The 280,652-nt window shown below is 42.7% G+C and overlaps 31 protein-coding genes, 2 long non-coding RNA genes and 2 other non-coding genes across 49 annotated transcripts; 20 read left to right on the plus strand and 15 right to left on the minus strand.

Annotated features, from left to right (window-relative positions):
- Positions 1-4,369: 4,369 nt before the first annotated feature.
- LOC120445301 lies at positions 4,370-47,930 on the plus strand. Its single transcript, XM_039625610.2, has 6 exons — positions 4,370-5,148; positions 34,653-35,083; positions 35,696-35,917; positions 39,293-39,522; positions 46,470-46,898; positions 47,227-47,930. The coding sequence occupies exons 1-6, from the start codon at positions 4,701-4,703 to the stop codon at positions 47,243-47,245; spliced, it is 1,779 nt and encodes a 592-aa protein (XP_039481544.1). The 5' UTR covers positions 4,370-4,700; the 3' UTR covers positions 47,246-47,930.
- On the plus strand, positions 41,374-44,466 carry LOC120445299 (titin). The gene is made up of 2 exons (XM_039625602.2): positions 41,374-44,251; positions 44,333-44,466. The coding sequence occupies exon 1, from the start codon at positions 41,421-41,423 to the stop codon at positions 44,223-44,225; it is 2,805 nt and encodes a 934-aa protein (XP_039481536.1). The 5' UTR covers positions 41,374-41,420; the 3' UTR covers positions 44,226-44,251; positions 44,333-44,466.
- LOC120445302 (neural Wiskott-Aldrich syndrome protein) lies at positions 44,518-45,079 on the plus strand. The gene has a single exon (XM_039625611.2). It carries the CDS (start codon positions 44,523-44,525, stop codon positions 44,844-44,846), a length of 324 nt encoding a protein of 107 aa, XP_039481545.1. The 5' UTR covers positions 44,518-44,522; the 3' UTR covers positions 44,847-45,079.
- Positions 47,931-48,071: 141 nt separating the features above from the next.
- Positions 48,072-51,496, minus strand: LOC120445300. 6 transcript variants are annotated; one of them, XM_039625605.1, is made up of 8 exons: positions 51,356-51,495; positions 51,051-51,294; positions 50,645-50,999; positions 50,240-50,487; positions 49,832-50,168; positions 49,163-49,779; positions 48,589-49,093; positions 48,072-48,515 (listed from the first exon to the last, which is right to left on the minus strand). In XM_039625605.1, the coding sequence occupies exons 1-8, from the start codon at positions 51,376-51,378 to the stop codon at positions 48,259-48,261; spliced, it is 2,586 nt and encodes an 861-aa protein (XP_039481539.1). In that variant the 5' UTR covers positions 51,379-51,495; the 3' UTR covers positions 48,072-48,258. The 6 variants fall into 6 exon arrangements, with proteins under 6 accessions (XP_039481539.1, XP_039481537.1, XP_039481538.1 ...); XM_039625603.1 differs by having other exon boundaries at positions 50,645-51,294; positions 51,356-51,496; XM_039625604.1 differs by having other exon boundaries at positions 49,163-49,770; positions 50,645-51,294.
- A 1,512-nt stretch (positions 51,497-53,008) lies between these two features.
- LOC120446689 lies at positions 53,009-54,188 on the plus strand. Its single transcript, XM_039627782.1, has one exon. The coding sequence runs from the start codon at positions 53,119-53,121 to the stop codon at positions 54,061-54,063; it is 945 nt and encodes a 314-aa protein (XP_039483716.1). The 5' UTR covers positions 53,009-53,118; the 3' UTR covers positions 54,064-54,188.
- A 272-nt stretch (positions 54,189-54,460) lies between these two features.
- Positions 54,461-55,627, plus strand: LOC120446659. The gene has a single exon (XM_039627731.1). It carries the CDS (start codon positions 54,576-54,578, stop codon positions 55,293-55,295), a length of 720 nt encoding a protein of 239 aa, XP_039483665.1. The 5' UTR covers positions 54,461-54,575; the 3' UTR covers positions 55,296-55,627.
- Positions 55,628-61,297: 5,670 nt separating this feature from the next.
- LOC120446830 (adenosine deaminase 2) lies at positions 61,298-63,271 on the plus strand. 2 transcript variants are annotated; one of them, XM_039628012.2, is made up of 2 exons: positions 61,298-62,373; positions 62,516-63,271. In XM_039628012.2, exons 1-2 carry the CDS (start codon positions 61,375-61,377, stop codon positions 63,134-63,136), a joined length of 1,620 nt encoding a protein of 539 aa, XP_039483946.1. In that variant the 5' UTR covers positions 61,298-61,374; the 3' UTR covers positions 63,137-63,271. The 2 variants fall into 2 exon arrangements, with proteins under 2 accessions (XP_039483946.1, XP_039483947.1); XM_039628013.2 differs by having other exon boundaries at positions 62,454-62,721.
- An 11,241-nt stretch (positions 63,272-74,512) lies between these two features.
- LOC120446656 lies at positions 74,513-75,438 on the minus strand. Its single transcript, XM_039627728.2, has 2 exons — positions 75,126-75,438; positions 74,513-75,062 (listed from the first exon to the last, which is right to left on the minus strand). The coding sequence occupies exons 1-2, from the start codon at positions 75,324-75,326 to the stop codon at positions 74,589-74,591; spliced, it is 675 nt and encodes a 224-aa protein (XP_039483662.1). The 5' UTR covers positions 75,327-75,438; the 3' UTR covers positions 74,513-74,588.
- A 4,843-nt stretch (positions 75,439-80,281) lies between these two features.
- Positions 80,282-81,874, plus strand: LOC120446809 (ectoderm-neural cortex protein 1). The gene is made up of 2 exons (XM_039627971.2): positions 80,282-81,233; positions 81,322-81,874. The coding sequence occupies exons 1-2, from the start codon at positions 80,365-80,367 to the stop codon at positions 81,560-81,562; spliced, it is 1,110 nt and encodes a 369-aa protein (XP_039483905.1). The 5' UTR covers positions 80,282-80,364; the 3' UTR covers positions 81,563-81,874.
- Positions 81,875-90,929: 9,055 nt separating this feature from the next.
- Positions 90,930-92,029, minus strand: LOC120445249 (lambda-crystallin homolog). The gene is made up of 2 exons (XM_039625522.2): positions 91,601-92,029; positions 90,930-91,539 (listed from the first exon to the last, which is right to left on the minus strand). Exons 1-2 carry the CDS (start codon positions 92,009-92,011, stop codon positions 91,003-91,005), a joined length of 948 nt encoding a protein of 315 aa, XP_039481456.1. The 5' UTR covers positions 92,012-92,029; the 3' UTR covers positions 90,930-91,002.
- Positions 92,030-92,272: 243 nt separating this feature from the next.
- LOC120444917 lies at positions 92,273-95,662 on the minus strand. Its single transcript, XM_039624910.1, has 4 exons — positions 95,609-95,662; positions 92,745-92,900; positions 92,516-92,689; positions 92,273-92,455 (listed from the first exon to the last, which is right to left on the minus strand). The coding sequence occupies exons 2-4, from the start codon at positions 92,898-92,900 to the stop codon at positions 92,273-92,275; spliced, it is 513 nt and encodes a 170-aa protein (XP_039480844.1). The 5' UTR covers positions 95,609-95,662.
- A 2,499-nt stretch (positions 95,663-98,161) lies between these two features.
- Positions 98,162-100,805, minus strand: LOC120446783. Its single transcript, XR_005615890.1, has 11 exons — positions 100,654-100,805; positions 100,384-100,447; positions 100,127-100,185; positions 99,893-99,943; positions 99,661-99,710; positions 99,425-99,487; positions 99,172-99,233; positions 98,943-98,999; positions 98,681-98,726; positions 98,412-98,476; positions 98,162-98,233 (listed from the first exon to the last, which is right to left on the minus strand). It is a non-coding gene; the product is annotated as an uncharacterized LOC120446783 (long non-coding RNA).
- On the minus strand, positions 100,007-100,091 carry LOC120447313. The gene has a single exon (XR_005615985.1). It is a non-coding gene; the product is annotated as a small nucleolar RNA Me28S-Cm3227 (small nucleolar RNA).
- Positions 100,251-100,336, minus strand: LOC120447314. Its single transcript, XR_005615986.1, has one exon. It is a non-coding gene; the product is annotated as a small nucleolar RNA Me28S-Cm3227 (small nucleolar RNA).
- Positions 100,806-101,074: 269 nt separating the features above from the next.
- LOC120446536 (rRNA N6-adenosine-methyltransferase ZCCHC4) lies at positions 101,075-102,626 on the plus strand. Its single transcript, XM_039627551.2, has 3 exons — positions 101,075-101,557; positions 101,609-101,797; positions 101,857-102,626. Exons 1-3 carry the CDS (start codon positions 101,163-101,165, stop codon positions 102,584-102,586), a joined length of 1,314 nt encoding a protein of 437 aa, XP_039483485.1. The 5' UTR covers positions 101,075-101,162; the 3' UTR covers positions 102,587-102,626.
- Positions 102,627-103,043: 417 nt separating this feature from the next.
- On the minus strand, positions 103,044-103,692 carry LOC120446613 (protein transport protein Sec61 subunit beta). Its single transcript, XM_039627658.2, has 3 exons — positions 103,534-103,692; positions 103,266-103,477; positions 103,044-103,187 (listed from the first exon to the last, which is right to left on the minus strand). The coding sequence occupies exons 1-3, from the start codon at positions 103,534-103,536 to the stop codon at positions 103,100-103,102; spliced, it is 303 nt and encodes a 100-aa protein (XP_039483592.1). The 5' UTR covers positions 103,537-103,692; the 3' UTR covers positions 103,044-103,099.
- A 629-nt stretch (positions 103,693-104,321) lies between these two features.
- Positions 104,322-115,130, plus strand: LOC120447128. The gene is made up of 9 exons (XM_039628562.2): positions 104,322-104,626; positions 104,699-105,016; positions 105,083-105,409; positions 105,469-105,612; positions 105,694-105,945; positions 106,055-110,662; positions 110,755-110,826; positions 110,909-114,516; positions 114,586-115,130. Exons 1-9 carry the CDS (start codon positions 104,578-104,580, stop codon positions 114,952-114,954), a joined length of 9,747 nt encoding a protein of 3,248 aa, XP_039484496.1. The 5' UTR covers positions 104,322-104,577; the 3' UTR covers positions 114,955-115,130.
- An 87-nt stretch (positions 115,131-115,217) lies between these two features.
- LOC120447130 lies at positions 115,218-116,076 on the plus strand. Its single transcript, XM_039628563.1, has 2 exons — positions 115,218-115,525; positions 115,589-116,076. The coding sequence occupies exons 1-2, from the start codon at positions 115,495-115,497 to the stop codon at positions 116,074-116,076; spliced, it is 519 nt and encodes a 172-aa protein (XP_039484497.1). The 5' UTR covers positions 115,218-115,494.
- Positions 116,077-116,261: 185 nt separating this feature from the next.
- On the plus strand, positions 116,262-116,909 carry LOC120446384. The gene has a single exon (XM_039627317.1). It carries the CDS (start codon positions 116,262-116,264, stop codon positions 116,742-116,744), a length of 483 nt encoding a protein of 160 aa, XP_039483251.1. The 3' UTR covers positions 116,745-116,909.
- A 215-nt stretch (positions 116,910-117,124) lies between these two features.
- Positions 117,125-117,972, plus strand: LOC120446048. The gene is made up of 2 exons (XM_039626824.2): positions 117,125-117,315; positions 117,377-117,972. The coding sequence occupies exons 1-2, from the start codon at positions 117,282-117,284 to the stop codon at positions 117,844-117,846; spliced, it is 504 nt and encodes a 167-aa protein (XP_039482758.1). The 5' UTR covers positions 117,125-117,281; the 3' UTR covers positions 117,847-117,972.
- A 161-nt stretch (positions 117,973-118,133) lies between these two features.
- Positions 118,134-120,490, plus strand: LOC120446047 (transformer-2 sex-determining protein). Of its 2 annotated transcripts, none has more exons than XM_039626822.2 (7): positions 118,134-118,271; positions 118,330-118,379; positions 118,435-118,509; positions 119,012-119,165; positions 119,224-119,352; positions 119,599-119,971; positions 120,035-120,490. In XM_039626822.2, exons 1-7 carry the CDS (start codon positions 118,269-118,271, stop codon positions 120,055-120,057), a joined length of 807 nt encoding a protein of 268 aa, XP_039482756.1. In that variant the 5' UTR covers positions 118,134-118,268; the 3' UTR covers positions 120,058-120,490. The 2 variants fall into 2 exon arrangements, with proteins under 2 accessions (XP_039482756.1, XP_039482757.1); XM_039626823.1 differs by lacking the exon at positions 118,134-118,271 and adding an exon at positions 118,571-118,740.
- LOC120446050 (biogenesis of lysosome-related organelles complex 1 subunit 1) lies at positions 120,479-121,243 on the minus strand. Its single transcript, XM_039626826.1, has 2 exons — positions 121,089-121,243; positions 120,479-121,030 (listed from the first exon to the last, which is right to left on the minus strand). Exons 1-2 carry the CDS (start codon positions 121,147-121,149, stop codon positions 120,648-120,650), a joined length of 444 nt encoding a protein of 147 aa, XP_039482760.1. The 5' UTR covers positions 121,150-121,243; the 3' UTR covers positions 120,479-120,647.
- A 26-nt stretch (positions 121,244-121,269) lies between these two features.
- LOC120446042 (DNA-directed RNA polymerase I subunit RPA1) lies at positions 121,270-126,887 on the plus strand. The gene is made up of 10 exons (XM_039626815.1): positions 121,270-121,718; positions 121,775-122,138; positions 122,202-123,567; positions 123,625-124,118; positions 124,174-124,459; positions 124,524-125,451; positions 125,510-125,714; positions 125,776-125,893; positions 125,950-126,049; positions 126,107-126,887. The coding sequence occupies exons 1-10, from the start codon at positions 121,376-121,378 to the stop codon at positions 126,829-126,831; spliced, it is 4,929 nt and encodes a 1,642-aa protein (XP_039482749.1). The 5' UTR covers positions 121,270-121,375; the 3' UTR covers positions 126,832-126,887.
- A 536-nt stretch (positions 126,888-127,423) lies between these two features.
- Positions 127,424-129,789, minus strand: LOC120446045 (carboxylesterase 1C). The gene is made up of 3 exons (XM_039626818.2): positions 129,648-129,789; positions 129,491-129,583; positions 127,424-129,279 (listed from the first exon to the last, which is right to left on the minus strand). The coding sequence occupies exons 1-3, from the start codon at positions 129,765-129,767 to the stop codon at positions 127,435-127,437; spliced, it is 2,058 nt and encodes a 685-aa protein (XP_039482752.1). The 5' UTR covers positions 129,768-129,789; the 3' UTR covers positions 127,424-127,434.
- Positions 129,790-135,033: 5,244 nt separating this feature from the next.
- LOC120446043 (exostosin-1) lies at positions 135,034-196,002 on the minus strand. Of its 2 annotated transcripts, XR_005615805.1 has the most exons (11): positions 194,586-196,002; positions 170,072-170,224; positions 159,847-159,921; positions 159,560-159,686; positions 157,884-158,003; positions 139,579-139,682; positions 139,336-139,486; positions 138,948-139,274; positions 138,565-138,881; positions 138,079-138,410; positions 135,034-137,714 (listed from the first exon to the last, which is right to left on the minus strand). XR_005615805.1 is itself a non-coding variant. In XM_039626816.1 (10 exons), exons 1-10 carry the CDS (start codon positions 195,383-195,385, stop codon positions 138,302-138,304), a joined length of 2,283 nt encoding a protein of 760 aa, XP_039482750.1. In that variant the 5' UTR covers positions 195,386-196,002; the 3' UTR covers positions 135,034-138,301. The 2 variants fall into 2 exon arrangements, 1 of the variants encoding a protein (XP_039482750.1); XM_039626816.1 differs by having other exon boundaries at positions 135,034-138,410.
- Positions 146,911-151,855, plus strand: LOC120446046 (lamin-C). 2 transcript variants are annotated; one of them, XM_039626819.2, is made up of 4 exons: positions 146,911-147,510; positions 149,803-150,397; positions 150,465-151,270; positions 151,336-151,855. In XM_039626819.2, the coding sequence occupies exons 1-4, from the start codon at positions 147,110-147,112 to the stop codon at positions 151,454-151,456; spliced, it is 1,923 nt and encodes a 640-aa protein (XP_039482753.1). In that variant the 5' UTR covers positions 146,911-147,109; the 3' UTR covers positions 151,457-151,855. The 2 variants fall into 2 exon arrangements, with proteins under 2 accessions (XP_039482753.1, XP_039482754.1); XM_039626820.1 differs by having other exon boundaries at positions 146,914-147,510; positions 150,465-151,187.
- Positions 158,620-159,536, plus strand: LOC120446051. Its single transcript, XR_005615806.1, has 2 exons — positions 158,620-158,667; positions 158,772-159,536. It is a non-coding gene; the product is annotated as an uncharacterized LOC120446051 (long non-coding RNA).
- Positions 168,845-169,427, plus strand: LOC120446049. Its single transcript, XM_039626825.1, has 2 exons — positions 168,845-169,142; positions 169,202-169,427. The coding sequence occupies exons 1-2, from the start codon at positions 168,878-168,880 to the stop codon at positions 169,414-169,416; spliced, it is 480 nt and encodes a 159-aa protein (XP_039482759.1). The 5' UTR covers positions 168,845-168,877; the 3' UTR covers positions 169,417-169,427.
- Positions 176,834-178,662, plus strand: LOC120444739. The gene is made up of 3 exons (XM_039624665.1): positions 176,834-176,848; positions 176,955-177,028; positions 177,305-178,662. Exons 1-3 carry the CDS (start codon positions 176,834-176,836, stop codon positions 178,641-178,643), a joined length of 1,428 nt encoding a protein of 475 aa, XP_039480599.1. The 3' UTR covers positions 178,644-178,662.
- An 11,505-nt stretch (positions 196,003-207,507) lies between the features above and the next one.
- On the plus strand, positions 207,508-210,325 carry LOC120446665 (cuticle protein 7). The gene is made up of 2 exons (XM_039627736.2): positions 207,508-207,812; positions 209,827-210,325. Exons 1-2 carry the CDS (start codon positions 207,753-207,755, stop codon positions 210,199-210,201), a joined length of 435 nt encoding a protein of 144 aa, XP_039483670.1. The 5' UTR covers positions 207,508-207,752; the 3' UTR covers positions 210,202-210,325.
- Positions 207,871-208,878, minus strand: LOC120446666. Its single transcript, XM_039627737.1, has 4 exons — positions 208,784-208,878; positions 208,627-208,689; positions 208,386-208,559; positions 207,871-208,062 (listed from the first exon to the last, which is right to left on the minus strand). The coding sequence occupies exons 1-4, from the start codon at positions 208,785-208,787 to the stop codon at positions 207,962-207,964; spliced, it is 342 nt and encodes a 113-aa protein (XP_039483671.1). The 5' UTR covers positions 208,788-208,878; the 3' UTR covers positions 207,871-207,961.
- Positions 210,326-210,395: 70 nt separating the features above from the next.
- Positions 210,396-218,958, minus strand: LOC120444638 (polycomb protein Asx). 6 transcript variants are annotated; one of them, XM_039624449.2, is made up of 11 exons: positions 218,844-218,958; positions 217,398-217,709; positions 216,400-217,327; positions 215,751-216,342; positions 215,537-215,629; positions 215,408-215,473; positions 214,574-215,346; positions 213,109-214,500; positions 212,725-213,045; positions 212,426-212,666; positions 210,396-211,903 (listed from the first exon to the last, which is right to left on the minus strand). In XM_039624449.2, the coding sequence occupies exons 2-11, from the start codon at positions 217,628-217,630 to the stop codon at positions 211,557-211,559; spliced, it is 4,986 nt and encodes a 1,661-aa protein (XP_039480383.1). In that variant the 5' UTR covers positions 217,631-217,709; positions 218,844-218,958; the 3' UTR covers positions 210,396-211,556. The 6 variants fall into 6 exon arrangements, with proteins under 6 accessions (XP_039480383.1, XP_039480382.1, XP_039480384.1 ...); XM_039624448.2 differs by having other exon boundaries at positions 218,538-218,939; XM_039624450.2 differs by lacking the exon at positions 218,844-218,958 and adding an exon at positions 217,906-218,106.
- Positions 218,959-219,442: 484 nt separating this feature from the next.
- On the plus strand, positions 219,443-224,245 carry LOC120444342 (cleavage and polyadenylation specificity factor subunit 1). The gene is made up of 4 exons (XM_039623915.2): positions 219,443-220,390; positions 220,452-221,015; positions 221,081-221,566; positions 221,632-224,245. Exons 1-4 carry the CDS (start codon positions 219,557-219,559, stop codon positions 224,113-224,115), a joined length of 4,368 nt encoding a protein of 1,455 aa, XP_039479849.1. The 5' UTR covers positions 219,443-219,556; the 3' UTR covers positions 224,116-224,245.
- A 275-nt stretch (positions 224,246-224,520) lies between these two features.
- Positions 224,521-240,641, minus strand: LOC120444343. The gene is made up of 4 exons (XM_039623916.1): positions 240,040-240,641; positions 225,473-226,652; positions 225,234-225,406; positions 224,521-225,174 (listed from the first exon to the last, which is right to left on the minus strand). The coding sequence occupies exons 1-4, from the start codon at positions 240,247-240,249 to the stop codon at positions 225,058-225,060; spliced, it is 1,680 nt and encodes a 559-aa protein (XP_039479850.1). The 5' UTR covers positions 240,250-240,641; the 3' UTR covers positions 224,521-225,057.
- A 6,795-nt stretch (positions 240,642-247,436) lies between these two features.
- On the minus strand, positions 247,437-254,636 carry LOC120444922 (zinc finger protein 423 homolog). Its single transcript, XM_039624919.1, has 4 exons — positions 254,558-254,636; positions 252,883-253,304; positions 251,210-251,352; positions 247,437-251,133 (listed from the first exon to the last, which is right to left on the minus strand). Exons 1-4 carry the CDS (start codon positions 254,634-254,636, stop codon positions 248,100-248,102), a joined length of 3,678 nt encoding a protein of 1,225 aa, XP_039480853.1. The 3' UTR covers positions 247,437-248,099.
- Between the last annotated feature and the right edge of the window lie 26,016 nt (positions 254,637-280,652).

A 280,652-nucleotide genomic window follows, 5' to 3' on the forward strand; every position in this document is an offset into this window, starting at 1 on the left:
CTAAGCCCAGCATCAAAACAATTTCCACACATTTATAATCAATTATAGGAAACCCAAAAACACAATCAATGGCGAGGGTGAAATTTTGAAATTTTTACTTCCTTTGTCAGCCTCATTACGAGTAACACCGCGTGCAAAATTAATTGAATCAGAGCGATGACAAAAACCAACTGGGCGCTTAAATCGGGCCAATTGCAATTACCGCATAATTTCTGCCAAATTTTAAATGCATTTTCAGTGTCACAACTGCAAGGACGAGGGCAACCCCAAAACCTAATTGAAATTATATAATTCGTGGCCAGACAATTGAAAAAAAAAAAACAGCGAACAGCTCGCTGCTCGCTTACACAAATATGTATTTTTAATTGATTTGCAATGGATTTCTGCACAGGCAGCTAATAAAACGTGGCCACAGATCGAGTGACCGAAACTAAATGTTATTCCATTTAATTTGCATTCGACTGTAATATATCAATGGATTTCAGTTTGCTTCCAGCAAGTGTGCGAGTGTTGCGTCATCAGCATACAAAAATTAAATTAAATGTTTCGTCATCATAAAAATGTTAGCGGAAATGTTTGACCAGCAAGGCAAAACTAAGGCATGGGTAAACTTTATTTATTTATATCATCTATTATATCGTATCTATGTATGTATGTATATTTGCCTTTGGCTGACCGACGCCGAGGAACATAAATAATGCGCTAAGCCTTTGGAAACTGACAAATTGTTGGCGTTGCACTGGATTATGCGACTTAGGAGCGAATGATTTGTGGAATTAGAACGGGTGCCAAAGCATTTTTAATGAACTCGGGGACTTCCGCTTTTACCACATTATTTACACAGCATTTCTGATAAATTACCTACATGACGGAAATATTTTATTATTCAGACTGTGGGTGAGGATTATAAATTGTAAGATTTTACATACTCATTGTTATTGCTCTTAAATCTAATTTTCTCACTTAGTGCCAAGTTATCGCATTGTTACCTTACATTTCAACAGCAAAAATAGCTAGTTTAACAAGCCAATGCAGTTTGAGAATGGGAATGCATTGTGCCAGTTGCATTTTGAGTTAGCATCTGTCATGGATACCAAAACGCCGACCTGTTCGAAATGCAGTGCAGGAATTGAGCCAAAAGTCTGATGATTGGTGCTGGCCAGATTGCAAAGTGGCCCGAAACTGCAGTTGCAACACGCAGCATACAGCATGCAGCATACAACATGCAAATGCGTTGATCAATGTTTCAGACAGACCTTTGAAATATTTTGATTTTCTGATGGTATTTCTATACATCCCTATGCATTGGATTTAAGATTCAGTGGAAATAAGAATATATGTGCAATGCATGCATAGTTTTTATGCAAATGTGCCACCAAAGCATCCACGCTTTCCAGGAGGAAGTGCATCCGACGCATGGCAGATGCATCAACAGTCGCTGCTGCTTGGCATTTTGGTTGCTTTGTGTTCGGCTTTCAATAAAAGCGACAACCGAACAGGTGAGGTTTTGCACATTTGGGGGCCAACATTTTGGGGACTGGGGGGAAATTGCATACATATGGATGTGCCGTGGGGTCTACGTATCCTGTTTGTCTGCACGTCTACGTGTCTGTTTGGCAAATGCCAACTTTATTAGGAATTTTTGCCATTCGCTGGCTCATGAGGCGAGCGTACAACATTTTTGGGTGGCCACATCTCCACATTTCCACATTTTCCACCAAATCCATCCGCTGTCCCTTCTGGTTCGTGTATTTGGGATTTTACTTTAGCTGAATGGATTATATCCGTATTGTGCCGACAAACAAACACAAATATCTTGTCTGTTCAGGTGAGAGGAAATGAGAGCGAAACTAAAAAACGGGGAAAACCAAGGAAAAAGATAGAGAGAGAGCACAAAGAAAATGAGCGGGGGAAAACTCATGCGCTGTGCAGTGGAGTAAATTTCCCATTGTTTTCTACACAACATAAGTAAATGCCGATTTTATTGGAAACCCATATATTAAGTTATTGCTTTATTTAAAGTACTCTTTGACTATTTCTGTTGATTAAGTAAACAATTTCAAATTTAAACTTTAAAGCTGAAAATTGAAATAAAATGTTCTACTTTTAAATGTTATGCCTTTTTTCGCGTAAAATACTAAATGAAAATATTTTTTTATTGCCTTATTTTATAATTAATCTAATAAATGTGTAGATGGTTTTAGAAATGAATATGTAAATATTTTATTTATTGGAAACATAGTTTAAAAAGAAATATTCAAAAAATCATGCAAGTAATTTCCATAAATCGAGTACGACAATGGTAACTCTCAGTACAATGCTTCATAAACATTACCCAAAACGGGCATTAGCACCTCATTTGAATAGATTCCATTAGGGCTTGTGTATTCGTGTTTGACGCACTTAACTAATGGCCCGGCGTTTAAAGCCCCATAAAAAGGCCCAAAGGACAGCTGAATACCTGGTACTGGCCATGTCTAAGACAAATGGCGGACTGTCCGGTTATAATTGACCGCAGGCGGTTGGAGACATGGCCAAGTGGTTGGGGCTACACATTACCGTTGTGGTCGTCGTTCAAGTAGAATGGACAATTATTATTAACTGCAATAAATTTCACGCACGCACAATTTACATAGACTGGGAAAAATCAGGCACAGTTAATTTTGGTAACTGTGATGATATAAACATATAACGAATTTTATCAACGAAAAATTATTTATTATTGCACCATATAAATATAATTTACTCATCACATGTTATGATCGGACCACAGCGTAATTTTATTATGCGCTTATAGTGCGCTATAGCTAACGTTTAATACAGTTGAACAATGTATGTACAACATATGTTTGATTAAACATTTCATTCCTTTGAGTGCCGAGAAGAACCCAAGCGTATCGCAGGACACGATCTATAAAGGACACAGAACACAGGGCACGGACATTCGGTCAGAACACGTACAACTCATTTAAGTGCGACATAATTGTGTGTGCCCAAGTTTTGGGAAGCTCCCACCTGAAGACTGCTCTTCCTCGAGGGATGGGGCCATGGGTCCGTGGGAGGGGGTGTAATTGCCACCGGGGGCACATATCAATGGCAATTACCGGAACTGAGTTCAAGTGGAGTTCTGAAAGAATGTCGAAGCGAACCACACCGGACCGCTGACCACCCCCATACTAAATAAATCGATAGTTGTGGCCGTTGTGTTGCCATTAGCGTGTTGTTTAATTGAATTGTAGCAATTAAAGAGCTTCAATTGGTTTTAATCGGAAATTGTTCTCATTGTTCGAGCACAATGGTAAAAGTCGAGCTGTCGAACATACACACACACACACACACATGCTCGTTGATGTATCAACTATAGTCGCAGATTGAGATAGATGTGTGCTCACACACACAGACACAAGCACACACACATCTACGTAAATAGTCGTCATTCACATAAGCCCGCCTCATTAACGCTGACATTCAGAAATGGCAAAAAGGAAATGTGCAATAAATGCGACTAAGCCTGTGGAAATCAACAGCGAAAACACCAACAGCAACAACAGCAAAAGCAGCGGCAGAGTGGTGCGGAAAAGCACCACACAAGCCACGGTAATCACAGGGGGTTAATCGCAGTCGGGGGTTAAGCCAACAATGGGAGTTCAACTAACGCGCATCTGGGGAAATGTCAAGTGTTCGGCGGCAGTCAAATTCGTAGTCTCGTAGGGGATTTTCGAATTTCTCTCACTGAATTGCGTAAGTAAAGGTTAAAACCTGTCAACATTGTAATTAAATACTAGTGCGAATTTTTATTGGAACTCGAATGAAACATAATACAGCGTAAAACCTGCTATTATTTACATACATTTCAAGAAGAGAGATACTATAAGTATGTTCATAGATACATTGTTAGTATTATAGTAATACTTTAAAGCTCTGGTACGTACATTAATGTATAAAAACTTTATATTATTTTCGTCTAGATTGCAATGCAAATTTATTATATTCCCCTAATGATTATTAATAAATAATTTATCACCCTCTTTATAATTAAATGTTAGTCCAGCTATTAACAGAGCGGTAAAAGTTAACATAAAGCTTAACATTAACCTAGTGGCTCTAAAAAAATGTCCTTAGGCAACAACAGTTAGCTGGGCGCTCAACAGGCTGTTTCTTTCTTTTTTCACCGCCGCAACAACAGTTGGACGATAAGAATTTCCCCAACACGGAAATTTCTATACTCTCTCTCCGCCAAAGGACGGTTCATTTTCTCCCGCATTTCCGCACTCTCTCTCTCAATTTCTGCAGTGCTCCATCGTTGCGCTCTCTCAGTATGGCCCATGTTTTCATTGCCTGCCGCAACATTTGCTCAGTCCGCGACGAACTCTCAACGCGGGCGGTTGTTCTGAATCTGTGGCCAGTTCTTGCTCCAACTCGCACCCATATCGAATTTATTGAGCTTGCTGCGCGCCAAAAGTCCAAAAAGTGAAGAAAACGCAGAGCGTACAAAGTTGGAGAAACCAAAAATAAATATGTGAATGCCGCGAGTGTGTGTGTGCGTTTATTTTTAAGCGACGGCCCGAAGGCAAATGTGAAGTGTAAGCGGCAAAAAAAAAAAAATAAGAAAAGAAAAGTAAAGAGCGAGAAATATAAATTATATCAAAACAAAAATAGCCGCCAGAAGGCAAGCGAATTAGCACGCAACATTTGACGAAATGGGAGCGACACCGAAAACAGACTTTCCGGCCCACTGGCTGCTGTGCATCCTCCTGGCTCTCGGCTCCATATCCTCGAAAGCGAGTGCCGCCAGTTCTTATGGCGCCTCCTTCATCTCGAACCCATCCATATATGCATACAGTGTCGAAAATCAGCCGGACCAACGCGAGTCCAGGGACAACAGCATCAATCTGAATTCAAATTCCAATCTGAATCGCAATTACTACTACACCGATAATCCCAGTCCCGTTCCGAATCTGAATCTGAATCTGAATCCAACTGCCTCGCTGGCCACGCCCCCCGCCACCCAGCCCGCCCCCCAGACGGGCTGCACCCTGGACCGGCTGGCCGTCTACAAGGTGGTCCTGCACACCTACTGGACCCGGGAGCTCTTCCCCAAGCACTATCCCGACTGGCGACCCACCGCCCAGTGGACCAAGACGTTAGGTGAGTGCTCCATACAACAACTAATTTTAGGCATTTTAATAATCACAAAAGAAGAACAGGATCCTTAAATGCAGTAAAATGCAGTTAAATGTATGGCATCCATTCGATTCTTTTGTATCTCTAGTAGTGTGTTTGCTTAGATCTTCGTTGCTATAATATAACTATTTCCATAATGGCTTAGCACTGAATTGGAAACCTTACTCATTGACTATAAACTATGATAACAATAAAGTAGATGTTCTTTAAATGAACACTAATGAAAACTCAACAAACAAGCACAAGCTTTTTAGCCTTATAAATTAATTTACGTTTAATTTAAAAGTATAGTTGATGTGCACTAGATTTTAACTTTGTAGTAAAGTGCAGGATATATATTTTTTGCAATTTGCACTTGATTGGAATTTCAGTAGATATGCAGCATCAATTTTCGAGCAAATATTTTGCGATTTAAAATTTGTATAAATTCGTTTAAATAGGCAAAACCAAACCAATTTGGCCCAGTGCCCCCACCCAAATTGGGTCAAACATTGTGTGTGTCCTGTGTCCCACTTCAGTTATTACTCAATCGTTGAGATGGGGATAAGGATCTCATAATTTGTGCCAGCTCAGCAACCAGGCACAAATGGCCACTGACTAATTTGTCACAATGCCTTAGCTTACCTCTCTCGCAATTTGTCAGACATGCATGCATATGTACACAGATATATGGGCATCTACATACGTAAGGAAAATAAATCGAAAAGCAATTTCGCAGCAAGTTGGCTAAACATTTTCGGTTCGTTTTGGTATTTTGGGTTAAATCAGTGGGGGCTGCTTGGTTGGGGCTGGAAAATGCCTTTGGCCGCACTGGTGTGTCGCTTGTCTTATCAATGTTTTTGCAGATTTAGCTGTCGATTTATAGCATACAGGCACACAAACACACACATTGGCAGCTCGCAGGATATTCAGACGACCCAGTGAGACAAGTAAATCTGACAGCTAAACAACCAAAGCCTGGCCCACATGCACGGCCAAATAAAAAAGGATAAGCAGGAAGCGGAAAAGCGGAAGGATGGAGCCTAAGAAATGCGATTTGTACGTGCTTATGCGCGATGTGCTGGTCTCAGCGCAAAACGAGAAATTGGATAAAGTTGTTCAATATAAATAAGAGAGCGAAAGGACCACGCCACCACACAGCTCATTCTTATCCTGCCACATCCTAAATCCGCAGCGGAATTCCAATTTTTGATGTTTTGATTTTAAAGCTTATCGGTGGGATGAAAAAGGCTCTGTCTCTCATATGAGTAATTAAATGGGCATTACGAGCTATACATCTCTGGGCCATAAACTTCATTCTTTCCCTGGTTGTTTATAGTGTCGTCTGGCTTATTTATAGTTTTTCCTTTTGCGGCAGGCAGTCTGCCACAGTGCGTATGCGTGATTTATGTGAGCTCTGCACTTGTGCTTATACTTGCATAAAATATAGCGAAAAGGACTAGTGCCCGTACTTTATCGTAAACTACACTAGGTTTTGCTATTCAGGCGAGTGTTTTTGTTGCTAAACACTTAAAATGCAGTAGAGTGCGTTTGCACAACACAAAAAAGAGTTTCCCCAGAAGAATCCTTGATATATAGAGCGAATTATTATTTTCGAAATTTTTTTCGGATAGAATAAACACAAAATAAGTGTTAACTTTTTAGAGAAAGCTAATATTTTAAGTAGTTACTATCAACGGAGTTAGCCTTAAAACATGCTTATCGACTACATAAATATATATGACACATTTCGCAGAACACTATGCATTTCACATTAAATATGAACCAATGCCCCCGGACACAATATACTTCTCGGAATTCCTTCTCCAGAATTCCTGCGTCTCAACTTGTTTCCCCTGATAGCCGTTTAGTCCTGGCCAGCGGCACATCCGAAGCTGGTCTGATACTCCCTTAGTCCGACACGGCGGAGTCCTGGCCCAATTCGGAATGCCATTTGGCATTAAAATTCAGGCAGCAGAGCGGAGCAAAAGGATAGCAAAAAAGCTTAGCAATGCACTTCGACTTGGGGCGGTGGAAAATCGTAGTCGAAGTGGGCGGATTGGGGGGCAATGGCTTCCTGCCTGTCATATCCTGTTTATATATAATTTTCAGTGCGCAACTCTAACATCCGTTACATTTCAACTGGTTGGAGGCGGCATAGCAAAGAAGGAACTAGGAGCAGCAGCAAAAAAGTATATACTATATATATATATAGAGATCCTTTTGTTTTTGCTGTCGAAGGAGGTTCGCAGCGCAAAATTTATTATGAATGTTCAAAAACAAGCAGCGACAGCGATTGCGATTGCAACGCGAGGGAAATGCACTGGCCGTCTTTTGTGCCAAGTCGCCCCCAATGTCCTGCCGTATCCTTTATGGCTGCCAGGCCCCCAAATGTCCATTCTCACTGCATTTCCCATTCGAGTTAGCTCCTCCTCGGCGAGTTGTTAAATTTCATTTGGCCGCTGCCCCGGCGACTGTTGTCGCTGTTTTTATCGCAAATTGAAACCGAAATAAAGTTTGCCTCCTGCTGAATATTTGTTTTAGTCCTGCCATTTTTTCCAGCTCACTCTTTGCCCCTTGTCACTGTTTTTGTTTGGTCCAAAACGAAACACACTCGCCGAAAGAAGCAGTTTCGCAACAGTTTTATGCTTTTTTGTTTGCTGATAGTTCGGTTTTGGTACTCGGTTCGTTTCTGTTTTTGCCATTTTTATTGCTTGTCGGGGTTTTTGTTGAGTCAATTCTCGAGCGTTTTGCAAGCCAAAATGAAATGTTGCACTCTGGCAAGTTGCATTTGAAATGACTGCCACGGCAACGGCCTCGAGGCACTGAAAGAAACATTGCGATTTCTAAGACAATCACTTTATGGTTTCATCTTAATTGTTGCAATTAATTGGTGCTCTGTCCTAACAGCAATGGTTTTTCATTGGATGATAATCTTAATAGATCGTTTAAAAGCTAGGAATGTTTTATGAATTCTTCTTAAGCTTGCCTATATCCGATTATTACAACAATAACCATACAATTTTAAGATTTTTGAGTTGCACTTCTGAGATAGCAAGTATTTCTTGCAGTGCCTGAATATACGATTTACCAGCACGGGGTTCACGTATTTCGACCAATGGCTTTTACCGGCTAGATTGCCAAAATTAATTGGCCTACAAATAAAGAGGGAAGTTGATTGAATTTCGTAGATGGTCGCAAGGTAGCTGGTAGCTGCGATAATACCCTGCCCCACTGATCCGTTGTCAATGCCACTTTACGACCCACCACCACCCACCGCACAGTATTCCACCCCTCGAAGTGTTCGCAATTTGTGCCGCATAACTTGCGGGCCATTGTCCAGAGTCCAGAGTCCTGGCGAGTCCTTGCGGCTCTCAGCTCGTTAATTGCCACGTCCATTGGGGCAATTATCCTGGCTGCTGCTTTCGCCGCTGCCCATTTGTTTTTGACTGCGGCGGCAGGACGTGCGTGCTTTTGTAGTTGGTGTTAAATACTTTCGCCTGCGGCACTTTCACGCCTCGCATTTTATTGTTGCTCTCTGCCTAATTTTTGACTTTCTTTCTGCTCTTCTGACTAAATAAATTATCGAGTAACAAACGGCGCTTAAATGTTTGCTGCATACATTTAACATGAGCCAAGTACTCCGCTCTGCCGCATATTTAATGCATATCCCCACAGACAAACATACGGAAACAGCCAGCAAAACATTGAGGGGCCCTCTTTATTTCATTTTCCAACAAACTTTAAATGTTTGTAATTTGTTGTTTTTTTGTTGTTCAAGCACATGGGGAAAAGGGAGAGCATAAGCCGCATGTACAGGCCTAAAATATCGTATGATAAGAATGGCAACTACGGTTGGGGATTATTTCCCAGGAGCATTTATTTGGGGGCTTTTGACTGCTAAGCTAATGGGAAATCCGTGTAAGAAATGGAAAATGTTTTAATCGGCAGACTAGCATTGTCAACACACATATGTATATATTCAAATTATTTTAAAAAGAAACTCCCAATATATGTGCCATTCATTTAGGCCAAACAACTGATACCGTAAACCCCATTAGATAAACTGTTTGTGCACCCAGATTACGGCTTAAAGCATTTCGAATTTGTTCATTGCGCATATTTTTCGGTTGGGGAGTGCTTCGCCTTTATAAGTCCGGAGTCAAGCATTATGAATTCATAACACAAAGAAAGAAAAGCTCCTGGCAGAGCCGTAGATCTTGAAACTGCTGCTGACAACGCAATTTCCTTGCGTCTTCCTTGCTCTTCAGTCTGTTCCTCAGCTGAAGCATGAGTACATTAATAATAAATGTAAATACCTTTTCTCATTTTACCTGCTCGTTTTTTTTTTTTTTTGCAGAGGGAAGCAGTGTTTTTCCGAGTTCTTTCCGACCACTTGCACCTACTTAGTGCCGGCTAAAGCTTAAAGTGTCGTAATTAAAAGCAGCCAATGCTCCCCAAATGTTGTGCTTTCCTCACTGAGAAATCCAGATTTCCCCCTGGATGTAAAATGAGAAGCGGTAGCTCTTTTACATGGCTAAAATCACGGCAAACAAAATTTTCGCTGGCTCACTTTCCCAGCTCAGGCGTTTTCCATTTTTCCCGCATTTACTTGCATGAATAAATTTCGTCTGCATGTCCTTTTACGTTCGTCCTGCCCCACCCGCTTTCAGTTCTTTCCTTTGTATACATGGTGCCTTGTCAAATTCATATCATTATTCATTCATACATGATTAGACAACGCAACAGAACACGAGAGAAGACAAGAAAACCGTGCCCAGGTTTTGTATTACACAGAAAGTGAAAGTTTTCCAGTGGGCTGTTGCCCAGGGTAGGGAAATGGCAATGGTAAAATGGGAAAATCCTTGAGCCGGGGCAATAGCATGAACCCACCGAGTCAGACAGGCGTGGCATTGGCAAATGGAAATTAATGAATGAAATTTGATATAATGTCAGGTTCGGTTCCCCCAAGCTACCACAGTTTTCAGTGCTTTTTTTTGGGACTAAAGTAAAGACTTTAACAATGTTGGCGCGATATTAAATGCTGTACAGCAGATTGCGCTTAAGTCCATTTGAATTATTTATTCGCCGCGCATTAAAATTACATTATATTTATATTATTCGCGGTGCGTTACATATATGAATCAATTGAACAACGTATGCTTGGTGGGTTAAAAACAAAAAAAAGTCAGAAATAAGGACATATTTCACCTCGGCTAATAAGCAATCAATTGCACAATTTGTCTCACGTTTTTATTGCGTTCGGAAAATTTTAATTAATATTATTGTAAGGAAAGCCGAATAAGATTAATTCAACTTAAATTAAAACACAAATGTTTTGAATTACCATAATCCTAATTGGCCAAAACATGTTTCCCCTCGATTGGTCGTGTTTATGAATATTTATTTACCAAATTGCTTTGATCTAGTTTTCCTATTGTTGAATGTATTGTTTTGTTTTAAATTTTTTTCCATGTGCAAAGAGAAAATCATGTTAAATGCTTAAATGATTAAAATGTAAATGTGCTTGAAAATACACCAGTAAAGTTGGTTGACTTTTTGCATGATGGAAATTAATTGTCAAATAATACAGCGTTTTTATTCAAGCGAAATACCCTCACAAAAAAGGGGTAATTTGCTATTACATTTTTAATGCGTTTTTTAGCTCGTTAGAAATGCTTAAATTCCATGACAAATATACGTTTTAAGTTTTAATTAAAAACATATATTAAAAGTGACCAAGTCTATTAATCGAGCATATTTAAGTCGTTGGTTCCAAACGAGTAACCTTTGCTCACTTTTTCATTGCGTATCTTCCATGACAAATCGGAAGGTAATAAAATCTGCAATTGGAAATTGCAAAATTCCGGTTAAATGTGTTTGCCGACCGCTTCTTTCATTTACATATAGTTTGCCCTGCCAAACGCAATATTTGTGCAGTTTATTTATCTTATTGTGGCTGCATTTTTTGCTTTTGTCAGCTTAAATGACTGCCTTTTGATTTATGTTTGCATGCGGCAGCATGAACAAAATCAATATTAAACAAACATTCAAAAATGTAGAATTAAAACCAAGCGACGCTGAAAAGTAGGCAACGCAAATTGGGGCAGCAAATCGAGATCCTAATCAGAGAACTGCAGCAAGCCACCGGCACCTTAAGTGTACCCGCTAAACACCGGGAGTCTCCGCACCCGGGTGTTTGGAGACACCCTAAATTTAGCAATGACAAACACCCGGGTGTTTTGCCACCAGGGTGTTTTTTGTACTTGCACAAAAACACCCGGGTGTCTGCTGTGCAAAGAAGTTTAGGGTGGGTGACGCGCAAGCAAGAATCGGCCGCAGGTACTTTTCTGTATGCATAAAAATTGTATGGGTGGAAGCGAGACACGGTCCAAAAAATTTAGGGTGAATGGAAATACCCAAGGAAAAGGTCGTGCACATGTTTTTGCGTTTTGATGTATCTAATGTCTTAACAGAAAACAAACTTATGTATTATTAAATAATATAATATATATATTATAATATATTATATATATTATAATATATTATATATATTATTAAATAATATTTGTACTTAATTAAGACAATTCTATTTCTATTGCTTTTTTTATCACTTTAAAAAGAAAAATTATACATACAAAATTAAATATGGGAATTAAATATTAAAAATTTTAACAAAGCAAGTAATATAAGATATAAAAAAGAAATGTCTATTTCGTGTTGGTGAAATTTCTGTAAAAAGAATGCATAAATCTACAGATTTTCGGCATAATATATTTCGTTTTTCAGTACTTAATGTACTTTTCTTTTTCGTATGTTACCTACCACAGGCACTCGAATGTCTACCAGACACCCGGGTGTTCACCAAAACACCCGGGTGTTTACCAAAACACCCGGGTGTTTTGCCAGACACCCGGGTGTTTCCGAGAAAAAGGCACTTGCCTTTTTCTGCATGTTTGCCTTCTCTACCCTTCGTTATGAGTGGCAAGTGTGATCGGTACCCGCGACGTAGGGTGCCGCATTGATTCGGGTGCGCAGGCACCAGGGTGTTTGCAGACACCCGAATATTTTGAGCGGGTGTTTGTATGTACCCACGAAAACCGGTGTGAGTGGCACCCGCACTCAAAATTGTTGAGTGTGATCAGGGTGGCAAAAAATGCCACTCTTGCAGTTCTCTGATCCTAATTAAGTGTGCCACATAAATCAGTGGTGCCCCCCCCCCCCCCCCGAAAGAAATCCGCTCATTAATAATGCATTTGCATGGAAATGTGTAAGCGATATGATCACAAAACCCTTCAACACAAATTTATGGTCTGTGCAAACGCAAAGAGGGAGATTTTTGAAAAATGTACCTTGCGGTTACTTTTCGCTTGTATGTATGTCTGTGTGCCACCCAACTGCTAATGGCAGCCTAATTATGCCGAGGATGGGCGCAAGTGGGCGGGAAAAGGGACTTCCTCTGTTGCAAAAGGGTTTCCCGTCTGGCTCGTAAATTTTCCCCCTTTTACCTGCAGCTTTAAGACGCGCACACACACACCTTTTTTGGTCTACATAAATCTTTTCTGCCAGGTGGCTGAACCCTGCGCCGTTTTTCCAAACAGAGTTGTCTCTTTCCAGACAAGCAGCAGACAACATGCGTGCCCCTTTTTCCCTTTTCCCTTTTCCCACCTCGCATTTCCCATTTTCCCCATGCCAGCGGAAAACAGCACCGAAATCGGAAACGCGTCGCACAAAACTTTGTTTGTCTGTATTTATGTCTGCGTAATGTGCTGGGAATCGTGGGTGCGCCATTTCATAGGTGGGCGGAATTTTTGTTTGTGGTGTGCCCGTGAGTATTTTACTTTTCTTGCTGCGCGTCTGGGTTTTCTTTTGAGGCTTTCCCTCACGGACTTCCCCCACCAGCTCCGCAAGTCTGGCGTCTCGTTTCCCTGAAGAATGTGAACAAATTATAGACGCATTTTGTGATTTATATCACTGGAAAGTAGGTATTTCCACTCTGCGCTGAACTTTAAAATCATTAAGCAGGGAATGTGGGGAGCATGACAATGAAATTAGGAAGCTTGCGATGAAATTGAATGTAAATTGTTTGGTAGGATGATTTATACGTTATATGATAGGTATTCGTTCTTCGAATTGATTTTAACGCACGCCTATGTTTTACTTCATCTCTAACAATATAGAGCTTCAGCTGAATGTGTATTTGAATTCCACATGTGACACAAGTTAGACCATTTTCTTTCATTTATGTCCTATGCTTTCTAAGCCAAAGGCAACGTGTGACATTTATCTATTTTGTCTGACAGGACATCACGCGTGTATTGTTATCCTTTAGATTGTATCTCTTCCCCTGGCCAACCGAAAACAGACAAACCCGAGGCCTTAATTAAGGACACTGACAAAGCGAACCGAACCCTAGAATCAGAGAATTCGAGAATTCGAAAAAGAAAAGGAAACAAATATTAAGATAGGGGAAAATTATGATTGAGACAAATTGTCGGCTACGTGACAAGTTCGCATAAATTCCGCATTCTCGCATTCCGTTTGAGCGACTGTCAATAGGACATAAAACTCATTTAATTAAGCAATTTTATGAGCGCAAGACGTTGGCGGCAAGTGGAGTGGAGAGGAAACCAGTGGAGAAGGAGCATTTCCTAGATGGTGGTAGCAATTTATAAGGATTGCACCCTGGGGAGAGGCCATATTTTTGTTTTGCGGCAAGTTAATGGCTGCACAGTAAAGTTTGGGAATATAAGGAAGTGGAGGAAAGATCAAAGCTGCGGCTTCTTATACAGCGTTTTTTTTATTTCGATAGATGATCCAATTTTTATGGTCAATCTGGCGTATAATGAGATAAACTCAATGAGATTTTCTCCAGACGCTCGGATGACCGATTGTCGATAGCCGAGATGCGATAGCCCATGGCTAAATTAACCACTTGCCGATGCATTCGAAATGAGCCGGCAAAAAAGGAAAAATGAGGGGACAGAACGCGTCGAGCGGGAAAATAACAGGGAAATCGAGAGTCGGTTGGGTGTCAGTCTGCGGAAAATGGTAAACAACGTTCGGAAAGAAAAACAACGAACAAAGAGGGTCGGTCAATTTTCCCCGAGGGGGCGTGGCACTGCAGGCAATCTGTCGCGAGAAAAAAACCTTCAAGTGTTAATAAATGCGGCGGCACATCAACAAACAACCCAAGAAACGAACTGAGCCCAAACAACTTCAAAGCCCCGAAACCAAAATACGAAACACAATTTCTTGGTGGAAAATGAAATATGAACCGTAAGCTTCTTGAAATAAAAATAAGCCCCCGTGAAAGATTACCGACTACATCTACCTTAACCTAATTAGAGTTTCCTCGAGGGTGAGATTTTATACCAGGGGCTGTGGAAATCTGGAAATTCGGGGTTGTTCAAATAGGTGGATTGGTTTTTAATACGGGAGTTATGGTTGAGTGAAGTAAACAAACTTGGGGCTAGCAACAGGATGTGTTAAGAGGAATGTAATAAAAATACTTTTATCATGAGCCAAAACACTTGGGGATTACTTGTAACAGAAACGCGAAAGGTTTGGCTAACCTGTGTTCTCCTAATTTGCGTTAACTAAAAACTCTCAGGCATCCGCATCCAGGGGATTAAGAACTCACTTTTGCATGTTTCAAAAGCGCGAGACAAAAGTTTGGTCCAATAAAACAAAGACGAAATACACGCAAAACAACTTTGAAGCGCCAGAAAATTTGCTAAAGCGTTAAAAAATGTACTCTGCCACCGCCCATCCTCCACCTGCCTCCCTTTTGGCACCCCACTAGAACTGTAGAATAAGTAACAAATAAAAACAAAATAGGAAAAAAAAAAACTTGGCTAAGCGTAAATAAACCAAATATAAACTTTGGCTGCTGTTGCCTGCGTTGGGATGGCATGGCATGGTATGGTATTGCCTGGCAGACAAACTTGCTCTTAACTTGGCTTTCTCCGCCCGAGTTTGCTTAGTAGCCGAGGACAACAAAAACAAGAGAATCCTAGCATCCTAGCATCCTACGGGGGGCACTTTCTCTAGTCTCTATTCTCATTTCCCCGCTGCGGTCGCTGCTGCTGCTGTTGTTGTTGTCGTTTCGGTGTGAATAATGTTGCTGTTATTTATGCCTCAATGCGCCACGCCCTGAAGAAAATGGACCCAGAAGAAATTGCAATTTCCACGCCCAAGTTTCGGGCACTTTCACTTGACGATGCTCGCCCCACCTCCAAGTACCCAAAAGCAACCCCAAAATGTAGCTGCTTTTTATTAAAAGTTTCTTTCTTCTCCACACCCCACACCCCAGACCCCTCAAAACCCCATACCCCCCAAAAACCCCATACCCCTTAGCCCAGAACAATGGGCACATTTTTTAAAGTGTTTTTTATTGTCGCGTTAACCGACCGCAACGACTTATTGGAAGGTTGGGCATGGGAGAGTGAGAGAGTTTTGCCAACTTTAGCGTAAGTGTAAATTATTGTCAGGGTCAGAAAGTTGGGCCCAAAGTAACTAGGGCCAGACTGGCAGTAACTTTGGCTTAATACCTCTAACTAAGTTCTCGAGCTGCATAATTTTTGAGAACATTTAACTTAATTAACAGTCCAACGCAGACGAACGCAGGTCCGAAAGTGTTAATAAAAGCGCCGCACTAACTTTCAATTAATGTCGACTTAACCGAAGGTTAACCCCAGTGAATGTGTAATAAACTCGCCGTATTGTTGTTGTTCTTTAAATACAAATTTATGTGGCACTTCTGCGCTGCAGCAGAGCGAAAGAAGCCGAAGAAAAAACACTTTTACTTAAGCTGCCCGACAGTCCTGTTTATATATCCTTTGGCTCCCACTCCTCTCACGACTTTTGAAATATGCTCGAGCTGTTTATGAAAGTCGGAAGGGAAAAGGACCATTTCACTTTGCTGCTGGACAGCAATTAAGTGAGCGGTCTGACCCCGAGAAAAACGAAAAGACAGCTGAAATAATAAGGTATTCAAAAATATTAGCTTTAAATCAAGAAGAAAGAAAAAATTATTTTCAATAAGGCAGCATCTAAAATATTTTAATCACAATTGCTCAATAAAGTTATATACAAATATGCAATGATTAATAGTGAACATACATTTTATTAGCGTATTTGAAGAAGAATTTTTCTACAAAGATGCACTTCTCTATTCTCTGCAAATATACTTTTTTCTTCTTTGTAATTGTTTAAAGGAAACTTAAGGACAATGCTAAGTCGTTCATTGTTTAAATCGCTTTCCTTGGTTGCCTGCGCTTTATGGTTTTGTTGGCATTGATGGGGGTCGTCGACCCTTTTGATTTGTTACCGCCAATTGAATGCCTTGAAAATCTTTGCATTCCCCACAAAAAAAGAAAAAAAAACCCACTAATGCCGAAGGGCAGAAATTTCCTAAGGGAACGGCACAAAGTCATCAAATTTTAATGCCACTCATAATTTTTTCAGGCTACCAATGCGCAAGGTTTTCGACGCCACACTAACCGAGGCTGCAAAATAAATGTCAAATCAGCAAATATGAGAGTACAGTTATGCCACAAGGAATTGAAAACTGAAAAGATTTTTCCGGTGGTCCCTGAAAAAAAAATTCAGCAGAGATGTGGCATTTCAAGTGGTTTAGATGAGGAAAACGTATGGGAAATTCAATCTTTTTTCGTTAGATTATATGACATTTTAAAAATCAGTGCGAATTGTATCGCAGCCACAGGCGAATTTCTGTTCTTCTGGGCTATCAAATTTAATCGGCCAGTATCGATTAATCGAATCAGTGACAGATTTACAAGGTACAGTCTGGCATCTCTGATATGTGCACCACTTACATCGCACACAATCCCCGAGCATCATATGCCATTTCGCTTTTCCAACCTTTTTTCGTCGAAGAGGAGCCTCTCGTTTGTGGCCAACTTTCGAGTGCGGAAGTTCCTTGAGGGTTAGACACACAAAACAACAACGCGAAAAAAAGGGGCCTAAAAGGGTTGCTCTTATTGTTATCGAAGCGAGCGAGTGAGTGGAAGCCGGCTCCATTGAATTATGTGCACAACATGAAAACAAACAAACAAACAAACAAATAAAGTAAGGAGCTGAATTGATTGTTGCACTGCAGACCTGCTCCACCTTTCTACACAATTGGAGATCATAAATATTTATGGGCCACCCTTTCGAGCAACTGTGATAGGTATATAAATATCAGCAGCACCTTCCTCTAAACAACAACAGCGCAGTATCAGTGTGGTGTAGTTGAGCGTGAAACGCAGAATTTATTATGTTATCGCTTCAGCGATTTACTTTATCGATTTCACAATCAGTGAGAATGGAGCCCTTAAAAAAACCTTTTCGCAACTCTGATGCTCCCCAGATAATTTGCAGACTCCCCCCCTTCCACCTTTCCAACTGCCGCGTTTGTTTGCCTTGGCATTTCGGCAGCCTCCTTCAGGCAATGTGGCAAATATTGTTATTTGTTTTAAAAATTTAAGGCCAACGCGCAGTTGACTTTAATGCGAGCTTAGGGCACCTTACTTATCTGACTTGTGCATTTTTAATGAGCTCGTCTAATGGAAAATGCTCAACTTTGATGTAGGTTATGCAAAGAGTTATGCGGCAGGATATTGATAATCGTTGTTGTGCGGATTTGCAAAAGTTATAATCAGCTTATTTTTATGCAGTGAGAAAATTCTTCAGGAGAAAAGAATTTCATAGTTGAAAATTTGATGATGATCGGAAATTCCAGCTATTTGGGGCACTTATAGTTTTAAAGTAGTAACAACTTATTTAATGTATAAATAATTGGTTTAAACCATATTTTGGAATATCTTGCTATAGAAAATAGACCAATATCTAGCAAATTTATTTTTCATTTTCCACCTGCAAAGTGTGCGCTAATTCGCTCTTGTTTGTTCCCTTTCCAGGTAAGCATATCCTGCGCAATCCTTTAGCCGCCCAGGACTAGAGGTGGGGCTTCGGTTCCTGTTTATTTATAACGCCATTAGGACTGCATCCGTTGCCAAGGGCGAGTTTTGCAGCCCCGATCCCGTCACTGAATTGATAATAATTGGATTAGCACATCTTTTTGCGAGGGGTACGAGTTACGACGGGTACGAGGGGCGGTAAGTGAACCGTTGGACGTGGAGGCCAGCGGTTGGTTAATAGTGCCCGAAAGGCTTACGCCACGTTGGCCACGCAGCGAGGCATCACTGTGATATATGGCCGGTTGTTGGCTGGTGTGCTGGAAGGGCGGCGGCGGTTTGTGCCTGCAAAATATTTTGCAAAATTTTTCAGCGCTTGCCACATTTTTCAATATTTCTGTCGAGAGTTGGGTGCGTTGCGCTCCAGCAATTTTACATTTTATATGGCCGAGCATGACGACCTAAATCGACTTAGCTCCCCTCCATATAAACATGTGTATGGCTATGTATGTGTGTATATGTATATACCTCTCTCTGTCTGGCGCTCTCGCACTTTGTGGCAGCAAGTTTATGCGCCCTAAAGTATTCATCACTTAATTTCCACGTGCCGCTGCCATTTTCAAAATTTATGACTTCCCTTTGCAGCTATCTAGCTCTCTAGCCTTCTATGCACTGCCCCACCCCTTTTGGCCATGCTGACAGCTTTTGGCAGTGGGTGCTACGTACATTTGGCCAGAGGGAAAATCCCCATTTCGGGTTACAGTTTGCCGTTTGCCATCTGTCAGCGTCCCCAAATGGAATTATGTCAGCTAATTGAATTTGACGTCGACTTGACATGGATTTATGCTCTAACGCAGTTGCCCCGGAACCAGCGGAATAATCAAATTTTAGCGGAAAATAGTTTTCCATTTTTGGGGGCATTTCTCGTTGGGTTGCAATTTGGCAGCAACTTTTTACGTGTGTTCTTTGGTTCAAGGCAAATAGCAATATTGGCGATTTAGTAAACTAGAGTGGAACAAAATGTTACAATTAAACGGGAATTTTGGAAAAGTCTTTTAGAATTGCTAACAAAATATTGTTTTGGTAAATTCGATTGGTAGCAACTTGTTTGTTCAAAGCCATATTCAATCACAGTTCAGAGTTTGTGCCCGAAATTGATGATGTGCATTTTTCAAGCTCAATTTAAGATTAATCAATTGTTTTGCTTGCCTTTGATTGAACACTCGATCACAGCTGTGCGGTCTGGTGGACATTTAAAATGTCGTTTATCTTGTGGCTGTCTGCGCTTTTCCATAATGACCTTTCATTCACTTTTTGATTGATTTTGTGGTCAGAACACCACAATTTCTCTCTATAATTCGATGCTCCTCATGGCGACCGTGCTCTTTCCCAGTCCCATGTCACTTTGTGCAACTTTTAACAACCGCACTGCGTATCTGTGGCCAAAAATAATGAAGATTTTATGGCTAACGGCTCGTCGATTTCAATACACAGCGTTGGTTGGTTGGCGTTGGTTCAGTCAATCCGCAAAGATAAAACCAAAACTGCTTGCAATTGAATTCCCAGTCCGCAACGAATGCAGCATCAATTGTATACAATTATATGTTGTCTGCTATCTGAAATAAACACGAAAATCTATCGAAACGTAACGAATTGTGTTGGACGTGCCTAACTGTTAATGCGGTTATAATACGCCACCGGATTATCATTGATTATGGGCGTGGGTGGGTGGGTGGTGTGTGTTGATGATTCTCGGGGGTGTGTGTGTGCGAACACGCCCTCCAGCAGCAGAAATAACTGTTTGTGCGCGTCGATCCAAACAGACACAAAACGCACAAAACTCGACACTCACCACGTTTATGCGTTAGATAACTCGAACTAGCAGACCTACTTTGTGAATTAGAAAACAGAACAGGTTTACTTGCTTTTCTTAATAATAAAATTGGTTTTGCCATTGGAAGAATAATTAGTATTTAAAATTTGATGTCTAGAACTATCCTGTAAAAACTATTCAGGAACTCCTCTCGCACATTTATGCGATTTTGATATAAATCAGCTTAATATATCAGCTTTGCATGAACGAAGAAGAACAGCTTATTAGCATATAAGAACGGCATAGGAAAAGGTGATCCAGATATCGACTCTGCATAAACCATCGACAATTTGGAATCTAGTCCCCCGCCTAACGTTTCTCCGTCTGCCGTAAAACTTTGTCGAGTGTATAGACATAATTTCAATTTTCATTTGGTATTAATGTCTCTCCTATAACTGCTTATGTGTTTGTTATGTGTGGCTGTGTTTGTGCACAAATTGCCGCAACCTTGTCTGGGAAATGTATTAGGAGGTGGTGCTGGTGGTGGTGGGTGGACTGGAGTATAGGGTTTCCAAAACTTAAATGAGCCCCTCGTTATATATGGCTGCAAAATGCGGTATTGGCAAAATCCCAGGAGCGCGCTTTAGTTGATAGCACTGGCGAGATAGATGCAGAAAAAAACTGGTTACCACTCAGTTGAAATAGAAGAAAAATAGGGTTGGTAAAGTGGTATAAATTCCACTTGTTTTTTACGAGTAGCGACCAAGCTTTAATAACTGAAATATGCCAAAGAAAAAGTTTGTTGTGATGAAATATGCTGGAATTTCATTTTATCGCATAAATCTGTAGGGCACTAAGCAAACAATGCTCGTTCATAAAACTGGTAAGTATATTTTGTTGAAACTGGTATTTTGTCAAAACACAAGTTAGACTTTAATTAAAAATCGCTTGGCTGTCAAAGAGTTTCATTTTATGATGAATTTTTAGAGCAATAATAAAGGGAGCTACTTATTGATTGTTCAACAAAGTTTTATTAAAATCTGTTTAATGAGCATTACAAACTTTTGAAAACAAATTCATACAATTAATTAATTCTTCTCTTAAATGAATCCAAGACTTCTACCATCTTCTGTAATTAGTCGAAACTCAAATAATTTGCCCACAATTCGTTTTTAATTAAAAATAAATATTCAGATGTCCCAAAAATCCGAAAGGCCCTCTCCAACAACGGGATTACAGTCTCAGACCTGTGAAGTAGCAGCGAAATTTAAATTTCAAATCAAAGTCTCCTTCATGGGAGGGAAAGAATATTTGATGGCTGCAGACAAAGGCCGTTAAGTAAACCAATCAAAGTGGAAGAAGTCCAGGCCGCAAAAAGAATTTCATAATATCGCAGCAGGGAGGAGTAGGCCACAAAATGCCAGGGAAATGCAAAACACACAAACAGATTGAACTGGCCAGCCACATCCGGCAGACGCGGCGGGGTTTTCCTTAGCTTTTCCCACTTTTCCGCTTTTCCCGCTTTTCCGGGCACCTCCGCAAAAGAATCCCCGACTAGTTGTGCTCTTCGTTGCGTGCTTAATTAAATGATCATCATTTGCGCGCAATCAACGCACAAATAAATTTTCAGCCGCCATCTCTTTCTGGGCTTTTCCCCGTTTCCCAGTTTTCCAGTTTCCCGGCTCCCACTTTTCCGACATCCTGGTTCTGGTCCTGGTCCTGGTCCTGGTCCTGGTCCTGACCCAAGGCGTTTGTTAGTTGTGTTTGTTTGGCGGGTTTCCGCTTGAAATTATACCCTGACTACCGCGCCTGGCCTGCCTCGGCTGTTGTCTTAATTAATTCCTAATTTTCCTCTTCGGCTTTGACTCCTTTTTGCGTATTTAATTGAAAATTTCTTCAAAGAAATTCATGGCCGTTTCCATTGTTGGCTTGTTTATGGGTGAAAGGCTGGCTGCCAGCTGTTGGCCATTTGACAGACGACGCGTTTTATTCATTTGCATATTGCTTTGGCTTTGGCTTTGGCTTCGGCTTCGGCACTTTCTTGCCATTTTGTTATGGCTTTGTTTATGGGGCCGCCTTACGTTTCCGCTTTTATTGGCGTCCTGCCAATTGCTGCCCATAAATTTGATTACATTTCGGCCCAAGATTACAGCGCAAACCCTCGCAGGCCCTTGGGCTCTCAATTAGCGGGGTCAGGATGGCTAATTAAATTTCCACTGCAGCCGCAACAATTCGATAAAAAGCATAACGCATACGCCCTGATGTCCGCGCATTAAGTTTCCGGCGATGCATAATTAAAGCATTTTTGACTTGCAACCGGTTGACCAATCGATTCGATATAAGCATATAATGTTAATCAGCTTTCGAGAGATTCCCTTACAAATTGCTTGGTAATGTCATTATAATTCGATTGAAAAAACAGAAGAGAACGTGTCGCGACTGTAAGATACTTATTACTCGGATAGCTAGATAGATTAAGATTTAAAAACATTAAAGGAAATAGCATGCCAAAATTATATGGCCTAGTCTTTCTAGTTCAATTTTATAGACTAATTCCACCTGTTACATACTTTCTACCGACTCTAGCATACCCTGTTGCTCCACAAGTGACGGGTATAATCACTCCACCGGCCTCAGTGCATAATTGCATTTGCAGTGCCAGCCGGAGTATATTGCATTCGCACATTCATCACATATTCGTGTCACTTGTGCATCGATGTGGCTTATTAAGTGCCGCTAGTAGCTGCTCATGCAATTAACCCAATTCGGCCAAATGAGTTTTACATGTTCAGCCGCGGTCAGTAAGAGCCGCTTTTTGCTTCATTTGCAGCTGGCTAAATGCTGTCGCCACTTCTGTGCGAATTTACGCAGCAGTTTGTGAGAATTTTAATGCCAAATTTTAATCGTTTTCACGAGCTTGTTAAAGTTTAGCAGTGCAAAGTTTTGTCGGATAAAATAATAATATAAATTTGCATACAGGCAAAGCATTTATATGTTTAGGAGCGTATGAGCTGCTTTGAAGCTTAGGAATACACTAATACGCGTGGTTTCTGAATACAACATTAAACTCCAACTAGGCAAGCTGACTTTATCTATCGTCTGTTCCACAGAAAGCAAATTGACAGCCACAGAGTCTTTTGTTCGAAAGTTGTATCTCCTCTTTTTACAACACACGAATGCGGGGTCATAAAAATTAGACAAAAACATGGAAAAATCTAACAAAAACCAAAGAAGCCAGAACACTCTGCTCAGCTAATTTTCAGTGGGTCCTTTGTTTGAATCCCTATTTTTGTGAAAGCCTAACGCGCTTTATTTAACACTCGCGGCTCTGAACGCAAGCAAAATGGCACAAATATACATATACATAAGCTAAAATCGGCAAAACAGAGAGTTGGGGAAACGCAGGGCGGCAAGCAAAACAAGTCATAAAGATAAAGAAAATTTATGGAGGCGGCAAGAGAGCTTTGAGGGAAAACAACAACTTTGTGGAACGAGGAGTGCGGAGAGGGGGGCAGGACAAAAGGATCCAGAAGCTGTGTAGCAGGAAAATTAGGTTAACGATTTTTCACTCTCGCCTGCAGAAGCGCAGGATAAAAACAAGGAATATGTTTTCAGCAGCCAAACGAAATGGAGACTATCTGTTGTTTTTGCGACTGAGTTTAGCACAATTTACAGTCGACCCGTTACAGTTTAAAGTTTATGGGGGCCCGCCCTTTGTCCAAAATGTCGCCTTTATCGCTAAACGATGCCTAAGTGAGGCCCCAGTCCCAACCACCCAGCACCACCCCTTTTGCAGGACACATTAGCCGGCAAGGACATCGATATCCCAGCCTTGGCATGTTCCCTTTTTTTTGGCTTAATGGCCAACGCCACCCGCAACCCGCCATCCGCTTGTGCGCTTTCCATTTCACTTTAAAGGCTGCCTAAGTCCACAGTTTGCGGTTACTTAAGGAGTCCTTTTTCTTACCCTCGACGCAGTCGCAGCAAAATTAACAATCCTTACAATAAATTCTTGGAACAACTGGGGCGGCGGGCAATCGATAGAGGGATTACGTTTTTTGCGGAAGAACATAAAATTAATTAAAATTAATTGCCGCAACATATTTGCTTTTGGTTGGCTTTCGGGTTTTTTTGGTAACTTTTATTTCTGGCTCCATGGAATTCGTTGTTTGCCTTTTGGCTGGGATTCTGTACCAGCTTGTTACAAAAATATTTCAACAAGCTGCGCACACAAAATAAAACCCAAAATCGCATGCACAACAATGACGGAGAGGTGAGGCTGGCATCCTGGCAGGATGTTTGGCTATTGTGACCTACTTGGAGGTGTGCGGCATATGTTGTGGGCCAGCTCTTTGTGTTTTGGGCCAAGTTGTGGCTGAAGGCTTAGATAAGCTTCCTGAAAGCCTGCTTCTGCTGCTTTTGCTGCTGCTGATGAAGTGATGTTTCGTGCCCAACTCTGTTTGCTAAATTGTGTTCCCGTTCAGAAGGCGCTCAATATTGGATGAGTGGTATTTATAGAAGAGCAGGAAATTCTGCGGAACGAGAGCTTCAGTTTAAGTGGGTGGTGTTCAGGAAACAGGAATAAATTGGAGAAATTTTATGAGCCTGTACCTCATTTGTAAGCTTTGTATGTTAATTTGTAATGTATTTAATAACAATATCTGAATATGGCCTGCATATCTCGTGAAAATAGGTTACTTTGCGCATTTTTAAATTAATTTTTTATATATTTTCCAGTGTGAATAGATGCACCAGTTTCAAAGGGTATTTTACTAACGACTTTGGGTGTGTTCATTTCCTCTGGCGCTCGCCCGTTTGTGGTTTTTGCCTACCATATTGTTGATGTTGTTTCTCTTTCATTTTTTCGTTATTGGAAATTGAATTCAGTTGCTGTTTTCCCAGCTTTTTTCTATTTTTTTTTTTTTGTGTGGTCTTTGCAGCTTGTGGCTTGCTGTTTTCACTGTTTTTGTAGCCGCTGCCGTTTTATATTTATATTTATTTCTGATCTTCGTGCTTGGGGCTCCCTATTGGTGCAACTTTTGTGCGGCCTCAACCTCAACTTGGCTTTGGTCAAGCATTTGCCTTAAAAAATAGTTTATGAAGTATGGCAAGTATTTCCATTTGCCAGTTTAACACTGTTGTAAATGTTTTACAAAAATGGCAAAAAAAAAGAAATGGAAAAGAAATGTAATAAAAACGGGGGTGGAAAAGGTAACTGCTTGTGTCGACCTGTTTCGTCCTTTGGCATGTCTAGGATTCTGTTTGCATTGCCAATGGCTGTGTTCGGTCTAGTAAATAACAACAAAGTCAGAAATTGCAGCTGCCTGGGATGTTGTTGTTGCCTGGCAGTGCATAAATATGCTAAAAATGTAAATATTTCGAGAAAAATATTGCACAAGAAAGTCACGAATCGTACATGTGTATTTGCTTGGCTACAAGTCCGTTTCCTCGTTTGCCATCGCCCCTTTTCATTTCGCTGGCATACAGAGCGTATGCGTAATATTTCACTCACATCGATGCATTGATAAATATGCAAATCGAGAGCAATTTCATCGCAATTTTATCGAACTTTTAATTAAAAGACAATCAAGGCGTCGAGGAATATGAAATATGTGCTTAAGCTATTCAAGAAAAATCTGAATTGCGAATGTTTCCGATTCAATTTTACAAATGCTAATAAATATATGCAGCTTTACTTTTATCAAAAAATATGAAAACCATACTGCAGCTTAAGGGCACTTTTCGTTGGTAAGCTTGGCTTCTGTGTTTTGTAATATTTCTGTTGTTTTTATTTTTTTTTTTTTGTGCGTGTCTCGAGGGCGCAACGTGTAAACAAAAGTTTAGACTTTAGTGCGATAAGCGCTCCTGTGTACGCATGTGTGTGTTTCTTTGCTCGGGTGTATGTGTGCAGACGCTGACAGTTTACATGGCAGCAAAGTTTCAAGAGTTTAGCCAACAAAACTGCCAAAGGAATTACATAAACATTGCGGAAGGAGAAAGGTGAAAGCATTGGCTTGTGCAGAGAAGAGAAGAGAAGAGGCAGAAAGCAAAAGACAAGCCAGGCGGGCGCCTGATTACGAGTGGAAAACAGAAATAGCACAGCGCAAAAAAACGCAAGATACTTCCCAACTTCACGTTGAATGTCTACCTTCAACTTTAGCAACTTTGATTAAAAATTCCACTAATAAACAAACAAACCCAAAAGTATTCCTTTCACGTCGCTGCCTCAGTGCCCAAGAGCCTTGTCAAGCTGCCTGGTTGACAAGGGGCACACACATGTGGGTATTGTTATTATAAAATTACCTAAACTGGCTCATTTAGGATCCTACCGTATAATATTTAAATAAGTATAAAATAAAGAATAATTACATTCGTATATATAAAACATTATATAGAACGCTAGATTGAATATTATAAAAAAATCACAAAAATGAGATAACATATTGGTTTAGTTATCACAAATCAAATTAGCCTACTTAATTTATTAAATTTTAGCAATAGTGAAATTGTAAAAACGTACAGGTAAAAAGGGACAAATGCAAATGTTTTAAACATAAATTAAGCACATGTGCATAACAGCTATGAATTTAAACTTCCAGCTAATCAGCGTATATGTTGTAATTTCCGAAACAGCTAACTGAACAGCAAACCCTTTTGCTCGAAAACACACAATCTCTGTTCCCAATCGTTTCACCTCAAGATGACAGGAGGGGATTGCGGAGGGGCTTTTGGAGAACTTTGTAAGCTCAATAAACATTGCGTTTACCGAAAAAAAAGTTTCTTACTTTCTATATGTGTATGTGAGTGCATATATATATATTTTTTAGTTGCTGTTTGCTCTGCACTCCTGTGTGGGTGCGTGCGCCTGTATGGGTGCCGCCATTTTGTTGTGTAAACTTGTTGGCGCGGCCAAAAGTTTATGCCCACCCACCCACTAACACACACACGGAAAGGGGCACACACACACACACGCAGACGTGAGACTCCCGCTTCTGCAGCCATTTTGTAAATTTCATGTGCATTATATTTGCAAATTTGCGTTGTTTATTTATGCGCGGCAATGCGCAGAGCACAACACACAACATACAACGTACAACATGCAAACACACACAGGCACACACAGCCACTCACGCACACAGATGCGGCAAACCAGCTAACGCACACACTCGCAAGCGACTGGGGAGCGTTATTTGCTCGTTTGTGGTTGTGCATAATGCACGAGTATTTTGTTGAACTTTGCTCTTTAATTGCAATTGCATTTTAAGCTGTAACAATACTCGAATTGTTTCATACGCTTGTGTGTAGATGTGGATGTGCATGTGAGTGGGTGAGTGAGTGTGAGCGACCCTAAATAAATTTATTAATTAAATATAGTTGCTAATTAAAGTTGTGCCAGGACCCAGCACGTATCCGCCATGATAGCCCCCGTATATTCCCACTTTCCTAATTGCATATTTAATGGGCAAAGCTTGCCGTTTGACTTATTGATTGGCTTTCGCTTGTTGTTTTGGATTTGTGCAGGAGTTCAACTGCTAATTAATTTACACATTGTCGCTATGCGAGAAATGGAAAAGCGTAGAGGGGAAAATTGCATTCGGCACACAGCTTTTACAATTTGTGTATTGGATTGCAAAACAGCATTTTTGCGTTTGCCAATTGCACAGATATGACTTCCCTGGTGGTTATTAATCAACTGTGTTATTCACACACAGCACAGTCGCAAACTGTTGCTTTCTGCACTCGTTTCTTTTTCTGATTGATTTTCTGATCCACTTCAATCCAGAAAGGAAAAATTGGTAACGAAATAAATGGAAAGTGTTGTACTTTGCAGCGTTGTTTATCACACAGAATTGAATTTAATCATATTAATAGTCTCCCCTAAACTTGGCTTATACTTGATATACCAGAGTTATTATTTAAAGGGTTTATATAAATACACAGGAATGCAGTTGGAAACAAAAGTGTGAAAATTAAGTTTTAAATTAAATCAGACTATTCTAATTATTTGCTGTGCAAGTATTTTAATCTCCTTCAATCAGATTTTCTTGAAATAAATTTCGGACTCATTTTGCTGTACTCAACTTCACCGTAGCAACATAAAATTGGCAACTAAATCTTCATGTTCTTTGCTCCGGCAATTTGGTGATTGTGCCTCGCTATTGGTTTTATTATTTTGTTCAATTACTTGAATGCAACGAATTTATTGACGACAACAGGAATTTCCAGTTAAATGCGGGACTTCAAGTGTCTGTGCATGTGCGTTCCATTTCAGTTTGTTTTTATGAATGTGGCTTGTTTTATTTAGCCGCTTTACGAGCCGAGTAGCGGAAAAGGGGGAGTTGGGTGGGTGTGGGTGGGTGAAATGGGTGAAATGGGTGAAATTGGGGCGGAAGAGTGGGTGGTTGGGCATGGGTGAGTGGTGAGTGGTGAAATGTCGCTGACTTGCCGCAAGAAATCAATCAAAAACTGTGGCAAGTACAAAAGAAAAGAAGGCAAAAAATAACAAAAGGCTCGGCGCACGCGATGCTCATCAATTTGTGTGTCATTCGGAGAGTGTCCTTGCATGCTCCTGCGGCTCTGTGTGGGTGTGCATGTGCATGTGTATGTGTGTGAAGGATGTGCTTCTGCCAATGTGTGTGCTAGCGTGGGTAATGCCTGGCTTTTGTGTTTGCTTAGTGCAGTGCAAACAAAGGACAATGCATTCAGTTCACAATCATTGGGCTCCTCCTTCTTGCCGATTTTCCCTCTCCCAATGCCACACTCCCCTTCCACTCTGTTGCTCCTATTCCCATTTCGCTATTGCAACCTAACATGACTGACACACTTTTCATCCTACAATAAGCCATTATAATGAATGTAGCCAGAAAGTAAGCCAAAAGCCCAACACACATTCCATTTCAGAAAACAGGAAAGCAGAAAAACCGGCTACAGGAAAAAAACATTTCGAAAATTGTTAAGAGGGGCAAAGATTGGGGGATAATACCCCTAGGTGTTGAATTCAGAGAATTGTTAGGTGTATGCTGTCTAACAAGCAGTCTAAATAGGCATTAGGGATTACCAGTAAAATCAATACTTGCCTGGCTGCCAGTTTGAAAGTAAACCTTTCAGTTGATACACAAGCACACAGATTTCGGTGCACAATTTGCAATTCATTAGTTAGCACTAATAGAAACGGCTTTAATTAAAAAAGTCTGATAAATATGGGTGTGTTTGCAAAAGGACCTCTTAATCCAAGTGGCAAACCTGTTTCTGCTCACTCCTAGTTCAATTTCAATAATTGAAATGTATGTTTGCTAACTAATTTAGCAATTGTGGAAAAGTCATAAGCAAACGAATGCTATTTAGAAGACATTCGCTTAGCCACTTGTAGGCTCTGGAATTTTCGGAAATTAGCTTCGAATAGAGCATTGTCATCCCGATAAAGCTGGAAAGTGGAACATAATTGACACTGCAATTTGCCACAGTGAGGCATGCGTCATAAAGACCATGTGTTGTTTGCGGACAAATGACAGATGGACCAGACGGATAAATAGGAGACCCAGTCGGAGACAGGAGGACATCTGACAGGACGACTAAGTAAGCTAAGCAACCCTCATTTGTCAGATGATTTTATAAACTGTTGTTGTCCTGCTTATCCTGCCATTGTGATGGTGATGGTCATGTAGAAGTTGATGGTGCCTCCTTACGCAGGCCAACAGGCATCTTGTTAGCTTGTTATGTTTTTGGTCAATTTCGTTTGTAATCCCCTTTGAGCCTCTCGCAAACATTCGCCTTATTCGGCTCATTGTGAGGGCGTCAATAGAAGCGGAGACATGGGTTGGGAGATGGGTTGGCTAGAGAATGGGGCCAAGTGACAAGTTTAATGCCAGCTTTCTTGTTTGCCGACATAATTGGCCAGCTGATGGCTTCTGGAAGAGGCAGCAAGCACCAGGCAGCAGGCACATCTTGGCCTAATCCCGACATGTAGCTGCAAACATTAATTAACACAGATAAGGCTGAGAGGCAGCCGCAACTGCAACTAAAAATCCTTCGACCCTGCAGTCATTAAACTTAAAAGAACAACCCAGAAAACTGGCAATGAAAGCGCACACTGAAAGAAAAACGCTTGGTGCTTTACAGTCAAGGGAATGCGAGGAATATATATAAATCATTTATAAAAATGCCAAATGTAGTAATGCCAATTATTCTTATTTGTGCCTGATGTCCTTATATATTTTTAAAATTATACTTTATGAAAAGTTTTCCTGCGAATAAATATCCTTTATTTCATCCTAAGCAATATGTTTATCGCATTATTTAAAGTGTTATCGTCACCGTAGAGTAAATTCCTTTGCACACGACTGTCCGGACTTTCTTCTCTCTGCGTGTCTGCGGTTGCCAAAGGATCCAAAGTGGGAGGTGCGGTTACCGGAGCCTGGAAATCTCCCACGTACTCGGTGTTGATGCTAGTGCCTTAGCGAAATCTAGGTTACCACATCACAGGCGACACCAAGTTGACATTTTATCGGGAGTCGTGACTGCTAGTTCCACTGGAAAATATGACTGAAATTACTATTAACAGGCAGTCGCAGTCGCACTCGCAGTTGCAGTCGCAGCTGTATTCGCTCATTCCACTTCCTTGGCTTTATTGAGCGCATGAGAAGTGCAGCATTCCGCATTTTGCATTCTGCATCCAGCATATGCGGCGTATGCGTAATGTCACTGCTGTGGGTGGTGTGTGCCACCCTGGATGTGTCTTAAGGCAGGAGCTGCAGCTCCTGACATGTGACAATGTCAGATTTTTGGATCTCCCACTGCTGCTGATGCTGCTTTAAAATTCAGACGTTATACGCCGAGTGAGCCGGGCGAAATTAGGTAAAATGCTAATATTTATTTAGCGTAAAGTGATACTCGCGCGTGTATATAAAGCACTTCATATGAAGCACATGCATTACGTATACGCCAGGTGCGCGTTTCTACACAATTTTCCTGTGGCTCATTTATATTTTTGTGTTTTTTTTTTTTGGCTGTAATCTATTAATAGCATGTCCGTCAACGTTTCGGGCTTTCCTATTTGCCTGGACTGACAAGCCAATTAAATTTGACATACATAATTTAGTGCGCTGCGTGAGTAGAAAGGCAAATAACAGACAATCACTGGGAATGGGAAAAAATGAATTTTTAATTAGCGACCAGCTGAATGCATGATTATAGATGGATATAGAACGTGTAGAGAGGAATAGGCTGTGGAATAGGCTGGATATCCAGCTAATTTTAGATCGAACGAGTGGTCTGAGTGCATATCAATCATGTGACCATCCTCGCATCTAATTAAACTTATTCATCATTATACGAGTATATGTATATATTAGGATGCAAGGTATATTTGAATTAATTGCATCACTCTGGACAGACATCGTGTAGGTGTGTTTATTCATTTTCCCAACGTAGAATCAAGCATGGATGAGTTTCAGCTGTGGAGCCTGACTTGCTCGGAGCTTAACATTTAAGCATCGGATATAACCGTAGCCACACATATAGCATTCCATCAAACAGCACACGTGCTGACACACCCATTTCACCGGCTTTTCCTCACAGTTTTCCCGCTTTTCCCTCCTCTGGCCATGATATTGCTGCGTTAATCCTTCTTCTGCTGGCTTATTTATGTGTACTTTCCTTCTCTTATTTGGGTTTCTCACTTCTTTTACTGTGTTTTTCGAGGCGAGAGACAATGCCTGTGCCGGCGGCGACTTAATGCCTCGGCTATTAAATTCAAATTTATTGCCTATAATTAAATTTTTTCGTGACGGAAATCGCAGGAAATTGAGCATCCAGCCAAACGAAAACAAGCGACCAAAAAAAAAACCCCACGAATCGTAATTCATTTTTCGCACAGAAAAACCTGTGTTTGCGTGTGTGTGTATGTGTGTTCGTGTGTGTCTGTGGGTGAGATAGTGTGGGGAAAGTGTGTCAGCTGTGCGTCATAAATTGAATGAAATGTGTGTCATATTGGTTGGATTTATACATATATTAATACCGCCCGCCCGGAGCATATTTTTCTGCCAATTAAAAAGCAATACGCCAGCGGAGGCAATGTTTACCATGAGTCATAACAGTTGCTTTTGGCCAGCTGCCAGATTGCACTATTTAGATATTGTTATGTTCAATGCTCAAGCAAGGTTGCCGATTTTCAATTATGATATGACCAGACGGACACACCGAGCATAGAGAATCGAGCCAGGCAAAATATACTCCTAAGTTGCGGGGCCAACGGGGCGTATGCGCAATGTCTTTTCATTCGAATGCTAAATGAAATTTATGGGGCATACGTGGCATGCATTCATATTACGTGCCGTGCCGCGAGTCCTGCTCGGCAGTAATTTCCGGCAGCTTCGTGGCTGTTTTTGGCTTTTAATGTGCATAATTAAGCATTAATTACGCCCCCGCCATTCATCGCAATAACCCAGAAATGGTTGTTTTTACAGCGCCCATTTATTTGGCCACCTCGGCAATGTACCGCCCCCCAGATGTGCGATTTGCAGCATGGGACATGGGTGCTCAAACCGCGTCACCATATCGGGAAGCCATTTGCACAATTTAAGCATTTAATTGCAAATTTATTATGATTATTCTGCGGCCATTCTGTAATTGATTGACCGTTGCGTTCGGTTTATATATGTAGATATGTGTGTATATGTGCCATTCTATTTTGTTGATTTGTCTGGGAAAGCGAAAGCTGCTGAACAGCTGTGTTCTGCTGACCTTTATTGGTATGAAGAAAAGGCAAATTATCTAGACTCTTGGCAGTTAAGTCTAGTAGTAGTAGTCTCAAAAGAAAATTATTGCATTTTGTAGGGTAATAATTATCTTAAAATAGACTTAAGCACTTTCAATATGTTCTTCTACATTTGTTGTGCTTAAAAAGCTATTCACTGAAGTTTAGTTATGAGTTAGTTAGTTTTGAGTTACTACAAAAACATACATACAAGTTAAAGTTACAGAGTTTCTTCAGTTTTCCTAATTATTCTCGTATTGATTTGGGTTCTATGCATGCAAATGCAGAACGTTGTTTGCAGCCAAACATGGAAACTTGTTTGGCATATTTGACACTGTTTCCCAGAGTCAATTTATTAGCTCGATTTCTCAGCTCGTCGCCATGCAGGAAAATCTGCTGAAATGGCCAGAACTTTTCACAAACTCTCCTGCAGACGCCCTCGCACCATTTTCGGTCATTTCCCATTTTCCCCAATCCATTTGACAGCTGAGCGTCTGCTACAGAAAGAACTTGTCAATTACCCAGAGTGCCACCCAGGTGGTGCAGGAGGAAACTATGCCAGCGAATAAATAATATTTCATTTGACATAGTTTCCAGAAATGAGGGAAAAAAATGGAAACGGCTGTGATGAAAGCCAGCGGCAAAGTTGAAAAGGCAGAAATATGCTTTGTAGTTTAGTCATTCATTAGTCGTCGTCGCCATCATCGTCATGGCCTGTTGTCAAAGAAGTCCGTCGTCTTACACTCGCAGCAAAACTTGTAAATTAAAAATGCGTCCGCAGAGAGTGGGGAAAACTAATAAACAAGCCGGCAGCACGGCACAGCAAAAGCAGAAAGAAAAGAAATGGAAATATAAAAGCGCAAAAAAAGGAAAATATCTCAAAATGAAATGGCAGATGAAAGCAGAGAAAGGGGAAAAAGTGGCACAAGTGGCATGTTGCAATGTTAATTGAAGACAAATAAGAGCCGTTGCGCTGCTGCTGAGGTTACTCGATGAGGCCGACATCCCGAGATCCGGCACGGAGGACCATGCAAACAAAAAACCGCAGCCCCAACATCAAAGGCCACTGCAGCCGAGTCCGCTACAGCCCTAGTCCCTTGATCCTAGATCCTAGACCCGCGCCTGGTGGTGCTCCTTAGTGGCTCCATGGCGCTCTATGGGTGGGTGTTCATGTGACACACCCAAATGACTTTGAGGCCCAGCGCGAACTGGAGCGCAGCAGTTTTAAATTACTTGCGGTAAGGAAAAGGAAAAGGCGAAAGGAAAAGCGATAAATACAGGACGGAAGTTTGCTGGCGAAAAAAAAAGGAAGAAAGCAAACATTATCCAGGTGCTAATCAAAGAGACGGAGCGTTGCCATGATTAAGTTTTTATTAAAAAAGGAGTTTCATGTATATAGCTAAAGGAAGGAAAGTTATAAAAAACAATAAGGAAAATATATAATAATTTATGACTTTAAATAGGTTGGCCTCTTCAGTCTTTTGTATTTGCTTTCACCTAAATATACATAGTTATATATTACCCATGTCCCTGTAAAGCTAGTATTTTCTCTTAATTTAAGGTACTCCATTTCCTCACTTTTCACGAGCTATTTGTATATTTACCCCCTCCGCCTTTTACCACTTGCACTACGTTCAATTTTACCATACTTTTACAACCCATTAAGTATTTTCCCAATTTCCCATACCGCATACCCAGCATTTCCCATGGCAACCATTTAACGCGCACCACTTTGGCTGAAAAAGTGTCGCTTTAATTCGACGCGCAGCCGTTGCGTATACGTAATCTGCCACTTAAGTTGACACCATTTCAAACAGTTGAAAAGCACTCTATTGAATCTTGAACGCAGAGAATGGCTAGTGACAAACAGCTGCTAAATTGCAAATATTTGCGAGCATTTTCAGCATTTCTTTCTGTTTGGCTACGAAAGCTCATTAAATTTTAATGACACGCCACTGATGAGCTACAATCTCCCGTTTCGGTTCTTTTTCGCCCGCAGGTCGCACCCACAATGCCAACTATGCACTGTACCACATTGGACAACCGGCGACGGCGGCTGTCAAACAGTTTGCGGAATCGGGCCGCACGGATCTGCTGGACAGCAATGCCGGCGAGCAGCAGCAGGTCCAGATGCAGTCGCAGATGCAGACGGGCAAAGCCCCATCAGGTGGGATCACCAGCAGCAGCAGCAGCAGCAGAAGCAGCGGCACCACTACTTTCAACACCACAGCCACGCCCACTGGTGGTAGTGGTGGCAATGGTGGCACCACCGAGCGCAGCGTGTTCGACGAGTTCAGCATGCCGGCGATTCCGTTGGGCGCCGGACGCAGTGAGGCAAAAGTGTTTGTCGACAGCAATCACAGTCTGGTCTCGCTAATGACACGCATTGTTCCCTCGCCGGACTGGTTCATCGGCGTGGATTCGTTCGAGGTGAGAGCATGAGCCACAAAATCACACAAAATCACAACGATTCAATTTCTGTTCGGTTTTTGCATCTATATGCAGAGCTATTATTCCACAACACATAGGGGCTTTCAGAAGCTAGTACCTTTAGATCTTAATATTTTCAAGCACATGATTTACTTTATACCTGCTTAAACAATACAATAATGATATTAAATAGGCTTTACCTTCTTTCACAAAATATATTAAGAATTTGTTAACATTATTATTAAATAATTAAACAAAATTATAGTGCATTTATTACCTTTGCTTGCATGAAAAAGTCTTCTTTACCAAGCTTAAATACTCTGCAGTGTAAATTGTCCACAAAGGTGGTTTTTATTATTAAATTAATCATTACGTATTAAAAGTGTTAATTGTTTTGAATGTAAATTTTTTGGGTTATTCAATGAAACGATTAGCTCATCTTCTTGTTTCTTCTCCGACCACACATTATTTAAATCAATTACAATTTATGAGTAACATTGGCCTAAGGCACAGCACATTCCTTTGTGGCTTATAATTCTAAAATTAAGCCTAATCGCTTAAGGATTTCACGAAATTACTTAAAATCTCTTTGAAATGCCCGTCGTATTTCAGCTATGCGTGGGTGGCTCCTGGATCGATACGGTGACTGTTGAGCTGGATCCTTTGGATGCGGGCACGGATAATGGCTTCACCTTCACGGCGCCCAACTGGCCAACAGCGCCGCAGGGCGTCATCTATCGGATCACCTCGCGTTATCCTGGCCATCCTGCGGGCAGCTTTTATTATCCGAAGAGCAAGCGACTGCCGCCCATCGCCACGTTCCAGTTTATCAAGGTGAGTGGACGGCAAACGATCCCCAGACCGCTGCTGCGGATGGCAAAAGGTTAAACAAGTTAATTAACAGCAAATTAGCAGTCGAAATGCCTTTTGCCCAACCATTCACGCCACTCGGGAAACCCTAATGACTTTTTCCAAAAAACCAAAAAAAAAAGACAAAAAAAATCCAGTGCGAAAAAATCAAAGTGCTAATGAGCCATTAGCATTACAATGGCGTCAACAGCGTCTACCACATTCGCACAAACGCACACACACACACATAAACAAAGCAGCCACTTTTCTCGCCATGCAAACATGTGTAATGGCTGTGCGTGTCTCTTTCTCTCTCTGTGTGTGTGTGTGTATCTGTGTAAGGGTGTGCGAGATGGTGTGCGTGTAAGGGGCGTATTCCCTTGGCTGCGTGTTAATGCGCTTTATAAATCAGTTGAGTTCACAGCTTGGATCGTGGAAAAAAAGGAACGCACGAAATACGAAATGGCCAACGAGAAAAAATACCGGAAATAATGATAATTACCTTATAATTATTTGGGCCAGAATACCACGGACATGCAGAAATGCGCTAAGAGAAAATGTAAACAAATTAAAGCAGTTCGACAGTCACGGGCATAGAAATGAATTTTATCGCTTTTTATAGCATACATCTGCGGGCCATTGAGTATGCACAATTAGTTTAAATGGGTGTGTCGAACTATAATTCATGGGCTTAAATTTGACACTTATGGAAATTATCCCAAATTCAATGAAATTAGTAAATATTTTGAAGATTTTATTGAATTTAAAATGATTGTGTCAGGAAATAGGGTTATAAAAATTAACGACGTTTTGAAATGTATTAGCATTTTAATAGTATTTCAAAGTTAATTTTAATGTGCATCGAATGACAGCTATTGAATTAGAATTTGCAGCTATGCTAATTATTTGCTATGCTATACAAATTAATAGCGCGAGTATTATTTATGAGTGCACATTGTATGATTGAAAATCAAATGGGGGCCATTACGCTAAGCACAGGGGAAAGGATCCGGAAAATATCTGATTGAATTCCCATATTGCATAGCAGAACCCATGAGAAAATAATTTCACTTACCACGCCGAAACATGTCCTGCATTATCCTTATGGAGGCACAGCCATTATGGGGTTTGTGTCATTGTTTTCAAGCGCTGCAATAAACATTATTCTGCACTCCTTAATAAATGCCAATCCATTAGGCCAGCCAGACACAAAGGACAAAGCCAGGACCTTCGGCCAAAACGGCACTGCAACAAAGAACCCTCGAAGGCAGTAAAAACGCCCCAACCGAGCGGAGTGGGTATACAGCCAGGATACAGGCAGGATACAGCAGGACGCAGGGTGGCTATTGGAGCATTGTAATTATATTGCTGGACATCCAAGACATCCAAGATATCCAAGGCATACAAGACGTCCAGAAAGTGGCGCACTTACGGCTACAATGCCCTGGGTCGCTCATCAAAATTGCTTTTATGTGTGGCCCAAAGCAGCGCACATAAAATTTATGCCTCGGGCGCCACTTCCATTGCTCCACCGCCCATTGCCAGATGTTTCGACTACGTTTACATAGTTTATTTCGCAGGGGCACTTTATGCACAGATAGGTTTATATAGAAGGGGCAATTGCTACGTGGACATGGGCAAGTGGGCGAGTGGGCAAGGGGGCGTGGCTGCCCACAGTACGTGCGGTCATTATTCTTTATTTGTTGCCGCTGCTCGCCATGCAGCTCGTATTATTGTAACGCCTTTTTGACACTACTAATTTTAGTTTTATTTTCTAGGCCTTTCGGAGTGGGCGTGCTCAAGCTTCTACTGCTTCGGTGGGCGGTTTTGGTGGGGTACATTAGCTGTAAGGTGGCGTTTGGCCTTTGATTTTATTGCTGTATGTTGATATATGAAAATAAACAGCCACGCATTATACACTGATTCATTAGCTGTAAGGTGCATTACCTATTACCAATTTATTATTTGAAAACTATATGAAAATAGCCGAATTTATTATAAAATTGAATTAGGACTTTAGCCCAAGTTCATCATATTGACCAACCGACCATTTGGTTTTCTGGGAAACTATCTCCCCAGGGCAAAGAAAGTTCGCATTGGTTAAACCGAAAGTCTAACATTTTATTAGTGTCCAAAACGCCCAAGGCTGGCCAACAGAATGGAAAGTTATTTACTTATATGCGTTATTTTATGGCCAGCACATGTCCCAGGTCCTAGTGTAATTATGTGTTGATTTGCTTCCTCTGAATCGCCCAACAGCTGAGGGTAGTTGGTCGTTGTTAGTTGGGCATTAAATTCTTAAATTCACAGGCCCGAGAGCGAATTGCTGGAATATTTGTGTGTCATTTAGTGAATGGCAAAAGGCACGTAATCTCGGCAGCCGGGAATGCTGAGGGTTTTCACTCGCCGTCTGTGTAATCCACAAGGAATTTCACAGTTTTTCCAGCCCCATCCCCTTTTCACTTCCCACTCCACGCATTCTAGCTTTTTGTGTGTGCTGGATTATTGTGTATTTTAATGCCACTAAAGCAACACGCGTCTCTCTCGCCATTGTTTTCTTTCATTCTTTTTTTTTTTCTGGATTTTTTCGTTTGTGTGTTTGTTTGTTTTTTGCAGTGCCTTAGATTTCTTTTTTGGATTTTTTCATTGTGGTTTCTGGCGCCGCTGTCGACGCATTTGCAGAATGTAGGTACCAAAAGGTAGACCAAGATAAGCCAGCAAAAAGCGGAGGGGTCTACAATAACAATGCGTATTGTATATAGAAAATGACAGCGGCCCAAACAAATAAATTAAAATGCGCGACAGCGCGCCAAACAAAGTTTTTCATACCCTCGAAGTGTCACAGGGATGTGGGGCATGTTGGTACTAGTGTTACAAGATCCTGCATAGTATGGGTAGAGATATTCTTTATTTAGATAAATTTACTCAGTAAATATTCATTTTTTCATGTATAGAAAACAATATTAAATTTAGAAAAAAACTGAATTTTTTTGTGTTAAATTCTTCGCTTATGATTTGTGGTTTCCAAAGTTCGAAAGGCTTTCCTTTCGCTAAGGTTGCACAATGGCTCGAGACTGGCGTTTAATACCCTCAGATTCCATGGACGCTCGTGGCCATTTCGTACCGCTGCTGCTGCCCCCCTGTGGCTGTGTCAATATTTGCCACAAATTGAAATTAGCAGCGCGTTAAGAGCACCTGTACTCCCGGTCCTTGGCTGCTCGGCATTCTGCATCCCCGTATCCCCGTATACCGTGCACGGTGTTGCTGATGCCGGGCACATAATCCCCGTAAATTAATATGCCGCACATGTTCTTGGAACCGGGGACTAACCTTCCGCCCCTTTTGGCATCCTATTTGCAGCTGAGGGAGTACGAGCTGAGCGAGGTGTTCAACATTGCCGAGGACGATCGCAAGTACGAGACGGTCCAGACGCAGACCCACCTGGACGCGGAGCACAATCACGTGGAGATGAACAACGAGTTGTCCGCCAGCATCGAACGGGAGCGACAAACGGAGCAGCAGCAGTTGCAGCACAACGACGACGAGAGGCAGCGCATCCGGTCCCAGCTGTTGGCCAAAATGAATCCCATGTAAGTGCTCCAAATGTGCCATAAGCTATGCTAAAAGCCCTGCAAAAAAACAAAAAAAAATCAAACGGGTAATGAAGAGCATGTTGTAGAAATGTAATTTAGCAATGATCAACTTTTAATGGCGCAAATATCCCTCAAAGTAACTCTTATAAAAGCCAACCAAATAATCTCTTGTTGGGGTGAAAAACTTTTTCGAATTGGAATTTGCATTTTGCAACGTTCTCGGTCTGCAGGCAATTCCGAGTCAAAGGGATTTCAAGTTAGTTTTACAAATTTTAATTGACAGTTTACCAAATTTTTGGTTTTACTAAAATGTTAGCTTTATTAGGGAATATTTCTATAAATTTAATTAAAGTAAGCTGAATAAAATGTCCCAGATATAGATATTGTTTCTGAAATGAATTGTTTTTATATGTGTTCGGTAAGCCTAACAGTTCAAGGCATTGCAGTCTCTAGGTCGAATGATAAGCCTTCAAAATAGGTAAAACGAGTCATTGTGTAAAGCCCACTATAAACAAGACAAAAACTGGTTATCTTATAATTATCGACTGACAAATAACAAATGATTAATCAATAGATATCGCCGAGTTTCCTCGTCAGACTGCTGAGAAAACCTAAAGTGCAGAAGTCGTTGCCATTCGAAAGCTTTAACTGTTTCAGGCCAAGTGTAAGCCTTAAATGGCACGTTTCGTATACGTAATCTGTTTTGGAGTGCAGAGAGCGCTTCAATTGGCCCTATTTAACATATGCGTAGAGTGCTTCCCCCTAACTCAAGACCAACTACTTTCAACACTCTCGGTGTACATATGCATTCACATATTTAAAGCAACGTGCCAAGCCCCGAGCTGTTGGAAAAACAACCGAGTGGGTGGTTGGCAAGGGAGGGAATGAAAAGGAATGGTATGGAAAGGAAAACAGCTTTCTGGCACACTTCAAAGCACATTACACCACTTTGGAGGCGTCGGGTGTGGCCCAGAACTAAAGACCGAAAGAGCCGAGGGAGAGTCGCCCAAGTGGCACGTACCTGGGTAATGCTGCATCTTTAAAAATTTCTCGGATGCCACCAAACTCCTGTCTCCGGACTCCGGTCGGGGAGAAACTACAACTAATCCCTGCTAACAGTTCCAGTCTCATCCACATCCACATCCATATCCGCATCCCCTTCAACGCTCGCTGTCTATTTTCGTGCCACTTTTGGCCAAAGCTGCTGGAGTGGATTTTGGCACCATTGGCACTGGTAACCTGCATATTTAATGACAATCCCCACCAGCCCGGGACGTGTTCGAGTGCCAAGTGCCTGCGAGTGGGCGTTGTCGACTGGCCCCACTTTTCCTGGCACACTGACAGGACTGGAAACAAAGGCCGGAGAGGCCGGAGACCCCGGCGGATATCAGTTGGGTATGCCAAATGTGCGAAGCACTCGGACCAGTTTCCAAGTAATTACTATCTTATCGAATGCCATGTCGCGGGTGGCCTATAAAAGTAGAGGAATTGCCGGCAATCGGGCAAAGAGTTAAGTGCCAGCAACATGTCCGGAATCCCACCAGCCACCTTCACCGTAATCGCAGGTAGTGCTGCCCACAATCGGCGGCGCAAGAATCAGAATCGGGAACATAGCCAGCAGAAGAATTCGACCAGTGAGCATATGGAATTCGCAGTCAAAGTGCGATCAAACATAAACCTTAACAATTTCCAGAGACTGAAGCACAGACGACGGGGTCGAAGACAAATAGTTGCCACATTGCTTAGATATAGTAACTATCTTATCTGTACAAGGATTTAACGCATGAAAATACATTTCCCATGACATAAACACCGAGTATAAATGGGCCGAACAAAGCACTTGGGGTTTCAGTTAATGGGCCAAACGAAGACGAGACGGAATAATTATCGACAAAATGAAAACGACCATTGTGGAGGAGAGGAGTGTGAATGAAACGATTGAAACGATAGCCACGAGCAGTGGCTCCGTCCAGGAGACCATCGAGATCGTCAATATCAATGGCTCTGTAGCTCCCAAGCAGCGTCACCATCATCACCATCACAGGCATCACCATCACCACGAAAGGCAGGAGAATGTTGAAGTTGTGGCTACAGAGGAGGTGATTCTTGTGGAGAACGCCCCGAAATCAAGGAAGCACCACCACCACAAGCAGAGGACCTCTCCACCACCGCCCCTGCCGCAAACTTCACCACCATTCCTCACGCCCACCGAAGAAGTGGGTTTCAATGTGGTGTGGGAACCCCAGGCGTTTTGGAACCAGCCCTCGCCCAATCCCTCCACCGATCTAGATCTCTCTCCGGAGAACGAGGCTGTGGATGCAGCTGAGACTTTGAACACTACTTCAGCTTCCGATGAATTCACCACTGTGGTGTGGCAATCGGAGACAAAGGAGTCCATTAGGGAAACACAAAAGCACACAAGAGTGGTCGAGGAAGAAATAATAATTGATCAATTGGACCCACCACCCTACGCACCACCTCCACTCCAAGTGCAAACAGGATTCTTTCCAGTGGCTCAGCAGCCTCCACTTTCGCCCATCGCTGAAGTGGTACAAACAGATGTGTTGGTGGAATCGGTGGAGGCTCCACTGCCACCCACAGGCTATATTCCCAGAATCAATCTTAAGCCAACAGAGACTATTGTGGAGAGTGTCGAGGTCATCGTGCCCGCACAGGTTCAACAAGAGCCGGAGTTCATTCCGCAGCCGGGATTTGTGGCCAGAATTGTGGAGAACATAGAAGTGGCTGCAGCCTCGAATTTCACACAGGTGGCAGCTCGAAAGAGTTACTATCCTCGGCCGGATTTGGTGGAGACGATTGTGGATGATATCGAAGTGGTTAAATATGATGCTCCTGTTCAGAGTGGCTATATTCCCGGAAATGTTGCAGTGGAATCGATTGTGGAAAATATAGAAACTGACTCTCCGTTTCTTCTTCCAGCCAATGGATTTGATACTGATGAGTCGATAGTGGAGAACATTCAAGTCTCGACAGATTTAGATGATTCTCCATTTCTGCTTCCAGCTGATGGCTTTGACACTGAGCCAGTCTGTGCGGAATCAATTGTTGAAAATATTGAAGTCACACCCTCTGAACCTGTCCAGCAAATATCAGTTGAAAGTGTTGTTCCTGCAGGCTTTGTCGAATCTGCGGTGGAGAACATACAAGTCATTGAAGAGGAAGATCCCCCATTTCTACTGCCCGTAAATGACTTTACCCCTCAGACAGGCAATGTGGAATCTATCATAGAGAATATAGAAGTAACTACGCAAGTGGAGCCCACCCTAAGACCATCAGTACAAGTTAAAAATCTACCTCGATCTGGATTCGTGGAGTCTATTGTAGAAAGCATTGAAGTCACTGAAGAGGTAGATCCTCCAAGGCCTGCAATTCCAAATGATTTGGGAACACAGAGCGGTCTAGTAGAATCGATAGTGGAAAACATGGAAGTCGCAGAAATAGTGGATTCACAAGCTCCGGCTCCACCACAAAATGGATTTGTGGAGTCGGTAGTAGAACGCATTGAAGTCACTGAAGAAGTTGTACCTCCAATGCGACCACCACTTCCACTTAGCTATCCTCCTCGCTCAGGATTCGTAGAATCGATCGTGGAGAACATAGAAATCGAACAAGTTACACCTCCCTATCAACCTCCTCAGCAAATCGACATTGTTCCTCAAACTGGTTTTGTAGAAACTGTTGTAGAGGATATAGACATTGAAGAATCTACTCTAGCGCCAATACAAAATGGATATGCACCCCAAGGCGAAGTAGTTGAGACAATTGTCGAAGAGGTGGAAGTAGTACCCGATCCACCACGTCAATCAATAGTGACAACCGATTTTGTGCCACGTGCAAGTTTGGTGCAAGAACTGGTTGTGGAATCCCTGGAGGTCACACCAACATCATCGCCTCCACCCGAACGGTTTCCATTTATATCCAGAGAGAGCCTAATCGTAGCTGATGATTATGTGGAGGTGGAGGAAGTCACCCCTTACAATACGGCACCACATAGTCCAATAGTGGAAGTGGAAAGGTTGAGTGAAGCCGAGGCTTATGTGGAGATTAGTGAAGTTACCCCAGTTAATACTCCACCAAGTAGCCCACCTCCACCTCAGAGGCCCATTGAAGTGGGTTACCTCCCCAGACCCAGCTTAGCTGAAACGGCGGTGGTTGTGGCATCACTAGAGGTAACTCCAACTCCTACACCGCCACCAAGCCCACCCCTGAAACTCAGAATACCACCATCCAATCAGATACCTTCGGAGGTGATTGTGGAGTCAGTGGACGTCACACCAGTGCCATCTCCACCATCCAAGCCGCCAGCAAAACCACTTAATAGTTTCATACTAACTGATCTGGTTATCGATGATCCTCCTTTCGTAGAGGTGGTGGAAAGGGAAGTGGTTGTGGAGTCCGCAAACAATGGCCAAGTAACTGAGGTTATCGAAGTCACGGAAGAGATTATACAGCCCGTCACACCCATCGCAACTGTTTTGGTGGGTGAGGTATCCGAGCAAAACAGCGACAAATTCGGCAAGCGATATTCCGTAAGTGCGGCACTAGCTGATGGACAGCAGCAGCAGCAGCAGGAGCAGGGAAAACCGGAAACGAATCAGCCAACCCCGATCCAAAAACGAGATATACCCACCGAACCACCGAAGCGTAGATGTTGCCACTGTAAATGCACCATTTCCTAAATCAGAGGTCAGGGGCTTTCCCCAAGGCAAGTGAATCAGAACCAACCCATTACACATCATATCATACTCTAGAAATCTTATCAATAACTGGGTGTTTTTCTTATCAGCCTGGGAATGTAAGCTCCACCTATCGCATATCTAATCAGCGAAAACAGAAGCCCCCCAAAAAAAATCACAGTAATTGATAGTTAATTACCGGCGGACACTCGAGGAAATAGCGTAGATAAGTGGCAAACTCAAGAACCCAATCGACCCGAAAGTGCTGGTCAGTCAGTCAGTAGTTAGCCAACGGTCGAGATGCCACCCCCAGGACGCGGATACGGTGGGCCACCTCCACGGGGTCCCGGAATCGCCTACGGACCACCGCCACCTCGAGTAAATGTCGGCATCAATATCGGCGGACCACCGCGTCCTCCGCCCATCGGCGTGGGCATCGGCTTTGCACCGCCACCCGTGGTGGTTGCACCACCGCCACCAACTGTGATCGTCGGAGCACCACCTCCACCGCCCATGGTCGTGATGCCACCGCCACGACCCACCGTTGTGGTGGGTGGCCAGGCTCCGGTGGCCACTGTGTATGCCCAGCCCCAGGGAGAGGTTTTCTGCTGCACGATTCTCTGACGGAAAATTGGAAATGAACCACTGCGCTTCTGTATAGAATTATTCACTACGTGTATACGCCTTAAATTAGTAAAATAAAATAGTTTACTCATAGAAAAGTCCTCACTCCACGTTCGATTAAAGTTCGCAATGCCTTGAAAGACATATAAATGCAATCAAAAATCAATATCAATGTGTGTTATTTTAATTTTTGAAGTGTGAACCAATGAAAGTATTAATAAAATGTATGCAAACCATAATTGTATATTTCGACCAACTGCATAAATATAATTAACTGCTCCCCTGACGATTTTTCCATGGCATTTCCATGACCCATGCAAATGTGAAATAATCACATTGAAGCATGACAAACTTCAAACAATTGTCTGTTTAAATATGCAATTTAAGCAAACCAATTAAAATATTAATATCAATTTGCCGTCGCTTTCCGATTGGGAAAACTAATTCACTTCGGGTCGGAGAGCAATTTCCTCGTCACATGTCCAAAGGCTGAGTCACAGTCGGTTTATTGAGCTCCGGAAATGCAAATTGCGCCTCAAACAACATTTACTTAATACATTTTGATGTGCTCATCTAACGGTAATTGCCGTGAACATGATCGAAGCAAATTGTCGCTAATAACTTCCATGTTCCCAGCAAGAAAAGTCATCGCAAACTCCACCAGGCCCAGGCAGAGCGAAGGCAGAAAGGGAATTTGAGTATGGAAAATGCTGTATGTAATTTCAATTTGAGAATTTTCCTCATTATTTTCGTTGGGCCCATGGCGCTGGGCGCCGCCTTCACTGGGTATTTCAATATTTTTTGCCAATTTATTTGCGCTTCTCCACCCCAATGTTGCTCAACGTTGTTCGGAGTTGAGTTTCTGGGCCTGTTCGTCTGCCTTTTGATTTTTTATTATTATTTGCGCGATTTTGCACGCGGCGTGTGTATGCAAATAAACGAAAAACTGCAGGAAACAAAACACGGAAGTTGCCCAGGAAGGAAGGCAGGAAGGAAGGAAGCCAGGCAGCGCCACAGCCAAACGTCGTCTGCCAAATGGGAACTTCGGCGGATTGTGGTTCGCGCGTGGGTCCTACAGAAAACAAAAAAAAAAAAAAGCCCGAAAAAGGGAAAAACCTCATGGGTTCCATGGCATAGGAGTCTCCGATTTCGCGTTCCGGGCTTTTTGGACTCTTTGGGCCCTGTGTCTGTCAGCCAGAGCAACACGGCACGAAGGCTGGCTGGATGGCTGGCAAAAGGCAAATTTAAATTGAAATTTTCCACAGTTGATGTGCTGAAATAACAAACGTGAGCAGCCAGCGCGCACACCTTTGAAAATCTAAGAGACGGAGGCACACGGGTCGTATGTGTAATGTGCCAGTCTCTTAGCGTCGGCAAGTTAAGCTACTCTAGTAGAGCAAATTATGAGGGTGGAATATATATACAGCTGAGTTAAAGCTTACTAAGCAAACACGCTGCGTGAAGTTTAGCAATTTAGAGATTAATAAAACTACAACGTTAATTGAGAAACTCTCTGTATAGTATAATAAGTATAATGTGTATAATTTGATAACAGCCCGTCTTATATTTTTTTAAATTTTATAAAGCAAACTCAACGAGCCCTTTCACGTTTTGCACTTGCAGCTACAGCAGCAACAACAGCCTGCAGCCGGCACCTGGTCAGGTGGTCAGTGTGGTGCCGAAAAACGACAAGCATGCGATCCTGCAGAGCATCGCCAGCAGCTATCGGCGTGCCGCAGATGCTGGTGATTCGAACGCCTCCAATCCGACACCATTCGCCGCCGGTGGTGGGGGTGGTGGCAAGGCTGGTGGTGCGGTGGGCGGTGCTGCCACCCGCAGGCGGAGCTCCGCGCAGCGTCGTCGTGACTGTCGCGTGAGCCACTGGTCCGAGTGGACGGCCTGCAGCAAAAGCTGCGGCGTCGGCGAGATGCATCGCTACCGCAAGGTCATAAAGCACGGCAAGAGGGGCGGACGACAGTGCCCGGCGCTCCAGCAGTCCAAGTGGTGCGGCACCGAGCGCAACTGTCACGGGTCGCAGAGCTACTTTAATTGGTGAGTATTGAGTGTGCCCCGCGTCGGAAAAGTCAATCAAATTAGTCTTGCACTGAAACCAATTACAGTTCATTAAATGAATTGAATTTATATGAATTGGAAATCATTTCAATTGCACTTTTAAGCCAAAGTGTATTCGTTGTTTTAGTGAAAAATGTATTCACAAATATTTCATTACGCCATATCGTAAAGGGAAGTCTATCGTTTTTACATAGATAACCCAAAAAATCCGTAATAAATTGATGACTTATATTTTATACTTTTTACTGACTCACCCCGCAAGTATATGTACAAATAAAATATATACATATATCCGGTTCGATTTCAGGTCCGATTCCGACACATGAACGAGCCATTAGGAGGAGGAGGAGGAAGAGGCGCAGGCGATATAAATATAATTTTAATTTAAGGCGTAAGAATTGCTTTTTCTGTGTGAACAAGAAAGACCAGCCAGGCAAGGAGTTAGGAGTGTGGATCATCCCGCAAGGAGATTTTAATTTAACTTTACATTATCAAATGACATTGATTTTAAAGCAGACGGCAGAGACTTCAATTAAAAATGGATTAAATTAGAGGCGACGATGGGGAAGACTACTGACAATATTAAAAACACATGAAGGATTTAGACACAGGACACAGAGGATTGGAGTCATTCGTCCTGCGGATGTCGATTCAAACATTCTTATGTTTATGTGTTCACATTAATTTCATTTTTTTTTTTTTCGTTGCTTTAGCTCTAAATAATATGTAAAAAAAATCATCATAAAATATAAAAAAATTAAACAAAAAAAAAACATTGAACAGTAGACGTACAAAGTTTAGAAAGCAAATCAAAGTAAACAAGAAGCGTGAAAATTTGCATACCCAAACAAGGAAAAATGGAAACAAAACCAAATGAAAAACCAAACACAACACACTTGAACCTATAAGCGTGGAGCCAAAGTGTGTTGTTCAGCAACTAAGCTAATATTAGATGTAAACTAAGCTAACTAATAACTTAAAATGGATTGCAATAAAAGTCAACCCCCAAAAGAACTCACCCGAACTAAAATTGTAATCAAAAGAAATCTTTAGAATGTACAATCTTTTTTAAGGAGGAAGGTATGGTTGCAGTCAATAACTAAATGCTTTGCAATGGAAATTTAGCAATATGAATTTCCCAACTACAAAATGTGTATTATAAAATCATTTATTCAGAATTTGGAAGGATTTAACCAAAACATCACCAGTAAAAAAGTCAATAATACTTGTTTACGTATCAAATGAGAGAACTAGAAGAGCCTAAGCTATATTGTAAGATAAATCCCAGGTTCCACGCAGGACAACCAATAAATATTGCAAATTCCAGCAATCCGATTCCTCAGTGGGCCTTCCTGTTGCGGCATTTGATAAGCCAGGGCAGCAGGAGCTTCAGAATTCCGGAGCTTATGAGGCATAAGCCCGCCAAGCAGAAGGCAGCTGTATAGTTTCCCGTAATGCCCACCATTTTGCCGGCAATCGTAGTCCCAATAAAGGCGCCCATTCCCATGGCCAAAGAGGTAATCCCAAAGGCGTTGGTCAGCTTCGAAAGTCCCAGGTACTTTACGTATATAAGACCTCTGAGTGTGGAAAAAACAGCTATGATATGGAAATAAAAAAGGTAGTATTGCGGAATGCTTAATCAAGATGTAAGGTAAGTAAATGTACACACCTGGCGCTACAGCATAGGACATGCCGTAGAGGAACTGGAACCAAATCAAGTTCTGTCCGTAGAAGGCGCTTATTAAAACGGAAAGCCCACCGAAAACCAGACCGCTGCCACAAAGTTTGAGGGTCCAAGTGCGCCTTTTGTAGGCGAGGATGCCAAGGATGTTCCTCAGCACCAGATTACTAATTCCGATAATGGGACCGATCATACGGGCATATTCGACGGGAATCGTGGTACGTGCAGAGGAGTAAACGAAGGGTATATTAAAGCCCATCGGGTACAGAAGGGCGGAGGCCACCAGAATCTGGAACTCGAACTGTTTCAGCAGATGGTAGTCGAATAGTTTGAGCAGAGTGAGCATAAACCGGCTATTCCTACAGGAAGTTTTCTTTTTCGGTTGTTCCTCAGACCATCTACGTACACTATGGGTGCGTCTATGCTCTCTGGAAGTGCCATCCCCTTCACCATCCGCATTTATATTCTTGATGCCATAGTTCACTTGCTGGGTCTGAGTTACAGTTGGTAGTGTTAAGTTCAAGTTTAAGAACATTTATACAACATATAGTAGAACACTTACGTTCTTATCCGATCCCATTAGGTGGAATTCCTTGCCCTCGAGGTTCTCCTTGCTGTGCGGCTTGTCGTAGTCGGCGGGACCCGTGTAGAAGAGATCCTCCCGCTCCAAGGGTGCCGGCCGGATCAGCAGATTGTGTTCATCCTCGTTTTGGGGCTTCTTCCGCCGCTTTCCACAACAGTTCGTGCAGCAGGGGCAGAACTTGGCGCACCCGTGCTTCTTAGGTGGTGGCTCATATTCACTTAGCATACTCCGGCTGCCAGCGGTCGCCGTGGATAGACGTAGATAGTCTTGCACATAGAAGTTGCCGTAATACTCATCCGAACTGCTTTCCAAATTATCAGGGAAATGGTACAAGCCCACCTGCGTGGGTGCCACCTCCACGTAGGCGACCACCATCAGCAGGATCAGCATTATCAGGCCCGCCTGCGTGCGCAGCATGTTCCTCCACCCGATGATCGGGACCAGCCAGCTGTTGAGGAACGTGAAGAGGACTATACCCGCTCCACCACCGCTGCAGGAAAACCCATTGGCCATCGGACGATACCGCTCAAAGTAGTAGCCCACGATCAGCTGCGAGCTCGCCCAGATCATGCTCAAAGTAATACCACCTGTGCAGGCTGGTGTTATTATTCATCAGATATCAGTGATAGCCATCTATCATGAACCTACCAAGGACGCTGTAAAAGAAGATCAGCATGGTCAAGCTCACGCTCCAGCTGGAGGCCAGTATGGTGGATGCGGAACACAGGACTCCAGCGATGGCTACTTTGCGGAATCCAAAACGATTTATCAGAATGGCAGAGAAGGCTCCGCTAGTGAAGTAGCAACCGATCTGCACACTGGCCACAAATGTAACCGACGATGAGGTCACACCCAAATCCTTGGCAATGGATGGCAACAAGACCCCGATGGTAAATATAAGACCATCGATTATCAACTGGGCGAGGAAGGACAACACCATGATGACCCAGCCAAATCCGCCGTCCGGTGGTATCACCATATAGATCTGTGAATCACACGAGTCATTCGTTTCTCAATTGACCACCATTAGCATTAGTGAATGGCACACTCACTTACAAAAACCATACCGGAGCCCAGTCGTTTTCCACCGCGGTTCAGTTCAAAGGACTCCCTCGTCATTCTACTTTCTGTGTCCCACGATTGCCTGCGCATCTGATTTTCCGCGTCGTATTCGTTGAAAGATTTCGGCGAGTCGGTCAATTGTACTGTAGTCACATTAAACGTGAGAGCCGTATCCTTTTGAAAGACTTCCCTGGTTATAACGTATGAATCCTCGGAATCGTATTTCGGATTCAAGGGCGCTCCTGTAAAAAGGCTACAGTTTTAGTGAAAAGAAAGGTTCCTCAACTTCAAACACATGGCTGAAAGTGGTTTAAGTCCGCTTTCAATCGATGGGCAATTTTTGCAGAAAAACATAATTAAATCTTCCAAACTTAGGCAGGCATCACTAGGATAACTTACTCTTTTTATAAAACTTTTCCGTTTTGGTAATGAGTGGTTCTTCCCTATCATATTCTTCCGTATAGCTAGTGAAGCTCTGGATGGAAGACACCTCATCTGTGTTCGTGAAAGAATCATCATCATTATGCCTGTTTGAAGCGGAAGATGGTCGAAGACTGGGCAAACGTGACAAGCGATTCTCCGACGGTTTTCTGGCGGTGCTAACCCTGTTGTCTTTCCCAACTTTTGGTTCCACGAACGGCACCTCGGATATGGGCTCAATGGGACTCTGTTGTGAATTAGCTGGCTTGCTTTCCGCAGACTCAGGTTCTTTTGGGGCCGCCACAAGGATATGGGGAAATCTTCTAAAAGGAAGCTTGGGATGAAAAGTAGTATTAAAATTTTCGTAGAACGAAGACAAGTCTACTTCACTCCACTGCGACTGGCTGGGGGAGAAGAATGAAGTGCTTTCATTCAGGATATCCGTCTGATCTGTGCCGACTGCCACACTGACCATTTGTGGTCGCGTGTTCCGCGTATTCCGCGTGTCATACTGATAGATGGATGAGGATTGAACCGAGAAATCCAGCCTGGACAGAGATTGAGATCTCAAGCTGCTTCCACTTGGCTGTGCAGCGGCGGTCTTGTGCTCATCTTGGCTGCTGGGAAAGCTGAAACACAGAGGGATTCGCTCGGGATGAGCGCCTTGGATGGGCGAACAGACTCACTCACCTCCGCCTACGATTCCTACTCATTTTTCGACTCTGTCGCAGAGTGTTCCTGACATCTTTCACAAATCTCTCTGCGTCTCGACCCGAACCCAATGCACAGTGGCTGGCTACGTGGCTGGCTACGTGTCTGGCTGCAATATGAGAAACGCCAGCAACAAGAAGGGGATTCATGGGGATTCTTGGGATTCGTGGGATTCGGGAACTGTCGCCAGACATTAGCTGCTCCTGGCTACCAAATGCTGCCATGGCTGCCATAGCTGCCAGGCGAGCGTGACAGACAGACTTGGTAGTTGCTGGTTGGTGACCCCCAGTTGCTTCTCCTCCACTTTTGACCCACTGCAACTGTTACTTTTAAGCCATCGACATCGCCAACTCCTTTCGCCTGGCGAATCCCTACTGCCACAAACCGATCCCAGCACCGTTCCACCCGCTTGCCTGTTTATTTTGGGGCCGAAACAAAATTGCATCAGTGCAATTTCATTGATTGTAAGTAAATGAAATCATTCCTTAGTCGTCTGAGTTTTGCACAGAGAGACTGCAGACTGCAGTGGAGCGGGCCAAAGTGCATCTCAGCTTTTGGGGGCAGTAACTTCATTGGCAGTCACTCAAAGGCAACAAGAGATGAAGTATTGGGGTCGACTGATTTCCCCCAGTTGATTAAATGGAAAGTGATGCTGAGCTATTGAATTGAAGGAAGTCGGGCAATGCTTTATGGAAACTTTAACTAAGCCAGCGCCGAGCTTTCGCAAAATGAATTACAAACAGAATGCACTAATTAATTAGCGTAAAGGCCAACAAACTTTTCGACCAGCCACTTGAGCTGTGCCTTACCCCGTGAATTTTTCCTGTTTTCCCGCGGGGCAGCGCCGATTGCAGCGTCTATTTTTCCTGGCCAACAACTCTATGGGGAATTTGTTTTTTTTCGAAAAGGTTCGCTCGTACGTGCTCGTTTTTTATGGCCCACGTTGTGTTTTCCGATTTTTCGTTTCTTTTTTTTTTTTTCCCTGAGCGCCTTGAAATCGAGACGGCCAAAAGATTGCGCTGCCAAATTGTTAACAGCAATTGACCCAATTTTATGGGGGCCCTCATGCATGGCCACTCTCGGACGGCAGTGACTCCAATGAAAATAGCGGCGTAAAAGCGAAAACTGCCCCGAGAACAGCGAGCGGCGACCAACGCGGCGTATACTTATTCTAGTGGACTTCTGTTGTTTTTTTTTTTCAAATGGGGGCAGCTTTGCATGTATATATATATTTTTTTTCGTTTTTTTTTTTTTTTTTTTTTTTTTTGGGCTTTGTCGTTTGGATGGCTGCGCACTGTTTGCATTTAACTTGCAAACAAGCTGGGGCAAAAATTCGTAAAGTGAAGGTTGCGTTTTCTATTTTTTCTTTATTGTTATTGGCCTGGAAATCAAGGCAGCTGGACATTGCAATTCGCTGGCATCGAATCCATTCGCAATTAACTCCAGAACAAACAAGGAAAATCCATTTGGTCCGTGGCCCGGAAAGGGCTCCATTCACGACAGCATTCGTGAAATACTCTTCAATCTGGGCAATCCATAGAGAAGAAGTTGTTATTGTTGAAATATAAATGAAATGAAGCCCATCAAGGCGGCCGTGGATTAGGTTTCCGTCCAACTATTGGGTAAGCCCCTCGGTGTTGCTCAGATCTAAGTAGAAGCTTCGCCTGTACAGACCTAAATTTCGTGTCCCTCAACCTGCCACAGCACCGGTTCCAATCCCAATCCAAAACCTCCGTTCAGTTATGTTTCTGGCCAAAAGTTCCGCCGTATTTCGTCCGCAGCTCTTTAATGAAGCGAAGGCACTAGTTAAGTCCCAGTTTCAGGCTTTTTCGCAGATCGAGCGACGTTTTGCTCACTCCGACGACAGGTGCGCCAACAAGAAGAGCAGGAAATGCGAGCAGAATCCACCCAAGGGTGTTGGGTTGCCCCCAGGACGACGACACTCTCACTCGGATGGCGGCAATGATAAGTGCGCGAAGAAGCGAAAGGAGGAGAAGAAGTGCGAGAAGTTCGTCTCCCAGAACGCCAAAAAGCCGGAATGCAAGCCGCCCCTGGTCCAAAAGCCCAAATACTACAGGCAACTGAATCCCTGCAAGACGGACAAGGAGCTGTCCGAGCTGCATCCCAAGTATCTGGGTGTGTGGGGTCGATGCGACATACCCTACAAGCCGGAGCCCGAGTGCCTGGATCCCTGTGATTTGGCCGAGCGTTTGGATGACAAGTACTACAAGCCCAGCAAATCCCTGGACCGCAAGTTCGACCAGTACTGGGTGGAGTGCTTCTTCCGGAAACAGAAGCGCTGCTGCCGCAAAGTTGCACCCGAGCGCACCTACCGCGTGATACGCAACAAGTGCGCTGCCGCTCCCAAGAAGACCAACTGTTTCACCGTCAATCCCATGCCCTGCAAACAGGAGGCCAAGGTCGGCCCCTGTCCCAAGCTCCAGCTCTGCGAGTGTCCAACGGCCACGGCCGAGATCAATTGTAAGCTGGTGCGCAGGCACACCAGATGCCGGCGTCGCGCCTGCCAGTATCCCAGCTTCTCGGAGTGCCAGCACGAGGAGCTGAACACCTCCAGACCCATAGAGTGCCGCTGCCTGGAGGTGCCACCCACCTGTCTCGTCTACCGACACGCTCTCCTGGACCGTCGTCTACCCTGTGAACCGCTGAAGCCGCGCGACTCATGTTAGAGGAGTTGGACTTTGGATTAGGGAACCCATTCATGGTGCTTCAACTATAGGCAGATAAATTACTAGTGCTAACAAAAGATACGAAATTTTTGGTGAAATAAATGTTGCCCTATGATCACTTTAAAGCGATTGTATTTAGTTTATGGGGGTTGATTAGAGGTCAAAAGGAGCATCAATGTAAACGCCGTTAGGTGGCGCCCAAGAGCTTAACTGACTTCTTTCCTTCAATGAGAGTAACAGGTATTTTATAGTCGACATACTCGTCTATAGCGTTCTTTTCACTTTTTCATTTGAGTATATTTATATAAACTTTGGATCATAGATGCTGAATTTGGAATATACCGGTAAGTAGGCCTTGAAACGAAACGTCAACTGTTCTAGCCAGTTTCAGTTTCCTTCTGAATCATTCGTACACAGTTGTTCAAGTGGTAAACACGTCCAACACCTTTGCCTCCCAAAATCCAGGCTTCCGTTTTGGTTTCCGTTCAAAATTCCAGTTAAATTCAGTTAGGATGGGGGTGCTGCAGACCGTCCACCGTTCGCTGTTGATGCAGCACAAATTGGGATCGCTGACCATCAAGCGGACGTACGACACGGTGAAGAAGATGAACCTGCGTCGCCGGCGCTTGGAGCATCTGAAGGAGCTCAGAAAGCTAGATGAAATGTGCTACAAGGCGGCCAGTCGCAATGACAAGAAGTGCCATCCGCCGGTGATGCCGTTGCCCAAGGAAGAGTGCTTGGACGACCCATGTGCGGAGGCGGAGATGCCATCGGACCTGGAACACTATACGCCCAGTGACAAGGCCACGCGCAAGTATCAGCGCACCTGGTGCGAGTGCTATATGATACCCAAGGCGGCTGTCAAGGCCAGGAAGTGCTATCCGAATAGACCGCGGCGTAAGTTCGAGTGTCCGAGGGTTTCCGATGTCGAGTGCCGCTGGGATCCCCAGCCCTGTGATGACGAGAAGAAGAAGCCCGACATACTGATAGAGGTGCCGCGCATCGGAAAGTGGCCCTGCTGCAAGATCCCATCGCCAGGATGCCGCGATGGCCGTATACCGCCCTCCTGCGACGCTGGTCGCATTCCATCCTGCTGCAAGAAGCGACGCACCAAGTATCCCAGCTTCTCGGAGTGCAAGAAGGAACTGCTCGACGTCATCCCACCATGCGAGTGCGAGAAGAAAATCAACATGTGCGACGTATATGCATATTTTCGCCATAAGACACACTAACTTCGCGTCATAAAGGAGTTTGGAAGCCAAGGCGGTATAAGAACCCCACCTGGATGAGGAACAAGCCCCAAAATAAGCAATGAAAGTATGCGTAAAGTGGCTCGCATGTATTACCGTTCATAGTTCGTCTATGGGTTCATTTCTACAGAAAAAAGACTGACCCTCTAGCATTTGCCGCCTTTTACCTATCCCGATTGCCCATTGGATGCCATTTTAAAAGGTGACAAATTCAAAAATCTATTCCATTTCAAATATTGCTTTGATGTATGGGCTGAACGTTGTTGCTACGGCCATTAAAGTGATCAACTTGATTTCACAGATTACCAATCTGACGCGATTTTTGTGTTGCTATAGTATTGCATTGAGCGCGACTTTCCGGCATCCTTGATGGTTAATTCTTGGCAGACAGCGAGGTCCTTTTGCTGCACTGCCACGCCCCTCGTCCTAGTCCACCCACGCCCAATTCCACTATTCGCAGCTCTTTAGTTGGAGTGCTCTCCTGTGCAATTCCTAAAAGGGATTTGCATGCCGCTGAGATGTTTATCGCAAATTGTTGCCGTCGTCTGCATCGTGGAGGATGTTGTGACGATGTCGTCTGGCGGCGCACAAATGTCAACAGCACAAAGCTCTGACGTTTACATTGAAAGTCACTTTGGGCGCCAGGCAGCCAAACAGACAAACAGACAAACAGAGGGATCCTGGGATCCTGGCGTCCTGGTATCTTTGGTGGGAAGGGGGGGGAGGGAAGCCAAAGGAGGGCGATGGCTAATGAAAAGTGCCAACAAAATCCATTGCATTTTTATTTAAATGCAAATGTTTAGCCTGCCGGCAAGTGTTTAATTGTGGAGCCCGGGCATTGACAAGAAGGGCTCCTGAAAGGTCCTGGAAATGAGGATTTGCCACACATTCATCGTGTACGTTCGTTCGTTCGCCTGTTGTTTTAACCAAAGTATGCCCTGGAGTGACATTTCGTACAAATGAAATGTATGGCTGAAAAGTTGTCTATTTCTGTGCCCGGGCAAATAATTTTATTATAAAAGTTGTTTCTGCCCTTCTTTTTTTTTTTGTGGAAACTTGTGGCTTTCGTGAGTAATAGACACCATGTTTCTGTGGGTATTTTCGTAAGAGTAAATTCGCATGTAAGGAAAGTAGATTGAGATATATGTCAAGCAGAGTTGTGGTAAAAGTGTGAAGAGAAGCGTACTGAATGGAATGTATCCTACAAGAGTGTAAGAGCTAGGTTTAAGTTACTTTAATAATTCCAATTTAAATACCCTTCTAGTTTACTTATACTTGAACATATAAATTGGATATAGTTTTTGTCCCAAAAGAATTTTACCGATTATTCGCAACTTCTGCCTTCTTTTCTTTATGGATCCCACTAGGTACAGGGATTATGATAAGGTTTTACGACTTCGGATGTCCAGTAGCTGGCTGGATTAAAAGCTTTTTGCGGTTTGGATATGGTGGCCAGGAATAAGGGGGGTTAGCTTACTATGGAGCCCTAGGCTGGGTAAACAAACAAATTTAGTTATGACCAACAAAGTTGCAGGGCCCCTTTGGTTTACAGCTCGGCCAATTAGCTGGACGACGATGCTGACCTTAATTACACGTGCACTTTTAGTGCAACCAGTGTGCAGTCTCCACAACCCATTTTGCCCACATTTGTTGCAGCTTAGCCCATAATCTGGACATATGTATATATATATATATACCGTATATACATGTGTAGCAGCACCCCCATAACCATAAATGTAAAATGCCACGGGTATGCCATTCCATTCCATTTTTGCCATATTTTTTCCCCTTTTTTTTGTGTTCTACTCAGCTGGCTACGCTTTACACACTTTGTTGGCTCCGTGTCCGGGTCTAAATGTTGCTGCTGGGTTGTTAATATTATTTTATAATTTCGTTTTATTACTCCTACTCCACTCCTACACTGTTGTAAACATGTTGTCGTGAATGGACGCGGATTCTGTGCCATTCGGGTAGTCAAAGTGCGCCATTAAACGTTAAGCAGGCAATGAGGGCAGGGCGTTAAATGCCGAGCGGGGATTTTGGGGGCCAGAGATGAAGACATTTAACCCGACCCACTAGCGCAGCATAGAAACCATGAAAATGCATGCTTTGATCGCTTTATGTGCTTTCCTGTGCTTTTAGCAACTCATATTTCCTTGTAAATCGATTGAGCGTGGAAATCCTTTACCTTCGGTAAAAATCAAAACTAAAAGTTGGCCAAAGGTAAAAGTGGTTAGCCCATTACAGTGCCTGGATGTGCACTAACATAGCACTTTATGATTTTTGTTAACTTTGCTTTCACACACACTTGATCAATTTATACTCCTGGCTTTGTTATTTTCTTCAATGGGATTGTGTAGCTTTGGCATCAGGGCTTACTCATGTGAAAACCGATACAAGCCATAAGCTTGTTTTTGCATCTGTTAGGCTGTTTTCTATTTTTCCCTCTGACTATAAATACAGCTAGGTTCTTGTTGAAATAAAATAGGCTTTCATTTAACTTACTTCCTTTGTTCTTTTCCTTCCATTCACTTTAAACCGAAAAGCGAACTACTTTAAGTAGATTTTTATTGTCAAATGCAATAAACTGTATATGCAAATCATACCGCTAAATTTCCAACTTCTAATGTTAGTGCATCCCTGCGGACATTTTCCTTTACTGCCTTCGTTTCGCAGAACAAATAAATAAATTTGCTGCCTACTTTGCGGCGTAGCTGTAAATTTCGTCTTTCATCAATCGCCTTCTGCGCGACATATTTTTATTGACATTTATTGAAGGCGCAATTCTATTGACATAATTCAAATAGGCAACAACGTGCCACGCAATTCAAACGCGACACAAATGTAAATTGCCTAACTGGGAGAGCGGGAGCGAGAGGGGAGATTACGTGCCGAGCGAGAAGACAAATCAATTTGAAGGAACACAATTTGAGGACCAGGAGTACGTACTACGTAGGAGTCGAAATGATAATGAAGGCACCACATTTTGTCGCCATTGTGCGAGTGACAATGGGCCACAGATAAAAATGACAGCCACAAGCTGGCAACTAAGTCGGGATGAGATCTCCTGGGGGACTATTGTCTCAGGAGCCAAACGATGGCCGCTGGATGCGGAATGGATTCCCGGAATGGGTAATGCACACATTGTGATTGTGGCAAAGAGTTTAAGCAGCTGTTGTCTGCCCGGCGTCTAACTGTCAGACTGCGGCTTATCGCCAGCGTTTTCACAATTTTCCGACTGCCCAGTTGGCCAGTCTGTTTTTTTTTTTTTGCTTTTTTTTATTTGAACATTTTGCTATGGCGGCTGCCAGTTTAATTATGACATTTCATTTCGAGTTCATTGTTGGCCAAATCTCTGGCTGCGCACAAAAGCATGCAACAGTTTTTTGCAACTGCCGCACAAGCGGAAGTACATTTGTCGTCGGCTGCACAGACCGGAAGTTGTATTACACATGTACACATCGCACATGCAGCGCCTGTGTTTATGCCACAAATATTTGAGGGAAACATTTAGGAAGATCTGAAATTAAATTTAATGTAAGAGTGCACTTTAAAGTTTAAATATCTTAAGCTTTCATTTAATCCTTCATTTCATAGAACACATTTTTCAATAAGCAAATGAAATTCAGATTTAAGCGAATAAAGAATTCATAAAATGCAAAGCATATTCTTTCTAATACCACTAATAGCAATACATTATTTTTGCTGCCTTGGTCTGGGAAACATTAGTTCGAAGTTGGCCCGGATAATGAAGCCATTTTCGCCTAGGGTGCCGATTTAAGATGCCATTTATGAAACATGTGCCGGCATTTATGCATATTAAATTAGTCAGCTTAGGCAAATAAACAGGCCAGAGGACCACCGAACCCTTTTTTATGTTCCCGAGAACTGCGTCATATTCCCACACATTTTGCTTAATATTCAGAGGTTCAGCTGGCACCGAAAAAAGCACACTCTGGTGGGAAAACGGAAGGGATCCGTATAATAGTTGTTTGGGGCAACTTAAAAACGCATGTTGGAACTTTTCAAGTGTGAATTGCTCTTCATTTTTGCAGCAGACAGACCCAACGGAAAAACTGGGCGAGCTGAAAGGAACTGAACTGAAAAGGCATTCGTTGCCTACTTTTTCCAGGCTCTGCTTCACTGCGAATGTGGCTGTGTGTGTGTGTGTGTGTATGTATGGGTGTGGGTGTGTGGTCGTGGGTGTAAGTGTGAGTCGCAGTTGTAACAAAAAGAAACATAAAATAAAATGGCAACGGCAGAAATGTTTTATAAAAATTTATATGAGCATAATTTGTAACTGCAGAGGAGAAGAAGAAAAACGCACACGCAAAAAGAAAAGATGGAAAAAGAGATGTTACAACGATCCCTCCTACGGGGCGTATGAGTGTTTTTGCGGCTGAGGGCGTTGGGTGGTGGGCTCTGGGCTAAGGGGCGTGGTCTTGTCAGACAATGGAAACTGAAAATGGGCTGCAGATGTAGAAAATGAACATATTTTCGGCTGTGGCCAAGAAGAGCCGCTCGATTTGAATTGCCAAAAGCGCTGCGGGTGTCTGGCTAATAAATAGAGTACATCCCTGGAAAATGAGAACACAAAACTTCAAAAATGTTTCGCTAATAACTGATGGCATTGCGCCAAATGGACCAGAATAATTTCTCAACTCGATATCATTTTAAGTTTATTTTTCACATAACTTACTTCATAACTACTTTTTCAGAACTACAAATATTTTGCACACCACACGAACAGCAAAGTACAGCAACACACAAAGTAGCAAAATGAAAAAACAAACACATTTCAGCATTATTTATATATATTTACCGTGTTCCATGCCAGTCACTCACGTTCCATAAATGCCAAAACAAAAAACTAGAAAGGATTTCAGCGTGCTTTTTCGAACGAAAGTGATCAATAATAATTAAGAAGAAATTTGCAAGCAATACTGTGGCCAGTGTTTATCAGTTATCTGTTTTCCCCCCTTTTCCCAGCCGTTCTTAGCTGCTTTTTCAGATTTTCCATCTTTGGCATGTGGCACACAATTAAGATGCAAATTGTTTTTGCACAAAATCACTTTTCCCTCTCCGGCAGACAACAACAGGCATATCAGTTTGCCACTTGCCGAACTCTTTCCATTTTCCTAACTCTTTGCAGTTGTTGTTGCTAAGTAACAAAAACAACATCAAATACAACAACAACAAATGCAACAACTGCAAAAGCAGCAACAACCATTGGGGAAAATGCTTAAATGTCGTTCAAGTTTGCGAGTTAAGTGCACTACGTATGCAATCGACACATGTGTGCAACAAAACTCGTTAACACTTGAAAAGTTTCATGTGCCCGAGGGCGGTTCGGAAAATTCTGGGCTCACTGCACTTCGCACACACACACACACACACACATACACACACTCACTCATCCGAACTGAAGGGACGTGTCCCAGAGATACTTCTCTCTATGCGAGTGTGCGTGTGTGTGAGTATCTGTGTGCGAGCAAAGTAATGCTGCTGAAAAAACACTTAAGCAGAATGTTGTATATATTTTGTAACCGAGTGAGGCGCAGAGTTTAGTTTGCCTCCATTTACTTCGTTAGATAAATCTTTGCGTGACTGTGTGTGTGCGTGTGTGTGTTAGCCAGCACGAGTGTGTGTGTGTGTGTTGGCCTCTGGGCATCTGGTAATCGTTGGGGCTGAGACCCGATTGACAAGTAGATGATGCCTGGAATGCAAATCCTGTGCTCGCTCAAAGAAACTCTCGGCAAATTGCTTAAAAGCATCACTTGACATTGGCCATTGCAGCTAGAGTTTCCAAAGGACTTTACTTCGTAAAAGTAGTAGTAACGGTAGTAATTAAATAGTTCTACTCTTCCCTCTTGTACTCTTGCTCTATGACCTGATTTAATTCATTTAGTTCATAAACTGATATTGGTATCTTTTTATAACATACGTGTAATGCAATCACGAAAATCTGTAACATTTGATTTTTCTGACTTGTATAGCTTCTAAATTCCAAGATATGTGAAATATTTATTTCAAAGTAAAAGTATTAAGAGACAAGGAGCAGATGGCGGTGTTGTTGAGCCGCCGGATGCAACTTGCTGGATTGGCGCGGCGTGCCACGCCCACCGCCGTCCAGTTGATGCACGAGAATCCGAACGAGATGTCGCTGCTCGAGATGCTGGGTACCACCAATCTGCGCAAGAGCACGCCCAAGGACTACCGCATCCTGCGCGAGATTTTCAACTCCTTCGAGCGCTACTCCGGTGTGGGCAACAACATTCAGTTGACCCTGCCAGAGCGAGCGGCCAACGAGCTGATCATGTGCGAAAAGAAGCGGGAGTACGAGAAGGGCATCATGGATCCCTCGAAGTTTGCGCCGGGACACCACATCTTCCAGGTGCTCAGCAAGGTGAAGAAGTCGCCGCTCTTCCAAATCCTGAGAAGGATGCCCAAGGGTGCGGCCCTCAAGGCGCACGACACCTCCATGTGCAGTTCGAGGGCGGTCATCAAGTTGACCTATCGGGAGAACCTCTGGGTGTGCACCACCCAGAACGGCTGCCGTGTGGAGGAGTTCCGATTCGCCAAGGAGAAGCCCAAGGATATCAATTTCGAGAATGGCGAGTGGCAGCCGATGGAAAAGCTGAGGGAATTGCGAGGCGAGGAGAATCTCAGAAAGTATTTGCGAATGCGACTCAGCATGTACCCTTTGGCCAGCTTCACGACCAATGCCCACGCCTGGCGCCACATGATGGGCATCTTTCATCTGCTGGACGGTCTACTACAGTATGCCCCCCTTTGGGGAGACTACTACTACAGTGCGCTCCAGGAATACTACGCCGACGGAGTCCAATATGTGGAGGTGAGAACTGTGATCCCGGAACTCTACTGCCTGGATGGGAGCCGTTTGCCCAAGCGGGAAACGGTGCAAATCTACAAGGACACACTGGAGCGATTCAAGAAGGATCATCCAGGATTCATCGATTCCAAGCTGATATACGCGCCCATTCGGCATGTGCAACCGGAGGTAGTGGGCAAATACATTAAGGAGTGCACCGAACTGAATGTAAGTCTTAGTCAAGTTATAATTGCTTCCCTTATTGCTAACAAAAAAACTTATTGTGATGTTTTGCTAACTACTTGTAGTTGACTTCTCAGTCGAATCTAGAAAAGAAAGGGCAGTGCCATCTAATTAAAACTCATTTCAGAAAGAGTTTCCCAGCTTTGTGGTTGGCTTCGATTTGGTGGGTCAGGAGGACGTGGGTCATCCGCTGAGCCAGTTCGCAGAGGAGCTGCTCAAGCTGCCCGACCACATCCACTTTTACTTCCACGCCGGCCAGACCAACTGGTACGGATCGCACGTGGACCAGAATCTGTTGGACGCCATTGTGCTGGGCACGAGGAGGATCGGTCATGGCTACACGATCACCAAACATCCGGTGCTCATGCGGCTGGCCAAGTACCTGAACATTGCCCTCGAGGTGTGCCCGGTGTCCAACCAGGTGCTCCAACTGGGTTCCGACTATCGCAGTCATCCCGCTGCCACGCTGATCGCCGAGAACGTGCCCATGGTGATCGCCTCCGGCAGTCCGGCTTTCTGGCGAGCCGCTCCTATGTCCCATGACTTCTACATGGCCTTTCTGGGCATCGCACCCATGAATGCCGACCTGAAGTTCCTCAAGCGAACCGCCAAGAACTCCATCAAATACAGCTCGCTGAAGGACGAGGCCAAGGCCGAGGCGATGGAGAAGTGGAAGAAGGATTGGGATGAGTGGATCGCCAAGATCGTCAGCCAAAAGCAAAAGGATGATCAGACTGAAAAGAAGTAAACCGCAAACCAGTCGGACTAACAAATTGATATTGTGTTTTTATATACATATTTAAACAACTCCTACCAGAGTTGCATGATTTCAATCATGAAACTTTACAATTAGACAAAGTGCCGCAGACGTATTTGGATGTCACTCGATATTCGACTTTTTCATAGTTTTTCCCCAGTTCGAATTCGTACCTGAATTTGCGCAACATTGTTGGAGGGACCACAAACTTTTCCACTCACGCACTTCGGAAAGCCCCAAAGTCAATGACCAATGGCAAAATGGGGGAAATCTTCGGGATAAACCTTGAGCTGCACTTTCAGTCGCACCGCAAATTGTTTGAGTTTCCGCTTCATGATTATTTCAGGCAAACCAATAAGTTTCTTGCCAACTTTTTATTGCATACTTCGCTGCGGGTGATCGGGTGATGGGGGGGCAGGGGGTGGTGCGAGCGAGGAGGGGTCATGCAAATGTCACAGAAACTAACACTTCCGGGTCCTATATGTGTTGGTACTAATTTCATTGACTTCCATTTCCCACACACACTCGCACGCATGACAAAGTTGTTGGAGGGCGAGGAAGTTAAGGAAAGTCTTCGATACGATCAAGAAAATAAACTTTCTGCCCTGCCTGCCGTTGCTTATAATTAAAAACTTTATTATTTGTTTAACTTTGCCCGCAGCTGTTGCACATTTGACAGACAGAGATGGGTAAGTGTGCAGGAAAATGGGGGAAAACTCTGTTCGCAGCCCCACAAGAATTACCAGCAATTATCAAAAAAAGTTTCGCTTCATTTATCGCCCGAAAGTCACTCAGCTTTCTCCATACTCCAGTCACATTTTTCGGTCTGTCCAATCTACCAATACAGGAATACAGAAATTGGCAGCCATGTTTCTGTCAACTTTTTAACGATGCAAAAACACATTTATGCCACAGCGCTCCTGGCGACGTCTAATTTGCAAATTCATGAATATAAAGTGGCCTCGAAATGCCAAACAAATTAATCAAATATGCTAATTTCTCCTTTTTTACCGAAACTCACACAGGCACTCGGCAATCATTATTCGCGTTAAAAATATGCGTAAAAAGGAGAGATTTGCAGCGAGATGGGAACCTGTGCATCTGCCACGGAGATCTTAACCAAAATTAAAGGCGACTGCAACTGCAAAATACCAAAAAGGACAAACCCACTTAGGCCGTGGGCCTTATTATCCTTAAACTTTTTCTATTTGATAACTGCCACGCAAGTTGTAATATCAAAAATGAGATCGGAACTCAACTTTATAAGCCACTCAATTTAGCCAGTTGCTGTGTTTATCGTGAATAAACTACGTTTGATAGAAGTATATAAATTAATAAGTATACTATATATATCTGTAGGAATTATAAAGCTAAGTAATAAGTATTATTTAAAATTGTCGCATTGCCGTCCCACATTTTTTTTAGCACACATGAACGGCTAAGTATACAGATTTCCATATAGATATAAGTTCTGAACTGCCATAAATCCAGAAATCCCTTTCCCCCCCCAGACATGAATTTCTACCCAATTTCCCTGGCACTCTCTCTTTCCCTGTTGCATTTTGATGTCTTGCTTTGGCATCTAAAGTCCAAAATCATCATCATGATGCTGGCTAGGATGGGGATTGGCATCAGGATTGAGTTGAGAATGGCATGATGACCATGGAGGCATAAAGCGCAGTTAGTTTGCATACAAATGGCATTTGGAAATGTGCAAGAGGATTGCGCAAAAATCAACGCGACATGCCAAACAGGACAAATAATGTGCATAAATTTATCCCCAGATGGGTGGACCACCAGCCAAAGATTGGACGTATAGATTGCACGGAGTGTTGGTCCACAGCAATAATAAAAAAGCAAACAAGTGCTGGCCAATATGTTGCACTGGATGTGGCAATGGGTATGGGTATGGGTATGGGTATGAGTCTGCGGATGGAGCTCCTGATGATGATTAGATTGCTGCATGCGAAACTGGACAGGACTGGAAGATTGGCCTGGTTTGGGCAAGGAGACAGCCACATAATAACGCTTATGTCCTGGACATTAGCATGGCCAAAGGACTCGGTGGCTGGACGAGGTTGGATGAGGTTGGATGAGGTTGCTGCCGTGTGGACCAACTGATTGGCATCGTCGCTTACACTTCGTCTTCTCCGTTCATCTGAATTGATCAAAGTATCAAATATGCAGACAGACTGGAATTTTTCGTAATATGGATGCCGGTGGAAAACGAGTCAAAGGGGAGTTTACCGTACAGTTCTGACCTTATATACACACTGTCTGCTTGTGTGTTGTATGTGAATGCATAGATCGTTGTGCTTTGCTCTAATGGTGTTGGTTTCCTTTGATAAGATAAATAACTGGAATACAAATGGTTTTGAATTCGTCGAGATGGATTGAGTGGTGATTGGGTTTGTATTCATAGACATGGTGTCATCACATTTAATTAGCTGCATTTCTTTAAGAATGTGGTTTTAATCATCTGGGGTCATGAAAATTGTGAAATTTGAGAAAAGAAAGAATTACATTTTCCATCAAGGAGATATTTTTACTGCTATTGAAAAAAAACGGATTAATTTTTATCAAAAAAACTACAAAAATATTTTTTGTGAAAAGTCGGATATTTTCAATTGGCGTTTTCGGCATAACTTGGTCAAAAATGACCGCACAGCTAAAATAAAGACTGTTTTGTGCTGCTAATAAACATAGCTAACTATTTCTATCCTTACTTTTCAGATATTTGAAAAAAAAAATTTTACAAATTTTTGCATTTTTGATAAGGGGTACCATCATCAAAATTTGCGAAAAATTGACAAACATTAGCATTTCAATGTATGTACATGGATCGATAGGGAATTTTGTTACGAATTCAACGAGGTATGGCATTCCACTTTTGGACAACTATTTTTACTGCTATCGAAAAAAAACGTATTATTTTTTTTTTAAAAAACGAAGAAAATATTTTTTGTAAGAAGTCGGATATTTTCAATTGGCGTTTTCGGCATAACTTGGCCAAAAATGACCGCACAGCTAAAATAAAGACTATTTTGTGCTGTGTGTTTCTAATATTTTGTTTCTAATATTTTCGGATATTTTCAATAGGCGTTTTCGCCATAACAATGGCCGCACTGCTAAAATAAAGACTGTTTTGTGAATTGAGAATTGGATTTGTCTCGAATCAAAAAACGTGCTGTTTATAGGTGTGAATGAAATTGTTTGAATTTGCTGTAGCAATTGAATAAAATTAACCAAATACTTTCATAGTTGGCAAGTGTAGGGAAAGGCTTTAACACATATGCATATAATAGCCTTTATTCCGGATATCAATTTAACAATTAACGTAAATCGTTTTTGCTCACAGACGACGCAGTTACCATGCCAACCAATAGTTTATTGTTTAAAGGGATCAACACGACCACAAGCACAAACACACACGCCAATTCACATACAGAAGCGGTATAATTGCATTATATTTCACCATTTCCATGCAATTTTCCTTTTGGCTGCCATTGTCTGCTTCGAGTGAATAGCGCCATCTGTTGGCACGCAGGTTAAAGTGGTTGACAATCAAAGGACTCTGGCAGATTGTGTTTCGTATAGCGATTGCAGCTACCAAACGAATTTGCAAATCATCAAATATAATTTCTAAACAAATTACAAACGGACGGCCGCAGCTCGAAAAGTTGGCAATGCAATGTACCATACAAATTGCCAGTTGTACACAATGCACTTTAAGCCCATGTGGCACTGTGCGTGTATCTTCTGAACATTTACAAATTATGCCATAAATGTATCCTCGCCGCACAACACACGCACACACAGGGACAAAGATGATTTGCCGCTGGCATTAAATTTCACAGAAGGATTTTCGGGACGGAGGCGCATTGTGTGCTTACCACTGCAGTTGCATTCCCGTTCACTGATAGCCGCTTTCCTGCCCGCTGCTGGCTCTGCTCCTGACTCTGCTCCTGACTCTGCTCCTGACTCTGCTCCTAATTCTGCTTCTCATTCTGATTCTGATTCCGAATCCGATTCGGATACGGATACTGTTCACCCAGCGCCGGCTAAATCATATGCAAATGCATGCGTATGACATTTGGGCTCGAAATTTTATTGTCCGCTCCGGTTGCTAAATTATTTAGAGCCTGATTCCTGTTGCCATGGCGATCCAGGGCGGGGATGGGATGCACTGGGGAAAAATCTGTGCTTTTAAGTCTGCTAAAGTAGAAATCTTAACCGTAGGCTAACGCAAAACTGCGCCTTTAATAGTTAATAGTTAGTGCTTAAAAATCATATAAACAGTATATCACTATGTAAGCCATTTGCATTTGCTATTAAATAGCAAGTTGAATTGACCTCTTATTTTCCTCAGTGCCAAACGACAACATGCATTTTGGGCTGTGCCAACACCACAGACAACCGCATAATTTATGCAAAATGCGTATGGGAATGCGTGTGTGTGCGTGGGCGTAACATTGTCAGTGTGTACGTGTGAGTGTCGCAAGTTTTAGTTGCTTTTTGGCATTGAAATTGAGCCGAGCTTTTTGGGCCTGTCTTTCAATTTGACATAAAACCTTTGCCGTATCCTTTTTTTGGCTCACGCATGACACTTTATGCAAAGTGCTCATCCCTTCCCCGCCTCTGTTTTTCCTCCTCTCCCTGCTCTCCCTCCATTTCCGGTCTCCCTTTTTTGGGCGTATTTCACGCCCTTTTGCCACCACACATCATAATAAACGAAAGAAAATGTATTTTCCCATATACATACGTGTATATATTGCCCTTGAAGAATATCTCCCGCAAATGAGCCTCGCAAATTTTCTTTTCCTTTGCGCATCTCTTTTATGAGCAGCCAGCCGTGTGTAAAAAAAAAACAGAGAAATTCAAACAAAAGTTCATTACATTTCGAATCCTTTGCTCAAAGAGGTTGTAAAATATATTTTTTGCTGTTGGAAATAACCAAAATAAATTATATTTTTACTAATTTTTAAATAAAAGTTACAATTTAACTATTACATACTAACATTTTAAACATCTTAGCAAACAATTTTTTACACACAATATACTTCTTGCTTAAAGTGCCTTGCAGGACTCCAAAGTCCCACCATTTTACCAAGAATCGTTAGGGAACTGACGTGGAAAACCGGGAAGTAAATTGTGAGGAACCCGCAACTCAGCTCGTTGGGCAGATAAGCAAACAGATTTATGACTGCATTTAGGGGTAAGCATTTGCAGTGAGCTCTCGTTTGCCTCTCAACTTTTGACTCTGGAGACCTTTAAAAATGCAGAAGACAACACTCAATTCGTACGCCGTCATTCGTAATTAAAACGAACCACTCACGTACTTTTGCCAGCCAGACAAACAGAGCCAACGACTGTCAAAAGTCGCCTACAAATTTTGCGTCCGTCCTTCTGTCCATCTGTCCATCCGTCCAAATCCTCAAATTGACAGCCAGCCGAATGGAGAGGGTTATACGTATGTGTATCTATATGGGGCGAAGGAGATGGCCATGCCGGACATGGACACACAATAATTTAGTACGTAATAGACACGACCCTGCCGAGCCGGAGTCCCTTGTCCGTTTGTCCGGAGAGCGCTGTCCGTTGTCCGTAGTCGCACCAACAGACAGATGCTAGACAACTACGGTTGCAGCCCTGAACTTGTTCATTAACACAAAACATAAGCCGCCAGACAGACATGTGAATGATGAAGCACGAGCGAGTCGGCCAAGTGGAGTGGGTGACGGCCAAATGGACAGGGATACTCGTAGTTATCATAAATAGTGGAACTAGGGTTGGTCGAAAACAACATAAGCTATGCTATATGGAAATTACTTATATTGTAATAAACAAATGATTTCAGCTAAAGAATAATAACATACTAAAATAATTATGTGCTTACTTAAGCAAAAAAAATTGAGTTCGGTCTACAATGTATTATTTTAAAACACTACATTTTAATTAGATAACATAATCCACGTACTTTCTTAAGCTCATCTCTATTTGCCCACATATCATGCACTCCAACAAAAAATGGGGTTCAGTGTTTCAGGCCCTCAGACCATAGTTCAAGTGCCATTAAAATCGAGTCTTGGCACTCGGGCATCTGCCAATGTGAAGGGAACCTAGGATGGGCATGGCAATGGCAATGGCAATGGAGATGGAGATGGGATGAGGGGGAAGTTTGTGCAATAAATTAGTAGCAAAGTTGGCTCGGACCCGTGACTCCCGCACCAACTTCTTGGCCGACTCGCACTGGGCAAATATCCGACTGCGGAAATTGCAATGAGACACGTGATCATGGAGACTCGACTACATCCGCTTGCCAGACAAATAAATCTTCATTTTGACTTGAACTTTTGCTGCGGTCCGTCGGCCAAAACGAGAAGTTGCTAGCAAATTAACAGCTGTTGCGTAGCTGTGGTTCCGAGCTCTGTGCTTCCGAGTAGTCCTGAGTTCCTGAGTTCCAGAGTTCCTGCGGCTTCTCAGGTGATTTACGGCCAAGTTGAGACTCGGCTAACGGCGTCTGCATATTAATATGTGACTTGGCATTTTACTTTCTACGCCATGGAACTTGCAATCAAATCCGACTCCTGCACTTTCCCCCAGACGCATTCCATTTCGCTTTATGCCTCAAACTTGCCCTCCGCTCGCAGCACGTTTTATTGTTGTGCCGGCCAATTTGTGACGAGTGAGTGCATATAATAAAGCAAATTATATTTCAAATTCAAATGCTATGCAGTCGAGCGGAAGGCGTCTCAAGAGCCGGGCCCCCAACGATAACGTAGCTGAGAGCACGGACTACGTATACGCCACGTTGTCTAGTTGGCCAACGTGACCGTGGCCTCTGCGACTGCTGGTTGCGAAAAGTATGTTACAATTATTTTCATCAAAAATTCCCCGTCGCGCACCACGCAAAATGGTAGCTTGCAATTTGTCTTAAGATATACAGATCATTTTAAAACACAAATATCTTTAGTTCCTAATAAAGCACTTAAAACTTTTCACTAGCTACAAATTATTTTGCTAAACAAGCATAATTAAAGTAATAATAATGTAATGATTTGAGCAATCACACAGTTAGGTAATACTGCTTAAAAAACGTAATTAATACATTTGTATTAAGTTTAACCATAATCTCTAATGTAATATCATCAGATATGGCACATCAATCAATTATACTTTGTGACTTTTCAATTTTTGCAGCTAAATTGCCTAATGGATGTTAAACCGTTTGATTTTATCTAATTGCATTTTAATAAAAAAAAACCGTTTTTTTCTAAGCTGAATGCAAATAGTGGTTGCAATCACAGGATACAAAGGATAGTCTTCCGTAATAATTTAATTTAATCCTATTAGTTTAATTGGTCGCCTGGACATCATTTGTGTGCATTTTTTTGCCATTGCTCCTGCAGTTGTTGTTTTTCTATGCGATGTACTACAACATGAGGGGCAAAAAGCAGAACAAAACCAAAGTGCACTTGAAATTGTTGATGGGCGAAGTGAGTCTTGTGACTTGTGTGTGCGTCAGAATATCCTTTCATCAGGACTTTCCTGCCCAACGGTTGCATCCGCATGCTTAAAGTTTTGTTTCGGGTTTTTCATTTTTTTCTGGTTTCGTTGTCAACTTTTCCCTTTGTTTTGCATTTTAGTTGCCCCCCCCCGGCTTCTGACCCCTCGGTAAACCACCTCAGCCTGCCCCCCGATAGCCCGCCCAATTCCCCAGAATTGGGAAAAGCATTTCGAAAATGCGGAGAAATGAAAACTTCTGGCCCCGGCCTGCAATGCTGACCGATGTCGACATCGTTGTTGGCCAGCCGCATGGCATAAAGAGCGACAGTCCGCAGGACATTTTATATTTAATTTACAGTGTGACCGCAGCTGGTTTCCGTCCATCTATCTGTCTCTTTTTCGCCGGTATCTCCCTCTCTCTCTCGCTGTCGGTTCGTCCTTAAATGTGCATATAATACCATCCATTCGCTGTGCGAGTGCATTTAATAAAGTGCAGTGCGGCTATGAAAATGAGTGGGGAGTTCAGCCATACATTCGTTGATTTTCACTCTCTGGACTTTCCCGCATCATTGTTTCTGTTTGTTCTCGCCAAAACGGTCAGAAATTAATTTCTAATTCCCATTATGGTGGTCCAGTTGGCCGAAATCTACCAGATACGCTATCCATTAAGCAAACACGTACATATATATTTGAACGAGAGTTGCATTAAATAAAGTTCCAAATAGGCTTTCGGCCGTTCAAAGTGGGGATTAGCGAGTGGGCGGCTGAGAGGGGATGCTGGCCGTGGGGGCGTGGCACAATCACAGTGGCCTAGAGTTGCCACAACAACAACTGAAATAAGCCCAACAAATTCGAATGGGAATTAAAAAGGAAAACTTGAAAGGGATGCAGCGATAAAAGTACTTTCAATGCTCTTCAAAAGAACTTGAACATTTCTAGGGAGTCGAATATGGGATTTTCTGTTAAGTACATATATATTATAAATTTAACACAAACTTTAACAAAAAAAACTTAAAAATAACAATTTGGTATACAGTAGATGCACATATGTATATTCCAGGGCATAAAATAGGCCATATCCAGAATGCGTGCCACACAAAATTTCATTCTCAATTATTTTTGCCCTGCATCCACTCGACAATTTCCTTTTTACTTTTTTGAGTTCCTGAACTTGTGGGAATTTTAGCAAAAGGAAGGAGGAACATGGGCCGGCATTCTGAATTGATGGCGAGGATTGGATGAGCTGAAGCCGGCCAGGTCCATGTCCACGTCCCATTCAGTGTGCAGTCGTCCACACTTTTATTGCTTTAATTGCGCACCGAAGCGCAACAAGAATCGACGCACATCCCTCTCGCATCCAGGACACACATGTTGCTAATGAAGTTTCTAACAACATTTCAACTCATGTCAGATCATAATCTGTTAATCTGCGAGGCCCAACCCACGGCCCAGGATGTGGCACATAGCTGATGTGGCATAAAAGTAAACTGGAGCATGTTGACAACTGTACTCAAAACACTTCAATCCCGAGACACTCGAGTCCTTTTCGTTTTTTGAACCAGATGAGGGAGGTATACAAGTAAATGATGATGGACTTATACTTTGTCATCGAAGGGCGGCAGTCAGTGTCGGACTTATGATCAAAAGGCTGAGTTCAGCAGTCGAAAAGTATGGCTATTAGAAGAAAGCTAATGAAAGGGGAATACTCGGCTGTCGATAAATATATAGGCGGGTACCTTAGTTAAGGTAGAAAAAGCTGGTGAAAGCAACCAAATCCTGTGGAACTTTATCTCTGCAGGAAATGAGTATAAGTTAGGTAAGCAGCATTTTGCTGTTGCCATTGCTAATAATTTTGAGTGCCTTAGAAATAAGTTAACCTATGGAGCTAACATAAACTTACCTTCAATTGGTACTAATTAATTAACTCGAAGTTAAAATTGCCTTCGTTTCGTTTCAATATTACAATTTACTAATTTGATCGATTGACTAAGCTGCCACTGAAACATAGAGCATTGATAATATCCTTTAACAAATACAAACACAAATAAAGGCTGGCAAATACAAGCACTAGCACACACACACATTTGCAATTTGAGCAACATGTCAAAGTAAACAAACACTGTCAATGGGAAAACTACTCGAGGGGGTTGGCAAATTAAGGGGGTGGCGCTGGCGCTGGAGCATTTGTATGTGTTATGCTTACGCCTCGATTGCGCTGGAAAATCAACAAGCCCATCGATGGACTATTCATTGACGTCTAAGCGCCGAATGGGTGTGTATTTTAATTAAACCTGCTTTTCGAAGGCATTTATCAGATGCAGACAGGATGTGCACCTCAACGCACCACGCCCACCGACCCTCCACTATCAGGTGCTACAAACAAAAACTAGAAAATGCTAGCGTGGAAAAAGCACGGCAACAAATGGAGATCATATTAGAAAAGTGGCTGGAATGTTTATGTGATCCATGTCGCAGGAAAGTATTGTGCATTAAAAATGTGTATACAAATTACAAATAAAACTCATTAAATACAAAATTTGCTAAAGAGATTTTGGTTGATAGAAATAGACATACCATTCGATTAATATTTTTATAGGATAATAGTATATGTCAAAATTATTATTAGATAAATATGTGTTTAATTTACAAATTAACATACATACAGAAAACATTTGAAAAAGAGTTATTATTGAAGTACACCAAGCGTTTTTCTAAGTACATCGAATAGCCATTCAAGCTAGAACCCAACATGTTTCACTGTTAATGGACTTTCGATATTTGCAGGAAGTTATGGCAGCCTGATTTATGTCCATGCCTTTTACCTTTGGCTGGCGTCCACCAGGTGAAGTCGTTTAATTATTGAACAAGAGGGGCTAACCGAGCCAATGGTGGCTGGCTGGCAATCAAATTTGGAATGGTTTGGCATAAAAATTGTAAGCAGATATCCATTGGCATGCTGCCATTGCCATTACTTACTAACATCAAATAAAACTCCAGTTTACAGCCCGGCACATAAAGTTCTCCAATTGAGGGAAAATCGAGAAAACACAGAAATCAAAGTAAGCACCTAAGCGGCTTATGCAAAAGACAATCGAACACCACCCATCCTTACTTCTAGATCTTCTTCGCATTTTATTCTTATTTTACAATGCCAATAGGCAAAAAGTGTTAAACAAAATTTGCGTCTGGCGTTTATTGAGTGGAACGAACGCCTCAGTTCGAGCTGAATGGAAAATGTAAAAATCTAACCAGCCACTCGCAGGGTAAAAGCAAAAGTTTAAATTACTTTCTAGTGAAACTTTGATCCGCAACAAAAAAAAATAGGCTAAAAGCAGATTGCCAGCGAGATTAATGCTTAAAGCGTAAAGGGTAAAATGCTGAATTGTTAAATAACTAATGCATGGGCAATGAACTTGCGAGCAAAAGTTTTAGCAATTTATCTGTGCACCCCTAATTTCCCCTACCATAGTTTTCTTGAAAATAATATGAATTTCGAAAAATACAACGAATACAAAAATACAACAAACTTAATAAAAATTAAGTACAAGTATGATCCAATCTTAGACCTTGTGAAAAAGAATACAAATGTACCTAATTGGATAGGACCCAAATAATGTACTCAATTATTATTATAGAACTTTTTAAAAGAGGGTAATTTTCATTCGAAATGAAAAACTATTTATTCATAAGTGCAATTGGTACAGCATTTCTTTTTTTATAATTATATAATAATACAAAAAATATTGAAAACTGCTTACAAGTAATAATAAAGTTTTATACAAAATGTGGTAAATAATTAAATGATTGCTGTTTCTTTTCGAATAAAAGTAAACCTCCCAGGTTAGCAAGAAAAGTGACATATTTAATTTATCATACGTACAATTCATTTTTTATTCAAACTATAGTCAATACTAAAAACTAATATTTGCGGTTTATTTTAATTATAAGTGGGAGCCCGATCGATGGACGCGGCCTCCAGAATAACCTTCATTATCTTGTCCTTCGCAAACTCGGAGGCGTCGGCGTTCAACTGTCGCAGTCGGTCGGCCACAAAGTCCCCGAAGATCTGGGCGCTGTCCTTCTGAGTGCGCAGCGCATTGGCCACCGCCTTGTTGACCATGTCCTCGTCCATGATGCTGATGGTGGACATCTCGCCCTCGCCTTCAACCTCGTCCTCCAGCCTCTGCTCGCCGCCGCCGGTCAGGGAGCACGAGGAGAACATGACCTGCTCCGGTTCGTAAAGGGCCAGATTCTCAATGATTTGCTCGTAGTCGACGGACTGATCCGAGACGCTGATTTTCTCCTTCTTCACTGGGGAAGTTTTTGGCTGTGCCTTCACCTTGACCTTGTAGGGTGTGGCGCTGGAAGTGCTGGCGGATGACCTGTTTAAGTGGCTGCCGTCCGAGGGTTTCTGCAAAGGTAATGGTGGTGGATCCAAATTAGGCGGGATTTGTCGCAAGCGGTGTACACTTACGAGATGCGGTTTGAGGTCCAAGTGCTTCATATGCTTCTTGGTCGCCGCATGGGCACGCAGATCGCTGATTTTGGTGTTTACGCAGCATTTGCAGAAGCGGCAATGCGCTCGGTAGGAGTCGTCCGGATCCCGTCGCAGCCACGCACGAAACTCCTCCATTTGCAGCCACACATCGCGCAGTTTTTGCTTGTAAATTTTCATAATGCGGCTAGTAAAACGACAGAAACGCAATGGAAATTAATTAAAACACGACGTACAGCAACAATGTAAATGCAATAGTGATGACAATAACAATGCGAGTAGAGACGCCTGCCGCCAGTGTTGCCAGTTTGCTGGCAGAAAAAAAGCTGTTTCTAGCTGTACAGAAAATAAAGCTGTCTTACTCAGGGCGAGAAAAGCTTTAAAAAAGCTAAAACGTCACAGTGCGCCTGTGTGCTTTTCGTGCGGCATAAATATGCCCATGTACTTGGCTTAATTATTATCTTCAATTAATAAATTATTTATTGTATTATATTTTAATATATACAACCTTTATATTAAACCTATATTTCAGTCCAATATACTTTTAATTTATATATTATTGATGGCTCGAAAGAAGCCAGATTTTTGCGGAAATTAGCTGATCTGGCCACATTGTCATCTCTAAATATCGCTATAGTTGTGACGCGATGAATACTTACTATCGTGTGCAGCCACTCACTGATCGTGGCATGTCGATAGCACTGTTATCAGCTTATCGATAGGCCGCGATCAAATATTGCGTTTGAAAATTTTATTTTAGACGGTTGTAAAGTTTTTAAAAAAGATCTTGCAATTTTATGACATGGTATTTTACTTAATTGTGAAACCCGTTACCAAGATCATTATTTCACAGATATACTACAATTTTAGAATACAAAACACTAGCTATCCACTTTTTTTTAATATTACACTCTTACAAATCGAAACAAATATTGTGGTTCTTTTTTATTTAGTTAGTGGGAACTCACCCGCCATACGATGTTCTTTGTAGTGGGGCTTCCGGGCATTGGCAAAGGACTGTCGAGCTGGCAGACAAACAAAACTCAACCGCATACAACCCACTCAATTGGAGTTGGCCCTTTAAAAGTTCATTCGTTTGTAAATAATTTTTAGCCTGCGGCTAAATCGATACTTCGCTTAAGATTTTTGCATATATAGCAACCATCGCAGGGCTCTGAAAATTTTGTCAAGCTGCGCAAAACTTTCAACGGCAGGCGACGAGCAAAGTTATATGAGCAGCGTATGCCGATAATGCATAAGAGAAAAGTCGGAGGGCGAACGGAGAAATAGCACAAGAGAAATGGGAAAGCATGTGGTGGAGGGAAGAAGAAAGGAAAGAATGGGGAGAAATGAAAGCATAAGCCAACTGGGGAAGTTTTACTATTAAAGTTTTTCATCAGCGCCTATTTGTCGAGCTCTCGAAACTTGGCCCTAAACCCCTTTTTTGGGGCTGAGGCGAAGGGCAAATATTTGTCAGGCAATTAAATGTTTACTGTTTTTATTATATGTTTTTGTTTGCCCAACCCTTCTCCGCATTTTTATTGTGACAAAGGAGCGGAATTAAGGGGTTTTTGTCGGCTATTCCGGCTAAAATTAATCATACGCCTCGTTGCCGCAGAGCAAACAATCCAGCAAAGGCAAAAGCGAACAGACTAACCGCAGCACAGCTTAGTGTGCACCTTGCAGTCATGGTGGTGAGAATGATGGTTTCAATGGAGTGGCGGTGTAATAAACATAATAGAGATGAAAAGGTGGGGAACCCTTTAAGCCTATTGCCAGCAGAGACTTTAAACCCCTTTGATTGTTGCACATTTTTATGGTGCCGAGATAATCCAAGATAAAAACCTTCCACAGATCATTTCAGACCAACTTCTCACCTACCTAGCCATAATTATTTCGTATCAATTAATATACCATAACCATCGTCATCCATTCCATGGTAATGGGATTTGCTGGCCAGCATTTGAAGCGATTCATTGGAGCGGATCAGCATACTGCAGCCACTCGTGCCAGCTCAAGCACCACCCAGTCTCGATTTTCCGGCATATGCATACAAATTAATTAACAACACTCGTTGGGGCCATAGTAAATTAATAATTTAGCCAGACATTACGCATACGACGCATCGGCTGAGTGGCAGTAAAAAGCTGTCCAAAAACGCGTCGGAGATGGGCCAAGAGTCATTTTAATTACCACATAACAGGGCAGCGGGCCACAAATGGCAACTGGGAAATGGGAAATGAGAAATTCGAAATGCGAAATGCCGGGGCTTTGGAGTGGGTGAGTGGAAAATGGGGAAGGGAAAGCATGAAAGCATGTCACGCTAAATGGGAAATGTTGCGAATACGACCTGAGGGCACAAGTGCCTGCAAGTCTGCGTGAGTGTGTGCGTTTTATGACATTGCCAATTTACGAAATTTCATAAATATAAATTGGTTTTAAATGTTAAAATAAAACAATTAAAATTGCCGCTGGTAAGCAGCAAAGTGAGTGCCCCATCTCCGCCGAAATGCGTACATGGGTAATATTCACGAATTTAGCAAACATTCGTGGAGCCCTGAATAATTTAGTCGAAATTATGATTGCATTTCCCGCGAGAGGAAGTGAGTGCACATCGGAAATTAGCCGCACTCACACTATTCACTATGTAACATTGAATTGTTAGCCAAATCACAGCCGGTAAAATGGCTCAATTCAATCGACGCAAACAAACAAATTTATTTTAGCCATCAACCTATTTTTTTTTTTTTGGTTTTTGTAAACAGCTGAAAAACGCTGGAAATGGTTTATGGTTGTTACTGTTTCCGAACATTTCATCGGTTGGCGATAAAACCAATGACATATGAACGGAATTCGTTGGCAATTTTCGTTTTCAGTGCCCCCATAAATTTCGCACTAATAAAACTGCGCCAAAGTAAGCAATTGGAGAGCCATCAAATCCGAGTGCAATAAATACAACCTGAACAATATGCTGTGCTTTTCTATAAGTCAGCAATCAGTGTGGAGTACTCCGAGCTCAGATGAAATCTTCGACTTTAAGTCGGAGCTATTAAATGGCGGAGCATGGCCAACAAATCGATATTTAATGACAGAGCTTAGTCACACCCGCCCACCCAAGAACACGCCCCCCAGACTAACACTCACACAGCCAAACAAAGCGAGCACATACATCATTGTCAATGTCAAAGTGTCAAAGCAAACTTTGCAGTGCACAAAGCCAACGGCGCATAGTTATTACACTGGGAGAAACGTTAATCGTTCCCTAATCTTAGCCACTTAATGATGTCCAAGATCTAATAGGCTCATTTCTGTTTATTACCACTGCAAACCAATGCTGTAATATTTAATAATACAAAGCATCATCCAACTCAAATTCGAGTTATTTCTCTGTGGTCTTCAATCCTCAATCCTCAGTGTTCGGAATCATATCATCGGGCCGACCCAAGTCAAGTGCAATAAACCCTCGAATCGGCTGGGGAGTTTTGCATTCGGCCACGCCCACATAATGCCGACGCCCTCCTAGCCCGCAGTTATGATGTTGCAGTAAGCAGCAAGTAAACTGCAATTTGCGCACAAAAACTTTGCTTGCGACAAACTTTCCGCCCCATATGTCCCTCTCTTTCGCTCCCTATGCCACTCTCTCGTTCGCTCGCATTGTTTCCATCTCTCTCACTCCGCCAAGCAAACGGGCAACAATTCGAACTGACAAAGTCCGGCGATAAAAAAAAGTGCTTAAGTACTTTAGTTGCGCTCCGAATGCAGCGCACAAAAGTTTATTAAACAAACAGGTAACAATAAAAGTGAATGGCGGACAGAAGGGGTGATAAGAAAACAAGGATTATTTACTCATTCTCCTTTTTTTTTTTAACAGATGTTTCAATGAATAACAAATTTATAGTTGCCGATGTTGTGCGGGGTGTTTTAATAACTGAGGTGGAAAAGAGATGGAGAGCAAACACATAGATTTAGATTACAGTTTGGAAAATTTGTCATAAATCTTTTTTGATATTATAATATTAGGAGTCCGGGAAGTATGATTACATAACAAATAAATTCAACCAAGATGCGAATGGTTTATTTATAAGACTTCTTACGTCATATATTTAATAACATGTATGGAATATATTTATAAGCCGGAAACAGCATCACATTTTGTTTTACCTTTTTGTTGCTAAAATTAAAGATCTACTTTGAATTGTTTTTCGAAAAAATAGGTTTTTTTCGGAAGTAAGCTGGCTTTCGGTGGCAAAGAAAAAGCCAAAATAATTGGGTGTCGAATTTACGTGTTGCTTGTTTAGTGATAAGCCCCTCGCCCACTCACCATTAACAATGTACAGTCATCACCGCTTCTCCTGTCCTCCTGTCATCCTTAGCACCCTTGCCACTCCTGCGCCCTCCTGGCGCCACGCCCACTGCGCCATCGCCGCCCACCAATTGGTTGTACGCCGCTCGCATAATCAATTATGCGTCTGCAGTGCGTCGTCCAAAGTTCTCTCTAAACTTGGCAATTTATTTGCACCGGAAACTCAACATAAATCAAACTAATTTCTCCTGGGATTTTTCAGCACAACTTCCAACGTGTCTCCCACTCTCTCGCCGTCTCTGTCCCGCTCGCACTGCTGCTGCTCTGGTCACGTGTCTCGCTGCGTGGGAGGGAGCGGGACGGAAGATGGGTGGCTGTGGCAAATTGAATTTGTCGCGGTGTATCGCATAATTTGGGGAGTATTGTGCGTCTAATTGGCCGCCCGAAGGATTCGTAAAAGTGAAAGCCCCAAGACATGCGGAAACTCGAAGGATCTCCTGATTAAACAGGCTGTGTTCCAAATTATCAACGGCATTGCACGGGTATGTGGTGAATGCAAATTGCGAGGCACATTCCTATTCAGCTGGACGGCATTGTATTCTTGGCTCAGACACTCCATGACATCACTCAGCTGCGCATTTTGGTTGTTGTTGGACAACAGGAATGATTTAAAGGACTTTAAGGAGAAAAGGATGAGGAGAGAAGGACAGTTTCACTTTCCAAATATTTTTATTTTCTTTAAACCTGAATACTTTAATATATCCTTTGAAGGCTTATAATGCCAGTGGCAGGAATATAAACTTAGTTATAGTGACTTCGTTTCTCCAATTAAATTTACTATTTTCTGAGTTACCTAGTAGTCAACCTTCTTTTCCTAGAAACTCGAAAAAAACTCGAAATTCTCAGTGTCCAAGAATGGAAATGGTAACCATGTATAATACAGCCCCTGGCGATAAATTGCCAATGGAACCGCAACTGAAAGAGCTCAGTTTTCGGGACTGCAAGTACAAAAAACGAATTCCAACGATTTTCAAGGACTTGCGACTGCCCAAGCAAAAAAGCATCGTGCATGTAATGAAGGACTTTTGGCTGCAGAGGAAGCATCCCGATTTCCTGGTGCGGATCGGGCAGCACAGCTTTCCCTGCGACCGCCTGGTCCTAATGGTCTACATAGATCAAGTGAGGCGTAGCAAGGACATGTTGGAGCTACAACTGCCAGCGAAATTTGTTAGGCCGGAAGTCTTTGAGCTACTACACCGCTGGATGACTGATCAGAAACCGTTGCTAAAGCGTCCGGGCATTGTTAGTCTGCTGATTGCTGCGGACTACCTCAACATCAGTGAATTGTCGTCCCAGATCTGGGCTTGCTTGGATCCGATCTCGGGTTTCGCCGAGCATCAGGCCATCCAGGTGGCCATGGATGCACTGCCCCTTCGGAAGATGAGTCAATTGCACTACATGATGCTGCAGCGTATCCAATACTCCTTCCTCATTTTTGTATCCACGGTCGAGTTCCTCGCCTTGCCCATCGAAAGCGTGAGTGCCCTGTTCTCCTCGAATGACATAAGGATTAACAGTGAGGCGGAGGTGCTCTACGCCGCCATCCGTTGGCTGAATTACGAGTGGCCCAGCCGCAAGAATTTCGCGTTGCAGCTAATGGAAAAGGTGCGACTTTCCAGGCTGCCCGCCAAACTGCTCCAAGTGCTGGAGTCGCCGGTGGGGGACACGCGTGTAGACCGCATCATCCAGTTGCCGGTGGTAAAAGCGCTCATAGAGAAGGGCAAGTGAGTACACTGCGAAAAATGCACTTGCACTTGACTGTGTGCATACATCTACTTCTCCCTCCAATTAACTGTCGCACATTCTCATTAGCTTCGACCAAATAGCGACGGACTTGGACGACGGAAGGGGTTGGTATCGGGAGATTTATGAGATCTTTGACGTGGCACTGGTGCCACCACGTCGATTCATCTGTCACGATTTGGCACCGTACCACGAACCGAAGCCAGAGTCACCTGACCAGGTGTTCGCGTACAAGGACTTCCTCGACTACCTGGGCCTCCTGCAGACACTGCCTTTGGACACCTTGCAGCTCCTCGCAGAGCCCCTCTGATGGTGCAAATGGCATCGATTCCTCGACGGATACATATTCGCTGCTCCTCTACTCCTCCTGCTCCTCTGCCCGACGACCTTGATGATGATGATGATGATGATGATGTGGCTGTGCAAGATGGCAGCGATCGTGCTGCGTGGCAGTAACAGCAAATTTGCATTACCTGGGCAGGTGTGTTCCTGCCTCCACTTCCCCAAATGAGCTTAATGCCAGTCGCGCTTGAACGAGGGCTGATCGAACAGTTTGTTTGACAAACAAGCAAATATTATACAACTTTTTTTATATTTTTAATAAAATTATTATTGATTTATATTGGCATTTATTGTTCTACATAAAGCTGCCTAAGATATATTTATGTATAATACATTTTATTGCCGCAATAGACTCAATCACACCTCGCACTTTGTTCTAGCTACGTAAGTGTGGCACAAACAGAGTCTTACGACAAAGGGGTATTACTTATTTGCATTTTACTAAATGCTATACCAGCTTTAGGCTTAAGCAGAGTCTTTAAGGTCCTGAGTCCAAAAACCTCCATGCATCCTCAGCCCCGAGTTCCAATCGACTTACACTTACCCGGTGATTTTCGAAACAATTTCCTCATCAGCGGTGGCTGTGAACCACATTTCCAGCACCGTCGCCATCCTGGCCACATCACCTTGTTTCAACTTGGAATGCTCGCGGCGCTGCTCCCGTGCTTTGAACACACACCTTCCATCTTCCACCCCCTAGAATTTTCCGCACACCTGGCGTCGCTGGGAAATTGAAAATGTTTGTTGCTGCGGCAAGAGTCTGCAAAGTTGGCAAATCGAGATTGCAGTTTGCTGTGACGATGCTGTTTACGAGGAAAAGGTTCCCGGCGGCTACCTTTCGGCTAATAACTGCAAGGCGCAGCTACGTAAAAGAAACATTTGCATAATTAACAATGTCGCCGGGAATCAAACGCCTATCGCCCATTCGCTTTAAATAAAATTCCGCAAAAAAAGGTACAACCATTTTCTAATATGCTCAACACTTTGAGGCAAATGTGAGCTCATGTGTGCAGCCTGTTATTAAAATCATAAATCTGCATTAGCCGAGACTGGGCGGGCAAACAAAACGGCTTTATCAGCCAGCCAACGCATTTTTCATACTTTTTTGCCATACATAAATTTATTTTAGGCGCTCGTTCGTCTCTTTTTTAATAAACTCTCGCTGACGCTTCGCACAGGGCTTATATCCTGAAAGGCGTCCTTTAATTCATTTTCCATGCACACACACAGAATAAAAAAACAGCGAAAAATTATTAAAAACCACTTTAATATATCTTCTTTGTCACTCCAGCAAGCCGCGAAGGATGTGAGTGAATAGGATGTGAGATGAGCCCTCGCCGACTGAAAGTGGGTGCTTTAGATTGTGCTTGTCTTAAACCCAAGCCAAGGCAAATGGAGGCAATCTGAAACTGATAAAATTAAGTTATACAGAAACAGATTTAACATTAACTGGCTTACATGGACTTGGCTTAAAGGGGTATTTATAGCAATCCGATATTATTGGTGGTGGTCCAATTCTCTGGCCGATTTGAGCTCCCAGTACAGCCATAGACGAGATAATGATGAAGAATAGCAACTGAATACTTTTCATTTTGGAAATCAACTATGTCCAACTGCTGTCATGCCAAGCTTATTTATACCCGATTAAGTTAATGATGCCTTATCAGTAAAATATGGGTTTTTTTATTTTCATTTTCTTTTGCAATTATACTTTGGATTCATTTAAGGAGAAATTAAAGCTCTTATCAGCAAAGTTTAACTTCCAAGTAAGACGAGAACATATATTTTCCAATGCAATGCTAATGTTATATTTTAGCAATCTTTTCACTTTACACATTTGCATACAAACCAAATCCCTGTATGCACGGAAATACATTGAAATATTGAATAGCTGACATAATTAGCCAAACTTATGAAGGTATCCCATTAAGGTATCAGTGAATTTTGCTGCTGGGGCATTGTGCTTGCTGTTTTTGTTCTGTAGCTATCGATTGTGTAGCTCCTTATTTTCCCGAAAATAGAACAGGACTAGCAAGGGATGAAAGAGACAGAAAAAAAAAGTTCAAAATTACAACGCATAGTTGCGGTCAATTGTTAGTGCAAAATACCCCAAACAATTAGAAACCACAATTGCTGTTCTGGCCAAGGGAGAACTTTTCATTTTTCCCGGCATGAGTGCAGGCTGCAGTTTCCTCTGCCACTATTCCCCACCATTCCCATTCTCCTTGAACCCCTCCGGAGTTTTCCAGCTGCAAATGCATTCTGAGGTTAATGCTCGCAGCCAAACGAAGGGCGAACATCGAGGCACCCACAGTTTTGCCCACTTCAGTCCTTCGATTCGGTTTATAAACTTGCCCGGCCAGTGCTGTCCTGCCAGTACATTTGGCAAATTTTCTTTCTCCTCGGAGCTCAACTTTCCTGCAGCTGCAGTTTTCCAACCCACACACAAACCCAAACCCAACCAACCCACTCCGCCCACTTGGCCATCCCTCTGTCAAGTGAGGCGGGCATAATGCGATTTTAATACAGATTTCGCCCAGCTCCCCAATGGTTCTGAAGACTGAAGTCTGTCATGTTGCATGACACTCCCCATAGAGAATCGTGTATGTAATTTATAAGCTCTTAACTGTTTATTTGCTGGCCAAAACCCAACCGACCAACGTGTCCCATACATTTGGGTCGCACTCAATCGGTTGATACCTGCGTTTCTGGCCGAGCACTTAAGCCGCTTACCGCTTTTGCTCATTTGGCGAAAGTTCGCCCTGACTTTTGTGCAATTGAATAATTAGTTGGCAGATTTGAAAATTAAATGAGCTTCGGGATTGGCAAGAACCTATGCAATATTCGAGCCAACGAAATGGGCATTTGGGAGAGTTAATTAGCTTTATTTGGGTAATTAACTGATGTAAGTGTGTGTTAACTGATTATGTGGCAACTGATAATGCAAACTATTAGTGCGACATTAAATATGCTTTTCATTTAAATAATATTGAAGCATAGCTACTAAGCATATGCTCACATCCATGATTAGGGTATATACTCATAATAATGAATATATATCTTATAGATCTCCAACGTATAGTTTTTGTTAGCAAAGGCGAATATCTAATCCTAATCCATTAAGTAGCGCGCAACAACAGCCTTTTCCCACGCAAATCCCATACTAGTTGCTCCACTTTTTGCTGTTTTTGGCGGTTTTGTGGGGCTTTTCACCTTCAACTGGTTCGCTTTTGTTTTTAAGTGTGTCGGCGGCTGAGCACTTTAGTACCAAAGCACCCAAAGCACCCAAAGCCGAACTCAAACGCCAACGCTTTTTGGGCGGCTGCATTCGTGGGTGGTTCATGCTTTTACAATCCTATTAAAGTATCAGACAATCTAATCAACGGCAGGCGGCAGCTACAAAACCGCGCGTCCTGCACACGCGCTAAACGTTGCCAAAAAGCGACGACCGCAGACAGGACGAAAGCTCAGCTCAGCTCGGCTGGATGGGTGGCCAAGTGGGCAGTGGGTGGTGGGTGGTAGGTGGTGGGTGGTGCTTAGGGAATGGGGAATGGGTAGGAGATCAGCAATTGCTGACGCCATGGCTGCCCGTTGACAGCCCCACCACAGCGCCAATCCCCAAGCATTCGGTGTACAACTAAACACGCAGATAGACAAGCAGATAGCAACAACAGCCATCACAAGAATGCCAACAATGGCACCAAACAACAATCGCATTACAAGGCAAAATGTCCAGTGAAACAGGCGGAGGCAGAGTCGACTATTTGATGGCTTTTGGGGGCTGGCTGCTAAGGGTGGCATTGGGGAAGATGGATCCCTGGATCCCACTTTCTCGGCCAGCGCAGGTGTCGTGAGTTTCGGCGAAACTATCACGGGAATCACGCAGATGTTGCTTCCTAATATCATCATTAATCAGATCAATACTCATCTATCATCCATCCTAGAAAATGTATTTGTTCAAACGAATAAGTATGCATTCGGCTTTAACCATTTCTTGAGAACATAATTTCACATAGTCTAATGGATAAGTGGATTACAAGAGCATAGATCTTACTATCCTGAGTATCCTCCATAATATATCCTGAATGCTCACGCACCCATCTCCGTTGGTAACTTTTGCCATCGGAGTCGCATTGTTGGCTCGGTCTGCGTCAGTTTAATTTGAATACACTTAAGTGTGTTGCGGTGTGCCTGGAAGCCGTTACGAGAATTTCCAATTGAAAATCACTTCAAGTTTAATTTGATTGCCGCTCCGGCAGCTGAGAGAAGTGGTTAGCCATCCCGGTCTCCGATTCTCAGATGCCACCTCCAGCCAAGTCGGCACTGCCATTCGATTTGGCGTAGATTGTCTCTCGATTTTAATCACATTTCGCCACGACATTAATATTGATGAAAACTTGTTGTGTTCTGCATAATTTGTGAGGCATCAGTGAAAACAGCAACATGTTCTCGGTCCCTAGACCCAAAATAAACGGGGATTGCCCGGACTCGTATTCGCATTTCCTTAAGTTTCGGTCGGTGAAGTTTCATTACTTGATTATTTCTGCGTGGGGTGGAAAGAAAGAAAAGGAGCTGGAAAAAAAATGCACGGAGAATGAAATTAAATCTCCAGGAGGCAAAGTCAACGAAAAAGGCCAAATGGAATGCGCCACGCAGACGAAACGAAACGAAACGAAACGAGTCGAGGGCTGAGAATGTAATGCAATCAAGAAGCCAGAAAGCGTAGAGCCCCAAAAATCAGTTCACAAAGAATGCGGAATACCCTCTACCAGCCAGCTCACCTTACAGCCCGAGCAGCGCCAACTTAAATTGAATTTTTCAGTCTTTGGTTGTGGCGCTAACAAAGGCTTAACACTTTATTAACTTAATGCCCCCATCCATCTTCGGCGGCGGATGACCCCTGACGAGGTAGGAAGAGTACCTACGTGCCCGGTCATAATCATCTTTCCGCCACAACGATGATGAACCCATTATGCCGCCCACAGTACACATTCCAGGTGAGTGAGGAGGGTGGAGGGGGGAGGCTGTAGGGTTGAGGGTAAAAAGGAGCAACAAAAATTGGATTTTCATTATTTACAGCATATTACACACACATCCTTGTGGTCCTCGAGTCCTGCCGGCCCTGCTATCGTGTATCGATAGGCATATGTGCCTATATACTTGTATGCATCAAGTGGGTGGGCTAGCTTTTATTCCTGCCTGCAACGCGGCGTATACGTAACGACAAATAAAAAAGGACGAGGACGAGAACGAGAACGAGGACGAGAACGAGAACGAGGACGAGTGTGAGATAGACAGACAGGCTGACAGGATGGACCCTTTGGGCTAGGAAATTAATTAAATTAAGTCAACGAAAAGTGAAACGCCAGACGCACATAGTCACACAGCTCACACAGCCCCACACACTTATGCACTTCCTGTTATCCTGCGAGCAGGAAGCCCTTGCCCGCAGGACACAGTTTTTGACATTCATCGCTCCCCCCTCATCGCCCCCTCATCGCTCTTCATGGCTCCTCATCACTTTCAGTTGCGATGCTGCCGCCATCCGCGATAAGCTCGCTTCGTTATAATCCTAATTAAATATTTAGGTTTACTCTATGGCTGTATTTACTCAGCTCCCCCTTCCCCTCCCCCTTCCCCTTCCCCTTTCGTGTCCTGTTTTCTGTTTTCGCCCTGCTCGCTCGCCTTTATCTGATAAGCCCTTCGCTGAATGGGCAAGGGTTAATTGCATTAGAGTTATGACAATTGCCAGCAAATTTGAGTTGGCAAAAAATAGCGAAAAGCAAATACGAAATGTGATTGCGAAAACAAACTCAAATACAAAACGAGACTAATTAGATGAGACTTGCCACATTGAGAAGCGCAGAGAGCGGCGCACTTGGGTACAGTTGTGCCAGCCAAACATAAAGGAGATTCTATCGTTATTGTTAGGACCGTACTTTATCCGACTTTAGAAAATAGGGAATGCGCTTCACCAACAGATTCGTAGTCCAGCCAGGATCAAATACTCAGCAGATGTGGGAGGGTCCTGGAAGCCATGAAATGCTATCTGTTTCAACAATTTGCCCTCTAGCCAAATATCCTCCCACCATCGGTCAAGAAACCGTCTGACGTTTGCCGGCGCAGTTGAGACAGGGCGCAATTTGTTTTAATCAACAAAGTCGAAAAAGGGGCACGTAGATCTCCATTCTGTGAGAAATTAAATAAACTTTGTGTTGGCCAAACAATTTGCCCATCGTCCGCCTCCGAAGCGTCTGCGGTTTTGACCGCCGTTCCAGACACAAAAAAGCGAGCGGCTACAAAAACGCTGACGGGCATCCAGGACGAAGGTTCTTTCGCCAAGGGCTCGAACGTGACTGTTGGTAAAGGATAAGGGCGTGCAGCATGCACTCCTGCGCTCCTTTAAAGCGGTTTAATAATGCACCAAGCTCGGGCCAAGGACATTCGTTTTCTTGAGCACTCAAATTTGTCATAATAAAGTCGAATTCTTGGCCACCACGTTTGGAGTCCCAAAGTAATAACCAATACGTTCGACAGATGAATGAAAATTCCGAACGGAGAACATAAATTATTTCAAAGGCTCTGATTTATTGGCTGACCACAACAAATGTGGCAAACAATGCAAGAAAGATTTTCAGAAGTCTGGCAGATTTCTTTGGAGATTTTAGACAACTGCAAAAGTAACGGCCGCTTCATGATGTCCTTTAATCCTATGTCTGTTTTGAACATTAATTATATATAGATATATATTTGTATTCGGTGGAGAGCAATATAATTTCGCTGTTCTTTGAGCTATCGCGGCATTTATTGTGTTCCATTGTGGGTTATCGATAAAGCAAATTGAATTGGCTGCGGTGCAAAAAGTGCCACTGAGGTCGATCAAGATAAATGTCGGCGGGAGAGCGATGCCAAGAAAATGGGAAATGGGAAATTTCTAAGACAGTTGAAGCTGCGAGCAATTGTTTGCCATGGTTTGCCATTGCTTGCGAATGTTTGTTTTGTGATTTTTGGGGCGTACAGAGATGGAACTACACGGATTGTTTTGTCTTTTGCCCCCAAAACAATGATAAATGAAAGAGGTTAGCCGCTGACTTGGTCATACCTTTTTTTCTTCTAGTTCTCACCCGCATCGCAGGCTTTGACATCTTCATGCCCCCCACACCCACAACCTGCTTATTTATTTATCATGCTCACATACTTTGAATGTAATGAATCAAATCGAGGCGAATCGAATCGAATGGGATCGACTCGTTTCGGTTTGAATCAACTTTGTGCGCTGCGAGGCGTAAATGTTTTATGGAATGATTTATTATTCGAGGCCCTATCTATCCGCTGGCTGCGGGGGCGTGGCCCCTCGCCCCCAGCCCCTAGGCCATAAAACATGACCCCTTATTTGTTGCTACTTCTGCTGGTCCTATTTGGCCCGAAGGTCCGAGGGAACACGTCAAATCGATTGTTAACAACTGAGCTAACAAGAACAAATGTCGTTGGGATTGAAAAATTGTTATCTCTTTGTCTACGTGTTGTTTTTCTCTTTTTTTCTACTTTTTTTTCCTTTGTTGTAAGGTGAGGAAATGCGGTGGCATCGTGGATATAATTAATGATGCTGTGGCGACAAAGAAATCCGAGTTTTTCTTTGTTAGCCGGAATTTAATTAGTGGTCGAGGGTGTGAGGGTGTCGGAAACTGATTGGTACAAATTCAAATGCTTTTCTAGTCTCCCTCGGTGGTTTTTCCTGCCAATGTTTCCCCATCTCAAGCTCTCTTGAAATTAATTACTTTGATTGCTCCGGCTCTAATTACATGCATCCATCCACCTCTCTCGCTCTCTTTTATTTCTCTCTTTCTCTCTCCCTCTCTCTCTCGTCCTCATCGAAAACACACACAAATGAAATTGGGCATAAAACAATGCACTTCCGCTTCACCCCGACACATGGCTTCCTTCCGTTTCCGCTTTGGCGCCATTTTGCAAACGACCACCCCTTTCCCACAGGGTTCAATAAACATCAGGTCCCAAAGTCTGGTTTGAGCCAGAAAAAAAAAGAAAAGAGTGTAAGCCAAAGTGAAGCAAAAAGGGCATTGAAATTGTTGCCTGCTTTATGTTGTCATTCCATTAATTATCGTTCGTTATTTTAACTTTTAGCAGCACCCCCACATCGCCATTGTGCACAGTCTGCACTTTACAAATACTCCCACATACATAGCTCTACCTCATAATACCGATGGCCAACTCTTTTTGCCTTTTGTCATCTTTTTTCCGATTGCAATTTTTTGTCAACGCCTTTTGTTTGCACATTAAATGGCATTGGCTAGCCAGCGCCATGTGCAATTGTCCTGGCACTTTTCCCACTCCTCATACTCCTCATACTCCTCATACTCAACCTACGCTCTATAAAATTCCAATGGCCGCTGGTCTGGGTAATGAATTACTAGCCACATGCTTTTTGTCCACCGCCCGCTGTCTCGCAACAATGACATTGCAGTTTTTAGCCGCCGCCAACAATTTCAGGGGCGCAGACGATTCAGGATCCTCCACAGGATCCTGTTCCACCCAAAAACGGAGCACCCAGCCATAGGCTCCACTGCAGTCGTCTGTCTGAAAATTATGCGACTTTAATTGTTATATGGCCATGGCCACTCTCTTGAATACTTGGCATTGAAATACGGCCCAGACGCTGCATTTTAATTAAGATGGTTTCTGGCTGTTAAGTGCAATCAGATAAAGTGTTTTTCAAAATGCGTAAATTCATTAATATTAATAAAAAGATTATACAGAATAATGTAAGTGAGCACACATGAACGCCTATCTTTAAACTATTATTATTAAGTATTAATTCAAAGAAGACCTTCATAATCTTTTTGGAATTTCGAAATGTATTAAAATGAAAATCTTATCGGCCCTGCTTAATCCTGTACTAGTATTTGCACTTAGACAAAGGACCTCCAAATCCCCGTATTTAAAGCAATTGCAAAAGTGCTGCCAACAACAAATCCGGCGCTCAAATAAAGATTTTTCACTTAAGCAGCTCTCAGTTGGAGGAAAATTCTATTCTCCAGCGCCCGAATGAAAAATGAGCTAGGGCCGTTGGCAGCATTCATCAGGCCAAGTGCCGAAATGGGGAAAATTGTAATGGGAAAACTAAGAAAAGCGTCGAGGGCCAGAATGCCGAAGCGGAAATGTGACACGTTGTACTTGAATGCTTCTTCGCCTGCAAAAGCGTTTCCGGTTGCCGCAAAAATTAATTTCATTAATGCACGAAACTGGAGCTGGAGAAGCGACCAAAGTGAGCCAAGTGAGCCAAGTAAGCCAAGGACCAGCAGGACGAAACAGGACCATTAAGTTGGTTCGCAGTTTATTCAGTTTATTCAGTTTATTCAGGGTACATCACAAAACCCAGCAATTAATGTGCTATTCAAACTGCCTCTTCAGTTTGGCCAGCTGGATGAGAAACTCATCACGAGTGGCCCGCCTCTCGTCGAGTTTCTCCAGCGACACCAGCTGCTCGCACTGCCGCGCAATCTCCGCCAGCGTTTCACGGTCCTCCTGGGTATTGGGGGTCTCACCATAGGTGGCACTCACCGCAGAGATTTCGCCGCCAAAACGCTGGAAGTAGTCGGCCACACCGCCGGGAGCATTCAGATGTGCCGTCTCCAGGGAACCGAGCAGGGCATAACGCAATCCCAGTCCCTGGCTGAGAACTCGATCCACATCGGCCACGCTGACGATACCGGAGCCCACCAGGCGCCACACCTCATTCAGGATGGCGTACTGTATCCGGTTGGTGGCGAAGCCCTGAATCTCTCTTTTTAGGGTCACCGGACGTTGGCCCAGGCTGAGCATTAGGTCACGGGTGCGCTCCACCGCACTCGAGGATGTCCAGGGCGCTGGGACGATCTCCACCAGGGGTATGAAGTACGGCGGATTCAGTGGATGCGCCACTAGCATCTGTTTAAGAATGAAGCATTTCACTAACCATAATCCAGTGTATGCATTCTTCTTGACCCACCTGTTGCCTCTTTTGGAGACCTTCGCTGTACAGCGAGGGCATAAAGGTGCTCGTGGAACTGGCCACCACCGTCTGCTCCTCCAGCAGCTCATCCAACTGGGAGTATAGGCTCTTCTTCAGCTGCAGCACTTCGGGTACACACTCCTGTATGTGCACCGCCTCCCTGGTGAGTTCCTCCAGTCGCGTGGTGACCCCGATCAGGGCGAACTGCTCCGAGGCACGTATATTGCCCCGCAACGCGCCCCGCTCCTCCAGGCGGTGCAGATCCTTGTCCAGCTCCTGCAGGGCAGTGGCCAACTGGCTCTCCAGGATGTCGTACAGCTGGACGCGATAGCCAGCTGCCGCGAAGAGCATCGCCCACGCCCTGCCGATCAGCCCGCTGCCCACGATCCCAATCTTTTGGCTGCTCATTTCGAACTGTCATCTGGCGGCGCTCCAAAAATGCGAGTAAGTGCTCCGGATCAGAGCGGAGCTGCAGATTTATCGCCAGCGGTTCAAGTTCAGCCCACAATCACATCAGTCATGCGCCATTGTGCCCCACTAATGATAATAAATTGTTGATTTGTGAACATACGAGTACACTGCAAAAAGAGCCATTAACCCTTTCATACATATGTGCAAATTTAATATGTATATTCCGCTAATAGTATTTTTGTATTTCCCATCATTTTATCAGGCTGTTTTTTTTTTGTTCTTTATGGCCTCCATGACTTGAATGTAAATTTTCACAGTGGCCAGAAAATCGCTGTTGGTTGAATTGGTATCCGAGAATGTAATACGGAATTGATATAGACCCTCTGGGAAAGGTGGAAGTAATTCAGATTCCATATTTCCATTTCGCGCGCTTAGGTGACCCTGAAGTTGCAAATATTGATAAGTACTTCTTACGCTAGAAACCCTGGCATCAACAAATACCGAGAATGGACAAGAGTGGTTAACGTTGGAATAGCGTTTCAGCAACTTCCAAAGAATCAGACCGTAGGGAAAGTAGGTTCTCTTCTCCACCACATCGCAGATTCCGAACTTAACGTCGATTAGAAATGGCTGGAACTGATTGCTGTAGTCCTTCTTGAGCACCTGAATGCGAGTCTGCAGGCCAATGCATAATTACTGGGCTGTATTTAGAATTCTCATGCCAACTTACCATTGGGCGCACTATGGGTTCAACCAAATCGCAGTCCATGTTGGCCACCGCCACATTCCAATTGATTGGCTTCAAGCGACAGGTAACGTTTTGTACCCGCGCCGGATTTGGGTTGCACTCGATCTTTTTCAGCTTGTAAACCATTTGAGACTCCATCTAAAAGGAAATAATCGAACTAATATCTGAAGCCTAAATGCAGAACGACCACTGACCACTTGCCACATGAGGCAACTGCAAAGGAGCACCAGTAACGCAAACTTCATTGTTCTATGTGCCACTGGTATTACAACACTCAAATTCCGCAGATTTTTATGAATCTTTATATGATCTGTTTATAATTGTTGTGTGGAGTGATGTTATCATTGGAAATATATCTTGTATGGAAGCCTAAAACATGGTTGTTCAATACTAACCAAATTTAGTGTCCGACTTACAGATACCTCTCACTCGTTTGACCAACTTCAAGTAGACTTTTTCATGCCATTCTTATAAATTTAATTGTTACAAAATTGGAATTTTATTTTAAATACATTATATTTTAAGTATATTTAAGCAAAAGGTAATTAGTAGCAGTAGTTTCCTTGAAGCGCTTTTATGCCAGGATCGAATTCAGATTGTACAATGGAAAACCCTTTGAAGTCTCGACAAATTTAATTATTAATTTCGGCTCACATTTATTGTTTCAGTCCAAGTGCGCTGTTCACCTGCCACCCCGCCACCCCTCCATCCCGTCACCCTGCCATTTACAGTCTCATTAAACTTAATTGCTTATCAACTTTGAAGACCCTGTGAAATTCTCGGCAGCCCATTAATTGATAATCCCGTATTTTGTGATTTATTAAAGCTTAAGCTTTCCCTTTCAGCGATAAGGATGGGCACATACAGGGTATATATATGTATGTATATACATACACTGCGAGGTGGGAGGTTGACATGCCGCCCAGCTGACAAAAGCCTGCATGTAATACTTTTATGCATATTTCGCGCATATTTTTCTGACATTGTAAGTGGCTGAGGCTGCCAGCAATAAATTATTGAATAAGCACTGCGAGCAACAACAGCAACACAGTCAAAGAAGCCGGAAGAGACAGCAGTGGAATGGAGTTCTGGGACGAAGTCTCGTTTTCATATGTAAACCACATTAATCATACGCCCCGTTTGCGTTTTCAATTACGCCACTGACATGCTAGTGGGAACAGAAAAAAAAAACAAAAAAAAAAAAGGGAATGCAAACGAATGAATAACAACAGCAATAAGAGGAGCCGTAGAATCGAAATCGGAATCGGAAAAGCGGTTGGAAGTTGGGAGTAGAGGCTCCATATCCCCAGACGAAACTGTTAGGCAGCCGAGTTAAATCAGCCATGAAATGCCATCTACACTATGGCAAGCCATAAAAATAATTCAACAAAGGGCCAACCAGAAATATTTATACACATTCAGAGACTCGCATTTCAGTTCATTGCATTTAAATGCTTGTTAATAAAAATGGAAAACGGAAATCAATGCCAGATGCAAAAGGAGAGCTGTTGAAAGCGTTTACGTTCACGTTCACGTTTACGCTTACAATTGCTGGTTTCCCCTTCGCTTTTGGCCAAGTGCTCAATGGAGAGGAAGGAAAAGCGTAAAAAATTAATCCGAATTTCGATACGCCAATTAACTGGCATATTTTATTTATTTGCCATTTATTGATATTTATCTGGAAATTTAAAAGGCAAATCGGACTGCTTTCAAAGTCGTTCTTATTTGCTATTTCAAGCTTTCAGTTGCATATAATTGCAATAAAATTGTGCCACTTGCAGGTGCTCCACATTTGAAACTAATTAAATTAGAATGGCCCAAACCACCTTAAAGCCAAAGGATCCTCTATCCGACTACATACAGCGACGCCAATCAAATGCGGTCAACTGTCACAGAAGCAGAAATCAAAATCACCAACAAAAAAGTTAACACAGCTGCAGCATTGGCAGCCGTAAAAAAAGGCAACCTCAAAATCAATTAATTTTATTGGCCATCTTCCCTCGCCCAGAAAATCCATCCGTGTGCGGAAGGCAGAAATGTCATTGTGGTGAAAAACTATTTCCCAAACAGAGTGCAGTCCTCCGTTCATTTCGTCCTTTTTTCGTCCTGTCACTTTCGGTAAGGGTATTATGGTTTAGCATCTCTAACGGCCTCGTAATAAATTAAATCGGTTTAAAGTGATTATTTTAAAAACGCTGGTTGGTGAATCTGAATGGCAAACGAAAGGAAAGCGTCTTATGAATTCGATTAACACAGAATATAATTTTTATTTCAAACCTATCTGACTCTGTTACACTTTTAAGCTCAAATTACATGTTTATATTCAAAAATCTGTTGTGCTCAGAGCAAATGAAGATGTGCTGTTTCCTACTTTGATGTTGCTTCCTAGGGCATATTTGCACCTTAATGAAAGGGCATTGCAACTTCGTGGAGCGAAGACAGCGCCACTTGTCCCTATTTTTTATATCCGTTGTCATTGGGCAGCATCTAAATCTGAGTCTATCTCGTCTGTGACATTGACAAAAGTGCAAAGGATTAAAAGTTGTACACGGAGCCGAACAAAAGCCATTGAGAGCTAACCACATAGATACACACGTTCGTACACCCTGTCCGATTTTATACACTCTTTTTTTTTTTTTTTACAGCCTCTCACTGAGGAATTGAAGTCACGTAGTTTGTGTGCAAATTTTTTGCCGCTGCGTTCACAGGGGGAAATTGTTCGTGTCCGTGTTCCGTGTTTCATGTCCGTGTGCGCAGAGGTCCCTTTTTTGATTTGGTTATGTTGCTAAATTTAATTCTTGCTTAGTCGCCGCACTCTCTGATTAAATTTTGCCCCCGACACTTACGTGATTTCAATGCGTAATTTATGCCAATAAGCCGTAGTCGAGGCCATATGGACTGGCCAGCCCGAAACCCGGAGTCTGGCAAACTTTTAATTAGTTTAGTGTCACAAAAAAAATGGCAAAAGGCAAAAGGCCTAGTTCCCCTTTGAGTTGGTAGGGTATTTGTTTTGAGGAGGTGCCAAGTGGCAAACACACTCGGGTATTCAGTGATTCAGTGATTCAGAGATTCAAGACTCCGAGATTTAGTGCAGATCCTGCAGATAACCGCGCTCACGTGTTAATGTCTGTTTGCTCGCCTCGAATCGCCATGTGAATGCCATGTGAATGTGTGCCGTGGGCTTTGCTCTGGCTTAGATTGTAATCGGGATCCGTTGCCTTGGCCACACTTGTCACCCGGCCACCGAGATTCGTCCTTTGGTCCTGTGACCCCCCTTCCCTTTCCCTTTCTTCTGCCCCCTTGTATCCACCCCCCATTTTGCCATCCAATTAACTTGATGTCGTCGCAGTTCGTCCGTTGCGAGGTGAAAAGTTGCCGCCAAATCAAATGTGCCGAAGCGGGGAAAAGTCGCGTGATTGTCAACAAAGCGAAATCTCTGTCAGTGTAGGTCCTGGCAAAAAGCGGTCAAAGTTTGCCTTTGAATACTCTTAGCAGGACACGGAATGGGAAAAGTGAGCGCTCAAGTCCTGCGAGTGGAATCTTCAAAGGGATTCCCCTTTTTAGAGAGTTATATTACGTGAGTAACCCAAATTTCCCAATGTCCTTTTAAGTCAGTTTAATGAAACGGCAGGAAATTTATATCAATTGCAGGAAATGACTTTAAGAACTGTTATAATAATATTATAAAAGATACATTTGGTTGTACATATGAGATGTTTTAGAACGTTTAGTAGAACTAAAAACTAATCAAGGCTCAAGAGATCTCTATCCAACCGTATGTTAATGCTCAAACTGTCTTCTTAGCTAATAGGGCATAGGATTTTCAATATCTTCCGGAAATAAATGCTTCTCCCTCATTTCTTTTGGCTTTGTTTGTCCCTTCTCTTTGCCTCTTTGGCGTTCGTTTGCTGGCGTTCAGCCCAATTTAATAGTTTTTCGATTTGTTGAAAAGCGAATGCCAAAGCACAGAAAATAAATTGTCACAGAAATGCCGGCCAACTTGAGCTGCTTGCCTGCTGCTTGTCTGCTGCTCCCAAGCTAACCGCAAAAACCGGGGCCATAGAGATCTGAAGACAGAAGACACAGTCCAGAACCAAGACAGGCAGAAAGGCAAAGTTTCCTGCAGGAGCCACTCGAAACGGAGCGGAGCGACGACAGACTCCTTGGCCTTATCTTTATCAGTTTGGGGAGTGAAAAAGCGCAGCGATGTCCTTGTCGTCACATATCGAGTGCAAAAAGTTCGACGACTTGGCGCGTCCGTCGATGGCACCCAGTACTTCCTGCCAGTTTTCGGCAAACCACCAGACACACTGAACAAAACTGTAACAAATAAAATACCACTCAAAGTAAAAATGTAACATTTTCCAGAAAACAAGATTCCCAAGCTTGAGGAATCAAAAGAAATGCACTTGTATTACCAAATGTATGCCAATTAGATGGTCATAAATAACTTGATATGTAATAAGTATAATTGAGCATTATTTTAACAGTGCACTCAGAACTACCCGTCGAAAATCGTGTCTTCTCTACTAAAGTCTCAAGCGAAGTTGTAAATAACGTGGCCATGATGGTTGGTGAGTGGGAAATATTCAATTGAATTCATTGCGATTTGATGGCACATCGCTCGTTCCCCCTAGATAATTATCAACTAAATAAAAAACCAACTAACTGTCATTTAAAATACCCCATAAAATCGCATAAAAGCGCATTAAGTGCCCCGCACACATCGTCCTCGCTGCAACTCGTTGTAAATATGCTCGTGCTCAACATGCACTCAATGAATGAAATGTGTGCACAATGTTGAAAATAGTTGTGACCCCGCCGAACCCCTCCGCACCCCTCAAAGTGGGCGAGTTTCTCTTTAATGCTCGCGTTGTTGTTGTTGCTCATACGGCTGGCAGGGCATGCGACTTCCGCTTATGTGGACAGCACTACAGCATGATAAATTGATGTTTGCCGTCCTTAAAAATGCATTGAAATATGGGAGACACATTGGAAAGCGTGTGGGAATGGTGGGTAAGGCATTGCAAGTCCCAAGAAAAGTGATTTCGGAAAATCACCCCACGAAACGAAATGCTCACTTTATGTTAATATTTGTGTACAGATAAATATCAAAAAGTAACGACCAAACATTCAAACTGAAAGTTTCGCAGCAGGCAGCTTTTGCAATAGAACACTGCGGCGCTGCCACTTCGTACTATACTTTCTGCAGCTTCCGTTTTAATACGCCAGATGTCGCTCAGTATAGTGCAATACTACGGATAACAGATGGCGCCTGAATTAAACAAAATCCTTGCATGAAATTTTATAAAATTTAGCAATTCTAGAAATATTTTTTGCTGCATCATTTATGTCTTAGTATTTGGTTCCCATACCCCCCGATGTTAATAAAAAGTGCATTTTTTATTTCAGTAATTTAATTGCATTTATTTAAGACAACTGTTTGATATTGAGCCATTTTGTTGATAAACCTGCAAGATAAAAAAAATAAAACCAAATTAGCTTTTATCCAAAACTGGTTTGCTCGTCTAATATTTGAAAATTTTTATCAGTTGGGGAAATCTCATACAGCATAGCTTCGCTCTGTATTAATTCGGACTTTATTATCATCATTTCAAATAAATATAAAAAATATATTGTTTTATTTACCTTTTGAGCTATATGAGATGCAAATTTCTACCTAAATAATGGATAATTCCAGTTTAAAAAGAAACCTGCAACAGAAACAAAATTATGATAAGTATACTGGTATTAAAGTGTCATCAAACATAAATTTAAAATTATTAATCAGTTGGGGAAAGAAGACATAAAAATGTCAGCATGATTTTACTTTGTTTAAATTCCACGGACGGAAAATATCATCATTATAAATAAAATAAAATAAAAATTAAAATAAAATAGTATCGTTGCTAATTTACCTTTATAGTTTGAGGTATGTCCAGGTTTTGTAATTTAGGGAAACATCTGTAATTTTAGAGAAATGGATTTGGTTAGCAACACATTTAAATTAAATGACATTCAATTTCATTTGTAAAGCGTTTATTTCAGACAGGGAAAGTGAACAGCACGGTTGTATAAGGGTTCTACTCAGAAGAGGGAATCCTGAGATAGGAAAATATCATCATATGCAACGCTTATCAATGAAATTTTATATCTAACCAATAGGGTGGATCTGCTTACCCTAAGTGTGTTCGGTCATCCGATGATCTTCATTAAACATATGGGTCTTTATCCATTCTAAAATGTTAAGAATTATTAACTTTTAATAATTTACTCAAAAATCATTTAATTATAAGAATATAGATTGCTATATCAGCTTCGAAAAGTTTGTAACATGTGTGTTTCTAATGAACTATACTAGAAGTAACATCATATAAACAATGTGTGTAATACTTTAAAAATAACCTACCAATTTGAACGTTCATAACCATCAGTCAGTCAGCCCCTCGAGAAAAAGATATCGGCAAACGACTGTAAAAAATAAAATAAAAAAGGTGGTTAATAATAGCCTTTCTTTGTTTTTAGCGACAAAATGCTGCTATGGTTTTATGTATCAGAGAAATATATCCGCATTTACCACTCAGTAGAACGAAAGTTAATAGATAAAGGTATTCATCATTTAAACTACTGGAGCATATTAAATAATCTGAATTAAATCTCACCTAAATTGCTTTCCATTGAATTGAATTCAGCTTGCTTCTACATTAAGTCGTCTCTTGTCGGATCTGCAAAAGAAGATAAACAAAGTTAGCAAATCAAGAAGTACTAATTAAAATGTTTTATTTATATCGAATTTCAGTTGCAAAATTTGCAGCCATTTAGATTTAATCACAGAAGTCGTACGGTAATTACTTTCATCAATAAAACATTTGCAAATACCAAAAGAAAGTTTTCTTACCTTATGATTCACGACTCATCCATCTAAATGTTTTCCAGCAGCTGATAAACCTGAAAAGATACATTTGGATTAACGACATGCTCCATTAAGATAAATGTTTACTACTTAAAAGGGTAATCAGTTACTATTAAATAGCAGCCATGGGGTTTAATATCACGAAAATCAAACGGTAATTACTTATCATCAATTAATCTGATTTCAATGTTTATATAGTTATTTAAATGTAACTTACCTTAGGATAAAAGAGTTGCAATTGAGGAAGTTTCACGAAATCAACACTATTCTGAAAGAAATAAAAACTTAGGTTAGGTTTTCCATGTCATTTTAATTTAAAGTAATTATTAGTTTTTGCGTTTCAGAATCCTTTTGGTTTAATTTTAAGTTGTGAATCAACAGCACTTTGTTCAGATTGAACTTATCATCAGGAAAATCTTTTAAAACATAATTAAGATCACATTTATCTTACCTCGATCACATTTTTCCAAATTGCTTCAAGATAAAATGGCGGCTTCCTTTCTGGCAAAGCTAAAAATAAGAACGAAAAACTGGGGTTAGTTTGTACTCTTTTCTTAATTCGAAAACGGCTATATCTTTAAGTTCTCAGAATCCTTTTGGTTTAATTTTAAGTTGTAGATCTACAGCACTTTGTTCAGATTGAACTTATCATCAAAAAAAAACTCACATTCAAGCATGCATATATGTAAGAAAGAGAAGACTACATACCCATGGAGTTGAAAGCCGGCTATCTCCATCTCTTTTCATCTCTCGCCACGTGGTTTTTCACATTCTAGAAGAAAAAAAATATAGGTTAGTTATTTGCTTGCACAATTGCATTTCAAATCAATTTAGGTGTTACATTTAGTTTATCAGTTGGCCGTTCTTATTCTTTCCACAGGAATAGAATGCCAAATCTTGCGACTTGGCACTCGACTCTTCAGAATATGAACAATCATCAAGCAACTAATAAATTCCCTTATTATTCTTTTCACTTACTTTTCATCCATTCATGCCGGTCGCATGTGATTGATATATCAACTTTTCTTTGTTTTAAATTGTGAGACCACATGGCCTCTCACTGATGTACACATTTTAAGACTCCAAAACACTACTACTCTCCAAGAAACTTTCAATTAAAAGAAATTTCTCTGGTTGCACGTTGCTTTTATAGATTTTTGTGACATTAGAGTGACCAGAGAAGGTAAGGCCCAGTTTCCATAAATTTCTGTGTTTAACCTCGTTGGTATCGAATAGTGCCTGGCGTTGCCACATTCGGAAATCAATCGAATAGAAATTAATAAAATATAATTTAAACAATACGCCTTAAAAATTTAGCTTATTTGCAGAAAACTGCGTAGGAATGGCACATTTAATTAAAACCGAATTGATTTATTTATTAAATAAAGGTTTGGAGCTTACTTGTAAGACACTGCCCAGTGCTTACTCTTCTTCTTCCGCGGTTTGTTGACTTTGTGGCATTCACGATAAATAAACGTTTTAGCAGAATGTTTGATAATAAAAGCGATAAGCTGTTGCTTGAAATGGAGGAAGGCGATGCTGGTCCCGAGGATCAGCACCCCTGCTGCGAGCATGGACCCACGGTGTTGTTCTACCGGCAATCCCAACTGCCCGGGCAGGGTTATTATGCCTGCTCTGCCCACCGAGACTCGAAACTCTGCAATTATCACCTGCCAGCGGATCAGTGGAAGGGTAAATCCTGCAGGACTCAACTTCCCAAACAGGACTATCCCTTGCCATCCAGGAAAACAGCACATCCAGCCACACCTGATCCCACATTAAGCCTCACAGCGCTTGCCCAGGATAAAGTCAATGCCCAATACTTTTTCGATGAAGCTGCGCTGAACTTCTTGGCCAATCAGTGTGAAAATATAGGAGCTAGGTGGGTAGATCTACCCATTTATAAATGCCCTTACTGACCTCGTCATCTCAGCAAGGTTATCTGCATGGGCGCACCACGTTTACACTTCCATCTGCGTCACAAACTGCAAAGTTTTCTACTGGATCTGGATGAGAGATTTGCCGAGTATCTGGGTCCTGAAGAGTTCTGCCTCTACAATATGTGCAATAATCATTTCTTTTACGATCGAAAGCCCTTTGAACAGTTCCTAGAAGGCACCAGGTAACATACTTATTCTTATATAATCGTGACTGCAATTATAAAAGGTTCTCAATATTTAGTTCCGATCAACTTGTGATAGTAACGGATCCACCTTTTGGCTGCCGCACTGAACTGATTTCGCACACCCTGCGCAGCCTGAGAAAACTGCATAATCAAATCAACCGACTGCCATCCACTCCACTGTCCATATTCTGGATATATCCGTATTATTCAGCTAACCACATCAGGCAGGAGATGCCTGAGCTGGAAATGTGTGACTACAGGATCAACTACACCAATCATCTTAGGTATACGAATGTGGGCAAGCAGAGTCGGTTTTGTGGATCACCCGTGCGTTTATTCACCAACGTGCCACTGAGATTGCTTCAATTGCCCCTTGAAGAGGGCTATAAGTACTGCCCCAAATGCGATTGTTACACAGCCAAGGAGAACCTGCACTGCAACAGCTGCGAAAAGTGTCCCTCGGTGAATGGCCAAACTTACAAGCACTGTGAGTTCTGCGATGCCTGCGTGAAACCCAACTATGTGCATTGCTCCAACTGTAGAAGGTGCACTCAGAAGGAGGGACACAACTGCTCCTTCTACCAGACCAAACAGCACTGCTGGTTGTGCGGTCAAAAAGGCCATATAGAAACCAAGTGTCTAAGCCTCCGGAAAAGAAAGGCGAACTATACCAAAGGCTGTCTTTTGTGCGGTAAACGAAATCACAGGGAAAAGCGATGCTCGTACCGCACAAAGTACTTCAGGGAACATTGCTTTATGAATGAAACAACTATTCAGTGCCTTTAAGAACTCAGAAGCCCAATTAAAAATATTGGTTACATACAAATTGTATTGTTTTTTTATACATTAAGCACACTTTGGACGGTACCCATTGTAGTTTATTAGAACTTCACTGCCTGGAAACCTTCACTACCACCCATTAACACCAGACGACACATTTGTTTAATACAAAATTTATTTGTTCTTAACACTTTTCGTTGAATGTCTTACAAGTTTTTGAATTGCAACGGCTTCGCGCGGAATTTCTGATGCACATGACCACGATAAATTGTGGAATGAATTCTCAGCCCGCCGGATGAACGAACGGATGGGGGAAAACGTTTAAATTTTGAAAGTATGCATTACGTTTAAACAGGTCTTTAACTTAAGCTTAGGTATAATTAATTTCATGTGGAAACACACCAATGCCTCAACAAGCGGAATGGTTCTCTTGTTATCTCGCCGCAAAAGAAATGATGACGTCGACATTGTTCACGCTCGTTGAGGTGAAAGTATTTTATTGGCTACGAAATGCATGGCTTAAGAACGATTGTATTTGCCCCAGATGTGCAGCATGAAGACGGAAGCGATGAAGAGCAGCGACATGACCAGCACGGGCACGGGACCACTGCAGCATAAAAAATATACCAGAATGTGTCATTAGCAATGGGCCTTCAAAATAAATATAGCCGAGGCATGCACTTACACCTTGATTCCGGGCGAGTCGTCCGTGTAGAAGCGCCACATGCCACCAGTTCCGGCTCCGCCGGGTGCACGACTCCGGGCCGCGGTGGTGCTGGTGGTGGTCTTGCGCTGCTTCAGGGTGCTGCCGCCTCCGGAGCCGGAGCTACGTGGCGCCGACAATTTGCTGGGCGAGCGCGATCCGCTGCCCACGGACGTAGAACTTGCTGGAGCGGGCTGGTAGATGCATTGCAATTAGTCGCCGCACTTAATTGTCACCTAGTTTAACTCACCATTTTGGACTATCTGTTTTTCTGGACCGACTGACCTGGAAAATATGAACGGGCGAACTGGAATCTTAACGTGAATCTGACGTGCTCGCTCGGCTTCGTGTCGCTTCGTCTTTTTTCGTTCCACGTCACTTTGGTGGTGGCACCGCTGCCGATACGTCGTGACGGAGGGGTGACAGCTATCGTTAATTAGACAGCTGGAGATGACGGCATAGACTGACTCAACTATCGGTTCTTTTAGCTATCAAATGAACTAAGGAAGTATTATATCAGTTATAAATTATGAATTGAATGACATTAATAGAAACAAAGTACGTTAATATTAATATAAATTATTAAATAAAATAAGTATTAAATAATATTGATGTATTAATAATAATGCGAAAAAATAAATTTTATCATTTATAGAATATATTTAAATAGATTTTATTGATTTGATTGGGAATTAATTTAACCCCCATAAGAGTTAGAATATAATAAATATAATACCATTTTTTTTAAATCTTTGCAATGAGCACAATACGAATAAAAACGTAACTATTTAATAGCCAAAATGTCGATGAAATCGATTTTGATAGAGGTAATTTGCAACCTTGTATGAAAGTTATTTTTAGATTTTTGCTGGGGAAGCGCAATTTTCTTGGCGCCCACCAAACAATTTGTAAATAATAATATTGTTTAGCTACCAATACCATTGCAAATCACGAATAATTAATAAGTGATTTGAGTCCCATGTATTGAAAATAGTAAAACGGAACGGCCACACCGAAGCGCGGGCTCACTAAACGCTTTTGGCATTTTTGCACAGCTGGACTACGTTCACCTTAATTGCAGCGGCATCATTTTTGCTCGATTTTAAAGAAATTTTTTGCGGTGAAAATAAGAAGAAGTGCTTGCGTTGGTTCGCTTATGGGTATAAACAGTCCTTCTGCCAAAGGAATGCCAAGTTATTCAACCTTTTTGTGATTCCCCTTCATGGAATTGGAAGAGACGCGGTGCAGTTGAAAGATTGCAAATTGACCGACCGACGCACATGAATAGTGAAGTATGGAGGACATCGAATATCTAGACGAGTACAAAGACTTGGTGCTGCCAGGTGCGTGATTTGCTCTTTGAATGCTATTAATACGCTTCTAATCTTAAATGTCTGTGTACTTGGCGCGCACAGGGATCAAATCGGGTGCTCCGCCAGCATCCTCTGCCGGCGTTCCGCGGCAGCGTCGCATTTCATCGGACTCGAGCAACTCGTCGTCGATTGATGCGGACATTTTCCAGAAGCTTTTCCATGGCAAGTACCTTGACGACGAACTGCTTAACGAGGGCTCCGCCTCCAGGTCCCAGGACAGGCGTCGCCGCTCGCCGAGTTCCTCCTCCAGCGACGAGTCCAACGATGCCCTGGAAGCCCTCTTCTGCGGGAAGAGCAGCCAGTCGAAGCCAACCAAGAGGCGCGAACGGTACGAATCGTTTGATTCGGTGGACGACCTAGGTGGGCATTTCGCAATGTGTTCAAATAGGCATTTTATTAATTGCTTAACTTTATCCCTACACTTAGGCGAAGCCCTAATGCGTCCATCGCACAAGCTGAGCGTACTCAAGCCCAGTACCTCCCAGGCAGGCTCAAAAAAGTCCCAAGATGTAGCTCCACACAGAAGCATGAGCAATAGCAGCAGCAGCAACATCGGCAAGTCACTGACTGCTCCATCAAGCCAAACTTATGCAAGTGCTAAAAGCAAGAAAACGAATTCTGTGGCCAACAAGACAGCAGTATCTGCAAATGGCGATAGATTGGCTTCCTCCAAAAACAAGGCAGTGACCATCGTTAAGCCCCAAAAAACCGATCTAATGCCTTCGCGGCATGAACCTAAAACAGATCCATTAAGTAATATCGAGATTGTGATAAATATTATGCTGTGCCTAACCATTTTGTATTTCCCACAGCTTTGGGTGACTTATACGGGGACTCAGACAGCGATTCGTCCTATGAGTACGAATCTGACTTTTACGGCGATCGAGACTCCGATGAGGAGGATGAGCCGGTGATCGACATTTCAACGGACACGAGCAGGACCACATCGGTGGCGGGTAAGTCAGCGTTATTAACTAGTTGATACTGCCAACCCTCTGATAATATTCATAATATGTAAACACACATAAACCGTGTAGACACTGTGACACCTGTTGTTTCCGACGACGAGGTCCAGGAGCCGAAGAGTGAGCTGAATCAGCGACCTGAGAATGATCAGGAGTCTTTTTTGAGCAGCACCTATGAACGCCTGCAGTTGTACTTGAGTAATCTCAGTTGCGCCGAGGCGCCACCAATCTATAAGAAACAGAATAGTACTAAAAAATCCCGCTCCAACGAAAAGAAACCCTCTTCTTCCGAACAGGTTAAGCATTCTAATGAGCGATCAGCGGGTAAGTGTGCACCAACGTCCATTGGGGCGTCCATTCCTGAGCGCCCCTGTGAACTTTTTACTCTGCTACACCCTTACATTTGTAACTCTTTCTGCTTTTTGTTTCGCAGCCAGTGACAAAGAGGCGAATGAAAAGGAGCGGGATTTGGAGCCACCGGAGGCAAGCAGCAGTGCTAAATCCTCGGCCAGCAAGGCCAGCGGAAGTCGCAAGCTGTATGACGTAGATGACAATGTCACGCTTGAGGCTGTGGAACGCATGAGTCTTGACCTGGCCGAGAAGATCTTGGAGATCGATGTGGAGCGATCTCATGAGTTCGAAAAGCGGTCCGGCTCGAAGACGCGTAGCTCATCTAAATCTAAGATCCCATCGGATCCTAGCACCTCGCAATTGAGTCACGTGCGCAAGCTAACCTACTCAAGCGAAAAACTTGATCATTCGGAACCTTTAGGCACCGAATTACGTCGGTCAAAGAGTGAGTCCTTTCCAAAGCGAGGGCGGTCTCGGGGCCAAAAGCAACGTAAGAACCGTGCAGCAACCACAGAGGACAAAACTCATACTGCCCCAGTTGGGGAAGGAGATCCAGTCAAAAGAAAACGCGGAAGGCCCCGCAAAAATTTTCCAAAGGAGGAGACTACAGCAGAAGAGACTTCTCAAAATCCAATTGAAGGCTTAGATAAAAATGTTCCTCTCGCAATAGAAGCGATTGAAGAAAAACTGGGAGCGGAGACGGTTAATTCGGAAGAGCCATCAAAGCAGAATGAACCAATTAGCGAGTTAGATAATGCCAAAGAGCTGGCAGGATCAACCAATTTATGCCAGGATGATATTAAAACGACGTCAAGTCACCACGAAACGGATCTAAAATGTGCTCCGGACAGGGTTGCGCTGGATAAGTCAGAGTCTGAGCCAAAGGACCAAGAAGAACCCCTTTCTAAACTGGACACATCTACTGAAACATTTGATACTGCACAGGACCACAACGACGAATCCGAAACTGCAAAATCTCTTAGTGAATTGGAAGATAAAGGTTTAGTTTCAGATAAGGAGGAAACTCAGAAGGAATCTGCCACTGTCAGTTTAATGGAAACCAATGATAATGCAATAACAGAACTAACAAAGATGGAAAATTCAGTTCTAGTTACGAATGGAGTTGAATTACCAGTTGTACTTGCAGAATCCAAGACAGTTTCGGGAAATATACTTGAGGAAAGCGACTCCCAGCTGGCTGAGGACATTAAATTGGCTGAAGAGATCTTAGCCGCTGAGGTTGGTAAGGGAGTTGAAGCTAACGAGCTATCAGTTGAATGTGTGCAAGGAGGACAAGATCCAGTCATTGAAATTGTCAAGGAGCTAGAGCAAGAAACGATATCGGAAGTCGTGCCCGCTCAGACTGAAAAACAATCTTCAGTTGAAGAAACTATAGCCGATGATGAAAATCCAGTGGAAAATCAGACTCCAGTTAAGGCATCATCTTCCAGTAAGGAAGAGCCACCTGCAGAAGAACACTCGCCTGATCCAAACCAGAATCCAGTTGTACAACAGGAAACGCCTGATAAGGAACAAAATCAAGCTCCTTCCAAAGCCGAGTCTGTAGCTGGTTCTGATGTTCCATCGAACTTAGTCAGTCCATCCAAGAAACGAAATCATTCCTCTCCAGCTAATACCCCCAAGAAATCGAAGGAAGTAGAAGCTTTGCAAAGTTCGGTGCCACGAAGAGCTCTAAGGTCTGACAAAGAAACTCCTCAAAACCAAAGGGAAAGTCGGTCAAAACGGACTTTAAAAACAGAGCTCACACAACTTAAGGATGAAACAATGCGACGAAGCAGTCCAAGGCTTGGAAGGTCACCAGCGGAAAGCCATTCCTCACAAGAGCGCTCTCCGGTGGAAAAGAAAGTGACAGTCTCCAAGTTGGTCAAGGACTTATCAAGAAAAGAAAAGGAACAAGTGAAAGAGTTAAAGTCGCTTTCTGATGAGCCTGAAACTAAGGACGTAAAGGAAACCAAAACAGCTACAGCAGCAGATACTTCCAAACTGACCGAGGAAAAACCTAGCGCCAGTAAGACTGAAATTAAAAAGATGAAAGGTAAACAGAAGGCAAAAAAAGTGAGTAGGACCCATGAGACAGAAGTTAACAAGGCCATAGTAGATTCCAGTGAAGAGCCACATTCTTCTTCAAAGTGTGTTGAAGAATATTCAACTTCCAGCGAATCAGAGCAGAAAGACGACAATGACTCCTTATGTCTTGCTAAACCACCACCAATAGATAGTACCAACCCGATTTTAGACCGATCCAATGCAATTGAAACAGATACGGAACAAGTTGAGAAAAAACCATCAAATCGCAGAAAATCAAGGAGGATTCGAAATGAAAAAGGCAAAAGTGAGAGCGACACACTTTCCGACCATTTGGACGCCAAGAAGGGGGATAATGCTTTGATAACAAGCAAGGATCAGCAAAGTGATTCTGTCACTGCTAAGGAGAAGTCTGTTATTGATGCGGCCAAATCCGAAAAGGACGAAAATCCATCAGCCAAATCTCAGTCCACTGAAAGAACACTTATTTCCAATGAAAACCCCTCAATAAAGGATCAAACAAAAGATCTGTCTGGTAACATAATCGAAACTGTAGTAGGACAAACTGACAAGAAGGAAACGTCAAACAGTAAGAAGACTATCGGTGAAAAAATTAATGAATGTTCCGACAGTAAAATGAAATCGAGTGACAGTTCAAATAAAAAGGAATCAGCTTCTACAAAGTTAATATCAGTATCCAGTCCAGATGAAATCATGCAAGATCAGGAAAATAAATTGGATAAATCGGATCTACATTTAAGGGACACCAATTCCAATAGACAGGTTGATAAGAATCTCGAAGATGACGATACTAAAAATAATGAAGAGAGTATAGAGTTGAATGCTAATACATATGAAGCCAAATCTTCTTCAGAAAAGGACGCGGAACCTATTTCAAAAGACTCTTCACAAAATTCCACCAAGCTTAAATCTTCGAAACCAAAGTCCAGAAACAAGCGCAAGAAAAACGAAAAGAAACCTAATGATAGTGTTGCCGAATCTGATATTGAACATGGTTTAGACGTAAACGCAGAAACCGTTTCAGCTACATGTTCTTTACCTTCAGATTCCGATAAACACGAGTCGGTTAAATCTGATGAAACAAACGTGGAACCGAACTCATCTGAAACAGAAATAGAAAGGATAAGAAAACGTAGGCAGGCTGTTACCATTGAGAATCCCAAGAATGATTTTGAGACTACTCAGATCAATGAAAACCAAAACAGTGCCGTTTTCAATTCTGAGGAACATGTACCTTTGCCGGAAACTGTTGAACTAGATATTCCAAGAATGAAAATTCCAACGAAAACATACCTTATGAATTCAAAAAACAAAACACAATCATTGGCTTCTTCAGGAGCTCCGGACAATGAGCCCAAACCAGAGGACGTGAATACCACATCAAAAGGAGACTCTAAAACAATAGGTGATGCCTTGACAACAGAGGCGCTTGATCTAGATAAGACTAATATTGTAGAAACCAATTCGACGCAGGATCTCAACGAACATGTAATTTCTGATCAAACTTTGTCAGAAAGTTCCGATATCATTCCTTCAGGTACGAACAATTCCCAAGTTGTTGTTCCTACTACTCCAACAAAAATCAGCGACCAAACCAAAAACACCTTTATAACGCCTAAAAAATCAGCGAAATCCAAACGAAACGTTTCAAAGGGGACCAAAAAATCGGACAATAGTTCGGAGGATAGTCAGGTAGTAGCATCTGAGTGCTCGACATCTAAAATCCAAAAAGAACTTAGTTCTCCTACAGCATCCTGTCGAAAGCTGCGGGTGTTAATAAAAAGAACTCCCACTTCCGATTTGCCTAAAAGTTCAAGGAAGTCTATCTTTAAGAAAACTCCCGCGAAATCAAAGCGCTTGGCCAAAATTCTTGAGAGCGTGGAAAAAAGCCCACCTCGAGAGCAATGTGATAATAAGTCACCAATATCTTCAGGTGAATTAAATCCTGAGTCTGATCCTGTTGCAGAGTTGCTACCCGTTGCTGTCACTGATTCTGATAAGGAACTTGAAACGAACCAAATCCTTAATGAAGATGCTTGTAAGGAGACACAGGACGCATCTGCTGACAACACAGATAATGAATCAAAAAAGAAAGAAGACGATCAGGAATTGAAAGTGAATCCCAATTGTGCAAAGGGTGACAGTCCTATCACAGACGATTCCACTAAGGTCGTCTTATCTAACGAGGCAACGGAAAGTGTTGTTTTACAGGATTCAAAGGAAGAAGTACTAAACACGTTAGCTTGTGCGACTCAAGACGAGGATACCTCAACAAAGGAGTTAACCGAAGAGGAAGTTCCTAATGATGAAACCACAAAAGCTGAATCTGAAAAAGGACAAAGCTCAATAGATCAGGAAACGGATAAGACGACGGAAAAAGAGGATTCTGCTCCGCCATCGAAAGCCGCCGAGGAAATGGACCCTGAAATTAAGGATGATTCTACTGTTAAATCGGTTTTAGCCGAACCAGAAACGGATGTAACAGACGATGAGGAACTTGCCCAAAGTCCAATTCCAGACTCATCGGAAACAACAAGTGTCACGAATGATCCCGAGCCCAGCACATCCGGCGTGGTGAAGCGCAGTTTGCGCAAGCGGGAAGCGGATTCTTCACAGCCAGATGGTTAATAGCTTGCCTAATAATTATTTTGTATTTTTTCAGTATATTTGCCTATCTTACAAATATTTTCTTTCTCATCCTTTTTCTTTATTTAGAAGCCGCTAAACGAAAGCAACGCCAAGATATGGAGAAGTCTCTAACTGGCAAAAAGGAACCAGTTAAACCAGGTGAGTCTACAGTCTTTATAGCCGTTGTTTTACTGACAACACACATTGTCTATAAATTTCCTATCTATCTGCTTAATTACAGCTCGCCATCGACAACTCGCTGACGAAGAAGAACGACCATCCCTTAAACGTTCAAAAATAGAGTCGGAAGCCATGTCCTCTGTCCAGGGCAAATTTATCTCTATTATAGGTAATGAGACTATCATGTCATCCACAACTGCGCCCATTACGGAAAATAAAAGCGAGACGCCATCTCCAGCTTCACGAAAGTCGGCGGTACTGGAACCCAAGCACGTTGAAATCACCAAGCATATCATCCTAGGGACACCAGCCAAAAAGCTTCAACATTCTAAAAGTCCAGCCGCGGAAGTCAAGAAGCCCATGGTGCAAACTCTGCTGAGTTCCACTCTTACTCTTCACAAACCTTCGTCTGGAGAGGATGGTAGTTCACTGAAAATCAGAAAATCCCTGGAAAAGTCAGAAGCCGATGAAAACGTGGAAGGCGATAAGTCCACCTTCAGCAGTACCACTGCGCTTCCTAAAAAAACGTCTGCGGTTGCTCCAAGAAAGGTAAATATATCCGTTTCCCTGTTGACAACGAAGGACACTGGAGCGGAGACCTTGCAAAGTGCTGCATCAACATTCGAGTCACCACTGTTGAAAAAAAAGGCACAACTTGAAACACAAAAATCGACCAAGAAATCGGAGGGCAATAAGAAAACGGAAAGCAGGAAAAAGTCCCTAGTACAAGGCCCTCAAATGAAAACGCTAAAATCCGAGGAAACAGAATCTTTAAAGAAAACAGTTTCATCAGCACTCACAGGGCGAAAGTTTCCAAACAAATCCCTAAAATCGGAGGAAGCAGAATCTTCAAAGAAAACGGTTCCTGCAGCTGGGACAGGACGGAAACCACTTCCGCAACTGGAGGCTTCAAGGAAACCGGAAAGCAGGAAGTCTGAGGGTTCTTTATCAAAATCTAATCCTCGCAAAGATCCGTTCCGAGTCAAACTATTCAGTAAAATGGATGGTAGAAAATCTGAAGGAACAGCTTTAACTGCTACTGCTCGAAAACGACCTCCTCAACCAGAAGTCTCGAAATCTGAATCTGCTTCAAAAGCAACATTGCCCGAGGAAACTGACCACATACTTCAAGCCGCAAAAATCGAGACAATGTTTAAAGGTCGGGGAACACAAAAAAAATCCAAATCGAAACCCAAGACAGATGTCCGTAACTTGGAAGAGGAAGCTGCTACTGACCCGATGGATTCCTCTCGATCGGATATATCTGATAACGCTGCAATATTTTCCGAACGCCAAGAGATCTTCAATATACCGGGTCACATGACCCGAGCTGTCAGCAGCAACAGATCATTGGCACCAACACCAACTCTCACGAGCGACAGGCAACGGAATGCTTCCAAGGAGCGCTTTACGCCTGTTTCGGAACAAAAAAAAGCAATGAGGCAATCAGAGACTTTGGTAAAGGGTCGAGGCGGAAAGCGCCAGCAAATAGATTTAAAAAGGAAAGCGGAAGACGGTACAGAGGTGATCAATCCCAAGAGACCCAGAGAGTTGCAGGAGGAGGACTCCCATGAGCAAAGCACTCACGTCCGGGAATCTGCATTTGCGGCGTTCCCAGTGAAAATAACTGCTGCATCTTCTGTTAATCCAATAGCAGTACGCTCGACGGGTAATATAGTCCCGCAGAAAGCTAAGCTTCGCAAACTTTGCGTGAAAATGAATCGAAGGCCTTTTAATAAATGGCTTAGGAGCACGCAGGAGAAGAACGAAACACAAGTAGGATCTCGTAATGTATCGTCATTACTACTGCATGGTGAAACCTCGGAAACGGATTCAGCAGCAGAGTCAATGGCAGAAGCAATGCTGCAACCACAAGTAGAGTCGGTGGCGGTTAGTCAGCCACAGCCTGCATCCCAGCCCGATTCTTATCCAGCGCCAAGCTCAGAACTTGAAAAGGAGGAAAGCTCTGCTCAACTTGCTCCTATTGCAGCTTGTGAGCCACCGGCAGATAATGATTCATCGACAGCACCCGCTTCAGACATCGCACCCGAAAATGAACAGATTGTTAACCCGCCAGCTAAGACAGCCTTGAAGACTGCTATCTATCCATTGACTGAACAAAAAATTCCCGACGAGACAACGTTGCTGGAAAGTACCAGGAAGCTAGCAGAACAGCGAAGGGTACAAATGTTCCACGCCAAATCTATGCCACTTCCTGTACCAATTCTAGAGGTAAAGTCAGAGCCAGAAGATGCGATGGATGACCAATCACCTAATGAGCCAATGCATGTGGTTGCTACAGCACCAGCAATACCTCCACCGAATTCGAGTACAGAGGACGCTGTGCCCGCCACTATTCAGATGAACACATTGGGTGCTTCCACTTCATCTAGGCCGTCAGAGATACATTCAATTCCCTCCGCCAGTGCCCCTGACGGAAACCCCAATGTCATTGGGCAGACCAAGATGTTCTCATTTCTCTACCCGAAACGTTACAAGCGGTCCTATGACGACGTGGGTCTAGACTTCTGCTGTCCAAATCTCGATGGACCAATGCGGGCCATTGATTTTACTCGATTGCATTCGAAGGCCGAGGTACCGGTGCTGGAAGTCCCGCAGTTCCTGGTTATAACCACCAAGTTCATCTCAAAAGCGGATAAGAATATGCCAAGCAAGGTGCGAGCCAAGCTGGAATTACTGGGCAGAAATAAAGAACGCGATTCAAGTAAACTTACCCCTACGGGTACCATTCCGACTGCTGATGCCACCGCTCCTTCACCATTTCCACCTGCTTCTCCGTCGGTTGGTCCGGCAACTCAACAGTTTCCATCGATTATACAGAGTTTGCTTTCGGCTCCCCTGCCGGCTTCAAGTTCCTTTAATATTCCCACATGCGTGGGTCCATCCACTTCCACTCCCGTAGTTCCGCCAAGTCTCTCTCCCACTTCCATGCTGATTTCGGCGAACTTGGATTCCCTTAGCAAACAGTTACCACGTGGCACAACGCTTACCAAGAAGTCGATGCAACCAGTGGCTACCATTCCGTCATTAGCCAGCAACTCGATGGCACTCAATATGGCGCCGTCCCCTATTCAGTTACCACCGATTTGCCCCAATGACAAGCAGCGCGTGGAGCTGCAGGCGAGGGTGCAAGTGTTTGACATGGTGCTCCAGACTCTCAGCCGACGGGCAGCCAACCTAACAGTGTTCGAGAGACAGCGGACCATTGAGGAGATCGTGAGGACCAGCTCATTAATGGCCATCGATGTGGATGTGGGTACAAAGCTTTTGGAAAACTATGTACATTACCTGAACAAGGCTACCATCACAATGACTCCTCATCCCTCGACCCAAAACAATTCGATGATTGCTAATCCCTCCAGTTTAGGCGGATCCGCCAGCTCGACGCTTTCCAAAAGCATCGTGAGCTCTACGACCGCCTTCTCCGACACCCCACCGAAAGGGACCAACAAATCTGTGGAGCATGTTCCGAAGCGCAGTTCCCTCTTCGCCACCATGTCTCTTTATGATGAGGACCAGAACGCAATTGGCTTTCAGTGTACTCCTTCTATATCGACGGCAGGGCGAATGTCTTTATCTGCTGCCTCCGGCATGCCTGTGAGAACCTCCACATCCCAAGCAGCAGATCTGGGCATCCCAGGGAGTCAGGTAGTTATATTTTACAAACAAATATTGAATTTCTTATAACCACAAAACAAAATGTATTATTCCCGGCAGTTCGTTAATTTAAATACAACAGTGTCTATGCCAGTACCAAGGATGATTGCCAAGAAAAAACCAGGCTCATCGGTTACCGCTGCACCGGGGCTGGGCAAAAAGAAAACGATTCCGGTAAGGACTTTGGCCAAGACCACATCAATACCCGCTGCACGAGCGAAATCAAGAAATTCGGGCGAGACTCCCGAGGCTGATTTCATATCCCCCGCCGGAATGAGTCTGAGTACCACCGGAAATCCGAATGTTTTTATCATCAACCACGCGTTGCAGTCAGAAGAAAGCATTTTGCCTGACTCCAACAGCAGCGTGGGGCACTTGGAAACGGAGATCAAGGGCGAGCTCGACGACTCTACGGAGGTTATTATATAGCAGGGCAAAGACTATAAACCAGTTGGAAAGTATTCTAAGTTACTTTAGCACAGTTAATTATGAGTTAATTACTTCGTTGAACGCAAGAAGAGAATTTTGTAATTCTATATTGAAGAATTTGTTATACCTTTCGCAACATCCTGTAATTTTTTTGAAAATAAATGGTTAAATATTTTATTCAGTGTTTCAGGGTTTTGAAGTGTATATTTTAAAGTTACCATTGCATATTAAATAAGTATCTTAAATATAATATATTATATACATTATAGTAAACTTAAATCATTTTTTTTATTTAAAAAAGATAAGCTTACGAAAAAGTTGTATAGTTATGCAGAAACGCATATTAACTTAAGGTTAATTAATAAGTATAAAAGCGTTTAAATCCACCCTAAATTGTTTTTTAAATCATGGGAGTACAAAAAAATGTAAAGCTTAAGCAACTTATGTGAAATGTGAAAGCTCTTGTGAAATATTACCAAGCAGTAGGTATATAAGTCGCCCAGGGGAAGAACCATTTGTATTATCAACACGGTTTTCAAGATGACCACTTCTGCTGTGGAAACTCCCAACAGTAAGTTTAGTTTAATCTTCACAGTGGCATTTTATAATGATGTATGTATATTACAATCTTCAGGTGCATATCCCGATCTAGAGAAGCGACTGGAAACGTATTTGCGAAGAGCGTACTGCCTCAAAGAAGTCGATACTAAAAATGGGTACGATCCACACGAAGTGGAGTATTTTGGGGTTCTAAGCTTAAACGATGTTCGAGCGCCACGCCGAAAACTGTGGTACATGTACTATGCAACAACAGATCAATTGGACAAAGTTGTGGATCAGATCCACCGTAAATATGGTCAAAGGAATATGTACGATCTATTCAGAAAACCGGTGTATACAGGTGCCGGAATGCGATCCCGGGTGAAGAACCACTTCAAAGGACTTAAGTGGCATGTGAAAGGAAACATTTTGGAAGCTCCGCCAGAGAGCTCCTATAATGATGAGAAAGTGGTAAACACAATATCAGATTTATATCAGGACGAAAGGAGGAAATATTACGACTACCTCATGTCTAGGAGTAATTACTTTAAGTCGTACAATTTTCTTCATATGAATGCATAACAGATGTTTATTTCTATAGAATAAAGCTTTAATATAGTAATGCCAATAAATGCCAAGCAGTAGTATTCATTCATTTGTTGAGGTAGGAAGACACAATTGCCGCACGGTAATCAATGGGTAAAGCCTATGAATCACCTCTAGTTTTCTTCTGGTTATATTTCTTTGTAGCACGGAATAAGGCCAACATGGACAATAAGATGGAAAAGTACTGGAGGCGACTATTTTATATGCAGCCAATCGCAGGACCCACTCCTTTGGATCCTGACACGATAGAATACTTCGGGATATATAGTATTACCGAGTCCCAAGTCGCCACCCAAAAACGATGGTATATTTATTATGGCCTTAGAACAGAAAGGTTAAAGGTTATGGAAAGGATTCGCAAGAAATATGGTAAAAAACATGTCCGGGAAATATTTCAGATCGCCACATTCAGCGGAGTGGGATTTCATAAAATCGTAAGAGAATATTTCTGCAACTTAAAATGGTTCACAAGCAGAAATCTCTTGGAAGCTCCACTTAATAGTCATTATAATGATGAAAGACTCGTGAAAACAGTTTCAGACTTGCATAACAAGGAGCTAAGAAGAATCTTTGACTGTATAATGATACAACACGATTGGTTTAAGCGCTATAATGATCAAAAGCCACCACCTGCTAAACATTAAGCTAACTACGGAATCCGACTATCAGTTACACGTTACTTAATTCACAAATCTTTTTTTGAAAATGCGCCATCTGTTGGCTAGTAACGACATTTGTAAATTTTTTTACCCACAATTCCATTGAATTGTTATCCCTACTGATTGAATGCATTTTAAAAAAAAGTTCAATTAAATATACACACAATTAAACATTTGAAAACTACCAAAGTAAGGCGTGGCGATATTTGCTTTTCTAAACCAAACGTTTATATATAGATATGTTGACCCATCCGATTATCCTGAGCAACAACATAATATACCCTATTTCTGTAAATATAAAAGGTATTAAAATGATACAAGCTTACTGCTTATCGATAGCCTTCAGGGTTGCTTTAAAAAGCTCTTTAATTTGTTGTGAAATTGAAAATCGTAAACAAAACGAGGAAACTTATTACAAATCAGTTGAAATTATATTTGTTGGGTATTTAAGAAGAGTGCGTAGGGAATTAACACGCATTCAGAAGTCAGAGAAGTAAAAGCGACCGACCTCATTGTTGAAATATGACAACAAATGCAGTGAAAGACAAAAACTCAGGTAACTAAAATAGCACAATTTTTTTTGGAAACCTCAATGATGATTAATACACGATTTGCAGAAGGTGATTACGACCTGGAAGAGCAAATCGACAACCATTTGAGGCGATTGTTCTATTTAAAACCAAAAACTGATAACTCCAAACTCAAGCCCTACGTAGTGGAATTCTTTGGAGTTCTTAGCCTAACAGATTTGCGTGCCCCACAGAGGAAACTATGGGTTATATACAACGCCAAGCAGCCCGACCTGGACAAGACCATTGATGAAATCCACGAGAAGTACGGCAAGAAGAATATGTTTGATCTGTATCGCACACCAGTTTTTAGTGGAGCTGCACTGCGGGACAGTGTGAAGAAGCACTTTTCGAACCTCAAGTGGTTTACGACGGGAAGTCTCCTGGAAGCCCCTCCTAAAAGCCACTTCAACGACGAGCGAGTGGTGAAAACCATTACGGATTTGCATCATCTGGAACACCAGAGACTTTATAATTATGTGATGGTAAAAAATATGTGGTTTATGCGTTATAACTAATCGAACCTGTGATTTAGAATTAAATTGTCTTAAAGTAATTTTATAGTGCTAGCTTTCTAAGAGCAAGGCCCATAAAGTGGCGTATCCAGAAATCCAATTAATAAAATGGTATGCTACCCGATCAAATATCATTGTTTGACTCTTTTAAAATAATGTGATAAAAGCTGGATTTATATTATATTCTTTTATTTTATATTCGTTTATTAACTCCTATTGTGGTTATTTTCGAAGCAAACAGCAGCGCCGCTCAAGTGTTAAGGATGCCTATCGATAACGCGATAACGTCCGCGCCTATCGCCACCCCTGTCGAAGCGTGCGTCTCCTTAAACGCAGACAGAATAAATAAAACCAGCCAGAGGCTAACATTTAATTGGTAAACACTGCTTGTGTGTGCAATATAGCAGGGAATCAAACCCTTAAACATGGTAAGTACGGCAGTCCAAGTAGTGTGCACCCATTCATATTCTTTTTTCGCCACCAAAGTCATCGCATTGCTCCGAAGAGCGAAACTATATACATCGTAAATTCGATAGGTAAGCAAAAACCAAGTGGATTAGGAACACTTTGTAGCGGGACTCTCAATTGCAGTACCAGCTACAAGCACAAGCGGTCGGCATCATCCTCGTCAGCGAGGACAACTTCATCCGGACACAAGGAGCGCAGGTAAATGTGTACACACATATGTGAGACGACCCCCCTAAACGATACCTTTTTTGACATGAAGCATCGAGTAGTTTTGACTGGCAGTTTGGGAAAAGGTTCATCTGTCATAGGGACATTTCATTTGGATTTGCCCCCTCGGCCGAGAAAGCTGGTGCTCTTAGCAAGAAAGTAAAACCAAAAAGCCTTCAAGCCGATTTCATTTTATTGGAAGAAACCAACCAACAGCACTATGTAAGAACCTCCCGAAGCACTAATTTTCTTTGTACGTCCAACTACCGAAGAATAGGTCCGAAACAGATCGAACTAAATTGAATACAACCCAACAATAGTATTTGTCAAGTCACACAACCTACATACAACTTTCGAACTGTCAGTTAGCAAGACGTGCAAGAACTAACCGAAATACACACGAAATACACAATTTTCCAACAGTCAATTAGCAAGGCCCGCAAGAACGAACCGCAAGATAATCTAATTTCATTCCATTCCACATCGAATCAAGGTCTGACTACGAGTACTATGGCGGTCGCCGCCAGCAGAGCTCCTCTTCCCGCCGACGTTCCCGTTCGCGTTCCGGATCGGAGTCACCGCCTCCGGAACCGCGCCATCATTCCGGACGTTCGTCCCGTGATCGCATGCGGATGCACAAGGCTCGCGTAAGCCATTCTGTTAATTTATCACTCTTCCCAATCATAAAGATTTTCGGCATTCTAGGAACATCCACAAGCCAGCCGCTGCGTAGGAGTATTCGGTCTGAACACAAACACCTCGCAGCACAAGGTCCGCGAGCTGTTCAACAAGTATGGACCCATCGAACGCATCCAGATGGTTATAGACGCACATGTAAGTCGTATTATTGAAAGCATTGCTAAGAGATTTCCTGCCTGAATCCCATTGTGTAGACAAATCGGCTGAAGCCTTGCCGTTTTGTCTCAACTTCTGGCTACATTAAATTTGATAGCGATTGTGAGTTTTTGTGTATTCCAAACTAAAAGCTAAAGGCTTGCTGTCACAGTTGCATATTGTTTATAGGACATAAAGTGCTCAAGGCAAAAAACCTTATAAATTTTTATATTTTTATACATACAGACACAGCGTTCCCGGGGCTTCTGTTTCATTTATTTTGAGAATCTCAACGATGCCCGTGTGGCCAAGGACTCCTGTTCCGGTATTGAAGTCGATGGTCGCCGCATACGCGTCGATTTCTCCATAACCCAACGGGCCCACACACCAACTCCTGGTGTGTATATGGGTCGTCCCTCGCGTGTATTCTCTGGACGCTCCCGTTCGCCGCGTGGAGGACGCCGTCATATTCGCGATCGCTCTGCTTCCCCCAATGAGTACTATCGTGATCGCAATAAGTACCGCAACGATCGATACGATCGTAGTCTCCGCAGGAGCTCTAGTCGCCACCGCCACACTCACAACAAACGCTACAGCCGTTCACGTTCTCCACAACCACGTAAATGTTATTTCGATCTGTCGTTGTGATCAATTACTTAACCTACCCATTTAACTCAAATAGGTCGCATTTCATCGCGCTATTAGTGCGCCTTGGGAGGAGGCTACTTCCTTAACTCGTGCTCCTAAGTTGGCCCAACTGGATTGCGTCAAACGGGCTGTAAAGGAGCATACGACTGAAATATTGTGTTTTGGTGAAACCATCCCATCTAAGGCATTTGGTTGGCGAACAGCTCACAACTAGACTAATTTTCAAATTCATTATTCACCGAAAACAGCTTTTTATCATAATTATTCGATAACCATTATTGATGCTGTACAAAAACTTAGTTTGTAAATATCAAATCAATTACCAACATTACATACAGTGGTCCGCATAGATTGTGATATGTATTTTAAAGGAACTGCAGCAAAATGATAATGATAACCAAACTAAACTAATTTTAATTATAATTGTAATTATGCAGCAGGTACAAAATAAAATTGAAGTTGTACAGGAACTCAACGATTTACTTGTGAATGGGTGTTTTATTGAATTGGTTGGTCGCGTATATTATTTACTTAAGCTAATTTAAATTTCAGTTTATCTAAGAGTAACTTGGTTTGCATGGGCTTACATTTACTAAATGGATCTTTGCAGAATACAAGTGCAATATAAAACAGTTTATGGAAAACGCTCATGTAGCACTGGCATTTGCGTTTTTCGACGCTGAAGTTGAGGCCTCCAAGGCTGTTCCAGCTCCACTCGATGTCTGTGTAGCTCTGGAGGCTTTGTAGGCCAGCTCTAGGGTCTGGTTAATCGCATGCATGTCCCCCTCAATGCTGCGGGCCCAGTTCTCCACATCGCCAAGATCCTTTAGGGCAGTGCTGAATTGGTCGATGAGTTGCAGCCATTGGTGGGTCTGCTTGGCGAAATTGGTTGCGCCCAAGTGCAGTTGCTTGGCCTCGGCGTCCAGGCGCTTCTGGTTCAAGTAGGCCTGAGCCACGCCCACATTTAGGGTGTCCACCAGAGACTGGGTAAGCTCATTGGACGCTTCTATAGCCTCCTTTCGACGCACCTCTGAAAATGCAGCCTTGTAAACCTTTATGCCAAACAGAAACTACAATATTCCCTGTACCCTGCTCCTGTTTTCGCTTTGCCTGCTCCTTATGGTGCTCCTTAACCATGGAAGTTAACATAATGACGCTTTTTATAATCAAATCCAAAGAAAAAACAATTTTTGTCAAAACACAACAAATCAGCTGTTGAGCTAAAGCTGAACCAAATCCGATAGCTATTTTCGATAAGCAGATTGACCGTTAAAATCGTTTTCGGTTTCACCTCTAATAAGCCACACACGTGCGCGCCTGTTGCGCTCAATTTTTTGTCGAGTTTTTATAGAAATCGTGGCTTAAATAAGGCAAAATGGGTTCTAAGCGGGCGATGGACGTGCACATGTTCCCCTCGGACTTGGAGTTCGCCGTGTTTACGGACCAGGAGATACGCAAACTGAGCGTGGTGAAGGTGATCACAGGCATCACGTTCGATGCACTGGGACACGCGATACCCGGTGGTCTGTACGACATACGAATGGGCTCCTACGGCAAGTGCATGGATCCCTGTGGGACGTGTCTTAAGTTGCAGGACTGCCCGGGCCACATGGGCCACATCGAGCTGGGCACGCCCGTCTACAATCCCTTCTTCATCAAGTTCGTGCAGCGACTTCTCTGCATTTTCTGTTTGCACTGCTACAAGCTCCAAATGAAGGGTAACCAATAACTCACTTTTAATTACCATAGCTTGCTAATTGCTCCGATATTGCAGATCACGAATGTGAGATAATCATGCTACAGCTGCGCCTAATCGACGCGGGCTACATCATCGAGGCCCAGGAGTTGGAACTCTTCAAGTCAGAAATTGTGTGCCAAAACAGCGACGAACTGGTGGCCCTCAAAAACGGCGATATGGTGCACCCACACATTGCTGCTATGTATAGTTTGTTGGAAAATAATGGAAAGAACTCCAGCAACTCTACCAAAACGAGTTGCTCTCTGCGCACGGCCATTACGCATGCGGCACTGCAGCGACTGGGCAAGAAGTGCAGGCACTGTAACAAGTCGATGCGTTTCGTGCGTTATATGCATCGCAGGCTGGTATTTTACGTGACTTTGGCAGATATTAAAGAACGGTAAGTAGTCCAACGCATTACCATAGATTTTCTAATGTAACATCTCTTGTTTTCCATCTTCAGCGTTGGTACGGGCGCAGAAACCAGTGGTCAGAATAAAGTGATCTTCGCAGACGAATGCCGTCGTTATCTGCGCCAGATATATGCAAATTACCCTGAACTATTAAAGCTCCTAGTGCCTGTTTTGGGGCTGAGCAACACTGATTTGACTCAGGGCGATAGATCGCCGGTGGATCTGTTTTTCATGGACACGATTCCGGTAACGCCGCCACGCGCTCGACCACTGAACATGGTCGGTGACATGCTGAAGGGAAATCCCCAAACGGACATCTACATAAACATCATTGAAAACAACCATGTATTGAATGTGGTTCTTAAGTACATGAAGGGCGGCCAGGAGAAGCTGACAGACGAGGCTAAGGCCGCCTATCAGACCCTAAAAGGCGACACAGCCCATGAGAAATTGTATGCGGCTTGGTTGGCTCTTCAGATGTCGGTGGATGTGCTCCTCGATGTGAATATGTCCCGGGAAATGAAATCTGGTGAAGGTCTGAAGCAAATCATTGAAAAGAAGAGTGGTCTCATTCGTAGCCATATGATGGGAAAACGTGTAAATTACGCCGCTCGTACTGTTATTACCCCGGATCCCAATATAAATGTAGATGAGATCGGTATCCCTGATATTTTCGCGAAGAAACTGTCGTATCCCGTTCCCGTGACCGAATGGAATGTTACAGAGCTGCGCAAAATGGTTATGAACGGTCCGGACGTGCATCCCGGAGCGAACTACATACAGGACAAGAACGGATTCACTACGTACATACCGGCAGACAACGCTTCCAAGCGAGAGAGTTTGGCGAAGCTGCTTTTGTCGAATCCAAAGGATGGTATTAAGATCGTTCATCGGCACGTTCTCAACGGCGATGTCCTACTGCTTAACCGACAGCCCTCGCTGCATAAGCCATCGATTATGGGACACAAGGCTCGCATCCTGCACGGCGAAAAGACTTTCCGTCTGCACTACTCGAACTGCAAGGCATACAACGCCGATTTCGACGGTGATGAAATGAATGCCCACTATCCGCAGAGTGAGGTGGCGAGGGCGGAGGCTTACAACCTTGTGAATGTGGCCAGCAACTATTTGGTGCCCAAGGACGGCACACCATTAGGTGGACTCATTCAGGATCACGTGATTTCGGGTGTAAAACTCTCGATTCGTGGACGATTCTTCAATCGTGAAGACTACCAGCAATTGGTATACCAGGGACTATCTCAGCATAAGAAGGATATCAAGCTGCTGCCACCGACAATTTTAAAGCCAGCTATGCTTTGGTCTGGAAAGCAGGTCTTGTCCACCATTATCATCAACATAATTCCTGAGGGATACGAGCGAATTAATCTGGATTCATTTGCCAAGATTGCTGGAAAGGTAATTTCAAAAGTACATTTTATTGCTCTTGCCTAACTTACATCTGTGGCCTTTCAGAATTGGAACGCGTCCCGTCCGCGACCGTCGATTTGTGGCACAAATCCTGAAGGTAACGAGCTAAGTGAAAGTCAAGTGCAAATCAGAAACGGCGAACTGCTTGTTGGTGTTCTGGATAAACAGCAGTATGGAGCCACCACTTTTGGATTGATTCACTGCATGTATGAGCTATACGGCGGCGATGTGTCCACTCGACTGCTCACTGCTTTCACGAAAGTATTCACTTTCTTTCTACAACTAGAAGGTTTTACTTTGGGTGTCAAGGATATTCTTGTTACCGGCGAAGCAGATCGTAAGAGGAGAAAGATTATTCGCGAGTGTCGCAATGTGGGAAACAGTGCAGTATCTGCTGCTCTAGAATTGGAAGATGAACCGCCGCACGATGAGTTGGTTGACAAAATGGAAGCGGCATACGTGAAGGATTCTAAGTTCCGAGTGCTTTTGGATCGCAAATACAAATCACTTTTGGATGGCTACACAAATGACATCAATAGGTGAGTTTAGTCAAAGCCAAACAGGAGTCAAATTTAACCTATTTTCTGGTTCTAGTACTTGTTTGCCCGGAGGTCTGATCACAAAGTTCCCATCAAACAATCTGCAATTGATGGTTCTATCTGGCGCGAAGGGATCCATGGTGAACACTATGCAAATTTCCTGTCTGCTCGGACAAATTGAGTTAGAAGGAAAGCGACCGCCTTTGATGATATCCGGCAAGTCTCTGCCCAGCTTTACTTCCTTCGAAACATCGCCCAAGTCTGGAGGTTTTATCGATGGACGCTTTATGACCGGCATTCAGCCGCAGGACTTTTTCTTCCATTGCATGGCTGGTCGTGAAGTAAGTGGGAAATGTTTTACAAAAATTGCTTAACAAGCATTTATTTATCTTTTTAAACTTGTAGGGTCTCATTGATACTGCTGTAAAAACATCGCGTTCCGGTTATCTGCAGCGCTGTCTTATTAAGCATCTGGAGGGCCTAAGTGTTCATTATGATCTCACTGTACGCGACAGTGACAATAGTGTGGTTCAGTTCCTGTATGGCGAGGATGGTTTAGACATTCTGAAGTCCAAGTTTTTCAACGATAAGTTTTGTGCTGACTTCCTTACCCAAAACGCCACGGCAATTCTACGGCCCACTCATCTTCAATTGATGAAGGACGAGGAACAGCTGGCCAAGGTCCAGCGCCACGAGAAGCACATCCGCAGCTGGCAAAAGAAAAAGCCAACTAAGCTACGTGCCGCCTTCACTCATTTCTCCGAGGAACTCCGCGAGGAGGTAGAGGTGAAGCGACCCAATGAGATTAATACCAAAACGGGACGTCGGCGCTTTGATGAGGGCCTCCTTAAGTTATGGAAAAAGGCCGATGCAGAGGACAAGGCCTTATATCGCAAAAAGTACGCCCGTTGCCCGGATCCCACGGTAGCTGTCTACAAGCAGGATCTTTACTACGGCAGTGTGTCAGAAAGGACGCGGAAACTTATTAATGATTATGCTAAGAGGAAGCCAGCACTTAAGGAGACTATAGCCGATATCATGCGAGTAAAGACAATTAAGTCGCTGGCCTCGCCAGGTGAACCAGTAGGTCTGATAGCAGCCCAATCGATAGGAGAACCCTCGACTCAGATGACACTGAACACTTTCCATTTTGCGGGTCGTGGTGAAATGAACGTGACTCTGGGTATTCCTCGACTACGAGAAATCCTCATGCTGGCCTCATCCAACATCAAAACGCCTTCTATGGATATTCCCATAAAGGCTGGTCAGCAGCATCAGGCGGAAAAGCTGCGCATAAATCTAAATTCAGTGACGCTGGCAAACCTTTTGGAGTGTGAGTATAGTGTATATATATAGTAGTCGTATACAATAATGAAAATTCCCTCATATAGCCGTCCACGTTAGCACTAGTTTGACCCTGGAGCCGGAGCGAGCCTATGAGTATGATATGCGCTTCCAATTCCTGCCCAGGGAGGTTTATAAGGAGGACTATGGTGTGCGACCCAAGCACATAATTAAGTACATGCACCAGACCTTCTTTAAACAACTGATTCGCGCCATTTTGAAGGTATCAAGTGCCTCTAAGACAACGAAAATGTAAGACAACTGAGCTCTTGCCCCAGGAATTCTTTTAGTAATATTCCTTTTCCAATTTCAGAGTTGTAATAGACGATAAAAAGGACGGCGATAAAGAAGATGATAATGATTTGGACAACGCCGATGAAGTGGGCCGTTCTAAAGCGAAGGCTAATGATGATGATTCATCAGACGATAACGTAAGTTGAGTGATTACCAAACTGACATTTGGAAATACATATCTCTGTTTATAAAGGATGATGACGATGCAACTGGAGTAAAGCTGAAGCAACGCAAAACCGACGAGAAGGACTACGATGACCCAGAAGACGTTGAAGAACTCCACGATGCCAATGGTATGCTAAAAGTGTTGAATATTCCTATAGGTCTTAGTACTTACAACTGATTTTCAGCCGATGACGAAGAGGCGGAGGATGAGGACGACGAGGAGAAGGGTCAGGATGCTAATGATAATGATGGCGATGACAAAGCGGTGGAGAGGTTGCTGAGCAACGATATGGTCAAAGGGTATACCTACGACAAGGAGAACCATTTGTGGTGCCAGGTCAAGTTGAATCTGAGTGTGCGGTACCAGAAGCCCGATCTAACCTCCATCATCCGGGAGTTGGCGGGCAAGAGTGTGGTCCACCAGGTGCAGCATATCAAGCGGGCTATTATCTACAAGGGCAACGATGATGAACAGCTCCTCAAGACCGACGGCATTAACATTGGCGAGATGTTCCAGCACAACAAGATTCTTGACCTGAACCGCCTATACTCCAACGACATCCACGCGATTGCCAGGACGTACGGCATTGAAGCAGCGTCACAAGTGATCGTTAAGGAAGTGAGCAATGTGTTCAAGGTCTACGGAATTACTGTGGATCGCCGCCACCTGTCGCTCATCGCCGATTACATGACTTTCGACGGCACCTTTCAGCCGTTGTCGCGAAAGGGCATGGAGCACTCCTCATCGCCCCTGCAGCAGATGTCCTTCGAGTCCAGCTTGCAGTTCCTCAAAAGCGCCGCTGGTTTTGGCAGAGCGGATGAGCTTAGCTCGCCGTCGAGTCGGTTAATGGTTGGACTCCCTGTGCGGAACGGTACTGGTGCCTTCGAGTTGCTGACGAAAATTTGTTAATTTGTTTAAGTATATATTGAAATTTTATTAAATAAACATACATTAAACGTGTAAAATGTTGGGTTTTTTAATCACGGAGAAGTGTAAACATTTAAGTTAAAAGTACATATACAACACTACAATGAACATTTTTGGTTGCATTCAGAACTTATCACAAGTCAACTGGTACTGCCAGTTCCTAACAGCCACACTCGGCTCGAATTTGCCGGCGACAGGGTCCAGGAGTTCCTCAACAGTTCCAAGTGTACCTCCAACTCCCGGACCCGTTCCACCTCTTGTTCCTCCTCCATTTCTAACACCTCCTGCTGATCCTGTTCCGAATCCTGCTCCAACTCCTGCTCCTCCAACAGGGTGGGTAATCTTGAAATCGTACGGCTGCAACTGACGTGGACGTCTTGTCCGTTGTTTGTTGACGACCTGCTCTCGTCGCTCCCCCTCAAGATTACCTTCCCCGATTCCAGACTCAGCTTCTCCGCTTCCATCCTGCTCCCGTTTCGTTGCACGACCACCTTTGCGCCAGGACTCGACATTAGCAATGCCCGAGGTCGATGGTACCTCGTCCTTTCGGCCCCCAAAGATGGTCGTCCAACGAAACCACTTATGTCATAAGCTGTAGCAATCTGAAGTCGAGGACGCACTGCGTCTTCGCATTGCGTTCGGGTCTCTTTTGAGAAGATAAACGCACAGGCACAGGCAGGCAAGGAGCAGGCACACTAGTCCCAGCATTGCATAGAATCCCTGGCGGTAGCGTGCTGCATCGGCACTCGCTTCCAAGAGCCGTACTCGCTGGCCCAGAGCTCCTCCTCCCCTCAAGTCTTCCTCTCTTTCCAGGGGCATTAGCACCTGCCAGAAGCCGTAAACCTTTTGCAAGTGGTTGGAGTAACCGGAGTCCAGTTGATTGCTGGCCCTGTAGGAATTGGAGGGTGCTGCTCTGTAGGTATCATGCCGGTTGCTACGCGATAAGCTTCTGTCTAGTCCTGGGGCTTCTGTCTCCCCTTTAAGTAGCTTATCCACCTCGGCTTCATCCACTGATCCTGTCTGCGCGGTCTTTGCTTGTTCTCCCAAGCTGTAAACGAATGGGTTCTCCTTGTTATAGGGTAACCATCCGTCGTATATTCGCCCTGGTGTGGGGTTGCCATTTTTAATGAAGTTCGCAAAGGCGCCTCTTATTTTCCGACAAAGCTGCTCCTCCTCGCCACTAAATCTGCGACGAGCTATCTGCTGGAACAGGCTCGGACCTAGCAGAAGTGGCAGATCTGAGCTGTGGGAGGCTCCACCGAAAAGATTCCTTTTGCCACGCATGTCCATCGAGTGGGACTGGTCGAATACGTAGGCATAGCTAGTGGTTCCATTCAAAAGCTCCAAGAGTCGTGAGAAGGGTAACTCATAGAGCGATTCCGAGAGTAAGCGCTGCATTCCAGTCAGCAAGTGACTGACTCCATCTCCTTTGCCATTGAAGTACCTCCATCTAATGGCCGCCAGTTGGGAGGAGCTCTCCTCACCCACAGATTCTAATGCACGCATCACACTTGGCAACAATGTGTGATTGATGTACCTATGAAGCGCCACCTGACCCTCCCTGGCCACATCCAGCCAGTAGTCCTGCAGGAAGGCTCCTTCGTTGGAGGTGATGCCCAGAAGTACGGGGGGCAACGTTGTGTTACGAAGCCGTTGTTCGAGTGGCAAACCTTCGGGTAGAATCACTCCCAGCTGGGAGCTTCCGTTGCCATGGTTATAGACGCTTTCGTAGGCACGGAGCAAGTCCTCCCGGCTCTTGCGCCTAAGACAACCCATCAACTGGCGACGTTGGGCCTCCTCAAATTGGCAGCCCAATTTCTGTACCAGCACCTGACCAGTTTCCACTATCCGCTTTTGGTGACTCTGGCCCAAGGCACGCATAATAGGACCGGGTGACATGAGCACCAGTTGTTTTACCAAGCTGGAATCCTCCAGCGTAGCAACCAGTGCCAGAGGGGCTCCTCCACTCCCATGCCCCAGGAGAGTAATGTGATCTGGATTGCCGCCAAAGGCATCTGCATTCCTTTGAATCCAACGCAGTGCCATCTGAACATCACTTAATCCATAATTGCCAGGCACATTACGGTGCTGTTCGCCCAGACTCAGCCATCCGTAGATATTATTTCGGTATTGGACACTGACCACCACAATGCCCTCTCCAGCCAGATCCAAGCCATTGATGCGATTTCTGGGCCAGTCGTAGGCGAACTCCTCACCCGTGACAATGACCACTACGGGCAGCTTGCCATACCGCATCCCCGACTCCGGCGTCCAAATGTTCAGGTACAGGCAGTCCTCGTCGGTGCTCACTGATCTCGGCATGCCGCCATCGGAGCTCTCGTCGTAGATGGTGTTCGCGAGCTGCGGACATAGGGGCTGCATGGTGGTGGCCTGGAGGGTGCGATTGAAACTGGAGCTCGGCTTGGCGGGCTGCAAATGGAAATATTTCATTTGAAATGTTGGTAATCAAATATGGGCTAATTAAAAACAACTTATGTTAACCTTAATTACTGTACAGCGATTTTAAAAACAAATACGAGTAGTACAATTTACGATTGAATGAAATAAGAGTCTATTAAAGAGTTATTCCCATGATTCGTTGTTATATAAAACCTATTATTTACGTTCTTTTATGACTTACAGCAAATCGTAGTTCGTTGAGTGGAGCCTGGGCGTAGGGAATGCCCAAGAAAGCGTAGACAGCGCCACGTGTCCCATCTGGAAAGACCTTGAGCTGGAAGCAATGATCCAGTTGTAGCACTTTAAGGCAATTAAGTTCCAAAATGGCATGTCCTCACCCCAATGAGATCGCCCTGCTCCAACTTAATGTGCGTCTGTTGGGCAGAACAGAACGGCGACAGGTGAAGCAGAATCGGGAGTAGCCGCAAAATCTGCTGAATCCTTAATGCATTCCACATGATTGCCAGTTGCAATGCTCACTTGTTAACTCTCACTTTTAGCACATAACTTTTGCATAGTTCATGGCGCATTTAAGCGCATTTATTAATTATCGTACGCCTTTTTTAGGCTGTTTTTTCGACCACACTTTATATATATATATTAATTTCACAGAAATTTCGATTTTTTCGCTGCAACTTTTCGACCGCTCGGAGTTGAAATGAAAACTGAGCCACACAAAAAAAAAAATTGTCAAGCACACACACCACGAATAAAGTTAGCTGCCCTGGGTCGGTGAGCAAACAAAAATTTCTGCTAGAATTATTTCAATTGTTTTCTGGTGTCATTACGCCGTTGTTGCTTTTGCTGCTGCGGTGCGCAGCGAATCATTCATGCATCCATAGATCAAAACACCAGCGACACCACCAACATGCCATCCATTCCATTCAGCAGCGAAATGAGTGTGGAAAGCAGCGGCGCGTTGGGGGAGGTTGTTTATACAGCCATGGTAACGGACCTCAACTATATGTCGATCGGGACCCTAAAACCCAAGAGGCGGCCCTCTCGAATGCCCACAATTGAGTACCAACGAGGGTGGATCGGTGGTTAGAAGAGCTCTAGTTTGGTATCTAGCATTATTTTCTTACATTTCTAGAGGGTTTTTAACATTTCATCACTTTTATCACATTAACTAATTACTCATTACAAAGTGTGCCACTCAGTGAGGCATAGGTTGTGCCTCGGCATTTCGCAGAATCGGACTGAATTCATCTCACATGTGATAGTTTAATTAAATTGTCTTGTGGCTGTCTATATTATACGCTCAAATAGGTCAGCATTTATGGCATATAAAGAATATGGGAACTCTTCTTAGGCAAACTAAAACAATAATGAGATTAGATTTATCTACAGTTTCTAAAGAATACATACTATCGATTTTATAACTTTAGCAAATGATAACAACATTTTATCAACTATTTTAATGAGACGCAACTACTCGACCCTCCCTCGTTCTTGTTTTCCATTGAATTCCGCACTGCTGTTAATGTCAAACATAAATTTTTCTCTGCTTCACAACTCTCTCTCCCTTTCCCTTTCCCGCCCTCGCGCCATCTCACTCCCTCCTGCGGCGAATGAAGTTGTCGCTGGATTTTTGGGGTCTGCAGCAGATAATGTACCATAATGCTGCCGTAATTTCCCCACTTGCCCAACAACATGCTGTTGCCGGTGGTGACTGAATGCCATGGCATGGAATGGGATGGAATGGATCCGATTCCGATTCCAAGTCCGAGTCCCAATCCCTTGTTGTTGTTAGTTTGCCAGAGAGTCGGTGACTCTGCTCGCCGTTGCGGAGTTCCGGTCTGTGGAGTTGGGCGGTGGATCGCTGGATGCCCTGTGCCGGAATGGCCGCAATTAACTTGGATGCGCGAGTTGGAGGAGAGCTGCGAGTGTTCCAGCATCACGTCCCCACATTTATGTATTTTAATTAGTTTAAATCGTAATTTGTTTGTAGACCTACGCGGATTACCAGCACAATATCGCCCCCACCAGCCGCCAATCTGCTGGACGTACAAAAATGCACTGGCCAAAATAATCAGCTCGTTCTTACACAAATTTACTGCATAAATTGTACTTGCCGAAGGTTTAATTATTCATTAGATATCTTATGCGATCTAGATCGTAGATCTCAAAATCCTAGCAAACAAAATACAATTAAGAAAATAATGGAAATTTCAAAGTGTTACACTTAATATGGTTTAGCTAGAGCGACGCACATAATTTTCGGTTAATTATAAAACACAAAGTGCACATTTAAATGTTCGCTCCACTGGCGTGGCCGTGTCCCCCGCCTTTCCCCCGACGCCCCCGCATACCTTTTGGCCTGGTCAATAGGAAGTTAATCAATTTATGCCAGCGAACGTTGGCGGTTCGCAGTTTGGTTTTGTGCGGGTCGCTGTTCAATTATTATAAATGGCAATGTCGGCCTAGTTTGTCCTATATGCACGTGTATTTGTCTGTGTGTGTGTGTGTGGTCAAGTTGGCTCTAAACAAATTAGCCTGGCCGAGTGCCGGGAAAAACCCGGTTAAGGCTGACGGTATAGGCATGGCAGGTGAAATTTTGGTAATTGCTCGTCTCTACGTATTATAAATCGTATCAGGGGAGGCCAAAGTCGATTGAACAGCATGCTGCTAAAAAATTTCAAATTAAGATTGAAACTAAATCTAAATTTAAAAATCCAAATCCAAACAAAAGTAGCTGTCACAAAGATGCTCATGGAAATGTTCCTACCAATGCATTGCAATGCTGTAAATCAATTCAGATTACCAAATTTTTCTCGGGGCCCTATAAATTCCAACTTCCATTTCACCACCTGGAATTCAATTGGACTTCCCTATTCACAGCTAACTTTTCTGTACGTTGCCTTCGGTTCAAGCTGTTTGCCTACCAAAGGCTACAGATTGTGGTGACATTTAAGTGCTGATAATATTTTTGCCTTCGTCCAATAAATTCGTCAGAGAAACGTTTGACACAAATCGTGCAGTCAACACTTGTAAGCGAAGACCTTTAATGAAAACACAAATTGTACTGAAATTTATACAAATATTTGTGGAGTGCATATTGAGAAATTTTGGCAGCTGCACTCGAAGTAGAAAAATAGCAACAACAAGGACACTTGAGGCAGAAACACTCAAGTCGCCGAAAGTTTGGCCTTTGTTGCATTGTCGTAATGCAAATATTTATGATTTTTGGAGCCGAGTTGATTGTTTACATATTGCCAAAGCATATTGAAAACTTCTTTATTAAATTTTACTTCAATAAAAGCCAATTGTTTCTTGTTGCTCCACATTTCTGTATGTATGTACAAAATGCCTGGCAAAGTTTTTAGTTTTCTGCCAGAGCAAGCTGCGTATATATCCCCCAATTTCCTCTTCACAATTTTCCGAGATGAAAAATGTGAGGGATGTGGGTTGCTGCCTGATTGCTATGGCTTCTGTTTCTGGTCCTGCTGATACTATGTCGGAGGTTGACTGCTTCACCGATTCAAATTGTGTTGAATATTTTCATATTTTTGCTAAACAATAGCATCAGATGTCGTCGTTGTAGCTTTTGGCGTATCTCTGCAAATATTTGTTGCACGTTTGTGTACGAAATCGTTTAGTTAACGAGTCGTAAACACTTGTGATAGAATTCGACCAGACATTTGTGCGATGAATTTATGCATGCATTTTTTCATGGATAAATCCCATTAGTTGAGCCCCCGGTTTGACATACACTTTTCGACAGAAATTAAATGAATTCCTGACTTTTCGGGCTGGCCTTTGATTTCAATAGCACAAATATTTTTAAAATTCGAACATTTTAAGTGAATTTTGTTACGCATACGCAGTGGGTGCACAAGTGGCAATTGCCAGCAAAATCGTGTTGCAGCTACCTGATTTGTATAAACAGTACACCATTAAAACTAAAAATATTAAAAGCAAATTGTGCGAGTTATTTGTTAATTAGAAATGCGTTTGACATGCAGCCCCTTTGATAAACAGCGAAAGTATTTGAAACAGAAATCGGAGCAGAAAAACAAAGAACTGGGCCGCGGGTTTTACGTAATTAGCAGGAACTACAAAAAGCAAACAGCCAGTGGGCCATTTACGTAAAGTATTTAACAAAACAATGCACAGAAGTTGCCTGTGCCGTCGGTTGCTTTAAGCCTAATTTAACGGCTCTGCAGACAAACAACGCGAATGGCGAACAGCGGCAGCCATTTTCTTTATGCCCCTAACCGCACACACAAGTTGGTAGTACTTAACGGGCGAAGCGGAGGGGTTGGGGGGATTTAGTAGAGGGGGGGGGGGGGTGGCGGTGAAATGGGACCGGAACATGGCCCACTTTCTAATTAATGCAAAATATTGCAGCTGCAAAAAGAAACTAGCATATGTGTTGCCTACTTTTAGGTGGTCCCATGTAAGTATGCTAGCTTTTTTTTTGGAGGGCATTTTCAGGGGTAGTGGGTTGTTGCGGGGGCGTGGCACTCTGGCGGTTTCTTTGTTGCCTGCCTAAAGCATCATTCACTCACACTCACGCACACAGAGAGTGTTGTAGTTGCAGCTGCAACTGCGACATCAGCAACATGCAACAACAACCTTGGCAATGTCAACAGCACGGCATCCTGGCGGAAGCAAGTGACCGCCGCCAGGGGTCGCCTGTGTGCTGCTGAATTAAACCCTGCAAAAAATGTTTGCCCCATGTGGTGAAGGAACCACTGGAGAATGGATCCAATAAATACAGCTGAGTTCTAAAAAACACAACCACTAGGAGCAAGGAATTTCCCGAAAATGGTTTGAATTCAGATTTTTTTTTTAGATATTTACCAACTATTAAAGTGTGTCTATAAGTTATTAAAACTATTGTGATAAAAAGAAGTGATAAATTGGAATTATTGATACTTGTTCCATTCAAAAACCCATGCTGCAGTCTCAAAAGCACAATTTCCCAGTTAAATTGATGCTAAAAGCATTCTATAATGGATTTAATTATGGGAAACCGACTCTGCAATAATTCATTTGGTAAGTGCTTCGTCATCGGGCTGCAAAAAGGCATGCAAACCGCGAAATTTCATTGCAGACATGAGAAGGCAGTGCAATTTAATAATTTTCCAGAGCAGCTTAGAGTTCAGAGTGCTATGTATACGTACATAAATAAAGTTTTTCCTCTTAGTTTGACAAACCAGAAACATGGCGACGCATTTTACGGCAACGAAATTTTCAGCACGCTAAAAAGTTTGCCGCTAATTCCTTGGGCAAACTTTAACACAAATATGTTTAGATGGGCAATCCTGTGGCACCTTGCTAAATTGAAAACGCATTAGCAGCTTTATTTCCACGAGAGATACACAATGTTTCGAGTTTCAGTTTAATTTTTATTCAAAAATCACATTTGTTGTTTTTTATATATATAGATACATATATATAATATTTCTGCTGCAATGTTTGCCAATAATGTATGGTTTAGGCTTACTGCGTTTTCGCTTCCATGGGTTTATTTATGTAATTTACATTTGTTCATGTGAGTGTTGTTGTGTGGTGTGTTGTTGCTTTGGGTGTGGGTGTATGTTATGTCTTAAGCTTTAACAATCATTACTAGGCAATAGTATTAAGCACATTCACTATATAGATTGGTTTACATTTAATGGCTGTTCAACACGGATTTCTTATGGTTTCTGTACAAATTGAAATTATTATTTATCTTGGACAAACAAATGGGCAGGGAATAAAAAAATATTTTTTTACGAATGGTTTGCGTTTACATTACTTTTCCTGCATCATGCCAATCACCACGTATTTGCCAATGAAAACGAACAGGAACAAAAATATAATTTCATTTGCCAAGAGACAGTCCTGTTTGCAATGATTTCAACTGAATTAATGGGCATTTTGCATTAAGCTGATGGGCCAGATGTGTGAATAAATTTCAGAGTATCTATCTTAAGCTCAGATATGTTTTTCACGAAGCATTGCCATTACACAGATATTACTAGTTTGAGCTCTACAAAATGATATTTCGGTAGATATAGTTTGGTACAATGCAGTAAGAATTGTAAATGATAGAGTTTCGTATCGTTGCATTTTCCAAAAACATTTTCTTCACATTTTATTGTCGTTTTTGTCAAGCCTTTCTATGCAAATCGTCTTAATGTTGGCAACTGATAAGCAGTTGGGTTTTTGTATGTAGTTGGGATGATGAATATATAGATTTCTATAATATTTCTAACATGTAGTTTTCATCTAGTTAGCCCAATTTAACAGAATTCACATCTTTAAAATTCAATTAACTTTACAATGTTTTAGTTTCTCCCATTTTGTGTTCTGCCATTTATGCAAAGCACGAAACAGCATTTGATGGAATGTATTTTATTTTATTGAACATCCGCATCCCATCGAAATACAAATAGGGGAATGAATATTCTCCTTGTAATTTTTTACACATGGCTTGCCCAGTTAAATGTGGCAAAATAATTGATTATGCACAATTATCCCTATAACGCAAATGAAATAAATGAAAAAATGTTCGGAAAAGGGTGAATGGCGGGAGAGGGAAATTGGAGGAAAGGGTTAAAGGTTGTTTTATTTAAATGAGAGCACATGCATTTTTCAATAGTATCACAACATCCATATTCGTAGTTCACCTTTTCTCATTTTATTAAGATTGGTTGGGTTTTCCGGTTATCCGGTTTTTCTTTTTCATTACTGGGCTGCTTCATGTTAATGTTAATGCAATAAATTTAATTACCATTTCGCTGGATGCAATAACTATTTTATTTTAATTAATAAATGGCATTTTACGTGTTTGTGTTTGGCCTTATTTCTCCGTATTTGTTTTCATTTCGTATTTGTGTGGGCGGGGCGGGATCAAGGAGCCTTTTCAATATTTTTGGTCAAGTTGTTTTGTATTGTTTGTTGGATTTTGGTTTTGGTTTGCTTTTGTCTTGGATTAGATCTTTCACTATGTATAGTTTGTATTTAAATCTGTATAAAAAGTGCAATTGTCTGTTCTTGTGTCTTTGTTTACCTGGTTTTTGTCGTGTCAAATACAAATTCTCAAATACAAGTATATACGAGTTATAATACAAAAATCCTTTACACGCAGATACAAAAAATAAAACGCACTGTACAAAATTTGATCTGAATCTGATTCGGTTTCAACTTTCCAGTTGCCTATATGTATACGTATGTAGATGTCGCAGTGTATGTATGTATGAGTGTTTTATATATGTATGTGTGTGTGTGGGTGTGTTTTGTGCATATCCTTCGCCTTGGGCCACACACATTCCGAATATGCATATCCATATCCATATAACTGGCATTTTTGATTATTATTATTCGTAGTCAACGGCAAAAATGTTTGTTTGAAATGTTTGATTTATGTGCATGCTGATAGGGAACATTTCATTGCATTTGTCGTCTCTGTCCGTCCTTTCGATTCCGTCTGCTCGCTGGCACAGTCGAGTTTTGACATTCGCCCAGCTCCGATTTCGATTCCAATTCATATTCGTATGTATTCATATTGCCGATAAGCATATTCGACTGATAAATGCTAAACAATTTCGCCGTTTGGCAGTCAAGAGTTTCCAGTTTCGAGTTTCGAGAGTCTGGGCATAAATCGATTGCCCGCTAAGTATGCAGTATAGTTCCTAAGAACCACTTCTCTGGCCAGGATAAACATAAATAGCAGTCCAATAATTCAGTCAACCCATCAGAATGTGTTTTCAGTTATCTTTGGATACATGCGGCAAATAAAGCCAGATTATTAATGGCTTGGCTGTACAAATATTTTTAAGAAGTAAGAATGGTTGCGCAAATATTGAAATGCTTTTAGTTAATCCAAACTCATTTGATATGTTGAAGCTTAGTTATTGCTTTCAGCTCTTATTGCCCTTCGCACTTGGAAATTGACAATGCGAAAAAGTAAATACAAAATAAAATGAAATTATAAAAGCAAAGAGATGGAATTCATCTGCAATCGTGTATATTTGTTGTAAAAAATATTTATAGAAATATACTTTAGTTCTAGTATATGTTTAGAATTGTGGTTGCTTAAACTTAAAACGCTCCTCTCAAGAGAAGCCGCTTCTTTTGATATGCGCGTGTGGTTAAAAGATGATTGCATATAGATAATTGATTTACGTACTTCAGTAAATGGCCACGTTAAGAATTAAAAACTGAGGTGTCCAAATAAAAAATTGCACATAACAAATTGAAAATGGAAAGCTACTTAAAACATAAACTTAGCATTAGTTAATTGCTACTCCTCTGCGGATTTGTGCACTTATTGCTGAATGGCCTGAAAGGAGTTCGTTTTGCTTTTCAGTGTCGATTGCTGCTGCTGTTCCATAATGGCCACGGATTATCTGAAGATACAGTCGATTGGTTTCATATACGGAATTCGAGGAGCCTCAAGTTGGAATTTAAAACTGAAAATGAGACGACTGTGCCTTGCGCATACACGTTCACATTGATAAATCACTAACTATACACGGAGAGTTACAACAAGGACATACAAACATTTACACATACAAAACTCAACTCACACAGTACAAAAATCGGCTACTTATGTTCCTAGACATATATCAATTTACATATGTATGTATGCATATAGAAAATTTGCTAAGCGCAGCTAATTTGTAATTAGCAAAAAAGATGGCAAAATCGTTTGCTTCGCTTGCAGTTAACTAGGCTAATTCACATAATCGTATTTAAAGTCTATATATATACACATTGCATATATAATTGCAAAGGATGCCGTATGCTTACACCGATGTACACATACATACATACATTTACAAGCGCCCTTTGGCTCCTAACTAAGTTCCATCTTTTCGCTACTAATAATAATTAACATAGTCCTTGCATCGCTTGGCCAGCGTCAAAAAACAGCATTTCCTCTAAACTTATGTGTGTGTGTGTGTATGGGTATTGGTGTAGCTGTGGGTGTGGCTGTGTGGTGTATATGTATTCAGTACTCTTAACGCTTGTAGCTGTTGCCAGGATGCACATATCGCTAGCTGCCGACCAACTCGATCTGGCGGTATTTCTTGCGCAAATTGGAAACTGGATCACGATACAGCATGGGATCCATGCGCAAATTGGAACGTATCAGCGGCATATAGCTGCAAAGATACAAATGAAATAGGAACTTGCTTTAAGTGCGTTTTGGAAATTGATATAGATAATGCGATAGATAATGAGATAGATAATGAAATAGATAATGAGATAGATAATGAGATAGAAGTTCCTTGTAGCTTTGCATGGAGTTCAACTTACCCAAACACGGCCGCAAAGGTATTCAAGCAACTCTGGCGCTGGATGAAGTGGTCGGGATCGTTCCAGGGCGAACGACCCGTCTCCCGATCCTTGTAGCCCTTGCGCTGCGTCACCTTGATGGGCGGCTTCCTGGTCACGTGCGAGACCAGCAGGTTCATTAGGATGTCCTCGCAGTTGGAGGACTGCTGTACAGTCTTAAGTAGCAGCAACGACAGCCAATTGGTGTACAAGTAGTTGTAGTAGCGGTGGTAGAAGGCCGCCCCAGTTAGCACAATCGAATAGTAGTTCGTCCACTTGGACGTGTAACCCCAGGCGTTCTGCAATAATAGCAATAAGTAATTAAAAATAAGTAAAATACACCCTCTTTCTCCAACCAAATTCACCTTGGAATCATCCCAGAAGTGAGCTCTTGCCGGATAGCCAACGATGCGCTCGGGAAAATCCCGCCACACCGTGTAGGCAAAGTCCAGTTCATCCGTATTGAGTATGGCATCTTCATCCAGGGAGAGAACGGCATCCGTCTGAATCTCGTCGTAGGGCAGGAATCGTTGTGATATGCTCGGTCGTCCCTCAGTCGTCTGGCTTGTGGGTGCAGCACCCTGACTCCTCGTGCTGCCCCCCAGGGAAATCACATGCAAGGGTATGTGGCTGGTGGGGGGCCAGCGTTTCTTCAACGGCAGTGGCCGATCGGCTGCCCAAAGGACAAGGATCTAGAGGGCAAAGTGTGTATTCCATTAATCTATCCCATGCGACTGCACTGTATTTACATACCCGCTCCACGAACTGGCTCTTCGTGATGGTCCTGACTAGCTTGTAGAGCGCTGCATTCGGTCCCAGGGCGGCGCCAATCTGCACGTAGATAACCGCCGTGTAGTTGTGACGCGGCTCCGCACCCATCGAGTTCAGCAGAAACGGCATGTACCTGAAGTTGGGGGGTGTGTGTGTGTGTGTGTGTGGTGGTTATAATCGATTGAGCTACAAGGTTGCATAACAAGACATATGGGTGGGACCAACCTTGAGCTGTCGGCGAAGGTGGGCAGCGTGAGCAGGGCGCCCGGCGAGCTGTTCCACACCAGGCTGCTCCGCACCGGATAATCCGGCAAGCGTTCGCGTATGATCTGCAAGATACGGAAGGGCGGTGAGTGGCTGAGTTAACGCTTGTTTAATGGCTTGTCGATACGCTCAAGTGGTGATTGCCAATTGATTGCCTAATGAGCAGCAGAGGAGCGAGGCCGTTTATGCTGATCTGAATTTCGAGTGCAGCTCAAGGAGCGGGCCAAATGGCGTTTTGAATAGTCCTCCCAGTGGTCTATCCCCTGCCCTGGTGTTCCGATCCGGTTTTGCTCGTCCTCTGCTGACTGTGATAACTCAATGGGCCTGAGTTGTTGCCTAATTTTCCGCTTGGCGCAGATGCTACCCGTTTCCCCAAACAGTCACTTGCCCCCATTTAGATTTACAACGCGGGTAGGAAAAAGAGTGCTGAAAGTGAAATCCTTGAACTGCAGCCATCTGGTTGAGCCTAGGAGTTATTGCATCAAGAGGCAATGGCCATACAAATCAATACATTACCTTGGCCATTTTATGTGAATTTACATTGCAGCACTGATACCTCTCTACCATTATTTACAATAGAACTTACTATGAAACTATTCACTCTGATCGTTAACTATTAATGCGAGCTTAGCTGTGGATTTATCCAAGCATATATGAATGTCGAGGGGCGTTACCGCAGTTTCCGCTGCGCAGCGGAAGTCACACAGTAACCACTGTGGGCGGAAGTGCCCCTCCATCTCCCTCGCACTCGATGTGTTTTGCCTAACAGGGAGGGAAGATACGGGAGGGGTGAAGAGGCGGTTGGCTTTGCGTGCCATTAACGCGGCGTTAATTTGTCGCTCAAAGTGTGAGCGTGCCTTAAAGTATGCCATGCCAAATTAGTTAGACATCCCAGCCAGCCGCAGTTAGCTCGCCAAGTCCCTCCAGCATTTTGCATTTTGCATATAGCATTTGGCACTGTTTTGGCTCCCAGTTTGCGTTTCAGTTCGGGTTGAATGCAATTATAATTGCAAAGCCTGACCCCAACTAAGAGCTTTGTGCTGGGTCGCTGTTCGAGTTGAGTTATGCAAGTACAGGTGCAGCCACGTGCACCTGACAGAAAACAGAAGACGGTGCGTTATGCAAGTGCCACCCACTATCCACTATATACCACCCACTAACCCCCCATCTAACAGCCACCATTTACCACCCACTTCAGTTCATTCGTGTTATTTCTGTCTGGCACGCTCCGCTTTTGTGCGTGTGGTTAGTGGAATTTGAATTTGCATGGACGATCATCTCCCGGCGGAATCCCATTGCTATTCAGGCTAAAAGACATAATGAGACGTTTGGGAGCGGTACCTACAATTAGACGCAATTACGGCTGATAGATCGACAGTTGGCAATGCTTTGAGTGTGCAGAGGACATACCCTGTACTTTGAAAAGCTGAGCGACCATATTAGGTTATTAGAGACAGCTCAGTTAGGAGAAAATGTATACTTTATAACATGCAGTTTGAAATATGTTATTTTGATTAATTTTTGCCTAGTTTTGTGAATTTAAAGTTGTATATATTGGCAAAGAGATTTAAGAAGAAAATTGGTTAAAAACTGGACCAACATTTCTCTAATGCCTTTTAAGAAAAGGGTATTTTGGCACGAAAATATGCCAGTACCATCATTCAGGAATAATTTTCAGGAAGCTCACGAAGCTCACTCTGCAGTTTTCGAAACTATCAATATTCATAAGCTTAAGCTAAAGCCAGGTCATCCTAACTTCGTTGGGGATTTAGAATATTTCGTTTTTTGCCATTTTCTGTTTACATCCATCATGGCTTCATGGTGATGCCCCGCTCGTTAAGCGCCACACGGCAGGTGCAGGAGCAAACTAACCAAACTAGGATTACGCTGCAGCGCTGTTGGCTGCATGTCCTGCCGATCCCTGGTCCCGAATCCTTGTCTGGCTGCCAACGCGTCTCAAGTGCCTGCTTTATATTTTGTAATTATAATTCCTTCTTTGGCTCCTCCCCTCGTTGCATAATCAACGCTCAGCGCGGCAAGCGTGTTTATTTTACCCCTTTCTTTTGGCCCGCTGTGTGTGCGTGATTATCTGTGTGTAGTAGTATGTGTGTGTGTGTATGGGTTTTTGTTGTGCGACATAATTAAGTCAATCTCATGCTGTTGACGCTGCCAGCATAATTGAGAGCGAGAGGCAGCCAACAGACAAAGATGGCCTATGCCTGCGATTCAATTATGCACATTGCACACTGCAAACTGCACACTGCGTATATGTTTGGGCCTGGCCCCGACAGCCGGTTCAGCCCCTCCCCCCCCTCCCCCATTCACCCACATTTTAATTGGCCAACAAACTGCGTTTAATTGGCTTAGATCCATGCCCCACAGCCAGCATTTTTAAGTTGCCTGCAGCAGCATAAAGCTACAGTTGAAATTGGGTGAAGCTAAATAGCCATACGAGTTGGAATTAAAACACAAGTGAAATATAACCACATATTAGTTTAAAAAATATATAAAGCTTTAACCATTTTCAGGTGGTTTTGGCAAAGTTCACATAAGCATTGTCTGCTTTGTGGGTTAAGGAGGTCCCATGTCCCAGGTCCCACTGTAATTGTATTTGCTTGGCTACACATGTCCGGGGAATCTCTTATTCGGTTGCCGGGTTTCTTTTCCATCATCCGTGGCTGCCAGGCCACATTTGGATGTCAGCCAGGAGACTTATCGCAGCATAAGGACCAGGAGCAGCAGCAACAATCGCAGCTGCCACTACTTAAGGAGCATATAGTAAGTGAGGCGGACGGAAAAGGAAGGCAGCCAGAACTTCATTTCCGTATCGCATCAGCATCGAATGCAAGTGCATAGTTGTGTGCGTTTGCGATGATTAAGTGGATCGAGTGACTAGAGGTAACTGCAAGCAGCTGGAGGCCCAGGACCCAATAGAGTGGATAATGTAGGCAAATAAAACAGGTGGATGCCTACCGGGCCTGCTGGTATTTGGCTTAAGACCAGATTTAAAGGGTTCACCAGCCATCGAAAACGAAGCAAAACATGTAAATTTGTCTTGATATGGGTGGAATTCCATTAACAGCATGCCCAACAACTTTACTCGGTGCACTTTACTTGCACATATTTTATGCAATGTGCAGTTTACATGTCTGCCGAAATTTGCTTCAATTAATTGCGAGAATTTCCTTTGGTCTCCCGAAGTCAAAGCTTCATTTTGCTGCCGTATTTTGTTATTTTGTTTTGGCCCTCTTTTAAGATATTTTTAATTGAAGCTTTTGGCAAAGGGTTACTTTAGCACTTTGCAGGAGATTAATGAATGTTTGTGCTTAAAATGAAAAATGCAGCCTTTAAACAGAACGGTTTACTTTTTGTATAGACAGATTTTAATTGAAGACATTGAAAGGATAGATGCTTGGTGCCAAAGGAGATTAAAGCCGAAAATAATTGAAACATATTGTTAAGTTTTATAATATTAGATTTACAGGCAGTTCAGTGAACCTATTTACTTGTACCTAAGATATCTACACAGGTTATTTTGATAATCAGATTTGGGAGACACACTGCTGCAGCTTACATAGAAGCATATATGTTTACAAATTGAATTCTGTAAGGTGATGCCATTGCAAAAGTTTTCGTTTCCTGTTCTTCGGCGCAATAAGAAAACGTCGGTTTCGTTTTCTGCATACTATTTTTCTTAGCATACTTCTTGGGGCCTCTCAACTTGCTGCATCTGTGTATGTTGTGTGTGTGTGGAGTGTGAGTGTGTGTGTGTAGGTGGGCGTGGCAAGCGGGTTAAAAGTTCCAAGCTGTGCAAAGGCAGCTGCATACATAAAATGTAGTTCTCTGTTGGACAGGCTAAAAGTTGCACTCACTGACACCCAAAACACTCAACATCCAAAATAAAAAACACCAAAAAAGAAATGAGAAAAAGGCGAACTCCTTCGAAGACAAATACTAAATTAACTTATGCAAGTAGCTAAAAGAGACATGAACACAGAGATAAAAATGGGAAAAAAACGTTAGAAATGGTATGTAAATACTTGACATCTTGACATACTTGACTTTCGTTGATTAAAAATTAACAAACGTCAGAAAGTGCGAAATTAAGCAAACAAAACACGAAAGACGTACAACATTCCATAAATAACTCCAAATCTCAACTGAATTATGGACCAGGCGAAAAACGTACAAAACTTTATGAAAATCTGAAAACAAGAATAGTTCCCTTAACACGTAAAAATATTTAAAAATTTAAACACGCCTGCTGATACGCAAACAATTTTACCCTTTTGCGGTTTTTGGCTTATGACAATTGAACAAAAACAGCAACAAATCGCTAAACCAATTTCGAACCGAATTCATTTTATACATATTACTTTTTGTGTTTTTTTAGTCATATATTTTATATGCGGCGTTTGGACGTGTTTTTGCACAGAAATTTATCGATCTAAACTTGTTGACCAACGTTAATTAAGTGCGATTCCAGGAGCGTAGTGGGTTTGGTTTTTGGCAGGGGGCTTATGCGATGATGTGTAAATGCGCGGGTTGCACAATACTTTGGCTTTGTTTTTGGATTAGGGAAAATTCAAATAAATGATTTTGTGTTGGGGATGGGGAGAAAGCTCCTAAATATGCAAGTGTAACCAATGAAAAATTCAGGGATTTTAAAATTTATTTATTTTAGTTGTTCTGTGCTGTGCAAATGGAAATACCTTGGGAATTTTGGTTCTAAGCACTTTTTTATTTTTATAAAAGAAATGATTAAAATCGTTTAAAAGTCAAAATGTTATTCCTAATATTATTCCTAAGCTCTAATCTGCGATTAAATTCGCAATGATTCCTTAAAATCCTCTTCAGCTTAATCGGCAGCAGTTTGGCTCTTGGCGTTCATTCATCTTATAACGTCATTTGCCATGACTTCAAACTTTAAGTTGACGATGATGTCATTATTGTTGGCAAACTTCGGAGCTGTCGCTACAACGCAAATGAAAATATAAAAAAAACAACAAATGCCGAAGTTATGAAGCTGCTTTGACAAATTCGAAAAACAAGCAAAACGAAAAAAGCCAAAAAAAAATATTCAGTAAAGACAAACAAGTTTCGACGGCGGCCAAAACGAGAAGCAAACTTTAATTTTGTTTGATTTGAGTTTATTCAGTATCTTTGTGTTTTCTTTATTCAACGATAGGCGCAGCAGGCCAATATAGACAAGCAAATGTAACAGAAAGCAAATAAATGCCAAATAAATATTTGTTCGCAGGAGTTTGCACAAATTAAAAGCCCTGCGGACTACTTGTTTGTTTATTTGTCATTTCTTTATTTTGGGTTAATCGATACTTGTTGTTGTGTCAAATAGCGTGCCAGAATATTTCTCATTTCAGTTGAGATGATAAGAACCTTAAATAAAAGTGTAAAAGAGGCTTCTTGCGCTTAAGAACTCACATTCCTATACAAATGCAGACATTTTTACCATTTGAATAAATGAATTAAACTGCCACTGACTGCCATACACACCCATTGCAATGGGCAAATCACCCTTCTGCCATAATTTTTATCAATTTGCAATCTTAATCCCGAGCTATTCATCAAGCTAAAAAAAAACTCAGCTAGAACACTTTTAAGACAACAAAAAACCGGAATAAGCATAAGAACAAAGCCAAACAAAGTCCAAATGAGACAACAAACACAAACATTTAACATCTGCTTAGGCTTTAATACGCGTTTTTTTCCACACACACAATTGGGCTCATTAATTAATTTTAATTAGCTAACGCTCAGAGCATACAAACGGATCATAAGTATAATTATAATTTCGAAAAGGGAAGTGTCGAGTTTGGGCAAGAAAATAATTCCAACGCTCGTTCATGATTAAAAATAATTCGGTGACGTCACACAGAAACGGCTACGTTTTGGAGGTCAGTGCTATATACTCGATTCACTTTTTTTCTCCGTCTTTACTTTTTTCCTTCTTCGCTTGGCTGCTTCTGCTCGGGTGGTGGTGACGTCACGGGCGTCGTTAACATTGCATGAGAAGTTCACATATTTTCTCACAGCGTGCTAGCTAGAGCTAGAGAATTCAAAGCTCTCCTGTTCTCTCATTCTCATTGCGATTCTCAGGGACAAAATAAAACACTGTTTGCCGGCTATTTTTGCATTTGCAAATAGAAGTTGGCAAAAAAAGAAAAATCCTCTCCCACTTTTTAAGAGCTTATTTGTTATTATGACTACAAAAGCGGTTCAGTAAACCTAATGTCAATAAATACTTCATTTATGACAAGTTGACACTGCGCCAAGCCGTTTTGCACCATCAACAGGGAATGGTATGTAGTGGTGCTACTAACAGCCGTATTTCATAATTTTGGACAAGTCACTGGGCCATAATTGACCCGCTGCTGATCGATAAGCTCGAGTGACACATTGTGCATACGAACTGTGGGCCAAATGGCACGGAATTGATGATATGTGGGCGGGCTTTCATTGTGGTCGACGATTTTCATGTGTCGCAATCCCTTTCAAGGGCCATTCATTTATGCGGCCAGCCAAAGTGGAACAAATCATAATGAAAATGTGCGGCGAACGAGCGGAAAAATGTAATGATGCCGAAGGGAAATTGCGTTAGGCAATCTTTAATAATCATAATAATCAATCTTTGCAATATTCTCTAAAAGTTTAACACCTTCTTTAATCTCACATAGAAACTCACTCCATTTATTTTTGTATTACCATTTCTAATTTTGTATCACTTGCCGTTCATTAACCTTGGGCAACTCAATGAAGATCTTGTTGAAGATTGGAATGCATCGCTGGGATTCCGCCAAAAGGTACAGTGCAGCCTCATTCAATGGAACAAAAAAGGTTAAATGCTAGAACTTAACATAAACATGTGTTTCTTAAACATATCGTAAAATATATATTAAGACACTTTATTGAAGATTTTCTAGGATTTTCTAGGGAAATGAAACCAAATCTGAAGAAATTGTTTTTGGGACCAGTTGGCGTTTGTTAGTTGAGTTGGGTAGTTGGGTGCGTTAGAGGCGATTTCTATTTAGAGCTCCAGAGGCACAAACAGCTGTACATAGGAAAGCCCAACAACTCTTACGAATGCGAATGGGAATTGGAATGGGAAAACGAATGTGGTGGAAGGCGAAACAACAATAATAATAAAGCCAAAAGGTGAGAGCGGAAAAAATGGAGAGAGCAGCGCCGCATTCGTGTTGTATTTGGCTTTTTATGACCGCCGCTGCCGCCGACGACGACTAATTTTGTCGATGATAGCCGTTCGGTTTCGTTTCGAGGCAACGTTTCAGTCAATTTTCAGTCGTCAAAGCAGGCGGACGTGCAAGCAAAAATTCAGCTCCAAACGTCTGGAAAATATTGAAAGAGACTTGAGAGGATTACGTACTTAAGAACTAGCAACTCGCAACTCGCAACTCGCAGCTCGCACCTCGCACCTCGCAAAAAACCGAAAAGAATAAGAACACACATTGCAAAAATGTCAGCACGCCGCGTCACATTGAACACACGCGTCTCGCGCGCCTCCACCTCCACGCCGGTGGGCGGGGCATCCACCTCCTCAAGGCTGGGCGCCACCTCACCCACCTCGCCCACGCGCACCAGCCGGCTGCAGGAGAAGGAGGAGCTGCAGCATCTGAACGATCGCCTGGCCTGCTACATCGATCGCATGCGCAACCTGGAGAACGAGAACAGCCGGCTCACCCAGGAACTGAATCTCGCCCAGGATACCGTCAACAGGGAGACCTCCAATCTGAAGGCGGTCTATGAGAAGGAACTGGCCGCCGCCCGCAAGCTGCTGGATGAGACGGCCAAGGAGAAGGCCAAGCTGGAGATCGATATCAAGCGTCTCTGGGAGGAGAACGACGACTTGAAGCCGAGGTAAAGCTCTAAGACAGCGGGTTTGGTATTGGTAACAGCGTATTATCAGCCAGTGATGTCATATGCATAAAGCCATGCCGGGCAACTGAAGCGAGGCACTGGCAGAAAATGCGGGTAACTTTGGGAGCTTTCTCAAGAAAGTGCGGAATCAATAATGCGCAATCTTTGCGATCTGAAAATAAGTAGTACAGTCGCCCAGTGATTTCTGGAAATATATTCCATTTTATGTAGTCAATTTTAGAAATAAGAGCATTTTAAAATAATTTATTTTGAATAGTTGACCAGAACAAAAGTTTCTGCTGGCTTGGCAAAATCAATAACAATCTGTATTATATTATGGTATTCATATGGCATATTTAAGATGTATTACTAAGTTTAGAGAAATGTTTTAGTAAGATAGGAACCCAAGTTTGTATGGTTATTTTCTTTATATGTAGGCAGCGACAGAGATAGATAGAAAACGGGGCAGACTGAGAGCGAGCGAGGCCGATGATGTCATGCCAAAAGCACATTTCGAAAGCCACGCACATGGGAACTCTCTCGACTCTTTCGGTGTTGTTTATTTTTTGCATTTACACTTCCAGAATTCATTGTACATTTTTATGCAAATGTTTAGTTCCCAGCTAATAAGTAACCACCAACAAAAATTGGGAAATCAAATAGCAAGAACCGAAATACCGCCTTAAATTCCAATGAAGGTTACAAGACTATGATGTCATGGCACCCAGTTACAGATCCATTTGTAATACCAGTTTCTGGTGTGATGTCAACAAAATGTTTGGCTGCTTAGGTTTTCCATTTGCGAGATTTCCGTTTCGCGTCGTTTGCGTTAGCGTTATCAGGCAATATTTATTTTTGGTATTTATTGCGCGATGAGGCCCAAAGTTTTTTTAAGTCATAATAGCCATATTTTGTTGTTTGTGTTTTGCAATGTGTTAACGAAGTTGCGAGTTTGGCTAAAAGGCGGGTGCCTAAATGTTGGGTAAACTTGATTTTTAAGCTACTTTAGGCGTGCCTTAAAGTGAAGAAACGCACCGGAATAACAAAGGAAATTGTTTATGATTAGATACGATAAGATTGCAGCAGAATTAGGGAACTTGTGGTATAAGAAGATAAAAGATTTCTCTTTTGTTGAATTTCCATATTTCTTTAACTATATTAATTTGTTAACTTCTGACTGTGCTTAAATATTTGAAATATTTTTAGTTGAATTTCTATTTTCTATTTTTCTTCCATGGTGACAATAGCATACATGAAAACAAATTAGGTCAGCGCAAGGAATTGGGGAGGAAAAATGGAACTCTAACACGCACACACAAAACGCACAAAATAAAAATGGGGAAATAAGGAAAATCTAGAACGCAAACAAAGCAACCTTGAATCTATTTTGTTTTTATTTCCCCATTTTTACACAACTTTTCTTGATTAGCTACGAAAACTGTTTACATTTTCTCGATGCAGAATCAAAAACAGAAAAATCGTGGAAACGGAATAGGAAATTTAGAATCCATAAAAATAAGGTTTCAAATATGGTCAAAACAATCGCCATAAAAGGCGCCGAACTATATAAATAATTTAAATAAATTTTTCATTGAATGCAAGGCATGTAAAGTCAATTAATCCATAGTTGAACTCATGGCATTTGTTATAAAGAATAACTTATAAACGTGCCAACCACGCGAGTCGCAGATTGACAATCAAAATTGCCAACCGAAAATATGCAGGGACTATTTGTGGAATTTTCGTGGCTATTTTTTTATAGCAAGTTTGTTTTTGGCCAAACAGAATTTCAAATACAAAAAATAAAATGCTTTGAACTGTATGCCACCCATAAATCACAGGGGGCGCAGCGGGGAAACTGGTCAGAAATAGCCGGGCTACTTTATGCTAATGGCATGTGACGACTTCTCCCAAGGCAAACAAAAACCTCGAAACGTTAAAGTATTTGATTCTTCTATGGAGGATCGATGAACGAGTTTACAAGCGACTATATCATTTAAATAAATAAAATGAATAATACATTTGCGATATAAAGAGAGCGTTTTAGCTTTCGAAAACAAATGTGAGTCGCCATGTGACTCAGTTATTATTACTCGATATAGATAAGTGACGTCATTTAATGAGCACATGTAGAAAAAAGTCAAAAAACAATTGACTTTATGAACCATCTACATTTCGAGGGATTACTCAGGCAAGGAAATGATATATTACTAATTTACAACGTCCTTTTTTCTTTTTTCTTTTGTAATAAAAGATTAATAATTCTATAATAACTTCCCTTTTACATTTAAGACTCGACAAAAAGACGAAGGAGGCAACTGTGGCCGAGAACAATGCCCGCCTGTATGAGACCCGCTACAATGATGTGAATGGCAAGTACAACCAGTCCTTGGCCGACCGCAAGAAGTTCGAGGATCAGGCCAAGGAGCTGGCTTTGGAGAACGAACGCCTGCGCCGCCAACTGGATGATCTTCGCAAGCAGCTGGAGGCGGAGACGCTGGCCCGCGTCGACCTGGAGAACCAGAACCAGAGCCTGCGCGAGGAGCTGGCCTTCAAGGATCAGGTGCACACCCAGGAGCTCACCGAGACCCGATCCCGTCGCCAGATCGAGATCAGCGAGATCGACGGCAGACTGTCGCGCCAATACGAGGACAAGCTGCAGCAATCGCTCCAGGAACTCCGTGATCAGTACGAGGGTCAAATGCGCGCCAATCGCGAGGAGATCGAGCTGCTGTACGACAATGAGATCCAGAACCTCAAGGCTGCCGCCAATAGGGCTGCCCAGGGATCTGCTCATGCCACCGAGGAAGTTCGTCTCATGCGCACCAAGATCGACGGCTTGAACGCCAAGCTGCAGGATCTGGAGAACACCAATGCTGGCTTGAATGTGAGTACCCCCATTGGCAATCAGATTTCCAGTTGTAATTTGAAATAACCATTTCCAATTGCTTTAGTCTCGCATTCGGGAGTTGGAGAACCTCTTGGACACGGAGCGCCAGCGCCACAACCAGTACATCGCCTCCTTGGAGGCCGAACTGCAGCGCATGCGCGACGAGATGGCTCACCAGCTGCAGGAGTACCAGGATCTGATGGACATCAAGGTGTCTTTGGATCTCGAGATTGCCGCTTACGACAAATTGCTGTGCGGTGAGGAGCGTCGTCTGAACATTGAGTCGCCCGGTCGTCCGACTGCCGATTCCGGAATCTCCAGCAATGGCAGCCACCTGACCGCCAGTGCCAGTTCCCGATCCGGCAGGGTCACGCCCAGTGGACGTCGCTCGGCTACACCTGGCATCTCTGGATCCAGCGCCGTGAAGCGTCGCCGCACCGTGATCGATGAGAGCGAGGATCGCACCCTGTCCGAGTACTCGGTGAATGCCGCCGCCAAGGGAGATCTGGAGATCATTGAGGCCGACGTGGAGGGACGTTTCATCAAGCTGCACAACAAGGGTACCGAGGAGATCAATCTGACGGGCTGGCAGCTAACCCGCATTGCCGGCGACGAAGAACTGGCCTTCAAGTTCTCGCGAGGATCGAAGGTGCTTGGCGGTGCCAGTGTCACCATTTGGTCCGTCGATGCCGGAACCGCACACGATCCACCCAACAACCTGGTGATGAAGAAGAAGTGGCCGGTGGCCAACTCGATGCGTTCGGTGCTGGCCAATGCCGACAAAGAGGTGAGAGTCTTGTCCATATACAACACATGCGGCACTTGCGACATCTGCCGCCACTGCAGACACCTCGAATTCGTGCTCGACCAGTACGATATGCTATAGATCTACACATTTCGAATATATAATTTACGATATATATTTTGCATTCCAGGATGTTGCCAGCTACGACCGTGTCCGTGCTAACGTTTCCAGCCACACCTCGCGGCATCGCAGCAGCGGCACGCCCAGCACGGGCTTTACCCTCGGTTCCGGAGCTGGCTCCACTGGCGTGAGGAGTCTCTTCTCCCTGCTCTTCTAGACGGGGACCACTCCACCTTCGAATCGGACTGGCTCGGCTTGATGATCAGGCCCATCCAAAACCACAACTCACCGCAGAGACTCACAGACTCCGAGCTGCACATTCACACCACACAGATCTGTTCTGCATACATAGGCACATGGATGTCTATCACATATCAAGCTAAATGTGAATTACATATGTACAACAATCAAATCTTGTTCAACTCTTAATGTTAAATGTTTAAGTGCCCTTAGTTGATGTCTTTGACTCTATGCGTCTCCTATGTTTAAGTAAGTTTTTTCACGCTCTACACTCTCTCTCTCTAATTTATGATGAGAACATGCATTTTGGTAAAAATACAAAAATAAATACAAATAAATGTTACAAGAAACTTGGCTGGAAAATCAATTAATGAGATTTCGCAGCCCGGTGTCGGTTGTTTGGTTGATATCTTTTTGCAAGGAAGCCAAATCGGCTTAGGCCAGAGGAGTTGGATTTGCGCGTGGAAAAGTTCTTGAGATGCTGTCGCGGCATTTTGCACTATCTGGGGTCCAGGACCAGGCCATAATGGACAGCTAAGTGGGGGAAATTAACTACAAGAAGTCGGGGGACAGGTGCAGCTGGGAGCAAAACTGTGGGCTAAAACCGAACGAGGTCAACGAAAAAGTTTTGCAACTTTACAACTTGAAAATAAATTAGGTTGGATCACGGGGAAAGGTCGAGCAAACTGGGGCCAAAGTTTTTAATGGAGCAAATAGACAGCTTCGGGCAGTTGTAGAAATACTATTAAACAATTCTGGGGCTGCCGTTCGAACTAATAAAGGACTCGGCTGTTTCGGATGCAAAAATAAAGCTTAGAAATAAATAGTTGCGGGCCTTAACAATATATTTCTTGGTCAATTTCTTAATCAATTGAATTTTGCAAACTGTAATACTTGAATCCTTAAGCGTCCCACTGTTCCAACTGCATCCTCCAGCTTACTCCACAGGAATTAGCATTGTCAGGAAGAAGAAGATCCTTTCACTTCGCGTCGCCAAAGCCATATTGCGTTATCTATTGTCCAGCCATTTCTCGCAGTGCATGGAGCAGCCACTAAGGCAACTTAGCGGCGCTTGAGTGAGTGCACGATTCAATGGAATGAATGCGAGAGAAAGGCGGCGGAGAAAGGTGAAAGCGGTTGAGACGGCTGAGATGGCGGAGAAGGCGGAGAAGGCTGAGAAGCGTAGGCGGGCAGACAGTTGACTTCAAAGTAGTTTTCCTCGGCAAAGTTTTTTCCTCCTTGGCGCACGTTTGCATGCGCATAATAGGATTAGTCAAAGTAATAAGTTGTTTTTCTACCTCCACTTTTAGCTGCTGATGCTACCTAGATTCCTGCTGCTCACAGGACCTGCTTTTTTCAGGATCCCTGCTACTTTTCCCGCCCAGGTGAGTGGGCGTGGCCAGTGGCAGTGCTTTGAAACGCACGCCTCGATGAGACAAAGCAGACGGGACAGACAGTTGAGGAGAAAGTTTCTTTCTTTTGCCATCTGCCTGCGAGTATGCAACATATTATGTTGCATGAAAACCAAAGCCACAAAGCCCAACAAACAAATAAAACACCAGAAACAAAGAGCGTTAAGTCTGCATGGAAAAACATAACATTTGAAATCTTGATCAATAAAAAATCTGTCGGCATCACAAGCTTAAGTTTCTTGATGTTTAATATTTTCCACAAAGATATGACTTTTTTCACGTGATTTGTTCACAGTCACCAAATTGCTAAGAAATATTTCAAAATGTTTGTGAAGTTTGTTTACCTTTCCGCAGTGCACGCTAGTATGCAGAACATTTCGAGCCCAAACCCAAACTTTCGGCTTATTGTGGTTTATTTAGTTGTTTTGTGAATTTTTGTGACCATTTTCGAACTTTTACCAGCTTCCGCTTTTCGCCGCCCTGTACAACTTGAGTGCATGGCACACGCTTATCGGTCACATCCATTCGGCCCCAAATCACACACACTCGAGCACACACACAAAGAGACTTTTGGGGCTTAGGCCAAGATTTTGGGGGCCACTGTGGGCCGACAGTAAGTTCGGGTAAGTGGACTTTGAGTGACCTTTTTGTGGGGATTCTGTGGGCATGGCCAATCGGCTACCGGGCTGTCCCCACACAGATTGGTCTACTGGTTACCGGCCTGGTTAGTCGAAAGTTCAACACACAATAAAATTATGCAAATCTTGGGATCAGCCGCCAACGATTTCCATTCATTCAGCTTCAGACACACACATATTCTGCGGCCTACGCACTTAGTTTCCAGTAGTTTCCTTTCGAAGGATGTTGCAAAAGTTCGACTGTGGTCTTACTTCGGGTTCAATTTTTGATTTATTAATTGAAATAATTGGGAATGTCGGCGAAGGGGTTGGGATTGAGTGCCAATGTGTCGAAGGAATTTATTTGTGCTTAAAAACCGAGAAGCCTAAGTGGAATATTCTCGATTTTAAATCTTTGGATAAGCTGCCACAATTTATGCAAAAGCTGAGCATCGGTTAAATAATTAAGCTTAAATGTGCCTGATATTGTCCGAATTTCGTTTTATTTAGCAAACTTATAATGATAAAATCCCAATCATTTATGAGCTGCAGTGACAATCATTTTTCACGAATTCCAATCACACCTAATTGATTTAATTAAGACAAACCACTTTATTATAAAATTTACGTTATATGGCATAATTTGGGTCAAGAGTGGTGCGATTCACTGTCTAATAAAGGGTATGGCCATCGAAAACAGAGCCACATTCAGGATGAGATTCAGGATGTGTGTGCGTGGCTGGAGCGTCTAACAACCCAAATAACTGCTTAATTTGTTTTTCCTACGACCCGTTCCATGGAAAACCCCTGCTTATATTCACCTTTGCTGTTTGCTTGCACAGCAGCCACAATAGCAACAATAGCAAGAACAACAGCAACAGCAGGCGATGAGGGTAAACAAAGGTTGACCCGAACCCAAACTCAAACTTGAACCCAAAAGCCCAGAAAACCCCCTCTTAAAACCGTCAGCTGGCTGTTAGTTTGTTGACTTTAATGGACCAGTTTTCATGGCAGAGGAGCGAGTGGCAAAAGGATACGCCGGAAAAACTGACATCGCCTGGTCACATGCGGTTCAACGCCCAGAATGAGCAGATTTTCCAACAAGGCCAGTTGAGGCGGGCGAAATTATTTGCCACTTTTTCGTAGCTCTGGGCTTTAGAGGGTTAAGAGCGTTCTGGGCTTGTTTATGCCTAAATCAATTTGCCGCATGAACGGGTCTTAAGTGTAAGCGAAGGGAAAAGGATTCCCCCAAAGACCCGCCCCGAACTCCGTTCCATTCATATTCATACGTGTCCCGGACTAAAGGATTATTAGGAACTTTCCGCTCCAAAAGTGAGACGTGAGTGGCCAACCTTAAGGCGATGCTTGTGCTATGAGGGGCGGCAAAAAAATGTGCAAAATTAATAATAACAAATTATAAAGGCATTCCCCGAAAGGGGCCACCACATCCTGCACTGAAAGAATTTATTCTGTTTATAAATATTCTGGAATTGTTTTGCCCGAGGCAACCAAACGCGCACACATCAAGTATTTGGGCCAGCTCAGGAACTCATCTGCATATTAAAGCCGCAAAAGAGACGCAAAGGCGGCTGAAAGTGGAGAATGCAGCTATCCACAAGGATAGACATGATGTTTGACCCCTGTGGAGCTGCATTCCTGGCCATATGCGAAATGTGGGTCAAATAAGGCAGAAAGGATTGTGCACACGGCCATTACGTGATGCACGTGCCACACCTCAGCAGGTGGGCGTGGTCCGATGTCTCTGCCTGCGCCTTTCCCCTCTCCCTATCCCTATGCCCGCCCCTTCCGCCCACTTCCGCCCTGTCGAAAATGCCACAATTCATCTTTTTAATCGCGACCCATAAATCAAATGTGCGCTGCAAAAATGCAGGCCAAACGAAAAACTTGTGCACAAACAAATTCTGATGCACACTTCGTGGCGCAATTTAAGTTTCACAGCAAAATTATAGGGGAAATAGTCATAGATGTCTACTCACTAATTGCTCTCAAAGGGTTTCATCAAAGCGTATCACGCATTAGATATGCATTTAAAATAAAATGATATTCCCATGGGAGTTGCAAACAAAATGAAATATATGTAAACTATACATTTAAATAGTCAATGACTCTTTAAATTGATTTGGCAATATCCATTTGAAAAACGATTTTGTTTATTATGGATATATGTAGTCATAAATCTCCAACGTGATGTCTGTGGGCAGCAGGTCGATCAAAACCCAATTAACTTGGGTTGCTTAACGAAACAGCATCCGCCCCCTTCACGCCGGCCAATAATATTTATTAGAGAGCAGGCCAAATTAGTTGGCCAAGTGAGGAAATGAGGAGCGGAGAAATGGAGGAAGGGACTGCTTTCACCTACCTTCACATAAATCAAACTAAACGCTCTATGCGTGTCCTTTGTTGACCATGTTCTGGTCGATTGTGGACCGAGTCGTTAATTGCCTTGGCAAACCCCCATAGCCCTCGTCCTTTCGTCCTTACGTCCTTATGTCCTTTGGAGGCGGTCACAAGGTATAGTAAAAATATTTGTGTTTAATTTGGTTACACACATTTTGGTTGCTGTAACTGCAAATTGATTATTACCAGCCAAAACGCAGGCAAATGAACGAGCCCCGAGGCCAGCGGGGTCAGGGGGATCACAAGTGGAGAATCCTGGCAATGGAGCCGCAATCTGAACAACTCTCTGCTCCCCATTTCCCTTGCCGCTCCATTGGGCTGCGGTTTTTGTCAACGAGCAGAGCGACAGACTCGACGACACTGCAATGTTGTCGGTCGTCATGGGTTAACATGGCTAGGTTGCTGCACAAGGGTGTGGGCACACTGAGCGAAAATCTTAAAAAAATTATAGAATATAGAACCATTAATCCTAAATTATGATAAGTAGGGAAAGAATTTTGTTACCTAACCTGAAATTTCTCTATAAGCACTATAATCTTCCATATTTACAGGACTTCATAGAAGTTCTTTGAACATAAGTGACTTAAATAAGATATACTTTAAACCTTTAACTTTTGCTAGACTTTGCCTTACAATTTTCTAATTAGAGTTAATATTTCAGTTTGTGATTGTGTACTATTCTTTCTCACTGATGGAGCATGCAGAAGATTCGCCACAATCGCGAATCTGGATGCGAACTGGGAGTCGTCTCCGGTTTCAGTTGGCAGTAGGGCGGTGCAGCTTCAGCTTCAGCTTCATCTCCAGCTAGCCCCTCTCCCCACTATGATTACACAAAATTGAATGCCGTGCATCCTTGTCGTGAATGTGTCTACATCTCTGCATCTCTGTGCTCCGACCCTGGCTGTGTGTCAATTTGAGTGTTGAAAAGTGGTCTCCAGTGGCGGCGGTTTAGTTTGCTTTTCGCGTCTGCCCCCCCGGAAAACGCAACCCGCCCTTTTGGCATTTCGCTCCTCTGGTCCTCTACAACGTGTGTATGAGACTCGCGAATTTCTGCTTGCCATTTGTGTGCAGATAACTTTGTTGTTCGCTGTTTGTTGTTCTCCGTTTGCATGCCCGAGAATGTGCGGAATGCGTGTGTTTTATTTATACCCACCCACCCACTTGCCACCCCACTCAACTTGCCACCCCGAACTTTAGGCATTCGGTCGGCGTTTTGAGGCAAATGTATTCCAAACTCAAATTCAATGCCAACGGAAAAGTTTTGCTACTTAAATGTATCTGGAAGATACACTGGGTCGTAGTTTTCATATACAAATCAAATGCACTTTCAGCTATCGATATTTAAATAGGGTATCGACTTCTCTATTGCCTTTTAAGGCTTCAAGAGCATTATTTTTAGAAAACTTAGCCAAAAATAATTGATGCTAAGAAAATATTCCTAATGGCCAAAATAGCCACCGTTATTTTTAAACTCCTTTACCCCAAAACGACGCAAACGAATGTATATGTGAAAGTTATATTCACACATCGTAAATACAAATAAAAGTAAAGTTCGGTAAGCTTAATTACAGCACACAGTGTGCCAAAGTCCGAGACACGAGACCAAGTGGTTGCATACTTCCATCGAGCAAGTTGCAAGTTGCCGGGTATTCGATGCCCCAATACCCCACCTCAGAGTCGCTAAGTAGAGCAAAGAACATACTCGTTACTTGTTTCTTGTCGATTGAGCGAACCAACAAAAGCCGCAACAACTTGCCAACTAAGTTCGAGTTGCTATTTGGAAACCTCCGAGCCACAGAGTTCACCTCATCTCACCCTCGCACCCCGGCAAAGTTCACCATCACCAACACCATTCTGCTAGCCAAGTTATCAGCCGCAAATAGGCAGCGTGTACACATGCAAATGTTCCCCAAGAGAAACCTAGCACTCACCTCGAATGTTGTGAAGACGATTTTCTCAATGGAGCCGAAGTAGCGTTCCCACAGGACCTGTGTCTGCTGGCGGAGGGCGAAGATGCGTTCCGCCGGTATGGAGCGCACAATGTCGGGCACCTATATATGCAAAAGAAATGAGAGAAGAGAAGAGAAGAGGAGCGGTATTAGTGGTTGGTATATACACAGTGCAGGCGTAATCCCAGCTTAATAGATGCAGCTCATCCCGGCACCGGGGCAACAATGCATTAATTTAGAATGCACAGCTTAATTGGTTAAAGGGTTACGGCCACCCACCCACAGGTGCCATTCATCATAATTGCAGGGCAGGAGTGCTGGTTGCCCCACTAAATTGCAACGCCATAAAGAGTTTGCCTAGCCAGTCGGTTAGAGTCGAGTCGAGTTGTGAGTCCGTGCTCAAGTTTCCTGCTCAAGTTAACTTAATTAATTGCATTTCCTGCCAATAAACTACAAAGGCAAACATGCCAATGGACGGGGACAGGAAGTGCAAGGGGAAAATGAAGAAGGAGCAGCAGGAGCAGGAAAATCAGCTCGGCAGAGATGGTGGTGGGCAGTGGGGGGGGTGAAATCCCAATGGGCAAGCCAATTGGCAAACATTGGGCCAAGACTTTGTCGCGAATGAAGTGCGACAGCAGTGGAAAGAAAGTTCACAGAGAGAACAAATATCGCAGGCGTACTTTTGAAGCACGTCAAAGTTTCAAAAAACTATGCTAAACAAAAATACTTGCTTCTCTCGAATCAGTGAAAATCTATGTTTGATAAAGTAAGTGACTGAATTGCAGTTGCTTCTTATTTTTTATAGTAGATTACATGGAACTATTTTTGACACAAACATGTCGGTGCTATTTTCTCTGCGTGCAACAGCAGCAATTGGAGGCGCAAGAGCATGAAGAAAAGGACACTGGCAGGCAGGCAAACAAATGAAGCAGGACACGCGCACAGAGAAGGAGTGTCCAAGGGCTTTCAGTGCGGCGTAACACGAAAAGGTGCGGACACTGGGACAAAGAGCTGCGAACCACTCACCTGGCTCTGATTGGGAAATCTTTGCCGCAAACAGAGACTACCAGTGGACTAAGCGCTTCTCCTAATGGAGCAGCCATAGTTGAGCCTTAAAGACTTGAGCGGGATTCTTGGTGTCTTTCTATTCAGTTTACAGGGAATTATCACCGTCTTTTGCTAGTAGTTTTGTCAACAGCAATACGTAGTTGTTGGGATTTGAAATTTTAGGTTCAAAACATTCAAAAAGCATAGCAAACGATAAATACAGAAAAAAGTTATTTTCAAAGTTGACTTTATCATGAAAGTTTTCGGCCAAAGACACGCCGGCGAACAGGTGCACAAATCTTGTTGCTCCGTTACAGAATATTCATCAACGGCAAATGGCCAGACATTTAAAGGGGCCAATAAAAAGTGCAACAAATATTTGTGACGCCGTAAAGTGACAGCTCTTCGGGCTGTTTTCAAAAGGGGGCTACACCTCCCAGCCATCCAAACAAGCGGCGCACATAAACAATGAAATCGCTTTGACCAAACGACTCCAAAAAGTGGCACACGAGCTACCTTTCAATTTTTCATATATATGTATATTTTTGTATATATAGGGGCCCGTATAAACCCATCCACAGATATCAATGAATATATATGCTCAGGCTCACCTGCAGCAGGAGGCGCTCATCGGCCCAAATGGCGGCCTGCTTCCAATCGATTTTCGATTCAAACGGCAACACCCAGGCATTGGACAATAGCACGGGAATGCAACCAGCCTGCAAGGCTTCAAGGAATCTGCAAAAAAAAATAAAGGAACGAACATACGAATACGAATATGAAAAAATGGCATTGTGAAATGTAAAATGAAAATTGTTTTTTTATGCTTTTCACCCATTTTTTATTACGTTTTTATTTCTTTTTTGACTTTTTCCGAGGCGGTTTTGTTTGTGCTTACCTAAAGGAACCCAAACGACGTCCGCGCGGCACCAAGCAGAAAGTGGAATTCTGCAGTAGGGTCTCGTAGTCGTATCTGCAATCGAGGAGGAAAAGGGAGAGGAAATGAGTGAGAAAGAGCGGGCAGAACATGTAAATTAGTGTGAGCCATGGCATTGCATAATTAGATTCTGGAGCAATTAATTGAACAAAGGTGCCTGGCGACGAAAATGTGAACCCAAGGATGTGCAGTCATCCGTTGAGAACTTAAGGGCATTACGATATGATAATGGATGGGGGGTGGCGGGGGGTGTGTTAACGAATTCGGTTCTCAAGGAAATCAAATTTGCAAACGGGTGTAAAAGAGTTAAAAAATGGTTTACGTAGCTAAAAATTTCCTTAATACAAAATACAAAAGAGTATTTAGTTCCGGAATTTGGTGGAAGACAGATTCCTCAGCATTAATTTTGCACGACTCGGGTTCGTTTAGCTCACATTTAAGTAAGGGTTAAGGGACTTGCTTTCCTTCAGACTACGTTTCTCTTAATTTTTTATACGTTACTTTCCTCTACTCCACGTCTTATTCCTGCTGCTTAGCATTTGAAACGCTTCTATGCAACTCGTTTTGCTCTGCTCTTTGATATTCGGCGGAATTTCAGTCATTCCAGCTTCATGTTCAACAGGGCGTATGCTTAGCATTTGCTCACATTACTCATACGCCACGTTACCCGACTACGCAATGTGCTGAAAATTGTAATCTGAAAGAAGCGGCGGGGGGAACGCTTTAGGCGAAGTCCAGAGCGCGTTTGTGTGGCCATTTCAATCTTTAATTCGAAAATCAAAGCCACGAAATGCATCAAATAGCCATAATACGTATACGCCATGTACGCCAAACATTGAATCAGGTGTGTGCGTGTGTGGGTGTGTGGTTGTAGGATGTGCATTGTCCGCTGGGGTCGGTGGCTTAGTTGGGCGGGAATTAGGTGCTTTTGGAGTCGGACAGAGGGAACGGTGTGCTGGCAGTTTACAAGTTAAGTTGCGCGTAAAATTACATGTAGTTGGTCATGTTCTGCCCTCCAGCCAACGTGCACAACCATCGCTATCATCCTCTTTTGCCAACCAGCCCCCTTCCGGAAATCCCGACCCCTCGTCATGTAACTCCCCTAAATGGTCAGCAATTTGAGCTCGGTACCCTCGCGTTTTAAAAGCAGAATCAGCAAAAAAAATTTATTAGGAAACTGCATGCGCAGCTTTTTGGACATTGACAACGCACCGAATGCCAGAGAGAGCTGGGTATAGAGCATTAGAAAGAGAGTGAAAGACAGAGTTGGGGGCAGCCTGCAAAAGTCCCAGTCTTTGCTATGAATAATCTTGAGCAAACAACATAAATTGCATGTTGGCTTGCTTCTGACATTTTGGCGAGAGTTGAAAAATTACACTGCCAAATGCATAGGCAGGCAACCAAAGTGGTTGACGCAATTTGGAAAGTGGGGAAAGGGTTAACTCTTCTGGTAAAGTTTATAATATTACGCAATGCACCCTCAAGCAGTCCTTGCTCAAGCTAGAAGAATAATAATTTATACAATTTATTTAAGAGTCCTAATAGCCATGTACTCTAAAATTGCGTTTGTTAAAGTAACTCTCTTAAAGATATTTGAAATAACCTATTACGAGCTCGAATTGCCTGTTCTGAAGGAGGGAACAAAAACAGGAAGCATTTTCATTGCATTAAATTTATGTAAGCACATTCTTATTCTGTGCTTTTGTGAGGGGGCGTGGTTTTTGGCCTAACTAATTAGAGAACATTATGCATACAAGACTTGGTTATACATTCGACTACACATGTCGGAACACTCGCAGCTCCTTCTGCAGGTCACTGCACTATTTTATATCTATGTATGTATATATGCATATAATGTGTGGAGTTGTAGAAGCCGCTTTTCGACATTTGCTCTTCGCTTGTTAGCTACTTGTTTAAGCAATTAAGAGCCGCCAACATGCAATGTTGTATTTGTTGCACTTGTTTAGACAGCAGCTCAGTTCGTCCTGCGATCCCTTCTTCCCGGCCAACTTTAATTAAATGATTTTTAGCTTTCAGCCAAGTTGGGCGAACAGTTCTATTCGGTTCGGTTCAGTTAAGTTCGGTTGGATGGTTTCGGGCCGCTTGTTGATGCACCCCAACAGCATGCGAGCCAAACTTTTACTATTTACACGCGTTTGTTGTCAAAAGTTGTTGGTGTTTCTGTGCTGTTTCTAAAACAGAGATGTTTATGCCACTGGCAGTGTGCCCAGTTAAGCTGGAAAAGCAAAAACATGCTACTTCATTAGGCATAATACAGATGGCCGAGAATTAATACGCAGAAGCAGGCAGTAATTATTGTAGTTGTCGATTTTTCTTCGTTTTCATTTTTACAATTGCCCAACAGCTCTTTATCACAATGATTTAAACCTGAGCCTTGTTGAAGACCAAATCTCGTTCTTCTCAAGCAGATACAACGATCGACTAACTGCCCACCGTAATCGTCTCGCCCGGAGATTACAGGGGGCTATCCCAATTCGCAGGCTCAAAAGAAGACATTTTGGGCTGCTTCTAAGATGATAGTATGAATATATTATTTACCTGAAACCTCACTACTCGAAATTTGACCTATTCCTATATATTAAGATGAAAACAAATTATATTTTATAATTAAGAGATTATTTACTTAAGACAACATTTAGGTTAAAGGCTTTAATTGACCTGTTCCTGAATAATATTAAATAAAGATGTTAATTAATTTAAAAAAAAAAAAAAAGCAAGGGAAAAAATGTGCAAAAGTTCGTCAACTGGCTCGCAACTTGCGTGCCATATTCAAAGAGTTATTTATTTTTTAACTTTCATTACAACAGTTTATAAGTTGCGTGTTTTATAATTTATGCAACAAGTTGGCGATTTTATTGCCTTTTTTCCGAGCCTTTAAAAACTTTCTTAGATGTCACTTAAAGGCTAAATGTGTAGCGAAAATTATAAGCATTGCAGCAAACTTTCAGTTTTATGAAGTGCAAGTTCTAGTGAGTATTTTATATTTTCATATTTATTGGTGCAAATGGAGCACCTTGGTATATACAATTAAGTTTGCAGTATATGTTTATTTATATAAATTTTGTATACTGTTACCGGTCGATTTTTTTAACACAGAAATTATGTACATAAGCCACAATAAATTCTTAATTAATAAAGCACTTTGTTTTCGTATGTGGGAAAGATTGTCGCCCACAAGTTTCCAATGAAAAGCAATTTTATGAACACGGAAAACTTTGTTCAATAAGAATTTCAGCACACACTCTGCAATTACTTAGTCAGAGTTAAGTTGCTGCAATGTCCCACCTGTTGCTACCATTTGCCACCGGAGATTCAAGGGGAGTTTGGGATCACTAGGAGGCGGAGGCGGAGAGAATGCCACAAAGTAAGTCACTTCAGTTCATGTCAATTGCTTGAGCCTAGGCCAGCAGAAAATTAACATAAGCAACTGGGAGGAGGCGGTAACCCACTAAGCTCGCAGCAGGCATATAATTTAAGTGGTTTCCAGCTGTCAAAGGTTGCCCTCCTGCTGCGGGTGGTTTCATTTTCCTGGGCTTTGTGAACGATTTTTTTTTTCCGGGAGCTGTTTGTTGTTCGGCGAATTCTGGTTCCTAGGGCTGATTGAGTGACTGACAAACTGACTGACTGGCGGCGGTGGGGAATGAGGTTGTGATTTCCCATTTAGTATCATCATTGGGGCTTTGCCTTTGACAGGTGGAGCATCTACCTTTTGCTTCTCCCTACTCCTGCAACGTAATTCACCTTTTGTAGTTTTCCGCATATCGGTTCTCGAGTTCTTTTGGGCAATTTTTTCCCTCTCGACAAGCACTTATGTATCGTTCTTTTGTATTCCAGATTGTGCCTCGTCATTGCTGCTTTTTGCCAAGAGCTCTTCTAACTTGGCCTCGGTGGCGTATGCGCAACATTTAGTTAATTGCCAAATGTAAACTAAACGAAACTGCCTGTCAGCTGCAGCGGAATGCAAAATTAATTAAAAATCTCCTAAAAACAGCAAAAAACCATCATAAAAAGCCGAGCAGAGCTAAGGGGTAACAAAATATACAACTATAACAAAAAGAAGTGGGCAAAATGTCAAGACCGAGTACCAAGTTGGCAAAAAGTTTTAGCGAAAGACGTGGTGCGAGTCTACGATGAATTTTAATGAAAATTAAATTTTTCAAAAACAGCATTCAGAATAAAGACAATTTGGAAACCATTTCGAATGCGGGGCAAGTCCCCAGAAAGCAGACAGCGAGCAAAGAACAAAAAATCGAACAAAAAAAGGCAGATGAAAAAAGTCATCCACCCATACGCATCAAATTAGGGGAAACGCCGGGTAAAAAACGCAGCTGCAAAAGTTGCCATTGTTTGGCCAAAGAGCAGTAGAAGCAGTGGCAAAAAGTTGATAAGAAGGAACAGAGCAGCAGCAGCAGCTAGCAAATGAGTACAGAGAAAAAAAGGAATTGATATTCCTTTATTACAAATAATGAAATGAGTAAAAAATTAAATTGTGCTTAATTACAGCTGGTTACACCTTTTATGCAGCTATTTTCGTGTAAAACTAATTATTTAGCTTAAATTAGAATTATTAAAATGTAGTTTCTGCAAATAAAATAAACAATTCCGAGTGTTCTTGACTAAAAATTGTTAATTCATCGCGTAAGCTAGCGAGTCATTCTACTGCTTTAGGTGGGGTACAAAATATTTGAATTAATTTTATATATTTCATAATCATTTTTTTGCTCTGCACGCGCATAAAAGCAAGTGAAGATGGCAGCGAAACATTAAACATGGCGCATTAGTTGCAAGTGCAAAGCTCGCATCAAGCGCTGTCGAGAGACCGCCGACGTCCCTGTTTTAGCCCCCATCCTTTTGGCCAAGCTGTTTGCTGCTGGCCCCCATCCTCTGGCCAACCCATTCTCTTGGCCATTTCGTTGGCTTTGTGTGTGACCATTGGGGTAGTCGCTTGTCGCCAGCTTGTGATAATGGCTCATAATGAAAGGAGCCGAAGCATAACCGCATGAAGACGCCGTGCAATTGCGAATGCAGTTCACACAAAATGCGTGCGGGAGTTGCGAAGCGAAAGGAAAATGCTTTCTTTCTACTGCATTCGGGGTGTGTCCGCAAAAATGCATAAAAAACAAATGCATTTACGATTATTACAGAAACCGAAAGACACTAGAAACGGGCGGTAAGCATAAGTAAAGGTAAAATAAAACTAAACGAGCGTACAGAGATAAAGTAACATGTCGCCTAGACATTGGTTTTGTAACTAAATAAATAACTTATTTTAAGGAATGTTTATTTTTCAAGTACTAAAGCTAAATGCCAAGTTTGTTTTAAAAATGAAACTAAAATTCATTGAATATTCACGTAAATCGTCGGCATATCATCGCTGAAATTAAAAGTACCACCGAGCAGAGTCTGGTTATTATTTTCAGGGCTCCTGGGAGGTCCTTATGCCCAGGATATTACAGCAATGGCCGGCAATTACTTGGCACGTTTTTTGGGGCACACACACATACATACACCTACACACATATATATATGTAAAAGCAAAGGGGAAATAGAAGAAAGTACTCAAAGAAATTGCCATTGCAGAACTGAGCAGCGTTCGCTGGCTACTGGTTCTTCCTTGGCCAAGGATCCGGCGCCTTCTGTTCCTCCTGCTTTCCAGCTTTTGCGCCTGCAAGTGTGTCGCCTTTTTAAAGTGATTTATGTGGAAATCTGAGATTAACGTGGAAAGTGGCAACCGGTGGAAGGAGGGGACCGGGGAGGGTAGGGGGAAGGAAGAGCTCCTCGAACAGGTGCAATGGCAGGTGCACCTTGCAGCGAACTGAAGTTTTCACTCGCCCTTCTTTCGTCCTGCATGTTGTTGATAATGATGATGCTGGCATGAAAATTTATTACTTGGGAAATTACATTATGAAAAATGCATAAAGCCGGATCCGAGGGGAGATGAAGTGGGGGCAAGGGCAGGCATTGGGGTTCTTTAATGAGTTGCGATTCTCCGTTTTCATATGTTTAAATTAGTTTGCATGTTCGACGAATGGCAGCATTTCAAATTAAGTTTAATGGGATCAAAGAGGATGCGCTTAAGACTCTATATTTCTCATTTTAAAACGGATAAAAGGAGCAGTAGTGTAACCTGAAATATATATGTACATATAGACATGTAAATATCTACATATAAATTAAGAATACATTTCAATGCAGAGGTTTTAAAGACTCTCTATTTTATATTTTAATAGGGCTTTAAGATGCAGTAACATCTTAGCCTAAGATGTAAAAGATGATACCTTAAATAATTCATAGATAAAACTGAGATATTTTATATATTTTTGAAAAATAACTTTGCAACTAGCTACCAAATAAGTTCTGCTATTGCAAGTGAATTCATAAATGTACTTTACATTTATTTTCCAATCACCTGCTGAGGAGCTTTCTCCTCGTGCCACTCCCATATGTAAATGTAAACGTTTGGAAATTCCTAACTGAAATTGAGTTTCCCCAGAGACCTTGAACTCCCCAAAAAGCTGCCTTGTAAAGTTGCACACACTCATAAGCAACCACATACGCACATTAACACACTGGCAAATAAACTGCGTATTGAAAAATTGCAAGCCAAAAGAACTTTATAAATTGTTAAGCTCAAATTAAAGGGCCACAAAAAGTTGAAAGTTGCCTCGGGACAACCTTGAGGCACCAGGGTGGCTACATGGGGCTGCAACAGTTGGCGTGGCCAGGCAGCAACGTGGCGTATACGTAATTTCGTCGCGTCTGCTGTTAGCGGCAACGAATAAAAAAAAAACAAGAGGCACAAACACCAAAAAGAAAATAAGGAACAAGTTTTACTTCCAAGGACATTTACATGGCGTCTCATTATTTGCCACAGTTGCTACTTTCAGCTGACTTCAAAAATAGGCAAAGTCTGACAAACAAGTAAGACCGCATGTCCATACACTGAGAGAATAAAATAATAGAACACCAATAAGCATTTTCAATATGTCACTACTATGTTACTTATTTAATAAAAAAGTTAAAACGGATAAAAAGAATGGCTTGTAAATATATTGATTATATATGGATGGACATGGCTTTTTTTTTGTCATTATAAACTCATAAAAAGTATGCCAACCGCAGAACCGAATAAGTTTGAAAAACTGGATAAAATCGTTGTCCTCGCCTCTGAAGCAACGAAGTGAAAAAATAGATTTAATGTCATGTGGCTTGTTTCTACCCATCATCATCACCATTATCCTGATCTGCGCCGGCCCATCAGGCCAAGTCCTTCGTTTTCCGCGACTGTAATGCATGTGGTGCATGACATCGTCATCGACGGAAAAAACCATTGACGCCTTAGGCTCATTACAACAGCAACAAAAGAACCCCAAGGAAGCCCAAAAAGACCGCAAAACGTCAGCGAGAAAAAAAATTTCATTAAAAGCAGCTCAAGGTTTTTGAATGCAGTTGAAAAAGTTTATTTCGAAGTCACAGGCTGTGGTAAAGTTGAAGTAATAAGCAAACTTTTTAATGGATTTTGTGTTGCGGTATACGGCTGTATATTTAATATATACCTACATATATATACTTTTATGTGTTAAATTGGGGAGTTTGAGCAATTAACTAAGAGCTCTAATGAATTAGCCGAGTTATGTATGATATGAGTTGTTATGAATTCATAAAAACAAATTAAAGAATAAAACTTGTATAAATAATTGTATTTTTGTGCAAATGGAAAGTTTTGCTACTGCATTGACGTCACTGCTGACTGAAAAATTCAAAACATTTTTATTACTCATAAATGTGTATAAAATTCATTGAAAAATTCATTGATTTCCCAATACCCTAGATTTGATGCTCCGTTGACCAACAGACAAACGAGTAAACTTTACCAAGTCATTGTCAAATTGAATGGATTTCGACTTCTGGCTTTAGATTTAGACGGTTCCCCGTCTTTATTACCATCATCACTATGTATATTAAAGCGGACAACAGCAACAATGCGCATTTTGCATATTAATGCCGGGAAAAACTCATCAAAAATACAGAAGCTCAACTCACCCAAAAGAACTTTGGCGCCCAGGCGCATTCACGAGCTCTTAGAGATTTTGTGCAAAAAAATCGCTGATGCTATTCAAGGGTATTATGCAATTTTCTCTAAATATATATACATTTTTGTACATATATATGTTAGTTGAAGCCAACACATGGCATGCGATGCAGAGAAAGCTAGGAGGAGATCGAAAGATATATCTGACAGGTGCATTAACGAAGTTTCCAGACAACGAAGGCCCCTTGATAAAAAATGATGTGAGTGGAAAAGCAATTTGCTTGATTATGTAGAACAGTGCAGGGAGTTGGGAGTTGGGAGTTGTGGGTTGGGGGTTATGGGGTCGGTGAAAGTGGGGAGCATAAATCGCTGACGCTTGACGCCGAAGCAGATTTGTCGCATAAGTCATGTCAAATTACGTGAGGGCTAAGAGGACACACAAAAGGGGGCAAAATGGAAGGCTTACCGCCAAACTGCCGCAGAAAAACTGAAAAATTACATTAAATTAAAGGTAAAATGCAAAATGTTGCGTTGACAGTTTTCCCCTTTTTAAGAAAAACGATTTTTTATGGTTTTAAAATATAGACCGCTGATCAACAAGACTAACGATAATCGAATGCCTTCATCATTATCTAGAAAATGCTTATGCACAAATCATTCCTAACATGATATTTAGACTAGGAAGCAAAAAAGTCTAAAAAGTTGAATTTTATCCCACAATTCGATTGGTTTAATACTTTTACTCATTGGCTCTGCAAGAAATATCATAAATAAAGAGCAAGTAAAACAATTATTTGAACTATAAGGACACAATGCTATAACTTGCAATATAGGCAAAAAACTTTAGTAAGAACGAAGCATTTGTCGAATTAAACATGCTTTTCTTTGATTATTTGTCAATTTTTTTTTGATTTGTTAAATAAATAGTACTCAAAAAATATGAAAGTGTTGTACCAAGCTGTTATACTTCTTGGTTTGTTTAAGCTACTGACTTCAATAGAATTAACGACAATAAATAACACAATGTGTGTAGACTGTTCGAAGGACAACCAAGTTAAATGTATAATTGAAGAAACAGGATTTGAATGTTTTAACGAGCACGCGAAGAAGAAAATGAAGCATTTCCATGAAAAGCCAACGCCTCCACGTACCGTAGATTTGGATATATGCATTCCAAAGGGTTTGAAAATTCGTTGCATTGATGGTATGCAAATATTTTGTAAGATATATGCTTTTTCAAATGCATTTTCTGTACTACCTAAGAGAGCACCTTTCTGAAAGTCATCGTATGGTCCCCTGAACTTGGATGCCAAATAGTACACAGAAATTACCGAAATAGGGATACGTGTTTCACTGCCACTCTATTTTGTCCTTGTGTTAAGGACGAAAGGGGATCCGGAAAAGTACAGTCCACCAATAGTTGGCTGCTTGTTATAACCTTGTACTTAGTGCAACTTGAGATAACTAAAATAAATTAATCGACAATACACATTCAAGTCTCGTTATAAAATTTTTATTTCTTTTCTATATATGCTATTCTATCATTTGTTTTATAAACTTTGGTCAAACTTTCATTGGCTATTACCAAACTTCCACCACATTAACAATCTACTCTTACGTGATGAGTTTATTCCTGACAACCTTTTCTATAACTCCATTTGCACCATTAATTTGGCCAACGTAAAGGACCCAAGTCTGGCCCGAGAAACATTTCAAATCATCTGACCATGATTGAAAAGTCACCGCCCTGGGTGGCTCATCCTTAAATTTTTCGACGCAGACGCTAAACGAAATCCATTGGCATTGCAAATGCCTTTGGCCCAAGTGTCGTGCCATTTAAATGAGCTTGTCAAGTCGGATTTCAGCACATTAATCACCACGCACATCCACAAGATACATACATACATATATATATTTAGATGTATAAGAAATGTATAGAAGGCGGGGCCGAGACTCCGGTTAATGGACAAAAGGATGGGGCGTGGCTGCTATTAGCACGATGGCGGAGGCTAAACAAATTACTTGCGGACCCAATGACAGCTAGAAACAATTTCTGGCCACTTCGCCAGCGACAATCATCGTCTTTAGCGACTTTAGGGGGGTTGGGAGAAGAAAGGCGTCATCTCCACTCACCTGTCGTATTCCCGGTTGTCCTCGTCGCAGCGATTATCCTGCAGCTCCCGCCAACTCTTCCCGTGGCGACAGGTGGTGACCAGGACCATGTCGCGTCCGTTGTGCAAATGGAAGAGCGAGTTGCGCGTCTCTGAGCCAATGCCGTGCACGTATCTGCAAAAATCAAGGGACAGGATGTTATTAGTGCTTGAAGTTTAAAGGCATTTAAAGCTATTCGATAAATTCCTTAAATGCATACCCATACGTTCATGTTTAGTACGCAGTATGGAATAGAAATAGAAAATAGTTAAACCTAAATTTAAATGTGTAAAATATTTCTTTAAGAGGAGTAACAGTTTCTGCAATATATTTTCCAGCTAGAAAGCATTTAACAAGAAGATTGCTTTCTTTTACTTATACCTATAGTTGCCTACAAATCTTTGCTCCTCACTATTGAAAGCATGCTTTATGGCCGACAATAACAGAGATTGCCTCCATATTCCACGCTCCCCAGACGATTCACCTAAGCTCCGATTTTATTCGAGCGTTTGAAGTTGTGGCCTTACATGGCAATCGCAATCGGAAAATGCTTACACAAACACAAACACAAAGGCAGTTGGATTAAACTGCTCCGATTGTTCTTCAGTTGGCATAAACAGCGGCGTCAAAATCAATTGCAATAAACCAACCGCATGGCGGGCAGGATGGGATGATGCCGTTTAGATACGGACTGAAATCTGAGCTGGCCGTCAGCAGAGCAGCAATTGAAACAAAAGATGAACATTGCGACAGCGACACTAACAATAAAAGGCTCACGCACACACACACACAAATAGAAACAGGAGAGCACCCACACAAACACACTCGGCAACGGACACTAAAAGTTTTCAAGTGTATGGCTAAGCAAAATGGCAGCATCAGCTGTGCACTTGAAAAAATATTAACACACAACGGATTGTTATAAAAATTACTCTCCAATAAATTCATGTTTACTTTATTTAATAGTTTGGCATGTTTCATCATTTAAATAGATACTATAAACTATAGATTTCGATTTTGTAACATGGCCAGCCAATCTCTGTTAAAATTCTACAAAAGCTGTGCAACAGGATAGATGCAATGGAATTATATAGTTTGTTAGTAATGGGTTCACACTTTTTTTGAGTGCTCTAAGGAAGCTTTCGCATCAGCAGTCGAGCAGAAAAGAAGAAGCTTCTGGGCGAAAAAGACACAAAAAAAAAACCCAAATAGAATCCAGTGAGCAGGATAAGGTTATGCGGTTGTGCGGTTGTGTGTACGTGTGTATGTGCAATTTCCTTCTGCTTGGCTTGCAGTTGAGCAAATTTCATACACAATGAGCCACGTCGGTAGCTCCACTTCACCTCTGCCCCTAAGAACCTCTGCACCACCAAACCATCCAGCCAAACAGAAAAACTAAACTAAACTAAACTAAACCAAGCCAAACCGAACCGAACCGAACCAAACCAAACTCGGCCAACACAGCAGATTGGGCGGCGCTGATTTCCGTTGTCCGACTACCGGGAGTATCCTTGCTCCTTGTGGATGAAGGCAAGGAATCGCCTGCCTCGCGTCCTGTGCTCCAAGAACGAAGGGAAAGGAAAAGGGAAAAGCGGCAGCTAAGCCATAAGTTATTTGATTTAATCAGCGTGTCGCTGCCGCAGGCGAATTCTGAGGTTACGGCTCCAGAATCGAAATGAAACAAAATGTGTGCGTATCATCATCAATGGGCAGGGAAAACCACAAGCTACCACAATAAATGTGAGGAAAAAAATGAGGTCAGTACGATTGGAATAGATTTATTTGCTTAAAGCTTATCGATCAAATGCCATTTGTATGAATGTAAATAACTGTATTAAAAACGAGCAAATTAATATCAAGCGTTTATTTAGTTAGCAGTTTGAAATGTTTACAAGGCGAAATCGATTGATATTAGTAAACCTTTAAAGTTATGCATATTACAGTCAGTTACAACAAGTAATTGTAGAAAGAATGGCCTTTTTACAGAAAAAGCAACCGAAAAATCTTTTAAAATTCCATCAATTCATTTGGAAATCAAATTGAAAACCAATTTGTTGCCATGGAACACGCTAATGATACGAATAAATAGATACAACAATTTATTTGTCAATTTATTTCCATAACAAATTCGATTGAATATGACAGCCGTTGCAGCAGCAACAACAACAGACCATAATCAATGGCCATGCAAGTGAATTGAGGTCCCGAAAAAAATGTAAAACAAAATGCCAAGGGATGAGGATTTTATGGGGCATCAGGGATTCTGCAGATACGGCCTTTCAGTCTGTCGTGCGTCGTGTAAATTAATTTAGGACGCTGGCAGATGTACAAAACGCAGAGGCAGAGAAAGATGTCGGCCACATTAATATAAATTAAGTACATGGCCTGGCAATAGCGGCTGAAAAAATGCTTTCAACGCCCATTAGGAACCGGCTATGGTCTGTTCTAATCTAATTTATGCTCTAAATGGCGCACTGGCCTTCTGTATCCGCATATCTGGAGGTGGAAAAGGTCCATCTGAGAACATTACTTTGATCCTACTGAAAAATTGGCACACCTTAAATCAGAAATTCTGTTAAATTTTACGTTTTTTTTACTTTAAGCAGAAAGTAATAAAACTGAATTAAGAAACCTTTGAACAGGACATAAATTGTAAACTTAGCATATGGCTTAAACGGCAATTACTCCCCAACAGCTGAAAAATATGTGCATAAAATAAAAGTATAATACACATACCGTATTGACTTATGGTTTAACTTTAATCTGCCGCTCTTTATTCGCAGCAATTGATAAAACGGTTTTCACCGGGGAAAAAGCGCCCCATTCATACGAAAAGAATGCCCCGAAATGGGTCAATTAAATATTGATTGGGCCGGGGACTGCAGGCCACAACCGAAAAAGGAAAGCCGTTCGGGGCAAAGGAACCAAAAGCCATTTGGAGGGCTGTCATCGCCAGTGCGGCTCCAATGACAATAAAGTGCAATAACCAGACGAAGGGACCATTGAACCGGGTCCTAGTGGAGTCCTGCCCGGCTCCTGACCACTAATCCAAACATAATCTAAAATAATTGAGTATGCCCAGGACGCGGAGCTTTTTTCGCCCCCCGCCCGTTTGTCCACTCTGAATAATTTATGCGCGCATTAAATAAGCTTAAAATGTGTGCGGGCCCTGCTTTTTCTTTTAGTGTGCGAACAGAATGGGAATATACATATATCTGGAATATCTAGTATCTGGTGGGGCCGCCGGCATTGTCTGCCACACTTCGGCTTACATGGGTTAATGCCTGCGAACGGGATCCTTGTACGTTGCCAAGGGGCTATGGCTTATGACATAAGTTTATGTTTTCTCCATTTTCTCCCCATTGAAGACCCCTGCGAGTTGTCGCCTTCGCGGCCAAATCGCCCGGGGTTATGCAGCATTTGCTCCAGCCGAAGCTTATCTATGCAACTTCAAAGCTTTTGTGATGGCCCCGTCACATTCACATGAGCTCACAATCCATGGATGGTGGGCTAAGAAAACGTGGCGTATGCGCAATATCTCCGGCTCCTTCTTTCTTTTGTGTTTCGAGCATAAAATGGTGTCGCAAAACTGCAACGAGAGCAGAGTTTCAGAGGCAAAACCAAAAAAAAAAAACTGTATAAAATATAAAAACGGAACAAGAGAAACGCTCCTGGCTTTAAATCTGTGCAGGCAACCAAGAGCAGGACATCAGGTATACTGTCGAGACTCCAGAATTATGCGAGAAATGGGCGAAAGGTTGAAGGGACTTCGACCAGCGAACGACAGGTAAATGCATTTTTACTCCTTTATTTTTACGAAATAAACGTAAATATAATTTTAAGTGCAGCGGCAGCAGCAGCAGCAGCGTCAATATCAACAAATTGGTTTACACGAGAAAAACAAAAACAGAAAACGGTCAGGACATGAAAATCAATTTATTTTTAAGGCAAACTTTAAGATGAAAGCAAAGTTTCAAACTGTTGTAAAAGTGGAAGTATTTTTAAAGCAATTTTGAATGCGTTTTCCATCTTGCTTACGTTCACTCCACCCATTTAATTTTCCCAACCCTTTTTCGGTGAACTGCATCAACGTCAGTCCATGTACGTAATTTGTAAATCACTGCTGCTGCCTCTTTTGTCCACTATTAGATGTCTAATGTAGGCGACCATCGATCCGTATCAATCAGGGTCCGTTTCTACGGCCTGTTTCCAGGGCTCGTCAAAGTTATTGCACCAAACAATGCTTTTGTTATCCTTTTGGCTACGCCAGGACCCAAAATGCGAATGGTATCAACGGTTTAGATACAAGACGAGGGGGCGAGATGCAAAAATCTGTGGCATCGAGGCGAAATTCGAGCTCATACAATTTGCAGTTAGGTCTCGCCTTATGCTTCGCCAAACTGATACAGGATACAGGCAGTACCATCCAGCTTTCCCTTGCAAACTCATATTCCCTTCAGGCAATCGACTGCACTGAGCGAAATGCATGCGAAACTTGTCGTATAATTTGCATCTATTAAAGGATTTGATTAATTACCATTTAATATTGAAATAAATATGTCCATAATAATGTAAAATTGATATGACCGCATAATGCGATTTTATGATTAAGCATTAGATTTGCTGCATTAGTAAGATAAAAGGAGTTCGAAATATAAAAATTTCTCGGTGTGTACGTGCGTGTTGGTTCATTGTTGTTGTGGCTTGTTTGGTTTTATTGTGTTTATATTTGGCTTAGGGCATCAATTTGCTTTTATGCAAGGACGACCACAACGACAAGGAGTTCAGGATTCCGGCTGTAAGCTAGCATTATCAGTGAAGTCAGGCTAGGCAGCAATAACACAAATATGTCCATATATGCGTGTGCATGTGGAGCATGTACAATGTTCTTGGGTAGAAGACAGGGGGCATATTGCATTAGCTGGTAGTGCAACAACGTTGATGTTGCATCGATTACATAATCCATTTACACAAATGGCATTTTAAATACATTATTGACTGACAGAGGCGTGGAGCGCGTTTTGAACAAGGCTTCAGTTCGGCCAACATTGCGTATGCGTATTGTGCGCCAACCAAAGAGTTAAGCAAATTCAATTGATGTGCATGGGCGGTAATATAGACGTATTAACGTCTCCCCCTCGACCTATTTAACAGATGTTTAATTTGTGCACAAATGCAATTGGGCTTACTTACATTTATTGAAGACTAGTAATATAATAACGAGCCTAGTTAGAGCGCAGATAACACATTGTTTAATTGAACATTGTAGACGTCTTTGTTAGAGCAAAGTCTTAAGCTATTTAATTGTACACAGGCCTTCAGAGAAGATTTGCCGTTGATTGAAGTATTGCCAGCGTTTAAATGCTATCAAATCATATCAAAACGTAATAAACTACTTAATCTATTTCAAGTGTGTGTAATTGTAGGACTGCAGTGCCTTTAAATAAATACCCGTTTTATTTAATTTGACTGCAAACATGATTTACTTTACATTAAGGCATGTTTGCTTTAATGCAAAAGTTTTTTTTTCATGAATGACAATCTTAAATTTAAATCCAGAGATATCGATACTTAGTATGAAGATATACGAAAACGTTTAAGCGTTAATAAGCGTTTTGTTTAACAGTGTTTATTACGTAAGTAAATTTGAGAACAGCAAAACTATTCTCCCATGACCACTTAAATTCGACAAAAGAGACATTTTATAAATATTTTTGCAGTTGACACAAATCTCTTGATAATGAGGCATTTGACTTTGAAGTGGCGCCATCTGGTGCAGATATATGTGTTCGAGTGAAGTACTTTGATCAAACAAAAAAATATCTCAACAATCATCAACAGCATTACCATGGCCATCATTATTATGGTGATGGGCAACAGAGTGCACACACGCCACAAAGTCATTTACCGAACCGAATCGTTTGGCACGTTTCGGCCCACAGATGGCGCATTGATGATGATTATACATATATCGCATGAGGACGTTGATGAGGATGCAATATATTTTAAGCCAATGCCTGGCGTCGATAAATTAAAGTGCAGGCATCGAAGCAGTGCTGAATACGCTCATTAATAAGTATTAAGTAATAATGGAACAGTTGCAATGGTGCCTGGTGCAAATCGAAGCTTTTGATGAAATTTAAGAAAAATTTAAAACTTATTCAAAACCTTCACGCCACCCGGTAGGCAGCTGCAAAATGCAGGCGAAATCAAGCAGCAAGAAAATGCACACGGAAACCGAAAGCAGCAATGCAGAGTAGAAGCCAAGGGGATAGTGCAGAAATACATATATATATATATATATATATGTATGTATAAATGTAAAAAACAAGGCAAAATAAAGGAAGGAAAACGAAGCAGCCAGACAAAACCACAGGCACTAAAGATACCGAAAAGTAATGGAACTAATTGCTCAACGAAAGGCGGCCAGCCTATCAGTCAAAAGCCCATTGTTCCCCACGAAAGTGAAAATGAAAATGCCAATGCCAAGCTCAAAGCCAACTAGCTGCAATAATAATTGGAGCAACTGCAACTTGCAACCATCAACTAGCAACAAGCAACTTGCCACAACCAAGTGGCAACTACCATGTAATATATAAAAGCAAGTGCTTTGCGCGCAGGCGCCGACAGTTGAAATTCGCCAGCAGCCACGAAACTACGAGCTCTTAAATTCGAAAATCTGCATTCAACAGTTGCTGAAATATTTAAATTGCGCGGTGGGAATATCGAAGTTTATTGGCCAACATGAGGAAGCATTGCGTAAGTAAGCCAGAAATGGATTGCCGAGGAAGTGTAACACATCAGCTAATTGTCTCTGTCACCTGATTTGCATCCGGTCGGATTTGGTTTACTTCAACTCGCGTAGATCAACTGGATTTGGATGTTTTTGCTGCTGGAACTGATTTTGATCAGAGCCGAACAGCAGGCAGAGGATCACAGGTTAGTTTGTCTTATAACAAGATTGCCCAATAAAGAAAGCGTTATACAATAATATCGGTGTTAACAATTGGCAAAGTTGAAAATTTAAATATAAAAGTGATTGTTCCTCAAACTATTATTTGAACATAAAAATGCAACTTTTAATCCGTGGTTTAGTGCAACACCTCATTAAAAAACTGTTAACTAACAACTTATCCTTTCTCACATCGAATCGAATAAATGATAATAAATCGAATCGAATGATATTTGCTACTTGTGCTTTCACTTTTCCCGCAGAATTCAGCGTCGTTTTATGTGGCAAGAGATGAATAACTCGGTGATGGGTGGCGTGCTGGGAAGGATGTTCAACGGAGCACGGGCGATGAAGTCGATGCTCACGGATCTCATGCCGAGCACGGCGGGATATGGACAGAAAGTCAACATGGATTTACTGCCAACAGAAATGACGCGAGTAAAGTACATTATTCGCAATCCACAAACTAACAAGCCGATGAAGATCATCAAGATGAGACCGTCGCCAAAGAAAGTGATTAAGCTGAGGAGACCCTTACCCAAACCCACTATTACTGAGTCCTCGGTGATGATCTCCCACGGAATCCATAAAGATCATCGGATGAGACAGTTGGAAAAGGAGCAAGAACTCATAGCCGAGGGCAAGGCACCGATGACCAGCGATGAGGCCATAATGGATAAGTACTTTAAGAAGCGTCCACGAGGCGGTTCCTCCAACGAGGTCATCTCTGGCAAGATTATGGAGTACCAGAGCTGGAAACCCGTGTACAAGGCGGGTGAAACACCTTCAACTTTCGTGACTTTAAAACCACAACCCCTGACCCATTTGCACACGGACATATCCAGTGGGGATCATGAGATGTTGCCAAAACCCGAGAAGCTTGTGAGCTACGAGTACGAAAGGGAAGAGGATGACGAGGCGGAGAACGAGGTGGCCAAGCAAATGGGTCACCGATACGAGGTCACCGAACATACAGGCGAAGCTAGCGGCGAGGTGGAAACGGTCGAAACAGTGGCCTCCATGGAGAGTGGTTTTGTGCCCAGTCAGGGAATGACGTTCAGGTCTCCACCACCGGTACAGCATGCTCCGAGGCCCAGACATCGAACTCCGTCCAGTACCACGAGTACCAGCACAACCACAACAGAGGCACCCAACTATCCCGCCTCGTTCCTGAAGAAATACCGCGAACGAGAGGCCACCACCACCCGCAGACCCCGGAAACACCACAACAAGGAGGCCTATCTGATCCGCGAGAGCGAGGACAGCTCGGAGGGCAGGACCACACCGCCATCCTTTGCGATGAGCAGTTTGAGGGCTCGCCTCCAGGATCAGCAGCGCCACCAGAAACACCAGCACAAGCAGCAGCTGGAGGAGGAGGAGCTGGAGGCCGCCCTCGTGGATGCCATGCATGGCGAGAAGTGGCCAGCGGAGGTGGCCCACAGCGGCTTCCAGCTGGCCAGTCCCATTGGACCCAGTGCGGTGGCATTCGAGCAACCTGTGGCCAAGGCGCCAAGGGGCCAATACAAGCGCCAGACGCGCGACAATATCCGTCAACGTGGATCAATCAAGTTTGGCGACAAACCCAACTACGATGAAGCCTGAGGAGGCGGGCAAAGTCACCGGGTAGCAGTCACCAAAGAGCCAAAGGCTGCAATTTGGCTACATGAATTTTAAATAAATTCAGTAGTTTTTTGTGACACATGTACGAAACTTCCCCCTCTACAATGAGAGTGACCCTTTTGGCTTTAATTTAATTTATGTCAATGCAAACATTTTATTCAGTACAAATATGTACAAGTCAAAATTGTAACAAGTTATGTATATTTAAAACTAGCTTAGAAGAAACACAATTTGTTACAAGTTTACAAAATATACTAGGAAAACATTATTTAAAATTAAACCTTGACTTTGTTATTTGAATAACTCAAGTGAATATCTCAAGTGGTGACTCTAAAAGTGTTTTAAAGATATTTCTAAAAAACTTTAAATACAAAAATACTCACATGTTAAGATTGATTTCCTCTGTGTGGACTTATCTATTAACCACACTTGAACTCTGTTTAATTGGCTTATCTAAGATTTAAGTTTCGCAAAGTAAAAGTAAGCTAAACTAACAATTTCCCAGTGGATTGCATTTCATTCGCGGCACAGAGTCAATGCACTCATGACACGCAATAATATGCAGCATGCCGCAACGAACATAAAACTCTGGAAATATTTTGACTTTTAATTAATGCCAGTTAGCGATTTTCCCTTGGATGTTTGTGTGTGCGTATGTATATGTGAAAGTGTTATCGCATTCCGCTTAGCAGCTTGCATTTGACAACTAATTTAAAAAGTTTACATGGCCGACAGCCTTGGGCTCTGAAATCGAGAGCATTGCGGCGAAGTGGGTTAAACCTGCTATAAATTCCAGAACAAAAGCCATAAGACACACTGTGCGACAGAGGCGGGTATAGAGCAAAGGAGAGAGATAGCCAGATATCCAGATGGAGGGACGAACAAAGAAAAGCGCATTTCCACTTTGAGTGCGGTTTTTAATCAACTAAAGCAGCGCCAACAACAAACTGCAACTGAATTAAAAAACTCAGAATGCCCAGTAAAACCCCAGGAAAGTGGAATGAGAATGGGGATGGGGATGGAGGGAAAAGGGAAAACGCGATAAACTTTAAATGAAACGTCATGTCGACTTAACTGGCAAGGGGAAAACGCAGGGAAATGCCGGAAAACTGGGGAGCCTACAGATTGGAATTGCCGATAGCCAACTATGCAATGAAAATAAGATAAGGAAATTCTAGATTACCGACCATCCAGAAATGAATTGGGTCCAAAATTAGTTAGATAAAGTTCTAAATTTTAAAGACCCCGGTAAATTTGCTAATACCTTTGCATGCTTAGATATCTATAAAAATTGTATTATATATAAAAAATAAATATAATTAATAATATATTCATTTATTTAAGCATGCAAGAAAAATAAATCTCTTAGAAGTCATTAAAATTATTTTAATCAAACAACCCGGAGCTAACAAAAGTTTCCTTTCTTATTTAGCACTCGTTCTTTGCGAAAAACTTTCGTTTATCAAGAAATTAAATGCTTTATGTGATTTCAATACTTGCACAAGACTTTTCATCCAAATGAAAATGTATCTCTACCTTAAATATAATATAAAATCCATAAGAATCTTTAATTTTCCAGCGAAAATCAGAATCAAGATGAACTCACCTGGCGCCCAGAGAAGCAGGTGGGCCACCAACAAAAACCAATTGTTAGTTTGTTCGGTGCCACGCCCCCCGCAAAGTCTCACCTACGCCCACGTAAAAAAGCAAACGAAAGTTTGCGAGTAGAATTTGCCTTTTTTCAAGGACATTATTGGGGACATGACTGGGCTGACTTCCTTTTCTGCATATTTGGAAGGTGGCTTCGAAGTCAGGGTCCATGTCGACCTATACACCTGTCCACTGGCAGGAAACGTGTCCTTTGCCACGCCCCCTAATCCCGCCATGAAGGCTGTCCCACTGTAGAGTGCGCCAAATACAAATTAGAATTTAAATGAACAATGCAACTGGAGCGGAAGTTTCTGCGAGTCAAAGTGGATTTCTATCTAACTATGTGAATATTCGAGGGTGTAAGCTGAACGCCAAGTTCGGAAACCATATATGTATTCACATAAAGGTTTATGTTTAGACTTATGCGAATCCTTCACGCGCTAATCGTCTTTTAGCAATGAAATAAATATGATTAACCATTTTTAAATGTTTTATCCTATCTTTATATATCCAACGTTTTGGTAGTTGTCTTTCAATACTAGGAACAGAATTTTTAAAATATTTTAGCAGCAACGTATTAGCAAGAACTCCTGGAAGTGGGCATAATGTCATACAGTTTGGCACGTAATTTGCCATCCTTTCCCCTCTTTGCTCCTTTGACTGCCCCATCTGCATCGCAGTCCTGTGGGGTATTTCGTTGAAACTGAAAATCGGAGGAAGAAAAAGTTTCCAGATTTTTGCACTGAAGGCGATGTCAAACTGGGTCGCTTCAACTCATCGGCGAAATGTCAAATGGATTAATGGAATTTCTCAGTGAAAAACGCAGCCAATGGCAAAATGCATGAACGAAAATTGAAAATGATCATTAACATAAAAAATACTTATACTTGATGGAAGATGTCAAAGCGATTAATGGAATTTCACCTGGAAGTTGTATAGGAAAATAAAGGTAAAATAATAGAGAATAAAAAGTTAAAGATAGCGATTCTTATTGGATAACTTATAGATTTGCTGTTCAATACTTTTAACTATACTTTAGTGTTTTCTTTGTTAAGTTAGCGATTTAAATAAAATATTATAAATATTATAAACCCATTGTTGTCTATTTGAGACTGATGCAATTGCAAACAGAGCGCGAATCGATTACGCAGGTCGACTTCGTAGTCGCGAGAGTCCTTCAGGCCATTCTTTGCAAAGTGGAATTGTGCGGGGATTCCTTTACAGCGCAGCCAACCAAGTCAATTAAATATTGAACGAACGTTTAAATTGCGGCCCGGTTAACTGGCGAAATGGTTAAACATGAGTTGGGTGCATTCGCAACCCATTCATTAATTTGCATGGCACCTTTTGGCGACCTACTGCTGTCAAAGTTGAATTTATTAAAGCGAAATTCTTTTAATTAAAATCGTGACAGGTGAATAATGGGCGGTTGGTGGGTGGGTCAGCGCCGTTCACATCAAACTGAATCGTGCCGAAATTATATCAATTATGAATTTGGACAATTCGACTGAAGCCAATTTGATTGTGTCCTCAATGCGAGCATTGAACTCGCAATCAACGAAACCAGCATTCGCATATAGCACAAGCTGATTCATTTGGCGTAGAAAACATTGCTGTTTGCTTTCCCCGAAAGGCCCCGCATACACAGCCCGAAATAAAGGGGGTGGTTGCTGGGCGGCAAATGTTTGGAAATGTTGACGGCCAGCAACGATAGCTCTCTGGCATCGTTTAGCGTCAGGTTCCGAAGTGCGAGATGTTCCCAGCTCGCTAAAAAATTAAATATTCAAATATAGCTGTTGCCACAGCTCACAGGAAGAACCTTAAACTGGCGGAAAAAGCAAAGAGGAAGGGCTGCAAAGGACTCGGGATGTAAGAGGACCCGTTTAGCTTGCAAACCAGAGCTCTCGAACTAAAGAGGGACACGAGCAGTTGCACACATCCATATGCATATGGTGGAGGCGACAAAAGTGTTCCCGATGATGTGGTTCGAAAATTTCTGGATGAGTTACGAAAGATACTTTATATCATACTTCATTAATCAATTGCTATTCAAGAAAATTGTATTACTCAAAATCCTTATGTCTCAAAATTGTTTAATTTCCTATCCTCGTTTGTATTTTGAATTGTCCAAGTTAAGATGACTTAGCCCACATGAAAGTGAGCTCCCAAGAAGTCACATTTTCGAACGCAGTTAATGAGTTCGAGTTCATTAAAGTAAAACGTAAAAGACAACTTTGTCGGCTGGCAATCATGTGGAACTACAGCTTCAGTTCCAGGCCGGGCTTCCAGCTGCAGTTGAGTTCAGCAGTTGCACGGTTGTGGAGCTCGAGTTTATGGCTGAAACTAGCGCAGTTAAAAGCCCAGCGGGCGAGTGCCACCAGAATGAAGATGTGTGGGTGTTGCCAAGTTTATGCGGGATGGTGGGTACGTACGTATGGGTGTGTGTGTGTGTGTGTTGGCCGTTGAAGTGTAATCAACAGCACGGCGGCAATTACGGCAGACACTTGTGTGGGTGAGTGTAGTCCTGGCTGACAACCCCTTCGTATCCTTCCCCTCCGCGTAGGCGCAAAACTTGGCGGGTGGATAACGCGGCACAATTTGCCAAACTGCACTGAGCGGATTTAGCGCAAACTGTTAAAATGCCGAGAAGGAATATGTGGATAAAGCACTTACATCAGTGCATTCGCCCCAGCCTTTTGGGATTTACATCCCGGGCGTAGAACCTGAGCACGTTTGAGCGCACATTATAATTTTAATGCATATTACATTTTACGTCACGAATTAAATTCGTAGCACGTGGAAATAGAACAGCCAGCAGCGCCAGTTTAGCCCTCGCGGAAATGGATCCATCAGGTGGAAATATTGAGGGTGGAGTCCACGAACTAACGGCCAACTTTCAATATTACTATTGGTCGGGGAGTTCGACAGGTAATTGGCGCATTTAAGCCACGTTGGAGCTCAGCCATTGGAAAGACCATTACATGTGCATTTGGGTTTTGAGTTGGGGCAAAAAACAATTATAATATCTGAGCTGAACAAACAAAGTCCTGCTCTAATATATTCAATACTTAACATCAGCTTTTTCATTGGAAAACCTTACATTGTAAATAATATTATATATTGTATTGGTAGTAAAAGTTTCATTTTTTTAAATTCCTAAATAATTTATACTTAAAGCGCACAAACGATTTATCAAGTCTTTGATATTTTCCTCCGAATTTAGCCATTGCAGAGTGGATTCACCTTTTCCGCTCATTCCCCTGCATTGATTTTAATAGCCTGCCAGTGCGAAAAAAGGAGTGTGTCCTGCAATACCGATTGGCTGACTGCTCATATCGATAACCAAACACAAACAGAAAGTTTTCTCTACGATGCAGAGAGGAGAGCCATTCAATTTTTATTAAATAACTTCATGCATGGCAAGTGCTCTGCTGCGAACGGATTCGGTTCTCTAGTCGATGTGAGGATGAGGATGTGGATAGGAACTGGGAACTGGGAACTGGGATATGGATGTGGGTATACTCCTGTCGCTGCTCGATGGCTCTGTCAATAGCACAGTCGGAGCATCTGGACGGCTGGAGTGGTTCGAGGGGGTGTGGAAGGAGGATTTTTATTGATACGCCTCGGTGTCCAGGCTCCAAATCGCATATTATCGCGTCCTGTGTGTGTGCGAGTGTGGGTTTTGGGCGTATCCTGCCATGTCCTACGCCTGCACTGATCATTAATCTTTGCAAGCTGCCAACGTGTTCGCCTTTTTAGGACCTCAATTGCCCGGCGAGTGTGAGTGTGTGCATTAAATGGCGGATGAAGTCCATTAGAAAACTATTGAAGCACATTTTGTCGATTGCAGCCAGCAGCTAGCAGTCAAGCAGAGCCAAACTCCATATCCTGGCCATGTGGCAGGATGTGGCAGCTGTCGCTATTGAATGCTTTGCTCGATTCTAAACCCCCATTTAGCCCCCTGATAGATTTAAACCGAAGGCAGTCAGAGTTCGATTTTCAATTAACCGACGAAAGAGCTGCAATTTGTTGGGCTTATCGAAGCATTTTTGTATTGTGAGACACTACAAGCCAATCGATGAATATGGCTTCTATTATATCTATATTTCACATGTTCTATAATAGATGCACTTTCTTAAGTGTACCAAAAAGAACTTAGAAGAGAGAGCTGACTTAGTTAGCTAGAGAATCTCAATCTTAAAATCTAAATGAAAGCGCGCACAAACAAAAAGGGCAAGTAAATAAATTATAGAAGGGCCCGATGCTCAACCGCAAATAAAGTTGTTTGAGTATTAGGCAAAAATAAATAAAATGCAATTTAATATGAAAGAAATAAAAAAGGGGAAAGCATACATAAGCAATTTGCGCTTTAGCTCTTTTTCCCTGGCTTTTTTTCCATTTTTGCCCTTTTATGGTATTTGCTGCCCGCTTTTTGTTGGTATTTTGCTTAATTATCCACATGAAAAGTCCTTCACAAATTCCATGGGGCCAGCGCGAAAAGATGGAGCGCAGAAAAAGCGTGAAATGAAATTACATTAACAGTGGTATATAGAAGTTGAAAATATGTTAGAAATGCGAGCGGTCCAGTAGTGAACGTCAAGTGCCAAAATGAAGCTAACTTTGATGAGATTCCGCCAAGAGCCTGGTGGCTTGGAGTTTGGATTTTCGTGGGATAAAAGAAACTAGCGTGAATGCAAGGGGCTGATTTTGGTATTTGAAAGTGGCCATTACAAAAGTTGAATGGTCTTCGAAGTTAGGTACTTAAGCTAAATTCCCTTACGGTCATATACACTTTTTTATTTACTCTATTATCCTTTTAGAAACTATATTTTGAAGATTTAATTAAATACAGCTTTTATTTAATATTTTGATGTATTACATCCGTAGTTGAATGCAGTTGAATAAATGAAGTGTATTTATCTACAAAATACGTGCGCACAATTAATTTCGGTCGTTAACAGCAGACGCCAAACGAATGAACGGATATGAATGCCTGGTTTTTCACTTCAAAGTTCAAATGCAAACGTTGGCCACAAAGATCCGGGAAAAGGTTCAAATAACCCAAATAAGTTCGTTTTACTTATTTAGAAATACTTCTTTAGCTTTCCCCTATTGACAAGAGTATTTATTTTTATTTTGGTTCAGCTCTTTTTGGGGTTTCTCTTTTATGCAGTTCATTTGCCAACCTCCAGCAAAGAGTGGCTAAACAAATAAATGGGAACGAAGGAAAAAAATTTAATTAAATCAAATGCACACACATATAAACGTGTATGTGTGGGTTGCTGGCTTTTTAATTTGATTATATGTTTGCGTTTCAGAATTTTTTTTGATTATACATTTTCCTTTAGGCAAATGGTGTTTGTTGTTTCAAAAGGCAAAAGACAAATGTTAGGGGAATAAGTAAAAATAAAGCAAGAGGGAACGCTCAAGTCTATTCTCTCGACTATTAGATACTCGTTGCTCAACAAACTAACATCGGATAAAATTAATTTACCGCATACAGTATATACGAACTATTAGAAAAACAATACCTACGACCTAACAAACACTCCGATAAATTAAGCGCCAGATAAACTAACCCCTAGTAAAATCTAATACACAGTAAAATAACTCATGGAGAAATAAACCGCCAGTACAGTGTTAAACTAACTCTCAAACTAACTTACTCATAAGCAAATTAATCGGCAGACTAACTTACCTCGGGAAAAAAATCCTGATCCAGAATATGTTCGTACAGACATTATGGTCTATCGGTTACAAACTTTTCAAGGATTCTAGTATACCATTTTACTGCACGAGTAACGGGTATAAACATGCAGAACGGGCATAAGTGTAAATTCAATTAAAAAACGCTTTTCAAATATTCATGACGGCAGGAGGCGGTGGGTGGTGGGCGGCAGCAGAGGGAAGTTGGTTAATTAGCGCCATGAAGTATGCTGCGGTTTTTTGTTCCAATTTTACTCCTCTGAGGCAAAAAGGCAGCTTGTACGCCTTCTTGCATATGTAATAATAATAATCATGCCACAAAAACGCGACATGCACGCCGCTGGGCACTTGGGAATATTCCTAGGCGAATTGTTATTTAAAATACTAAAGTTTACAGTATTATATTGTAAAAAACTACCTACAATTTGTATTCTGAGATTTAAGAGACCTGAAATCAATGTAGATATAGGTTTTTTTTAAGTAATCAACCTTTTGCGTACTTTTTTTCGCTGTGCAAAGACCTCATTCAACCCTCAATAGAAGGCTTTTTTGTGCAAATGTTCTAGCTCCTAAAAAGCGCTCAAAAAGCGTGGAAATTTGATTGTTGTTGCCGGCTGCGGCTGCTGTGGCATGATGAAGTGTCATGAAATTTAATCAATTTATTTGAAACGTGAGCGGATTCCCCGACACTCTGTGTGTGTGTGTCCTATGTTCTTATTGTTGTTGGGCAATAAATAACAGCAGCGTCGTCTGTCGGTTGCTCAACTAAAAATTGTAACAGAGCAAAAGTGCCAAAGTAAATAACAAACAATGAAAATGCAATAACAACAGGGCCCGAAAATGAAAGAAAGGGCGCTGGGCAGAGGGGAAGTGTGGAGAAATATCGCAAATAAAGTTTCATTGTTCAGCAAGCGGGAATAACCGCACGCCACACACACAGATACTCACGAACACATCAAAACCCTTCAAGCACACACACACATTAATACACTTCTTGGGACCAACAACAATATTGAAGTGTAGAAAGGGAAAAATGAAAGCGAAGTAACAGTCTTCAATCCTGCAGAGAACTTTAGACCGACATTTCTAAGCTGTAGTTTTCGCGGATTTTCCCCACAACATTGTTATATTTCTCACATATGCAAGGTTCACTTTTAGTTTTAAGAACAAGAAGTGTGTACAACAATTACGCGTGAAGAAAACTAGCTCAACATTTATTTATTTAAACTAAATAGTAAAGCAAAGTCAAAAAAATAGAATACCTTTAATAAAAACAAAGTAAATCAAAAGAAATAAAAGGACATTTTTGTTTTGCAAATACCGATCGCTGTTTTTAAACGAAAAATTTTGAAAATAGCCAAATGGTGTATGGTACAATTTTTAGGGTGAGGCATACGGAAAAGCCAACACCTCTCGTCCCATTTAAGCTGGTCCTTTGGAAAATCCTTTGCCTACTCCTCCGCCAAGCACGTACGCAGGCCAAAAGAGCCTCGAAGCCACCTCCCGCACTGAAAAACACCCATTTGTCAGGACCCCGTCCATGGTTTATACATAGAAACTTTCTGGCCCACTTCGGAGAACGTTTTGTGCCATTACTGTTGGCATAACTCCGCAACGCAGAGCAGAGCAGAGTTGAGCAGAGCGTTGGGGAAGGCCAAAACCAAAAGGGCATGGAGAATGTTTATAAATTTATTGTTTTTCCACGACGCATGTACTCAAGTGTTGCTGCGTGTTTTTGGCAACAAATTTGTTCAACAACCATGGCGCGAGGTGGTTGAAATTAGGGTGGGAGAAGCCCATTCAACTCGTTGCGGTGACGCATTTTATCATAATTACATTAACACCACTGCCACCACCAGCCCTGCCTTCGTTTATATCTCGCTCATAAATTCAAAACAGATCCCCCAAAGTAGGCAAACCCGTAAAATCTTTAAAGCCAACTCCAAGCCGTAACTTTGGCGTGCTGCGAAATAATGGCCAAAAACAAACATAAATAAATGCACTGCAGCAGGAGCTGTGCGTGTTCTTGTATTTGTTATACTCGTAGTTGTTGGTTGCAAACTGCACACATGACATATTACTTCAACATTGCGCCACAGACACTGCGCTTTTCCACATCTACTAGAAAGAAAGAGTACAGCATGGTCTAACTAAAAAGTGCTAGAGATAACTCATAACTTTCTTTTCAAAATTAACTAAAATCTTGTAAAATATTTCAGTGCTAAAAAAACAGTAACAAGTATATGTATAAATGGTTTTTTGATGTTCCAAAACTAATATTTCTTTAAAACAAAAAAAAAGAGGAGCTTCAAAAAATCTTTATGCTCTCATGTTAGTGTTCCGTGCCATTTCAGGTAATGTTTCTGCCGTTTTGGCCTACGAAATCCATTTCGCGCCATATGGACATTTAGCACAATCCGAGCCGCAAACCCAGAACCCCCGAGAGGCAAGTCAAGCCAAGTGAAAGGGCCAACACACACACACACACTCACTCACCACACACAGATTCTCGCACACATAGGCATAATTAAAAACATTTTTGCAGCCACCGAAAAGAAAGGCGGAGAGGAGAGATGACCAACCGGGGGGCCTTCACATATTTAGGCCAAAGTTTCTGCAATCCTGGGCCAAAACACACTCCACTTCATTATGACTCATTGCGAAATGAGATTAAATTTAAATGTTTCTCATTTCTTTGATGACGCGCCATCCGTATGTGGAATTATATTCGCAAAATGAAAGGCGAAATTTGTGGGAATGCAGTGGGTTTGAGTGGGTAAATTGTTTGGTGGCTTCAGTGGTTTCCCGATCTTTGATGCACTGCATCCACGTTTTGGGAGCAACTCAATCGAGTAAAATGGACTAATAATTTGATTCGAGTGCACCGAATCCTATTTTTGTTTCTTTTTCGAATGAGCGCTCAAAGTTTGAAACCAAAAGATTTTTGTGGAAACCAACTTTTGCGGGGAATGTTAATTGAGTTATATTGTAATGACTTCTTCCAAATCGAACAATTTTCACAACACAAAATGTATTTGGATATCTGAGAGTCGAATATATCGGATATAGAGTTTAGAGTTTAGAGTATAAAAAGATATTGCTCGCTATTTATCGCCAAATCATTTTATGAAGCTAATTTTACGTGGCAGCCGAAATTATTGAGCATAAAACTTAGTTATAGTCATCAAGTTGCCTTCACTGTTTTATTGACATTTATTGGGCAGACAAACACGCACACTTGGCTGACCCTGGGCCCGGGTATAAAAAGAAATCTGCATAAGTCAGTGGAGAAAATTCCAAAATCGAAAAAAAAAGGAGACGAAAAATGCCAACTAATGTCACTTAGTGGATGGCGGAGAATGCCGCTGAAAGCTAAATTTCGAGACAATTTAGGAACTGCTTTTTAAAATGGCTCGCGGCAGTCGCAAATCCGAAATGAGATGCACGCGGAATTCCAGAGCGATAACCTCGGCGAGTTGGGTTCATTGATAATGAGTTTCTCAAGGAAAAGCGGCCAGAGGGTTGGCCAGAGAGAGAGAGATTGGTTGGGTCAGACGAGATTGTGGGCTGGTGGTGCCGGTCGGATAGTATTTCACACGTTCTGAAGGGGATACCATCAGCCCTCTTTTGGCCGCTTCGGCACGTGCCGCCAATAAAGCTGAAAATCGCATAAACTGTTTGAGCCGCTTACACGTCATAAGTAGCGAGCACTTGGGCGAATTCTGGGCGCCTCTTCCGCCCGATAAAGTTTCCCGGTAAAACGCCCCATCTACTCTCACATCCACTCTTCTGGTTATTGGCATCTTTAGAGCCAGAGAACTGAAATTCTCGGCCATAATCAATTCAATTCGTCGGCATAGATTTATTGGAGAAGGACTGTGCGGAATATGGAAGGCATATACATACACAGCAATGTGCTTTATGGCTGAACTTCTCTCAGCTATTAACAAATATTTAATATCGAACTCAAGATAAATAGAGTTCGTCATGTTGAGCTAAATACCATTGGTAGCATTCAAATTAAATTAATCTTAGTGCCTCACTGAGTTGAATAATTTATTTAACAAATAGAATAATTATGCTTAACAAGCATATTAAGGAATTTTAACCGAACATTGTGCGCCATATAATTAATGAAAAATTATAATTGAATCATCCTGAGTGATGGAAATGGATTGATAAATACGAAATTAAAATTTATCTTTTAAATGAGCAGATTGAATTATAGGAAAGCCATAATTGGAATGCAACTGAATCGGAAACAATGGCATTAAATAGCAATTCCTTTTCGTTATTATTTTGACATGACTATCGAATTTCTTTCTTACAACATTCAGATACATCTTGCAAGTTTCGTGATTTTGATTAGATATTGCTACAACCGGAAATTTCCCAAAGGCCGGAGGCAACGAGATCGAATTTGTGGAAAATTAATTAAGTTTAGAGCTCGCACCGAGTTGAAAGCTAATTTAAACCCACAGCAAAGGCAAAGTAAATCGAATCGCAATGAAATAGAACCGAATACGAGCCACAACGAATTGATTTGTGCGATTTGCGGATTGGGTGGGGGTGAAGTGGGGATGGGTGGGAGTTTTGGGGGGTTGGCTGTAAAAGTGGCAACAAAAAATGTTTGCCAGTGAAATGCAATTGCAATTTGGCATGACCAACTACGCATGCTGCGCAACAGCATCCAACAGCCAACCGACATCTAAATCCACATCCAGGGCCAAATCCCCAACCGAATGAAACTCAAAGCCAACTAAACCAGCAAAAACCAGAAGCCAACATCCCTTAGAGCAATAGATGGACATGTGCAGCGAATTCCAAATGTCAGAGGCTCTGGATGTTACATATGTGCATATATGGCAAAAAAAAAAAAAATCGTGCAGATATTAGCATCGAGTCAATCGAAAAGGCTTTCAAAATCAACAATGTGCCGAAAAAGTAATAATAAATAATTGCCCAATGCGAAGTGAGTTGGAAGCGCCCTCGTTACTCCGCTAATTGGAAGGAAACCAAATTATGAGCACAACTTGCCGTGCCCCTCAAGGTGAATTGCTTGCCGGCAGGGTGAAGTTTTCCCTCTAATTGCGGAAAGTCACTCATAAAAAGACCCATCAAGTTTCAGTTAAGCGGCAAGCAATTGTCACAAAAACCCAGCCAAATTATAGATAGCAGATGAGTATGTTACCAACCCCCTTCAGGTAGTACGCATACTTATATCTTACCACATATACCATATGAGCATATGAAATTCGCACACCATCAACAGCGATATGAAAGGTTAATAAAACCAAGCCAAGAACGTGCGCAACGAAGGCGTTGGCACCTGGCAAAAGCTTTCACATTTCCGTTTTTCTCGGGTTTGGTGGAAAAACTTTGGTTTTCGTGATGTTGTTATCCATGAATTCCCCCAGAAAATGACTCCAAATTCCCATGCCAATTTGAGGTGCCAACGTCTTGTGCTCATTAAACCTTAAGTAAGGCAAATGAATGTTGCCCACTTCTGGTTTTGGAAAGATATGTAAAAAGAGTATTTCATTAACATTTGAAATTCCTCGAAAAACACTTTCTTTAATCATGAATAAAGTTCAAAAGTAATCTTTTATGATCTCCGCATAGCTTAAGAGTTTCCAACGATTTGGGAGCACCGAAACTTCATCTCTATGCTGAATCAGTTGTCAAAAACTTGGCAGACTTTTTCGATTAGTCAACTAAATAATGGCCAATGATTGATAATGGCCGAGTTAGTTAGCTTGCCTTATTGATGATCTCATTGGAACCTGTTTGAGTAGTGATTTTATCCCCGAATCTCAGAGAACATCTCGCCATTAAAAACCAAAAACCAAAACCCCAAAGAAGAATGTCAAACGCAGACTCCCAACCGCAGATTAACTCTGACCCCAGATGGCACAGTTTCCCCGTCTGCCACACCCTCTTTTGCTTATTTTTCACGCCCCTTTCACTTATAATTTTTCCCCACTTTCCCCACAATTCACACACACACGAAGTACGAGCGTGAGCGTCCTGCAATTAAACGGGAAAAAGAAAACTTTTCCAACAGTTTCCCAGGGAAGCGAAGCCGCAATAGGATGTCCAGGCAACTGAGTATGTAAATGTGGGTGGTGGGCGGTGGTAGTGAGAGTGGGAGTGGTTTTGTGGTGGTGGGTAGGCAGGCGGCCTTGGGATATGTGGCCAGTTTGGTATGGCTTCTTTCCGTCTGCTCAGCTCGACAATATTGATACACAATAAACAAAGTGTGTATCGAGTTGGCTACAATTAAATATGCTTTAAGATAAGTCAAATGCATTGAATTGAATTAATATATCCAACAATTAAATAGTAGTACATCATTTCTAAACATCTCAAGTATCAAATCCTTTTTTCAGTGCATTTGCTGGTGTTTGGACGCATAATTGTAAAGTGGCCTTGTACGTGTCGTCCCTCTCGCTTTTAATTGTATGTGTAAAGTGAAGTGGGGGTGGCGCCAGTTGCCCACCCACTTGCCCCTTTTCATCATCCCCATCTAAGAAGTGCGTAGTTGTGTGTGTGTGTTGTTAACAACTTTAACATCACTTTGGCGTACCCTTCTTGAAAGTATATATACGACTTTGTTTGCTGATTTCGCTGGTGCTGCTGTTCGCCTTCAAACTGATAAAGTTACTTTAATACAATGTGCATACATATATATTATATATGCAAAGAAATCTTTATTATTCTGTATACGTTCATCGTTTTCAATCATTTTTTATGGCATTTATATCAGTTTTTTGTGTGATTTTTGATGTCTAACGCGGTTCTCGCATATTAAGCAATTGGAAGTCTTAATCAGCACTACTCTTTGGTTATTTTAAAGGTGTTTTAAGCTTAGTTTAAGAATACTAAAACTTCGGTCATTTCGTAACATACTCGTATAACGTTAATTGCCGTAGTGTTAATTGCTGTTTAGCAGCACTTCACTTAACTTAATGAACAATTGTCCTAGAGGAATTTCCATAGATATATTTGAAGTTGTTCTCGGCTATCGAAGCTATGTGGAGGCGAAAATCAATTTTAAGTTAGGGCACAATGAGCTCATGTCGCCACGTGGATATCAGGTGATATAGAGGGGTCGTCTCAACCTTAAACAGCCACCCACCCACCGTCCACAACTCACGTATACGACAAAGGTCAGGTGTACAGGGACTTCCAATACCGAACGGAAAAAATATTTTGTTTACACTTTAATAAAATAGGTATAATGATAAGAAATTTGTCAACTTTGTGAGCAAATATTAAACACTATATGTATATAGTTTATATTGATTACACACTGTTTAAAAGTTCACATGAAATTCACGAGCATTGTTTAGTATGATAGATACTTCCTATAGGAAAACCAAAACCACGAGCCGTGCAACATTCAGTAAAATTGATATTTTGCTCCTGTGTCCCGATGAATCGAGTTTCATGTCAAAGGAAGCGACATCCCAGTCCATGTTGTATCCTTTGCTGTTGTGGGCGGCAGAAGTGAGTAAACAAGAATAAAGCGGCGACAAACAAAAGAGTAGGAACAGCAAAAACAGAAAACTGGATCCAGGACACTAAGGGCCACAAGGCCCCAAAACCAGGAGCAGCTAGCAACTTGGAATATGGAAGGACATGACGAATGACGCGTTGCTAGACAATTTTTCAATTTGAATGGCCCCCCACAATAGGAGCAAAAAGATATGGAGGGGGCCCGAAACTTGAATAGTGAAACGTTTCGGATTTCGATTGGGTTTTCGCATTTGCTCCTCTGGCCTGTTCAGTCTGTTTTTTGGGGCGGCCTAAAGGATTGGCAACGATAGATGCAACCTGCAATTTGCCGCCTGACTAACCCAGACGACGGGTTCAAATCGGGGTTGTTTCGATTGGTGTGGAATTTAAGACTCGGGTGTATTCTTTCGCCCAGGGAGGCACTATGAATTTTCGAAAATTTACCATATCCTGAGTGCTGCCAGTTTTGATTAAATACTGCAACAGCTTGTATACAGCTTAAGTAATTAAATCTCTTAATATTAACTTACAAATGTTTTGTTTCCTGGATTTTTCCGTTGTCTTAATTTTTGTATAGCTGTTTTGCATAGGAATATTTTTCTTATTCGCTTGTAATTTATTTAATTTTATAAATATTTATGCATTTACATTTTGTTATTCACAATAGTGATAGACAGAACTGCACACTTTTTTATTCAAATTTATGTTCTCACTTAAAACAATACCCATTTAATGAATATATAAACTTTCTTCAAGGGCTATTATGTTTTAATGTTTGTATTCCAGGAAGTTGTGGTCTTCAACAATCTAAGCATCGAAAAACTTTGTATAGAAAGGGAAGGTTACTAAAAAGATAAGTACACCTGTTTATAAACTAATGTCTAGCGGTTCTTGTATATATGAATAACTTTCTAAGTCAATAGTTCTTGTGCTTTCATATGCATTTTTAAATTCATAGTTTCAAAAATGAATACAAATACAAACAAATGTTTGTTCCAATTGGCCAAGCCCATTGGAAACTTAAAAGAAGTAAGATGCTCATTCACTTACCGCTTTCCCTTGAAGGCCAGCAGATACTTCTTGTTGGCGGGAAAATTGTTGGACTGCACGGATCCTGTGGCGCCGGCCCTCAGCGGGAATTGTTTGTGGAAGAGCGGGATGCTGACGTCGAATCCATGTCGCAGTTGGAGCACTCCCATGCTGGCCTTGGCCAAAATGGCCTCGCCCGCATCGAAACCCAAAGAGTTCTCCGCATAATCCGGCCAAGTGCCCGAGTACAGATTGAAGATGATGTGGTTCCTCCCGTTGTTCCAATACGGCAATCTCGCCAGTCTGGATGGCACATTCCGAACATAATCCTCGGATAGCGAATCCCGATCTAGAGTATCGATACCGAGTACAAAGAGACAGGCGGCCGTGGGATCACTGGTATAGTATCTCGATTCCTGAATGGCAGTGAGTATCTTTTGATAGTTGGCCGAGGTGGGCGGGGCAGCGCCCAGTGAGTTGAGTGGCTCCGGTGGATAGATATAGACCAAAAAGCGATCATAACAGCGGGTAAAATCGAAACAGGTCTCCATGCGGCAGTCAGGTTTACGGGGTACCAGCTGTTTGGAGCTCTCCAAACTCTTCGATTGATTGCTCTGCAGCAGTTTGAGTTCCTGCTGATCGTGGGAGCCCAGGAAGCTGGGCAACTGCTCGTGGGGTTGGACTCCACCGTCCTTGGCCGATTCGTGCTGGGCTCTACGGGGTCTCAATGGCGAAACTTTCAGGCGATATCCACCGAAATAGGCGTAGGCCAAAAAAGCGCAGGAAACGAAGACCAAAATATAACGCTTTTTGGCCTGCATTTTGTGGTTTTAGTGTATCCAAAGCCTTTAGATCCGCAATAATTTTGGTTTATATTATTATTTACTTTTATTTATTTTCCGGGGATGCTGTATGTGTGCGTCTGTGTGTGTGTGTGTGAGTGGGAGAGCGTGCGTGCGTGTGAGTGTGTGTGCGGCAGAGAGAGAGAGGCGGGGGTTCCGACAACCACAACAACAACAACACGAATTTACACTAGTTGTCGCGCATTTTCGATTTCGGTTATTTTGTTTTATTTGGCCACTGGATTGACTTTTCAACGAATAGATAACATAGCCAGAATTTGTTGTTATTTGTTACACACACATTGCGGCGGCAAACACATGTACATTCCGCTTTATTCGTTCATAATCTTTTATGATTTCTCATTTCCTGGCGCGTTTAATGAGGCGGGGGGCGGAAGGGTTCGATCCTCGCTTTTTACGAGGAAATGCATTGCGCACACACATTAAGCTCACTTGCTCACTTCATTTTCATTGAGTTTACACATTTGTTTTGCGCTCTTAAACAACAGAAACATTTAACAAACACACACAAAACATTTTTAGCTGCTAAAAATCAGACGGCGGTCGCGACTTGAGCAACACTGGCACCGCGGCGTTTTGCAGCACCGAAAGAGCGTGCAGAGAGCGCGGGTGGCAGGGCTGCCAGCTGTGGCGCAGAGCGTTATTGTTTGAATTAAAAACAATATTATTATTTTACGTTTTTATTCACAGTTATTACGTGTGTGGGGTGTTCACTAATCGTATATTCTATTATTTCTTTACTTAGTCTTATGTTTATCCATTTTGTCCCAACTTATTCCCGTCAGGCCCCCTTTGATAACAGCTGAACTGCAAAAAATGCTTGAAAAAGGCGCGTCTTAACGTTTTGATAGCTCGGCGTGTACTGGCCAAGTTATCTTACTACCAAGGACTTCGCTGGAATTCGTAGATTGATTGGAAAACTCGCACATGCGCTGTTTGGCGCGCTTTTGTTTGTATTTTGCCAACATGTGGCAACGCCGCGACAACAGCTGTTGAATTCAAATTTAAAATTATTCTCCAATGATAAATCTCTAATTCGGGAGGCGTTTTGAGTGGGAGTTATTATAGTGGGTTGGAAACGTAGTCCCCCGGGCGTAATATGTTTTGCGAAATGCAATTACCACTACAATAACTGCTGCAAACAACTTGCCGCCCTGGTGCATCATAATAATAATTGTTTGGCTTGAAATTAATTACACTTTCGGTGACCCACACATCACGTTTTGCGCATTGTAGATTTGCCAAATGTTACCCAAAGGTATTTCATGTATGCCTTTATTAATTATTCGCAAAACTAATTACACCCGCAATTATGCGTTGACGTGAAAAAAGGCATTACATATTTCTTGATATATCGCTGTTATTTTATGCACCTTGAAAACATAACTCTTTTTGTTCAAGTGCACTGAAAATAAAAAAAAATAGCCGGATATTCATTAAACACATCATACTATAAAATCAGTTTTTAGCAGATTTTATGAAGAGCACATCTAAAAATTTATGCGTGTAATTTAAAAAAAAAACGATATAAACAAACTGTTTTTGTGGAGTGGACATTTCGCATCCGCATTCTTGCGTCCGGCTTTGCGCTTTTTTGGCCACGCGCAATTTCCCGTTACAAACGCGTTTAGGCTGGAATTTTAATTATGCACAGGAATGCCACTCCCCCTCCCCCTGTCATTGCCCCCTGGCCAAGCCCCCTGTCGCTCTGCTTCTTCCTGTGCACTTCCGACGTCGTGGCCGCAATTATGATGCGTCCGTTTTGATAGAAAGCTCCCCAAAAAACGAATTATGCCAGGCAGCTGGGAGTCCTGCGCTGGAGAACTTCTTTAAAATTTCCCTGATGAGGTCCTTGTTAAAAAACGTAGCAGAAAAACAAAAGCACTTTATATACACAGAACATGAATTGCTCAATTCACTAAATCTGTTTAAAGAATAGGTAATCAATACCGAAAATGCTCAATATCCGTTCTTCTGTACGTAGACTTTTTACTTTCTGAACTACTTGGAAGGCATAAACTAAACACATAATATTTAATTAAAAATTTTCTATATTTTAGAAGAAGTGCATTTTTGGTGACAATAATACTAAATTAAAGTTAAATACAAATTCAACAGTAGGACACTTTCTATGGAGGGCAAAGTTTTTCACACATTTCCGCAAAATGTGCATATGTCACAGACGCGACCTTCGACCTTGCCATTTCGACTGCGCAAATTGCTCGACTTCCGCCGGCAGTGCACACGACCCACTTGATGGCCATGCATCTCGTTTCCGTTTCCGGCGTGCCTCTAATTAAGTGTCAGCCCGTCCAAGTCCTCCAGGTCCTCCAGCTGCCCGTTTCCTCTGCCCTTTTTCCCATTTAATATGCACTCTTTTGTGAGATTATTGGGTTTGCTCACATGCCAATTTTCTTTCTTTTTCCATCTTTTTGTTCGGTTTTGGCTAAATCACGAACAACGCCCCTTTTCAGAGTTAATCAATCATGCACATGCTACATAATTTGACTCCCTAAAGGAGACTTTTAGGTGTCTGCCAGCTGGGGACCCCGTTCTATCTATCTGTCTTTCATCCTCTTTCGATGCGGAAACATGATGGATATTCAGATCGGTCGTTGTTTCTGTCTCATGCTAATGAAACAATTTTCCATTTTGCTGGACACTACGAATAACGAATGCTTATAAAATGTTTCAAATTATAATGAAAGTATTTATTTCAGTGCACTTTCAGGCTATCAAGCTCACGACCACATGACAATCAACTGACTGGAGTTAAAGTTTAAGTTCCGCTGTTGCTGCTGCTCTTGTTTTATCGTCATCATCGTCTTCATCGTCATGAAAATAGCAACCGGGCGAAATAGTAACTGAAACACCAGCAACAACTTTAACATAAATTCATTAGCCACAAGTCAAAGTGCCGGGCAAAACGGGGGGTTATATACTTCCACGCCAAGTACCCACCGAAATTTATGACGTCACTTTTAGTTGCCACCTCGAGTTTATGGATGCTGAAGACGCTGAAGAATGCCAACCGCACTCTCGGCCAAACTTTATTACAGATTTTTTAACGAGCTTGTTGGAAAAAGCCACACGGTAAGCTTATGTTTCTGAGAAAATTATGCGGCTTGTATTATAAAAGCGGTCGAAATCAAACAGGCAAAAGATCTTTCTTTAATCGGGATTTTGGCTCGAAAAGTCAGTTTAATTAAAGCAAATGTGACAGGGTTCTAGTTAAAAAATATTGCAGCTTTCCTAATTAAATTAAACATTATATCCTTTGTTTTGATTGTCAGGTGCTTTGTTTAAAAAATGTATTTAATGGAATTTAGTATTGCATACTTTCAGGATAGTGGTGTAATATAATAAAACATTCGAAGCACAAGGCAGGGAAAACACCAATGAAGTCGAGTAAGGCATATGCTTAAATACGTAGTAGGTCATGTCTTTAAAGAGTAATAATGGAAATTTCCTTTTTTTAAATGTACCCTGAAGGCCAACAGACGGAAATAGACTGTTTGCCCCAAGGCAAACCAATCGGCATTCCCACATAAACTCTTTGACATCATAAAGTGGCCATATTATGTACTGGTTCAGTCATTTTACGACTCGAATGTGAAAGATTATGGGTGCAGAGGTGTGAAGCCATTCTTACCCGCAAAAGCAATATCTCCATCGCACCGAAAATGCAATATCTATATGCACAAGCACACGGGAACGCAGAGCGAACAGCTGCCATATCTTGTCAGATTTGCATGGCGGAGGTGAACATGACAGGCCCAACGTCGATGCCCGCAGGACGTGCCAAGGATAACGCCAGCGCAGCCACCCGATTTACTCACCCAAATACACAAGCATACAGCTTGGAACTTCGCTTGACACCGCACCTAAACAGGAAGAAAGGTATCAACCATCAGTAACAAAATTAGGCTTTGACCAAATTCGTTTATAAGCCATAAGGTGGAATACATTCGAAACCTTTTAAAAATTATTTTAAAAAGAATTTATGGTTTAGTGAAGAAGAGGAATGTAATCCAAAATTCATGTCAATGAAGTTACGTTTACAAACTCACTAGACGCACAATCTCTAAGATGTATTTTAAAGTTAATAAACAAAATACTGCCATTGCATAATAGCCATAAGGCATCTGTATGTGATGGCCACTTTGTTTTCAGTGTATATAAATCTTGCCCTGCGATGTGCAGAGCTTTAAGCTGAAATGATTATTAAGCTGGTTCCCCCAACTGGGCGAAAGGGCGATTGGGCGAATGGGCGTGGAAAGACAGTGCCTTGGTCAGTTTACAAATCCAATCAACGTTGCGTATACTTGATATGCAAACAGGAGGAAAGGAAACTTTCCTAACTGCTACTATAGCTTTTGCTCGCTTTATTTCTGCTACTTATACTGCTGCTTCAGCCAAATTAGTTTAGCAAACATCAAACAGGCGAAAGCAGTAGCTGCAGCCAATCAAAGCAACAAGCTCGAAGTGAAAACGAAAAGAAAAACACTGTTGGCTTTGGCTTTCAATATAGCGCATACGCCACGTGGCAAGCCCGAAATAAACATGAACATATGCGGCTGTGTGTCTGAGTGTCAAAATAATTAAATTTATTTAGCCAACGAGAAAAATGTATAGCAAATAAAAGGCAGAAGAAGGAAAAAAACTACATTTTTCGCTGATGTTTGTTTCTGACTTTGCTTTACAAAGATACGCATGTGCTGGCGAAAGGAAACTCACAATTTCAGTTCCGTAAGTTCAGTAAGCAAACATTTTATGCATAATCCTTGAGCATAAAGCTCTGCTTTTGCACTTTCCTCGCCAAGTGAGCCGGAAAATGTGTTATTTTATGCGTAACGTAATTTTAAGAGGCAATTTCACAAACTTTTACTGCACTTCCAGCAGGAGTTTTATTTTCCTCAGTGTTCAAGGTCATCGTTGTAATGGAAATCCATGCGGATATATTACCAAAATATTTCAAAAGCCCCTAAATAAGGGCTGAGCTTAATTCGCCCGATTTACTTCTGATTTCCCTTCACTCCCGGTTAACTTATATACCATCCCCACAACGATCAAAGGAAAGATTATCCTGCCACGCAAAATGCCCGCCAGCGAAATTCATCTGAAGCCTTGAAGAGCAAAGTAAACGCTTGCCGTTTAAATTTTATTTCAGCACAAATAATTGCTTTAATTGCTCTTCATTCTAATTGTATTGGCCGCAAAAACATATAATTCAAGTGACAGAACATTAACAAATTAATGAATAATTTCCGTCATGCATGCAAAGTGGATTAGTTAATACAAATAAACGTCTGTCGTGTTTATTGAATTAATATGACCGTTTAAATTTATTCACAGCCAATTTAATTATACAAAATTGTAGTTCATTAAAAATTGGAAATCTAATTCAAAAACTCCCAATTGCCAAAAATTCAATTACATGATTTCTATATCTGCTCCATTCAATTTAATTTTGTGAATTGAATTACATGGCTAAGCACCCAGAAAATGTAATCATAAATTTGGTGCAAAGCACATAGGCCATTCCTACCGAAACCCAATTCCCTGGCCACTTTTCGATACTCTTGGCCAGATAAACATTTGTCCGGGCCAAGTGACACTCTGTTGCTGCAACATATTGCATTTTAATGGGAATTTCGTTTTCATTGTCAACACTTTTGTGAATTATGAGGCGGTGGGTGGTGACTGAGTGTGTAACTGTGTAAGTAAGTGTGTGAGTGAGGAAAGTAAACTGGTTAAAGGACACCGAGTCGTAAATTCAGGCTCGAGATTAGAACTGCAAGTGATGTTGAACGAGATGAGCTCCTCCTGGCTGCTCATCCATGCCACAGGCAGCCAGGACATTTGACACTTTTCTGGCTTAATGAGGCAGGAAGCTTCGTCTTCGCTCTGGATCCTTGAATCCTTGGATCCCAGGCTCCCTATTTCTCTATTGTCTTCTGGCCGCACATTTGCGGACGACGTGTGTCAACGCATTGTGCGGTGTAAATTGCTTGCTGCCACATCTTGCCACACCCATTCTCGCATCCCTCCATCCTCCGTTCATCTGGGTAACCAATGCTGCACTTGTGAGGCCGCTTGTCACCGCTTCCCCCTCCCTCCTCTTCTGCAATACCGTCCTCACCTCCACGTCGCCGAGCATCGAGCCATTCAAACCGCCGCCCTGCGTTGACAAGTTGTGTGCATAAATTGCAACTGCCTGGGATGTATACAAAACATGTGAAGGATGCGAGGCTGCTGCTGCTACTTCAGAGCACTGAAAACAAACAAATATTTATTCAACAATCTAATATTTAATACAAGGAAATGGATATGTATCAAATGAGTTTTATTGGAACACGATATGTTTATGGATATATCTTGCAAAGTACTTATTTCCTTTTTGTAAGCTAAGGCTTATAAACAATGGAAATAACACTTAAATAGCTAGAATATACTTAAATTCATGAAATTATTTTTATTTATTTTCATATTAAAATGGTAATTTAAATTTGAAAGCTGCTGTTGTAGACAGTTGAATTCTTTATTCCAGTGCTTTCCTGATGTCGCTGCTCCTGACTATGCATGAGTACGAGTGTATCCTTGATGCTTTAGGATTTTATTTGCTGGCTTAATAAAGGCATCAGGCATCAGGGAGCGAGTACCAAGTACCCGGCCGAAAACCGGCCCTAAGTTTCAATGCCCTCGCCCTCGTGCACCTTTTCACCCCTCCACCTCCGTCTCCACCTCCAGTGTCTCTTTTAGCCCTTGATAATATGTGTAGGTGCATATGTATGTGTGATAGTGCTTGTGGTGCATCCCCACTTCCGGTTTGGCAATGCAGCATGATGCAGCTTAAATTGCTGCCTCAATTACACATGTCTCGCTCTCTGGCTCTCTGGCTATCTGTGTGGCTTTGCAGGGTCAATGCTGCCCGACAGCCGGCACTGCTCTTCAACTTTAATGCGATTTTAAAGGTCTGAGCAGTGCCAAGCCAAGAGCTGTCTACAAACGAAAGCCCGACTGCAGATGAGGTCGTGACACGAATGGTATTATGTTTTCTTTGAATTCGCTTTTACGACAGGATAAGTGATTTAAACGGTGGCTTAAATAGTTTTAGCCACTTTATATAATGCTTTCAGGAATAGCTTCTAAAAGATGTTTAAATCAGCATTTTAAGAAAATGTAGAAAATTCCCATAAACATGCAGATTAAGATGCCAAATAAAAAAAAATTTAAATTAAATTCAAATTGCATTAAAACTTAAAACAGGCAATTTGGGGTGAAACAATAAAACACACAAATTTTCAAAATCTTTTCCCCTCTCTACGATATCAACCCCCTGTGAAAATGGCAAAAACAAACAAAAACCCTTTTCCCATGCAAATGCAAATTCGCAGCAATGGAATGCACTTTTAGATGCGCTGGCCATTTGTATTGTGTCCTGACTTAATTAACGCTGACTTACTCATGTTGCCAGGACTCGCACACCCCACTCCCTGCTCCTTAAAGCACCCCGCCCCCCGCAGGACTCCTTCATAAGCCGCTTGCTGGCATTGTTGCTGTCTTTTGTTTGATAATTACTTTTGATAACTTGGCTCTCTCTCACTTAGTGAGTCTGTCTCTCGTTGTCCCCTTTTACGCTATTTTACTAGGTTTTCCCCCAGTTTCCCCCCCTGCATTTTCTCCGCTTCTCACGCGGTTTTTCGGTTTATTTTATTGTTGTTGCTGGCGGTTTTTTGCCGCCAGGCATGGTGCATATGGCGCCATTACAGAGCTTATCAGCCAGCTTTCGAGTAAGCTTTAGTTTTAGATTCAGTCCCCATCCGAGATGCCCCCTCTTCATACGCCCCGCTGGCAACCGACTGGGCTAAGTGCTCCGTAAGCCTTGAGGTAGGTCAAGTAAAAAATTTCAACCAGGCCCGTAAAGGGCAGCAACAACACCGACTGCTCTGAATAATGCAATTAACATGGCGCAAAGCGCTGCAAGACCATGAAATATTAAGGACCAGATGCACGAAGGCTTAAAGCTGCCACGAGATTCGCCTCCGAAAGTGGCAGATACTTCAGCCGCTTCCGAGAAAAAGGTTGCTTACATTATGAGTAATATTCGATCCTCTTGCAACAGCACAGCTGTGATTTATATATAGAAGCTGGTTTCGAGGAATCGCAAATTTGAAGCCATGTTATGTCGAAAAGCCGATTAAAAATATAATATTTTTTACGATAATTTTTTTTTCGATTTTTTATAAAAAATAATACGTTTTTTTTCGATAGCAGTAAAAATAGTTGTCCAAAAGTGGAATGCCATACCTCGTTGAATTCCTAACAAAATTCCCTATCGATCCATGTACATACATTGAAATGCTAATTTTTGGCAATTTTTCGCAAAATTTTGATGATGGTACCCCTTATCGAAAATGCAAAAATTTGTCAAACTTGAAACAGTGATTTATATAGAGATGTTGGTTTCAAAGAATCGCAAATTTGTTTTAAAATTTTTGTCTTAGAAGTTTTGTTTATATTTGAAAGGAAAAGTACGAAGAAATCGAAGTTCGGTAAGTAAACAGATAGAAATTTCTTGTTCATCTTATGGACACTCGTCGGCTTGAGAGGTGTTGTGGCCCATAATATTTGCTACTCAATTAACATATCGTAAGGCACCCAATTGTATACCCTATCCCCAAAATGCCCCCCCTCATCAACTATTTGGCATGCAAATGTGTGTGTCTGTGCATAATGTCCCCCATTGTTTTTGTTGTTTTTGGACGTTTCTGTATCGCACATTCGGTTTTATTGCATTCCTTTTTCGCACGCACGCGGCCTCAAGTCTTCAGTTCGTACTCCTCTTCTAAATGTCAGCTGTCAAATATATATATATACACACATACGGACCATATGTAGATATATCGGTGCACGGCTACACTTAAAGAAAGATACTATCAGTTAGCTAAGTAAATATATTATAAGTAGCACTTAGGAAACCTCCTTAAAAAGCTCTTATACCAAGGAATAAAAAAAACAAGAGAATTATAAAATAAAGTACCAGTATGAAAAGCATTGCATTCCTCCTTACGATGAAGCTTAAGTAAATGAACTTTTAGAAATAAAATTAATTCATAAAAAAATTAAATACAGCAGGCTTTATTAACTAACTTTTGTAAACATTCAAAAATAATAAAATGTATTCGCTCATTTCGTTATCTTTTAAACTTTATCAACAAGTTTCCATAATTTAAAGCACATTTCTCCGGGTGCACATTCATACTTTGTATCCATAAGTTGGGAACTTTTGCCACAGTGTCCTTGAGACGGCTGTGTGCGTGCGAGTGTGAGTGTGTGTGTGTGGGAGTGTTTCGTCTGTTGCCAAGTGTCTGGGTTTTTGTGTTAGTGGACAGCTGTTAAAGTGACAACATCGCGTTGAAAATTTATGCGATTGCTTATAAATCGGATTTATTTAGATATGCAGGCTAGTTATTCATTGATGATACCGGCAATTCCAGAAGCGTGTTTAGAGCAATCGCGTAATCCACATCGAGTTTTATAAGCCTGGTTTACTGACTCCAGGCACGGGAAGTGACCCATAAAAAGTGAATAAATTCCAAAAGTGGTTTTATTTCAAGACACTTTGCTGAGAAGATTCGAATTGATAAGTGTAGAAGATGAAACATACTTTTCGTCAGTTCCCCAGCTATACAAAAGCCTAATAGGATTTGGTTAAATTTTATTCAATATTAATAAATAAAGGTATAACCGTAATATATTTTCCAATTAACAAACTCTAACCCAAAATTTGCCTAATGAAAGGAAAACAAACCCACTTAGCGTAATTTCCCACACAAGCCACTTAATCGCAATATAACAAGTTGATGTATATCAGACCAATTACTCAAATCATTAACATAATTCCGATTATTCGTATGGATTCCATAGGAGCGCTACAAAAAAATGCAAATCAAAAGGTCATTGAATCGCCCACAAAAGCGTAAAGAAACTGAAGTCGCCCCGAAAGACATCATTTGTATGGCCTGGCCATAATCACAAATAAATAATTAACAAATTTTGATTGAAAATGTCAAATTGCCATAGCCCTGAGCTAAATCCGAGACGCTGAAGACCCACAAAGCCAACAAAAAAGCTGTGTATGTCTGTATGTATACATAATATGAGTAAATTTGCATAAAAGCGGCGATAAAAGAGAGCGCCAAAGCAATTTGTCAATGTAACGCCCAAGAGACTGCCCCGCCCTCTCCTTTTCCCTCCGCCCCTTCCCGCACACACAGGCTGATAAGTGGGCTTTTGGGGAGAGAGGGGGGTTCGGAGAAAGAGGCACAGGAGGAGGTGGTGATAGCGTGCTAATTTGCGAAGGCAAAGTCAAAATAGAGCCATAAATATGGCCAATGTTTGAAGTGGTTTCCTTTCCTTCCGGACCACAACACGCGCTGTCTCTTTCTGCGTCACCTACACCCCTCTCTTTCCACCGCCCGAATACCCCTCTCTTTCGCACATTGCACATCATTAAGCCGACAATGTATAATTACACACTTATCGGTAAAGCAACCTGATGACTTGTGGAGCGGTCTCTCACCTTGAGCTTTTCACATTGATTCCAACTGCAGGCCAAAAAACCACTCCGAAAACTCGTCTGCCATCCCGATATCATTGAATTCACCATTCGTGCAGCAACAATAAAAGTAAAATAGTAAAAAAGAAAAAAAGGTAGTTAACTAAACTGTTATTACATCTGCGATTCATAGAAAGACCAATGGTGAAAGGTGGCTGGGAGGGGGGTAAGGGGGAATCGAATCGAAAGTGGAACGAACGGAAATATAGCAAATGAAGCATTCGCACCGTGGGCCCCACAAGAAAAACTTTGGACCTGCCCAAATGGGACATCAGATCTTGAGGGTTTCTTTTACGTGAGGGAATTCTTAAGAACCCGAGGAATTCACTTTTCCGAATGTCTGCTATCGAGTAGTTGAGTGCATCGACCCTGTTGTGAATGCTTAATTTGCCATCAAATGCAGCTGTGGTTTATGAGCTGGAAAGTTATAAAATAATCTTTATGATTTGCACTTTACATAAACTTAAACACGCAAAAGTACATAATTTACTTCTGTGATTATTTTAAGTTGCCAAGTTCGAAATACATGAATATGACCTAAAGAGCGGCTTAAATTATAATTAAGGAACTACAAGGCAATGTACGCAAAATTTTTCAAATGACAATCATAAACAATGCCAGTTACCAAGTCTCAGTTTATTGCGGTCAAAACAATGGCTACAATTTAAAAAAAAAGGAGGAAGCTCAAGGAACGCATACCATAATTGCGATGATTAATTCGAAGCTACAAACCACCTGCTTCCCACATTTATTAGTATATTTATTTTGGAGTTTACACACTTCCACGTTTCTCAAGAGCAAAGTTGCCCCATGGACAAGTGGCTCCACCTGATTTTGAACCAAAAAACCAATAAATGGTAATTCAATTAAGCCGTATCTAAATCAGCAACGAAGATTGCCCAATGTTTCCACTGTAGACTCCGAGGTGGGTGAGACCAAATTGCATTCCAAAACCCGAATCCTCCAGCTGTTGTCGAGTGGTTTTGGTTATGGCGCTGCTGATCCAAAACCCGAAAAGGGTTTGGGTGCCCCAAACACAACGTAATGCTCCACTTACTTCCTCGAACACACGAACCGAAATGTGCTTTCAATTTGCACAAAACTCCGCCACATACATAAATTACATAAGTTGACCATAAAACCTGAAGAAACGAAGCATTTGCAGGAGAAGAAGCCGCAGAATGGGTGAGGTACATAAGTGCACCTTTTTGGAGCAGCTCTTGGAAACTGGTTGACCAACTGACCTTGAAGCGGCTTGGAGATGGGGCCACTTACGCAATGCAACGTATACTCGGTCGGCGATTCCAGTTCGATCTTCCTCACGATCTACACGAAAGTCAACAAATTGCATCTACTCCAACAACCAGATTGCAAAATTACATTTGAAGTAGTTTTTTATTTTGGTGTTGATGCTGAGTTTTTCCCCCAACAACAAGACATGCCAGATCTTTGACTTGTCAAAAATGTAAACACAAACGTCTCGGCTGGGGAAAAAAACATAAAAAATAAATACAAAAAGCTGAAAAGATGTATAAAAGCCGAAGCGACGTCGCTGTCGACGTCGCCGCCGCTTTTTGGCCAGCTCTCAAGTGCGATATAAAAGCCCGGCCACAAGCCGCTCAACGATCCACAGTCCAAAGTCGCTTGCAGCGAAAGACATCTATCTATTCCCAGTGCACAGAAAGTTGAATCGCCCCAGAAAATATGTACAAATTCGTGTTGATCGCCAGCCTGCTGGTCGCCGTCTGCATGGCAGCTCCTCCCGTGAGTGTTAAGAAATATTGAAAAATGTTGGATTAAATAAGGAGAACTATCAAGACAGTTTACGGCCTAAAAAGTATTTATTTTGTGACAAAGTTATGAGTTTATAACGTGATGTTGCTGTCGTGTCCATTGATGTTGCTGCTTGGCTTTCACGATCTCACGCACTTGGGTCGCTTGGTGCTGCGATCCATTTCGCATTTCTCGAAGCTGCCGCACTTGACATTGCCGCAATAGCTGCCAGTAGCTCCAGCTAGAAAATTATTCAAAATTGGATAATAATAGAATCTCGTTTAAGTTTCCTTAATCTAAAAATAATATCAAGGAGATCCACCCTCAGTAAAATTCAGTAAGGTCCTACAAAGAATTATTAATTACATTTTTATGCAAAAAATCAAGGTTATCCCGCAAGCTGATTTTAAATTCAACTCAAAAGTGTATTCTGAAATGGGGTAGATATTTTTAATCTACGAATACCGGACCAAAAACGTTTAATATGTTAATATAGCTCTTCGGATTATAGACGCTAGCGTCATCGTTTTTATAGATAGTATGGATGGTATATAGAAAACTCACAGTTCTTGCTGCCGAAAGGCGATTTATCGGCACCGGAATTTCCCAGCACATTGGGTTGAGCACAGCTGCGACCGTTGCACAAATTCGGACAGCATTTTCCGCCAATGGCACTGCACTCGCTGTCATGCAAGCACTTAGGGGTACAGTTTTGAACCTTGGTGGATGAAGGACAATCTGCCGCAAAAACATGGGGTTTCCCCATCAGAAAAGCTCCAAAAAAAAGCTGAAAGCCAACACTTACCACCCGCAGCAAAGGCAGCAACCACACACGCAGCAATTAACAGAGAAAGAAAGCCGAGCTTAACTGAAATTATATAAATGTAAAGGCAAATTCTTAGTGGTTCCGCATTTCGTGCGAGTATAGCTATAAATACATATGAATTTGTATTTGGACCTACCCATGATGATAGTTGAACGTCCGCTGCGTTACTATAGTTAACATCGACTGGCGTTCAACGGGCTTTATATGCCCCGATCGGCGGTTTCGAGTCGAACGAGTTTTCTGCTTATTTGCCTTTGTATTTTTCATTTTTCACTTTTTTTTTTGTATACGAGTATATTTTACCTCCCCAACTTGCCTTGACGAGAGGTACTAAAAACAAAGGAGAGAAACAACACGGACAAAAACAACAGCAAAGCACTTATCAATTTGACTTTGAATTTACATATGAGCAGAATGGATATAAGCGATATCTGAAGACGCTACCTCGAAAATATATTCAGTTGAACATCTCTGCAATTTAAAGTACTTTCATAAATGTTTCAAGAACTCAAACACCTTTTAAAACCAGTTAATTGGGTTACGTTCCGTTAGAGACTCAGTAAAAAAAAAATATTTTTATAGATGCCAAATGGTTATAGCGCATGAAAGAAGTCTTGAATCTCTATCTCAACTACATCGACATATTTCAATTACTATTTCCGTTCGTGCACTTGAACAAAAAAAAGGAAAATGTGTCAAATCGTCGTAATGAATTTGTCATTTCTTCTTCTTCGAATTGAACGACGGTTGAGTCATCCAGACACAAACTGCGTTTATACGGACTATGAAAGTCTAGATATTAAATTTTTTTAAATGTAAAAACAGAAAATTACCTTTTGTATGACCTGCTTGAAGTGATATATGACCATAACTTGGGCAGTCATGTAATAGTTTTGTAGTTCAATGGGTCATTTAAAATATTATAGGTGGCATGATCGATTGTAGGAAATGGGAATCACGCTGTCTACTTAACCGAACCTCAGTATGTAGATCTCAAGTTTAGAAACTGGTACAATTAATATTTAAATTAAACATGAAGAAAATTTACCAAAAAGGGGACGTGTTTTGTAAGCTTGGCTGAGAGCTTTAGGCTTCTAGTCGAAACAAACAGCTATCTATATTATTTTAGATTAAAGATACGCTTGAAAGTGCGTTACTAAAAACAATTGCATTTTGCAGCGCGAGGAAACCGAAGCCGAGAAGTTAGAGAGGGAGGAGTACGAGAAATATCAGAATGAAAACGCCCACTACTCGTTCAATTCCCAAGTGGATGATAACATCAACGATGGAAAAATCGCGCGTACCGAGGAGCGCGAAGGAGGCACTGTTCGTGGTTCCTACAGCTACTTCGATGGCTTTGTGGAACGCCATGTTGAATACATCGCCGATAAGAATGGCTACAGGGTGCTCAAGGACGAGATGGAGGATGCCGGCAATGGCCCAGTGTTCAACCCCGAAGGCCACGCCGTCGTGGAGGGATCTCTGATTGGCAAATACTCCATCAAGCTGGACAAGACCGTCGACGAGAAGCACTACAAGGACATTCATGCCTAGGACATTCATGAACTGAGGATTTCTAACATTTAGAAAAGAACTGAATACTTTGTAGACCCCTAAAGTAGAGTAAAACACCATCTGAACAAAAATTGTATTTCATCTCCCAAATAAAATATTGAAAAAATGTAGAACACACACCTGTAAAAATCAATTCCACTAAATAGCAAATATCGGAAGCCCTGTTCCACTGATACTTTCTTATTTTCAAATTTATTTGTAATAATGTTTATGTATTGGTTAATTTTGCGGTGAGTGCATTTAGGAGCAAAATGTTCTTCGTTTAAGTTTTGTTTTTGAATTTAGTTTAGATCGCCATTGCTTCTTTTGCTGATGTTGCTGTTGATTTACTGGCTATAATTTATGTAGTTTCCTCATAATGTGTTTGGTTTTCCGTTTATGGTTGATCTTTTTTATAATTTTCATTGTATTTTGTATTTATCAACAGTTTTAGCTTAACATATAGGGTCTCGTTTAGAAATCAATTACGTGTATTACAGTTACGTTTATACGCTACATGCTAAAGAAATGTGGGCATGAAGAGTCTTAGATCGTTTGGGTGGATAATACTAAACTTAAGAAATTACAAATTATAGCCTAAGCGCTGGGCCAAAGCGTTTTCAAAATACATTATGAATATTTCATAAATTACACGGTAAATTAAAGTATGCTTAACTAAGAATAAGTATTGATCACGTTCGCGTAATCAAAATCGAACCAACCAAATCACGCAATAACAGCGATTAAATTATAAAAATATAGTCATCAGAAGTGAGTGAGTCCATATGCTAACCTAACCTCGCACGTACTTCATAATGTTTTATATAAATTACATTTAAAACATAAATATTTACATTAGAATTAGTTCTTTAGTTTTCCATTGCTTACCTATGCCTTTTCTTCGATCATACTTGCTTTGTTGTATTTTAAATGATATCCGTATCAAGTTCTATTATTTTTGTTTTTAAGTGCTTGTGATACCGTTAAACAATCACAAAAAATAACGAGTATCTTAAGGGATATGCAACAAGCACAAAATAGACAACACTAGCTTGCGTTTTAGGCTTAACGTCTCGATCCTATCTTTATACAAAAAGTGTTATGAATTGCCAGTTTTCTTAATTTACATGAATTGCAAATGAATTATAATTACATTTATGTATTGTTGCCATTGCAGTGTGTCTGTCTGTGCGTAAGCCTCTGCACGTCCGTTGTTTTAATTTGTTTGTTGTACACTTGGTTTTTTGCTATTTCGCTTTGATTGCTATATTGTTCAAAATTCAAACATTTGGTACCTCTCTACTGGGATCGACTAAAGATACGGGTCTCTAAGTAACTACAATACGTTATCCATCTCATCTAATCACACAGGCGACACACAGCTTCGCCGCACCGATGCAGTCGTCGTGGCAAAAGGCTCCGCACTGCTGGCAGATCACCATCGCATTGAGTGAGCAGGCGCAATTGTTCGCCGTGGCCGTAGCCTCATTGCCCGGCGGAGTGTTTTCCCCGCTTTGATGCAATTGCAGCAATGGATGCTGATGCTGAGGCCCAGATTGCTGCGATTGTGGCTGCTGGTTGATCGGCGAAGCTGCTGTAGTTGGAGATGCGTTGGTCGTCACTATGTAGTTGTTTCCAGCTTCCATAAGAGCGACGGCCGATGAGTTGGAATTGCTGCCGTCAATGTAGGCGATGTTGGGTCCTAGTTGGAAAGAAAAAGCATTTATTAATATTACGTATATGGCATGAAACAGCGACTGTTTGGTTAAATACTTACAAATAAATTAACTAATCTAATAAATATAAACATATTTATTAACAAGGTGTTTAGCAGTAGCCGTATCTACTACACATTTTATGGGCTATTGCTTTATCCCAACTGTACAATTTAAATTTTGCATTATATGAACATGGAAATTAAAAAGAAAAGGAAATACAAATCATATATGTACAGTATAAAATTGCAAATTGTAAAAACTGAAGTAATATCGGGATTTTCTATTAAATTTAGGAGCATTGACATCTCTTAGATTAAAAGTACATGCAACTAGGCTAGATAATATAGAAAGTATAAAAGAAATTCGATCACGTAGGTTAATCTAACAAATCTAAGCAAAACAAACTATTGATTGCGTGCCAATTATGGTAACATGACCAATGATGAATTTGTGGGTGGTGATTTGAAAGACGTACCTCGCTAACCACTAATAATACACCAATTTACCTGCAGCGATATTGCGCCGCACAATATTCGCGGCTGCGCCTACATTGCCCAGCGGCTGCGGCTGCTGATGCTGTTGCTGCTGCTGCATTTCGTGGTGATGATGATGCAACGCATCTGTGGCGGAAATTGGTGGTGCTATAACGTTACCGCTGCCAGCAGTTGTGTCCACCGATGCTGGACGCCCGCGTCCACCAATAGGAATGCCGTTTATGCTGTGCAGCGGATTCTGAACAGTAACGAACTAAATGGCACAAAAATGAGTATACAACAATTAATTGAAACTAAACATTTTGTCTTACCTGGTTTTGGTGCATTGGCGGGGCACTGGAGGCTCTAGGCGCTTGATTGTCAGCTGCACCCACATTCGCCCGATGAACGAGAACATATTGTCCATTGCCATTCTGGTGTATCAACTGCTCCGGTGCAGGCTGCTGGGGATTTTGTACAGGCACTGGCGAAGTCGTCGACTGGTGATGCTGCTGAAGCATCTGCAATTGTTGAGCGGTGGCCGTAGCTCCTCCAGGTCCGGGACTGAACACATGCCGGATGAGCGTGGTGGGTGACGGCTTCCGTTGGACATATTTCTTCCTTGGGAAACCACTCATTCGGGGTCCAATAACCTGGAATATCATAAGATTAAGAATTAATGAAAATAAACTTGATATATTTTTATGCTACACTACCTTGTATACTCCCGGACGTCCGACACCCATTACATTCGGCGGCAATCCAGCGGGCAGAGCTCCGGCACCAACTGCCCCACTGACCAACAGTTCCTCTTGCTTTATTACATTTTGTGGTGGTGCTGCCGCGACAGCTGCTGCCATACTCACACTGGCCGTCGTTATGTTGGACATGGGTGTGGCAGCCACCGTTGAAACATTCAAGGTCACAGGGTTTATAGGCGCTGGCGCAGTGGTTGTCGTCGGCTGATGCTGGTTGAGAATCGCCGCAGGCGGTCGCAATTGAGCCTTGAGATTCTCGCGGTTTGGACTATTCTGGATTACTGCCTGGCAGATTTGATAGCTACGCTCCAGATTTACTGCACCCGGTGGTAACCTATTGCTGGTTGCCTTGCGCCCTTTTCCCGTTGGCATTTTTGGCTGCAATCTTTGCTGGGCAATAGTGGTTGGCACTCCCGATGGTGGCAGGGTTTTCATAGTCAGCACGTTGGGTAACTGCTGCATATTACTGTTGTGATTGGCCAACTGTTGTTGTTGGGCTGTCTGCTGCTGGTGGGCAGGTACTGGCGGAGATTGCTGCTGTTGGGCGCCCGACACAGCAACAACATTGGCGTAGGCGGACGGAATAGATGCGGTATTTGCTGTCGTTGCTGCTGTGGTAGGTGATGCATTGGCAGGACGCGTCATTGAGATGATGTTCAACGGCTTGGCTATGAACTTAGCCTGTGTTGTTGGGGGCGCAACATTTTGCTGATGTTGTTGCTGCTGCTGTAGAAGATTGTTGTTGGCGGCCTGGGCCAGTAGTTGCCGCTGGTGCAGTTGCGCCTGCTGCAAGGCAAATTGCTGAATCTGCTGTTGCTTTTGTTGTGCCGCAGCCTGTTGTTGATGCTGTTCCAGTTGTTGTTGCTGCTGATGTTGCTGTGCGATCAAGTTAGGAGACAAGAACTGCTGGGCTCCGTTGCGGAGAGCCACTGGTAATGTCTTGCCCAAGGAATTGCTACTTGTTGCTTGCTGTTGCTGCTGCTGTTGTTGCTGCTGGTGCTGTTGTTGTTGCTGTTGCTGCTGTGCTGCCGCCGCCTGCAGCGTGAACTGTTGCAGTAGTTGCTGTTGTTGCTGCTGGCGTTGCTGTTGCAGCAGAAAGTTGCCAATTATCTGACCATTGGAATCCACCAATATCTGTCTTTGCTGCTGTGCATTCGACTGAGCGTTCTGTGACGGCTGTTGCGATGTTTGGTGCGGCATTTGATTAATGGTGAGACTATTGGTGCTACTGCATAGGCTTAGGTTGTTGCTGCTGTCGTTGCTATTGCTACTGTTGGTTATCACAGTGCTGGACACTTCCATTTCGGCAGCAGACATTGGTACAGCATCACAGATCATTTCCTGGCCGATCTAAAAATGGGTATTGTAAAAAAAAGGTTTAATAAAATTGGATGTTAGTAATGTTTTCATTGAATAGACTCACATCATTTCCAAATTCGCTTTGGGCTTGCGGCATAAACGAATGCTGAGCCAGTTGGACCACATCCTGGAGATGCAACTGTTGATGATGCTGCTGCTGATTTTGTTGCTGTTGATGCTGCTGCAGTTTGTCCACTATCTCGCGGACAGCTTCGCTGTCTTCATCAATTAACTGCTGATCCTCTGACATACACTCTACCACTTCGTCGTCTTCATCCTCCTCTTGATCAACCTCATCTTCGTCACCAAGCACATCGTGGCACACATCATTGTGCATTATGTCGTCGATAACGTCGGCATCTTGCACTACATCCATCAGATCTATAGCTTCATGGCTTAGATTACGCTGGTGATCTCCGCTTGACTGCGAACTGCTTAACTTGATGTCACCAAAGTTCCAATCGTGCTGCACATGCTGGTACATTTCATTGGAGTTTAACTCCACTGGTAACTCCTGTTGCTGCTGCTGTAACTTGGCCACAGTTGAAAGCATGGCTTGGACATTTGCCAACGTGGTTTCAGCCGCTGCTGCCAGCGTCAGTGGAGCCGTTGATGCTCCGGCTGACGATGAAGTTGTGGGCGCGGTCGTCGTCGAGCCGGAATTGCTACTGGAGCATGATGATGACATGGAGGTGGAGGAGGATGAGGACGATGTGCAGCTGGTCGATGTAATCGAACTGGCCGGCGTCGACCCAGAAATTGAGCTTGCAATGGGGAGCGGTGAGTCCTCCGGCTTATCACTTAGCTCTTCCAGTTTATTAGCTGCAGTTGTCGCCGCTGCAAAAGAAAACATTTGTCAGTTTATATTCGTTTATTACTTAAGAATAAGTTTGATTACTGTTGGACGATGAAGATGAAGTAAAGAAGTTGTGATTGATGGTTGATTGATGCTCTTGAAAATAGGCTGGTTAAAACCAAGAAAGGAACATTAGTTACTTATTCTTGCAATTTTACTAGACACTCTTACCGTGATCGAGAGTATCTGAGAAAACGAAATCATGGCTATTTGTTCCTGTCGTTATATCTGCCTCGTTTGAATTGTCCAAAGGCGCTTTGGTTTCTGAAATTATAGTAATGCCAGCTTAAATAAATCATTTGTATGCGTACTCCTAACAAAACTAAAGCACTGCAATTTTCATAATATTCACGCTCAGAATAGTGGTTTGATAACTCTTACTTACCAGCTGCTAGTTCGACGTTTTGCAAGTAGCTTACAAATTGGTTGGCCACCTCCGGATTTGTTGCTAACGCTTCCGGCTTTTGCGTGTGTGGGGTAACAGCAGCAATTGCTGGCGTGGTAGCCGCTGATGCAACGGGCCCCACGTCTTCCTTAGCATCCACTTGATTCATGGCAACGATCATCTCCTTACTGCATTCAGATGGCTCAATTTTATCACAGGTACTGTTGATAAGTGGCTGATGCTGCTGCTCGTCCTTGATTTTCGTTTCTGCTGTGGCGTGATCCACCACATCAACCTCTGGAGTTGCGACAACATTCCCTGACGCATTAGGAACAATTTCGGCCATTTTCGGCTGCTTGCTGTCCTTTGATGTGCTGGGCAACTCGTCGAGATCATCGTCCAAATTAATGGTCGCTATCGTTGTGGGTGCCTGCTTGCGCTGCGAAGGACTGCTCGATGGACGTTTGAGGACGCGGCGTTGCTGTTCGTTAAGCACATTGTTCTGGCTGCCAGTGGCTGGAAACGTGCTTGATTTATCTGCTACTGCCACTGCTACCGTAGTTTTAGCTGATGTCGTTTCGCACTTTGTGCTCTGCAAGTTATTCAACAATTAATTGGAATATAGATATTAGGAAATTCACTAACTTACCAAATCAAATTTTAATTCAGTCTCATTATCACATGTTGCTTGTTGCAGTGGTTTTTGTGGCGAAGTCGCTGGTGGTTTGGGCTCACTCTTTATGCTTACCGAAAGCTTCTGATCCTTGGCATCGCTTTCTAACTTCTCCTTCCCCCTAGAATTCTTCTCGCCCCAGAAGGGCTCGAAGTGTTTTAGCTTCCAGGGATCCAACTTGTTCTTTTCGCGCTCTGCTTCCGTTTTAAGTTTCAGCTGGTTCTCGGGTGTAAACTCGCCTTCGCTTAGTCGTTCCCGCCACTCCAAGCAGGCTCGGGCAAAAAACTCGTTGTTTAGACAGGAGGCACTGAGCCTTATAGCCTCCGATGGACTGCCTCCACTTCCGCTGCCGCTTGGCTGCTCTAGTTCGCTGGCCTCGCGATCCACGCTGGGCAGCAATTGTATGAGATTGTACTGATAGAGCGGCGGCAGCAGCGAGAACGTTTGCTTGTTCAACAGTGCTCTTAGGTTGGTGGAGGCCAATATGGAGTCGGGGGTCTCCAGGTCGATTTTGCCGTCTTTTGTTTGCTCAATCTGCGCTGCTGTCGTCAGTTTCTTATTGCTCCTCCGACGAGGCTTAACACTAAAACCGGGTATTGAAGCCAGGACCTCCCGCATGGTCGAAGCTTGGGAGGTGCCCGCCTTGCTACCAGGTGAGATGGCGGATGGATAGCTGGCGGCGGCTTGGGCTTGGGCCTGTGCTGCGGCCGTTGCTGCTGCTGCCGCCGCTGCTGCCGCCGCCGCTGCTGCTGCCGCTTTGACCTGTTGCTGTTGCTGAATGCGTCGGCTACATATTAAACGCGTGGGCGGGGCAGGAGCGGAGCTGACGGGTGCCTCTTCGCTGGGCGCCATCGGCTTCTTCTCAGGTGGTATGGGTTTCACGATAATGCGTGGCAGGTGGCGTCTGAAGGAAAAATTTGTATCGAAAGTTAGAGAATTTTCGTCGTGCTTGGGTAAATCGTTTGAGAACTAACCTGAGACTATGTGTGTGCTTGGTGGACGGTGACACTTCCAGTTGCTCCAGCGCAAGAGGATCCTTCTCGTCGTCGTCCACCAGATTCACATGCTCCATTATCATTGTAGGCGGTGGAGCGGCCAACAGGGATTGCTGCTGCAGCATCGGCTGGTGATGCTGATCCGCTTGTGGAATGAGAAGTTGTTGGTGCTGCGACGACGTCGTCGTCGTATCCGGCGTAATGGTTTTCATTGTTAATCGCTCTGCCTAATCTATTTACAGCGAACTTTTGATCCATGCACCCATGTCAAGCAAGTTTCTTCCGCACATACTGCAGAATAGAGAGTTTAAAATAATATTATTTTTTGGTCTGTATTAAAAATCAACTAATTTATTGTTATAAATTAAGGAACAGAGCTTTACTTTATACTTCAAAGGGCTTTGATTGTAAAACAACACACAAAAGTAATTTAGCTAAGACAAAAATAAAGTTTGTGGCACTATATATTGCAAAACATGTTTGTTACCATTGAATTATTGAATTAACTTTTCTAATTTTTAATTTTTAATATATTCCGTTTGATTTATCCGTGTAGTTGCTCGACCAATACTGTCAGTTTTAAGCGCTTTCAGGCATTCCAGTCGAATTATAAATGCCAGATTAGATGGGAAAACTAGTTTTTGGTTCATATTATAGTGCACGAAATTAATCCTGATCGCTGCACTAACGAATTGTCCATTTTAAGGCAAAAAGTGTCTGTATAATTTTAACGTAGCGCCCTTTGTATATGTAGTACCGTCATCTGTGTGTATGTATGTGCGTATATATTTCGTTAGAAGTGTATGCGTGTGTTTTTTTTTATATGTAATCGAATTGCGGCTATGCCGAGATTTTTCCGTTTGTTATGCCTTAGTTTTAATTATCGTTTTAGTTTTCCTCTCGATTTTCCTCACTCGCCAGCAGTAATTTTAAACAAAACAACAATGTAACAGCAGTAACAACAACAAATACGAACGACCTGCAAAGTTGGTTATATTTTTTTCTCACGCACGCATACACATACACACAAGCACACACACACAAATGCACACTAGCACAGCGGAGAAGTAGAAAAATTAGTTTTGTTCCAATTTAAGTAACTCTTTGCGGGTAGTTTACCTATTTATGGTACGGATTTTGATGTGTACTAGAGCAATATCTTTTGCATAATGCCGATTTCCGCCTCGTTAATGGCTCACTAAATTAAATATTGAATGGGGGAAATGTGAATGCCAAACACACAAACAAAGCAGCTACAAAATGATTCTTTTCTAGCCAACTATGCCGGTCCCTTTCTGGCGCACGCGTTTTCCCTATCGGGCGGAGCGCCCGTTTCTCTCGCACACTCACTACGCAGAAAAGCTGCGTTTAATTGAATGAAATTGTTTAAGTTACTGCAATACAAACACTCGTCACTAAACACACCAACTAATTAATGTTTTTTCGTGGCCAGTTTTAAACGCAAAACGCTCGAATTTCTGGCTGCCCTGCCAAGTCCGATGGGGTTGTTGATGTCGCATCCGATACATCGGATAGGAGCGGACGTATTTGCGCAGTCACTGCTCCCGCACCAGGGCTGGAAACTATCGATTGAACGATCTGCTCAAGATGTAGCTAAAATAAAAGCTAACAAATATGAAACGTACGAAGCGGTTATTTGATTTAAACTAGTAAAATTTATTTAATGTATTTGCATATTTTTTATAATGCAATGCAATTTAAATAATTGTGTATTGTATACTTAAATTCAAAAATGTAAATATAAAAATTTACATATTCCAAGACCGATTGTAATAAAAATACTTTCAAAATCTCTAGACTTGTAACATTTACGATGTCTGCCTTTCACATGTTTAAATCTATAAATTGAGCTTTTATGACGTCAAATATAATTAATAAGGAAATAACTAACAAATCAGCTAAAAATAGCTAAAAACAAGGAAATGCAGAAAAAAAAGCCAATATGGTATTTCACCTACCAAAAAAGCCAACAAGTTTTCACATCCACTGACCGATAACTCTTCTCCCACAATCGATAGTTCCGCAGCTGCTGTGTTGGGCCGGCAAATTGTTTAACTTGTTAAATTTGTTAATAATGTTTTAAGAAGTTGCCACACCGAACCAACAAGACCACCACAATGTTTTCGATGTGCAAGCAGACGCACGCCGCCACGGCGGTGGAGTTTTCGATAGCGTGCCGCTTCTTCAACAATCTGGAGGAGAACATGGTGGTGGCGGGCGCCAATGTGCTGAAGGTGTACCGAATAGCGCCCAACGTGGAGGCGGGCCAGCGTCAAAAGCTGAATCCCAGCGAGATGCGTCTGGCGCCCAAAATGCGACTGGAGTGCCTAGCCACATATACCCTTTACGGCAATGTGATGTCGCTGCAGTGCGTCTCACTGGCGGGAGCCATGCGGGATGCGCTGCTGATCAGTTTCAAGGACGCAAAATTGTCCGTTCTGCAGCACGATCCGGATACGTTTGCCCTGAAAACCCTCTCACTTCACTATTTCGAGGAAGATGACATACGTGGCGGTTGGACGGGTCGCTATTTTGTGCCCACAGTTCGCGTGGATCCCGATTCCAGGTGTGCCGTCATGTTGGTCTACGGCAAACGGCTGGTGGTCCTGCCCTTTCGCAAGGACAACAGTCTAGACGAGATTGAGCTCGCGGATGTGAAGCCAATTAAAAAGGCCCCGACGGCAATGGTCAGCCGGACGCCTATTATGGCTTCGTACCTGATAGCGCTGCGAGATCTGGATGAGAAAATCGACAATGTTCTGGACATACAATTCCTGCACGGCTACTACGAACCAACGCTTCTTATACTATACGAGCCGGTGCGCACCTGTCCCGGAAGAATAAAGGTGCGCTCCGATACCTGTGTTTTGGTGGCCATCTCGTTGAACATTCAGCAGCGAGTGCATCCAATTATTTGGACCGTGAACAGTCTACCTTTTGACTGTCTACAGGTGGGTCTGAGCTTTTCCTTTTAAAAGTCAAAAAGTTTAATATATCATTTTTACCTTACAGGTTTACCCGATTCAGAAGCCCATTGGTGGTTGTCTGGTTATGACAGTTAACGCTGTAATCTACCTTAATCAGAGTGTTCCTCCATATGGCGTCAGTTTAAACAGCTCAGCAGACAATAGCACTGCATTTCCACTGAAGCCTCAGGATGGCGTTCGGATCAGTTTGGATTGTGCCAACTTTGCTTTTATTGATGTCGACAAGCTGGTAATCTCGCTTCGCACTGGAGATCTATACGTGCTAACGCTTTGCGTTGACTCAATGAGAACGGTTAGGAACTTCCATTTCCACAAAGCAGCCGCCAGTGTGCTAACTAGTTGTATCTGCGTTTTGCACTCCGAATACATATTTTTGGGATCACGTCTCGGAAACTCCCTATTGCTGCACTTTACAGAAGAGGATCAGAGCACGGTCATTACATTGGATGATGTGGAACAGCAAACGGAGCAGCAGCAAAGGAATTTGCAGGACGAGGATCAGAATTTGGAGGAAATTTTTGATGTAGATCAACTGGAAATGGCTCCCACTCAATCAAAATCACGTCGCATCGAAGATGAGGAACTAGAGGTCCGTAAACAACATATGAACAGCTACTTACAGCTCTGTAATGCTTCTAAATTTGTTTTTTACAGGTGTATGGTACTGGAGCTAAGGCATCGGTTCTTCAACTGCGAAAATTCATTTTTGAGGTGTGCGACAGTCTAATGAATGTAGCACCAATCAACTACATGTGCGCCGGAGAAAGAGTGGAATTCGAAGAGGATGGGGCTACGTTGCGACCACATGCAGAATCTCTGCAAGATCTAAAGATAGAGCTAGTCGCTGCCACCGGTCATAGCAAAAACGGAGCTCTGTCCGTATTTGTAAATTGCATTAATCCTCAAATCATAACGAGCTTTGAGTTAGACGGGTGCCTTGATGTGTGGACTGTGTTTGATGATGCCACTAAGAAGTCTTCGCGAAACGATCAGCATGATTTCATGCTGCTTTCACAAAGGAATTCTACTTTGGTTCTGCAAACAGGACAGGAAATTAATGAGATCGAGAACACGGGTTTTACGGTTAACCAGCCGACCATATTTGTAGGTAATCTCGGACAGCAACGGTTTATTGTTCAGGTAAGTTTAAAGAAGTGTTAATAATGCTATGAGTTCTTGTATATAATAATTTTTTTATTCATTAGGTCACCACCCGACATGTCAGACTATTGCAAGGAACTCGGTTAATACAAAATGTGCCTATTGATGTGGGATCGCCAGTGGTACAGGTGTCTATAGCAGATCCGTATGTTTGCCTGCGAGTGTTAAATGGTCAAGTTATCACATTGGCGCTGCGAGAAACACGTGGAACTCCTCGTTTAGCTATCAACAAGCATACCATTAGCAGCTCTCCCGCCGTGGTTGCGATTTCGGCGTACAAAGATTTATCAGGACTATTCACGGTAAAAGGTGATGATATAAACCTGACGGGCAGCTCAAACAGTGGATTTGGACATAGTTTTGGTGGCTACATGAAGGCAGAGCCAAACATGAAGGTGGAGGACGAAGAAGATCTTCTCTACGGCGACGCCGGAAACGCATTCAAGATGAACAGCATGGCGGATTTGGCGAAACAGTCGAAACAGAAGAACTCGGACTGGTGGCGACGTCTGCTTGTGCAAGCAAAGCCCAGCTATTGGTTAATTGTTGCCCGCCAGAGTGGCACCTTGGAGATCTACTCTATGCCGGACATGAAGCTTGTGTATCTTGTGAATGATGTGGGCAATGGTGCTATGGTTCTTACGGATGCAATGGAATTCGTGCCCATTTCACTGACTACGCAGGAGAACTCGAAGGCGGGTATTGTTCAGGCTTGTATGCCGCAGCATGCTAACTCCCCACTGCCATTGGAATTGAGTGTAATAGGGTTGGGTCTAAATGGAGAAAGACCTTTACTATTGGTCAGGACTCGAGTAGAGCTGCTTATATACCAGGTGTTCCGATATCCCAAGGGCCATCTGAAGATACGTTTCCGAAAGCTGGATCAACTGAATTTGCTGGACCAACAGCCGACGCATATCGAATTAGATGAGAACGACGAACAGGAGGAGATTGAATCTTATCAAATGCAACCAAAGTATGTCCAAAAGCTTCGACCATTCGCCAACGTTGGAGGACTCTCCGGCGTTATGGTATGTGGAGTCAACCCTTGCTTTGTGTTTCTAACATTCCGAGGAGAACTTCGCATACATCGGCTGCTCGGTAACGGAGATGTGCGTAGCTTTGCTGCCTTCAACAATGTTAATATTCCCAATGGATTCCTTTACTTTGACACCACCTATGAGCTTAAGATCTCCGTGTTACCCAGCTACTTGAGTTATGACTCCACTTGGCCGGTGAGAAAGGTTCCTCTCAGATGTACACCAAGACAACTTGTATATCATCGCGAGAATCGGGTTTACTGCCTAATCACGCAAACAGAGGAACCGATGACCAAGTACTATCGCTTTAACGGAGAGGATAAGGAGCTGTCCGAGGAAAGCCGTGGCGAGAGATTCATCTACCCCATTGGCTCGCAATTCGAAATGGTATTAATTTCACCAGAAACCTGGGAAATTGTGCCAGATGCATCAATTTCCTTTGAGCCCTGGGAACACGTTACAGCCTTTAAGATCGTTAAGTTGTCTTACGAAGGTACAAGATCAGGACTTAAGGAATACCTTTGTATTGGAACCAACTTCAATTACAGTGAGGATATTACCAGCAGAGGAAACATTCATATATATGATATTATTGAAGTGGTTCCTGAACCCGGAAAGCCGATGACAAAATTCAAGATAAAGGAAATATTTAAGAAGGAGCAGAAGGGACCAGTTTCTGCCATTTCAGATGTTTTGGGTTTTCTGGTCACGGGTCTGGGCCAGAAGATCTATATTTGGCAGCTTCGCGATGGAGACCTTATTGGAGTGGCTTTTATAGATACAAATATCTATGTCCACCAGATTATCACCGTGAAATCCCTGATTTTCATTGCGGATGTTTACAAGTCCATTAGTTTACTGCGCTTCCAGGAGGAGTATCGCACATTGTCGTTGGCCTCGCGAGATTTTAATCCCCTGGAGGTTTATGGAATTGAATTCATGGTGGACAACTCCAATCTGGGTTTCCTGGTGACCGATGCCGAGCGCAATTTAATTGTCTACATGTACCAGCCGGAGGCCAGGGAATCACTGGGTGGCCAGAAGCTGCTCCGCAAGGCGGATTATCACTTGGGCCAGGTGGTAAACACCATGTTTAGAGTGCAGTGCCATCAAAAGGGATTGCACCAGCGCCAACCCTTCCTATACGAAAACAAGCATTTCGTAGTTTATGGAACCCTGGATGGAGCTCTGGGATATTGCTTGCCCCTTCCCGAGAAAGTTTACCGGAGATTCCTGATGTTGCAGAACGTTCTCCTTTCCTACCAGGAACACCTTTGCGGCCTAAATCCCAAGGAATACCGCACTCTCAAGTCTTTCAAGAAACAAGGCATAAATCCGTCTCGTTGCATCATTGACGGAGATTTAATTTGGTCATATCGCCTAATGGCCAATTCGGAACGCAATGAAGTGGCGAAGAAGATTGGCACGCGGACTGAAGAAATCCTAGCCGATTTGCTGGAGATCGAACGACTCGCCAGCGTTTTTTAGACATCCTATAGTGTCGAAAATGTAAAGTTGTAGTTGGTAGCTGTATTTGTAATTTATGTTACGAGTTTCTCAATTGTAAATCTAGTTTTATAATCCAATCAAAGCCACAACAAAGTATTTTGTTAAGAAATCTTGGAGTTTCTAATGGTTTTGGTGGTCTGGAAAACAATTCTGTGTGCGCACAGTTATTTATGATTTACTATAGATCAATAATACATTTTAAAATGTACGCTAACTATTTTAAAGACTTATACAAATGAATGGTCAAAGTGTAGGGCGAGAGCTCCTAATGGATTGCATTGTCTCTTGTGGGTTTTAGATTTGTACGGAATAAGCTCTCTATGTAAGAAAAAATAAAAGTTCAAGGAAAACAAAACCATTACCAAAATCAAACAATTGAAAACATAATTTGGACGCTTTCGTGATGCGTCTTGCCTGTGACACAGCTGGAGCTGATGGCATTCTTTATGTATTTTATAATATATATAATGTATATGTATACTAGATTATTCATTGTATAAACTAACAACATCATCAGTATCAGTATCAGTTAGTTAACTCAATGTGCAACAGCCAATGAAAGGCGTACACTCGTCGAACGAAGAAAATACACATTTCCAATCGAAGATCATCCGAAAAAATGAAAGAAAACTTATAGGCGATGTATAATTAAAGAAATTGCAAACTGTCTGCTTAATTGGTACTTGGTAGTTTGTAGGTGGTGCGTATGTGGTTTCATGTATTATATGAAGGACATGTGGGTATTTGTGGGTGTCTGTGGAAGGCGCTTCGTGTGTCCTTGTTTCGTTGAGCAACTAATTTAGTTTAGATAGCGAAAACAATTTTTAAGGCGGCTAGGCGACAGGCAAACAAATTATGCGGATTACGAGCTGATATATTTATGTGTACGTAGTGGTGATTCCGAAATCCCAGCCAGCTTAGCTAGCCCTCGATCTGAGATCGCAGACGGGGGCGTGGCAAGTCCCCAAAAACAGCCTCGCCATGGACACTTCTGGTCAGCGCTTGGATGCTGGCCGCTATGTCGATGTTGTCCATTCCCTGACAAAGAGATTAGTCATTAGTTTCAAATGATTCGGAGGAATAAAGAGACATCTTACCTCCTCGCAGCCCTGCCCGAAATTATTGTTGTTGGCCACAGCAGCTCTCTCAGCCAGCGTGGTGTTGGCTATCTCGATGGGCAGACTCCGGGCGAAGTTCATCAACTGCGCATGGCTGGGACGCCCTCCACCGCGCACTGGTATGGAAATGGAGCTGTCAGGGTCCAGAGCATCTATAAGTGGAAAACATATTGTGGTAAAAACAAAATTGATTTAAAGTACAATTTTTTAGTACTCACCTTCAGCTTCATCCGCAGCTTCGTCATCTAGGACGCTGCGTAGGCCATTCTGTTGGCTCAGCTGATGGAACGGATTGTGGTGATGCTGCTGCTGATAGATCAGGCTGCGCGGGTAGCTGGGCACTGGCACGGACTGAACCGGCACGGGAGCATCCACATCCTCCAGATCGAACAGACAGTCATCCGCATCTTCGGTAGCACTGGACTGACCCACTCCATTTGTGGTCAATGTCTGGGTGGGTGGACCACCAGCACCGCCGGCTGCCGATTGCTGCCGGAAGGTGGGACTGTTGCCCACGCTCATGGGCGTGGCTTCTGGGGTGGCGGGCGGTGTGTCAAAGTGCGACATCTTCCTGGCCATCGAGACACTCTGTGGGGCCTGCTGCTGCTGCGATTGCAACTGTTGCTGCTGTTGTTGCGCCTGCAACGGTTGCTGCGGCTGCTGGTTCAGCGTAAGGAAGTTGGGCGGATGTGTCAGCGTAGTAGTGGGTGTGCTGGGTCCACCATTCAACTCCCGACGGCTGCTGATGGTGTTCCTGCGCCGGGCAGTGGCACTTTGCGGCTGATTGGCCGCCACATCAAGGGCGGGGAGCATGGCACGATCGAGAAGCTCCGAGGCCTGCTCGGGCAGCGCACGTATAACTTTGAAAAGCAACGCGCAGTCCTGATCCGATTTCTCACGGAAACTGTTCAGCAACTGGAACTGAGTGCGCGTGTACCGCTCGATTCTCTCGTTCGTCTCCACAATCTCTTCCTGCAATCGCGCCTGCTGGTGCGCTTGTATCATTCTCAATCTCTGCACCCTGGCATCCGTGGGATTCGCTGACAGGGAGCCGATGCTCAGACTCGATGCGGAGTTGGATAATCCACTGGTGGGTCGAGTGGAAGCAGAGTCACTGCCTGTGTGATCCATGATCAGCAGCTCGAAGGTCTCCGAGAAGGCTTTGTTGGACTTCCTTTGAGCCAGCTCCTCGCTGCTGGTCAGCAGCGTGCAGTTGATGAGGTAGAGAGTGGGCGTGGCCCCTGCGCCCGCCGTCAATCGCTTGGCGCACAGCACCTCCTTGCAATTGATGCACAGGCTCAGCTGCCAACTCTGGCCAGCAGCTTCCAGGGTGAGACCATACAACAGCTCCCGCTGGTTAATCACAGCCACGGTGAGGTCTGGAATGGGACCATAGGCCTGAAACGGTAAGAAAAGTTAAATGTTAATGGTTGTTCAAGAAAATATTTAATGACTAATTTGTAGAAACAAATACCAGCTTCTAAATCGTTTTGATTCATAATGTACAAATTTCCTATTCCTATTTATTTATTTTTTACATTTTTTATTAACCACAATAAGTGATTATTGATTTGGGGTATTAACTGGGGTATTCACTGGGTGCAACCCTCACATTCATATTAAATTGGATTACCTTTAGTCAACAAGTTAGCTGATAAGACTTTCCACACAGTCTGGTCAATGTCTGATAAAGAGGGATTACCAATTTGCTCCATTATTATCTGCACTTCTGATCACGACAGAAAAGCCTTTCTTCGATGTTTACCCAGTCAACAACCCCGCCGCACAGTAGTTCAAGTGCAAATTTGTCAATTATGTTCATTTCGAGTGCGGCACCCGATTGTGGGAAGACTTATCGGCAAACAAGAAACCGCTGATGAACACGAAAACAACAAACAATTAGTGCAATTGCAAAATGATGTTGATGTCAATGTTGGGGTACCAAACAGCAACAGACAACTTGAATTAGTCTAGTTGTCATGGTGACAAACAGAAGATGTGATCGGTAAACAAGTTCATGATATCGCTGAATCGATTAAAATAGTCTGGCTTTCGACTGCCCAAATAGAATCATAAAAGTGACGCTGTCATTAAAACTTAAATATGCCCCTCTTATTTATATTGTTGAATTCCAATTCCACCACTTATGCAAAATAATTCCGGCATGTTTGGAATTGTAGCACGTGTTTGCCGACTGACACAGGAGAGAAAAACACTTTTTATAGACGTGCTTGGCTAAATTTGACACTTGCGTCCAACACAATCAAGTAATATTCATATAACTTGGACAATGAGGAAGCCAGGGCGAACCGAGGAGCGGGTGGGACACTGAACACTGGACACAAGTGCACATACAACCATTCGCACACGTAGATACACCGAATTAAATTGAATTAACGTACGAAGTGCAAGCGTCAACAGAAATCAAATGACAACGTTGCCCCTGTCAGCTAAGCGCTTCTGAATCGCATAGCATCGTTTTCCATATAACCATCATCACTTTTGCCAGGTGGGCAGCGAAAATAGAAGATCATCTCCCCGGACCTAATCACATATTATTTTAGAGCTTTGCTCTGTTAATAATAAACTGGATAATAAACTTAATAATAAACAGTTTTAATTATTGCATTTAAGGGACAATCGTAGCCTCACATTGAATCAAGTTTCAAATCGTGCAATTAAATTCTTGAACTAAAACGAAAAGGCTGATATTATTATAAACTTAGCTGGCAACTCAATTTCCGGGATTTTTAAATTGCAGCTGCATTCGCTCGTCTTTATTTGGAAATTTGTTTTCGCATCCATTTCGGACAATAACAAGTTGCGGTCACACCCACTCAAAAAATATTGTTTTCAATGCAAATTCCAAACTTGTTTACACCGAGTGCGGTAATATCTAATCAGACCCAGTCAGTCGGCGGCAATAATTATATGAATGAAACAGCAAAGGCACTAAAATGTGACACGGCAAATGCATTGTTGTCAAGTGTTTTGGCACTCGGCTGATATTGTATATTGTATATTATTGCTGGCAAACGCATAAACATATTTATGGGCTCAAGCCTATTTGCTCGGCTTAAAATTGCAGTTTTATGGCTGTTTTCGTAACCGCAAGACCCGACTGACTTGTTGTACTTGCTGCTAATTTGCTTCGCTGATACCCTGTAAGATGGGGATTTTGGCGGAATGAGTCGTTCTGCTTTTGTTCGATTGAGGAACCGATAAGATAAGTGGTATGTGATGAAACAGCACAAATACCACAATTGTTTTTTATTTTAGATTTATGATTTGATCTACTGGGAACTTGCAATTAAGATTAGAACACTTTCCAAATTGTGAAGGTGTATAAGTAACCAAAAATATCTTTATCACATTAAATATGCCTTCAAAAAAACAGGTAGGTATTTGAATGGAAAGTTTCTCGCCATCCGAATCTAGGGTAACTAATAAATCGATCATTGCTGGTCGCCATCCATCATTCATTCTGGATTTTTTAGCGTTGTTTATGGTTTTATGGCACAGCTGAGCTTAAGGTGGGTGTTTTTGTTGACTCGTTTGACGGGCCCCAAACGGCCCAATCGCCACTATCAGTTAAGATTCAAGAGGAACTGTCATCATAGCCATCCTGGCTAGCTGAATTACATTGCACTCCCATGCAGTTTACCCTATTACTTGCCAAACATTTTGCATGCGATTGCGCCTCTCCCGCAATTCGCGATCCCCCAAATGTCAATGACTCTTCTCAGTGACTTTCAGACTGCAATGACAACAATTGAAGGCAATAGTAGTTCTCGTCGTCGTAGTCGTAGTCGTCGTCACTTCATTGGATTGCTTAATTAACCTAACTGCCTGTTCGAAAGATCGACTCTTGCTTAATTGAAATAAAATGTCTGCGCTGTCCTGCTAATTATGCTGTGGCGCCACCTAGTGGCCGAAACCAGTGGCTGTTAGCTAATTAAATAACCGTTTACGTTCGACTTTGACGTATGACCATTTGCTTTATGGCCAGCCCGGCATTTGATTAATTGTAATCGCGTCTTCTAACCGAAACAAAAGGAATGAAACCACGTAAATAATAATAAATAAAACATGGCGTGTTCTTGCTGGATGAGCTTCTGAAAGAGATGGCAATCGGCTGGCCGAAAGAGATGCAAAATCGCCAAAGGAAACGCGCCAAGGAGCACGTAACTCAGCCGCACGCTCTTCGCATATCGGAAATCAGTATAAAGCGATTTAATTGAATCGCGACATTTAGGTAATGTATGCAATCTAGACGGAATCAATTGCATTGGTGCCAACTGTCGAAAACGTTGTCCAACTGTCAGCGGGAGTCCGTGGATCACTTAATATGCATGGTGGATGTCTTTAGAAAATCCTATGCGAGTGTGATAAATTGCAAATAATTTATTGCAAACCAAAATATGCTGTATTCATAAATTGATTCTTGAATGAAGCTCAGAAACTAAAGCGATTTATTAGACTAGATCTATTAATCTTTTTAACTTCGTATACTCCACATGTTAATATAACTTTAACTTGGTGCGAAAGCAACTGAAACTGAACTTTACGTTTTTCCTGCTAATGCATGTATATAATGATATATAAGCACATAATGTGGCCGTAAAGTCGACTATAACTTGAGAGTTATTTTCCTGCAATGTCAGGTGGGAAATACAACTGCATTATCATGGAGCTATCAAGTGATTCCGCTGCACAGTTATGCTGCAAAGCGAATAATGACGGCTCTTAAAGCGGTTTGCTATCATCTTCAATTGCCTGTATATGGGCAGTATCTAGTTTATTTGGATTTTTCTGTATAAACGACTGGGGCAATTGAAATTCATATCAGCGGAGTGGTGTCTGGAAATAATGCATATTCCCATTCCCGCCTCTGCTTATGCAACCAGAACGATTCCCATAAAACAAACAACTTTAGAGCAGAATGTGTGTAATAATTTCTCGCATTTTGCACATTGCTGCATAATTAATTTGTTGTTGTGCGAGGCAACTTTGCAGTTTAATTGATTGCCCGGCATTAATTAGGCCTGTGGCGCGACACTTGATGTGCCTAATGGTTCTGCCTAGGGTCTGTCTGTCTGTCCGTCAACCTTTCTCTACACGAACCCTATTATTTTCCACTTGCATATTTTGTTGCATATCAATTCGCCTTGCTATTGACTTGGTGAAAAACAAACACATTAAGCTGTGTCCAAAGGGAGAAATGAGCTGTTTGTGACACATAAAATGAAATATCTTTACTTTTAACGGCTCCGATAAAGATGGCACGCAAGTAAAGATATGATAAGCAAACAATTTGTGCCTTAAGCCCTTTAAATTATTATGTTATTCTCCTGTGAGATAATCATTTGCTTATCACTTTATCTCGTATTAGTCCGATATCGCACTTCAAAGTCTTAGAGCAGCCAGGGGGGGTGAGAATGCAGGGAGGGGGCATTAACCTGTTGCAAGTGCTGGCACCTTCGTTAATTACCAATCAATCAGGTCGTCAATCATCCGTGGCTGGCACACCTTTCGCCCAAAAAAAAAAAAAAAGATGGAAAGAAATGAAAATAACAATCGCTCGGCGGCCGATTGACGCATTTTCCTTCGTTTTGTTTTCCATTTCTAATTCTATTTTCATTGGATTTTACTTTTGTTTTTATTTTTTATAGCTTTGAGATAACTCGCCTTGTTGCGTTTCATCGGCAGAAACCGAAACTGAGCCAAAAAGAAAATAAGTTGTAAACAAATCAACTGGCAAAAGAAACTACGAAAATAATCTTTTATAGATTTGGATTTGTATCCCCCTCGAAATGGGGGGATCTGCGAGGAGGGGTTCGCTTTGGGGTGCGACTTGGTTCGCCTCGCTGCTCACGAATAATACAATATAATACCCTCTTCCTCTTTGGATTTTTTCCTTTTTTATATATTTTATTTGTTTTCATTTTTTTTTTTTTTGGTTTTAGTTTGCCTTTGCCTCTTTTATTTTGTGTCGAAAAAAAGCAAACACATTTCGCTCAGATACGTCGACGTCGTCGTCGTCGTTGGCCATTATCATAAACAACTTTAGACAGCTGGGGACACACGCGCGTGCTGGGCGTTTTCGCTCTGCGGATTGCGATGCCAATTTGTATGGCCGCGCTCCACCACCACCAGTTGGTTTTCGAAAAATTTCCACTACCAATCGGCGGGCTTACGATTTGATTTGGCCACTCCATTTAGGGCCTTTGTTGTGCTCCTCCGTTTCTTGTTTCTTATTTCTGGTATCTTATTTTTGGTTTCTTGTTTTTGGTTTCTTGTTTTTGGTTTTTTAGGCTTCCAACAAGGGCCGCCAATGTGAGTCACTCGGTGGCCCAAGTTCGATTTAAGCCCCCATCAAAGTGTCTTTGGGTCACTTGTTGGTCGAAACTTGTTTCTTTCGGCCATCTAATGGGCCTAATATTTAGGGATTTGGGTTTCTTTCTTGATTGGGATTAATTGTTTTCACAATTTAAAAGGGCCAGTTTACATACTTCATTAAAATGGGTTCGTTTCTGAGTCGTACCAACGCAATTCAAGCTGAATACAGATTTACATAAAGAGCATTTTCGCTATAAAAATTGTATTTTAAAGACTGTTCATCTTTCAACTAGTATTTATATGATTAATTAATATGATTAATTTTAATGGTGGTTTTGTAAGCTTCAGTACAATTAAATTTCTGCCAAGTGTTTACTACAGATCGTACACGTATTACAAAATTAATTGCTGTCATGTTCAACTTTCTAAACCAATTTAAGCTTATTGTTTTCCCAGCCCCCTCCCCACCTTCCCCATTCGCACTTCCCTAATAAAATGTTGCCTTATCTACGAAAAAAAAAAAAAACAGTAAAAAAAAAGCGTATCATTCAATGTCGTTTGAAAAAAAAATCTGATAAGGCCCCAGACCCAAAACATCGCATATAGTCTCATCAGCCGTAGTGCCTCCTCCAACCCCCCTCCCTCTCCGTCCCCTCGACCCCTGCGCTCCCAAAAGATATATATTTCGATCGGGATTAGAATGAGGAACTGGGAAAAGGCTAGGGAAACGTGCACACGTGTGCTCCCCGCCGACAGATTAAAGGTTTTTTTTACCAGGTAAATAATGTGCTGAAATGAGTCGAAGCTCGATTGCCTACACAGGAAAATAAGTTTACCTATATATGTATATAATTACTCACTGTATATTTCTTAAGGCGCAAAACTCATTCTAAACTTGTAGAGATTAAAGAACACAACATAACAATCCTCTTATGAAGTAAATATTATATAACCAGAGAGCAGTGTGCTGATCCTGATATGAATATTTAGAAATTTGAACAAAATATGGTGATATTTTTCTAAAATCTGAGAAAATTTAAAATATATTTTAAATTTTTATTTGTTATTATTATATTACTTACAACCGTAATAATTCCTTACGAACTTTTTTAGGCATACGCTCAAATCAACTCATTGATTTCGCTCAGTGTGTAACAGTAAATTAAGCGCAACAATGTTTGCCCATCGGCGGTGCTAAACAGACTTCGAACGGAGTGAGCAAGGGGTAAAAGGCGTGGAGGGGCTGCAGATTGGATGGGGATTGGGGGACTATGAGAATATGAGGTAGGTGTGCCAGTGTTATCTAAAAACTTTGACAAACAAATTTGCGTTGCCGTGGATTTTGTTTGCCCAGCGCACCGCACAGCCAGGCAGCCGGCCTACAACTCAAATTTAATAAGCAAACAGCAAAGATGGCGGCATTCTCGGGCCCAACGTCTGCTGTTAATTGTTAGTTTACTCGCTTTAGCTTTATACACACTCACACTCACACCGGCCATATAAATAACAATATAAATATACGGCCATCTATGTACATGCCTACTAGAATAATGAGATCATCTGTAGCGGGGTCCGGTCCCTAAACGCGACCTGGGTCTATTTTCGGAGCTACCGAATTATAGAGTTGTGATAAGACCTGATTATTTGTGCAAGCGGTCTAATTATAGCTCCTCCAGACGTAAATACAAGACAACCAAATATTGATAAGAATATCAACAATAAGAAAAAGTAGTACTTAAATGAATTCAAGAGTATTCGCAATGCAAGAGGTTGATGATTCAAGAGATGCGTACTGAAATTCATCTGTATGTATAATCAAGTTAAAAACAAGAGTTTTGATTTCGATCTCGAGACTCTTCTTCTTTAAATATCGAAAACAATTTTTTTATCGTGTATTTTTCTCTCCTATTTGCGTATTAAATTTGGACCCGTTGTTTCGTGTTTATCCGAAGTAATCAAATCTTTGTGGCCGCACATTTGACACAGTTTTCATTATTTATTTATTTCTCGCCTGGCCACTACTATTATTTCTATTTTTTGGCTGCTTTGGGCTGTGCCTCAGAGCAAATATTTATGCCAAGCCATCATAATTGGGGGGAAGCGATGAAATTAACCCCTCACCCGAATAAAATCACGCATGCTAAACGTGATCGAGCAAAAAAACAAAAACAAAAAGAAAGAAAAATCAGAGAATCAACCCCCCAACCCAAAAAATCCCACCCCTTTTGGCATACTTCATCCCTCTTGCACACGCAAAATAAATTATTCGCGTTTAGATGTTTTGAAAATTGCCCGCTAGCCAAGAAGAGGTGTTTTCGCTTTATTTTATTTATTTTTTTTTATTTTTAGCCGGCTGGCGATTTCTCAATTCAAGAATTTATAGTTCTGTTTACACGAGAGCGTCGAGCTGTGCGCATTTGTATGGCACTCAGTAACTACATACATATGTTTGTACATATGTATGTGCAGATGTAAATACAAGGCCTGTGGAAAAGGTTAAGAGTTTACGAGCAAGGGCCAGGCTCATTAGATTGGCCCAAAGATTGGTCAGTGCGGCGGAGTGGCTGAAGTGTGGGCTTTATTACAGAGTACGGCACTCGACTGCGGCTGCCTTCAAGGTTATATTTGTTAAAGATTAACATTGGTTTTCAATTAACCGACACGCGCGCTGCCAACAGCTGGTCATATATGTATTTTTCCATATATTTATGGGGGGTTAAAGGGGTGGTTAACTCTGATTGACCAGCGTGTTCTTCTGGGACTCTGAAACACTGACCTTGCCATATCAAAATGGCAATTTCCTGCTCGGAATGATATGCTGCTCATCAAGGGGTCAGTAAGTGGATCAAATCGCAATAAAAGAGATAATTCAACTTGCCATATTAATATCCATTTAACTACAAATGAGTGAAGAGTATAGAATACAACTTTAACAATTTCACTTTTAAAGGGCCATCTCAAAAGGTGATAACGTAGCCCACAGTTTTGATAAGAAATTTCTTTTATAAGCATATGAAATACATTCAGGTGCGCATTATTATTCATTTCTTAGACACATTTCATCACCATTGTTTATTTGTTTACTTCTTTTTATGTTTTTCTTGGCCCAGACAGCAATTAAGCCCTACTCGCCTGATTTTCGATAAAGTAATAGTGATTTCTCGTTGCCAACTCGGGCGCACTTATCATTCCACTTACTATTATTGTTACACAAACCCATGCAAACCGCCTCGATTCACAGACTTTACATTTGATAATGGCTATTTTTAGAGTACACAAACGTTGTCACTGCAGCCGCGCCTTATATTCTCCCTCCATATGAGGAGAATATAACTTAAACTGATTGATAACTCGTGCTTGGGATTTGCTTTGTTGATATTTGTTTTGTGGAATCGGTGGATTGGAAAACGGTTTTCGGTTTCATAACGCGATTTACTGGGCTAAAAACAAACATGGGCATTAGCATATGAATGCAGTTGTTGCCTCTTGTTTTAGCTTTATTCATCAATCTGGTTTCCCGCCCCATTCAGAGATCGTTTTGTTATTATTTTCAATTAACCCATTTCCACAGGTGAGCTGTGAACTATTGAAAAAGGGCGTAGGCAAGTGAGTGCAACTGATTAAAGGTTCTAATCGTAAATAAGCGACTTCCAAAGGCAAAACAGGAGGCAGACATCGATTGACGACAGCGCGACTGGCAGCAATCGGTTTGTATATACTCTATACTTTATACTATATGGAAAAGTGGCAGGGAGTTTCTGTATTTGTGTCGCCGCGTTTTTACCGTTTGATAACCTAGAAAAGACGTATAGGTAGGTGTGAGTGTGCGAGTGTGTGTGCGTGTGGGCGCTGGACAATCAAAATTGATAAGGGGCGTGCTCACAATCACAGCTACTATTACTGCTGGATTAATAGGCGATGGCAAACAAACTGCAAGATACATAAAATCATTTAGTAAATAACTCAGTTCGAATCTATCCACACTAAACTATCAAAAAGTATGCGCAATAATGGTACTTTCTGTTTACACGGATGTTTTAGTTTACTGTTTTCCCATTAAGTTTAAAATCTCTTGTTTGTAACAACCTCCCTTTATAGCTATAATAAATAATATGATGTACCCAGTTAATTCGCTTTGTAGACAACGATCATATTATTCATGGCAAAATCATAGAGCATAATTGAGTGTTTTAAAAAACACTCATAATTACAAACAGATGTCACATTAAATGCGTTTCGAGTTAGCGAGCACTATTGTCAGTCAATTTCACTTGTGTTACACAAGTCATTAGGAAGTTCGAGTTGACTAAATTCAAGCATAGCCTTGTAATGGCCCATCACACATCTTGCCCATATGTCGTCCGGCATTTCAACAAATTTTATGCATAAATTCATAATTTAAACATTTCGGGGCCTACGCAGTGGAGCGCCTTTATGAGTAGAGATTGGGGAGGGGAGGGGGGGTTCAGTTGTGGGGCTGCTGCTCCGACTGTCAACTTGCCCATCAAGTGGGCCCCAAAAAGCCATTCGCCAGCGGTCCGCACATTTATGCCTTAGTGACCCCCTACCCGGCATTCAATATATTCATTTTATGGCTGCCTTTTGTGCGCCTACACATGGCAAAACTGAATAACATTGAAATTTATATTAACCATGGCAAGAAACTACTGTGCCTACAAAATTATAACCAATTTACTGTAATAACTCAATCAAGAAGGGTGCGAATTTACAGGGTATTAGATGGTACACGTCATGTGTTACTCAGTTGAGATTTTTGTAACTATTATATTGATATAAAGTTGTTTTGATCCAAAAGATCCATAGGGAAAAAAATTGAATTCCCAATAGATTAACACTTTATTAGTTCGCTAGCAGTCTGGGCACTACTGATATCGTTCGGAATTTCTTCGAGTGAGCGGCTCTTGGAGCCACTCCCCCTCTTTGGGCGCCCAATGGGCCTTTAGGAGCCGCCCCTTTCTTCCGCTGCCCGGAGTACTCCTTCGACTTTACGGCGGTCCAGTGCCCGGCCGGCCGCATTTGGAAATCTCGAAAACTTGTTTATCCAACACACACACACACACACACACTGACTCAGGCACACACTCGAAAAAAAAATATACTGGCAAGAGATGGGGGAAAGAATTATAAACAAGTTTTTTGTTTTGTATTTCGGCTCGACCGTTGTTGTTCTTCCTCTTTCTCTGCCTCTGTCTCTGCCTTCGTCTTTGCCCCTCGCACCGCCCTTCTCACCCAACCCTCTCGACCGCTCTTTGTGCTTTTTACTTCTTGCTTGTGTTTTGTCGCTGGTTTCGTAATTTATTCTAAAAGCGTTCCGTTTTGGCTCTACATAGAAGTGTATACATATAAACACACGAGCCTGCATACTGATTTATACATACAGACTTATACTTGTGGCGTACATATGTACATACATACATATATATATATGTATGCTGTGATGTGTATTTGAATAACAGTTATACCCTGATCGATGATATCGAAACTAACTCTTTAGCTGTGAGATACTTTTCTTGATTTTAAAACGCACTACGGTTCTATGTTTGCTTGTTTAGAAACTTTTACAATTAGTAACTTTATTATCCTAAAATAAATTACCACTTATATTCTAAACTACAAATGCTTTATTAAAATGCCAATATTAAAGTTTACTCTCATTACCCCTAATAAATTCCTAAAAAGTTTTTCAAAAACTAGCGGATTTGAGAAGATAGTGTATCTGAGTTTCGATGTAGTTGCCCAATTTGATTTGCTTTGTTTTCATTTCGTTTTTAGTTTTGTTGTGAGCTTTGAATTATTCAAAATAACACTTTTGGTCTATTTGTTCGCGTTGCTGTTGTTGTAGCACGCCTCAGCGCTTTTGAAGTGGGTGCAACACAACACAACACACAACTCAACACACAGAGCAACAAAAGCAACAATAGTGGCGATAGCCGACGATCCGCCAACCGCAAAAACATAAACTAACAAGACGTTGCCGTATTGGACAATTCAATTTTGCATTACAATAAATACAGCACTCGAGTTACAAACGTGCGGTGAAGGTGCTTTTGTGCAAGCACCGCGATAACCGATATTTTCGAATAATAATGAGTTAATCTACTATATATGTATATTCAAAATAAAAAATATTTAATTATATTTTTAGCATATAATAGCACTTAGAAGGGGTTTGAGTTGGTAACATGCCCTGTGAAAGCTAAGCTATTACAATGGTGGCATGATGATCCTCCAGAGGCCCTGTCCACCCACTGGCTGTCAAGCCGCGGACCAGCAACTTCAGTGGCTGTCAAAATGTGACGAGTGCCGTGTCCGAAGGAGGGGATAAAACGGAGACAGAGTGAAAGAAAGGGGGATAGGGAGATTTAACCTTGAAAAGTGGGAACAAGACAAGCGGTGATGACGCAGATATTCAGTTGTTTTTATTTTGTTAAATGGATAAGGTAGCACCAGAAACGAAAGATGGAAAAATTCGGCTCAACTTAATAATAACAACAATTACAGACAGAAAAAGTGAGGCAAACACTTCTTATACGGCGCGGGCCCACCAAAGTATTGTTTGCTTGCAAATGTCAACTACTCGAGAACCAGTTTACCTTCTCAATAAATACACTTATGATCCGAATTTATGCACATAATTTCAATATAAATATATTAGCTATTCGATTATGAACTTAAATAAATTCATAATTCCTAATGGAAATTTTAAATGCCAAGATAGATACTGCAAATAAGCAGAGTGAATATTTCCTTAACGTATATTTATAATTTATTATCATGCAAACATTTGATACCTTCCTATCGCTTTACCGAAAACATTGTAAATGATTTATCAACAAAACAAATTAGTTTTTTTTTTTATGCTTATAAAACAGTTGGTAAATTCCAGTTGGGAATTTACCACTTGTTTATTTATCTTTCAATTAAGTAATGAAGGAAAAAATGAAAAACAACATCAATTACAACTCAGTAAGTATAAGAAGGTTTTTCCATAAATCCCTATGTTTAAAACAAAAGAACAGATATGAATGAGTGTATTTAAGTAATGACTAACGAAAAAATCGGTGATCTATAATTTATACATTTATACTTTATGTACACAGATACATACATATATGATCTTCTTCATAATTAAAAAAAAAATTCCAGGTGTATTTTTATAATTTTTTTTTGTAGTGACACCCCTAAATACTTTTACAAGAAGTCAAATAAATTTGGGTCTTTATTAACCATTAACACACAACTTCCGAATTCCAGAACTGGAATACTCGACTTCGCCTAACCCCTGAATGCCAACCCCTTTGCAACTTTGTGACGTTTTTGGGAAAGCGAAACCGAACTGAAAATTTACTAAACGAAATTATGCAAATTACTTGCTGAGGGTGTGACAAATGAAAAGCATGAGCGAATAAATCATAAGAAAAGGCGAATAAAAACGGGAAAATAAGGCGAGTGAAACAGAAGCTGACGCAGGAAACTAAAAATACCGGCGATCAGGTTGGCAAAGAGAATACCGAACATGAACAGGGTGCTCCTGCTTGAAAAGAAGGAGCGAATGATAAACAGGTGCGGAAAGGAAGTGGACTGCGGGAGAGGAGAGGAGGGAAACGCAAGGGAGCGGAAGAATGATGCGAGTTGCAGGCCGAAAATAAACCAGAAAATGTGAAGATTCCTCACGAGTTTCCCATGAGCGAATGGATGACCCTATTTCTTCTTGCCCTCCCATATTCCCTACATCCCTTCATAGACCATCTCCCTTCCATTCCATTCGCATTCTCATTCCTATTCCCGATTCCAGGCCTACATATGTACATATGTATGGGCCTATGTTTGTTTTGTGTGTGTGAGAATAGGCGACACAGGCAGAAACGGCAAAAAGCAAAAGCAAAAGCCATAGGCCGGCACACAACATAAAGAACGATAATAAAAACACACACACTCGCACAACGCAACAGCGCAAATACAGTGAATTTCGCTTAACAATTACCTTGATTAATGCAACTAAAAAGTTTCCTTTTAAGTTAAGATAGCTCTAAGTAATTAGCATCTTGAGCGCAAAAAAGTTAATTTTAAGTTATATATTAATCTTAGCATGTTCTACTTTTGTTGTATGCCTTCTTTTGTGTTTACATTTTATGGCAACAACAATATATTAACGGATTATGAATGCATTAGTTGGTGAAATTTGTATTCTATTCCCTCCTCTGGTCCTTTGAAACGTATCTCTACTGTGTGCCCGCAAAGAGAGCGAGAGAGCGCGCACTAGTGTCCCAGCATAGGCCTTTAGCCCATTGTTGTTGCTTTTTATGCTGCGCCGTTGTTGCTTTTGCCTACCCCCCAATCAATACATGCTCTATCCTGCTCTAGCACTTTGCCAGCGATAATCGGTTGACGAACTATATAGCGACTATAGTACAGTGAGACTTACGTGCTTGAAGAACTCCATTATATGGCCGTAGAAGACGAAGTCCAGTGGATACTTCTGCTGGAACACCTGCGACAGGAGGATCGCGGTGGGTACATCGCCGCTGGCGACCTCTGCACCGCCCACGCGGCCCCCTGTGCCGCTGCTACTGTTGCTGCGCTGCAATTTCGAAGTCGAAGCAACGAAATTCGAGCATTTGCACGAGATCAACATGATTTTGTTATTGCCGGTTAGCTGATAACAGTAATTGATGCTTTGCTCTCCTTCTCACTCTCTCTTTCTTTCTCTATCTTTCTATATTTCGTCTCACTTCACTAGCAAAACACTTTGATGTCCTTCTTCCTCTTCCTTATTTATATCTTCACAGCGCTTGATAATAATAACAACAACAATAACGAGTTCTTTAAATTACTTTCCCGCAAAATGTTGTTCGATACTTCGAGTGCAATTCAAAAACTCCTCGATTCAAAAGTCGAAGAGCATTTGCGGGTATTCCGAGATTTTACGAGTTTTCTTCTGGTGACCGAAAACAATCGAACATAGCATACACCCACAACCGTTCAATTTTTTTGTCGACTGTCTCCGATATCAGGAGGTTGATTGCCTGAAGCAATCGGTTATCGCAATGCAGTGTGACCATGCGGAAAATACTTCGATGTATAGAAAATTCCCTAAAAAATCTTTGCATATGCAGTTCTTGGTAACACCAGATGACAGTGATCTGGCAACACTGTAAGTTGCAATGTTAACGAAGCTTGCGGTTAACAGAGATAAATATTATTTTAAACTGTTTAGTTGCGAAAGCGTTTTACATTGAAAGTAGTATTTCAGGCATTTAAAAAATTATTAAAATAAAAAAGCTAATTTAACGGACGAAAAAGATTTAATTAACTAATTTTTCGTTTCATCCTGGGGTATACATTAACATATACATGTTTGGAGTTGCCACACCGTCAAACTATACACTATAAGTCATTTTGAAAAGCCTAGACTTGAACCATGTCAAATAAGTTCTACATGTAGCTAAATTTATTACATATAAATAATATGAGTTTTTGACTTGTTAAACTGTTATTAATATTAAGAGCAAATGATTAACTTGTTTCGGAGCTCAAAATTATGGCTGCACAATTGAAATCTTCTTTCAACAAATGTGTTTTAATTTATTGCTAATAATGAACCTATAAACAAGAAATATTTTTATGCAAGTAGAGAGCCCCGTAGACTGCGGATATCACGAACTCCGGGAAAAATCCCGCACTCGGGGGAGGTACCCCACACCCTGGGCGGACCTGGCACCTGGCACCCGATGGTGAATCCCAGAGGAGACGCACCCAGAAGAGACCACACACCTGGAGGAGAAACCACACCGGAGCTTTTGTAGTTCGCCTTTTTTCGACGTTAATACGGACATCATATACGGCAAAGAAACGACGGAAGGACAGGATCCTGATCATACATATACATAGTTTACACGTCTTAAGATAGTCTGAAACGCTTTATGGTACATACTTTGCAACGAATCAAGTATACCCTTTCATGTGTGAAGAACGGCTGTGAAAATGAGTCTGGTGTGAATTTGCCCCCAGTTGCAGCGCGTTGCACTTGCACCACTTTTCGCCAATTTGCTGAAAGTTTCATTTGGTCCATTCGCACCACTTGCAGCACTTGATTAAATTCCGGCCACCGGAACTTCTGCCACCGCCAAAGGGGCATCAAATATGCATGCTCCTAGTGAAGATACACAGCTACAAAGCCACTCTGAGCGCAGTGCAGCCCACCAAAAGGCGAGAAATCATAAAGTTGGCCACGTGCCGCAGGCTGACTACTTCTTCAGTTCCGGCGGTCAGGTCAACTTTGAGCCACTCCCTCCCAGCTTTGGGTTGCCTGTTGGATGGGCATAAATTATGCGCGACTCGGGGCGTTCGCCCGTCAAATTTGGCACCTGGTAGGTAGCGCGGTCGAAGGTCTTACAACACCGTAGAGGGGAGCCCGCTCCATCCATCTCGAAATGAAAGTGTTTGGGTTGGCGGGGGGAGCTGGTCTATATCCACATATATTGTGTTGGCCCCATGTAAGCTTGTAAACCGTTTTGCGGCCTGTTGGGTTCACCGTGTAATTGAAATTGCGCTGCGTACGCGGCATTAAGTCATAAAAGCAACAACTACAGGCCACTACTCTGTTACCCAAAAAAAAAAAAAAAAAAAAAAAACAAATAAATAAAGAGAAAAAAATATATAAAACAAGTTTGTCACACTCTGAGGCCAGGCACGTACTCGCCAAGAGGTCAAAACGCGCTCTGGACATGATGAAGTCGCGAGCAAATTGTGAAACTTGTCCGTTTCTGTCCACCACCACCACCATCACCATCATATCACCATCATATCGCCATCATCATTATTATCATCTTGGAGCCCTGCCACTTGGCCACTTGGCCATGTGTACTGTGCTGCATGGGTCATAAAAGCAGCGTACTTAGAACAACTTAACACAGAAACCGAAACGAACCGAAATTCCTGTTCAGGCAACAAACATTTAATTAAGGTCTCACTATCTCCCGGGTTCTGGGTAAACCTCTTTTTATTCAGGCGCTACCAAGGGTCACAGTACAGCATCTGGTTGTGTAATACTGTAATACCATCTTTATAGAGAACGTTGACTTGGTACCGTTTATGGCGCTTTTGTAAGAGGTGAAGGATTGCGGTCTGTGAAAATGTAATGACAACTTTATGGATTTGTCGGAAAATTTGTGGGAGATGCTTTTATTTTTCAGAATAGATGTTATGGGTTCTTTGACAGACCTCTTAAACTAACTTTTGCCTATTCTTGAACTTAAAAGTAAGGATAATAACAATAACTACTGTTAGGCATCGTATGTTTAGTCATACTTCACAAACTTATTTAATATATTAAGTGACAAACTGTATTTACACCATATTTAAAGCCACTCGAGGAAATATGTAAATATGTATCTATTATTGTACGAAAGTGGTTGAAGTATTTCATATTTTAGATACCTTCTCTAACCAAATTCCTGTGGTTTGTAAAGTAATTGCAGCACATTTAGGAAAAATTGAATGCAGACTCTACTCACTAATCTGCCGATGACTTCTGCCCGCCTCCTGGAGCTTTTGTAAGGAGCTGGATCCTTAGCTCGATTCATCCTTCGGCACATCCTTTCCCAGCGGCATCCATTCGCTCCCTCTTGTTATCCTCGAGCAAATGCACGAAATGCTCCCTCTCGAAATTTGATCTTTTTGCCGTGATAAGAAATCGAGGGATAAGAAGGCGCAAGGCATAAACACGCTCGAGGAAATGCCTGGGCAATTGCTGGGCCCGAGCAGTTTGTCCTTTGTCCTTGGAGGACCTTTTATGTCTTATCAAGGCGAGCAAACTTGGGACGCTCGCCGGATCCCGCTGCCATTGGTCCCGATCTCGATTCCAATTCCGAGCCCAATTCCTGTGCCGATCTTGGATCCTGTGCCAGCTCCTTGGATGTACCATATGTATGTACATACATACATACATAGCTCCTGGTAACACAATACTTTTCGAATCCAGCACAATTCCAGCTCCTTTTTAAATTAATTCGCGAGAATTTAAGGCGGAGGTGCCATGCGGTGTGTGGTGATCCTGGCGTGTCCTGGCGCGTCCTGGCTCCCATTATTGTGTCAGCAACTTTACAAATTGCGCATAGAAAACAAACCGCCCGCAAATGCCAGGACCAAAGAGAGATTCCTTTGTCCTTCGCAATCGCTGTTTATATTTGGTGCTGCCTGCCCTGAATGGCAATCAATCAATCAGCGATTGCGATGATCGCGTATCGATTTCCATTTACATAACGCCGTTTTCGGCACGTTCATTCTCTAATAAGGGAATCAATTGCGGTGTTTATTATGCGGTAAATCGAATTACGAAAGGAAATTTAATATAACGAAGTTATGAAGAATTTTACAAAGCAGGCAATCATTTAGCTTTTTTATTAATGATGTAGAGTTATTTGCTAAGCTTAAGAACTTTTAAAAATCATAATCCTTGATATGACAAGTCCTGTATTAATGCTTAATATTAAGTATATAATCCTAAACGAACTCTTTTATTTATAGCAAATACATATTACCTGCAGCACTGTAAGTCAGCTGCAACCAAAGTATCTGACAGATACAGTCTGTGCCACCCGTGCCACGCCCCCAACGACTCCCTACTCCCTACGACTCATGTGTATCCGAAATGAGGTAGTACATAGACACCTATGGGCACACTCACATTCAGAGAGCAGTGCGGAGAACACTCGACCAATGGGAGCTGCTCGCATATGTGTATCCGAGAGATTATGTATCTGTATCTGCAACTGTTTTCGGTTTTCGGTTTTTGGTTTTCGGTTTCCGGTTCGGTTCTGTGACGCAGCTCGTGCCGCCAAAGAAAACAAATATGTTTAATAAAAGCAAGTACGCAACAAGAACAAAATTATCTAGTAATTGCATAATTAAGTGTGCAGGACGGAGGGTAACTGTTTAGTTTTAATTTGTGTAAATTGCCGGCTTGATACGGATCGCGCGTGTTGACTATACTACGAGTAATATGTACCCTCTGGAACGAGGGATTATTAATTGAATTAGCGCCTCGCCGGCGAAGAGGATACGATGCTGTGAGATCTGTATCTCTGCGATCTGGTCAGCTAATTAGCGGCTAGCCCCAGCTCACAATTTCAGACAGGAAGTTGACAGCCAATTGACAAGCTTCAAATGAAGATGAAACCCTCCATTAGGCGATGTTTAATAACCGAACGAACCCTAATCAAAATTTGCATATTGAAATGCCGTGTATCTTAGGAAGTACTGGAAAGTGAAGTGAATTTCCTGCGGCACATCCATCACGAAATTCGCACGGTATTATTGACAAACGGATATGGGATATGGGGTATGGAGTATGGAGTATGGAGTATGGAGTATGGGATATGGCGCTTTCAAAGTCATTTTCCCAGGCATTGTACCGCCCACATCTCATCATTCAAGCACATCCTTATCCTTATCCTTATTGTCATTGCCTCTATACACATCCCCAGGATACACATCACTCCCCCAATCGGTAAATCACGCTAATAAGCCGGTAATGAACATAATGTAAGTGTAGCCCTCTTCACTGGAGTGTATGTTGCATGTTTGGCACACATTCCGTGTGCTTAAACTCCTCGAACAGCCCCCTGGATTTTTCAGGCCGGAAGAGGAAACATTTTGCCGAGGGGTTGTGCAAAAAAAAAAAAATAAAGCAAAGAAAACAATTTTTCACTTTTGTTTTTGTTTAATAGGGCATGCGAAAATATTTCACTCGCCTTTAACCCTCACCCCTCACCACTCATTGTCAAGGACTCGAAGTGAGTTCATTTCGCAGCTTTTTTGCTCCTTTCTGATTTCCCCCCCCCCCCCCCCCCACCGATCATCATTTGTCTCCATTTGCCACACGATTTTGGGTGTTTTGCGGGCATCTTCATCAGTCCGAAAAGCAAAAGTTGCAGCTCCGCTCCTTTGCCACCATCTCGCTGACTGATGGGAGCTACTTCATTTGTCAATGTAACGCGATGCGATGCGATGCGATGCGATGCGGTCCCAAAAATGCTTTTCCCACATGCCAGCCAGACTTGGAGTTGGCCAACACTCTGCCACAGAGTTGCTGGCTAAAGTTAGTTAAAGTTAAAGCCAAAATGAGTGTGTGGCAGAAGTGCTGGCTGTTGGACATCCCAGTCAGTAGTCAGTTAGCCAAACTGTCAGTCGACCAGCAGACTTTCAATCGTCGCATAGTGGGTTTTAAAATATTGACAAATATTTAAGTGGTATAAGAATATTGCCTTAGATATGTAAGTACTATGTATCTCTATACCCTATACTCTACGCTTTACGTAATACTATGTATCTCTATACCCTATACTCTACGCTTTACGTAATACTATGTATCTATATGCCCTATACTCTATCCTATACATAATACTCTTTTTCAACCACCTATTTTTATAGCTAATCTATGAAGGATGAGCTGCTAAATAATCAGTATTTCAATCCAATCATCTTCTAGTTTCGTCTGAAGAGCTTCATGTCCTGTGACCACTGTAGCCTGTGACCACTGTAGTCGCCCCTGTGAAGAGAGCGTGTAAAAACCCGTCAAATGCCACGAATACCAAAAATAAAGCGATGCGATCGCAGTTGCTGCCTCTGTACGTTGGAGGTTTTGATTTGCAGTGCCATCGGCATTGCCATTATCAATCGTTTTCATCATCATTGTCATCATCATCAACTGGGACATATTGGTGACGCTGAGCGGTAAACAAACAGAGGAGTTCGCGGAAAACACGAGATGTGTGTGGGGAGTGGGGAGTGGGGAGTGGGGACTTCAGGGGATTGGCATTGGATACAGCGGATGACGCGCCTGGCGGTCTGGCCGGAATGGATATGGGTAAACGTGGCTCGTAGTGGAGTGCATGTGGGGGCAAAACGATCAATGAAGTTGAGTCTCCTCTTGTGGCTTTCGATTGTGGCCGGCAATTGCGATTGCCAAGTTTTTGCCGATCGTGTTGTGTAGTTGCTGTTTTCCTTCGGACGTTTTGGCATTTGCGGCATGGCGCTAATTAACAACTGCCGGTGCTTTTTAGCCACTTGAAGAGCTTGGGCCAATTGTTTTAGCCTGATGATAAACATTTTTATTGATTTGTGATGATTGCCGCCGACAGGGAGGCACTGTGCAGGAACAGCAGGTGCAGACTTACATATATATAACTTACATATATATGTAACTTACATATATGTACGTACATATATTGACTGGCATAGGTCGGTGCCTCTTTGTGCGTTGCAATTTATTAAATGCGATTTATTTGCAATTGCTTCCCAGAAGCAGGAGGTGCTGCGAGATTAGACCGACCTATGCTACGATCCATCCCCAACCGGTTTTGGTGCGTTCCGGGAAATAGAAGCGTCATATGTTGGCGGCCCGGGTAATTGCCACCGGTCTTGCAGATAGAGATCACCCAACCGAGATGCCAATTTGTCGCTTTTGTGTGGCACAAGGGGCTCAAGGGGTTACGGGCTACGGGTTACCCTGTTGCGCACCTTTTTTATGGCCGTTACGTGTCGCGCTTGCCGAAATAAACCAGAAACGAAATATTCGCCATAAAATTTGGACTTGGAGGAGCCCTCGAGGTGGAGACCTCGCCTCTGCTCGCGCATGTCTGTCAGCTTCCATAAAAACGGAGAATAAAAGACACACTTCTTATCAGATTCCCTGCCCCACTTCCCCACTTCCCCCTCCACCCCATCGCATCAGTTGAAAACTTCTAAGTAAAGACATAAAATACCTCGCGTTTTGGTTTCAACTTGTGTTTGTTTTATTTACTAAATATTTTCCAGTTGTCTTCGTTTCGCTTTTCGCCTTTTATATGCTACACATTAAAAATGTTTTGGTGCTTATGTAAGACGTACACTCATATGCAATGTATGTAATTGTATATAATCATTTATAGTTTACATGGTTAGTTATTGTTGAATCGTGTAATACAATACAATATAAATACTGAATCGAAGGCAATGCCCTATAACGTACATATCTAAAGTAGGTAATTCATGAGGATAAACAGCAGCGTCGAATCTTTGAAAAACTATCACACACAAATGCTTACTTTTTGTTTCAAGACTTTCTACGGGTACACTAGGCGTATGTGTAATATTGATTATGTTTTGACGATTACTTAACCTATGGAGTATGCAAAATTGGGTTTATCGTGTACGTAATTAATCGTATGTATGTGATTAATACTAAACTGTTTTAATTGCTTTACGTTACAACGCTATAAGTGGCAAGACCTAATTTGTTAAAGGGACCGAAACTCATGTTTTGCAGATTCCCAAAATTTGTATAAAAATAAATATGCTAAAATTCCGATACTTCTGGGACATTGTTTAGAAAGCAAGTTTGGCAAACATATTCATTTACTAGGCAGCCTACTAAGAAAGTCATCTTATCCTTAAGTGTTGAATTACTGGTTTGCATCTTAAGAGATTTGGGACTAATAATAATTAGGCGCTGCTGGTGGACCTTTCCAATTGCGACCCAATCTCACTTGGACGTGTCTCATGCGGCATTTGTTCCACTTCAATGTACTCCTCCTCATCTGGAGCATTACCCGGCTCATCATCCACTCCGGCAGACTCCACTGTGTCCGTTTCGTACAGCTCCTGTTTGACAATGGTGGGACTCCTCACCGGACTCTGGCCGGGTGAGCTGTTCCGCATGGTTGGCACCTCCACTTTCGGTGCTGGAGGTCGTGCCTGTGGTCGCAGCTCATGACCCCTTTGGTGGTGCTCCAGCTCGGCTCGGAAGTAGAACTTCTCCGGGCAGAGGCTGCAGTCGTAGGGTCGCGAATGGGCTCCGTGCTCGGCCATGTGGTTGAGTAGTCCGCCGGGTGCGGTGAAAACGGCCGAGCAGATGTAGCAGTTGAAGCCGCGCTGCTCGGTGCCGGCAAAGGTGTGCTCCACCAGGTGTTCCTGGAGCTTCTGGGCATGCGGCAGGATCATCTTGCACAGGTTGCAGCGGTTCTCCACAAACGCCGACGGCGCAGCTGGCAGAGATGTCTGGGGCTCGGAGTGCTTGCCACGTTTTCCATTTAGGTTGTGCTTGCGGCAGCACTTGTCACACAGTTTGGCTGGACCCTCGGTGGCATCTGGTAGTGGTTCCAGGCACAGAGCACACACTGGCTCCTGCAGACTGCCGCCGCTCGATGAGGACTTTGTGTGGAATTTGGCATGCAGACTCAGCTCAAATTCCGAGTGCAACGTCTGGCGGCAGCAAATGCAGGCTAGTGGCAAGGAGGCGCCATCGCTTCCATGTTCCGATAGATGCGCCCTAAAGGCGGCCACATCCTCCAGGGGCTGTCCACAGTGCGAACACTTGCCGGACTGACCCACCTTCGAGTGCTGGAGCTTGTGCTCGGCCAGGATGGCTGGCGAGGGAAACACCTCGTCGCATATCAAGCACTTGTGCTTGCCCGTCGAGTTGTGACAGCTCTTCATGTGCTGCTCCAGTTCGGCCCGCGACTTAAAGTTGCCCGCACAGTAGGCACACCTCAGACTGACGCCCGTCTTCAGGTTGTGGGCCAGTTTGCGATGGGAGTGCAGTTCCGCCTCGCTGCGCAAGTCCTGCCTTTCGCACATTCCGCAACTGAAGGTGGCAGTGCTGGCATTTGGTGGTGGCGGTGCGGTTGCTTGTGGAGCCGCTGGCTGCGAGTTACCCACTCCCTCGTTGCCCGAGGGCGATGTGGACTTGGCGGCATACATCTCCATCAGATACCGCTGACTGAGGCCGTACATTAGAGCCGGATGCGGAGAGGTTTGCGCCTTCAGTGCATTGGTGTCCACCTGCAGAGGGCTGTAGAATTTGTTCGCCGATGGCGGGGCACCACCAGCTTGTGCTCCTCCTCCTCCTCCGCCTGATCCTGCTGCCCCGGAAGCTGCTCCGAATAAACCCTTGAATGCCACATTGTAGTCGATGATGCTGCTGTTGTTGTTGGTGGCCGCTGCTGCCGCCGCCGCTGCCGCCAAAGGAGGCAGCAAGGCATTCACATAGAGACTGCCCATGTTGGGCGAGTTAGCCTCCTTGTCCTTGACACCGCCATGCTGACTCTGCATGTGACGATCCAGCAGGAACTCCACGTGAAAGGTCTCCGGGCAGGAAGGACACCGGAACTGACGTGCATGTGCGGCCAAATGGAAGTGCATTTCCAGCTCGGACGAGCAAACTGCACGGCAGAACATGCACTGCAGCGGATTGGTGGGCGCATTAGAAGTGGCGCCCAACGTGGGGTGGCCGCCCAACTGATGACGCGTCTTCACATGCACATGGAACTCGGCGTCGGAGCGGAAGAGCTCCAGACAGGCGCTGCAGCGCAGCAGCTTGGTCTCCTGACTGTGGGCACAGGCCAGATGCAGCTGCATGGCCATACGGCTTTCGCAGAGCTCCGAGCACAAGGAACACTTCAGCAGGGTTAGGACGTGCTCCGTTAGCAAGTGTTGCTGCAGATCCTCCGATTTGGCGAAACTCTTTCCGCAGCTCGAGCTGCAGTTGAACTCCGAGCCCGTGATGAGAAAGTGTCCCACCACATGACGCTCAAACTCCGATTGCTCCGGCAAACTCAAGCCGCAGTGCGGACAAACCAGCTGCATGCCCTCGGCAATGTGACTCTTCAGATGGTTCCTAAAGCTCTCGAAATCCGGCAGTCCAGCGTTGCACTGATTGCAGAAGAACACGCCCGGCGGTGCAGTGGGTGGAGCCAGTGGAGTCGGCACTTGGGCATTGGGTGTCAGTGGTCGCCGCTTGTTGCTGCTCAAGTCCGTGGGCAGATCATCCTCTGCCGGTCGCGATTCCCGCTCCGGACTTCCCAAGTCCGGCTTAATCTTGGGCAAGTCCAATGCCAGGCGGGGACTGAAAGTGCCAACGGTGGCCAGGCGATTGAAGTGCTCGTAGTAGGAGTTTGGACTACTCAATCGGTCCATGTGAGTGCCACGCATGTGCTGAAAGAGTCCGGCGATATTGCCAAACTTCATGGTGCAGTACTCACAGCTCAGCTGGAAGCCTTCGCCCTCCGGCGTCTGAACCGGCGTCTTCACAGCCTGCGCCTGTGGCTGCTCGTGGACACTCTGCAGATGGGCATTCAGTTGCTCCAGGCTGCTGAACTCCGTGACCTTGGGACAGTAGCTGCATCTGAGCAGCGGCGTGGGTGTGGCAGTGGTGGTGGTGTTGCCGCCCACTTGATTACTCCTCGATCGCTTGGGGAAATCCAATCTACTGGGACTGCTGTCGGATGCCAAAGCCAGGGCATATCGCCGCTTCTGCAGACTACCATTGCTGGACACCGATGCCGAAGCGGATCCCGTGGACCGTGGACTGTAGTTGAGGGCATTCGGATTGCCACCGGCTGCCAGGATGGCGGCGTTCTTCTTGTGCTTTTGCATGTGCGAGGTGAGGGCGGCAGCTGTGTTGTAGCCCCTGTTGCACATGCTGCACTGGAAGGGCTTCTGAATGTCATGCGTCTTCATGTGGATCTTCAAGTGGTCACTAAAGAGATATGAAATAGAGCGAATTTATGGACTTAGTTGATGGGTCACATATATCACAAGACTCTCGCACTTACCTTCTGGAAAAGGCTGCCTCGCAATGCGGACACTTGTAGTTCCGCTCGTTGGTATGCAGTTTCTTATGGCGATCTCGGGAGCGCTTGTGCTTGAAGAGCTTGGAGCAGTATTCGCATTTAAAGGGCAGGTGTTCGGCGTGGCTCTGCAATGGAAATGCACAAATTTGGAAAACCCCATTAGCATGATGATTATCTGAGCAATTAGCCTTATGCCCACGGGGCTATTTGAAATTCTTAGAAGTGCCCCAGACAACAAGGCAGCGTCAACTGTCCGTCTACCCCAGTTAAAAGTTGCGATGACAACGATGACGACGACTTGGACGACAACTTGGACGACTCCTGGCTTGAATTTATAGATGCGTCAATCTGAATCTGAATCTGCATACCGACTGACTCGACTCGGACTCGGACTCAGGCCCAGACGAGTAGGTGTTTCACTTGCGACTCGTGGCTTGTGGACAAAATTCATCTAAATGCGCGACGCCACTTACTTATTTTTTTTTTTTTCGCAGGTTGGGCTGGAAAGGGGCAGGTGCTGGGGCTTTGGCTTTGCTTGTGACTGGGTCTTAAACTACACCCGCAACCGGTTTGCTTTTTGGGTTCTTTTAGCGGCAGCCGGCTTTGAACTTTGAGAGCGGCAACAAAAAAAAACAAAAAAAAAATTAGCCCATTTGTATGCAGCCCCCCAGTTTGGAAAGCCTTAAAATTGCACAATATATGATGAGTTAGCCGGGTTAGTCGCATCCAGAGCCACAACTTCTACAAGCGTACAACCTCTCGTGTTGGTTATGGTTTTTTAAACTGTCGCTCCATCAGATCCAATCGCCATCAACATCCCATAAGCTCAAAGACCGAATTCCGAACCGTACCAACCCATCCAGGCGCTAGGATCAAAGCCGGATCGCTACATGTTAGACCCCGGCGGATGATAAAGATCGCTGCTCGGTAGTCCTCAACAGCAGTTGCAATTGGGTTAACAAGTTGCTGATGTCATGGGCGGTGTTCGCAGTTCAAAAAGCATTTAAGCCGAATTAGAATTATGCCTGGAGGGAGGGGCACAGGGGGGGCGTGTGGGTGAGGTGCGGTGTCCACAAAGGCTCAAAGCTGCGGGTTTGGCTTAGATGTTTAGATGTGGTTTCAAAGATTGCCGAAGGAGTGTTGGATAAATGATACAGGTATGCAATTTTTTATTAATTCACTTGATCCTAATTTGTTTCATTGGGAAGGTGGGATATCTTATTTTACATATATGTTTCAAAGGATTTTTATTTAGAGTCGAAGTAATCTCTTTAAACAATGAGTAAAGAGCATTGCATTCATGCTAGATTTTAAATTTGCAATTAAACAACCCTTTACGCAACTGAAACCCAATTCAATTCCCATTCACTCGATGAAAATCAATGGCACCACCGCAGATTGTCAATCAAAGTTCTGACGCCCCGAGTCCTGAGTGCCTTAAGGTGTCCTCAGTATTTAGAAGTCTGTCACCTAAGCAAGCAAATGTCAATCAAGTGAAAACACCCTGCTCGAAAATGGTATAATCGCCTTAGAAAGATGCCAGGTTGGTAATTAGCAACTTTTCCAGCCACCCACTTGTGATGGAAGCCACCCACCACTCCAGACTGAAGTTCCTCTGAACTTTGAACCCTTTCCCTGTTTTTGGGGTAACTCACCTGTACGTGATGCTTCAAGTAGCCGAGACGGGGAAATGTCTTTTCGCAGAACTGGCACTGGTAGGAGCCGTCGCCGCGACTTTTAATCCCCTCTCCTGTCAACTTATCAAACTTGGATGCTGCTCCAGTGGATCCTGCGGTGGCTCCCATTTTGGCTTCCTTATTGATTTTGCGCAGCTTGTTGGCTATTTTCAGCGCCTGCTGATGGTGGTAATGATGATGGTGATGGTGATGGAAGTGTGGCAAACGCTTTGGCTTCGGCAAATCCTCGCCATCAGCCCCACCATTGATCTTGCCCTCAGTGGGATGATCCTCCTGACCGGCGGCGGTTGGAACTCCGGGCAAGTGGTGTGAATTGGGCGTCATGGTGCCGTCCGAGATGCTGGGCGAATAACTGGACGATGTGTGGGTACTATACATATCTGCAAGGAGAGAAAAAAGATCGATTGGTATCGGAAATAGGATATGCTAGGATATGGTATGTGTGAGACAACTAATACCAAGGAAATTCAAGGAAGATTAGTATATAAAATGAATTAGTTGCAGTTTGTAATACCAAACGAATATCTCCTAAGGGTTTCACTCTATTAATTGTTAGGTTATTTTCCGAACTGGGAAAACTATGTGCCTTTCTTATGGAAAGACGATTTTCCATCATGGGAAGCTGTTTTTTACGCGAGTAGATTAAGTTTTTTTGAGTGGGCGGCTGTGGCTGCATCCTGTTTAGCGGCGCTTTGGGGACCGGGACAGGAAATCAACGTCGACTATCAAATGCTGGACACGGAATTAATTCAATTAGCCGGCCAACATTTGGTGTTGACCAGACGACACCCCATTCCAGTGGACTGGGACTGGGCTTCAGTTGTAAGCGAGTCTCATGCAAACTAATTGCTCTTTGTTTTAATTACAGGCCCCAGCATCCATGAGGGTCACTTGATGACTTGGTTTCCCCCGGATTCGGATCACCACGCTTCTATCACCACGCGCCAAGTGCCGATGTTCACTTTCCGTTTTCGACAACTTTTAATTAAGCCCAATTGCGCATGATCTTCGCCACTGTATCTCTGTTGGGATAATGCTCTGGGTCGAGGGATCGTTGTCAGTTGTGAGGCCTTTGATTAACCCCATCCCCCCGATCGGTGGAAACTGTGATCTGGTCTAAGTTCCACTCTAATTGGGAAACATCAAGCTGATGCATCAGCCACTTGATTCGCTCATGCGTCTTGATCTTTGGGGTTAAAGAAAGTTGTAAGAGATTTGAACCCATTCGGATTTGATTGAAATGTTGGCAATGGTTAAGTTAAGGGGGTAAGAAAGTCAAGTGTCAGTGAGGCTGAAGTGATTGGAGAAGATTGATGAAGATGTTCTAGGATCTATTTACGAGAGACTATTTCGAGAATTATGCATATCGTTATTGAAGTTTGAAGTTTAAAACTCAAACTTTTCGTTGCAGTTTTGTGTATATATTTTGCAGAATGAGTAAGATTTATGATCAAGATTATGATTCTGTAAACTTTTACTGAATTGATTTTCCGTCGGCATATGCACTTTGAGTAAAAATTATTTTACAAGCTTTGCCATTTACACCGTTGGGATTCAAAGGATCTCAAAGATTGGCATCTAAGAAAATCCATCGAAATTCCCCAAATTCTTTTTGGAAATCCTTGGCATTTACCGTTGTTGGTGATCTCCTTGGTGGCCTGGATTTTTTCAATTAAATTCTCCAAACGCGAACTGGGACCACGATATAACATCTTTAGGGCCATCATATCATGGCATTATATTGTCTTATTTAACTTCTAGTTAATTTACTTAATGAGATTTGAACTAAATTCGTTTAAGGAGAGGCACTTTAGCTGCACTTTCTTGACACAAACACCAAGCACTTTCAGTTTAGGCCCTTGCTGCACCAAAGGATCATTATATCTGTATTCTCATGAATGGGTTGTTAGTTTTAATTTTTTTTTTTTTTTTGCTTTCAAAGCGCGAGGCGCGAGACGAAGGACGTCCAATTGCCGCGAGCACCAAAATGTGACTAAAATCAGAGCCGCAGAGCCAAAGGCCGAGTGCCAAAGAGCCCGGCGGAGAAAGAGAGAGAGACAGCGACAGCGACAGTGGCAGAGAGGGAGAGAGAGAGAGAGACGGAAGGAGAGGGCGACAACTAGGCGAACTGGTTTTGCTTTTTTTTCGCCTCTGTGTGCGTGCCTTTTGGGATTCTCGGCCAACAAATGAGAAGCAGCACACAGCGAACGTAATTTAAATGGCGCCCCCACCCCACCCCCACTAATACACACGCACACGGGCGAGAGTGAGAAAGCTTCGTGTGTATATAAGCACCACACACTGATATCCCGAAGCAGAAGCCGAAGAAGTTGCGTTCGTGGGCGAGAGCGAGATGGCGCCACACAGAGTCCGCAACAGAGAGAGGGCATATTCGTCGCATCTGTGTTGGTGTTGGTGCCCCCCCCATTGAACACATAGACGCTACATAGGCACACATACACCACTGCACATGGGGCAGTGGCGAAGGGCGGAGCATGGGATCCAATGGGTCGACGCGGCCAGAGGGTCCCCTGATGGGCCAAAGGGAGGGGGGCGGAAGCGGGATGGCAAATGCGTTTTATACTTTATTTATGTGCACATAAAAATTTAATTTACCCAAAACGTCAGGTGATGATGTGATATTTCACTACTTTCCGTTCGTTTTCCCCCCTTTTTTTTTTGCGGTTTTCGTTTGTTATTTTATTTTGGCCGAGGTTTGACTTTGATGAAGGAATTAGCTTTTTTGGGTTAATTACTTGCTAAGAGAATTGAAAAGTTGTCCAAAAACTTTTGATTATCCACATACAAAGGGTAATTAAATGTTAGTTAAATGTTAATAAAATGTAAATACAGTATAACTTTTCCTACTTTGAAGTAATAAAGTTGGTATTTGGCAGTGTTGGCTTTGATATGCACATTATTATTTATTAAAACTAATAATAACTAGTAATAATGATTGTAGCAAAAGTACGGGGAAGATCAATATTTTGGCGTGATAGGTTTTTGGTTGTGGTTTTCAGTTTCCGAGATCTCTAATTTCATACGGACGGACAAGCGGACATTATCAGATCGACTTTGCTATTGATTCCAATTCATATACTTTTTAATTCAGAATCCTTCCTTCTGCCTGTAATATACTTTTCAACGACCTAAGAGTAGCCTTTTACTCTACGAGCTACAATTCCACAAACCTTTTGCTTGCCACACATGTGGTGACTTCTATAAATTTCCATAAAAATCTAGGCAAACCCAGCAATGTGTAAACGTCAATTGGCTGTCGTCGCTCATATCAACATATGAGCATGACCGCAAATAAACAGAACACAGGCAATAGAAAAAGTACAAAGCTAAACTGACGCCAGAAACGAGTTGATTAAAACGAAAGCCAAGCGGCCAAAACACGTTAAAGCCATTAGCGCGTACCCGTCAATTTGGCAAGCGAATTGTTGCGAAAAGCGCTTCTGATGCCGGAAAATATATAGCAGGACACCGCATTCGCATCCGGTGGCCAGAACAAGGACTACACACAATGCACTCACTGAAAGCCAAATTAATTATGCATACGGCGGCAAAAGTGACAGCGAAGCTGGAAAAACGTCAGCAAAGTGCAGCAAATAAAAGCTGAGTTTGTGCGAACTGTCAACAGCAGCTGTTCACTTAGGGAAAAATGGGAAAATACCTTACATACATCTACATCTCTATCTATGTTTCATAAATAAGTTAAAAGTGTATAATGTCTAAATCTGTGTTTCATATCTATCATTTTATAATTTTATAAATAAGTGCAAAGTAGTTAAGATGTCTAAGTATTGACCGGCTAATATGGAAGTAACAGAAATCCTACAAAATAGTTTCAATATTTTTTAATGAAGTAACTAGCTTTTTAAATCTATTATCTATCATCTTATTTCTAATATAATGCTTCAAGCATAAGCTAAATATCAAGCCATTATTTTATTTATTTAACATTTCAACGGAACTGATGATTTCATTAATGTTTTGATCCAAAAACAAGAGTTGATACTATAAAGCCTTTTTTGAGGTGTATCCATTCTTAAGCTCCGCACTTTGCACCTGTCCTCCCATTCTTTTAGCCCAAATCCTTTGTCAGGTGCCGTAAAACTATTAGAGCAATTAAGAAATCACTTTTCACTATTTTAGCCCCACTCTAACATTTGTTTCATCTTTTTTCGCTACGCTTTTTTTCAATTTTCTTTTTTACCTCAACTCCTATTGGTGGCTGACTGACTTGGCCAATCGCAGCGCTCTCTGCCGGCGCATGCGTCGCTGTTACTGCTTTTGCACAACAACAACAAAAAAAGAAAGCAACAACAACAAAGGGGCAGTACATGAGCGGCACATGTAGAAAGAGATGGCTATCGATGGAGCTGTCGATTCGGGTTTCTCGGCATTCAACGATTAACACTCGATTTGCTAATCGACGTCGCCAGGTTTGTCGTTTGAGTCTTTGGTTTGAGGTTGGGAAATGGTTCGTGGTACATTGAGGTCGTTAATGATTGCATTTCCACGGGACTTTAAAAATTAATTTTTAATTCTCTTAAGCTCATTTTCTTGTGAAATGTACTAACGGAATGTTGAGAATTTTTATTGTTGTGATTAATATTTTAATATTTAAATCTTTTAAATCAGAAAGAATTTTTTCATATGGCAAAGGTTCGTGAGGTCATAATGATTGCATTTCCACGGAACTTAAAAAATTAATTTTTATTTCTTGGTTTTCTTGTGAAATGTTTCTATATTGATGGAAAGTGATGTGATTAATATTTTAATTTCAACTCTTTTCTATCAGAAAGAATTTGTCCTAAAATTTATGCTTCGTTTTGAATTAATAAAATAAATGTATGTTTCCGAAAGCCTTCATTTGAATGCAGTTATATTTTGGAGTTACCTCAACTGCGTAATAATTAATACTTTAACTAAAGTGATTTATTCCATTTGCTTAATCGCGCTCAACTGTCAATTCCTCGAAGTCTAACCACTTCGTTGTCCTTAAACCCCTTTTCGAACATCATTGTCCCATTACAGCGGTGTTCAATTACAAATACTTCCAATTAACCTAATAACGGGCAACAGAAAGCTTTAACCTTTGACCTCGCTCAAACGAAACTTGGTCGCAAGTCAAAAGTCAGAAGGAAAAAACCCACAAAACGAATTTATCAAAGGTAATCCTAAGATCAAATTGCAATTAAAGTTAATTTTTCGCTTTCTACATATTTAATGACAGAACAAGAACAGAAGTTTTCCGTGCGACAACAATTTTCGTAATTGTAAGAGGGAATCTGGATTTTCCATTTTCCATTTTCCATTTTAAATTCTAATTGCCCTTAGATGTTATTCATGTCCAGGCAACATTTTCCCCCAATTTACCAACTTGGCCGCTGAAAAATCAACTTTCGGCTGAAAAATGTTAAAAGTTACCCATACCCCCACCCACCACCGCTCGACATTGAGCCACTTTAGTCCTCCATCTCCGGTGTTAATTACGTTTGAGTGACAGTTTTGTGACAGGCCACGACAAGTGGGCAGGATGGCAGGGATTTTTGGGTGGTGGTGCGGTGGTTGGGCGGTTTTTGGACGGTGGGTGAAAGGGTGTCGGCACAGGTAAATTGTGTCGCCCAGCCTTGCTGCCCGATCCTTTTCCTGTGCATTTTAAATGCGCGGCTAATGCAAAGTTGGACCGAACTTTTCGACGAGATTTCCAGCTTTGCAGTTGGTCAGCAGCAGGACCTCATGTGTCACTCGTCGTCCTTGATATGTGTGTGTGTGAGTGAGGGTGTGTGTGTGTGAGTGTTAGTGTGAGAGTGTGTGTGTTTGCTGACAGCCAAAGGGTTTCGCCAGCGCCCTCATGCATAATAGATAAATTATAAAAATATATGCCCTGCTTGGGAGTTGGGTAGGTGGAAAAGGAGAGGCCTGTCAGCATGTCATCCATTGTCCTGCCGGCAGCCAAAGTGTCCTTTTGTTTCAGCGTATTTTAAATTAGCCATTCTCGGAAAAAGTCACTCAAATTGTCACTTTGATGTCCTGACAGCTCAGACCCAGACCTCAGATCCAAACAAAAACACAAAAAACGAAAGCCAAAACCCATCATCGGACCTAAGTCCGAGTTCTATGTGTCTCCACAGATTTCCATCTTTTCGTGGTCTCATCCCAGCGCTAACGGCGCAATTAATCAGTCGCCTGAGGACACATTTAATTAGAGCCGCAATCGTTTGGTGGTCAAGATTGGGCCCGGAAAAGGTTTGCTCATGTCAAAGGATCATTTTTAATGAACGCTCACAATACGCTGGTCGTAGGGGTAACACAATGATGATTGAATAATTGAAATATTATATGAGATACTGAATAAAAACTGTGCATAATGGCTCTTCACCTACTTTCGCAACTCCTGCATCCTTCGTGGTGGCCACTCTACTCCTCTCAGCTTTCCCCTCACCTGAATACCCAGTGCGTTGCCCGCCCCGCATTAGAGACAACTCTTAGACATATTTACCAAACAAACAATTATCCTCGTAATCTGATTTCGATGATGACCCCTCTTTGGCATATTGTCAAGTCATGCTCGCTCAATGGTCCATAATGATGATCCCTTCGCCTTGCATCACAGCCTCATCTTGATTGCCAAGTTACTCAATGAAAAATGAAGTTCCTCAATGGCGGGCAAGGAGTGGCGGGGATTTGTCTCAATTCGGGATCGAGGCGCTGACACAAATCAATCAGACAGTGCAGTTTGCAGTTGGCAGGTAGAAGTGATCGGGGATCAGTCTGGTTCAGGGATCTTGATCGGCCGTCAAGGGGTAATGATGGGTCTGGCGACGTGTCGAGGGCGTCCTGCGGTGGCTAAATCCGTTTTTGAAAAGGGTTTCTCAAATCGATTTCGACGACGCTCTGCCCAACAACCGACCATAATTGACTTTCGCACCTGTTTTGTGGACGCACTAGCACTCTATCTCTCTCTCCCAGAAATGAAAACCCATTGAACCGCAGAAATGTGGGGATAGTGGGGTAATGAGCGGTGGCACGTGCTACCCAGTTTTGTGGCTTTGACTGGGAGCCAGAACAATGCCCCACAGCTGCCACTCCTAAACTGGCTAAACGGTCTTTGACCATCCAGCTATCAAAATCGCACGCGTGCCAGCCGCCATAAACTTCGTGGGTCTGCGAACGAGTCCAGAAAATTGAAATGCATTGGAGGGAAGTAAGTGAAGTTAGTGAAGTGAAGTGAAGTCCAGAAACCAGATTAACATGTCCGATTGCCACATCCGAGCTCTTTTGTACTGGCTCCGATTCCAAAACCGATTCCGGTCGCAGATATCTTCGCTGGAGTTCTTCAACGCCACTCGGAAGACGGAAACTAGAACTTCACGGCGATTCAAGTGGCATGATAACGGGGCTCACTCGGAATTGGGTTTACGACACTGTTTGCTGCTTCTGGTTTTCGTTTGTCCCCAGTTTGGCTGATGGAGATAATAATCATAAAATAATTTTATTGCCAAGGTAGTTACTGCCCCTCACATTTGGCATTTGACTAATAAGTGGGGGAATTGCGGCGGGACGATGATGATGATGGAAGCTGAGGGTGAGGACAGCTGATGAGGTCCAGCTGGAGGTCATTGTCAATGAATTATTGATGAAATATCTCTAAGGAGCAAGGATAGCAGCGCAGGAATAATATATGGGTATATGCCACGTTAGAGATAGTTTCTCAAAGCATCAAGAGATGATAACAACCTTTGGTATCTAATAAGTTAAACATTTAAGTGCTTATAAGAGTTTTCAATTGTGCTGCAAACAACTCCTTCACATTACTACTAATTGGATACTTAGCTCGTGCGTTGTTATCCCAATTTTCAACCCAATTCTCCGGACACCAAAATCCCCAGACAGACAAATGGGGGGATGGGCTGTGCGAGTCTCACCAAGATTTATAAGCATGTTACCTGCTGAGTCTGCTGGCGCATAACAATATGTCTATATTAAATCCTTTAAGATCAAATAACCAAAGCAGCAGCCATTTCGCATGTGAAACATTTCAACGCGTATTTCATTTAAATTACCCCAAATTTATCCCCGAAAAACGAGACGAGCCAAATGTATTCAGAGTATGCGAGTATGTGTGTGTGTTGGAGTGAAGGGCGGAATGGCAGAGCTGAAAGGGTTCCCCTGGGATTTTCGTACGCGGAATTGCGCCTTGGAGTCGCATAAGGACGAGGAGCAACCCAGAACTATGCACATGGGAGCCACCAAAACAAAAAAAAAAAAAGAAAAAAAAGAAAACCGGGTGAGCAAACCAAGGAGCTATGTGCTGTGCTGGGTGGGCGGTAAAAATGTGATACACGAACGCTTGGCAGCTTTTATTTTTGCATCGTAAAAGGAAATGAAAACGTCTTTCGCGGAAAGTTTTCTTTTCCAGTGCGGCCGACACCGCGCGGGGGGAAAGGGTCCAAAAATAAAAAAAAAGACTTGGCGAAAGGCGGACGAACCACCAAAGGCGCATAAATCATCCAAGGTGGCAATAGCAGCAGCAACTTGGGCGTGTCATAACTTCGGAGCCAGAAACCCAGTTGGCCATGGCCCGCGGGATCGAAAACAATGAGGATAGAGTCATGGAGCCATGGTGCCATGGAGCCGGCGAAAGTTGGCGAAAAAAAATTGCCAAGAGTCCTGGCCAACGCGCCTATGGTGGGTTACAGGTAGAGAAGATAGGACAGCGGAAAGTCCTGCAACTGACACTGCAGTCCGAGTTGCGCTCCAGGATGCAGGACCAACTTTTTTCGCCTTGTTTCCGCTTGTTTAGCTGCGGTGTCACGGCGCTTTTACACCTGAGATTGCGATTACTTTGTCCGGACAAGTTGGGTTAAAGTTTTCGAGATCCTTATACCCTAAAGTGTGGGTGCCTGCATTTCGTGGGATGCTTTTGAACAACTATGTATATTAAAGCACGCGAGCGACTCTATTCATAAAGCTTAACATATACTCAAAATGTATTGCTGAATATAATCATTATGTATCATTATCTTTTATTTATCATATATGTATATTCCATATCTTTTTTACTCGTTTGTATTCAATCCTCATATTCAACCACCTGAACAACGAACACATCTAAGTGATTTAGTAGCCGAAAGATATGTGATTTTCGAATAAAGCCAAAAATGGTTTGAAGAGTGTGTGAGTGTCACCGCCTCCTTTTTTAGGTGGCTCCTCCCCCACCCCCCGGGAGCCGCGTAAAGCAGCAAAAACTTTCTAATGACTTAATGTCGGCGGTGTAAGGAACTTTAGTTGTGGACATTTTGCTGGTCGGCGGCTGTAATTAAAACGCATTAGATTTGTACTTAGGATAGCCCGGTGACCCAGTTACGCGACGGTGGCTGGATCTTCGGGAGCCGGAGAGTTCTCTACGTGATGATCGCATTGATCCGTCGTAGTCACTTGGCCCTTTCGAGTGCCACACACTAAGCTGGAGAAGAAGCGGTTCATTAACCGTGGCGATGTCATCTCGCCGGGCCAACCAGTTTTCCCCCCCAAAAATACAAAAAACACTGATTTCTATCTCCGTGTGCGGTGCGTAAAGCAATTTGCGCTGATGATGAGACGACTTCTTGGGAAAGCAACGGTTCAAGTGCTGTGAGAATTCGCCACTTTAAGCAATACCCAAGACTCAAGTCTTCTCTCGATTCGACTCCACACGACCCACGAAAGAAACTGCCATCCGAAGCTCCAAAAACCTTTGACCAGAGCAATTATTTATGGCCTCGAGACGCGAGGAAGGGGCCAACTAACACTCTGTTTGTCTTGTAAGACAAATGTGTAATTAATTGCGTCGCATCAAAAGGAAGCTCTAAAACTATTTGCATACGAGCATGGTAAATTGTCTTCGCTGTCTCATCTTGAACTACACGTGCAATTAATAAATCAAAAGGGACAGCCTAAGCCCAACGCCCGTTCCTTCGTCCTTTCGTCCTTCCGAGCGGAAGTCTCGGGCCAGGCCAAGACAAACAAATGAAGTGACTGGAACCGAAAAACTTTGCCAACTTAAGGTATTCTTTTCTGCAAGTGGCAGGATTGCCAGGATTGCTACGGGCCACTGCAACTAATTGCATTTCATTGCATACATTTAGGAGGCACTGAATCCTTGAGCTCCTTCTCCTTTCACTTGCAGCCGCAATCACTTCGCACACACAACGTAAAACGTTTCAAAATTGTGCTCAAATAGCCAGTGAGATTTCCTTGGAGCTGCCAAATGGGTTGAGGTGGAAAGCCAACCACAAGTGCCTCGAGTCCTGAAAGGCGGGAGAGCGGGGGGGAGTCAAGGATATCAGGAAGGATGCGCTGGCCAAGTGTTGAGTGCTATGCTTGCACTGCGAGAACTTTCGAACAGTTTTGGTTAGTGCAAAACTATACATAATATATAATGGAGAAACTTAAAAGTAACTTAACTACTTTATTAAGTTAAAGTTAAAGCATTAAGAAAACCTATGTCTTTCGGTTTGTTATTTACACTCACTTTGCATTATTTTCTTGGAGTGTAGAGAAAGGATAAGACAGACAAGTTAGCAGCCGGGCAAATTTAGCTGCGGAGCAGGAGGCAAGTAGTGAAGTCAAGTGAAGACTGAGTTGTGTGCATGAATGAATGAATGAAAGGGGGCGGCAAATGGGCAGCCCGTTCAGGTTCAGAATGCTGCCGCCGGCAAGGACGTTGTTCGTGGCAGGAAGAGCAAAGGCAAAAAGCAGAAGAAGGAAGTTGTGAAAAAATAGCAGTCGCCACAAAACGAAACAAATAACACAGAAAAAGCATTCGGAATGGCACTAGAGAGAAATGTGGCCAAGTGTGAGGGAATGCTAGATGGTCCACCGGATGGTTGGATGACTGGATGGTTGGGAGGCGGTGGAGAGGTGAAGAAGAGGTGATGGAGAGGTGATGCAGAGGTGGCGGAGAGGTCATGTCGTGGCCGTAGCTCATGATGCTGCCGGGTCTCCATTTCTGGCATCTCTGTCTGTCTCTCAGTCTACTCTTCGACAGCTCGTAAACGGCAGCCAGGATATGGGAAAGTGATGGCGCAAGGGGGGAGCTGGGAGGGAGTAGGAGATACAGGAGGAGATACAGAAGATGGTCCCAACTTGAATCCGAATGCTGGCCCGAGTTCAGCTGTTGGTGTTGATTGCTGTTTGGGGTTTTTAAAACGTAGTTAGGCTGCCCGGCAGCCACAGGACCGCAGCATATGGAAACGACACCCGCGGCACAGGTGTAGAGCACCCTGGAGTGCCATCTCCGGCAGCCACGATAACACCCCCAACGCCAATTTCAATGGTTATGGCTCCAGCACGCATGCTGTGTATTGTCGGGACTAGAAATGTGGCGGCAACACACATAGAAACACATATATACACACACGGGTTGTGTGACACCAAACGCTTACCTGAGTAAAAGCTGTCCAGGCTGTGCAACTCCTCATCGTCGTAGTCCTCGTCCCCGCTGAGACTGAGTAGCTCGTCGTCCAGCTCTAGATCCTCCGGCTCCTCCGCATCCACCGCATCTTCGTCGTGGCCTGCAGCGAAAAGGAAAAGCTTATTTTAGCCTGGATTGCGAAGGGGGCAAATGCAGTTGGGACTTGACCTCGACGTCTTGGATGGAAATAGCTTGGTGGCAAAACGGGCCGGAGCAAAGCAGGATGCCCTTTCCGGATCCCCAAGTGCAAGGAATTTTGATTATGCTATGCCCCAGGGTGCCATAATTCCATACCCCCTCCGGCAAGTAAGCCCCTAAGTACGGCTCCACCCCTCCCCCAAACACTAGAAGTTAAGAGCAAGAAAGAGTACAACTCCGAGCTGCGCATGCTCCATTTAAGAGTTTGCCAAAAGGGAGTTTTCTCTCTGGAAGAGAGCTTCTTGTTTTGGTCTCTCAATGCGAAGGAACAGCTGTTGGCAGCACGTGCTGCGAATCTTGGGCAGAATAGCAGGCAGTGTAATTGGTGGAGGGGTAGCAGGGGGGGGGGGGGGGAAAGTTTGTCTACAACTCGGCATTACTCATACGCAACGTTTGACGTGCCTCCTGGTGGGTATAGTGTGGGTTGCCCAATGTCTCACGTGAGTGAGTGTCTGACTTGGGTCTTGGCGAGCAAGCCAAGGAGCTGATCCTGAGGGATATGCTAATGGGGTTGCGTTACCTGGAGGACAGTGGGAATAGTGTATTGGTGGATATGAAAAGGATTGATGAAATGTCAGGCCATTAATTGGAATATAAATAAAATTGCCTTACTGTGGCACAGAAGTATTATAAACGAATAGAAACCAGTCAAGCACGAATTCAAGGGTTAGATATGCTAGGTAATAATCTTTCACAGCAAAGTTGTTAAAAACTTTAGAAACAGTAGTAGATGGAACAGTGACCGAATATCTCTGACTTTTCACTCCACCTACAAATTGCAATCTTTGTCAGCCCTCATAAAACCCAAACTGATGTGAAACCCTGCGACATGAACTCATCAAGCCATAGACCATCTGGCTTTCACAGCACCAGCTACTTTCGCGAATTCGGCTTTTACTAGTTTCTAATGACAAAATGAAATTTCGCGAGCACTGTAGCGCTGCTATCTCAAACAAAAAAGAAAAAAAACAAAAAAAATAGAAAATAGAGTGAGATAGTGGGAGAGTGTGAGGGAGGTGGGTAGATGCTATGGCGATGGCGATGGGTTCTGCAACATTCTAAGCGCTTGAGAATTTCCTTGATGGCTCGTCGTTTCGGCGACGTTTCGATGATGTGGCTCTGTGGCTGTGGAGCTGTGGATCTGCTTTTATGCCACTTTGCATGCCAGCACATAAAGCACACAGAATGTGTGAGAGGATAGCGGAAAAGGACGAATGCGGAGGTTGGCAGGACTCTAAGCTGCCAGTGAAGCTGGCCTGGACCGCCACACGTCCAATAATCCTTGTCCTGCAGCTGGGGAATACTTCATCAGCGGAAACAAAATTTTACGAATTTCTCTCTGCGATTGCATGTGTGTGTCCGTGTGTGTGTGTGTGTCGGTCTGTGTATGTGTATGTTTCGGACGGGTATGTAATGTTGTGTGAGTTGCACGTGCGGCGCTGACTGGCTCCATCTGGCGGACGGACCCTGGACCCAGCAACAGCACGGGACAAGTTTTTAACATGCCAAAAACGCATCTCGCGCCTGGTTGATTTCTCGATGCGCCGTGCACTGTGAGAAAAGGGCGGTAAGTCAGAAAACAAATTCTGCCCCATGATACTCGGTTGCTAAATAGTAATTATTTTGGGCAGACCATTCAATGATTCTAAAGATGTATCTAAGTCTTGTATTGCAGCATTGTATCTGATGAAACTTATGAAATAAATATTCATTTCACCTTTTTTTCAGAGTGCATATGCAGAAATGACGACGACTTTGACTCCCATTCCCTTTTCCCGCCGTATCTCCGTCTCTCTGATGATGCCTGATGATTATTCAACATTCGCTCTGTTGGGAGTCATATGCCACGCCCCCAGCCTTTTGCTGCCCACATGCATCTCCGGTCGCTGCTCTGCTTTTTCGACTTCGTCTGACGCAAAATTGGCTTTCGTCGAATTGTTGCTTTGAGTTTTGCAAATTTTTCGACACTACACCAATGGAGGGGGCGTTGATGCAGGGGGCGTGGCAGCTGGGGATCCAAGTGAGAAGAGGCGAGAAGGTTCTGCAATGCATTCATCATCATCATCACCATACCATCATCATCATCATCATCACCAGCACCATCATCGCCATCGTCAGCCATCGACTGGTGTTGCCTGGCTAATTTTATGACTCTCTCGCATCTTTCGCGAATCATGTTAATGAACCAGCTATACGTGCGTGCATGTGTGTGTGTGTGGCAGGATATATCCACACATGTGTGTGTGTGTGGTTGGCGACCATAAATCGAACGAAATTTGCATATCCGACTAGCGCCATCTTGCGGCCATTTTTACGACTTTCGGGGCTTTGTGGTGCAGCTGCTGATTATTGTGAAGTTGTTCGGCCACGCCCACCCACTCTGTTCTGCCCTCATACACACACACACAAGCACACACAAGCACACTATGCATGCTGGCACTTTGGGAGCCGCTGCAAGCTGCACTCGCTCAGATTTCCCAAAGCGCCGCCGCCTACGAGAACAACAACAACAACAGCAGCGAAATAAGCGGACAAAGTCCAGAAGAGTACTATCCTATCAGGGGCGTAGTTGTGGATTTCCCCAGGGTGGGGGTTGCTTAAATCGCACCACAATATTACCAACTGATATGCGGTATGCTCTTCATACGGTAGATACAACTTTTACGGAAAATTGGACAATATTTTATTTGAGTACCCTTTTTATACAAAAGTTTTAAAATTTCTTAATTTGTTTATAACGAATAAAGAAAATTTCCAAAAAATACCTTAATTCCGATGTATGATTAATGGTTTTGAACAGGCAACTTTCCATTTTTCAATGCATGATGGTTACAAATTACAATTTTGTGCTTATAATTCCCAACTCGTGATTTGTGGTACTCTGGGAACCGAATAGGATTTATTTGAGTGTGGTTACCCCACAGGCCGTCACCCGCCACCACTGTCAACAACAACAACAGCAACAATATCGCCGTGGTGGGACAAAAGAATGGTACAAAGGGGAAAGGAGTGCGGAGAATGGCAGATGGGAGATGGGAGATGGGAGTCGAACTCGGACTGCGCCAATCCCGTGGGACAAAGACTGAAGCGGGCGCTCCGCTCCGCTCAGCTCTGCTCAGCTCAGCTCCACTGCGAAGTGGGACCACCTACCGTGTGGTGGCTCTTAATTCGATTCGTTTGCTCCCTCCACTCCACAGACCCCAATCCCAAACCCAAGCCCGAGCTGCCGCCACCACCCCCTTTGCCGTTGGTGAAACACAGCGCTCCTTTGCCTTGGCTTCGTTGCCATCGTCGTCGCCGGGGATCCTTGGGGAATTGTTGCGCAAATGCTTTTTGTGTGTTTCTGTTTGAAAATTATTGCAAAAAAGGCGAAATAATAAAGGCAACCGTCGACGTGCATGTGATCGAACCGAAGTTACGGTGGCGGGGAGGTGTGGTGTGGTGAGCGGAGCGGAGGGGAAGGGCGTGGGGGTCTGTGGTCAGGGGCGGAGCGGAGCGGGGGCAGGGTGAAGTGCCTACGGGAAAGTGGGACTCGGATATGTCTCTGATGCAATTATGAAGTGATAAATGAATTATGTATGCACGGGGAATTGGCCCGAATTGGTCATGGTCATCGTCATCACCATTTCCATGGCTGCAATTTGTATATTTATCGATCGCCCACCGCAATCGATTAAAGGTACAGTACTCCCTGTGCTTTGCAATCGAAGCAACGTGTGGCATATTAAGGATTGTCAGCGAATGTAATGTGGTCTGATGTAGGTTATGCTTTAAGCTGATAGTATAAAAACGATATCTTGAAAATTAACTATTACTTCGGGAAATTTACTATAATTAGTTATAATACTGAAGCTGCGATATAAAGATATTACATCTCTTTACACCTGGCGACATTTTAGTGAGTGTGTGTAGGAATTAAGAAGGTAGGAGCAGGAGGCGGGTGAAAGAGTCATAGCGACAAAGACGATAATTCACTTTTGTTTCATTTTTCAATACACAGTGGAATAATAATGGCAAAATGAGCAACTTCGCTATGCAACAAGAAGCTGTCTCCCGCTTTCTCCTACGGTCTCAAGATGTTCCCCAATGAACATACCAATAAACACGCTGGCAAAAGTTAGAAACACACACACATACACGCACGCACACACACACGAGTGGTAGTGGGAGAGGGAGAGGGACGGAGACACCTTGGATCCTTCGGGGAACAGGCGTCCCCACTCTTTGTTGTCTACTGTACCTCGTCTCGCCCGCTTATATGGCAATGTATAATTTTTATTCGCACCAAGGTTGCTCCCCACGGAAATGTCGTCGTCGAGGCATCTTCTCATGAAGCTCCACCCACCCACGCCCCCCCCTAAACCGACGTCAGCCGAAATATTGCAACATAAAACTTTACACAAATATAATCTATAAGCAGCAGAATTCATATTAGAATCGGGCGAGTGAACGAGGCAGGGAACTTTATAGACGACACACATGTGTTTAAATGGCTGAGTGTGTGGGTGTGGGTGTGAGTGCAAAGGTGTGAGTTTGGCGGGCGCACAGTGGTTTTGGCTGTATGACGGAAAGTACTTGTTTAGGTGAAAGATAAATTATGGAATACATCATTTGTGGGGAGTGTTAGGAGTAAGAGGTTTACCAGAAGGACTTCACTGAAGTGGCACCAAGATCCATTAATTAAAAGCACAACTGTTGGATTGGGAATCCTTAGCAAGGACTTAATGCTGCATGCTTGTGTTTTTGCCTCAACAGTGTCATTTATTTGTCCAATCATTAACCCACTTTCCCAGCGCGCTGGCCCCACTGTTTGGAGTGCCCTCAAGTTGGGCCACCGTGGTGCTGGTGATGCGCACAAAAGGGCCAATTCATTCTCGCCGGGTTTCTCGTTGGCAACCAGCGTCGCAGGAGCAGCAAGCAGCAAGCAGCAACAACGGGCGCACAAGTGCGGCGGGCACAGCACGGAGCAGAAAGACAATTTTCGGATCCCCAAACTTATCACAGCCTCTCGATTTCCCCTTAGAACATTATACAACCCACCAGAGGGCCTCGCAGGACGAGCGCAGCTCCACCAGCTCCACAAGCTCCAGCAGCTCCAAAAGCGGCAGCAGCAGCAGCAGCAGCAGCAACAACAGCAGCAGTAAACGGACGCAGTGCAGCAGCGTGTACTTGTCATATAATATGCGCGTGCGAGCGAAAGGGACGGCGTGTGCAGGAGGCGCGCACTGGTGATAAAGTTTGGTCCTCCGTAGTGCCGTTAGTCCCGAAGAGTTCGCAGTGAGGTTAAAGCCGCACACACACCAAAATCGGGCACACACACATACTCGTACACAGAGTGCGAATGGATGGGGGCTTGGTGCTCCCAGGTAGCCGGCAACTACAATCCAGGGCACCCAGACCTTCCGAATCGCATCCGCATGCCAAATACAGTCCAACTTTCATAATTCGAACGCGATCAAATTGACTCTCTGTGTCTAACTTCAAAATAGGTTCCTAACTTGGATATACTTCTTTTGTGTTGTAATCATATACTTCTGAAGTTGCATACTTTTAGACAGCTTTGTATGTAAATTGGTAGCCTACTATATTTTTGCAACTTCATATCACATATTTCAAGTGCTTTCATTAATTAAAGAAGTAAGTTATGATGTAAGATGTAAGTTAACTATAGTACGTCTTAGCGATGTACGACTGTACCGGGGACGCTGGGCACTGGGCGCTCGACTAGGTTCTAGTTGATGATGATGTTCTCCATGCCGTCGTCTTGACTCGCGGGAATTCGCCGCCCGGCCTGGCCAGAAACACACAGAAAACCAGAAAAGAGCAACAAATAATGAACCGACACGTATCGCTGTGTGTGTGCGCGCGTGTGTGTGTGTGTTACAGCTCATGGGTGTGTGTGTGTGTGGGTAGCTACCCATACACTGGCATGTGTGTGTTTACGTTCCATTTAAAACATGGAGCTTGTTTTATTATTGTCAGACAGCAGCGGCCATAACAGCCAGCCAGCCAGCGCTTTGGTCATTGGAATCGATGGCTTTACACCCAAGTGCCATAATCCAATGACGCACAGGAATACCGAATACCGAATACATGGGGCATACGCTCACAGCCACACATTGCGATACGGATGTATGTATGGGGCCTCATGGAGACATCAAAGTTGATGTGACCAGGCAGCGGCTCCAATGGGGATAGCCCACATATACAGGGTGTGCGCGCATTGTTGAACCAATATGTATGGTAATGTGTTGCCTACTTTTCAGCGGGAATGTAAAAACCACTTTTTTCGAATTTCCCAATGATGTATTTGTTCTTAGAATTTATGACTAATTTATATTATCTTTAGCATTTAATTATGCTATACTATAGGTAGGTATAGGTATACTATAGGTAGTAATGAGTAAAGGGTGTTTATGACATCCTAATTATTTCAGAATACCACACAGCACCCTGTATAGAGCCCTTCAATGTGATTAACCTTATCCAATTTCCAGGAGCATTCCACACTTTTAAACCGTCATTGTGAAGACACCAAAATAGACCAAAACCTGAGGGGCAAGGACTCACGTGTCCAGTGGCCAGTGGCCAGTGACCAGTGACCAGTGACCAGTGAGCAGTGCCCAGTGGCCAGGGGGAGCCAGAGGATGCGGATGTGGGCCTAAGATGGTTCAACTCCGACCACAACAACGCTGCAAGAGCAAAAACCTTACATTTGCTATTTATGAGACTGTCGAGAGTTATTAGCCGGACATGTGAACGACCCAGGGGAAGCCCAAGACGACGGCGATGGACTTGAGGCAATGCCAGAGTATGCTGGTTACTTTACATACGTGTGCCATAGCAGTGTATGTATATATATACGTACGGCAGATATACATATGTATGTACAGGGATATATCTTTCGGCTAGAGGCAATAAAATATGCAAATTGAAGTCAAACTTACCAGAGGACTTGCAGTGTCCGTTGGCATTGGCAGCAGCATCAGATGCAACTACCTCATCCCGTGGGTGTTGTAGTTCTTCTGATCCTTCCCCTCTCTCTTCCTCTTCCTCTTCCTCTCCGAGTTCTTCTTCTTTTGCCACTGCAGCTGGGGCCGCTGGCTCATCAGCTGTTGTTGGCCAGCTTTGTTGCTGTGATTCATTGGGCTCGAGCTGGGGCCGCTCTCGTCCCCCTCCTCCCTCGGGCGCCACCTCATCGGCCACCTCCTCGTCCTCGTTGTCGTCCTCATTATCCTCGTTGTCCTCGTCGCCGCTGAGCAGCTCCTCCTTGGGCTCCAGCAGTCCGGTGTTCTCCTCATCCTCCTTCTCGCCAACTGCAAAGAATGCGTACATGTTGGATATCATAAGAAATATGTGTGTCCAATAATGAAGTATAATCAGTTCTGTTCTTCACCAATATTCATGACATGAGGAGGTAGTTGTGGTGAGATATTTAATAGCGCACTTTTAGGCAACCAAAGTATTGGTGTAAGTGCTCGTTGATCAGATTGAGAACAAATTATTTCCTCACAGCTCATACTTGTATAAATTAAAGCTAATCAATTGATAACACTTCGAACACTCGCACAAATTGCTATGAGTCGGATGTGGGCCCAGACATCGGGTGCTATGCCACCGGCTCATGCAGATTATGCCAAAGCACTCCCCGGGCGGCCATCGGGCCAAAAATTCTATTTACACGCTCCGTGTTTTATTGTTTCCCCCTCACCTGGCCACGCCAATAGCTCAAAACTCAGACTCCTTGGATGGCTATTCCGGCAAAGCCGCCACCTGATCGATGGCCTCTGCCCGTGTGCCTTGTGGGTGTCGTTGTATCCATCCTCCAACATACTCAAACCATACTCACAAAAAGAAAACCATAAACCGAGTGCTCTCCGACTCAAAAGTAATTGCAAGGGTGCAACAACGGAAACGGAAACTGAAACTGGTCCGCCAGAAGAGGAGCTCCGGAAAATGGAAATGTGTAACATGTGTAATTGCGCAATTAAATTGAATTTTTCATACATTTCTCCAGTTGGCAGTGATGGGATGGCCAGGAGTGGGCAAGATGGATGTGCTGGTGTTGGAGGGATTCTTTCGGATGATGGGACAGCCACAGGTGAGAAAGTCATTTGTATGCTTGATTTGGAATAATATTTAAACTAGGGAGTTTTAATAAAATTTCAAAGACAGCTTGTTTATAATTATCCACGCTTTCACTTAATTATTACTTTTCAACAGCTATTTAGATTATAATTATTTGGAATTTAGGCAAATGAATTTCAGACAGCTTTCTAGTAAATTCGAAATAATAATTTGTTTGTTGGTGAATATACTACAATAAATTATTAACTTTTCTTATCGTAAATTCTCCAAAAATAGTAGGCAAGGACACACAACTTCCTTCCCTTTTTAATCTTGAAAAGAAAGAGGTATTTCTGGGCGACTGGAGTTGGAAGGCTGCGCGTGACCAATTCGTATTGGTGACCGCGAGCGAGGAAGGTAAGGACTTGAAATATATGGCCGAAAGGACATGCCGGAATCACACCGCAAGGAATCGCCATGGAAATGAACATTATGCATGGGTATGGTCACCACGATGGGCGGGGGCTGCGAATGGGTGGCCAGGCGAGGGGGGATGGGCGGCGCAAGAACATTTGGTTATTATTTCCATATGAAGAAGCCGAATGCTGCAGCCACTTGGAGGCGCGGTGGTGCGGTGGTGCGGTGGGTTTGGGTGCTGAATGGAGGGGGGGGACTGGGTGGGGGTTGTGGGGCAACTGTGTGCCGTTTGCGGCGGAAGTGCCGCGTATTTTAAAATAAATGCGCGTGGTGGCTGCCGGCGGGGGGAGGGGCAGGGTGTGGGATATATCAGGGCGAACGGGGTGAGAACCAGTTATGGTCGTTAAAATTGTCGAAGCACCGCAACAACAACAACAACAGCAGCAGCAACAACACAAGCAGCAAGTCAAGTTCTTTTTGTGCAAGCCAAAAAGGACATAGGCACACTGAGCAAAATTAATTCAGCTGAAGATTTAAATTCCTTAACTAATTTAAGGGGTTTTAAAATCATTCCATATTAGGACTTATAAATGCTGTTCTTATTTTTGTTATATCAAAAATATTCACTCAATTATATATGTATTTTTATAAATAAAGTGTTTTGATTGCTTAAAAATAAAATTCAACCTGTTTCAATTATTGAATCATATTATTAATATATTATTATGTCTATAGCCTAAAATCCAATAAAATATAAATTGAACTTAAATTTTTGGAAAAATGTTTCTCGCTGTGCACGTATGTGTGTGTGCTGAACACGCTGATGTTTGTGTGTAAGCGCCCATATGTATGCAAGCGATTTTCATTTTTGTTTAAAGCCCCCCAGAGTGCATTTCGCACTCGGTCGCTGGGTTGCCATCCCTCCCCTTCCCCTTCTCCACACCCTCCTCTTTCTCCTCGCATGTGTGTATGTGAGAGTGTGTTGGTGGGGGGGGGGGAATAAGTGGTGTGAGTGTGGGGCACAAGTGCCCGCATGTGTGAGTGTTTCTTACTTGTTTTTCGGCAATGGCATGTTTTTAAGCGTTTTACTCAAACATCCACGCCCCCCCACCACCACCAGCAGCGAAAAGGTGCACACTCACACAGAGACACTGGAACACTCACACACACACACACACAGACACACATGCACAGACACTTATTTGTAAACGTAATAATAAGCGTCGTCCCCTTTGACCCATCAATCCGTTGCCACTGCCATCGCCGCCCCATTCCGCATCGGAATTTCCCTTTTTCCCGCCAAATACCCCAACGCTTGCCACTTTTCCAGCTCCCAAACGGCTACTAAGCGTGTGTAGAGGGCACCACTGAGCAGCTGGGGAGGCATTCGTGGGGTTGTGGGCGTGGATTGGGATGGGTGGCGATGGGCGGCGATGGGCGGCGATGGGCGGGGTGGTTGGCCAAAACAAAGCGCGCTTGCAACTTTTATAATGGCCCGAACCGGAGTGTGTACACGTGTGTGTGTGTGTGTGAGAGTGTGGTATTAAAAAAATAATGAAATAACAAACCCGAAGGTGTTGTTAAAAGCGCCAACAATAAATTTTATCAATAGTTGCTGGAACAAGAGATAAATGTCAGAAGCTGCCACCCGAGAAAACATGGCCAAAGAGATCGCTGGCCATTGGCGAAAAACAGTTCATATGACCACTAAAGGTGGTCAGCTTGAGCAAAAAGTTGTGCTGCCAATATTGGCTCATTTATTACACCTTTTTAAGCCATTTCATTACATTGCTAGTAAGGTTTTTCAGCTATGAATACCACAGAATTGGTTGAATTTACCATTAGCTAATTCACTTCATGTTGAAATATTAATTGTTTATATTATGTACAATTTTCATTAATCCAGTTAGTTTTTAATTAAACAAAAGTGAATTATAAACATCAGTTATCTAGGTATGCTATGAATTTTGGTTTGTAAGCATATCTTTGCATCGCTTAACTAATAGCTAGCTTGGGCACTTCCTTAAGTCTTTAATTATTATGATTTTCCAAACCTCATCTTTAATTACAACCAGCTAATTTCTTTCAAAATCGCCTCCTTTGTTTAGTTAGTTTTTACTGCTGCCACTTCAGCTCACCGCACTAAAATCCTCAAGCCAAAACTAAACAACTGCCGCTCATGTGTGAGTGCCGAGGAATCCACAGAGCTGTCAAAATGCCACCATCACCACCAGCACCACCACCACCACCGTCGTCGCTAATGTCGTTTGCAGTGTTGTTGCCTTCCGGCGAATCCCCAAGACGCCCCACGACCCTGTTGCCCCACCTCACACCACCCAGCCACCCAGCCACCCTGCCACCCAAGCACCACAGCGCCCAATCCACCACCCCCCACTCATTGCCATGGGCCAGAGCAAATTCTATTTACCAAACTAGTTACCATTAGACGCAGCCAATATCCCACATTATGTGCCAGCAGGAGCAGAAGCCATTGCACATGGTAGCCTATGCCCACAGCGGATTTCCACTACAGCTCCTGGATCCTGAGATCCTTATTCCGCTGTTGCTGCTGCTGCTGCTGCTGCCTCTGCTGCTATTTTTGGCGCGCGATTTTGCCGTGCAATGGCAAATATTTTGCCAATACACCAAGGACTCGCGCTCACGTTGACGATGAGGTGAAACGGAACTGGTGGGCCAGCGGGAAAGGGGTGGGGGCGAACAGGATAACTGGGAGAGGGAACAGGGAGCCAAAAGGCAACGACAACTTATGGCAGCTGGAATCCTAAGCCTTTCGCCATGGCCATGGGAATTCCCCAGCAGAAGCCGGCATTTTAAAGCATTTTACGGCAGACAGTGTCTGCTAAAAATATGCATACCACTCACTACGGCTGCTGGCTGGGCGGGTAATCGGGAATTGCTGCTACTGGTTAAACAAACGGGAGTCACAAAGCTGCTAAAAAAAACGGTGATGAACTTACAATCAATTCTATAAACCAAAATTTCTAAATATACGAACTTTAAAAGCGATCTAAGTGCTAAAAAAAAATGTAAAAGGAAAACAGTTTCATTTTTCTTCCTTACACATTTGCAATCATTTTATATCTCAGTTTTTTGTAACTGATCCAAACTTTGGTCAATGTATATTTTTTTTCGGAAAATGTATATCTTCCTTTTGTGGGCTCATATTTTCTGAAATAGAGGATGTAAGCGTGTTGTTGTGGCTTGTCAATGAAAATAGCTGAGCTTGTGCCACCTATATGTGCGGCATATACATATGTATGTACGTATAGATCGGGGGATATACCTATAGATATGTACATACATATGTACCTACAGGCAAACTGGCTGGCAACGCCGTCAACAAATGAAAACTCCCCAGGGAGTTGGCGCATGTTTGTTGCTGTTGCTGCCGTTGGATGTTGCTGCTGTTGTTGGTGTTGCTGCTGTTGTTGGTGTTGTTGCTGCTGCCTCGTTGCCCGGCGCTTTTCTCGAGGGGATTGGCCAGAGAGCCGTTGCCGACTCCCCTGAGAAATACATGGCAATGGGTTTTCTGTGTTTTGTGCTTTTTTCGCGCGCCCCTCGCCGTGCACATTGGTGCGACAGAGAAGGCTGCAAAAAGAGCAAGCCAAAGTTCGCTTTTTTATACGTTGGGGAAATTTCCATGCCCCAGCATGAGGATATCTCTCTCTCTCTGTCTCTCTCCCCAGTCTCTCGCTCGCTCTCTCTCTGCCACCCAATCTGTGTGTGTGTGTGAGAGTTAGTTTGTGTGTGCGCCAGTCGTCCTTGGGGGCCTCAGATCCCCTCAGCTGGCCACCCACTAACCACCCACTTACACCCCACCTCACCCTCCACCCTTCTCCTCCTCATGCACATGTGTGCATTGGATTTATTGTCAATTTTATTTGTTATCATTGTTGTTGCTACCTACCGCTGCTGCTGCGCTGCGCTGCTCTGCTCTGCTCTGTCGTTATTTACACTGACACAATTTGGAATTGTATTAAAAATTAACGGCACTTTGGTTGCCTTGGCTTTGCCCGGCCGCAGAACGGAAAATGGAACCGAATCGGAAAACTGCACCGCAGTCCCAGCCAGAACACAAAAATATCCAAGCGGCAAAAGGCCAATGCTGCGTTTTGGCCAAGCCGCCTTTAATGCTCTTCAAAAGTTCTCTTTAGACCAAAATCTATGCCTAACACTTTTGGATGTTCTACCACAAATCTTAACATTGTTAAATATATGTAAGTATTAGTAAACATAAACCTACCAATTTAACAGGAAAAATGTATAATAATCACCAACGTTTAGACAAACACTTTTAAGTTATCTTAAATCTGAAGCAAAATATGTCTTAGCTTATTAAACAAAATCTCAAAGATTAAGAGGATACAAAAATAATCTGACTTGTATTACCAACTTTGTGCTCAAAATAAAGTTGGTTAAATATTTTATGTGACCACATTATTATGTAGAAATATTTAAAGAAAGCGTATTCCCCATTCGCCGTGTATCAGCTTTTGTTAACCATTTACTTGTTGGTTCACCAGAACACTCAATGTTTCAACCTCATGCTGGGGGGATTGTTTGGGTTTCGGGGGTCTCCTGGCCCCCAGAGCACCTGCCCCCGTCCCTGTGCCACCCCTCTACCCCATCAGCCGTTCGCCCAACCAGATCCCCACCAGGGCTCCCTCATCCACTGTGCCCCCCTCTTGGTCGCTCTCTATCACTGACAGTTAGGTGTGTTGATCCCCGGGGATTGACCAATGCCTGCAAGCTGCTGGGCTGCAGCCGGTTTGGGCTCGGAATGGGGATTGGAATGGTACGGCATGGTAGCCTCCGGTCGAGAGTCGGTAGTCGGTAGTCGAGAGCTGGAAGCGCCAAAGTGGAGGGCTGGGGATATGGGCAATAGCCCAACCGGACCGGATGGTGGGCCATCGCAGGCCGAGGCCATTTGCATTTGTCACATTTTGCGGTCCCGCGAGCAAAGTTTGGCAGAGTAATGTTGTGTCCACCCCCCCCTTTTGGGGTTTATCAAAGCAAATCAATCAGATGCACGCACACAACCTCACACACACAAACACACGTGGAGTACACACACGTAAGCGAAGGGACAAACAGGAACACACTCAGGATATGGAAATGGAGACCATGTCAGTTGGTGGCCACCTGGGGATTCGAGTCCGGCCACTGACCACTGACCACTGACCACTGGCGCCCAACTTACGTTTGAGACAGGCGCGCGGCTTGGCCTGTTTGCGTCGGGACATGGCCACGTTGGCTATTTAAATCACTGCTTAAGTTTCTGTTTCTATTTCCGTTTCCGTTTTGGCTTTAGTTCGATTTGATTTGAATTGACGTGAGTGGGCTTCGTTCGCCTTACGGCTTCCGTTTCGCGCCAAAGCGATTTGTTTTGGTTCTTTCTGTCACAGCCAGCGGAGTCCTGGCAAGCGCAGCGAATATCCTTGTGCCTTGAGCGTCGGCAACTGACTGAATGCTGGCCCAAAAAAAGGTGGCATCAAAACAGAAGCTCTTAAAACAAAATGGTATGTCCACGGCGCAGTCGCGAACCATAAAAGAGCGACAGAGATTGCGAGAGAGCAATCAGAATCGCGGAGGGCAGGATGAGGTGGTCGAGGTGGTTGAGGTAGCTGAGGTGGTAGAGCAGAGTCACCCAAGAACTCCCAGCCATCCAAGCAGTGAACCATCTATCAGTGCTGAACTTATTCCCCCGGGGGTTGCTTTGCTTCCATCCCCTAGAGACTCCAGGCCCGGCACCAATCACGAGCGTTTCTGGGTGCCTTTTGAAGAGCCAGGGAACCCGGTAGCTCAGCAGCTCAGCAGCACAGCAGCCCAGCAGCCCGATAGCAAAGGAACCCATGCCGACTGCTCACAGTGTGATAGATTCCTCTATTTTGTTGCCCTCCCCGCTCGCCTATTGCAATTATAAAGTCAAGTCAATTATTTTATAGCCGACTTTCGCACGTGCGTATGGGGGGTCCATCAAAAAAGGGGCGCGATCTCGAGGCGATTTCGATTCTCCCAAGGTGCCCTGCGAATTGCAGTTTCCACTTGGTTTCTCAGCAGCGGGACAACCAACGCACACCACTCAGCTCAGCTCCTTGGTGCACCGTGAGAAACGTGTCCAGAAGCGGAGATTCTCGTGCCTTGGCAGCGGGTGACGACATTGGCAATGGATCCTTTGTTGTGCCATCCACTCATCCGTATTTGAGGAGTACCACACACGCTTGGGACACGAAAGGTGATGTGGTGAGACTCATTAAGAACAATGATTCTATGCGATGATTTAAAGAACGATTTTAGGCTGTCTATAAGAAAAAGAAAGTTTAAGCCACTGAGAACCAAATATATACAATTTAGTATGAATTTGAGAATGCATCCAATTCTGATTCAGCAAGAGATCTGCGATTTTGAAATTGTTACTTATGCTATTTATTTATATATTTATTCTTACTTTGCAGTTTGTTGGAATTAGTTGATTAGTTGGAATTAGTGATACAGACAGATTAGGAAAAACTGGTTTTATCACTTTCGAAAACAAGTAACAGCAAAGCGGATCTAATTTTAAACAAAGTAAAGAAGTGTAACTTTTTATTATCCGTATGCGTTTATTTTTAATAATTTTAAGATATTCTTTAAGGGTCTCTTGAATAATTATTGATAAAAAACTTATCATAGATAAATTCAACTCCCAAATAAAAAATTGTTTAATGGCATTTTTAAGTTGTGAATAATTTTTACTTAAAGTTTGTATTTTTGTTTTCCCTATGTTTAATACAAGCCAACATATATTTCCTAAACAAGAACATTTCTAGAAATCGCCGCTGAATGCCAACCAAGAAAATTCAATCACTGACGAAAAGTATGCTACACAAATTGAATGAGTTTTTCGCCGCCTGGATTCGCCTTGATTTGGATCATGGGCGCCACCTACGGTCACATTTTGAAAGCTGTTTGATTGCGACTAGTAGTTGAATTTGGTAGATGTCGCTTGTGTGACACTCAAAGGCGATTTGATATTTTAAATAAATATCTTTTCTTTTAAAGTCAAATGGCGTACAAGATTACAAAATAAACTCTTTCGTACCATAAATAAACGGTCAACAACGTAATAACTTGTAATTGAATTTATAATTGTAATTTAGTTATTTTAGTGTTCAATTGAGAAGTCAACAAACAAATGAGAGCAGTGTATTAAAAATGAAATTACAAAATAGCATGACTTATTTGTTTTGAGATTATGATAAGATTACAATAAAGATCTTGATGATAATTATTTAAATGCTGAACCATAAAATAAAGATCTTGATGATAATTATTTAAATGCTGAACCATAAATCTCTAAAAAACTTGGTTATCCCTCTCTTATCTCCAATATCTCATGCAGGCACCTTGAGCACTTCCTTTTCTGGGATCTCAGTGATTTGATACGCATATGTCGCGGAAATCGATCGATCGAGGGTCCAGTTCCGGATACATTATTCGTTCGCCACGCAACTCCCTCGCATGGTCCCATTCACATGTTCATTCATCAGGGGCTTCGATTGCGCTTGGAATCTCC

Source organism: Drosophila santomea, chromosome 2R (assembly GCF_016746245.2).
Source record: "Drosophila santomea strain STO CAGO 1482 chromosome 2R, Prin_Dsan_1.1, whole genome shotgun sequence".
NCBI classification, from domain to species: domain Eukaryota; kingdom Metazoa; phylum Arthropoda; class Insecta; order Diptera; family Drosophilidae; genus Drosophila; species Drosophila santomea.

Excerpts from the sequence above, each read along its gene's own strand:
- LOC120446665 (XM_039627736.2), top strand. The coding sequence starts at position 207,753 with ATGTACAAATTCGTGTTGATCGCCAGCCTGCTGGTCGCCGTCTGCATG. Across the intron at positions 207,813-209,826 it reads TCTGCATGGCAGCTCCTCCC|CGCGAGGAAACCGAAGCCGA; the intron begins GTGAGTGTTAAG and ends TGCATTTTGCAG.
- LOC120446613 (XM_039627658.2), bottom strand. Across the intron at positions 103,188-103,265 it reads GACTCGCCCGGAATCAAGGT|TGGTCCCGTGCCCGTGCTGG; the intron begins GTAAGTGCATGC and ends TTTATGCTGCAG.
- LOC120445249 (XM_039625522.2), bottom strand. The coding sequence starts at position 92,011 with ATGAGCAGCCAAAAGATTGGGATCGTGGGCAGCGGGCTGATCGGCAGG. Across the intron at positions 91,540-91,600 it reads GTCTCCAAAAGAGGCAACAG|ATGCTAGTGGCGCATCCACT; the intron begins GTGGGTCAAGAA and ends ATTCTTAAACAG.
- LOC120444342 (XM_039623915.2), top strand. The coding sequence starts at position 219,557 with ATGTTTTCGATGTGCAAGCAGACGCACGCCGCCACGGCGGTGGAGTTT. Across the intron at positions 220,391-220,451 it reads TACCTTTTGACTGTCTACAG|GTTTACCCGATTCAGAAGCC; the intron begins GTGGGTCTGAGC and ends TTTACCTTACAG. Across the intron at positions 221,567-221,631 it reads AGCAACGGTTTATTGTTCAG|GTCACCACCCGACATGTCAG; the intron begins GTAAGTTTAAAG and ends TTTATTCATTAG.
- LOC120446047 (XM_039626822.2), top strand. Across the intron at positions 119,353-119,598 it reads AGATGGTTATAGACGCACAT|ACACAGCGTTCCCGGGGCTT; the intron begins GTAAGTCGTATT and ends TTATACATACAG. Across the intron at positions 119,972-120,034 it reads TTCACGTTCTCCACAACCAC|GTCGCATTTCATCGCGCTAT; the intron begins GTAAATGTTATT and ends TAACTCAAATAG.
- LOC120446809 (XM_039627971.2), top strand. The coding sequence starts at position 80,365 with ATGGAAATGGTAACCATGTATAATACAGCCCCTGGCGATAAATTGCCA. Across the intron at positions 81,234-81,321 it reads GCGCTCATAGAGAAGGGCAA|CTTCGACCAAATAGCGACGG; the intron begins GTGAGTACACTG and ends CATTCTCATTAG.
- LOC120445301 (XM_039625610.2), top strand. The coding sequence starts at position 4,701 with ATGGGAGCGACACCGAAAACAGACTTTCCGGCCCACTGGCTGCTGTGC. Across the intron at positions 35,918-39,292 it reads CCACGTTCCAGTTTATCAAG|CTGAGGGAGTACGAGCTGAG; the intron begins GTGAGTGGACGG and ends TCCTATTTGCAG. Across the intron at positions 39,523-46,469 it reads TTGGCCAAAATGAATCCCAT|CTACAGCAGCAACAACAGCC; the intron begins GTAAGTGCTCCA and ends TTGCACTTGCAG.
- LOC120446042 (XM_039626815.1), top strand. The coding sequence starts at position 121,376 with ATGGGTTCTAAGCGGGCGATGGACGTGCACATGTTCCCCTCGGACTTG. Across the intron at positions 121,719-121,774 it reads CTACAAGCTCCAAATGAAGG|ATCACGAATGTGAGATAATC; the intron begins GTAACCAATAAC and ends CCGATATTGCAG. Across the intron at positions 126,050-126,106 it reads AGAACTCCACGATGCCAATG|CCGATGACGAAGAGGCGGAG; the intron begins GTATGCTAAAAG and ends ACTGATTTTCAG.
- LOC120446043 (XM_039626816.1), bottom strand. The coding sequence starts at position 195,385 with ATGCAGGCCAAAAAGCGTTATATTTTGGTCTTCGTTTCCTGCGCTTTT. Across the intron at positions 139,275-139,335 it reads AGAGCCAGTTCGTGGAGCGG|ATCCTTGTCCTTTGGGCAGC; the intron begins GTATGTAAATAC and ends TTTGCCCTCTAG. Across the intron at positions 138,882-138,947 it reads ACTTCTGGGATGATTCCAAG|AACGCCTGGGGTTACACGTC; the intron begins GTGAATTTGGTT and ends CTATTATTGCAG.
- LOC120446536 (XM_039627551.2), top strand. The coding sequence starts at position 101,163 with ATGTTTGATAATAAAAGCGATAAGCTGTTGCTTGAAATGGAGGAAGGC. Across the intron at positions 101,558-101,608 it reads TGTGAAAATATAGGAGCTAG|CAAGGTTATCTGCATGGGCG; the intron begins GTGGGTAGATCT and ends TCGTCATCTCAG. Across the intron at positions 101,798-101,856 it reads CAGTTCCTAGAAGGCACCAG|TTCCGATCAACTTGTGATAG; the intron begins GTAACATACTTA and ends CTCAATATTTAG.
- LOC120446656 (XM_039627728.2), bottom strand. The coding sequence starts at position 75,326 with ATGAAAATTTACAAGCAAAAACTGCGCGATGTGTGGCTGCAAATGGAG. Across the intron at positions 75,063-75,125 it reads TGGACCTCAAACCGCATCTC|AAACCCTCGGACGGCAGCCA; the intron begins GTAAGTGTACAC and ends TTACCTTTGCAG.
- LOC120446659 (XM_039627731.1), top strand. The coding sequence starts at position 54,576 with ATGGGGGTGCTGCAGACCGTCCACCGTTCGCTGTTGATGCAGCACAAA.
- LOC120446689 (XM_039627782.1), top strand. The coding sequence starts at position 53,119 with ATGTTTCTGGCCAAAAGTTCCGCCGTATTTCGTCCGCAGCTCTTTAAT.
- LOC120445302 (XM_039625611.2), top strand. The coding sequence starts at position 44,523 with ATGCCACCCCCAGGACGCGGATACGGTGGGCCACCTCCACGGGGTCCC.
- LOC120447130 (XM_039628563.1), top strand. The coding sequence starts at position 115,495 with ATGACCACTTCTGCTGTGGAAACTCCCAACA. Across the intron at positions 115,526-115,588 it reads TGCTGTGGAAACTCCCAACA|GTGCATATCCCGATCTAGAG; the intron begins GTAAGTTTAGTT and ends TACAATCTTCAG.
- LOC120444917 (XM_039624910.1), bottom strand. The coding sequence starts at position 92,900 with ATGGAGTCTCAAATGGTTTACAAGCTGAAAAAGATCGAGTGCAACCCA. Across the intron at positions 92,690-92,744 it reads AACCCATAGTGCGCCCAATG|ACTCGCATTCAGGTGCTCAA; the intron begins GTAAGTTGGCAT and ends ATTGGCCTGCAG. Across the intron at positions 92,456-92,515 it reads ACCACTCTTGTCCATTCTCG|GGTCACCTAAGCGCGCGAAA; the intron begins GTATTTGTTGAT and ends TTGCAACTTCAG.
- LOC120444343 (XM_039623916.1), bottom strand. The coding sequence starts at position 240,249 with ATGTTGATCTCGTGCAAATGCTCGAATTTCGTTGCTTCGACTTCGAAA. Across the intron at positions 226,653-240,039 it reads TAATGGAGTTCTTCAAGCAC|GCCTATGGTCCCATTCCAGA; the intron begins GTAAGTCTCACT and ends TTACCGTTTCAG. Across the intron at positions 225,175-225,233 it reads TCGGGCAGGGCTGCGAGGAG|GGAATGGACAACATCGACAT; the intron begins GTAAGATGTCTC and ends TCTCTTTGTCAG.
- LOC120446046 (XM_039626819.2), top strand. The coding sequence starts at position 147,110 with ATGTCAGCACGCCGCGTCACATTGAACACACGCGTCTCGCGCGCCTCC. Across the intron at positions 147,511-149,802 it reads AACGACGACTTGAAGCCGAG|ACTCGACAAAAAGACGAAGG; the intron begins GTAAAGCTCTAA and ends TTTACATTTAAG. Across the intron at positions 151,271-151,335 it reads CTCGAATTCGTGCTCGACCA|GATGTTGCCAGCTACGACCG; the intron begins GTACGATATGCT and ends TTTGCATTCCAG.
- LOC120447128 (XM_039628562.2), top strand. The coding sequence starts at position 104,578 with ATGGAGGACATCGAATATCTAGACGAGTACAAAGACTTGGTGCTGCCA. Across the intron at positions 105,613-105,693 it reads CAGGACCACATCGGTGGCGG|ACACTGTGACACCTGTTGTT; the intron begins GTAAGTCAGCGT and ends TAAACCGTGTAG. Across the intron at positions 105,946-106,054 it reads TTCTAATGAGCGATCAGCGG|CCAGTGACAAAGAGGCGAAT; the intron begins GTAAGTGTGCAC and ends TTTGTTTCGCAG.
- LOC120444638 (XM_039624449.2), bottom strand. The coding sequence starts at position 217,630 with ATGAAAACCATTACGCCGGATACGACGACGACGTCGTCGCAGCACCAA. Across the intron at positions 215,474-215,536 it reads CTCAGATACTCTCGATCACG|CCTATTTTCAAGAGCATCAA; the intron begins GTAAGAGTGTCT and ends GGTTTTAACCAG. Across the intron at positions 214,501-214,573 it reads AAAGCGAATTTGGAAATGAT|ATCGGCCAGGAAATGATCTG; the intron begins GTGAGTCTATTC and ends ACCCATTTTTAG.
- LOC120446666 (XM_039627737.1), bottom strand. Across the intron at positions 208,560-208,626 it reads TGCTGCCTTTGCTGCGGGTG|ATTGTCCTTCATCCACCAAG; the intron begins GTAAGTGTTGGC and ends TTTTTGCGGCAG. Across the intron at positions 208,063-208,385 it reads GCCTTTCGGCAGCAAGAACT|CTGGAGCTACTGGCAGCTAT; the intron begins GTGAGTTTTCTA and ends ATAATTTTCTAG.
- LOC120445299 (XM_039625602.2), top strand. The coding sequence starts at position 41,421 with ATGAAAACGACCATTGTGGAGGAGAGGAGTGTGAATGAAACGATTGAA.
- LOC120446049 (XM_039626825.1), top strand. The coding sequence starts at position 168,878 with ATGAAAGTGTTGTACCAAGCTGTTATACTTCTTGGTTTGTTTAAGCTA. Across the intron at positions 169,143-169,201 it reads GAAAATTCGTTGCATTGATG|AGAGCACCTTTCTGAAAGTC; the intron begins GTATGCAAATAT and ends GTACTACCTAAG.
- LOC120444739 (XM_039624665.1), top strand. Across the intron at positions 177,029-177,304 it reads CAGCAGGCAGAGGATCACAG|AATTCAGCGTCGTTTTATGT; the intron begins GTTAGTTTGTCT and ends CTTTTCCCGCAG.
- LOC120446050 (XM_039626826.1), bottom strand. The coding sequence starts at position 121,149 with ATGTTAACTTCCATGGTTAAGGAGCACCATAAGGAGCAGGCAAAGCGA. Across the intron at positions 121,031-121,088 it reads AAAGCGAAAACAGGAGCAGG|AGGTGCGTCGAAAGGAGGCT; the intron begins GTACAGGGAATA and ends CTGCATTTTCAG.
- LOC120446830 (XM_039628012.2), top strand. The coding sequence starts at position 61,375 with ATGGCGGTGTTGTTGAGCCGCCGGATGCAACTTGCTGGATTGGCGCGG. Across the intron at positions 62,374-62,515 it reads AGGAGTGCACCGAACTGAAT|AAAGAGTTTCCCAGCTTTGT; the intron begins GTAAGTCTTAGT and ends AACTCATTTCAG.
- LOC120446045 (XM_039626818.2), bottom strand. The coding sequence starts at position 129,767 with ATGTGGAATGCATTAAGGATTCAGCAGATTTTGCGGCTACTCCCGATT. Across the intron at positions 129,584-129,647 it reads AGCAGGGCGATCTCATTGGG|CTCAAGGTCTTTCCAGATGG; the intron begins GTGAGGACATGC and ends CATTGCTTCCAG. Across the intron at positions 129,280-129,490 it reads TCAACGAACTACGATTTGCT|CCCGCCAAGCCGAGCTCCAG; the intron begins GTAAGTCATAAA and ends TTCCATTTGCAG.
- LOC120444922 (XM_039624919.1), bottom strand. The coding sequence starts at position 254,636 with ATGTTATATCGTGGTCCCAGTTCGCGTTTGGAGAATTTAATTGAAAAA. Across the intron at positions 251,353-252,882 it reads ACTTGAAGCATCACGTACAG|AGCCACGCCGAACACCTGCC; the intron begins GTGAGTTACCCC and ends TTTCCATTGCAG. Across the intron at positions 251,134-251,209 it reads GAGGCAGCCTTTTCCAGAAG|TGACCACTTGAAGATCCACA; the intron begins GTAAGTGCGAGA and ends ATATCTCTTTAG.
- LOC120446048 (XM_039626824.2), top strand. The coding sequence starts at position 117,282 with ATGACAACAAATGCAGTGAAAGACAAAAACTCAG. Across the intron at positions 117,316-117,376 it reads AGTGAAAGACAAAAACTCAG|AAGGTGATTACGACCTGGAA; the intron begins GTAACTAAAATA and ends CACGATTTGCAG.
- LOC120445300 (XM_039625603.1), bottom strand. The coding sequence starts at position 51,378 with ATGAGTAGGAATCGTAGGCGGAG. Across the intron at positions 50,169-50,239 it reads TGGGCTCCGGTATGGTTTTT|ATCTATATGGTGATACCACC; the intron begins GTAAGTGAGTGT and ends TGTGATTCACAG. Across the intron at positions 48,516-48,588 it reads GTCCTATGCTGTAGCGCCAG|CTGTTTTTTCCACACTCAGA; the intron begins GTGTGTACATTT and ends TCCATATCATAG.
- LOC120446384 (XM_039627317.1), top strand. The coding sequence starts at position 116,262 with ATGGACAATAAGATGGAAAAGTACTGGAGGCGACTATTTTATATGCAG.